The sequence below is a fragment of the Biomphalaria glabrata genome, chromosome 6 (genome assembly GCF_947242115.1).
Source record: "Biomphalaria glabrata chromosome 6, xgBioGlab47.1, whole genome shotgun sequence".
In the NCBI taxonomy this organism is placed as follows: Eukaryota; Metazoa; Mollusca; class Gastropoda; family Planorbidae; genus Biomphalaria; species Biomphalaria glabrata.
This window is the reverse complement of record NC_074716.1, coordinates 12,401,555-12,653,842: the sequence shown is the minus strand read 5'-3', so window position 1 is coordinate 12,653,842 and position 252,288 is coordinate 12,401,555. Positions and strand designations below refer to the sequence as shown.

Genomic DNA, 252,288 nt, shown 5'->3' with positions numbered 1-252,288 from the left:
ACAATTAAACTAAATTTAAGCTTTATTGTTGTTTTTTGTTAAAGTATATTTTATATTTTACTTGTTTCTTTCTTTCTATCTTTACAAACCTCTATTCAAGTCACGACTTCATGGAACCTAAAACCTGGACCAGGCTCTTAAAAAAGGCTGTAACGATTTTCTTAGAAATTTAACAGTTAGGACTATCGCGTTCGAGAATTTCCGAATGTATGGCATTATTGATTCAAGTGTTTAATATATTGTTGTAAATCTAAGGGAGGCAACTCAACGAAAAAGTAGGAGGCAATAATAAACGATGTATTTATTATAAGCTATAAACAAATAGTTAGACTTGGACTTCCGCTATCAAGTCACAGGGAGTAATGTCTTAAGTTCTAAGAGTCCTACTTCATACCAGAACACAGAACAGTCCACCGACACACTTCCCGGTGTCGCAACAGGTCTTTCAAACAGTTGACTAGTATCACACAGGACAGCACTCAGCACCAGACTGTTCAGACTCCCATAACTTCAACCGGATCCACAACAGTCTTACTTCCTAGTCTAAACATGTCCTCTACTACTGGTGTTCACTGATGCTCTCATGCAATCAGTGTGTCGAGGGAGCGGAGTCACATCAATATTAATGTCCAGGAACATTGTGCGCATCGTCTTCTAACTCTAGATCTTAAGGCCTATTATTTGGAGTATTCTAAAGTGTATATGGCTCTGAGACATGGGCACTATACAGAAAACTTCTTGAGCGCTTCCACCAAAGATGCTTGCGCTCCATCATGGACATACGGTGGGAAGACCGCACTACAAACAGCGATATCCTTGCGAACGCCGGTATGGACAGTATAGATGGACTTCTTATGGTCCGGCAGTTACTCTGGGAAGGGCACGTATCCCGTATGGGCGACGAACGTATGCCAAAGGCAGTCTTTTTTTGGTGAGCTAAAAGGTGGTCGGCGTAACAGAGGCTCCCCACGGAAACGCTTCAAAGACCAGGTTAGATGTCAACTTTCCTTGGCTTACATAGAAGAGAGCACCTGGTTGCATGCGGCCTCAGAACGAGACAGCTGGAGGTCACTCACGAAGGCCGCGGGATACACATTTGAGACCAAAAGAAAATCCGCTGCCGAGGACAAACGTAGACGGCGAAAAGAAAATCTAAATCGACCGCCTGCGGACAATTGTTATGCTTGCCCTGGATGTGGCAAAATATGTAGGTCACAGCTGGGGCTGCGAAACCACGGGAAATACTGCACTCCTCACTAATCTTCGGACTCGAAGACTAGCCTTATTATTATTATAAAGTGTTGTATATCTATACATTTCACTAAAGATGATTCTTTCTCGGGGTAAAGGAGAGGGCGTGGGCGGGGTAAACAATAGTTCTTCTTTTAACTCTAGCATTCATTAGTTGTCGTTCTATAAAGTGTACAAAGGAGGGATTGCTTTTTAAAATGTTGTCCTTGTTCTTGGCTGTTTCCATGGAGACTGGTTTATGTGTACCCTTTGCTTTGAAATATGACCGGGACACTATATATGGCTTTGTGAATGCCTCAATAAATGTAACAGCTTCTGTCCCTTGTGTGACGTCGAAGTTGGGAACAACGACGCGAGTTTCCTTTTTCAAGCACTTCCAAAGAGATTTAGTTGATTGTGTTTCAACACTGGCCAGATTTTCTCAAAAATCTTTTTCATCATTAAGTGAAATAAAGGAAATGTAGCTCCAAATTTTTAAATTATTATTTATGTTCAGCAGAGTGTAAGTTGGTGACTATTTTTACAATACTTCTATTTAAGTCGCACATGAAGAATGGGTGGGTAAAACGTTCTGGGGAAAGCTAAAACCTGGGTGGACAGGGTTCTCGAAAACGGCTCCAAGGATTTTCCTAGAAATTTGACAGTTAATGTATATCGTTTGGGAAAAAATGCTAGCTTATTGGGAAAAACTTGAAAGTTTGACGGTTATATTTTTTCAAAGTAAAAAAAAAGAATAAATTTGGCTAGCGAAAGATAAAATATTTATCTTACACACCCAACATATAGGCATCGGTAATTTAAGAGTTTAATATATAAATGTCTAAGAAATTTTAAGTCTATAACCAGAGGCCTATTATTGGAATCTTTAAAAAGTCTAGTACATCAATAAATTCGCTTAACCAGAATTCTATCTCTGGGGAAGGGGGGATGGGGTGGAGTCAAAAATTGTTCCATTATTTTTTAATCTAACATTCATCATTTAATATCAGGAACAAAACTCGCTCTCTACGTTGTAAAAAGGAGGTATTATTTTATTTTACAATACCTCTATTCGAGTCAGAACTTCATGGAACCTGGAACGCTGATCTCAAAAACGGCTCTAACGATTTTCCTATAAATTTAACAGTTGATGTATATCGCTGAGAAAAGAATTACTAGCTGGTTGACTACACGGGAAAAATTCAAATTTGACCGTCATAATTTTTCAAAGTAAAAAATAAATGACTTTTAAATTTGGCTTAAGAACTAGACCTAGATCTAAATCCAACATTGGTTTTGAAAGGATTATCGCGGTCTTGAAAGGACCATCGCTTTCAGGAATTTTTGAATGTAAGGCATTATTGATTCAAGAGTTAAATGTATTTAAAAAGCTGTATAATGGAGGTATTGTCTATTTTAACAGGATTACAAAGAGAGTGTGTGTTATCACACAAACTTAGAGGCGGCCCCCATTGAATGTACCAATGGGCCACGAATATCCAAACCATAGTCTTGTTTTGATCGTTTTAAGTAATAAATCATTGGGCAAAATTTTTCTCTTTTAAAGTTTAAATCTTTCAAAATGAATTTTTATAAAACATAAGTACTTACAACATAATCATAAACTTGAACATAAGTAATTTTTCAATTACAAGTTGTTGTTTTTTATATTCACTAAGTAAATTTCCACTTTCAGACCAAGTAATCTATGGGCCAGATGATGTAAAGGTCATCTGTTTCTATGGCCCACGGTTAACGGAGGTGTCATGTGGCCAGCACAACGACCAACCGCCTTTACTTTTTCCCAACTAAGGTCAGGTAGAGCTGGGTGGAATCAGAGGCCCCCCTTGAAGATTCTGAAAGTAGAAATTCCAATCTTCATCAGAATTCAAACCCGGGACCCCCAGTTCGGAAGTCAAGCGCTTTACCACTCAGCCACAGAACCTCATATATATTCATTTTGCGTACACTTGTGTTTCTTTAAATATGAATTATTAATGTTATCCATGCATCCAAAAGGTATCAAATGTAACATGTAATAAAGAGGGGGAAAATAAGATTCAAGTAATTTTTGTTACAAAATTAGATAAAAATGGCAAAAACCAACAAAAAAATATTTCTACCTTCTCCACAATATAATTTAATTTCCAGTATTGAGCTAAAAAATGACTTTTGCCACAAATCTTAAACTTTTCACCCTCGCGAATAAAAATTAATATCTCCCCCTGCCACTTGTCATACAATGAAAACTTGAGTACGGTTGGTAATAGTTTTTCATGCTCTTTTCAGTCATATAGGTTCTATTAGTGTATTTTGAGTTTGATATTTTTATCGAACTACCTAAATCTAGACTAGACGGAAGGATGGACGGACGGACGGACGGATGGACAGACAGACCACAGAAAACTAATAGCGACTATTACCCTTTAGGGGGCCGCTAAAAATGTATTATTTTTAAATGTCTTTATAGTTAAAAAGGTATTTTCAATGTTTTACTTGTTTATATTTCCATTATTTATACTAAGATTGAATATCAATTAGACAGAACGTAGGATACAGTGATTGCCAGTATTTGGGTGTGAGAATGTTCCTGTTTAAAGACACCCAGTCTCTCATAAAATACATATCATCATGCATACAGTATCGTATTAAAACATGTGAGGAACACGGGTAAATAATTGAGACACGCGACATCTCGACTGTGGGGGGGGGGGGGGGGGGGGGGGGCATCACATATGCGTTTAGATTTATCACAAATCGTTTTCGCTGATCAAAGCACAGTGGCGGCACAGTGGACAATAGAGACAAATAGACCCCCCCCCCCCACATTGATTAAGTGAGAGACAATCTTCTAGGAAATAACAAAATAAAGTCTAAAGAAAATAGCCGCCCTCGCGCGTGTTTGAGCAAATAACAAATCAACAAAAACGTCGCCTCGTCTGAGAATTGAAACTTAAATATAGAACAGCAACCCTTCCCCGGGACACTTACTGAGTTTGGGGGGAAGAGAAAATGTGTTGTTGTTTTTCAAGGGACAAAAAAACATGAATTGTAGTTATAAATTTATATTTAAAGTAAAAATTGTAATCGACATTTAGAAAAATTTGAAAAGTTAAAAACGAAAAAATAGTTATAAGACATTCGCTTTCTCTTCTGACTAGGACTCTTTAATGCTGTGTTAGCGAGAGGCGACTGTAATAAGAGCGACTGGAAATTCTTTGTTATACATTGTTATACGTCTCCGCCAACGTGATTCTTTCTCACGTCAGAAATGTCTTCAGAATCATTTGGTTGATGACTGCGTGGCAAAAACATGTTCGCTAAATGAACTCTAGCTGAACATATGATCTAACGAAGATCAAATGTGCATTCGTAAAATGTGCCTTGAATATCTCTAATAATACATTTTAGATTGTAGAGTTTACAATGCAACATTATAGCCGGTGCCAGGGACGTCAGAATTGCTGGTAGAGTACTTTTGTTTCGTTCTATCGACATTTTATTCGCTAATTTTAATCCTAGTTTTTAAAGTATACTTTTTTTATGTCCTCCCCTGTAAATTTTGTCCTCCTTTCTGTCCTTCTTTGGTCCTGAATGTGTCAAAATGCCATCTCATGATAAGTTGATCCCAACTAGCTATTATTGTCAGTGACGACATAGCTAGCCCCAAACACGCACAAACTAATCATGCCCAATGACTCTTTCATTATTACGTGCCATAAATAAGGAGAATTGGAGAAACAAAAACAAACTTGTCATTGTATTGAAATAAGTTTCTCCTTTGCTGTCCAAGTGTTACATTTCGATTTAATGGAATTTATTATATTCAATAGAGTTCACTAATTCTAATGCACTTAAGGGGGAGGAAAGAAAAAGATTTTATATATTTATATGAGAATGGGTGCAAGCAGTTGAAAGATATATCCAATAGATAGAAATTACTCATCAAATATAAGTTAATTGAATTAGAATTTATGTATATCTATATATATATCCATATATATTATATATATATTAGATTGACAGTTACAGAGAGCAAGGGAAGGGGACAGAGAGGGGGAGTATAAAAAGGGACCTTGAAAAACGTTTAAATTAATTTCTTAATTTTCTTTGTTTTATTTATTTATTTATTAAGTTGCTGTGAGAAACTCATGGAAGGAGTGGGAGGCCTGGCTTGGTGAGGAAACACATGTAAAGCCACAGAATGAAGAAAAAGAAGGTATTGCGTGTAGATGTAAAGGGAAATAATCAACTCATGCTAAAGCTTAGAACAATAGAATTTTTAAGAAAACTGATAATGTGAACATCAATGTTATTGCCGTAGACACAACCCCGTTGGAACCTAGTGGATATCACTGTTGACATCTATGCTGACATCTACGTTGACAGCTATGTTGACATCTACATTGACTTCTATTTGATATCACTGTTGACATCTTCTTTGAAATCTATATATCACTTTTGACATCTATGTTCACATCTACATTCACATAGATGTTGACATCTACTTTAGCATCTACGATGACAGCTATGTTGACTTTGATGTTGAAATATGTATGGTCACCTATGTTGACATCTTTACTGACATCCACGTTGAATTCAATATTGACAGCAATGTAAGTACTAAGTATACTAAGTGTTATTCTAGATTTTGACCTCACAAAATTATGCAAATGCAGAGTTTATTCAAAGCATTTTAAGTACTTACAAAAAAAATTCCTCAAGTAATGTTATCATGCAGTTTGTACGTTTTCTAGTGTGAGCCCTCTAAAAGTATGTCCGTGTTTTCTTTCAACTGAAAGACATGAGCTCAAATCTTTTGTCATCTTTTTCTTTTTTACCAGTCGTTCGAATGCTGCATAGTCAGAGGGTGTGTGCATTGCAAATGCATGCGTGTGTGTGTGTGTGCGTGCGTGTGTGTGTGTGTGTGTGTTGGGCTCTGATATAAACAGAAAAAAAAAGCCAGACTCCAATCATTAAAAATGTGTTTTGTGCTAGAAATGAGATTCGCCTTTTTGACAGAGTCTATCAATGTACATTATTGAACCAGGCTTTTTTTTAAGAGCAAAGTTGGAGGAGTGACCGTCAATTAAATGGCTGTCTGGTCATTTGGTATGCCCTCCGAAATGTCGTCATAATGGTCCAGGGATAGAGCCCTAAGCTTCGCCATTTCTTACTGTAAAACATGACCTTGGTGGCTATGGCGTCATCTTGATTTCTGAAGGAAACTTACAACAAGTTGTACAACTCCTTGGAACGTAGGAACTACGCCATCTGATTTATCGCCCCTTTGATTTCAAGTCATCATTGATTTAGTATGAATGTAATCACTCCAGACTTGCATGGCATAACATATAGGCCTAAGGGTATTTTCGTTTTAAAGCCATAACTAAACCCCCCACACCCGCTTCTTCCAATCCTTGCCCTCTTCGAGTCGAGACATTATTTCTTCTCTGCTTGTGACACCACAAGTAAACATAAAGAAACTACAACGAGAAATAGAGCCGTTTGATTTATTTTTTTTTTAAATGTGAAGTGCCCCTTTCAGACCTTGCAATCTATGGGGCAGATGATCAATTTCTTAGGCCCACGGTTAACAAGGGTGTCATGTGACCAGCATAACTAAAAAACGCCTTGACTTTTCCCCCTACCAATTTGGAGTGGACTTAGAGGCGCCCTAAGGATCCCAAAATTGAAAATCTTCACCAGGATTCCAGCCGGGGACGCTCCTGTTTGGAAGCTAAACGTTATACCACTCATCTACCTCCCTCCTGTTTGGAAGCTAAACGTTATACCACTCATCTACCTCCCTCCTGTTTGATGTATACTAAACTAATATAAACACGTCCTCTCTACATAGAGTGTACGACCTGGCAAAAGTAAATGCACACTTCAAAGTTTGAGTGCTCAGAGGATGTTTTGTATTTTGTATTTTGATAAAGCCATTTATATATATATATATATATATATATATATATATCTATATTATAAAGTAGAATGTGAGGGGTATGTATGTATGTATGTTACTTATAGACATCAAAACCGCTTGACCAATCTTGATAAAACTAGGCAGGAATGTTCCTTGGGTACCAACTTAGACCTTAGTGAATGTATTGTAGCCCTAAAACAAATGTAAGACCCTCAAAAAAAAAAAAGTTGTCCGACTCTATTACAGCTATAGTATTTTATGGATCTAGGCCATGTCTACAATGTTGACATGAGAAAAGATAGAAAGGATTTAGACCTAGATCTAATTTTAAGAAATACACTTTGCGAAGATAGTTTTTTACTTTGACACATGAAAAGACAAAAGAAGATTCATTGATTTCATTATATAATAAAATTAACCTTCGATTTTGTGTTTCGAAAGCATTTTTTACATAAATTAGTTCCTTATATCTGTGACTACAGATTTCCTGACGAACATTCTTTCATTAGACAATAGCCTACCGTAATGAATCACGTACTAAATATTAATTCGTTTAATTGTTTACTTTATAATCCCATCCCTAGATCTAAAACTCTAATTCAACTCTAAGATGATAAAACTTCTCTTCGCACAGATAGTCTTATACTTTAACACATAAACATATTAATTAAAGTCCATTCATTTCATATTTTGATCAAATAAACATTCAAATTTGGTTTTCTAAAGCTACATTCGTTTACGAAAGCTGCGAAGCCGAGTTAAAGGCCTAGATCTATATTCATTCATGAATCGCGTACTAAAAATTATTTCGTTTTATTGTTACTTTATAATCCCATCCCTAGATCTAAAACTCTAATTCAACACTAAGATGATAAAACTTCTCTTCGCACATATAGTCTTATACTTTAACACATAAACATATTAATTAAAGTCCATTCATTTCATATTTTGATCAAATAAACATTCAAATTTGGTTTTCTAAAGCTACATTCGTCTACGAAAGCTGCGAAGCGGAGTTGAGATAGGCCTAGATCTATATTCATTCATGACTCGCGTACTAAAAATTATTTCGTTTAATTGTTCACTTTATAATCCCATTTATTTAACAAATCTATCGCTCTTTTCGTTTTTAATAGATAAGAATGTATCGACTTTGGGTAAACCATTTTCGCAAAACTAATTTTATTTTCGTAGCGAAAGAGAAATAACGTGAAAGGATCATTAGCTACGTTTAACATACATCTAAATCCAATCCACTAGATTATTCAAAAGCAAATGTTTTAATTTAAAAAAAAAATGGATTTAAGCCTATTAGCTATTTTTACATTGACACATTCGCTTTAGCCTACTTATTACATTATTATTTCGTTTAATTGTTTACAAAACACTCTCAGTGACTATATCGAAAGTAATGCGCAAATAAAGACCCGCGGGTCGCGGGTAACATATGTCTAGTATATATATATATATATATGTGCCATATATATTTACATCCAATGGCAGTCTGTGATTTATATAGCAAAAGGCAGATAGCTGCCTGGTGGTGAAGTATGCGCGCTGTCTTGTCGATTGGTCGTCTCGATAATCCCGGGTTCATACCTTGCACGCTGACATCTTGCGGGAGGTTTGGATTAGGAAGTAGATTATCTTTGACTCATCATCCGAAACATGTCAAAAAAACAAACAAACAAAAATGATTAGTTCTATTTATAATCTCAATGACATGTCATACACATGATCAATCATCACATTATGATTACCTGCCCCTTTGGCTCAAACGTCTAAAAGCAAAGTGTAGATACAAAAACGGTACAAGTAGAGAGCTCGTGATGAGTCGTCCCCCTTGTGCTCAAGAGCGTTAACTAGCAAAAAAAAAAAAATTTTTTTAAATACTTTTTATAAAACAAAGCTTATCTAAGGGAAAAACATTTACAACTATATTTCTCAATACTGTACCATTTATTTCCCTTTTCCTATATCAATTCAAATAATTAATTATCACTAAAATAAATTGACTAGTTGTTTGTTTTTTTGTCTGTTTGTTGTTGTTTTTTTGTAAGGTACAACTGATAATAATGGAAAGTTTTAAGTTGATCCGAGAATGGGTTTGGAAGAAATATCGTGTACAAAAACTGCAGAGGACAGACCACTGGCGGATCCAGGGGGGGGGGGTAGGGGCGATCGCCCCCCCCCCCCCCCCCACTCGGCCGACCACCCCCCCCCCCCCGAAGGCGGACGAACTTTAGTATAGGATTCACACAATTTGTATACGAATTTATTACTTATGTTAAAAATATATACTAATTATTTATATTTCAACCTATTTTTAGATTATTTCGCCCCCCCCCTCTAGTATGTTGGCCGATTTGGTGGGGTCGGGAGGGGGCGATGGTACCAATCCCGCCCCCCCTACACTTTCGAGTGGGGGGCGGTCCAATTTATTGGTAGAAATCACAGCCTGCTAACAAATAAATTAAATATCAATATCCTTGTAACTTGTTATTGATATTTTAACCGATCTTTATATTATGTCGTTCCCTGTTTGCCGATTGGTGGGGGGGACGAATACCTCTTCGGCCCTTCCCACCTAAACCATTTGAGTGGGGGGGGCGGTCCGTTTTTATGGAGAAATCATAGTTTGTGAACAAAATTAGTTGAATTAATATATAAATTTTATATTATGTTTCTCCCTTTCTGGTATTTTGGCCGATTCGGTGGGGTGAGGGGGGGGGCGATTGCATGTACTGCCCTCCCCACTCTAGCCCTCTGAGTGCTGGGGGGGGGGGCGGTCCTATTTTTGTGGAGAATCATAGTTTGTGAATAAAATTAGTTGAATATCTATATAATATAAACTACGTATTGATATGTGACCCATTGTAAATATGTCGTACCACACTCTAATCTCAAATTGTATCATTAGTAAATTTAAATGAAAAAGGGTTGTACCAGGTGGAAGGGGCGATACACGCAATCGTATTTCCCCCATCGGACAAATCAATACTTTTTCTTTTTGTATTATAGTTAAGAAATTACAAAATTAAAAAAATCTGTCACTAATATAATTTATATATACTATAAATAAAATTCTTAAATCGAGTCGCCCCATACCTATTCTTTAATGCCAAATGCAATCTTTAGCAGAAATTAGTAAAGGAGCGAGGATTAATCGTTTGCACTCTACCGCCATTCCCATTTCCAGACAGAGTTTTTGTAATTTCACATGAAGTTATCATAAGTATTTTAAGAAAGACTTTGCATTGGAAAAGTTAGAATTCATATGTATTTTATTTTTCAGTATAAGAGTCATGATTGAGATGAGTTATAAACTCAAGTAACCTTTTCATAGTCACCTTTTCCCAACCTTTTCTATCTGATTTTTTTCTAGCTAAATAAATTTGGGACTATAAGTCACAATTTATACTAGAGTTTTCTTGAATAATATTTATCGAATAAGTTTTTTTTCGGCGGCGATCCTCAAAGCAAAAATCTAAATACGTGGGGTATCCTATCTTTTCAAGGAACAAATCGGTTTTATTTGCAATGTATTATGGGCCTATAAATTCAAATTAGAATATTTTTCAAGTACAACATTATTCGAAAGGTCGTTTTTTAATAGTATGAATAATGAGCTTCAGGTCAGGAGAATGCGTTTCTGCAGTGAAGAATGCAAGAAAACGCTTTTGGCGTCGGGGCTTCGCCCCGAACTTCATTTATGGGTAATGAGTTGTAGATGTCAGGAGAATGCGTTTCTGCAGAAAAGAATGCAAGAAAACGCTTTTGGCGTCGGGGCTTCGCCCCGAACTTCATTTATGGGTAATGAGTTGTAGATGTCAGGAGAATGCGTTTCTGCAGAGAAGAATGCAAGAAAACGCTTTGGCGTCGGGGCTTCGCCACTAACTTCATTTATGGGTAATGAGTTGTAGATGTCAGGAGAATGCGTTTCTGCAGAGAAGAATGCAAGAAAACGCTTTTGGCGTCGGGGCTTCGCCCCGTACTCCATTGATGAATAATGAGCTGTACTTGTCAGGAGAATGCGTTTCTGCAGTGAAAAAAGCAAGAAAGCGCTTTTGGCGTCGGGGCTTCGCCCCGAACTACATTGTGAAGAATGAGCTGTACTTGTCAGGAGAATGCGTTTCTGCAGTGAAAAAAGCAAGAAAACCTTATAGCGCTGCCCCAGTTGTTTTGTTTTTCGCCGAAGGTTGAGAAATGCTGCTTTTTTTTATTCTCATATTTATATATATATATATATATATATACATATATGTGTGTGTGTGTGTGCGCGCGCGTGTGTGTGTGTGTGTGTGTGTGTGTGCACGTTTATGCGTAGGGTTAGGGTTTACTGGGAGTTAGGGTTAGGGTTTGGAAAAAAATCGCCCCCCCCACTCCAAAGTTCTGGATCCGCTAGTGTTTGGGACTATAACTCACAACTTATACTACGATGTTATTGAATATTATTTATCGAATAATTTTTTTCGGCGGCGATCCTCAAAGCCAAAATCTAAATATGTGGGGTATCAAATTGATTTTGGTTTTATTTGCAATGTATTAATAGCCTATAAATTCATATTAGAATATCTTTTAACTACAATATTATTCAAAAGGTCCTTTTTTTTAATAGTATGAATAATGAGCTTTAGGTCAGGAGAATGCGTTTCTGCAGTGAAAAATGCCAGAAAACGCTTTTGGCGTCGGGGCTTCGCCCCGAACTCCATGGATGAATAATGAGCTGTAGATGTCAGGAAAATGCGTTTCTGCAGTGAAGAATGCAAGAAAACGCTTTTGTCCTTTCGGGCTTTGCCCCGAACTCCATTGATGAATAATGAGCTGTAGATGTCAGGAAAATGCGCTTCTGCAGTGAAGAATGCAAAAAAACGCTTTTGTCGTCGGGGCTTCGCCCCGAACTCCATTGATGAATAATAAGCGTAGATGTCAGGAGAATGCGTTTCTGCAGTAAAGAATACAAGAAAATGCTTTTAGCGTCGGGGCTTCGCCCCGAACTTCATTGATGAATAAATAATAAGCTGTAGATGTCAGGAGAATGCGTTTCTGTAGTGAAGAATAGAAGAAAATGCTTTTAACGTCGGGGCTTCGCCCCGAACTTCATTAATGAATGATGAGCTGTAGATGTCAGGAGAATGCGTTTCTGCAGTGAAGAATGCAAGAAAACGCTTTGCCCCAAACCCCACTAGGGAACCTTATAGCGTTGCCCCACTTTTTCGCCGAAGGTTGAGAAATGCTGCTTTTTTAAAATTCTCATATATATATATATGTGTGTGTGTGTGTGTGTGTGTATGTGTATGTGTGTTCTGTACACACGCTTATGCATAGGGTTAGGGTTTAGGGTTTGGAAAAAAATCGCCCCCCCCACTCCAAAGTTCTGGATCCGCTAGTGGGACAGACAGACAGACAGCCAGATAGAGTGAGTTGATAAACGATTTGTAAAAAGAAAGCAATAACTCCATTCGTAACTGTAAGAGATGGCCATTGTACATTGTATCTACCTAACATGAAGACAAAGCTAAAAAATAATAAGAATACGGACAATAAAGATTATTATTATTATGTTAGAAATGAACTAGAAGTCATTCTCTGGCGCTGCCAGGGTCGTGTTTCGTTAAAAAGAGGAACAAAATTTTTCGTAGTCCCTTTATCAGTTTCCATTGAGGAATTTTCTGGTGATGTGGCAGGTCTGCAGCAGTACCGCTCTCTGACAGGAAACGAGAATGTTAAGGGCCTTGGAGGTGTCTGTTGTTGATGGTCTATTTTGTTGATGAATATATATATGTTAATGGTGCATGCGAGTCCATATGACACAACAACAGAATGAATCAAGAATATACTTAATAACGCAGGCTGATAACTTCAACAATTTAATAAACAATAAAAAGGGCACAGTCCTCTGTCGTCGCTAGCCTAGCGTCGTCCTCTAAGGCGTCTTGTACGTTATTCTTTTTGTTCGTAATCCTACTCTGTTCTTACTCGTCACATTACTTAGGAAAAACCCGATTCACATCAACTTCTACGCATCTTGTGTCATTACACTGTGAGGTCAGCTGTTATTATCCCCTCGGTTGATATAACAATGGGTATATTGTTATTTTGGATAATTTCCATAGAAGCTTAATCTCCAAGCCTAGGTTCCCATATTTTCTTTGTTTTTCTATCTCAGTTTTTCTTAAATTATGAGACAGTGGTACGGCGATATCGATAATGGTAGCGGTTTTTTTCTTTTTTATCGATGAACAGCAGGTCCGGGCGATTGAAATATACCGTTTTGTCCGTCAGAATAGGCCTATCCCAGTACAGAAGATGTTCAGTAGACTCGAGAACCTTATTATTATTATTATTATTATTATTATTACTCTAAGTGATGTTTCCTATTTCTACAATATCTCTACACTGAAAGGATTCCTCAAAGTGCACACTAGCTACTGCCGTAAAACAGTATCACCAATATGGCATTTAGCAAACCGCCATAGTTCTTCATTAACTGTCTCACGTCTCAGTAAGTATTGTGTAGAGACAAACGCAATATCTTATATCGCAGTAGTCTGCCCTTTGATTACATTTCGATATTTAAGACCCAGTTTACGTACTTTAAGCAATTTTTTTTTTTAAAAGCGGTTTGGGGCGAAATGTGTGGGCGCTGAGATGAACGACATTTATGATCCCGAAAGAGGAAGAGTGAGTGGGATTTTTAATATTTAAAATCTTAATGTTATTTCTAAGACAGCTCAGCAGCGATTAGAGTTTGTCAAATTAGAGCAGATTTAGAAATATAAACTTAATTATGGCCACGTCTTTTACATGTAAGCATGAATTTTAAAAAACATAAAATATTGATGCTTTACAAAAAAAGAATTTATTTTTTTGTGAAAATGTGTTTTTTTCTTTTTCAATCTTGTCTTTCTCTTCTCCTTCGTTAGTGGCACTCCTCTTTCTGACACTCCTCTTTCTGACACTCCTCTTTCTGACACTCCTCTTTCTGACACTCCTCTTTCTGACACTCCTCTTTCTGACACTCCTCTTTCTGATTCTCTTTACTATCGGAACATTTCAATGATTCTAAAATTAAAAGAACTAACCAAAACAAACAATGAATTATCAGTGGTCATAAAAGTGAGAGTGATAGAGAGGTGATTAAAAAGAAATTTTAGAAAGAAATAAAAGCAGAAGAGAAAAAAAAAGTGTCATTTTAAACGAACTTGTTTAACATTAAGTACCAGATTCTCTCTAAGGTTAATTCATCACAGGAACTGGATAGTCTCCAGGGATAGGGACTCGTGTGATATCCTCTTACGATAAGTCAACAGTCCGATCATTTTAGTTTGTACGCCCTTCATTTATCATCAAGAGTTTACTTCTAGATTTTCAACTTATCTAGACAAAACACAATACATAATTGATCTTTGCGGGAAAAGATATAGGATATTGATATAATGTGAAATTGATTTGACTAGTTCATCTGTCTTGAAACTTGATACTTTGTTCAACAGAGACATAACAAGGTCATGTAACACTTAGAATTATATTCACCCACTTTAATGTTCTCAATTTTGTTATAGCACACGCTACTTGATAGATAGATAGATAGATAGATAGATAGATAGATAGATAGATAGATAGATAGATAGATAGATAGATAGATAGATAGATAGATAGATAGATAGATAGATAGATAGATAGATAGACAGGCAGATAGACAGACAGACAAACAGACAGACAGACTTACAGATAAATAGATATAGATAGATAGATAGATAGATAGATAGATAGATAGATAGATAGATAGATAGATAGATAGATAGATAGATAGACAGATAGACAGACAGACAGACAGACAGACTTACAGATAAATAGATATAGATAGATAGATAGATAGATAGATAGATAGATAGATAGATAGATAGATAGATAGATAGATAGATAGATAGATAGATAGAAAGATAGATAGACCGGTAGAAAGACAGACAGACAGACTTATAGATAGATAGATAGATAGATAGATAGATAGATAGATAGATAGATAGATAGATAGATAGATAGATAGATAGATAGATAGATAGATAGATAGACAGGCAGATAGACAGACAGACAAACAGACAGACAGACTTACAGATAAATAGATATAGATAGATAGATAGATAGATAGATAGATAGATAGATAGATAGATAGATAGATAGATAGATAGATAGATAGATAGATAGATAGATAGATAGATAAAGAGAAAGAGAGATTTTAAAAATGAAAAAATATCATTCGCTACAATCAATAAAATGTTTTTGTAAGAATCTACATGTGTAAAATATACATTTTCTTTTAAGACTCAAGCTTATGAATAATTTATAATGGATAAGAGAGAAAGAGAGAAAGATAGACAGAAAGAGAATGATGTTTAAGAAATGAAGAGATGAGGAGAGAATTTTTTTTTAATGAAGAAAGATGTGGAGGAGTAAGGAGTGAGGAAGTTGATTTGAGACACAAATATTGAGAGTAAGGAGTGACATGGATACAAAGAGTGTTACTGGGAGAGATGGCTAGGAGTGTGACAGATTGGAAGAGAAGAGAGAGAAAATAAAAATACTTTTTAAAAAACAAAGCTTATACGAAGTGTAATTGCATCAATTAGTTTGGATCAGTCATGGAATTACATTTATTTGTAATAGATCGATCATCTAGACCAGTGATTCCCAAAGTGGTCTATATTAGACCCCCAGGGGTCTACGAAGACTTCCAAGGTGTCTACGAAAGTGAAAAACAAATTGGGGGTCTATTAGATGTGCACGCGGGTCTATGATAATAGATTTCATTTAAGCAGACACGTGACTTTAATGTTTACATCCCATTCTTCACACTAAGATATTAATTCGTACCTAAGTTCATCCTTTGAATATTTATCCTGCTATTCAAACGAAAAATTGTTGTATTTAATGTCAATACTTATTTTATTAACTTAATTTTGTCTACACATAATTAATGTTTAGCAAAAAGAAATATAAAATGTATAGCGTTGATTATTTAAACTTTTTAATTCCTTCCTTGTCAAACAAGCGGTTGCCAATTGCCTTTTTTATGACGATATGAAACTAATTACCCTGGAGGATCATCTGAGACATTGTCATCCTGATAAAAAGATAAAGATTTGAAAAACTTTCGAACATTCAAAGACAAAGTTCAGAAAAGGCCCATAAAATCTCTCTTCCACATTATATAGAGATGATGGTTTGTGGACATCTTACAATATCTCTTTATTTATAACAAAATAAGGGGCATGGCGGTAGTGGTTAAATTGTTTTCAGAACCTGGGGTCCTGGGTTCGCATCTCGGTGAATTTTGAATTTCAGGATTTTTAGGGCTCCCATGAGTCCACCCAACTCTAATGGGTACCTGACTTAAGTTAGGAAATTTAAAGGCAGTTGGTCGTTGTGCTGCCCACATGACACCCTGCTCGTTAACCGTTGGCCAAAGAAAGAGATGACCATAACATCGTCACAAGGTCTAAAAGGGGAACTTTACATTTTTTAAGGCAAAATACGGAAAACACCATAGGTAAAACATTGATTTTTACCAACAAGTAGTATTCACCCGTCTCTAAATAGCAGGACTAAACCATAGTGGGGTCCTATGCCAAACGAATTCGCGGGGCTCAGTTTGGGTAGGGATACGGATAATAAGTGAAAATTAAGAGTTTGTATTAGAAAATTTTGCATTTTATTCATTCTTTACTACACACAGAATTTCTTTTCGAGCCTTGCGTGTAGCGAAGTCATACAGTATATCATACAAATTCTGTTTCCTACATAGATCACGCTCAGTAGCAAGAATTACCAAATGTTTCAATCTATCTTCGAGAATTGTTAATCTCAAGTAATTCTTCATTAGTTTGAGGCGCGAGAAGCTTCTTTCACCAGATTCGACAATTACGGGTATTATATAATGCCGTTTTTTTATCGCGCGTAGGATTGGCATTTATAATATTGAATGACACATCCAAAATGACAATTTTGTCTATATTTCAGGTGATTTTATGAGTTTTCAAAAGATTTTAATAATTTCCGGAGATTTCCAGGACTTTTTCGTATATTTTGCAATTTCAGATTTCCAGGAGCTCCTGGTAAATCAGAAGGCCGCGGTAAATCTATTATAAGTTATAAAATGGTTTAATCTAATAATTTACAACTATGATTAGCGTGGGGCCTATGACAGTGCGGGGCCCACTGCGGTCGCATAGGTTGCAGTGGCCTTAGGCCGGCCCTGCAAAATAGCGGTGTATGCTACGCCGTGGGCCGACTAGTGAAATATAGAGTAAACAGCTTGAGATAGAGAGGGAAATAGAGAGGTGGAGGGTGAGAGAGAGGGTGGGGAGAAGGCAAAAGAGAATGAGGGCTAGATGACAGATTTAAAGCAAACAACTGACCAAGATATCGACCTGGATTACGGAAATTTGCAAGACGATAGCGAAATGTCAACACTCTTTAAATGTTGATCACCTGGACATCGAGGAAGCCCAACTTCCACGAACTGTTGGCCAACTTCTACTAATAAAAATGACAACTCTGCGTGATTCTAATTTCTACACAAGTGTCTCGACTTTCCTGGAAACGCATTATGACGATTGACTTTTGCTATCTGGACTATTACGCCTGCACTCGATGGACTTTACTACAGCCGTTGATTTTTCGGCCACTGAATGGCAGCTTTCTGAATTGCGTGTTTTTGCGGTCAAATTAGTCCCGTGCTATTTGCTCCAACAAATTATCCCCTCTCTTCAATCAGAAACAAGCATTTTTTTGTGTGTGGTCTTTTTAAGTTCAAAGCAAGAGAAAAAAAAAGGGAGCCAAGGAGATTATAATACCCATAATCTTATGTCTTAGTGCCAGATTTCTTTTGAAAAGAAATTCTAATCAATAATTTATCATTGCAATGAGATACTGCGGTATTGTTAGCGGCTGGCGGACGGATAAATAAGCACGTAGGCCAGGCGGTTCTCAAACCTTGTTTCTGAAGTGACTTAGTTTGACAATACAAAAAAACTTTTTCGATAATATAAGCTAAATAGACAAAATACTTTTAAGAAAAAAACAAAAGCTTATATCAGGGGAAAAACTATACATTTACAGCCACATATCTCAATACTGTAAGATTTATTTTCACTTTTCTATATCCAACAAGAATAATCAATTAGGTAATTTTTTTTATTGATTCATTTTTTTTGTTAAGAACATCGAAAAAATTATGAAAAGTTTCATCTTGATCCGAGAATGGGAAGTGGAAGACATAACGCATACAAAATTTGTATCAGACAGACAGACTGACGGAGTGAGTTAATAATAATATACCCAGCCTTGAAATACTATATCAACAAATAATGTAATTTACTAGATTGATTCAATATATAATTTATTAGAACTACTGTAGAATTCGTTTTGAGCGGGAAATTCTCATCACTGATAGAGTAGAGACAGAAGTGTCAACCTCAGGACTAGAGGTTCTAAATATTGTCACATACCATTTTGCAACTTAAATGCAGAACATGGATGGCTGCCTGGTCGTGCGGTTTGCGCGCTGGACTGTCGTTCGGATTTATCGACGGTCGTGGGTTCGAACCCTGCCCGCTCCCATCCCCCGTCGTCCTGTGGGAGGTTTGGACTAGGAAGTAAACTATCTTCAACTCTGAAGGAACATCCGAAACGTGTAAAACATTTTACAAACATTTTTACAACATGAAGACTTCTGAAAACGGGATAAAGCTGATTTGTTTCCTTTTTTAACCCGCCCGCCCGATTTAACGGTCCGCGCGTAGAAAATGTATGTCCCGCCAGCCCGATATATCGGTCTCGCACACCTTACCTTAGACTGACAGTTCGTAAGAGAAAAATATGTCATGCAGGACTGTTAGATTCATGGTAAAGAACGTTTGTATATTTTTCAATAATTAATTGATTAACAAAACGAAATCACGTGCTGTTGAGATAGCTAATCGCAATGCAAACAAACAAAAAATCACATTGCATGAGGTAGTGAACTTTCTATTCAACGTTCTGGGGATGATATACTAGATGTAGACAACAATTATAAATAGAATGAAGGGAAGACTTTGACGATCATCTTTATCTTGATGAAATCAGCTGTGAAATAATGATATGTATAAGATAGACATAATAGACAACTCGGGCATAATATTTCGGAACAAGCTTACCAGTTGTTATCCTCATGACTGTTTTCAAATTCCAATCAGCCAGTTTCGACCTGTTGCTACACTTGTTTATTTTTTAGCAAGAAAATGCCTGTTCACAGAATGTGGATGCAAATTATGTGACAGTTTATCAGCAAATTTTTTTTATATAATTATATATAATATATATATAAATTTATATAAGGCTTGTCTTCGAGTCCGAAGATTAGTGAGAATTGCAGTATTTCCAGTGGCTACTATATAGATACTAAATAGATATATCATATAGATTATTTAAACTTCTGATTCTTATGATGAAGAGGCTAAAGGCATGTTCTAATTGGCAATGTCGAAACTTTCAGTCAAAGACGCCACCTCAAGCCAGTATTTATTCAATGCTACGAAGAACTGTGTTGAAAGTGTTGGGTTGGCATGATACAAGATAGCGAGTGTAACAACTGATGCAGTCCGTGCTTTGACTGAGTAGAACCTCCTCGCGGGGAGGTGTGCACAAAACTGCTTTAATATTCACCCAATTATCTAAGTGATCAAACTTATCAGGACTAGGGGTCTTAACCACAGAAAGTTCCGAGAAGTACTTGAACATTTGGAAACAAAACATTCCTATAATATCCGCCGGCTTTGCATGGACAAGATATTGAGAAGAATATGGCATCTTAAGGATTAGACATTGTTATGTTCCTTGAAGGACATTAAAAAATGACTTAGTTATTAATAATAACTAATAGTAACTATTAGTTACTAAGACGCACTGCCTGTGTCTAACGTCATTGTCAGCGAATACATTATGTACATTTTTCACATTGACAAATTACTCTGACAAGGCTACAATGGTTGACCCCGTGATGGCTAGATTTCAGAACTTTGTTTAGGCAAGGAGTTGTGAAAATATCCAAACTTCAGGAATGGCATCTTGAGGAAGACGACACTGCTGGCCACTAACGTATCCAAAACTTTGGAGTGGGGGGGGGGGCAATTTTTTTTTCCCAACCCTAACGCGCAGTAAACCCTAACACTTAGTATTAACGCACGTACAGCACATATATATATATATATATATATATATATATTCTAATTTTTTAATAAGCAGTGTTTCTCAAACAGCCTGCAAGCTCCCCAAGTGGGGTCTGTGCGAAGCCTCAACGCCAAAAGCGTTTTCTTGCATTCTCCACAGCAGAAACGCATTCTCCTGACATCTACAGCTCATTATTTATCCTATTCAAAAAGGACCTTTTGTATAATGTTTTACTTGAAAAATATTCTAATATGATTTTATAGGCCCGTACTACATTGCAAATACAATTTGTTCCTTGAAAAGATAAGATAACCCACATACTTAGATTAAGGCTAAGGAAATATTCGAAAAATAATTTTAAAAAACAACTTGAAGCCTTTTTTTTGACAGCTAGGTAGCCTTGGGAGCGCTGAAAGCTCCCTCAGTGGGGTCCGGGGCAAAGGCCCGACGCCAAAAACGTTTTCTTGCATTCTTCACTGCAGAAACGCATTCTCCTGACATCTACAGCTCATTATTCATCCTATTAAAAAGTACCTTCGTATAATGTTTTACTTGAAAAATATTCAAATATACATTTACAGGCCCGTACTAAATTGCAAATACAACCAATTTGTTTCTTGAAAAGATATTATACTACACAATAAATCCACATACTTAGATTAAGACTTCGAGGATCGCCGCCAAAAAAAAATTTTCGAAAAATAATATTTTTTAAAAAGCTCATTTGTAAGTGATAAATTTTGTTCAATAAGCATGTTTGTAACTTTGTTTTGTTACTGAACTATGATTCAAAGCTCTAAACAAAAAAAATTCGGAAGTGGGAGGAGAAATTAAGTGGGCCAATTAGATTGTACTCTAAACTTTTTGGAGTTTTAAGATTCAAGCAAATATTGTGAGTTATGCAACGACAAAAACACCCGTTTGCAGATCGAAAACAAACTTATTTACATGTCAGGCACCCTCCAACCTAACGGAATCAATGGTCAGCACATTTTTATTTATTATGTCTTTGCCTGACATCTCCGCCCCCTTCCGATTTCCCACGCTTTTACATTTCTTTTCTGCCTCGATAGAGAACAACATAGCACAGATAAGTTAACTTAAGACTATTTTGTGCTAAATGTCTTTTTATATTGTTTGTTTTGTAGCTGATGAAGGCTTCGTGGCCCAAACGTCTTTTGTTCAATTTGGTCCGGCAGAGTTACATACATGCATGTTTTTCGTATTTCTATTTTGTATATTGTGAGTTATAGTCTCAGAATTTTGTATACAATAGAAAAATATCAGTATGAGTAAAGGTTGGAAAAAGGTGACTTTGAAAATAATATTTGGTTTCAGAACTCATCTCAGTTTTTACTCTTATAATGGAAAATTTCGTATGAATTCTGAATTTTCCAAAACAAAGTCTTTCTTAAAATAACTAAGATAAATTAGTTTGCAATTACATAAACTCTGTCGCCACGTTTGACTTTTCTGTTTTAAAACGTCATCTTTTCGTCTGGAAAGGGTAGAGGGCGGTAGAGTGAAAACGTTAATCCTCGCTCATTTTTATAATTTCTGCTAATGATTACATTTGGCTTTAAAGAAGAGAGTGTGGGGCGATTCGATATAAGAATTTAATTTATAGCGTATGTTAATTTTTTTAGTAATATATATTTTTTTTTTAGTTTTGTAATTTCTTAACTAAAATACAAAAAGACAATAGTATTGGTTTGTCCGATGGGCGGATAGCGATTGCATGTATCGCCCCTCCCACCTGGTAAAACCCTTTTTCCTTTTATATTTACTAATGATAAAATTTGAGATCACAGTGTATGTGCGTCATAATATGTAAATGGGTTAAAACATCAATATGTACCTTATTTATATAGATATTCAACTAATTTTGTTCACAAACTATGATTTCTAAATAAAAGTAGGACCCCCCCCAACTCAAAGGGTTAATGTGGGAAGGGCAGTAGATGTATCCCCCCCCCCCACTCCACCCAATCGGCTAACAGGGGAACTACATAATATAAAGATCGGTTAAAAAATCAATAACAAGTTTAAGTTATATAGATATTTAATTGATTCTATTAACAAGCTGTGATTTCTACAAATAAATTGGCCCTCCCCACTACTCAAAAGTTTATGTGGAGGGGGGGGGGGTCGGGATTGATGCCATTGCCACCTCCCCATCCCACCAAATCGGCCAACATACTAGAGGGAGGGCGAAATAATCTAAAAATAGGTTGAAATATAAATAATTAGTATATATTATTAATATAACTAATAAATTCGAATACAAATCGTGTGATCTCTTGACTAAAATTCGTCGGTGCCCCCTTCGGGGGGGGGGGGTGTCGGCCGAGTTGGGGGCGGGGCGATCGCCCCTACCGCCTCCCACCCCCCCCCCCTCCCCGGATCCGCCAGTGCTGCTGGCTGACAAAATTGGTATTGAGTTTGTGCTGCCTAGAATTTACACCCAGCAAAAAAAAACAACACATGTTTGGATTTTGGGTTTATTACAGAACACGGCTTTACAGTCCGTATCTTGATTCGTTAGTTTCTTCATTAACATCTCGTTTTTCAAGCAATACCAATGCTCAGTTCAAACTGTTTTGTCTACATCCTAAAACGATGCAAGAGCTACAACGTAAAGAAGACTATTAGAACTGCCAGATAAGCGTTGATCGTCGGCTTGTCCATCGCGACCAGAAGCAATTCAGTAGTCAAGTTATTGACAGCGTTTGCATTTTTTATTTGATCGTCCGTCGGGATGCACGGGCCGCACGGATAAACTTATGTGTACAGTAAATAGTTTCTTCACATGTTATTTTTTAATTTCATGAAACAAGTATTTACACTAAACTTAATATCGCATAGGTAGGGGTGGCGAGGGGGCACCAGTTCTTTTCTTCAATATTCTTTGTAATAAAAATTTGAAGCTACGTCTTTGAGCCATAGCTGAGAACTTGCACCCCCCCCCCCTGTAAAAAATCCTGCGTGCGCCCATGCTTATGTCTAGATGTAGGTTTCAGAATACTACAAGCAAACAGCTTCCCACAGTCCTTCAGAATATTGTCTATCTATTTCTTATTCAATACAGCGAACGTAGTTAGTAAACAAAGAGATTTGCAGATAATTGACTCACGACAAAAAAAGGAGAAATGTATCTCAGAATAATCTCATGTTTTGTCATGTTAGGAGATCTTGTTTTATGCCTCAGAGATTTGTCATGAATTTTGTATGCTGATAGGTTTTGGATCTTTTCAGCGGCAGATACATTTAATGGAGAGCCAACTAGGAAGTAGATAAATATTTTATCGAAGTCTAGGTGGCAATACTAGCTTTAAACATGATAGATAGATAGATAGATAGATAGATAGATAGATAGATAGATAGATAGATAAATAGATAAATAGGTAGATAGATAGATATTGTTTGTGCCCTATACTTGGACACAGTTCGAGTTACACCCTTAAATCTCTACCTTCTTCTTAACATTGGTCAGGTATCATTCCAAGTCCGATTATTTATGATATGTAATTCGCCCTCTCCTAGTCCATCTACCCCCCCCACACACACACACACACTCGCCCTCTCCTAGACCATCTCCCCCACACACACACACACTCGCCCTCTCTTAGTCCATCTACCCCCCCACACACACACACACACTCGCCATCTTTTAGTCCATCTCCCCACCACACACACACACTCACCCTCTCCTTGACCATCTCCCCCCCACACACACAACTCGCCCTCTCTTAGTCCATTTACCCACACACACATCCCACACACAGACACACTCACCCTCTCTAAGTCCATCTCCCCACCACACACACACTCGCCCTCTCTTAGTCCATCTACCCACCACACACACACAATCGCCCTCTCCTAGACCATCTCCCCCACCTCATACACTCACACTCTCCCTCTCCTAGTCCATCTACCCCACACACACACACACACTCGCCCTCTCTTATTCCATCTCCCCCCCACAAACACATACACTCGCCCTCTCCTAGACCATCTCCCCCACACACACACACTCGCCATCTCTTAGTCCATCTCCCCACCACACACACACACTCGCCCTCTCTTAGACCATCTCCCCACCACACACACACTTGCCCTTTCTCAGTCCATCTCCCCACCACACACACACACACACACACTCGCCCTCTCCTAGTCCATCTCCCCACCACACACACACTCGCCCTCTCTTAGTCCATCTCATCCCCCCACACACACACACTCGCCCTCTCCTAGTCCATCTCCCTCACACACACACACACTCGCCCTCTCCTAGTCCATCTACCCCCACACACACACAAACACACTCGCCCTCTCTTAGTCCATCTCCTCACCACACACACACACACAGACGCCCTCTCTTAGACCATCTCCCCACCACACACACACACACCCCAAAAATACACACTCGCCATCTTTTAGTCCATCTCCCAACCACACATACACACACTCACCCTCTCCTTGACCATCTCCCCCTCACACACACAACTCGCCCTCTCTTAGTCCATCTACCCACACACACACCCCACATACACACACACACTCACCCTCTCTAAGTCCATCTCCCCACCACACACACACACTCGCCCTCTCTTAGTCCATCTACCCACCACACACACACAATCGCCCTCTCCTAGACCATCTCCCCCACCTCATACACTCACACTCGCCCTCTCCTAGTCCATCTACCCCACACACACACACACACACACACTCGCCCTCTCTTATTCCATCTCCCCCCCCACAAACACATACACTCGCCCTCTCCTAGACCATCTCCCCACACACACACACACTCGCCCTCTCCTAGACTATCTCCCCCACACACACACACTCGCCCTCTCTTAGTTCATCTACCCACACACACATATACCCACACACACACACACCCACACACACACACTCGCCCTCTCTTAGTCCATCTCCCCACCACACACATACACTCGCCATCTTTTAGTCCATCTCCCCACCATACACACACACTCGCCCTCTCATAGTCCATCTCCCCACCACACACACACACACTCGCCCTCTCCTAATCCATCTCCCCACCACACACACACACTCGCCCTCTCCTAGACCATCTCCCCACCACACACACACACCCCCCACACACACACTCGCCCTCTCTTAGTCCATCTCCCCACCACACACACACACTCGCCCTCTCTTAGTCCATCTCCCCATCACACACACACACTCGCCCTCTCCTAGATCATCTACACCCCACACACACCCCACACACACACTCGCCATCTCCTAGTCCATCTCCCCACCACACACACACACTCGCACTCTCCTAGTCCATCTCCCCACCACAAACACACACTCGCCCTCTCTTAGTCCATCTCCCCACCACCACTACACACACTCGCCCTCTCCTAGTCCATCTCCCCACCACACACACACACACTCGCCCTCTTCTAGTCCAACTCCCCACCACACACACACAATCGCCCTCTCCTAGTCTATCTCCCCACCACACACACACACACTCGCCCTCTCCTAGTCTTTCTCCTCACCACACACACACACTCGCCCTCTTCTAGTCCATCACCCCCCACACACACACCACACACACACACTCGCCCTCTCTTAGTCCATCTAGCCCCCTCCCTCCCTCTTTTCTTTCCCTTCAGATCGTGTTAAGACGCAGCTAAAAATAGTTTTCTGTATTCTTCGAAAATTGCTCCGCGGGGGAAATGTCTTATAGCCTTTTTATGCTGATCATGACATCTATCTTGCTAGACATACTGTCTATGTGTCTTTATGTGTCTTCATGTCCAGTTTGGCCTACATGTCTTGGGCATTGAAATAAACAACGTCATCATGTATGCCATCCAGACGACGAGGTTATTAACACTTGGTCTTGATTCGGAGAAGGGGGGGGGATAGGAACGACTCTGTTTCGCCGACTGTCCGACACACCTACTCATGGTCACACACACACACAAACGATGCCTCTATGATTGGAGAAAATAAAATCATTATTATACTGTCGGTCAATATGTGAAACAAGAAATACAGGCGACTGGAGGTCATTCACTGGACTTTTTACTCGCTGGTACCCGTTTTTCTTTTAGAAGTGGCCTTGACCTACTTGAACTTATATGTATGCATAAATTAATATTTGTAAAGCGAATGGTTTATCAATATTGTGGAGTTGGAATCTGGGTGAAAACAAAGATTCTAATCTTCGAGACTTTGAGGACTCTGCTGAGTTTATCCAACTGGGTGACTACTTGATCATGTGATACGAAATGTGTACTGTCGTCTCTATGGCTCCGAGTTCAAACCCTGAACGCCTCCATCCCCTGCTGTCCTGCTCGAGACATAGGCTAGGACGCAATGATCTTCACCTTTGAATGAACAACGTCATAATCTTAGAAAACAAACACAATAACGTCTTTGAGTTGAAGATTATGGAAGACTGCAGTATCTCACGTGGGGTACGTAGTATCTGATGTGATATACACATCCAAAGGAGGCAAAGGAGGCTTGGTGGCTGAGTGTTAAAGCGCTTGGCTTCCGAACCAATGGTGAAAACTGCGATTTTTGAATTTTGGGATTTTTGGGACACCCTTGAATCCAGCAAACTCTAGGGTGTACATTAGTTGAAGAAAGTAAAGGTGGTTGGTCCTTGTGCTGGTCGTATAACTTTTAACCGATGGCAATAGAAATAGATGACCAATACATTATCTGCCATATAGATCGTAAGGGCTGAGAGGGGTTTTTATTTTTACTTTTATTTTGCTTCTAATCAACAAATAGGCCCTTCGTTCCATGTAGCTAAGTAGCTTAAGTAGAATATAAAAAAAAAATCCTCAAAACTTTGGCCAAGATGGCAGAAACGCGTGGTAATGTAGTTGCATCTCGTGTCTTGGAGGAGAAAGCGGAAGTAGTCGAAGTCGTTTCATTGCCCCCCACCAAACATGGACACGTCGATACGGAAGTTTAAAATCATTAGAGTTCCGAGTCGGTCGGCAGTCGCCAACCTCAACATCCTCAAGAACCGGAACTCTTTGGGTGTTGAGCATGGTGTTGGTTGTCTGCCCTTGAAATTCATTCGCAAAAAAAAAAAAAAGGGGGGGGAGGGGGGAGTAAATGTTAAAAGAAATTTTTAACTAAAGTAATTTACGTTTAAAATCAATCAGCTGTTGTCTTTTTTTTTTTTCAACTGAAAGTCTAGTTTGCCAGAGTGTGACCTTCCTGAATTTTTAAGAATGTTACGTAACTCTAATTGTTTGTACGGTAGAGTTCTAAAAAAGATCACTAATAAGCAAGAAATGTTTTGTAAATCTTTGAACTTCTGTTTATGTCAGACGTTAGGATCCTGGTTCATCACTACATCGGTCAGTCCTCCCATTCAAAGGAAATAAAGTCTAGTTTACATTTCTTACACTCACGAAACATTTTAATTCTCTAAATCTATGAAAACAGAGAAAAGACGCGAGGATTTGTTGTTTTTTAAATGTGACCGAATTAATGTTAAGATAGACAAAATTTTTATATTATTATTTAAAACACAAAATATCCGAAAAAAAATTCTTTTGCGCATGTGTTTATTCAAGTATTATTTTATACAAAAAATCAACAATACAAGAAATACATGCACAGACAATAATCGAATTATCGGGACAAATCCACCTTTAAGATACATTTTTTTGTGTGACATTTTCTAGATCAAGAGAGAACATTACTTTGGGTCACAGAGATAACCGCAGAGATAGTCGCAGAGATAGTCGCAGAGATAGTCGCAGAGATAACCGCAGAGATAGTCGCAGAGATAGACACAGATGTAGTCGCAGAGATAACCGCAGAGATAGTCGCAGAGATAGTCGCAGAGATAGACACAGATGTAGTCGCAGAGATAACCGCAGAGATAGTCGCAGAGATAGACACAGATGTAGTCGCAGAGATAACCTCACAGATAAAGGCAGAGATAGACACAGATGTAGTCGCAGAGATAACCTCACAGATAAAGGCAGAGATAGACACAGATGTAGTCGCAGAGATAACCTCACAGATAAAGGCAGAGATAGACACAGATGTAGTCGCAGAGATAACCTCACAGATAAAGGCAGAGATAGACACAGATGTAGTCGCAGAGATAACCTCAGAGATAGCCTCACAGATAAAGGCAGAGATAGACGCTGAGGTTGTCGCACTGGGTTTTCAGAAATTCTGACTCTCCTTTATCGTACGGACACTATACGGCCACTGCAGACAGTGCTGCATTACATTAAAAAAAAAAAAACAATAATTATAACGCTGATGAACAGATTGCATGTATGGGGCTTTGCACGCCGCATGGTAAGCCGCTAGGCTTCCGAACCGAGAGGTGTCGAGTTCAAAAACTGGTTTAAAACTGGGCCTAGGAACTTTAGTGATTCTCACAACCTTTAATTGGTACCTGACATTACATTTTGTAAAGTAAATGTGTTTCACTGTCCTCACATCCTCGATAACAATCGGTCATAACAATATGTAAAACGTGATAGAGAAGTCTGCTCCAGCGCTGTCGAAAAGGAAAGTTTTTGTTATACGCTATATTTTGTTACGATTCTCTCTCCTAATCAGGCCTTCTGTAAACACTGCTAAACACAACACAGCACATCTAACACATCAAGAACTTGACAACAAGAGCTCTGGTTAATCTGGTACTTTAATAATGGTCAATTAAAACAGCCAATATGACACAATTGGCAATACATCAACAACTAAAATGCTACACTGTACATCACCGTACTAAACTAATAAACTCTACTGTCTCTCTTTCTGGACTCGTACATTCACTCGAGGACTCCACCAGGACCGACTTCATGGCCAGACTCACAATCCCGGACTCCTCCGTGTCTTATCTTGAACTGCACTGCTTTACACACACTGAGTCTCTGGTACACGCAGGCTTAGGATCAGATGACCATAACAGTGGTCATATTTGCGTTCAAAGTTCATGCCAGTACTGTCCCTGGCCCTTCGATATAGCACACTAAAACTGTATTACTGGCCTGTGTCACAAATGTCAGCTGATCACACACAGCTAACCCTATTGCGTCGTGAATAGGGTTATAACAATATATATATATATATACGAGTATATACGATAATTTGAAATGGTTGAAAAGAACGGGAGATACGTGTTGAATGTCAATAAATATATGGAGTCAATTATCCGAATGTCAAGTAACTCGATGTCATTTGACATACGACATTTAGTGTTGTCATGTAATGACCTAAACCCACTCCATAATTTCAAGAACTTAAAAAATTGTACATCTAGATTTAATAATTTGTTGCCTAAAAGCTATTTTGATCAGAATTTCGCTGGCCCAGCGGTTAGTGTGCATGGACTTGAGGAGGCATGAGTCTCGAGGTCAAACGAATTCAAGTCGTAAAACGTTTTTTTTTATAAAATGAATTTAAAAAGCGATCACGGTAACATTCTTTTTCTTGAAACTGTCAGGTAGAGTTGGGACTTGGAACTCTAGGCCAGCAAAAGTGAACAAGAGCTCCCTCTAACTGTCCTGAATGGTTGCGGTGGTCAGACTCTCGACCAGAGACCGTGTACTCAGGCACCCCAGCCATTTCCCTTTTCTATACCAGGCTAACCGTGCAGGACACGATTTTCATGTAACGGCCCCTTGAGGAACGGCGCCTGGATTTTTGCAAGGTTGTGGGAGCTTTTTTACAACCCTACACAGTGCAGTGAGGATGCTCTCGCACTCCATTAGGCAGCCCCACGGGAGTCTTGTTTTGCTACCCTGGGGGCTAATCGTTTTCTCCACGATCGTTTCCATCCGGGCGCCACTATGAGGCAGGGCAGCCTCCCCGTGCATAGTAACATTCACGCAAACGAACCTTCTTTCCCTACCACCCTTCCATTTCCAAACCGACCTAGACAAGTGAAAGGATGATAGCGCATTGAGAAAGTGATAGGATGATAGCGTATTGAGAAAGTGATAGGATGATAGCGCATTGAGAAAGTGATAGGATGATAGCGCATTGAGAAAGTGATAGGATGACAGCGCATTGAGAAAGTGATAAGATGATAGCGCATTGAGAAAGTGATAAGATGATAGCGTATTGAGAAAGTGATAGGATGATAGCGCATTGAGAAAGTGATAAGATGATAGCGCATTGAGAAAGTGATAGGATGATAGCGCATTGAGAAAGTGATAAGATGATAGCGCATTGAGAAAGTGATAGGATGATAGCGCATTGAGAAAGTGATAGGATGATAGCGCATTGAGAAAGTGATAGGATGATAGCGCATTGAGAAAGTGATAGGATGATAGCGTATTGAGAAAGTGATAGGATGATAGCGCATTGAGAAAGTGATAAGATGATAGCGTATTGAGAAAGTGATAGGATGATAGCGCATTGAGAAAGTGATAAGATGATAGCGTATTGAGAAAGTGATAGGATGATAGCGTATTGAGAAAGTGATAGGATGATAGCGCATTGAGAAAGTGATAGGATGATAGCGCTTTGAGAAAGTGATAGGATGATAGCGTATTGAGAAAGTGATAGGATGATAGCACATTGAGAAAGTGATAAGATGATAGCGCATTGAGAAAGTGATAGGATGATAGCGCATTGAGAAAGTGATAGGATGATAGCGCATTGAGAAAGTGATAGGATGATAGCGCATTGAGAAAGTGATAGGATGATAGCGCATTGAGAAAGTGATAAGATGATAGCGCATTGAGAAAGTGATAGGATGATAGCGTATTGAGAAAGTGATAGGATGATAGCGCATTGAGAAAGTGATAGGATGATAGCGTATTGAGAAAGTGATAAGATGATAGCGCATTGTGAAAGCTAAAAGCATGAAATTGTGCTAAACAAAAACTATTGGTAAAATTATTTCTAATCGCTCAGATTTATTATTGTTAGTCTAGATCTATTACAAATTTAATGACATGACTGATTCAAACTAATTGGTTCAATTTCTCTACAAATGAGTTTGTTTAAAAATATTTTTTTTTAATTTTCAAATTGAGGTTTCACTTTTACCGACAAACATTCTTTGGCTGTGGCACTTAGTTATGTTATTGATTAGAAGGTTAGAATTAACCTCAGAAGTAATTTTCTTTTGTCAATTGTCATTGGTGCTGTTCAGCCCTATCATATAATCTCATCTTATCTTATTAGTTACAGACAATCCATAGACGTCTACTGGAATCCATGTGTACATTTTGAGACTTGTGAAGAAATGTGTCTCATTTATATTTCTAGTGTACGCTCAATCAGTCAATCTCAGAGAATCCTTTATCATTCACTCTGTAATCCACTCTGTAATCCACTTTATCATTCGCTCTATCATTCGTTCTAATCATTCACTCTATCATTCACTCTATCATTTGCTCTATCATTCGCTCTATCATTCGCTCTATCATTCACTCTATCCTTCACTCTTTCATTAACTCTATCATTCACTCTATTATTCACTCTATCATTAACTCTATCATTAACTCTATCATTAACTCTTATCATTAACTCTATCATTCGCTCTATCATTAACTCTCCAGTTTATATTTATTAGACACAAGGTAAACTCGAGGTAATTTTTTATTGATTAATTTGTGTGTGTCTTTACATTTTCAATATGGAGCGGGGGGGGGGGGTGGAGCTATTACTTTCTTAATGTCAATTTGTTGTGTATTCTTTCATTCGTCGACCGAAATAGAAACAAGGGACATAACAACACCCCCCCCCCTTTCCTTTCTGTTTCTATGTTGTTGATTTGACCAAAATACAGAGACACAAATTGGGTGAAAATTGTTCTATTTCGTTTGGTCCGATGGCACGCCACAGAGGGGTGGGACTAACTTGTGACGTGGTGGGACTAACTTGTGACGTGGTGGGACTAACTTGTGACTAACTTGTAACGTGGTGGGACTAACTTGTGAAATGGTGCGACTAACTTGTGACTAACTTGTAAGGTGGTGGGACTAACTTGTGACGTGGTGGAACTAACTTGTGACGTGGTGGGACTAACTTTTGACTAACTTGTAACGTGGTGGGACTAACTTGTGACGTGGTGGGACTAACTTTACCATTAGATCTATGGCTGGGAGAAAAACTCCAGTTTGGAAGTAGTTGACACCAGTAACGTTGAAAATTCCAACATTGGATATAGCAGATCAAATTTTTTAATTGATTATATATAGTCACATAAAATACGTACTTCATGAAATTATAGCGCATCTTTCGTGAGATTATAGTCTTTCATTATTGTATGGAGTGTATTTTTTTATATTATATTTTGTCTTCATATCATAGAATATAGTGCTTCTTTGGTGGTATTATAGCCGCATTATAGCGTATCTGTCATGTTATAGCGCGTCTTTGATGATACTAAAGCCCGTCGTTCATAATACTATAGAATATGACGCGTCTTTTATGATATTATAGCGCGTCTAGCAACATATAGGGCGTCTTTGATTCGCTCTGGTCTAAACTGGACATGTGGAAGAATGAGGGGGTATCCTGGAGAAGGTTTCCCTGTTTCCTATAGACGCTCAGCAAAGACAAATCAGCTTGAGCTAGTTTGATGGGTAACCAAACAATTTATGCACCTCAAAAACACCAATGTCCATATGGATAGGAAACATTCATTAGATATTCAATGTGCGTGCATGTTTTATTTTCATATTTTCCTTTTACTGGATTGTCATCCTTAGTTTGTTGAAATAAATGTTATGGGAATGGTCATATAAATCTGTAAAGGAAAAACAAATAATGTCCTTTATTCAAATGAAAAAAAGTTGTATCATGTTCTTATTCATATGTCATAAAAATTAAATGTCCACTATTTTTTTTTCGTAAGTAATCAAATCTGTTCTCCAGAACATACAAGACAGAACTCTGTCTTCTAACCAATGCATCACAGCACTATCTCTAGAATTATTTTTTTTTACTGCTTATTCATTATCTTGTTTAATAGCAACAAGGGAAACTAATGCTTCAATATTCACATATTATGGCTAAATTTGTTGGGTTTAGTCCCCTTAAATTAGTTACCGCTATAAGCGGCGCTATTTCTCCCTCCAGCATTGTCAGATCAAGTTGATACTTTAATTGATTATTTATTGTACCTAACAAAACATAAATCAATAACCAAAAATGTTGAATTAGTCATTTAATTATCGTTAATTAATTATTTAAGGGAAATAACTTGTACACTATTGGTAGATATAGTTTTAAGGACAGAGTTCTTCTCCTTTATACGTTACAAGTCCATTGCGAAATATGTGAACTGTCAAATCCAGAAAGCTAGAAAACGGGAACATTTGGTAAACAAACGTCTAGGCTATTTTTAGTCTCTTGGATATATACAATTATCTTCAATAGAAGGAAGAGAATTGAGAGTTGAGTTGTTGTTTTTTAAATTATAGCTATTAGAAGACCAATTCTAGATATTCTTGTCTGAGAACTGAGTTTACCGCTGAGCGTGTGACTGAGCGTTTAGAAGTAGAACTACAAACAGAAATGTGTAATTTAAGTTAAGTAATCGTGGTATGAACACTTCCAGACACACACACAAACACTTTTTTTTCACTAAAATTAAGCGTGTGATGTTTACAGGCTCTCAGTAAGTCTGAGCAAGGCACTCCAGTCATCAGACTAGCGTATTGACTTTTTTTTTTTTGTAGGGAAGAGACGATAACCGGAAGCTTATGAAAGATGTAATTACACCGGAAGAACTCGAAATGAAGTCTCGTGCGAGACGACGGGTAGATGAGAGTGTTAGGGACTCAGGAATAGCAGACGATTCAATCTGAGCCAGCCATTGGTGGAAATAAATCTTGGCAGAATGTCTCAAAATAAGCGTATTTATTCTCTGTCTAGCAGTAGTGGCTAAACCAAAAATCTGCATCATGTGTTTGATAGAGCAGTTCTATTCCTATTCTATAAGAGATTTAATCTATTTTAAAAAAATAACTAAAAAAGACATAATTCAAAATATAGGCCTAAATATGAAAAATAGATTTAATCTACAAATTATGTTTTGGGAGGGTGCATTTTATCAAGGGTTATATACTTCTAAATAGTGCAATTTATAATAGTTATAATATAATAATTTTCTAATTTCTGTTCTTTAATATTGTTGTCGAGACATTATTTTTGGAGAGTAGTATTGTCTCCTGAAATTATATTTATACATATATATTTATACACATGAGTAGATGTGAAAAGATGACTTTTAGTCTACTAATAACTAAATAAATAGATCTATCATTTATGTGACAATATAACTGAGACTTAACACTAGATCAAGATCTAATTACTAATGATACTTTAGCTAGCCAGGTTTTGCTGCTGAATTGTAAGCACTTTCCATCTAGATCAGGGGTGGACAAATTACGGCCCGCGGACACCTAAAGAAATCAAGTGTGCCCACACATTACACATATACAAATGAAAATATATTCAAAATAAATCATTGTAAATATCTATAGAAATTCTTGAAACTTGATTCTTATCACTTATAATGAAGAGGCTAAAGAAACATTGTTGCTAAACGTCATTCTAAAAAGTTTAAAGTAAACGAAGAATTTTTTTAAAATGGTAATATTTCGAAACATTCAGTCAAAGACATAAGCTCAGCTCAGTATCTCTGACTATGATGAACTGTTTGGTAAGTGTTGGGTTGGCTTGTACAAGATGGCAAGGGTAACAACTGGAGATAGTGCTTTGACTGAGGAGAACAGGCTTTATAAAAAAATAAAGATCAATATCCCAACCATAACCTAATTACGGGAAAGTTTACACAAATCTGCATTGAATGTCATTCAATGTTGGACGCATAATTATAATTAAAACATCAAAGATGCAAAGTATACAGTAGTTTAGGGCTTACGATTGCTGAGAGCCCCGCATTGAGTACACATGTTACTCTTAATATAAGGTCATTAATTTAGAGAAGAAATAGCGAAACTTGTCCTAACTGTTATTGTTGAAATACATTAGGTGTTTAATAAGCCGAATAATTTTATTTTTTTCGCTTACAATTTAAATTTTTATACTTTATTTGGGGACACAAAATTCACTGTGCCTAGGGCCTCCAATTGTTTAAGGACGGCCCTGACTAGCAGTTCCGAAAAGTACTTGAAGATTTGGAAACAAAACATTCCAATGTTCGTTAACACAGTAGTATCCGCTGGCCTAGCATTAGAAGAATATGGAATCTCAAGGAAACAATTGTTAGGTTCCTTGGGAGGACATTGACTTTGTTTCTAAGATTTCTAATAAAGAGTGGAAGACAGACTTCATGTTTATCATCGGAAGCATTGCCATTTGTTGTTTGCACATGAAATGTATGTGCATCTTAGATCTTTTCAAACAAAGTTTTTCTATTTCTTGAGGCCAGCAAGTGAAATTAGGCTTTATTATTTTCCTTAGCTGAAAGGTGAAACTATTTCTAGTGAAATGGTTGAAAAGTTTTGAAAATTATCAAAAGAGGGAACAGGTCGATGCTTATTGATGTGCCAAAAACCCAAAAGGCCTATATCAAATACCACTTATTGACTGTAATTTGACAGCAGTCACAATGATAACAGCTAGTAAGCTAGTTCCGTGGTTCGGTAACATTATGCACGAGAATAAACAATTATATACTTCACATTAAGTACAACTATATATCTTTGGTAAAGTGTTGTGATGTGAATAAATGATATTCAAATTTAAAAGAGAATCATTCGAATTATTAACTGATAAATGTCAGATTAAATCTTCTTTTGGAATTGATAAATGTCAGATAAAATCTTTTGGAACTGATAAATGTCAGATTAAATCTTCTTTTGGAACTGATAAATGTCAGATTAAATCTTTTGGAACTGATAAATGTCAGATAAAATCTTTTGGAACTGATAAATGTCAGATAAAATCTTTTGGAACTGATAAATGCCAGATTAAATCTTCTTTTGGAACTGATAAATGCCAGATTAAATCTTTTTTGGGAACTGATAAATGCGAGATAAAATCTTTTGGAACTGATATGTGCCAGATAAAATCTTTTGGAACTGATATGTGCCAGATAAAATCTTTTGGAACTGATATGTGCCAGATAAAATCTTTTGGAACTGATATGTGCCAGCTAAAATCTTTTGGAAATGATATGTGCCAGATAAAATCTTTTGGAACTGATATGTGCCAGATAAAATCTTTTGGAGCTGATATGTGCCAGATAAAACCTTTATTTCATGTGGGATTAAATTATTGTTTGAAGTTGAACAAATCATAACGTGTGACAGATTCATGTCTGACCAACTGATAATTTACAATAGATTGATGTCTGACCAACTGATAATTTACAATAGATTGATGTCTGACCAACTGATAATTTACAATAGATTGATGTCTGACCAACTGATAATTTACAATAGATTGATGTCTGACCAACTGATAATTTACAATAGATTGATGTCTGACCAACTGATAATTTACAATAGATTGATGTCTGACCAACTGATAATTTACAATAGATTGATGTCTGACCAACTGATAATTTACAATAGATTGATGTCTGATCAACTAATAATTTACAATAGATTGATGTCTGACCAACTGATAATTTACAATACATTGATGTCTGACCAACTGATAATTTACAATAGATTGATGTCTGATCAACTGATAATTTACAATAGATTGATGTCTGACCAACTGATAATTTACAATAGATTGATGTCTGACCAACTGATAATTTACAATAGATTGATGTCTGACCAACTGATAATTTACAATACATTGATGTCTGACCAACTGATAATTTACAATAAATTGATGTCTGACCAACTGATAATTTACAATAGATTGATGTCTGATCAACTAATAATTTACAATAGATTGATGTCGGACCAACTGATAATTTACAATAGATTGATGTCTGACCAACTGATAATTTACAATAGATTGATGTCTGACCAACTGATAATTTACAATAGATTGATGTCTGACCAACTGATAATTTACAATAGATTGATGTCTGATCAACTAATAATTTACAATAGATTGATGTCTGATCAACTAATAATTTACAATAGATTGATGTCTGACCAACTGATAATTTACAATAGATTGATGTCTGACCAACTGATAATTTACAATAGATTGATGTCTGACCAACTGATAATTTACAATAGATTGATGTCTGACCAACTGATAATTTACAATAGATTGATGTCTGACCAACTGATAATTTACAATAGATTGATGTCTGACCAAATGATAATTTACAATAGATTGATGTCTGACCAACTGATAATTTACAATACATTGATGTCTGACCAACTGATAATTTACAATAAATTGATGTCTGATCAACTGATAATTTACAATAGATTGATGTCTGACCAACTGATAATTTACAATAGATTGATGTCTGACCAACTGATAATTTACAATAGATTGATGTCTGATCAACTAATAATTTACAATAGATTGATGTCTGACCAACTGATAATTTACAATAGATTGATGTCTGACCAACTGATAATTTACAATAGATTGATGTCTGATCAACTGATAATTTACAATAGATTGATGTCTGACCAACTGATAATTTACAATAGATTGATATCTGACCAACTGATAATTTACAATAGATTGATGTCTGACCAACTGATAATTTACAATAGATTGATGTCTGACCAACTGATAATTTACAATAGATTGATGTCTGACCAACTAATAATTTACAACAGATTGGTGTTTTAATAAATGAATATTACAAATAATGATGTGCAGATGTCAGATCTAATCATGCTTTGAAACTTATTTGTACCAATAAGTGTTTAAGAAAAAATATTGTATTGTGTACATATCTAACGGGGGAAGGGGGCGCGGTGGCTGAGTTGTTACGCGCTCGGCTTCCGAACCTGGGGTCCTGGTTTCGAATCTCGTAGAAGACTGGGATTTTGAATTTCGGGGTTAACCGTAGGCCATAGAACTTAGCATCATCTGCCCCATAGATCGCAAGGACTGAAATGGGTAGACTGTAACTTTGCTCCAGATCTGAAGATATTTGTAAAACTCTGACTCATTTGAAACGAAATTTTTTGTTTCTTTCTTTTATCGTTTCCTGTTTTTTATTTCATTCCAATCAAGACTTGAAGTCAATCATTGTGTGTCTTACTTGCCAAAGAGTTTCTTTAAATTCTAAGCAGTTCTAATTGTGTTTTCTTTCACTATCTGAGAGATTGGTGAGAAAAGTTTTTAGAAAACCTGTCCCCATTCCAATGTTTAAAAAAATAGTATAACTGTCTTATATATTTTTTAAATGAGGGGGAATTAGGCTGTGTACTGATCTAAAGTATAAAAAAAATGTTTAGCGAAATTTGATTAACTTACTTTCTGTTGCAATAACAATCTAAATAAATTTTATAAACCTTTTTTTATCATTTCGACGTTTGGTATTTGAGAGCTGATTTGTGCATGTATTTATATACAGGATGTATACAACCTAAATAGACAACATAGGTTCTTTAATAATATTTTGAAAGTGATTATCGTCCATTTGATAGTGGTATAAATGTTTGAAAGATTATTTGATAGAAAAATACATAAATTGACAGGCAGTATCACGTGACCAACAATGAAGTGTCAACAATGAGAGATGGGCCCCAATATTTCGCTTAGTCTTTTATAATCTTGTGTAAAGCATTCTTCAGAAACTGCAATAACTATTGACCTTTCCTTTGAATATTCTTTTCTTCCAACCTACGCATATGTTGACAACTGGTCAAAGGCTCAACTTGAAGCTTCGCTGGACATTTAGAGCATAAACATCTTTTCTGACCTACTGTATCAATTTACTGGACTGAATGTGCAGTCGAGAGCCACATTCGAGAATACAGATCTAGACTTCAAGGCGAACATGGAAAAAGATTTGAAATTTAGTCCTTACTTTCATTAAAGCATGCAGTCAAACTGGACTGACTTTCATAGTTTCTGTTGTTTTATTTTTAGGTTTTTTGAATTTTCATTTATTTTCGATATTTAAAACAGCTAATTTTGTTTGAAATTAATTCCTACTTTATGTTTAGAATTTTTTATAAACTAAACATGCAAATAAAAGAATATGCATCCTCTGTTTGGGACCCCTCAACTCAGAAAAAAAGAAGAAGAAATTGGAACAGACACAAAATAGAGCAGTGAGATTCATAACAAACGAATATTCACATTTGACTAGAGTAACACCTTTAGTAAAATCACTAAATTTAGAAAGCCTTCAGTAGAGAAGTATCAAAAGTAAAGTAGCAATAATACATAAAACACTGAACCATAATCTTCAAATACAAAAACAAAATCTTATAAAAAATACTCTGAAAGACACAAAGATAAAGGCACATTCGTTGTTCCATATGCTAGGACAAATTTGTACAAATACTCCTTCTTCCCTAGTGCTATTAGAGCATGGAATGGGTTGCCTGAACTAGCCAGGAAAACCAGTGACTTGGCAGAATTTAAGTCATTGGTTAACATGCGTGGCTAGATGTTATCATCTTCTTTTTTTAAGTAATGTCTGTCTTTAATAAGATAAGATAAGAAAATGTTTGCTCTCCACTAGCAGAGTGGCTACCGTGTTGGGCTCAGATGCCAGAGAACGCTTGAGCCATGAGTTCGAATTCAGGTTTGTTTGTTTTTTTTCATTTTTAGGAATGTTTTTTTATTGTTAGTCTAGATCTATCCCAAATTTAATTACATGATTGATCGAAACTAATTGATTCAATAACGCTTAACATAAGCTTAGTTGATATATATATATATATATATATATATATATATATATATATATATATATATATATATATATATTGTTAAAAAATATTTTAAATGTTTTTCTTGATGTATAAGTCATTTGTTTCTATTGCCAACGTTTAACGGTTAAGTGACCATCACAACGACCAACCGCCTTTACTTTCCCCAACTCAAGTCAGGTACCCATTAAAGTGAGGTGGACTTAGAGGCTTCCTTAAAAACCAGAAAATTAAAAATCCCAGCCTTCACCGAGATTGGAACCCGGGACCTCTCGGAAGCCAAGCGTTTACCCCTCATCCGCCAAGCCCCAGGCTAAAAGTAGGTCTTGAATTAAAGGGGACTTAAGTGGAAGGAAACACAATCATTTCCCGCCAAAAAAAATAGAAAAGAAAAGATGGCGACCATGTCTAGCAGAAGGGAAAAGACAGGAAGGAAGTCACACACTGGATACGTTGACAATATAATGAACACGTGAGAACACTTGTGTCAGTTCACCTTAAGGTCAAGTCATTACACTCTGGGCGACGATTGTTTTTGAAAAAAAAAGTTTAACTTTTAATAGACTATTAGATATGGTTTGAAACTGTCATTTAATTGCGTGGTGTTTTTTTTTTTTTTTTTTTGCTTCTCTGTGAGAATGATTGAACTCGGCTAGTGACCTGAGGTTGTGGAGCAATATAAAGTAATTGTATGCTTGGATATAAGATTCAATTTGACGGAGAGTTTAGATCAATCGCAACTGTCACACTGTGTCACGCACGCGAAATTTATAAGAACAAAAAAATACTTTAAAGACAATTCCCTCTTTATACTGCGTATAGAGTGATCATTTGCTCTTAATAACTAATGAAAGTAGGATTTTTAAAAACTGTAACATTTTTACCCCCTCCCCATTCCACCTGCCACACCCCAATCTTACCCCCCCCCTCCCCCATCACAAGAAACAAAATCCTGGTTAAGGAAGTCTAGTTGAGCATAAAAAAATCTACTGATAGGTTTATAGATCCAGACTTAGAAGACGATGCGTAAAACGTTCCCAAACGTCTAGTAGCTAGCAATTCTTTTCACAATTATACACAGCAGATGAAAAATTTGTAGGAAAATCTTTCGAGCCGTTTTCGAGAAACGTGTACATCCACCCACGAATTTACAAGCTGTATAGATGAATTATACAATAAAAAAACATTTAACCTGTCAATAAATGTAACAATAAAAACAAAAAAAAATATTTAAAATAAAGACAATCCCTCCTTCATACAACTTATAGAGCGATTCATTTTACATTTACATTCATATTTCTTAATACTGTAAGAAATATTTTCCTTTTTCGATATCAAACAAAATGTATTTATTTCTACTATTAAATTAACTAATTTGTTGTTTTTTTTCTTATTGATTCGTATTTCGTCAAGAACATTGAATAAGTGTACAAAGTTTCAACTTGATCCGAGAATAAGAAGCGAGAGAATTAACGTGTACAAAGATGTGTACCAAAAAGACGAGGTGAGCTTTATAAAAGTATCTTGTGTACACACGTCTCTATCAACCTTGACACACGTACACAACGTGACGTCGGTCTGGAGTATTTTTAAAGTTATCTGTTCTGTCGTGTACATTGAAACCCGCCAGTATAGTCAGATCTCCTGACGCTGAGTTTAGAAAGAACCTGAGGCGCTCAGTACTAGACATTTCTTTTCATCTTGGACAAATGATTTACTTATTTTGACAAAAGGACATCAGATGTCTATTTGACAGAGTGCCGGCAAGCATAGAGCTAACACTGACTAAATGAGTTCATGAGAGATTCTCAATACATTTCTTAAGCTAATAAATCATAAAAGTACTTTTGTTTTTTATTTTTAAAATTTGTACATCTCATGTGTTGTAAATGTCGTATCGAATGTTATAAAATACATATGTTACTTCAAAACAGAAGATGATTACGTCCTACGCGTCATGCATATAATCATGCATATTAACCAATGACTTAAATTCAGCCAAGTCACTGGTTTTCCTGGCTAGTTCAGGCAACCCATTCCATGCTCTAATAGCACTAGGAAAGAAGGAGTATTTGTACAAATTTGTCCTTACATATGGGACAAGAAATGTGTTGTACATCTCATACTTTGTACATCTCATATTTTGTACATGTTATATTTTGTACATGTCATATTTTGTACATGTCAATATTTTGTACATCTCATATTTTGTACATCTCATATTTTGTACATCTCATATTTTGTACTTCTCATATTTTGTTGAAGTATATTATGAACACTTCAGCGATTAATGTTCAAATTCTTTTTTTCAGCTTAGCTTTAGCATAAATCCAGAAATGTTTTTCAGTTTGTTGCTACTGACGCACCCCCACCCACAGGCGTACCTAGGGTGGGGGAAGGGAGGGGTAGAATTTGCGAATCAGTGTTTTATTTTTTTACATTTTTACAGTAGATCTAACATGCAAAGCCATAAATTGCGTGATTTGACCTAATTTCCCCAACTCTAACATCCACTTTTTATAAATTGGTGTGTTTTAGTCGCCTTTGTTTTCAGAAACTGGCTTTCCTGTAAAAAGGAATAGGGAAATACGCTAGCCATAAACTGAAAAATTTGACCTAATTTCCCCTAAACTTCTTCATCGACCTTGGTTGTCTGGGAAATACTGATCTCGAATGGCTTCGAGATTGTGAAATTTAATAGTCCCTAAAACGCACATTAAATTGCTTATATCTAAATAATTACAAAGAATATATGTCTAATATTCCGTATGTATGTTTTTTTAAGCATTATGAAACTAAAAAAAAGTATTACACCGGTTTCCGCGTCTGACCCCAAAACCTCTTCAGTTGGTCTTTAAATATTTTGCAAAGAGGTCAAGAACCCAGGGCCCCCAAATGATAGCGAATTCCTAGCTACGCCACTGCCCCCACCGTCAAGCAACACTAAAAAGGGAAAAAAAGATTCTTGTGTCTTTTCTCTCCCCTTTCCATTGACAAACGATATCCTACATTCTGAGAGCCGGATAATGCATTCTCATAGCGTCTACACTGCCCTTCCTTCCATTGATAAACGATATCCTACATTCTGAGAGCCAGATAATGCATTCTCATAGCGTCTACACTGTAAACACCATAGCAAAGCACCATATCAGCAAACGCCAATCTAGATGATGAGGTTTACTTCCGTATTGCTCGTGCCAGTGCTGCTTTTGGCAGACTTCAAGAACAAGTGTGGCAACTGAGAGGACTCAGCATATCCACAAAACTGAAAGCTTAAAGTGCTGTAGTTTTCCCGTCACTCTTATATGCATCAGAGTCCTGGACCCTATACTCCCGCCACACCAAAAAGCTAAACTCCTTCCATCCACGCTGTCTAAAGAGTATCCATAAGATGCGTTGGTCCGACCACATACCAGACACAGAAATCTTAAAGCTGTCCAACATGCAGAGTATCAATGCGACAGTAAAAAAGTCCCAACTTCGATGGGCGGGACATGTTGTCCGCATGCCAGACAATCTCCTTCCCAAGCGACTTCTGTACGGGAGTTGTGTGCAGGAAAGCGCTCCCAAGGAGGCCAATACAAGCGCTACAAAGACACTCTCAAGAGATGCTTTTACGGCCATAAGTGCAAGCAATATTGCGTGCAATTCGGCCGTAAAGATGGAGCAGCCATCGGGGAGTCTACGGGAGATTGTTTTGTCCCGAAAGGAGCAGGCACACGCGACCTTTCCCTCCATTTTGGATCCGTCTGTGTAGATGGTGCCACAATCTCCGTAGCTCTCCTGCAGTTCCCTAAAGTGGACTTGTAGTATGCTTGGGTCTGTATTTTCTTTTTTGAAATTAAGGAGGGATAAATTTAATTTGGGTTTATTCATTAGCCAAGGAGGATTCTGAGGGGTTTCTATTTTAGAGATTTGGTCAATGGGTGGGGTTAAATTTTGGATGGGTTCTCTCATTCGAAGGCCCAACGGCTGTATGACGTTAGGCCTTCGATTGTATAATTCTACCTCTGTGGGGTTAAATATGGAGTCAAAAGCAGGGTTCGTGGGGTTGAATTTTAGCTTGACTATATACTGCATTGCAAGCTTTTTCATTCTTATATCCATGGGGAGTTCTCCAGCCTCCACATGGAGACTTGGGATAGGTGATGTACGAAACGCGCCGAGACAGAGACGCAGGGCAGCATTTTGTATTGGTTCCAGTATTTTTAGGTACGACTTCCTTGCTGCTCCATATATTATGGATCCGTAGTCTAGCTTGGATCGAATTAGACTCCGATAGAGCAGCAGCAAGGTATCTCTGTCAGCTCCCCAGTCCGTATGGCTGAGTACTCTTAGTATGTTTAATGACTTTTGGCATTTCTTCCTAAGTTCCTTAATGTGGGGGAGAAAATTAAATTTGGAATCTAAGGTGAGGCCTAAAAATTTTGTAGTTTTCACGACAGGGATCTTCTTTTTGTGTATAAATAGTTCAGGGTCTGGGTGGAGTCCCCTTAGATTACAAAAATGCATACTAACTGTTTTGGAGTCTGAGAATTTGAAACCATTATAGTTTGCCCAACCCTGAATTTTGTTTAAACATAACTGTAATTTCCTTTCTAAGGTGTTCATGTTTTTCCCATAAGTAAGAATGACAAAGTCATCGACATACAAAGAGCACTCTATGCCAGGGGACAGCGCATTTATGATGCTATTTATTTTAATGTTGAACAGGGTGACTGACAGAATGCTGCCCTGGGGTACACCCATTTCCTGGTCATGAGTGTCAGAAGCGGAGTTGCCCACTCGGACCTGAAATTTTCGATCTTTCAGGAATTCCTCCACAAAACGGGGGAGGTGTCCCTTAAGCCCCATAAGCGCCAGGTCACGTAGAATGCCATGTTTCCAGGTTGTGTCATAGGCCTTTTCTATATCGAAGAATACAGCTACTAGATGTTCTCTTCTGAGTAATGCATTTCTAATATAAGCTTCCAGCCTTACCAGGTGGTCAGTTGTTGTCCGCCCCTGCCGGAATCCGCACTGGTAGTTTGAGATCACTTTATTCCTTTCCAGGTACCAGACCAGCCTACTGTTAATCATTCTTTCCATGGTTTTGCAGATGCAGCTTGTTAGTGCTATTGGTCGATAGTTAGCTGGGTCAGAGCCGTCTCTTCCCGGTTTAGGTATCGGTATAACTGTGGCTTTCCTCCAGCTGTTTGGGAAAGCGCCTGTTTGCCACACACAGTTATAGACCCCTAGTAGGACTGCCAATGAGGGTTCGGGAAGGTGCTTGAGGAACTGGTAATGGATTTCGTCTTCTCCGGGCGCTGTGTCATGTGACTTGTCCAGCGATTCCCTCAGTTCCTCAAGCGAGAACGGTTTGTTGTAGTCTTCATTGTTCTCTGACCTGAAATCAATGGGGTGTCTTTCCTCCCTGGTTTTGACTTTTTGGAACTCTGGCGTGTAGTGTGCAGTGGATGATTTTTCTGCTATTGAGGATGCAAGGCAGTCAGCTATTTCTCTGGGGGACGTGACAGTTCGTCCTTGGTTTTTCAAATGCCCTATTGCATTTGATTCTTTCCTTTTGATTCGCCTTACTGCCTTCCAAACCGCTCTAGCAGAAGTTTTGGCATCCAGACTGCCGACAAAACTTCTCCAGGAATTCCTTTTGGCTGACCGTATGGTTTGTCTAGCCTTTGCTCTAGCTATCCTGAATAGCTTTAGGTTTTCCTGGGAAGGATTCTTTATAAATGCAGCCAGTCGTTTTTTCCTATCACCAATAGCACTTTTGCAAGCTGTATCAAACCATGGTTTGCTAGGCCGTTTTGGATTTGCAGAGGTTAGGGGTACAACTTTCCTGGCTATACTTAGTAGCTTGCTAGCAAAGGTATCAGCTGGGTTCTGTTCATGGAGGATATTTTCTGTGATATCCTCAGAGCATCTTTTTTGGAATTGTTCCCAATCGGCCTTATTCAGTTTCCACCGCTGAGGTCGTCCCAATGAAGGGAGATTGTTAGTAATGATGATTGGGAAGTGATCACTTCCCCGTAGATCATTGCTAACTGACCATTTAAAATCGTCCAGAAGTCCGGGGACGCATACGGTGAGGTCAATGCATGTGAATGATCCAGTTCCTGGGTGCAAGTAGGTCGGTGATGCATCATTAAGTATGCATAAATCATGTTGGAGGAAGATATCCTCCAGCATACGACCTCTTGTGTCGGTATTGTTGGAACCCCACATGGTGTAATGGGCATTGAAATCCCCAAGGATTAAATAAGGCCGGGGGAGTTGTTTCAATAGGTCCTCCATGTCTGTTCGGTTTAATGGAGCGCCTGGTGGTAGATACAGGCTGCAGCAAGTGATAACCTTGTGAAGGGTTATCCTAGCTGCTACGGCCTGTAGTGTGGTCTGTAGTTCTACCCTCTCATGGGGGATGCTATCCTTCACAAGGATACAGACTCCACCTGATGCTCTCTCTGCTTCCTCAACATTCTTGGTGTAAGCACGGTAGCTTCGGAAGCTGATGCAATCTTTCAGAAATGTTTCCTGTAAGCAGACATCTACATGAGTCTCAGAGTCCATCAGTAGCTGCATTTCCTCGTAATTGGCCTTGAGGCCTCTACAATTCCACTGTACAATTCTGGAATCCATGGCTTATTCTAGATGACCTACTTGGAGCTATTTGGCCTTGGGAGGCCCCCGGAGGGGTTTCCCTTTATTCCAGTGACCTTGGTATTTTTATTCTTGGGTTTGGATGGAGAGGAGGACAACCCCCTTTTGGGGGAAGTCTTTCTCTCTGGAGAGGGGAGATCCCTCTGGTTAGAGCGGAGGTTATTTCCTCCTCTCTCACCTCGGGCATCCTCTCCGCTTTGATTTCTCCCCTTAGGGAGTTGGTCAACCTCTAACTCGGTAGAGGTTGGGGTGTCTGGCTGGGTTCTCTGAGGAGAACCTGTGTCAGACATGATGTCTCCGGGTTCTCCCGGAGTATTGGTTTTGACATGCTGCTCAGTCTCCATGCTCTCATCAGCGAGCACAGAGAACCTGTTCTTTAGCATGACAACAGGGCTTTCTTGTTTCTTCAGAGGTGTGTTCTTTGGCGGTGTTTTCTTCTGAGTTGGGGGAGGAGGAGGGGGTGGTGGGGTCAATGTGTCCGTCTGTGTGGCTATGGATCTTCCTTTCTTAGCAACAGCCTGGGCGTAGGTCTTTGTCAAGCCGAATTGGCCCTTGGGTAGGGCCAGTACAGCCGATTTCGCCTGGCTAAAGGTACATCCGTTTCTTGCCTTGTACTCCTGCACGGCAACCTCCTGTTTCCACACAGGGCAGTCCTTGGAGTAGGCTGAGTGGCCAGCTTGACAGTTTGGGCATTTGAACTGGGCTGTGCAGCCCTTGTCCTCATGACCCTCTCCAGCACATCTGGCACACACAGTGTTCCTCTTGCAGACTGCCGCGCCGTGTCCATAACCCTGGCACTTGAAGCACCTCATGGGGTTAGGTATGTAAGGCCTCACTGGAACTCGTAGGTATCCTGCCTTCACATACTCTTGCGGTGTCCTAGTTCCGAATGTGAGGATAATAGTGGCGGTTTTGACCTCCTCACCCTCCCTGCGCCTGGTAATGCGCCGGGCATGGGTGACTCCTTCAATGCCCTCCACTATTTCCTTCTCGGAACATTCCAGTAGGTCCCTAGAGCTGATTACACCTCTGCTGGTGTTCAGACTCTTGTGTGGCATGACTTCCACTTGGAGATCACAGAGTCTTCTGCATCTTAAAAGCCCATCAGAGTGTGTCTTGCTGTCTACTTCTACAAGGAGTTCCATTGTTTTGTGTAGCTTAGACACACTCTTGGGCTCTCCCACTACTGACTTGAGTCCCTTATAGATAATAAAAGGGCTCAACTTTGTCAGGCTTTTTCCCTCCTCTGTGCATCTAACCACCAGAAATGATGGCCAGGTGGCACAGCTTTTTGGGACCTCCTCTTTTTTATCGTCAATTCGACGTTTCTTGCCCAGACATAGGTCTGGGGCAAGTAGTTTTGTGTGTGTTTTTTTGTCCATATATATTTTGGTTAATTCGGCACCTGTGCTCCCCACCCGCCATCGAGTCCAACAAGGGGACGGGCCATTCGGGTGTCCAGAATGAGCCCGCCAGGGCTACACAGGTGCTATACTCAGTCAGCTGCTACATCGGACATGTGTCCGATACAGCAGCTCCCTGATTGACCCTCCAGCCACCGCCCTCCAGCATAGGTCGACGACCTATGCTGGTAGCTCGGCATGACCAGCCGGTTGACCCAGAGCGGGCCATCTGGGTCTCAGGTCTAGGGGAACTTGGAGCCAAAGTATTGTGTTGTTGTGGTTTATCCTCAGATAGCCACCACTCAAACACCAGGATCTCTTTATCCCCCCTTACCCGTCGCAGTCCACGGCAAACGGACTGGTCTAGGACGTAGTGAGAATTTAAAGTTAAGGAGACAGTGTGATGATCAATGAAGGCAGACTTAGGAAAAGAGGAGGCAGACACAATGATAGAAAAGAAGTAGGGCACTTTTGAGCTCCAAAAGTGCTAAGGAAAGAGGAGCGCAGTTTAACGTCATGTCTCGGGACGATGAAGACACAAAGAGAGAGAATAGATCCCTAGTTGGGTTACACGTGTGTATGATATCCAAAAAAAAAGAGAGAGAGAATAGATCCCTAGTTGGGTTACACGTGTGTATGATATCCAAAAAAAAGAGAGAGAGAATAGATCCCTAGTTGGGTTACACGTGTGTATGATATCCAAAAAAAGAGAGAGAGAGAATAGATCCCTAGTTGGGTTACACGTGTGTATGATATCCAAAAAAATAGAGAGAGAGAATAGATCCCTAGTTGGGTTACACGTGTGTATGATATCCAAAAAAAAAAAGAGAGAGAGAGAATAGATCCCTAGTTGGGTTACACGTGTGTATGATATCCAAAAAAAAAAAGAGAGAGAGAGAATAGATCCCTAGTTGGGTTACACGTGTGTATGATATCCAAAAAAAAAAAAAGAGAGAGAGAATAGATCCCTAGTTGGGTTACACGTGTGTATGATATCCAAAAAAAAAAAAGAGAGAGAGAGAATAGATCCCTAGTTGGGTTACACGTGTGTATGATATCCAAAAAAAGAGAGAGAGAGAATAGATCCCTAGTTGGGTTACACGTGTGTATGATATCCAAAAAAAAAAAGAGAGAGAGAGAATAGATCCCTAGTTGGGTTACACGTGTGTATGATATCCAAAAAAAAGAGAGAGAATAGATCCCTAGTTGGGTTACACGTGTGTATGATATCCAAAAAAAGAGAAGTTCCAATCTGACGCCTAGAGAGGATTGCTGGCGTGTGCCTCTGAAACGCCTGCTGGGATAGATATGTAACCACAGCTGTGACAGACAGACTTCCTAGTTCAGCGCGACATGGTGACACACTTTTGTTCTCGTCTCACAATCACACCAGTAACATTCAAAAGTATTTTCGTTTTACTTTTAACATTTACTTATTAAAGTCATTGACCTGAAGTGAACAAATGACTTTTTTCTGTTTTTCAAAGTCGAGTACGGCTATCTAGGACGTTGCTATGGAAACTTTAGAGTGACCTACATATTTCACATGTTTCGCCACATCGAATGATGACTTGGTCTTCTGGGATTAATGTGTTGTTTTTTTTCAACGCATGTCTACATTTCTTGCTGTTCATACTTGTAGCTTTACAAACTTGAACAAACCAGATTTATGAGGCAGAAGTTTTATTATTTTTAGCGCCCCCCCCCCCCCGAAAGGGAAAAAGCCTCTATTAGTTTTGTGTGGTCTGTCCGTCTGTCTGTCCAGTTTAGATCTCAGAAACTAGAAAAAAATATTGAAAATCCGATATCATATTTTAAATGTTACGAAGTTCTGATACAACTTTTTTTCTGTATTAAATTTAAATTTTTAAATTAACTATGCTAGCGGTTGTTTTTTTTTTTTTGGGGGGGGGGGTCTCTATTTTCATAAAAGAATTCACCACTTTTAAATAAAAACTTCAGGGAATGTAAGTTTTAAAAAATGGTCACAGACTTCTTCATTAATTAATAACTCTGGCTTCATAGATTCGCGCATAGCTATAAATAAAATTGCGTCTACGGTAAAGATGGAAAAATATTAATGACTCGTAAATATCTTTTACATTTATAATCTAACTTATTGAATAAAATATCCAATCAAATTTTTTAAAGAGATTTTTTTTATACAAACTTCGTTTTAGATGTAGGTCTTTAAAAAAACGGACTATTTTTAGAACGCGCAGTCTTTACGTATCCTGCTAATACGCTTGTTGACAAGTATGATTTCTTTCCCTTGTTCAAGATATCCAACAAAATAATTAATTACCAATAGTTAATTAACAAATTGGTTAATATTTTTTATTGATTCTTGTGTTGTAAGGCAAAAGACTTTAATTGTGCAAAATTTCAGCCTAATTCATCCTGATCCGAGATGGGGTGCAGGAGAAATAACGTGTACAAACTTTTTACCTGACAGATAGACAGACATAGTGAGTGGATATAAGCTTAGTAGAAAAAAAAAACTACACAAATAATTCCCATTTCAAAAAGACGTCATATCAACTAAAAGAAAGCGCCTCTCTAAGTTGAAATATATTTTTACAACTCAACTGCACACCAAAACTGACTGCGACATGCCGGTCCACACTTTTACGTTTTACAGTCAGCTTTAATTCATGCTCCGTCCAATGATAAAGGATCAATTTTTAATTAGAGTCATGTCATCCAATAGGACCGAATCAGCTCAGCTTGTCTCTCTTCAAGGTTTTGAGTAGTTGTGCCTTAGTGTTGACTTAATACAAGTACAAACTCAATTTGTTTTCTTTTCCTGGTATCTGATAGCCAGCAGTTGTCGGTTACATTTATTGTCAAAGACTTAAAGTCTTCTGTAGTCCTTGGTGTCTTAACTTTCACAAGCATATTAGTTGGGATTTAATTAGTTTCTGGTCAGATCTGCGTTACATTTGTATGGCATTTCCGTTTCTTCTGACATAATTGTTTAAATAATAATACATACATACGATGGCTGCGCGGTAAAGCGCTTGACTTAAGAACCTAGAGTTCCGGGTTTGAATCCTTGTGAAGAATGGAATTTTAATTTCGGGATCTTTGGTCGCCTCTGAGTTCACCCAGCTCTAATGGGTACCTGACATTAGTTAGGGAAAATTAAAGGCGGTTGGTCGTTGTGCTGGCCACATGACACCATCGTTAACCGTAGGCCATAGAAACAGATGACCTGTACATCATCTGCCCTATAGACCACAAGGTCTGAAAGTGGAACTTTACTTTTACTATTTATACACTTAGGTTTCAAATTAACATTTATTGATTCTACATATTAAAATGTAGCAATATACTTGATTATAAATAGGAAATAACCTTGTGATTTTAGTTCGAAATACCAGTTCATTCAATTAAATAACAAACGAGTCATATAAGCATTGTCCTTTTTCAGCTTCATACTCTATCAAGAGACCCGAACAAGACTCTGGCCCCCAAAACTCTCCTATAGAAGAAAAACTATACGGAGAACTGCTTGATCTGGAAACCACTGCGCTGTTCATCTCAGATAAAGATCTGAACCTTTTGATATGAAAACTGAGACCGAAGAAGAAAGAAAGCGAAAAAAAAATATCACTGCGGGTTTTCCTGTCCTATTGAAATATTCCCATTTTGTTTGTTATTGTGCTTTGTTTTTCTCTACACAGTCACAGTCTTGGCTGTTGTTTTTTTTTTCCCCTTTTATTCCCTATCTTTGCAACATCGTGAAAATTGTATCATTGAGCCATCGCGTGCCGCGCAACACTTATGGCTTGATACTTCCGCGCCTTAATTCACATTGTTAAAGTAACATTATACTCTGCTACAGCGAGTCTTACACCGTGTCGCGTGGACATGTCAGTGTCACGTGGTGCAATATTATTGGGCACACATTGGATTGTTATAGTTCAGACAAAACACACTGGCACGGATAGTTGTGATAGTTCTGTAGGCACGAGTAGTTGTGATAGTTCTGTAGGCACGAGTAGTTGTGATAGTTCTGTAGGCACGAGTAGTTGTGATAGTTCTGTAGGCACGAGTAGTTGTAATAGTTCTGTAGGCACGAGTAGTTGTGATAGTTCTGTAGGCACGAGTAGTTGTGATAGTTCTGTAGGCACGAATAGTTGTGATAGTTCTGTAGGCACGGATAGTTGTAATAGTTCTGTAGGCACGGATAGTTGTAATAGTTCTGTAGGCACGGATAGTTGTAATAGTTCTGTAGGCACGGATAGTTGTAATAGTTCTGTAGGCACGGGTAGTTGTAATAGTTCTGTAGGCACGGTTAGTTGTAATAGTTTTGTAGGCACGGGTAGTTGTAATAGTTCTGTAGGCACGGATAGTTGTAATAGTTCTGTAGGCATGAGGTATGAGTAGTTGTGATAGTTCTGTAGGCACGAGTAGTTGTAATAGTTCTGTAGGCATGAGTAGTTGTAATAGTTCTGTAGGCATGAGTAGTTGTAATAGTTCTATAGGCACGAGTAGTTGTGATAGTTCTGTAGGCACGAGTAGTTGTGATAGTTCTGTAGGCAAGAGTAGTTGTGTTAGTTCTGTAGGCACGAGTAGTTGTGTTAGTTCTGTAGGCACGAGTAGTTGTAATAGTTCTGTAGGCACGAGTAGTTGTAATAGTTCTGTAGGCACGAGTGGTTGTGATAGTTCTGTAGGCAATGATAGTTGTAATAGTTCTGTAGGCATGAGGTATGAGTAGTTGTAATAGTTCTGTAGGCATGAGTAGTTGTAATAGTTCTGTAGGCATGAGGTATGAGTAGTTGTAATAGTTCTGTAGGCATGAATAGTTGTAATAGTTCTGTAGGCATGAGTAGTTGTAATAGTTCTGTAGGCACGAGTAGTTGTTATAGTTCTGTAGGCACGAGTAGTTGTAATAGTTCTGTAGGCACGAGTAGTTGTGTTAGTTCTGTAGGCACGAGTAGTTGTAATAGTTCTGTAGGCACGAGTAGTTGTAATACTTCTGTAGGCACGAGTAGTTGTGATAGTTCTTTAGGCACGGATAGTTGTAATAGCTCTGTAGGCACGAGTAGTTGTAATAGTTCTGTAGGCATGAGGTATGAGTAGTTGTAATAGTTCTGTAGGCATGAGTAGTTGTAATAGTTCTGTAGGCATGAGTAGTTGTAATAGTTCTGTAGGCACGAGTAGTTGTTATAGTTCTGTAGGCACGAGTAGTTGTGTTAGTTCTGTAGGCACGAGTAGTTGTGTTAGTTCTGTAGGCACGAGTAGTTGTAATAGTTCTGTAGGCACGAGTAGTTGTAATAGTTCTGTAGGCACGAGTAGTTGTGATAGTTCTGTAGGCACGGATATTTGTAATAGTTCTGTAGGCATGAGTAGTTGTAATAGTTATGTTATTCACACACGGTTATAAAATTTCTGTAGACAAACGTTGTTATTTAAGTTCTGTGGGCAAAAGTTTTTAAATTTCTGAAGATAAACGTATCTCAATTCCATTGCTTGGATAATGTATCATAGCAATGGAATTAAGATGCTACAGATGGATCTTAGGAGCGGGCAGGGTTTGAACCCGGGACCATTGATAAACCTGAACGACAGTGCAGCGCTCAAACCGCACGACCAGGCAGCCATCCTGCTGCTAATGATAAAGGCACTATTTTGATGACAAATAGACCCTTAAAACATTTTGAGAACTATTCTCTCCTTAAGGCCTCAAACATAATCTCATAAAGACATGTTGACGACATGTGCTGTCCACTCTAAGTTCATTCACTCAGGCTAGAGGATGGCTATTTTTAATCAGACTTGACACAGATCGTTGTCTCTATTGACAGTCGTAGGTAGACTGTTTTCTACAATTTTGTTTTTTCCTGTGCGTGTAAGTTAATTGTTGAATCTGGTTGAGCTCCAACCAACCAGGATCAGCTCAAGCTTTTAATGAAACATCATCTACACCACCAATCCAGGCTAACTACTCACAAGCTACAAGCCTGTCTTCATGTATACGTAGTTACGTACTGTAGAGTACTAACATGTTACATTAACAAAGTGCTTTTTTAGTGACAGTACACAATGTGGGGGAAAAAAATATGAAATTTCTTTTATTTTAACGTTTATTATTAATTTATTAGTAGTTAAAAGCTAGACAATCCATCACTGAGTACCGGCAGCTAATTTTTGTTTTTACAAAAAAGCACTGCATAAACCAATACATTAACCCTTTGAGACCTCGTTTCGTTCTATGAACCATTATCACTAATCGGGATTCTACGTCAATGTCAAGGCCTGTTTTGACAATCAAAACACTTGTTTTTTCAGTGTGTTTCTTCAGTATGTTATTATAGAGGCAACTCCAAAACTGCAGATGTTTCGTGACTTTGAGAGACACAAAAAAAAAGTCCAACCGATAGAGCGGACAACACAAATCTCAAACAAAAACCTTCACAGTGCTTTTGTTGCTCAGTAAAAAATCACATTTCTGAGCTCTTTATAAGCTGAAATCAAATTTCTAAGCTGTTCTGCTTGTAGCCTAACTACTTTGTATGATTTGCAAAATTAATCTTAAAGTATTGCCCCATATTCTTACGTTTTTCTTGAGGTTTCCTTATATCGCCTCCACAGTTCTCTTTATCGCATTCTCTTCATTTTCTGTGTCAACGTTTCTAGGTTAAATAGAGACCTGTGTTTACAAATATCTTTTCTTCAGAGTCATTTTTTGGAAAATTAAAATATTTCCATTAAGACCTATTTTTAAGACCTATGGGCTAACCCTAATCGATACGCATTTCAGTAGACTAGGCTTGGAATGGACGATTTGGTCGAGTCTTTCTATATGCTTTCAAAACATTAACAGATTTAATAGAACATAAACTTAAGAAATGTTTTTTTTTTTTTTTTTTTTTTTTGTTCATTAAAAAAATGAATCCAGGTTATTTCCTGATCTAAAAGCCTGTTTTATAAATATAGATTATAGACGCTTTAGTGTTGAGATAACATTTTCCCTGGTGTGTGATCTCGAATATTCGGTCGTTGGTTTGTATCTTCAAACAGCTGGTACAACTCAAATGATGTAGGCGTATTGTATTTTGTATGTAAAACTTGCAATCAACTTGAACAGAAACCTTTTTCAACAAAACTGAATTTAACTTTGATTTAAAAGTACACACAGCATTCAGCTTCAGTTGCTTCAGTCTAGTTGAATGTAGAGACACAAGTTTGAAATGGTCTTCAACAATTTTATAGCAGATGGAGGCAAGCTTCGGTAGGCCTAGAATTCCAATAGTCTTAGACTCAACTCTTAGGTCAGGCTTTGTAGGCCTAGAGTTCCAATAGTCTTAGACTCAACTCTTAGGACAGGCTCCGTAGGCCTAGAGTTCCAATAGTCTTAGACTCAGATCTTAGGACAGGCTCCGTAGGCCTAGAGTTCCAATAGTCTTAGACTCAAATCTATGGACAGGCTCCGTAGGCCTAGAGTTCCAATAGTCTAAGACTCAAATCTATGGACAGGCTCCGTAGGCCTAGAGTTCCAATAGTCTTAGACTCAAATCTATGGACAGGCTCCGTAGGCCTAGAGTTCAAATAGTCTTAGACTCAAATCTATGGACAGGCTCCGTGGGCCTAGAGTTCCAAGAGTCTTAGACTCAAATCTATGGACAGGCTCCGTAGGCCCAGAGTTCCAAGAGTCTTAGACTCAACTCTATGGACAGGCTCCGTAGGCCTAGAGTTCCAAGAGTCTTAGACTCAAATCTATGGACAGGCTCCGTAGGCCTAGAGTTCCAATAGTCGTAGACTCACCTCAATGGACAGGCTCCGTAGGCCTAGAGTTCCAAGAGTCTTAGACTCAAATCTATGGACAGTCTCCGTAGGCCTAGAGTTCCAAGTGTCTTAGACTCAAATCTATGGACAGGCTCCGTAGGCCTAGAGTTCCAATAGTCTTAGACTCAACTCTTAGGACAGGCTCCGTAGGCCTAGAGTTCCAAGAGTCTTAGACTCAAATCTATGGACAGGCTCCGTAGGCCTAGAGTTCCAAGAGTCTTAGACTCAAATCTATGGACAGGCTCCGTAGGCCTAAAGTTCCAATAGTCTTAGACTCAAATCTATGGACAGGCTCCGTAGGCCTAGAGTTCTAATAGTCTTAGACTCAAATCTATGGACAGGCTCCGTAGGCCTAGAGTTCCAAAAGTCTTAGACTCAAATCTATGGACAGGCTCCGTAGGCCTAGAGTTCCAATAGTCTTAGACTCAAATCTATGGACAGGCTCCGTAGGCCTAGAGTTCTAATAGTCTTAGACTCAAATCTATGGACAGGCTCCGTAGGCCCAGAGTTCCAAGAGTCTTAGACTCAACTCTATGGACAGGCTCCGAAGGCCTAGAGTTCCTAGAGACTTAGACTTAACTCATAGTACAGGCTCCGTAGGCCTAATTTTCCAATATTTTTAGACTCACCTCTATGGACAGGCTCCGTAGGCCTAGAGTTCCATAAGTCTTAGACTCACCTCTATGGACAGGCTCCGTATGCCTAATATTCCAAGAGTCTTAGACGCACCTCTTAGGACAGGCTCCATTGGCCTAATGTTCCAAGAGTCTTAGACGCACCTTTTAGGACAGGCTCCGTAGGCCTAATGTTCCAAGAGTCTTAGACGCACCTTTTAGGACAGGATCTGTAGGCCTAATGTTCCAAGAGTCTTAGACGCACATCTTATGACAGGCTCCGTAGGTATTATGTTCCAAGAGTCTTAGACGCACCTCTTAGATTAGGCTCCGTAGGCCTAATGTTCCAAGAGTCTTAGACGCACCTCTTAGGACAGGCTCCGTAGGCCTAATGTTCCAAGAGTCTTAGACGCACCTCTTAGGACAGGCTCCGTAGGCCTAATGTTCCAAGAGTCTTAGACGCACTTCTTAGGACAGGCTCCGTAGGCCTAATGTTCCAAGAGTCTTAGACTCACCTCTATGGACAGGCTTTGTAGGCCTAATGTTCCAAAAGTCTTAGACTCACCTCTATGGACAGGCTTTGTAGGCCTAATGTTCCAAAAGTCTTAGACGCACCTCTTAGGACAGGCTCCGTAGGCCTAATGTTCCAAGAGTCTTAGACTCACCTCTATGGACAGGCTTTGTAGGCCTAATGTTCCAAAAGTCTTAGACTCACCTCTATGGACAGGCTTTGTAGGCCTAATGTTCCAAAAGTCTTAGACTCACCTCTATGGACAGGCTTTGTAGGCCTAATGTTCCAAAAGTCTTAGACTCACCTCTATGGACAGGCTTTGTAGGCCTAATGTTCCAAAAGTCTTAGACTCACCTCTATGGACAGGCTTTGTAGGCCTAATGTTCCAAAAGTCTTAGACTCACCTCTATGGACAGGCTTTTTAGGCCTAATGTTCCAAAAGTCTTAGACTCACCTCTATGGACAGGCTTTGTAGGCCTAATGTTCCAAAAGTCTTAGACTCACCTCTATGGACAGGCTTTGTAGGCCTAATGTTCCAAAAGTCTTAGACTCACCTCTATGGACAGGCTTTGTAGGCCTAATGTTCCAAAAGTCTTAGACTCACCTCTATGGACAGGCTTTGTAGGCCTAATGTTCCAAAAGTCTTAGACTCACCTCTATGGACAGGCTTTGTAGGCCTAATGTTCCAAAAGTCTTAGACTCACCTCTATGGACAGGCTTTGTAGGCCTAATGTTCCAAAAGTCTTAGACTCACCTCTATGGACAGGCTTTGTAGGCCTAATGTTCCAAAAGTCTTAGACTCACCTCTATGGACAGGCTTTGTAGGCCTAATGTTCCAAAAGTCTTAGACTCACCTCTATGGACAGGCTTTGTAGGCCTAATGTTCCAAAAGTCTTAGACTCACCTCTATGGACAGGCTTTGTAGGCCTAATGTTCCAAAAGTCTTAGACTCACCTCTATGGACAGGCTTTGTAGGCCTAGAGTTCCAAGAGTCTTAAAACTTAACTCTTAGGACAATTACCAAGATGAAAAAAGAACAAAATTTAACTTACCAACAAGCATATTTGAAAACTAGTAATTGAAAAACAAAAAGCTTATCCAAAGGGGGGAAACTGCACAATCACTGTCACATCTCTCAATACTGCAAGGTTTATCTCCCACTTTTTCTAGATAAAACTAACTTAATTAACACTCCATAACATAAGGTACACTTACAGGCATGTGAGATTTTAAGAACTATAGTGTTGTGTATGTGTGTGTATAAGGCCTTCATGTGTGTATCAAACTATCATCCTAAGTACAAGACTTGTAAAGTATTCCTATATATTATACAATGCTGCTGGAATGTGATTACTGTTTTCTTAAATGATTACGTGAATATCTTAATGATTACTTGATTATGTTTGTGTGTACTAGTGCAAGGGTATTTCGTTCTAGTTGCGAGTTGTTTAAAAGAAGTATTAATTCTAAGTTCACTTTTCCTAATTCAGTAAATACATTCATTAAACTGTACTTCTTTATTACATTTGTACTCTTACCCTATATGCATAGGATGCGCGGTGGCTGAGCGCTAAAGCGCTTGTCTTCTAAACCGAGGGGTCTTGGATTCGAATCCCTATGAAGTTTGGGATGTCTGAGTCCAGCCAACTCTAATGTGTACCTAACAATAGTTGTGGAAAATAAGGGTTGTCCTACGCTGGCCACAAGACACACTCGTTAACCGTGGGCCACAGAAACAGATTTCCTTTACATCAACTGCCTCATAGATAACAAGGTTTGAAAGTGAAACTTTACTCTTTTTTTACTACCTGCTTATGTTTACTGGCTTTGTGTTATTGCCATAGTTTCCTTATTAATATTGGAACACATCAAATTTTGCGACTAAAGATGTTGCTCTAAACTTGATTTTGCACAGAAAACAAAAATTGTCCCATTTAAATCCTAATCCTTGTTTTTCTATCTCTAAATTTCGAAGGAAAAAAAAAATCCCGATTTTAGTTTCCGGCGAGAATTTTACATTCATTTTTCTTTCAATTCAAATGAAATGAATTTTCTGGGTTTTATTTCCCCTGTCTTCCCTTGAGTTAGCAACACTAGTGTGGATCTGAAATCATCAGAGAGAAGGCTAAATATAGCACAGACTAAAGGGAAACAAAAAAGTCTAATTTAAGTATAGTGAGAACGACAGGGATGATGTCAATTCAATTTTAATATCAAATGTTTCACCTTAATGTAGAGCGATTTTATGAGCTAACTCAAACACACTTACTAACTCACACACACAAATACACATACGAAATGTTACGATGTCATCCCAAGAACACAAACACATGCGAGTCTACACTTATAACATATACCATTAGTTACAGATGACTGTAACTGCAACAGAATAACCTGTAGGCGGTGGAGGCCAGTGGCTCGTTACCACGTCACAGGAATCACAGGTCTGTACGATATAGCAACAAGCTATTGGTCTAAGCTGCCCACATGTTGCGAAGTCAGAGTCAGTGTTGAGGTCTGCTATCACGATTGGTCTCGGCTGCCAACGTCCCAACCTGTTGTGCAATAGTGACCAATAGCTTGTTGCCACGAAACAGGTCTTCTCTGTCTAAATGGCTAGTTGGTCACTAAAACATATAAAACATCAGGTAGGTAGGTGAGTAAATGTTCTACTTTAAATAATAACTGTTTATTCTTGTAGAAGGGAAAATGTCACATACAAAAACACATACAAAGCACAATACAAACACATACACAGACACTATCTTAAGGAACTGAGTGGAATCGAGACCAATTGTTATAGATTGGTCTCAGTGGAATGGGGAGAAAGACGGTCAGCAGATCACGTGTGTGGCCCCAACGATTCAACAGACTAAGGGATGGGTGGTGGTGGAGGCTTTAGTTTCAATTAGAGATTGTTTATTTGCTTTTACGACGTGGCATTTGTCTTCTATTTCTATTTCTGTTTCTATTTCTATTCTTATTTTCGTATGTTCATGCTAAAGTAGAGCTTTAGTCTTCCTAAATTTGACTTTTAATGTATTAGCTATCTATAAATAGTCCTACAATGCTATCTTGACTTTACGGGTCTAATATTTGGCCCAAACTTCGGTTATTACTTAGAGAAACTCTTTTTTGTTTAGAATTCGGTTAAGCGGAACTAACATAAGGTGAAGGACATACTGGACAAAAAGCTTTTTACTCATTGGACCAAAACTGGGGATAAATGATGCGTGAAATGATTGAGCCGAAAAGACATCTTGGAAATGTCAGGTGATCAAATGCAATTATGTCATCCTAAATTCAATTACATCTTGGCATGAAAGGCCATGCATGCAAGTTATCTATCCGTCTAAAGAACACTCTATCAAGCAATCAATCTAGCTAGCTCATTGCGCTGGATTGGCTCAACTTTCTTAGTCTGGATTTAATCAACAAGTTGTCAATCTCTGTTTTATGTTCAATGTCTGGATCAAATCAAATACCTTTCTGTCTGTCTCTCTCTCTCTCTCTCTCTCTCTCTCTCTCTCGTTACTTTTTCCCTTTCTCTTTCACCTCCCTTCTTTTTTCCAACTTTTTCATATTCAATCTTAATCTCTCTTTCTCTCCCCTCTCTTTCTCTTTCTTTCAATCTCTCACACTGTCTATGTGTCTCTCTTTCTCTCTTTTTGAATCTCCCACACTCTCACTCTGTCTATGTGTATCTCTCCTAGAAAAAGTACATCGCTGAAGCCTTCAATGACATCCAAGATTCACAGTAGATCTCAAATGACATCCAAGATTCACAGTAGATCTCAAATGACATCCAGGATTCACAGTAGATCTCAAATGACATCCAAGATTCACAGTAGATCTCAAATGACATCCAAGATTCACAGTAAATCTCAAATGACATCCAGGATTCACAGTAGATCTCAATTGACATCCAAGATTCACAGTAGATCTCAAATGACATCCAAGATTCACAGTAGATCTCAAATGACATCCAAGATTCACAGTATATCTCAAATGACATCCAAGATTCACAGTAGATCTCAAATGACATCCAAGATTCACAGTAGATCTCAAATGGATGAACGTTGGTCCCTTCACAGAATTTCAACGTTCCAATTGCGAATTTGTGTTTGACTCACTTTACTAAGCAGGCGTGTTAATTTTGAGAACCTTTGCGAGCATAATGGCTGAAATAAAAGGGTCAAGAAACCATTTAAATCTGCCAACGCACATGGAAGAATATACACAGTGATAGCCCAATCAATTCTGTTTTTAAACTGACGAGACAATTTCTTCCTTTCGGAAAAGACATGCAAATGTTTATTTATTTAAAAAACAATAAAGACATGTTTTAAATACATTTTTTAAAGACAATATCTCCATTATACAACTTAACTTTGTAAAAAATATTATATAATTTAACAAAATAAATTATAACTAAAAAAATGTACGGGTCAAGCCTGGTATTAAGCCCCCAAACCTTTACATCGATCGATGTAGCTGCGTTATTTAGATTGAACAAGAACAGGACTTCGAAGGTAATTTTTTAAATAAATTCAGGTTACTCCCCCCTAGATATACTGCTATTCGTAGCTGAGGAACCATTTATTGCGGTGTGGATTGTTTGAACCTGGGTGTTGTGATTGATACCCGAGACTGTACGATGTGTTTACCTGACTATCCCAAGTTCCCAACCACCAACCGATAACACTCCTTATCCTAAATTAGCTCAACTCAGTTAGTACCCAGGTGATGAGGATTTAAGAAGCAGGTTAGTGAATTATGCCCCAGACAAGACCATAGGCAGAGAAGTGATTTCTTTAATTGTCTTTCAATGTTTGTTTTGTGTATTATAGAATTTTAGTCAAATAAAGTTGTTGTTTTTTTTTGTACTTGTTAATTCAACTCAACGCTTTATATCAGTGTTGCATAAACTAGGGCAGGCGGGCCACTTACGGTGTGTGAATTTGTGCTACCTGACCCCTCAAAGTTTCCGACCAGTACACAATGAACCCGCAGAAGGTCAGTAACGTCACGCTTAATGACTTTTTATTTCCTTTTATTTAATGTGGTAAGGAAACGTTAACCGCCACTGCCTTGTATCAATGGGACTAATTCAGTTTCATATAGCTTATTTTAGTGTTGATGTAATGACCTTAACCTATTTTCCACTGTAATGAAGAAAATTGAATATCTGTCTGTTTTCTATCAAAAAGAAAAAAGAAAAAATTAAATTAAAGAATATTCAGGATAGATAAGTTATCACCTCCATCTCTGACTTTATTAAGTTCACCTCAACTAATTTCAGTTTGTTTCATTTCTCAAAAAAGAAATCGACCCGATGACCTTCGATTTGTAGGTTTTCGGGAAACTCTAGAAATGTGTAGAATAATTTTTTGCACTAACCAAGAATCTGTTGTTGTTTTTTTTCAGTTTTATATTTATTGCTGTAAAACAAAATATCAGGTAAAATGTGTGTCGCTACTTTCAATGCAAAGGCTGCATGTGATGTACCTACGAAATGATGCTTGGAAAATTGACTCCTTGACCTCGACCAAGTTATCACAAATACCTCCTTAGAAAATAGCGCAATATCACAACACAGAACTCCGGCTTCAGAACAAAACAAGAAAAATCATCCATCCATCCATATCTATATAATTCCCCTCATGGCCCAACAGCCCGGCACCAAGGAGTAAAGGAAAGATCACTCCTTCATTTCCACGAGTCGGACCAGAGTCACAGAGGGGGGGGGGGGGGGGGAGAGAACAAATAGTCATCATCCGTCACTAAATTGCAGGGCCGGACTTAACCATTGTGACCTAGAAGTCATGGAAAGATCACCCCCTTATCCATTTCTACCTCACGTAACCTTACAGACGAAAAAAAGAGGTGGGGGGGGGGGGGGGGGACAAGTAATCTACTCTGTGTCTTCACCCGTCAATAAATAGCAGGGCCGGATTAACCATTGTGGGGTCCTATGCGAAACGGATTTCGCGGGGCCCAGTTTGAGTAGGGATACGGATAATAAGTGAAATTTAAAACTTTGTTTTAGAAAATAAATTCGTTTAAGCATTTTATTCATTCTTTACTACATACAGAATTACTTTACAAGCCTTGCGTGTAGCGAAGTGATACAGTATATCATAAAAAGTCCATTTCCTACATAGATTACGCTCAGTAGCAAGAGTAACCAAATGTTTCAATCTACGAGAATTGTTGACCAAACATGACCTCAGGACTTTCCAGGACCTTTTCGCATATCTTGCAATTTCAGGAGACTTCTAGGAGCTCCTGGTAAATCAGCATGCTGCGTGAAATCTGTTATAAGTCATAAATGGTTTAATTTATTAATTTACACCTAGAATTAGTACGGGTCTTATGAAAGTTCGGGTTCCCTTTGAGGTCGCTTAGGTAGCAGTGGTCTAAGGCCGGCCCTGCAAAATAACGGCCTATACTACGCCGTCGATCGACTATATTTTATAAAATTCTTTTTTAAAAAAAAAGGGGAAGAACCATACACGTATAGCCATATCCATCAGTGCTGTTACATTCTTTTCTCTTAATCAATATCAAACCAAATTAATTACTTAGCACTAATTAATTAATTAATTGGTTAATTTCTATATTGATTCAAACTTACTTAGAAACAATAAATGATTGTGTGCACATTTTCAACTAGATCCAAGGATGCGGTGTGAAGAAATAACGTGTACCAGACAGACAGACAGAACGGACAGACAGACAGACAAACAGAGTGTGTTGATATACGTTTTGTAATTTAAAAAACGAATTTACACTTTTACAGTCCAAACTTAACGAAAGATATGAAGAAACAAGTCATTACATGCCATGTTCTCCAGATCATAATTCTAAATTTCTTTATATTTTTTTTTGGACTATGGCTAGACTAAATGTTTCTTTTAAATTTTCGCCCGCTCCTGAAAACGTTTGCCCATCACTGGACTAAGATGACCCTCGGAAATCCACAATGAATGCTATGTGTCGTAATCCCCCAGCCTCCATTGCATCTTTACTTCTTTACCGACACACATATGCACATATATGTCAATATTCTTCTCCAGCAGTCACAACCGCATACGCATTCTCTCTGTTCACACACATTATCTCTATTCTTACACATTTCTCTATTTACACACATTTTCTCTATTCACACACATCTTCTCTATTTACACACATCTTCTCTATTTACACACATCTTCTCTATTTATACACATATTCTCTATTCACACATATTATCTATATTCACACACATATTTTTTCTTCACACACCTATTCTCTATTTGCACACATTTTCTCTATTCACCAAATCGCTGACGGTGTTAATTAAGGCCAGACTCTCCTGTTGTATCCAACAGATGTGTCATTAAACTTAAAGCCACGAGAAGACTCCCTCAGTTTGCCTATGTATGTGTGTATGAACTCTGTACGACATGTGTGTGTATGGCCTTGAGCGAGTGGACGTTGACCTTCTCTGGTTAGAAGTACAACTTATTTTTCTAATTTCTCGGTGCATTGGGGGCATCTTGGAGTTCGCTGGGTGCACATTTTTTGTCCTGCCCCAGGGGGTAAGGGAGAATTAATAGAGGACAAACTTCCTAACTCGGTGTTAAAAAATTCTCATACAGGTTATCTGGGCTTTAAATGATGGCATTCCATTGAATTAGAAAATTGTCCTGTTTTCTTCACTTTTACAAAGCTTATACCAACTCACTCTGTCTGTCTGTCTGGTAAAAACGTTTGCACACGTTATTTCTCCCACACTCATTCTCGGATCAAGCTGAAACTTTGCACAAATATTTTTTTTTAATTTACGAGATCTAAACGGACGGACGGACGGATGGACAGATAGACCACACAAAACTAAGAGCGTCTATTCCCTTTTCGGGGCCGCTAAAAAGCTATAGTTTAGTTATTTGCTATTGCTGAGATGTCCAAATAACAAGTGACATCGTATGGTGCACTGATTGCTTCAGAAATGGGGTTAAAATCACATTCGTTTTGTGGGGGTGTTGGCTATTTTTAAGAATAGGAAGACATTTTTGACAAGGAACAAAAGGAACAGCGATAATAGAGCTCTTCAGGAGATGATGACAAGGAAAACTAACTCTAATGGAACAGACGTCATCCCAGTGGAAGAGAACGCGCAATTAAAAAGAGAAAAATATAACAAGCATCCAAAATACAAAGGGCGGCCACTCTGAAAAGTTGGACAACAATGAACGGAAGAAATTGCTTGAAATAAGGAAAACATTACCGCGACCATTCCATTAGCACGCCAGCAGCTAAATGGTTAAGGATTAAATTGAAGTGTAAACAAAAAAGATGATCTTGAGGAAAGAAATATCAATGTTGGGTTTGTTTTCCAAGTGGGGTAGTTGTTTTTTGTTTTTTTTTTTGTGTTTTTTTTTTAAAGTTCATATGTCCTGTACTTTAAACATGTGTCCTTATTTAAGGAAAGGTTACTTAGGTTCTTTTTAAGGAAAGGTCACCTAGATACTTATATAAGGAAAGGTAGCTTAGGTATTTAAGGAAAGGCCACTTAGGTCTTTATTTAAGGAAAGGTCACTTAGGTCTTTATTTAAGGAAAAGTAATTTAGGTCGTTTTTAAAAAACGGTCACTTGGGCCCATATTTAAGGAAATATTTACCTTAGTTGGAGTTTTAATATTTAAAAATAAAGGTATCTTTTTGAGCTAAATATATTTTAGCTATCATTTCTATTGAGATTATTTAAATAATAACGAATGTGGAAAAATCTGAAAATAGGTGTGTTTCAGCTCTATGAGCAGGTGTGTTGAAGTTATATGTGCTGCTGATATTTAGCAGCTATATATATCTAGCTGTATATGCAGGTGTATTGAAGCTATATATCTAGCTGTATATGCAGGTGTATTGAAGCTATATATCTAGCTGTATATGCAGGTGTATTGAAGCTATATATCTAGCTGTATATGCAGGTGTATTGAAGCTATATATCTAGCTGTATGTGCAGGTGTATTGAAGCTATATATCCAGTTGTATGTGCAGGTGTATTGAAGCTATATATCCAGTTGTATGTGCAGGTGTATTGAAGCTATATATCCAGTTGTATGTGCAAGTGTATTGAAGCTATATATCCAGTTGTATGTGCAGGTGTATTGAAGCTATATATCCAGTTGTATATGCAGGTGTATTGAAGCTATATATCCAGTTGTATGTGCAGGTGTATTGAAGCTATATATCCAGCTGTGTGTGCAGGTGTATTAAAGCTATATATCTAGCTGTATATGCAGGTGTATTGAAGCTATATATCTAGCTGTATGTGCAGGTGTATTGAAGCTATATATCCAGTTGTATGTGCAGGTGTATTGAAGCTATATATCCAGTTGTATGTGCAGGTGTATTAAAGCTATATATCTAGCTGTATATGCAGGTGTATTGAAGCTATATATCCAGTTGTATGTGCAGGTGTATTGAAGCTATATATCCAGTTCTATGTGCAAGTGTATTGAAGCTATATATCCAGCTGTGTCTGCAGGTGTATTAAAGCTATATATCTAGCTGTATATGCAGGTGTATTGAAGCTATATATCTAGCTGTATGTGCAGGTGTATTGAAGCTATATATCCAGTTGTATGTGCAGGTGTATTGAAGCTATATATCCAGTTGTATGTGCAGGTGTATTAAAGCTATATATCTAGCTGTATATGCAGGTGTATTGAAGCTATATATCCAGTTGTATGTGCAGGTGTATTGAAGCTATATATCCAGTTCTATGTGCAAGTGTATTGAAGCTATATATCCAGTTGTATGTGCAGGTGTATTGAAGCTATATATCCAGTTGTACGTGCAGGTGTATTAAAGCTATATATCTAGCTGTATATGCAGGTGTATTGAAGCTATATATCTAGCTGTATGTGCAGGTGTATTGAAGCTATATATCCAGTTGTATGTGCAGGTGTATTGAAGCTATATATCCAGTTGTATGTGCAGGTGTATTAAAGCTATATATCCAGCTGTATGTGCAAGTGTATTGAAGCTATACATCTAGCTGTATGTGCAGGTGTATAAAAGCTATATATCTAGAGATTTATGAAGATGTATTGAAGCTCTATATAGAGGTGTATGTTTAGTTATATTGAAGCTATATATCAAGCTGTATGTGCAGGTGTATATCTCTGTAAACAGGTGTGAGATATATACATGAAAGTGTTTGCTTGATACCCTGTCAAATGACATCTAGTGACATCTCATGGCATGAGATTATAATTCTAAACGTCTCGGCATCAAGAGAAATTAAAAAGTCACGTGCTCAAAATACGACGTCTAATTAATTTAAAAAAAAACAAGTCAAGGAAGAAGACAGGTTTTAGAGCGATCACTAAAGGCAAAGTTATTTTTGGACAAGGACGACTGATGTCTAAACAATAAAGCATACACATGACGTCAGATCGACCGGATGAAACACATTTTGAAAAGGAGCTTATCTCTGTCAATGTCTTAGGCGCCATTGTTTTGATCAAATGTTAGGGGAGTGATGTTACTAGAAATTAAAATTTAAGCAGCCGACTTTCAGAGTTCTCTGTTTCCTTTGTGAGTCTTGACTGGGCAAAACTAAGTAGTATCTCCCTACAGTTTTAAACGTTTCCAATAAATGAGTTTTCTCTATCTTGTACTTGTGTTTCTTGTCCGTCATTGTCCGTCATTCTCCTTAATCGTGAATATTTTTATAAACATCCTGATCCATCGAAGTTTCAACATTTTGTTTCGCATTTTTATGAACCTGACATGTCCAGGTCATTCGCTTTTTTTTTTTTACTTATGGTTTGGGTTTAAATTTTAACAATGTAGGCCTGTGTATAAATCTATAACCTATCCTGTCTATATTGTATGGTTATAATTTTAAAGTTTTTGATGATTAGTCGAATAGACCTATTAGATGTCAAACACCTCTGATCATATTGTGCATATTTATTTTTAAGATCGTCGCATTCATAATAGAGTATACATGTTAAAAGAAGTAAAAGGCCGAGTTGATGCTTATATTGTAGTTAAAAAAAACTTAATTTAAAATAACTTAATTTATTACAATAGTATTAACTGTTGTTGTTTTTCTTACTAATTTATTTATTGTTATGTCCCCTATATTCTCGCCTGAAAGAGCTAGTCAACTAATGTTGCAACTGCTTGTGTGATGCTAAATAAATATGAACTAACAGATTTAGAAATTTTATAAGAACGTACTAAAAATGAGATAAGAAAGAAATAAACAGCTGTTCCAACCAGTGGTTCCAAAATTAATTTATAATTGATAAACAAAACAATATCGGACAAGTATAATGCAATCTCTTCACATTTTTGTGATAGATTTATATTAATCTACATAGTCAGCGATGATGAGAGTCTCACAGTCCTATAGTCACAGTTACAGTACACAGTCCAACAGTCATAGTCCAACAGTGTACGGCTACAGTGCATAGTCCTACTGTCACGGCTACAGTACACAGTGAAGCCAGTAAAAGATAGTTGACAATCAACAACTTTTTTTTTTAAATACGCCTAGGTCAGGAATGCCACTATCAGACATATAGCAGCCAATGTCCATTCTATCAGACATCTAACAGCCAATGTCCATTCTATCAGACATCTAACAGCCAATGTCCATTCTATCAGACATATAGCAGCCAATGTCCATTCTATCAGACATATAGCAGCCAATGTCCATTCTATCAGACATCTAACAGCCAATGTCCATTCTATCAGACATATAGCAGCCAATGTCCACTCTATCAGACATCTAACAGCCAATGTCCACTCTATCAGACATCTAACAGCCAATGTCCATTCTATCAGACATCTAACAGCCAATGTCCATTCTATCAGACATCTAACAGCCAATGTCCATTGCATCAGACATCTAACAGCCAATGTCCATTCTATCAGACATATAGCAGCCAATGTCCATTCTATCAGACGTATAGCAGCCAATGTCCACTCTATCAGACATCTAACAGCCAATGTCTATTCTATCAGACATATAGCAGCCAATGTCCATTCTATCAGACATCTAACAGCCAATGTCCACTCTATCAGACATCTAACAGCCAATGTCCATTCTATCAGACATATAGCAGCCAATGTCCATTCCATCGGACATCTAACAGCCAGTGTCCATTCTATCAGACATCTAACAGCCAATGTCCACTCTATCAGACATCTAACAGCCAATGTCCATTCTATCAGACATCTAACAGCCAATGTCCATTCTATCAGACATCTAACAGCCAATGTCCATTGCATCGGACATCTAACAGCCAATGTCCATTCTATCAGATATCTAACAGCCAATATCCATTCTATCAGACATATAGCAGCCAATGTCCATTCTATCAGACATCTAACAGCCAATACCCCTTCTATCAGACATAAAGCAGCCAATGTCCATTATATCAGACATCTAACAGCCAATGTCCATTCTATCAGACATCTAACAGCCAATATCCATTCTATCAGACATAAAGCAGCCAATGTCCATTCTATCAGACATAATGCAGCCAATGTCCATCCTATCAGACATCTAAAAGCCAATGTCCATCCTATCAGACATCTAAAAGCCAATGTCCATTCTATCAGACATCTAACAGCCAATGTCCATTCTATCAGACATCTAACAGCCAATGTATATTCTATCAGACATATAGCAGCCAGTGTATAAAAATAACAAATATTACGACACTTAAATTAAATTTCAAACATAAAAGAATGCATTGGCTCTACGTCGACTCATCCTAGGTAGTCACGACTGTGGAGATCTACTTGCTGCACAGTGTTAGAAGCGCCTTGTTGCTTCTTTTGTGGTGAAAATGTCGAAACGTTATTTCCGGTCTGGTGCATCAAATCGAAAACGAAAAGGAAAGGTTACAAAGAGGTGCTCTATTCAATTTCGTTTCTCGTCAGCCGCCGCCACATTGGGCAGCATCTACTTTCGATACTCAGAACGACCAAGATCCACGAAACACATTCACGCTATCGACGCTTGGATTGAGCTGGACATTCGCTGGAAGTAATGAAAGACAAGAAAACACACAAATTTGTGCGAGACTTAGCGCTGGAACAAAATGTTTGACTAAGAATGATTTCAATTGTGCAGTTGCTTGTTGATGTACTTTAGATATTTCAACATCTTGACAACTCTAGTGTTTCTTCTTCCTCTAACACGATTTTTGCTGCTGAGCTGTGAGCTCTTTTGCAGACTGTGCCAAGGAAAAATAGTGTGCTGTTCTCTTTAGTTGTTCTGCAGGGTGTTGGTTATGTTGGGCTGTAGGGGTAGTATGGTCTGCCTAAGGTAGATTAGGAAGGGGCATTCAAAGAGGATACGGTTTACGGTTTTATAAGGGTGGGTGCAGTGTCTACGTAGGGGTAGTTGTGTGGGATTTTTCGTTCAGAAGGTAATTTAACAGAGGCGTGTGCTCAGTCCTTAGTTGAAGATTGTAGATTGTTCTTTGTTTCATGAAGCCCATTGGTTGAGCCCTCATCTTTGTTCGTGTTTCCTGAAGCCCATTGGTTGAGCCACTCATCTTTGTTCGTGTTTCCTGAAGCCCATTGGTTGAGCCACTCATCTTTGTTCGTGTTTCCTGAAGCCCATTGGTTGAGCCACTCATCTTTGTTCGTGTTTCCTGAAGCCCATTGGTTGAGCCACTCATCTTTGTTCGTGTTTCATGAAGCCCATTGGTTGAGCCACTCATCTTTGTTCGTGTTTCATGAAGCCCATTGGTTGAGCCACTCATCTTTGTTCGTGTTTCCTGAAGCCCATTGGTTGAGCCACTCATCTTTGTTCGTGTTTCCTGAAGCCCATTGGTTGAGCCACTCATCTTTGTTCGTGTTTCATGAAGCCCATTGGTTGAGCCACTCATCTTTGTTCGTGTTTCCTGAAGCCCATTGGTTGAGCCACTCATCTTTGTGACTGTTGACAACCATCACCAACAACAACAGTCGACAACTCTAGCAAAAAACTAGAAGTCTTAAGTTTATACGAATTAGATCTAAACGATTTATACTGAAAATATATGACATCGTTTTCTTTCATTGTCTTCCCCTGCCAACTACATTCTTATGTCTATACATGAAGCAGAGATGACGCAATTATTGTGTACATTAAAAAACACACACACACTTTTTCTTGTCACATTTCTAGGAGCTAATTCTTTTCTCTTTCTACCTGCAAGATGGAGAGAAGAAACAACAGACATGGATACACCATACTTGTTTTGTATCTTTCAGGCCCTGTCGAGGGTCCCGGAGAAGAAATTCTGGCTCTGATGAAATTTAAATTAGTTAGTGTAGGCTGGGTGTTTCCCTGATGCAAATACAATCACTTCAATGGCTCTATGAAGTTTAATTTTAACTTAGCTCTATGAACTGACATGAACATTCATTATTTCCATGCAAGATGGATCACTATTTCACAATAGCTACACTCAGATCTCCATCCGCATCATGGCCAACCCTTACTCTTCGCTGACCATCTGACATTTACCGCCGTAAACAATTAGTCTGATGTATCATCACTGATCTGTCAGCTTATTAGATATCCCATCTTAATAAGTCACATTTCCAGCGACGTAAGCCAAGTGTCTAGCGTAACACAGCTAACGTCTCGTCAAGGCTCGAGTTTCCCAATTAACTCAGAAACATTACACTCGTAAAATACCTTTTACGTTTTGGTCGACTCCTCGGTCACGTGACACAACGCAGCTAATTGTTGGAAATCATAGATGTACGACTTCGTTTACGACATAAGCTCACACACACACACACACACACACACACACACACACACACACACACACACACACACACACACACACACACACACACACACACACACACACACACACACACACACACACACACACACACACACACACACACACACACACACACACACACACACACACACACACACACACACACACACACACACACACACACACACACACACACACACACACACACACACACACACACACACACACACACACACACACACACACACACACACACACACACACACACACACACACACACACACACACACACACACACACACACACACACACACACACACACACACACACACACACACACACACACACACACACACACACACACACACACACACACACACACACACACACACACACACACACACACACACACACACACACACACACACACACACACACACACACACACACACACACACACACACACACACACACACACACACACACACACACACACACACACACACACACACACACACACACACACACACACACACACACACACACACACACACACACACACACACACACACACACACACACACACACACACACACACACACACACACACACACACACACACACACACACACACACACACACACACACACACACACACACACAAAACAAAATGGCGCCAAACGTAGGGAGCGCGACTAATGAAGCAGATTGAATTACGGACATTTGCCGCTTTTGATTTTGCTTGTAACTTGAGAAAGAACAGAATTTACGTCTGCGCAGTGCGAAGTGACGCCATGTCACGTGATATGGATGCTGCATCCAGTTGGAGGTTACATGTACCAACAAATCTAAATGTGGTCAACATTGGAATGTAAGAAAGTAATTTCACTATAATCTGAATGTGAATGAAATATGGTCTAAATGTGGTCTACATGTGGCTCAAATGTGGTTGTAAATATTGTTATAAACCTGGTGGTGGCACAGATGGGGGTAGTGGTGTGAGTGTAGTCAGCCGACGCAAATCGCCCCAGGCCAGCGCTAGACGAGCGGTCAACCGTGACGAGTTACGACGATCGGCCGAGACGAGTTAACAACATGAAGGTTCGAGTAGGATCGGCGTCGTGAACAGAGCTCAGGAGCGTCCCAGAAACATCGAGCGACGTTCTGTTCGGTTCTAGAAGGCCAGTAGGGACCCTATATAAAGAGCGGAGGTGTCGCAGTCAAGACGGTTCAGAAAGCGGGTTCACGACAGGAGTTCAGAACACGGTCGACTACAGCACAGTTCAACGGTGTGGTTCTGTACGGAGCATTACGACGGTTCAGTGCGGAGTACTGTCAAGTACAGTTGAGACGAACGGCGTCTTGATCTTGGTCTGTGATCGAGTCCGACACAACGAGCCCAAGGGTGTGAAGTCAGTCCCGAACTGTTGAACCCAGTGCAAGCCCGGAACGAGACGGAGAGGCCAGTGCAAGACTTGATACGGTGGAACGGTGTTATCGGAGAGATATTTGTTATCGCAGAGCTATTTGTACTGTTCTACGTGCTGCCAATTGTACAGTATTGGCTGTTATTTATGGACATTAAACCTTTACGTTATTTTGGAGCCCTGACTTGTCAAGTTCTTTAAGTTGGTGGTGTATGGTGCAGTTTGCAGAGAGCCTGGATAGTGAGATTCGTAACAATATTTACATGTGGCCGAGGTATGGTATATATTTGTTTCAACTGTGGCTATAATATGTTCTAAATGCTGTCTAAATATGACCTTTAAATGATCTTTATGCATACTCTCAAATGATAAAGAGGGTAGCAATATTTGCCTAGAGCTTTAAGTGCGATTGAAAGAGAGAACTAGAAAAGAAAGAAAAGAAATTTAAACAAGGTTACAAAGACAGTTTGTGTGGAAGAACAAACTCAAAATCGGCCCCCGAAGTGGTCCACCCAGGAAGGCTTCAATATTTTTAGAAAGAACATTCGAATGAAATTATATCAAAGACAAATGAGAGATAAGAATGGAGAAGGAAGGTTGACAGATCTTGTGTAGTGCCCCAACGGTACAGCAGATCAAAGGATAGGTGCAAGTGAATGCAAAGTTAGATGTGAATCTGGCCTAACTAGTTCCCCTTTCAGACCTTGTGGTCTATAGGGCAGATGATGTAAAGTTCATCTGTTTTTGTGGCCTACGATTAACGAGGGTGTCATGTAGCCAGCGCAACGACCAACCGCCTTTACTTTTCCCCAACTAATGTCAGGTACACATTACAGCTGGGTGGACTCAGAGGCGCCCAAGGATTCCGAAGTTGAGAATCCCAGTCTTCACCAGGATTCGAAACCGGGCCCCCCGTGTTGGAAGCCAAGCGCTTTGCCGCTCAGCTACCGCGCCTCCCCTGGCCTTACTGAAGTGTTATAAATGGTGTAATTGCTTTGAAAAGGCTTGATCTGTTATCCTCATCCTCTGAGAAAAAAACAACAACTGCAGTTTACAAGATTACTATTTGTTTTAAATTAGGTCTAATTTATAATGCATACTAAATAGCTTTTTTTTCTTTAAAAAACTGCTTGCATAAGTGATTTTAAAAATTAGATTTTTCACTTTCAGAAAAAAAAAGTAGCTGTTGCATCAGAACTTTGAATGGTCTAAAATATTGCAATGTCGGATTCTCACTATCTTTTCTAGTTTACGAGATCTAAACGAGACAGACGGACACACATTTCACACAAAACTAATAGCGTCTTTTCCCATTTTGGGGGCCGCTAAAAATGAAAAGAAATAATCTTTACTTTATTATTTCATTTGTAATAGTTGACTTCATAGAATAGCAACTCACACAAGCAAAACAGTTTGAAATAGCCTGTAGGTTTAACTTTCTATTTTTACATACTTTTTTTTATTACTAAGTCTAAACGTCTCAACAACAACTGCGGGTGTTGTTTTTTTTTTCCTGATAAATAAACAACACGCCCGCCTCTTCACAAAGCTTAGATCAACTCCCTCTGTCTGTCTGGTACAATTTTTGGACGCGTCATTTCTCCAACACACGTTCTCAGATCAAGCTGAAACTGTACACAATTATTTGTTGCACGTAACCAGACATAAATTAATCAAAAAACAATTAACCAATTAGTTAATTAATCATTGATAATTAATTATTTTGCTTGATTTCGAAATAGGAAAATAAATGCAACTTAATTGAGAGATGTGGCTATATATTTGGAGTACTGATATATATATGTGGCAGTGATTTTAAGCTTTGTTTAAAAAAATATTTTTTTTTAGATTTCCCCTTTTTTTTCGATTTAAAAGCTTCGAAACATTAAATTTGTCCTGTTGAAAATTGAGTCTTTCTTTTCAATATTTAAAATTGAATTTCTCGAAATTTGTGCTAAAACAAATCTCACGCCTGCATCAACATCTACAGAAATCTTTACCAGATGGAAACACAAATTGTGCGGCTACATTATATCGAATAGGAAAAGGATGCCATGGAACGCCTCTTCTTTTATAGTTTTGTGGATTATAAATATTTTTATGTAAATAAACTTTCTTTTTTTTTTCAACGTGCTGCAGAGTCTATGTATAATATACGTTTCCATTAGAAAGTGTGATGTGTCTCTCTTGGTTCTCTTTATGCGGCCTTAACGGCTGCTCTGGGACTACATTACAATTAGGGTAATGTGCTGGGTTTTTATTAATCATGTCTTGTTTTGTTTTTGAGATATCGTACTGATAGAAGGGATGTACCAACTGGATAATTATTTGTGTTTTGTGTGTGATAGAACTTAGAGTGTCAGAAAGATTTTTGTTGCTGTATGTTCTTAGGTCTGTCTGAAACTAGATCTAGGTTTCTTTGAACGCAGAAATAGAAAAACATGTTACACGTTTCGACAAGGACAAAAATATATTCTCTAAGTGGAATAGACAAATAAACATAAAAAGTAAGTACCTTTTCACTTGGGCATTAAAAGACTGTGCTATTTTACTTAATTTTACTGGGGCATCAACAAGTCTTTGCTTATTTCACTGAGGCATCAACAAGCCTGTGCTATTTTACTGGGGCATCAACAAGTCTGTGCTATCTCACTGGGGCATTAACAAGTCTGCTATTTCACTGGGGCATCAACAAGTCTGTGCCATTTCAAAGGGGCATCAACAAGTCTGTGCCATTTCACTGGGGCATCAACAAGTCTGTGCCATTTCACTGGGGCATCAACAAGTCTGTGCTATTTCACTGGGGCATCAACAAGTCTGTGCCATTTCAAAGGGGCATCAACAAGTCTGTGCCATTTCACTGGGGCATCAACAAGTCTGTGCCATTTCACTGGGGCATCAACAAGTCTGTGCTATCTCACTGGGGCATCAACATTCTGTGCTATTTCACTGGGGCATCAACAAGTCTGTGCTATCTCACTGGGGCATCAACAAGTCTGTGCCATTTCACTGGGGCATCAACAAGTCTGTGCTATCTCACTGGGGCATCAACATTCTGTGCTATTTCACTGGGGCATCAACAAGTATGTGCTATTTCACTGGGGCATCAACAAGTCTGCTATTTCACTGGGGCATCAACAAGTCTGTGCTATTTCACTGGGGCATCAACAAGTCTGTGCTATTTCACTGGGGCATCAACAAGTCTGCTATTTCACTGGGGCATCAACAAGTCTGTGCTATTTCACTGGGGCATCAACAAGTCTGCTATTTCACTGGGGCATCAACAAGTCTGTGCTATTTCACTGGGGCATCAACAAGTCTGTGCTATTTCACTGGGGCATCAACAAGTCTGTGCTATTTCACTGGGGCATCAACAAGTCTGTGCTATTTCATTGGGGCATCAACAAATTGTACCATTTTAAAGGGGCGTCAACCAATGTGTATCATTTCATAGTGGCGTTTGCAATTGTGTTCCATTTCACTGGGGTATCTTGCCATTTCACTAGGGCATCAACAAGTGAGTGTAATTTCACTGAAATATCGATAAGGGATTGCCTTTTCGCGTAGGCAACAGGAAATGAACAAGTGACAATTCACAATGGCATCAACAAGTGTCATTTCACAGGGACATCAATAAGTGTAATTTTACAAGGGCGTCAATAAGTGTCATTTCACAGGGGCATCAAAAGGTGTCATTTCACAGGGCATCAACAAGTGATAGTATTACAAAATATCATTGTCATCTCTTAATTACCTGGTGCATAAATCTACAACTTAAACGGTAATATTAAACATATTTAATGTTAGCGAAAAGGCCTTGGCTATGTTTTATCACGCTCACATCTGCAATATTGTAAGTTTTAGTATCACTGCCTGGTATGGCAATCTGAGCATTAAAAATAAAAATAAAATTAATAAAATCCTAAATTGTGCTGGTAAAATAATTGGCAAAAAACAAAACCCATTTGGGCAGCTGTTTGAGACAAACATCTATAAAAAAAGCTAACAAGATCCTAGAAATAAAGAATCACCCTTTGGGTCAGGATTTTGTGATTTTACCATCACAAAAGAGACACGAGCACTGTTTTGTACCTCTGGCAAATGAATCATTAAATAAGAACAATCTGATATAAACTTTGTCACATGTAAACTATGAGTGAGTCTTGTGTGAATTTATATATTTTTTTAAATATTTAATTATTTAATGTTTTGTTTGGTGTAATGCACAAATTGTAAGACAAATTTCCTTACAGCCAATAAAGATTATTATTATTATTATTATTTATAACGAAATAATATGAAATAGTCTTTTCTACAGTGGTAATATAAGAGTACAATTCTATTTAATATTTTCCACAATCTTTGCATCAGTCAATGCCCTTGAGAGTCGTATGTCGTTAATGAGTTAAACTGTAAAGCTATAGATAACACTTATGAAGATGAAACAATTTCAGGACAATTACATTATAAAAACGAATAATATCAGTTTTATTGTCCGTTCTGTGAGCCAAACGTTGGTCACTGAGAGCACGTGATGGTGAAACAGATGACCGGTTGACTCTAATCTCAACTGCCCTGTCGGACATCTTTAAGTGGGACTTTTAGAATGAGACGTTTATCGATTTGTTAGTCTCTCGTAACTTACTCCTCTCTCCCCCCCCCCCTCCCCCATCTGTTAATTGGTGTGGATAGTAGTTCCGTCATGTAGAGACTTCCCACACTACCCAGTGGCGTCGTAACGAGGGTGCAGGCCGCACTAGGTTACACCCATCAGAAGGGACATCAACTGGAGGGGGGCCTGGGGGGGGGGGGGAAGAACGAACAAAATATAAAAATAGAGTTTTGTTTCCATTTTGCAGGTAACGCCATGGATCGCCAGCGTATCCTATAGTAATTAGACATAAAATTATGTAGCATAAAAAAAACATTTTGTAACAGCGATTACTTCGCTCTCAGTAGCTAATGTATACTTATGTTTTTCTAAAAAAAAAAAAAAAAGAAGCGTCAGTCTGGGTGAAATCTTGTTCGTTTTATTTCTCTCACTTTCCAGTCTCAGATCAAGTTGAAACTTTGCACAATTATTCGTTGTCAATGACTACACATGAATTCATCTAACAAATTAACGAATTAGTTAATAAATTAGTCGCTACTAATGGGCTATGTTGCTGCGCATATAAATTATATATGTGTCAGACGCGAATAGTTTACATTTTTTAGTAAAAGAGATTACAATAGTCATCTATAAAAGAAGTTACGAAAGTTATATTTTATAAAACCGCAGACCTATATATACTACAATAAATATAGGTATTTGATTTCTATTTACGATTTATTTAGGTAAGTGCTATTTTACTATTACACACCAAATATCAGAATGTAGAAAAACCCATGTTGGTTTCTTGTGTAAAGCTATTCGCTAACACCGCATAGATCTAACTTACATCTCGTTATTAGTATATTTAGATCTGTAGATCAAGTCTATGTATGAAAATCTAATACAATAGATAGATCTATAGACTTTTATGAATGCGTTTGTAATAATATTATAGTAACTATGGAGCTACATATTATAGATGAGATTAGTAGATTTATGTGATGGGCCAAAGTTAACTAAAAATTATAAACTTTTAGTTTAACTTTAAAAAATTAATAAAGGCCAAAGTTTAAAAAGAAAAATAAATTCAGTTAAAATCGTAGTTTAATTTTTTTTTAGTTTTAAACTATAAAGTTTAATTAAAATTTATAAAATTTTTCAACATATGGTAAGGTTGAAACGCACATCCCTGTTTTCTGATCACGTGTTATTAACAACTTTGATTATCAAACAACTATTTTGTCAGTCTGCATTTGAAGATTGTAAAGTAAGATGCTGGTAGAAGTTATGGAACTCAATATCTGCTCTTGAAAGTAGCAGTATTATAAAATGTTGTTAAAAGCCAAACGCTTCTATGCAATATTATGAATGGGGTTGTTCTGAATTCTTGCCGAGTCACATGGTTGTGTTTAAGTTCTGTTTATAGTGGGAATCTTGATACTCGTGTTAGGTCAATATTTAGTGGTTTTATTTAATTCATGTGCGGCAAACAATAATGTATTATCTGCGGGAACATCAAGTACAACCTTTTTTAGCTTAAATCTTAAGTCAAAGCGTATAATAGATTCTAGTCTTTAGACTTATAGAGATCTAGGTCTAAATCTACAGTAGGCCTATACTCTAGAAAAACCACACCCTCCCTTCCCTAAAAGTAAATACACTGTGTCCGACTGATTTTCACAACCTGGTCAGCATTATTGAGAAAACTCTGTAAATGGTGTCTGGGAAAATACTAAACGGAGTTTGGAAACAAACTTCCAGTGTCCAATGGCTTTACAAACTCAATAGCTTTAAACTAAATAAGAAGATCTTAAATACTTTTTACGGCGCGACTATACAAAATCTGCTAACATACGGAATAACTTATTGGCAGGGCAACGCTTAATCTAAACTGTTGGGCCATCTAGAAACCATCATAAAAAGGACATCAAAATTACACTCACAACATTACCACATTTAAAGGAACTTTTTGAACAAAAGTGTCTAAGAAAAATCGAAAAAATCTTGGAAGACAACGGCCACCCGCTCCATCATAACCATGTCAGGTCGTCGCGAAGTGGGCGACTACTGTCAATCAAAACAAGAACAGAGTGATACAAAAACTCGTTCGTACCTCACTCGGTCAGACTATATCAACGCCACTCGTTGATCAGGAAACATGATCAGGACCAAGATGCCTGTGTGTAGTCGCTGAATGAACTTTTATGTTGTGTCTGATGTAGTTATGTGTATGTTTCTGTTAAGTTGTCTTTATATGAGAAAAGAGTCCTTGTAATCAGAAGAAATTTCCATAAGGATCAATAAAACAGTCTTAGTCTTAGTCTTAGTCTTAGTGAGCACCATCCACTTTGATAGTGAGAACTGGTCAACAAAAGTGTCACCATACACTGAGAGCATTGAGTCGACACTCTTTACTAGCGCTGTCTGTGACATAGGAACATGTTTATTCCCTGAAAGGATCCTGTTACCAATCAGGAAGTTTTGATATTGGCCAACACATGTCAGTATGGATCCTCTTCTGACACAGAGAAGACTTTGACACTCAAGAACAGGATTGTTTAGTTGCGTCAGAATTTGCCCTGACTCAAGAAAAAAAAACGAGAGTCAAAAACTCTTTTAGAGAGAGTCAGAGACTCATTCAGAGAGAGATAGGGGGTGTTAGAGATTCACCCAGAGACAGTGAGGATGAGAGAGAAAGTCAGAGACTCACTCAGAGAGAGACTTTAAAATTGAGAGAGAGTAACTGAGTAACTAGCAAATAATTTTTTTTAATCCTTTTTTTTTTTTAAAAAAAAAGCTAATCTAAAGGGGAAGAACTCCGCGCTTAAAACTATATCTATCAACACAAGTTATTTATTCGATATCAAACAAAATAATTAATTACCAATAATTAATTGACTAATTGAGTATATTTGTTTATTGATTCATGTTTTGTTTTTAAGAACAATAAATAACTGTTTAAACTAAAGTATCAACTTGATCGAATCATACGTGAGAGAGAAATGGCGTTAACAATCATTTAATGGGACTAAACTCAACACATTTAACCATATTAGTGAATACTGCAGTCTTTGAAGTGTATGCTTCAAATAAAATAATTAATTACCAGTAATTAATTGTCTAGTTGATTACTTTCGCTATTGATTTATGCCTTGTCTATGTCAATGAATGTGCGAATTTTCAACTTGATTTGAGAATGCGTGTGGGAGAATTAACACTTTTTACCGGACAGGCAGACAGATAGACTGACAGTCAGACAGACAGACAGAGCGAGCTGAAAAAGGAAGTAAAGGAGAGTCCAAGAGAGAGACGACACAATAAGAACCAAAGAAACAGAGAGGTGAAAGAGTTCAGATAGAGAAAGAGAGAGAGAAAGAGTGAGAGAAAAAGAGAGTAGAAAATCATCTCCTGGATTAAAGACATTAAGTCAAGTGCTCAAGAACATTGCCAACCTTTTTTTTTTCTTTTCCCGGCCAGAAAATTGGATGTGGCCATGACCTTTACGTTAGCATCTGCTCTCCGAATGAGACATTGATTTGAACAAATCAGGTCATTCCAACCTACCCGGGGCAATCTCTCTGTAAATAGAAAATAAGACCTGACTTAACACTTCAGTGGACTGATAGTGTGGCCCGGATTACTAAAATACACAACAAATTTTTCTGGTCAAGATATGACCTGTAACGAAGACTGCTCTTCATCTCGGGAATGAGAAAACAGAATCAGACTATCTGTTTCTCATTTCCTTTGAGGTCTTGTTTTTATTGACATTTTGTTCTCTGGCTTGTATAGAATTATTTTTTTAAGCATTTAAAAAAAAATTAATAAAAACAAGGATATATATTTTTAAAGTTTTTTGGATTTCCCTTTAAGAAATTCAAGACTAGAATTTCTGATAGTGTTTTGGATAAGAAAAGAAAAAAGGTAATTAATAAAAGGGAGATAACATCACGATGTCTGACGGCTATAATAAAAGATGAATACATTTCTTTAGAATATACAACAAATACATCAGCAGTGCACTAGGCTTCTGGTATGGGGAGGTGTTGGGCGCTAATGGTACTGGGAAGGGTAGAACTGAGAGATCATTCAGAAGTGTTCGATAGGACACCTCTGTGCTCTGCATCTGTAGTGACTACAGTCGCCTTTGAGTTGCCTATTCCTGGTGGTTTTACTAAGCACCTAGTCTTTATACCTAACAATTTGTTGTCTGTGGTGAATAGAATCTATTGTATCAACTTGTCTGTGGTGAATAGAATCTATTGTATCAACTTGTCTGTGGTGAATAGAATCTATTGTATCAACTTGTCTGTGGTGAGTAGAATCTATTGTATCAACTTGTCTGTGGTGAATAGAATCTATTGTATCAACTTGTCTGTGGTGAATAGAATCTATTGTATCAACTTGTCTGTGGTGAGTAGAATCTATTGTATCAACTTGTCTGTGGTGAGTAGAATCTATTGTATATATATTGTCTGTGGTGAATAGAATCTATTGTATCAACTTGTCTGTGGTGAATAGAATCTATTGTATCAACTTGTCTGTGGTGAGTAGAATCTATTGTATCAACTTGTCTGTGGTGAATAGAATCTATTGTATCAACTTGTCTGTGGTGAATAGAATCTATTGTATCAACTTGTCTGTGGTGAGTAGAATCTATTGTATCAACTTGTCTGTGGTGAGTAGAATCTATTGTATCAACTTGTCTGTGGTGAATAGAATCTATTGTATCAACTTGTCTGCAGTGAATAGAATCTATTGTATCAACTTGTCTGTGGTGAGTAGAATCTATTGTATCAACTTGTCTGTGGTAAATAGAATCTATTGTATCAACTTGTCTGTGGTGAATAGAATCTATTGTATCAACTTGTCTGTGGTGAATAGAATCTATTGTATAAACTTGTCTGTGGTGAATAGAATCTATTGTATCAACTTGTCTGCAGTGAATAGAATCTATTGTATCAACTTGTCTGTGGTGAATAGAATCTATTGTATCAACTTGTCTGTGGTGAATAGAATCTATTGTATCAACTTGTCTGTGGTGAGTAGAATCTATTGTATCAACATGTCTGTGGTGAGTAGAATCTATTGTATCAACTTGTCTGTGGTGAATAGAATCTATTGTATCAACTTGTCTGCAGTGAATAGAATCTATTGTATCAACTTGTCTGTGGTGAATAGAATCTATTGTATCAACTTGTCTGTGGTGAGTAGAATCTATTGTATCAACTTGTCTGTGGTGAGTAGAATCTATTGTATCAACTTGTCTGCATTGAATAGAATCTATTGTATCAACTTGTCTGTGGTGAGTAGAATCTATTGTATCAACTTGTCTGTGGTGAATAGAATCTATTGTATCAACTTGTCTGTGGTGAATAGAATCTATTGTATCAACTTGTCGTGCCGTTTATCACAATAAGGGATGAGTCCTAATAAATTGTTCACAAAATATTACTTCTATGGACTGTGTACCTCATTCAAGTGTATTAATAGCATACCATACAGATGTGTTGTTTTTTATAAACCTTAAATCAACTCTGTCTGGTACAAATTTTGAGCACGTTTTTTCTCCCAGTTCCAATTCTCGGATCCAACTGAAACTTTGCACAATTATTTATTGTTGAAGACAACACATGCAGCAATAAAAAAATGTGCCAAAATAATGATTTCAAAAGTGGTAATTCAAAATTTTTGATTGATATCGAAAAAAGGGGAAATAAATCTTACAGTATTCAGAAAATATTAATATAATTGCGAAATATTCTTCCCTTAGATAAGCTTTGTGTTTTTTTAAGTATTCTTTATAGTTTGCTTGTTTTTTCCCAGTGATTTAATATGTGTATCTAAAGTGTCTCACTGTGTGAGACATTGCGAGACTGACAATACACCGAGGACATTTTTTTTTACATTAGCAATTAGCCGCATTATTGGTACAATCAATGTTCAAGTATTGTGACACCTTTTTTTTTTTACATTAGCAATTAGCAGCATTATTGGTACAATCAATGTTCAAGTATTGTGACACCTTTTTTTTTTTTTACATTCATACCAGACCTTCCTAATTTTGAACTGCTCCGCCATCACAAACTTTTAATTGTTTCTTTATCATTTAGTTTCTTTAAAAAAACGGAGTCAGTTTATCTTCATGTCACAATGTATCTGAATGTACACACGCCTCACTTCCCTCTTAAGTTTAAAACTGCAGTGCCTATGCCGTGTATTTGTAGAAACTATCGACATTATATTCCATTGATACTAGAACGGTTGGTCCTCACAACATGTTACTGTCAACAACATGAACCAGTGGCGTAGCTAGCCATGTACGGGTGGTGCGGGCCGCACGGGGCATCTAATACCCTAGCTACGCCACTGACATGAACGCTTCTCTCTTTGTTTTTGACATGGGTCACAATAAGGAATTCAAACGCGGGAAATCCAGAAACATGTCAAAAAAAAAACCCACATCGGATATGAGAAACTTAAAAAAAGGACCGCCTACGCACTTCCTGTTTCTATCCTGTGGAGGGAGGCCACGTCTGCTGAGAGTGAATCGTTGTACTCTTCGCTGGTAGAGCGAGGAGCGAACCTATGGGCACCACCAGCTAGCCCCATCACCACCCCCTGGCTTGTTACGAAACCCAAAGGGGTAGCACTGATCTCCTCATCACTGCCATATAACATTGCAATGACAAAAACACCCGTCTGACTTGACTGACTATAAACTTATTTACGAGTCAGTCACCATTCACCCTTGCGGGATCCACAACCAACACATTTAACTTTACAATCAGATGGGGGACCAACATTCCGCCCTTTTCACTCTTATCTTTGTCAGAACGCGGGGGCGTGTTGGCTTATTGGTAAATTGCTTGGGATCTTGGGTTCATCTGCCCCATAGATCACAAGGTCTGAAAGGGATAATTTAGTTTTAATTTTATAGTCAGAGCTCATATCTTTTCTGCCTCGATAGCCAACACCAACATCGGACAGATAAGTGAAATAATTGTTCATTGTTTTTCCTTTTTGTTTGTTTATAGCTGATGAAGGCCTCGTGGCCAAAACATTCTGTATTGTTTTTTTACTTTGGTCCAGCAGGGTTTACTCTATGTATGATTATTGTATATCTCTGAACAGTTGTTCCTTCCTTCAACGGTAAATCTTTTTTTTTTCAGTATGCATTCTATTTTGAGGAGGCCTTGTCAGATAAAGCTGCTATTGTGTTTGTGCCGTCAGTCCGTCAGTGAGTCTGTTACGTTCTTATAGGGAAAACGAAAATCAGTATTGAGAATCCCATGTAACACCAGCTGCGTCGCGCTTGTTTGGGCTAATAAAATTATCTTATCTTATTGTAACGATATTTCTATTTGAATGCTAGATGTGATGGTGACTTGACGTTACGATGAGATTGTGTTGATCAGATAATGCGTTTCTGATGTTGTCATCTAGTATAGATTTCTACTTTAAAAACAATTACTGAACACTCAAACAATATCGTGACGCCGGAGATTCAAATGCAAACTATTAATTCAAACAACTAAAATCTTCAAACAATAAATACAAAGCTTTCGTCCTGGAACTAAGAGTCACTTGAATAATGTATACACTGTACACTACAATTTCATTAAACAAGTTTAATGTCGTCCATCAAGCTCCCAACGGAACATCTCCGTCCTTCATATATCTTTTACTATCTACGTCTCTCTGCTTCTGAAAACAATCTCGCTCCTTTAACGGTCTGGAATTAACTTGTCGCAGTGCTGCAAATGTTCAAACAATGCATTGATAATGGACTTGCACGCTACTGTTCCGTGAAATACTGTCAATAACCATAACCATGACCTTGCGCTGCAGACGCTGAAGAAATCTATAAATAGACTGATAAACATCTGCTTTATGCTATGTGCCACTTATCTTAAATAGTTACGACAATGAAGTCTAGTCCTTATTTGACCTAACCGAATCAGAAACCCCATTAGTAACGAACTATACTGAGACTACTCCCTTAGAGCACGTGAAAAGAAGCGAGCAGTGAGTTGTAAGGTCGCCTTGTCCTCGTACAAGGACAGCCCTAATGCCGCACACGAACTTGTTCTCTTTTTTTCCAATCCTTGTCCCGATCGCCCTTCCTGCAGAATGTATAAAGAATGTCTCTTGTTGCTACGTCCACGATGCAGGGGCGGCACCGTGTGTCGTAGTTCTCTCGAAACCGTCCGAAGTAAACACCTATTGAACTGCGACGACTCAGAACTGATCTAGCACCGCGCGATTGAGTTGCTACCACGCATCCTTTCGGTCTGGTCTACTCAGCTGCCTGTGAAGCTCACGCCTTTATCGGAAGTGCTCCAGCCATCGTACCAAAGTTGACCTAACCAGAACTTACCATGACTCTCTATGTTGACCAAAACCAGAATTTAACATACCATGACTTTCTATGCTGACCAAAACCAGAATTTAACATACCATGACTTTCTATGTTGACCAAAACCAGAATTAATCATGACCTTCTATGTTGACGAACCCATTTTTTACCATGACCTTCTATGTTGACCAAACAATATAATGTTGTAACTCAGCTTCCTCGCTACATGATGGTGCGCACGAAAGCACCATTCAACACAAGCAGTAGAAGCCATGTTGATACTGGGAGGAAGGACTGTTGTAGATCCGGCTGGAGTGATCTGCAAGTTATTGGAGTCTGAGCTGTCTTGACTCAAGAGAACGTCATTTGTGCTATCTGTCAACTGTGTTGTGGACCTGGAGCGGCACTGGGAAGTGTATCGGTGGTCTGTACTGGTATTTAGGTCGAAAAGGACTGGTGTCTTCACTTGAGACCTGATAGCTGGAAGTTCATCCCTTTTTGTACTGTAATTATATACCTCGGCTATTGTTACCTCCTGCCTTTCGTTGAGTGCCTGCCTTAGAGCTACACCAATAATATAGCTAATATATTAACTCAAACAGACTTTATCATGAGCTAATATATTAACTCAAACAGACTTTATCATGAGCTAATATATTAACTCAACCAGACTTTATCTTGAGCTAATATATTTACTCAAACAGACTTTATCATGAGCTAATATATTAACTCAACCAGACTTTATCATGAGCTAATATATTAACTCAAACAGACTTTATCATGAGCTAATATATTAACTCAACCAGACTTTATCTTGAGCTAATATATTTACTCAAACAGACTTTATCATGAGCTAATATATTAACTCAAACAGACTTTATCATGAGCTAATATATTAACTCAACCAGACTTTATCTTGAGCTAATATATTTACTCTAACAGACTTTATCATGAGCTAATATATTAACTCAAACATACTTTATCATGAGCTAATATATTAACTCAACCAGACTTTATCTTGAGCTAATATATTTACTCAAACAGACTTTATCATGAGCTAATATATTAACTCAAACAGACTTTATCATGAGCTAATATATTAACTCAAACAGACTTTATCTTGAGCTAATATATTTACTCAAACAGACTTTATCATGAGCTAATATATTAACTCAAACAGACTTTATCATGAGCTAATATATTAACTCAACCAGACTTTATCTTGAGCTAATATATTTACTCAAACAGACTTTATCATGAGCTAATATATTAACTCAACCAGACTTTATCTTGAGCTAATATATTTACTCAAACAGACTTTATCATGAGCTAATATATTAACTCAAACAGACTTTATCATGAGCTAATATATTAACTCAAACATACTTTATCATGAGCTAATATATTAACTCAACCAGACTTTATCTTGAGCTAATATATTTACTCAAACAGACTTTATCATGAGCTAATATATTAACTCAAACAGACTTTATCATGAGCTAATATATTAACTCAACCAGACTTTATCTTGAGCTAATATATTTACTCAAACAGACTTTATCATGAGCTAATATATTAACTCAAACAGACTTTATCATGAGCTAATATATTAACTCAACCAGACTTTATCTTGAGCTAATATATTTACTCAAACAGACTTTATCATGAGCATATATATTAACTCAAACAGACTTTATCATGAGCTAATATATTAACTCAAACATACTTTATCATGAGCTAATATATTAACTCAAACAGACTTTATCATGAGCTAATATATTAACTCAAACAGACTTTATCATGAGCTAATATATTAACTCAACCAGACTTTATCTTGAGCTAATATATTTACTCAAACAGACTTTATCATGAGCAAATATATTAACTCAAACAGACTTTATCATGAGCTAATATATTAACTCAAACAGACTTATCATGAGCTAATATATTAACTCAAACAGACTTTATCATGAGCTAATATATTAACTCAAACAGACTTTATCATGAGCTAATATATTAACCAACCAGACTTTATCATGAGCTAATATATTACCCAACCAGTCTTTATCATGAGCTAATATATTAACCAACCAGACTTTATCATGAGCTAATATATTAACTCAACCAGATTTTATCCTGACCATGCGTGTAGTCCAACACCCATGCATGGTTTGACTAGCATGTCACGTGAGCATGATTTCACCAGAATGTCACGTGAGCATGTCCAAAATGTAACGCGTTAAATCTCATTGAGAACCAGAAATCTATAGCTCTATATGACCAGGTTTGACTTCTCCCCCATAACAATACAAGACTATTTAAGAATACAGACATTCTCAGACTCTGACTTTCTTTGGAGCCACAGTCCGACTGTCTGGCCCGGTGACTCGTAGCTAATTGAAAGGTTAAACATCAATAGCCGTGTCGCTCCCCGCCCTTTCTGCTGATGCCAAGGGAGCGAAGCCGGTATTACTTTATTGTTCTATAGGTCACACTAATCTAGAATCATTTCCCTGGAAGTCGAGTGACGGGGGGATTGTGGGTACGCATAGTAACCCAAGTGTTGTAATTTTTCCCTGTGGATGGGAGGGGGGGGCGAATGTCTGGGTTAAATCGACTTTAAATTATTGTTTACTGATGTTCTATTTATGGACACATCCTTAGGGAAAAGACCTCTTTTGACTTTATTGACTACAAAAATCTATCTGAATTTTCTTAAAGTTTATAACTACCAAGTTGACTTTTTAGCACAAAGGTTTCCAACACAGACTTATATATGTGTAGTGCTAGGCTTAGAGAAATGTCTTTGGTCTTTAATCTGTGTCCTCTCTGTGTGCTGTGAACTTTCTGATTTGAAATGTTTGTAGATGTATATTCATGTGTTAATCTAGTATACATATTTCATAGAGAGGTTACAATTTTAGTTAGTCATTGGTGTTCCTGGATGATTCAAATAACCCATTCTATGCTTTAATGGCAGTGAAACTTCAAACAATTATTTATTGTACCAAACAAAATTTTAGTCAGTCAAAAAAAAAACAACCAATTAGTCAATTCGTTACGGCATCTGTTTCTTTAGCCAACGGTCAACGAGCATAGTGTCATGTGGCCAGCACAACGACCACCGCCTTTACTTTTCCCAAACTAATGTCAGGTACCCATTAGAGTTGGGTGGACTCAGGGGCCCCCTTAAAAATCCTGAAATTCAAAATCCCAGTCATAACCAAGATTTGAACCCAGGAACTCATGTTCAGAAGCTAAGAGCTTAACCACTCAGTCACCGCGCCCCTCCCCCTTCAAAATTAATTTTTAGTAATTAATGATTTTGTTTGATACGAAATAAGGGAAATAGCCTCTACATTATTAAGATATGTCGATGTAAGTGTGGAGTACTTTCCATTAACTAAGCTTTGGGGGGGGGGGGGTAGGGATTTGTTATTGACGTTCTCATGTGTTATGTCACAGTTATGTGTTATGTCACAGTTATGTGTTTTGTCACAGTTATGTGTTATTGGTGCTTTACTTTGGTTTTCTGTCCTGGAGCGTCTCTGAGAGTTTGCTAATGATGTTACTCTGTCAAATGTGACAATGTAGTTGCTATATATATATAACACGCTTATCTATTTCGCTTCTATTCTCGTTTCTTAATGTTTTCTTAAATTGAGGGCCCCAAATAGAGGACGCATACTCTAATATATCTAACCAAAGTTAAATAGCTTCTAAGTTGTATATTCCTTTTTTTCTGATGTGGTTTCGGCACGATGAGTGGTTAAGCGCTTGGCTTCTAAACCGAAAGTCCCGGGTTCGAATCCTGGTGAAAACTAGAATTTTTTTTAGAGCGCCTCTGAAACCAATAGGTACCTGAAACTAGTTGGGGAAAAATAAAGGCGGTTGCTCATTGTGCGGTCCACATGAGATCCTCGTCAACTGTGGCCTCAGAAACAGATGACCTTTACATCATCTGCCCAGTAGATCGCATAGTCTGAAATTTTTAACAACAATAATAATAATTATCTTTTATTATCCATATGAAAATTTGTCTTACAATTTATGCATTACACCAAACAAAACATTATAACTATAGAAAACCAAATCACTCACTCATAATTTACATGTGAAAAGTGTATTTCAAACTAGTCGACCCACGGCGTAGCATACGCCGCTATTTTGCAGGGCCGGCGTAAGGCCACTGCAACCTAGGGGACCGCAGTGGACCCCGCACTTTCATAGGACCCGTGCTAATTCTAGGTGTATAAATTATTAAATTAAACCATTTTATAATTTATAACAGATTTCTCGCAGCCTCCTGATTTAACAGGAGCTCTTGGAAATCTCCAAATATTTGCAAAATATACGAAAAAGTCCTGGAAATCTCAGGATTATTATTAAAATCTTTTCAAAACTCATGCAAATCTCCTGAAATATATAGACATATTTTGTCATTTTGGGGTGTCATTCAATATGGAAAACTCCACTCCTACGCACGATAAAAAAAAACGGTTGTGCAGTTGTCTCTAAAATCCTTGTCCCGATCTTCCCTCGTGCAAAACGCGACATGACTAGAAGCACCAGGAAGTTCTCTGCAGCTGTTTCTTGCTTCTCACTGTTTCACTCTTGGGCGGAAGTCGATAGTTTCCTAACAGAAGAGTGCGATGGATGGTGCGCACTTTATACACTGCTGGGTGACGGTGTGCAGCGAAGAGTCGTGTCAGAGGGATGGTAATACAGCGTAGAGAACTAGTGCATCCAGTGCTTTACAGAGGAAGCTTATTTTAATATTGGTCCTTAATGTGTTAGGGTAGTGTAGAGAGAAAGAGAGGGCGCTATATCTGTTGATCCGAGAATGACCATTGAAATTGTTGCACTTACATCGCTAGGGACATTTTAGTTAAAGACTATCATGTATGTTAATGACCAATGGAGTAGAGAAGTGTGAATTAATCCAGGCAAGTTTAATGTCTGGATCATTTTGTTGCTTTACTGGTGAAAATAAACACAAACTATGGTAGCTGGGTTTCTTAAGCTGTTTAAATTTAGTTTAAAATCCCAGTGCACTTTTACATTCTTCCCCACATGACTCATTGATTACATCTCTACATCTGTATATATATATATCTGTATATCTGTCTACATCTGTATATATATATATATATCTGTATATCTGTCTACATCTGTCTATAATTTGTCTTTTTTTTCTAGTCTGCCAAACATTGATTGTTTAAAATAAGCTTCATTTACATCAATATTTCTTTTTTTTTTTTTTTGTTTCTCTCTCTCTCTCTCTTGCATTATTCTCTTAACTTTTTTTTTCTCTTTATTATTCACTCTCTGTCACTTTCACTTTCCTACTCTCTCTCTCTCTCTCTCTCCCACTTTTAATCTCTTTTTCTAGCTCTTTCTATCTGTGTTTGTCCCTCACTTTCTTTTCGTTCAATCTCTTTTTTTATCTTTTCTTCCTCTATATATTTATTTCTTACAATCTCTATCTCTCTTTCTCTTTCTCTCTTTCTCTCTCTCTCTCACTCTTTCTCTCTCTCTCTCACTCTTTCTCTCTCTCTCTTTCTCTCTCTCTCACTCTTTCTCTCTCTCTCTCTCTCACTCTTTCTCTCTCTCTCTTTCTCTCTCTCTTTCTCTCTCTCTCACTCTTTCTCTCTCTCTCTCATTTCTCTCTCTCTCTCTCTCACTCTTTCTCTCTCTCTCACACTCTTTCTCTCTCTCACTCTTTCTCTCTATCTCTCTTTTCTTTATTTCCTTCTCTTTACAAATACGCCCGTCCTATTGGGAACAAGATGACCAGCCCTAACTCCAAGCACATGTCACTGGCATACTGGTGCCCGATGACGTGATAAAGACGTAGACCCGTCTGCGACATCCTTAAGACATCGTCCATGTTCGCCACGTCAGCACGTGTAGATTAGCATGCTATTAGCCGAGCTGTCCGACCCTTTGAGATGGGATGAATGTGGGGATGGGGGGGTGAGATAAGGAGGGAGGGGGAGGGGTCGCAGCCTGGAGTTGATGCAGGAAATCAAGATTATAACTTGTATTAGACAATACAAAGCTTATAGACAGTGGCAGAGATACATGGCAGTGTGTCTGTCAGATAGATTGTAAAGTATTTGTGATGTGTGTGTGTGTTTCTATTACTTTCTATACATGGCAGTGTGTCTGTCAGATAGATTGTAAAGTATTTGTGATGTGTGTGTGTGTTTCTATTACTTTCTATACATGGCAGTGTGTCTGTCAGATAGATTGTAAAGTATTTGTGATGTGTGTGTGTGTTTCTATACATGACAGTGTGTCTGTCAGATAGATTGTAAAGTATTTGTGATGTGTGTGTGTGTTTCTATACATGACAGTGTGTCTGTCAGATAGATTGTAAAGTATTTGTGATGTGTGAGTGTGTTTCTATACATGACAGTGTGTCTGTCAGATGAATTAGTAAGTATTTATGATGTGAGTGTGTTTCTATACATGGCAGTGTGTCTGTCAGATAGATTGTAAAGTATTTATGATGTGTGTGTGTGCGTGTTTCTATACATGGAAGTGTGTCTTTCAGATGGATTGGTAAATATTTGTGATGTGTGTGTGTTTTGTATGTAAGCATTAGTATGTATGAGTGTGCGTGAGAGAGAATAAGTGATGTCTATAAAAAGAAACAGAGAGAAGGGGAGAGAGGGGAGAGAGATTTATTCTATTCCAAAGTATATTTTTTTAAAATAAAATATTTCCTTCAAATTAAAATATAGAGAATATGTCAACAGAAAGATGTGAAATAAAAGAGATGTCAATAAGAACGTAGGCCTATATCAAATAGAATACGTGTCAATTAGAACATCATTCCTGTACAAACATGGGACAATTTGTCGAATAGAAGTATACAGAACATCTATTAACACGCGAAACATGTTCAGAAACTTAAATACAATTCTAGGAAACAGAAGTACTGACCCATATTACTAACTAACTACACCAGAGACTTGGACAGTGTGTTTAGTCTGTTGATTTTTTGTTCATTGTGCAGCTAAAAAAAAACACAATTAATTAAAATGTATTTGGAAAGTATTAGATAAGATGAAATCAAGCTCATTACAAAGCTTATTTCAACTCTTATCTTATCTTCTTATCTTATATAATACAGACGTTACTTCAAAAAAGAAGATGATTACGTCCTACGCGTCATGCATTCAGTCATGCATATTAACCAATGCCTTAAATTCTGCCAAGTCACTGGTTTTCCTGGCTAGCTCAGGCAACCCATTCCATGCTCTAATAGCACTAGGGAAGAAGGAGTATTTATACAAATTTGTCCTAGCATATGGGACGAGGAATGTGCCTTTATCTTTGTGTCTTTTGTCGGGTAGAAATATTAAATACGTTATTTCTCCCACTTCCCATTCTCTGATCAAACTAAAACTTTGCATAATTATTCATTGTTCCTATCTTATCTTATAGAATACAGACGTTACTTTAAAAAAAAGAAGATGATTACGTCTTATGCATGTTCCTAAGTCAATCTAGTCATGCATGTTAACCAATGACTCAAATTATGACGAATTCCTAAAAAAAAAGCCTCCTGAATCAATAATAGTAATAAAATAATCAATTAGTTGATGGAAAGGAGGGGGGTGCAGTGGCTGAGTAGTTAAGTGTTTGGCTTCCGAACCTGAGGTCCTGAGTTCGAATTTTGAAGTTCTGGATTTTTAGGGCGCCTTTAAGACTGAGTCCACCCAACTCTAATGGGTACCTGACGGTTGGTAGTTGTGTTTGCGCCACTTGACACCCTGCTCATTAACCGTTGGCCAAAGAAACAGATGACCTTAACATCACCTGCTCTATAGATCGTCAAGTTCTGAAAGGGGAACTTTTAATTAAATAGTGGTAATTCACTAATTGTGTTTAATATCGAAAAAGGGAAATAGTTTTTACAGTATAAAGATATATGGCAGTAAATGTGGAGTTATTTCCATTGGTGATATATATATATATTTTTTTTTTTTAAAACAGTTTTTTTATTTTTTATTTAGCTGGTTTTTTTTATGTTTACTTTTAATCACGTGTTGAGTTGTAAAGTCTCGATCCCATCTATTACAGACAGTGTGGATAGTTATTGTTTGTTGCTTTTTTTTTTTAAGTCAGCCAACGACAGCTCCAGGCTTGCTATTTATGGCACACTTAACGTTGTTTCACATTTTAGTGGGGCACTACTATGTTTTCCTACAATTCCTAAATAGCATTACCTCCTCTTGAGGGTATCCTAGCAACCATTTTGTTTTCAACAGCCTCTTTGTAAAGTCGTAAAAACTCGTACTTGTTTTTGTCAAATTTGATTATACACGGAAATGTGTGTCTGTTGAATCAATTGAGCCATGAAAAGTGGGGCACCTCACTGCTGGATGACATTGATTTCAATATGGTCAAACCTAAACGAAACATAAAATTCTTGTCAGGTATTTTTGACGAAACAAATTTAAACGGAGAGAATTTTCGATTCCTTGTTTTCTACTTTAAAAACGTAATCCTACACTTGTCAAACTATTGGGACGATAGGCTAAAGCCAATTTATCTATGGCGGCAGATGATGTAAAGCTTATCTGTTTTCATGACCGACGGTTAACGACGAAGCCATGTGACCAACACAATAACCAAACGCCCTTACTTTCGCAACTTAGTCTACTCATTAGAGTTGGGTGGGCTCACCGGGATTCGAACTCAGGGCTCCTCATTTCGAAAGCTCAGCGCGTTACTTCTCATCTCATCCGATAACATGGTTTCAAAAACTGTCGTAGCCACTTAGACATACGTGTCATTGTCTATTTAAAAATATAAATAGTTTGCGTTTCAGAAGTAGCCTCTGGCAACGTCTGGCCTGCGCGCGTGTGGCTTAGAAATTAATCACAGCGAAACTACAGTTACTGACAATTGAAGTGAGTAAAGCTGGTATCTGGAGCCTCTATAACCGGGATCTTTGGTCAAATGGAGCTGCTCAGCCGAGTAAAACATTTCAATTACCAGAGACGTAATCAGTTTTAAAATCACCGCTGCTTTGCAGAGCTAAGGTTTCTGGAGTCAACCTCAATGGAAAAAAATAAATAAAAAAGGACAGTGCAGTAGGGTGTGAGGGTTGATACTATAAACTATGGTGTTTATTCCGACAGATCCTGAAACTAGGTTGGTGTCAAAAGTATTGAATAAATATCAGCAAGGTTGTGAGAGGAGTTATAACGCTTGGGTAACCCGTGATATTTTCTGTGCACTTTTTGAGCCCTACAGAATCAAATTATTCAAGCTCTTCCGTTTGTTGCTCATTTTATGTTTTTGTTGAGTTGGGAACATGGAAGGTCAATTCAGCGTCCTTGACATTGTTAAATTTATCGTGAAAATCAACTAAACTAAGACTAAGACTAAGACTAAGACTGCTTTATTGATCCTTACGGAAATTTGTTGTGATTACAAGGACTCGTTTCTCATATAAAGACAACACAACAGAAAAATACACATAAATACAACAGACAACATAAAGAGTTCATTCAGCGACTACACACAGGTATCTTGGTGCATTTCATGTTCCCTGATCAATGAGTGGCGGTGATAGAGTCTGACCGAGTGAGGTACGAACGAGTTTTTGTACCGCTCCGTTCTTGTTTTGATTGACAGCAGTCGCCCACTTCGCGACGACCTGGCGTAGTTCTGATGGAGCGGGTGGCCGTTGTCTTCCAAGATTTTTTCGATTTTTCTTAGGCACGTTTGTTCAAAAAGTTCCTTTAAATGTGGTAATGTTGTGAGTGTAATTTTTGATGCTTTTTTAATGATGTTTTCTAGACGTTGCAACAGTTTAGATGAGGCGTTGCCTTGCCAACAACTTATTCCGTATGTTAGCAGATTTTGTACAGTCGCGCCGTAAAATGTCTCAAGGATCTTCTTGTTTAATTTAAAACTGTTGAGTTTGTATAGAAAAAAGAGTCGCTGGGCTGTTTTCTTTGTCAGAGTTCCAAGGTGGTCTTCCCATGAAAGCTTGTTGTTGATGATAACGCCTAGATATTTATATGCCTTTACTTGTTCTATAGATGTAGTGTTTATTTGCAGTTCACGTATAGTTTGTTTTTTCTTTCTAAAATCTATTATAAGTTCTTTAGTTTTTGTTACATTCAGTTCTAGAAAGTTGTCGGTGCACCAGTTTGTAAACTCTTCTATCGAGCTTCGATACTGAGTTTCGTCTCCTGAAATAAGACCGACTATGGCAGTATCATCAGCGAATTTAATGAGTTTAACTGAGTCATAGATGCTTCTTATGTCATTAGTGTAAAGAGTGTATAGTACAGGAGAAAGTACACAACCTTGTGGAGCACCCGTACATAGTACTCGAGTTGACGATTTGGTGTTGTTGACTTTAACATACTGGGGCCGTTTGGTTAAAAAGTTTAGAACCCATGCTTGCAAGTAAGGGCTTACATTTAAGTTACTCAGTTTGTTTATCATTAGATGTGGCTGTATGGTATTGAAAGCCGAGGAGAAATCTACGAAGAGGACTCGTGCATATGTTTTGGGTATATAGAGATGCTTATAAAGCTGGTCCAAAAGCAATAGAATGGCATCCTCAGTTCCTCTAGCTGCTTTGTATGCAAATTGGTGAGGGTCTAGGCTGTTATTGACTTTTGCTACAAGTTGTTTAAGGATATATTTTTCAAAACATTTCATAACAATAGGTGTTAGTGCTACTGGGCGGAAATCATTTAAGCAATCTATTTTTGGTTTCTTAGGCACTGGTATGATTTCTGAAGTTTTCCAGATGTTTGGAATTACGCACGTTTGCAATGACTGGTTAAAGATATGACAGAAGATAGAAGAAATTTGCTCCGCACATAGCTTGATCAGCTTGCCACTAATTTTGTCTGGTCCACAAGCTTTTGTTACGTCTACTCTTTTAAATAACAATGTCACTTCATCCTCCGTTACAAAATTGACGTAGGGCTCTTCTTTTCCTTTGGACAGAGTGTTGAAAAGTTCTTTGTGTAGATCAACAAAATCTTCTTTGTCAAAACGAGAATAAAAATAATTTAGTTCGTTGGCGAACTTCTCATCATCAGCCACTAAAATTTGTTTTCGTTTTGAGGCGCAGCCCGTTATTTTCTTTAATCCCTCCCAGCATTGTCTTGAGTTGTTCTTGGCAAAGAAATTCTCAATTTTTTCTTTGTATGTTTTTTTCCCTTCAATTATTATTCAATGTCAAGGACGCTGAACCTCAATGCTGCCAACTAAAATTTAAAAAAAAAAAAAGCTAAAATTCGAACTAAAGGCCTGGTCGTCCGGTTTGCACGCTGGACTGTCGTTCGGATTCAAACCCTGCCCACTCCCATCCCCGGTTGTCCTGCGAGAGGTTTGAACTAGGCAGTAAACTATCTTCAACTCTGGAGGAACATCCAAAACATGTAAAACATTTTACAAAAATATTTCTATTAATGAATGTCACAAGCCTGTAATTTTAAAATGTACAATTACATCCGGGTGTGCTCTTTTTATTTTACAATATTTGTTTTAGTTGCGCCACTGTCATCGAGTGAATGTCTTATTATGATTCCTTCCAACTGAATTTATTCTCTGCGTGAAACGGAAGAACTTAAAAAATGTGATGTTGCGGTGCTCAAAATTGCAAGAAAATTATTATATACCTTTTACACATCAACTTATCAACATTATCAACATTATCAACATTATCAACATTATCAACATTATTTTGTATACCGGAGACACCAAACAATTGGCTTTTTAATTTTCCACCTCCAAGGTTTAAAATCGTCAATAATTTTTTTTTTTTTTTTTTTTTGGAGCTGCAGTTATAGAAATGGGACAAAGGTGACACATTCACAAGAACATTCGCACCATAACATCCACACATCACCTCCCTATGCAAATACATTTAGTCCTTGGCTGCACCGGGTCACCAATGCGCGTGCTCATTTAATTCGGCTCTGAAAATAGTTGTAGGCCTACCTTCCTCCTAGCTAGCTTGAAACCAACGATCAGGACAAAATCTTTGATTTCTAATACACTAGCACAGATGTATATAGATCTCTCTATGCACATGCGCACACACAGAGCCCAGAAAGTCTTGAGTGATGAATGCTCCTTTGTTGAACTTTCTCTCTCAGCACAGTTAAACAATCTCCCTCTTTCTCTCTCCGCTGCCCAGGACATGTTGATGGATGGCAGATGAATATTTATAAATTATTGCATGGCACGCTGGGACGACCTTTCACCTTTTTTTTTCCCTCCCAAATTTCAAACATTTTTTTCTTTTTCTTCAACCGTTTCACATCAAAGCCAATGACAAAAATGAAAATGAAAAAGCGATGCTCTAGAGTAAACAAAGATTTCTTTCTGACACCGGTGTTTAGATTTCAGTTTATTTTAAAAACAAATCGTGGCTGTTTAAATAAATTCAAAACAAAAAAAAGTTTTTTAATCTTTTGACCGAGTAAAGAAAAAAAAAAGGAAAAAGAAAAACTTGAAAATCATTTCTGTTCGATGTCGCTGATAACTAAAGCTGCAGTGTATATCATATCGATCTGACGAAAAAGTGCCCGAGCTCCTTTGTAAGAGAAGGCAAGACTACAGAAGAAATAATGAAATTCTGGTGCCAATATGGATGTCTAGAGGTAATGCTTGTTGGAGATTTTCATAATGCACTGACCAATCCATTAATAGCAAGTTGTGTGGTGTATCTGGTGTACAGAATACGGAAGTATTGATTACCTGTACATCACAGACCTATATATATATTGTCTGTGCTATGCATTTTCAAAACAAAATTTATTTAGATTTTTATGGCACTTTTTTTTAGCTCTGTAGAAACAAGTTAAAGAACAAAATGTAAATAGACTAGAGCAGAATTTTGTGAACAATTTTTTTCCTGCGGTCTTATTATCATGTTTGAGGGTTCAGTTTATTAGCCCCTTTATCTCTAAGACTGCGCAGTGGTGTCCAGATCAGGCAGCTATTCAGAAGACAGCATTTCTTCTATTTAGGTGTTTTAGGTACAGTGCCTCTTGATACAATATTCAGCTATAACTTTTAGTATATACAGCTCTTCACAAGACAGTGATCATCAGACAGTACATATATAAATATAAATATATATATATGGCTCCTTTTGTCTCGAAAGGCAATGGATGCGCCCAAGTGAGTCACTGGTTTTGGCTTAATCTTGAGACGGGGCAGAATCTGGTGTGGCTAATCAAGCCAATTCTAGAACGGCAGACTTTGCCACAATTCGTACATTTGTATGCCTCTGATTTAGGGCTAGCAGACAGGGCAGCTTTCTTTTTTTCCCTCTTGATTAAAGCCGCTTCAATTCTTTTGTTCTCAGCAAGGGTTGTCCCAGTACGCACAGTCTGTCTCCATGCACTCCGGTCTCTGGCTATGTTTTCCCACATACTTTCACTGATGCCTGAGGCTCTCATGTCTCGCTTGCAGACATCTCTATATGTTAGTCTTGGGCGGCCCTTGGGTCTGACTCCTTCCACAAGCTCAGCATATAAGATATCTTTCGGGATTCTACCATCTGGCATGCGGGTGACATGTCCGAGCCAGCGTAATCTCCTTTGTGTCAGAAGAGCATACATGCTGTTCATATTGGCCAGTCTCAAAACTTCCTGATTGGAGACATGGTCCCTCCAAGAGATGCCCATTATGCGTCTCAGGCAGCGCAAGTGGAAACTATTCAATCTGTGCTCTTGGTACATGTATGTTGACCAGCTTTCACTGCCATAAAGGAGAGTGCTCACAACACAGGCGTTGTAGACTAGGATTTTGGTCGCTGTGGTCAATTTACCTTTTTCCCAGACGCGCTTGGTGAGTTTTGCCAATGCTGTGGTAGCTTTTCCTATCCTTTTTGTCAGCTCGATGTCTAAGTCTAGGTTACTGACAATTGTTGAACCCAAGTAGGTAAATTCCTGCACCACTGAAAGGGTGTGGTTCCCAATTTGTATTATAGGTATTTCTGCAACGTCTTGTGCCAGGATTTCGGTCTTGGAGAGACTTATAGTAAGGCTAAACTCTTGACAAGCAGCTGCTAAGGCGTTCACTAGCTTCTGTAGACCTCCTTGTGAGTGAGATACGAGTGCCGCGTCATCGGCAAACAGCAGCTCCCTTATCAAGATACGACGCCTTTTCGTTTTGGCTTTAAGACGTGCCAGGTTAAAGAGCCTTCCATCGGATCTGCTATGGATGTATATTCCGTCTTCCAGGGATTTAAAAGCACTGGATAGTACGACTGAGAAGAAGATGCCAAAAAGTGTAGGGGCCAGTACACATCCTTGTTTTACACCGATCTTAATGGAGAATGGCCTGGAGGAAGAACTTTCAAACTGAACGGTGCCCTGCATATTTTCGTGAAAAGCTGACACTAGTTTTCTTAACTTATTTGGACAGCCAATTCTCTCTAGTACAGCAAACAGACCGCTTCTGCTAACAAGGTCAAAGGCCTTGGTCAAATCAATAAAAGCTATGAAGAGGGGCTGCTTTTGTTCTCTGCTCTTCTCCTGTAGCTGCCGCAGAGAGAAAATCATATCTGTTGTAGATCTTCCTGCCCTAAAGCCACACTGCGACTCTGGATAAACACGATCTGCCAGGATCTGTAATCGCTTTAGTAACACTCTAGCAAAAGCCTTTCCGACTATGCTAAGCAGTGAGATGCCTCTGTAATTGTTACAATCAGAGCGGTCGCCTTTATTTTTATAAATTGTAACAATGTTGGAGTCTTTCAATTCCTGGGGGACCATTCCTTGTTCCCAGCACAAGCTTAGCAGTTCATGGAGTGGTTTGATTAGGGCATGTTTTCCAGCCTGAATTACTTCAGCAGGAATGCCATCTCCTCCGGGTGTTTTCCCATGTGCAAGCATGTCAATGGCAATGCTCAGCTCCTTTACTGAGGGCGTTTCGTCTAATTCCGTCAAAACTGGAAGTGATGGGAAGTTGGAAACAGCATTTGGTGAGATGGCGTTTTCAATCTGGTAGAGTTCTGCATAGTGTTCAACCCATCGTTCCATTTGCAGCGCACGATCGCTGATGATTGAGCCATCTTTCGACTTGAGCGGAGCACACTTGCTGGTGTGAGGTCCAAAGGCTTTTCTCATGCCCTCATATAGTCCTCTTATGTTACCACAGTCGGCACAAGATTGAATATCTTCGCATAGCTCCTGCCAGTATTTGTTAGCACATTGTCTCGCTACTCTTTGGGCATTGTTACGTGCAGCTCTGAGCCTTTTTAAGTTGCTTGGGGTGGGATCCTTCTTGTAGATTAGCATGGCTGCTCTCTTGTTCGTAGTGGCAGTTTCCATTTCTGGTACACTAGCTTCAAACCAGTCTTCGCTTTTCTTGGTTTTGTATCCAAAGACCAGTGATGATGTTTGGTAGATTGTATCACGCATAAACGTCCAGCTTTTTTCTACCTCAGTCACAGAGAAGTTTTTAAAAGCTTCCTCTAATTTGTTCTCAAATTCGGTGCAAAGATCAGGATTTTTTGTGCTAGTAGTATTCAGGCGTGATTTTCTTTTTCCCTGTGATGTGTGGATCTTAGTTGGCAGCAGTCTTGTCCGGCAGGACACTAAAGTATGATCAGTATCACAATCCGCGCTTTGGTAGCTACGTGTCAGCAGTATATTTCCAATGTCCTTTTTTCGTGTCAGTATCATATCCAGCTGGTGCCAGTGCCCAGACCTAGGGTGCCTCCATGAGACACAGTGCTGTGGTTTTGTTCTGAAGTATGTGTTGGTAATGCAGAGCTTATGGTATGTGCAGAATTCAAGCAGTCTTTGTCCGTTCTCATTCATCTTTCCGATTCCAAAAAGCCCAAGACAGTCTGGCCAGGTAGTGTGATCTGATCCTACTCTGGCATTGAAGTCACCTAGAAGGATCATATGTTCTTTTTGAGGAATGTTTGCAATGGCTTCTTTGAGGTCTTCATAGAACTTGTCTTTGTCCTCCTGAGGCGAGCATAGTGTGGGGGCATAGGCACTAATTAGAGTGACTTTTCCAGATGCTGTCATCATACTTATGCTTAGTAGCCGTTCCGACCCACCAACTGGAGGGACTATCATGGGAAGAAGACTGTTCTTGACAGCAAAGCCCACACCATGTATTCGAGTCTCATCCTGTGCTTTCCCTTTCCAAAAGAAAGTGTAGTCAGTCTCGCGGAGCATGCCGTTTTCGGCCAGTCGGGTTTCTTGCAGGGCTGCAATGTCAATATGTAGCCTTTTTAGCTCGTTGTTTATAACTGCCGTCTTCCTTGCATCGTCGATCTGCCTTAGATCATCAGTGAGACCAGGACACATTGTCCTGACATTCCAAGTGGCCAGTCGCATGACAGGGATTTTCTTTTTCAGTTTAATTTTTCTTCTTTTGTTGCTTGGTGCAAGTTTCCAGCCTACTTGTCGTTTTAAACTAAGCTCTAAGCACCCATTAGAGCAGGCAGGCTGTGGCGGATCAGCACCTAACTGAATGGGGGCTGCCCAGGTTGAGGCGGGCGGTAGCTGATCAGTGAGGCGCGAAGACCTCTCCCACCGTCAGAGACAACCCGTGGCGTCCATACATTACGCCAATCAAGTTGGACTTATAACCCGTAACTGTTGTCTCCCGTGTTGTTTTAGCCGCTTTGCAGCAGCACCAGAGTTTCCTCTCCAGGGCGCATTCCTGGGCCTTGGATAAAGGGGTCATGGGTGGCCCATGCGTCATGATCCCTCTCTCGACCTTGCTGATGTGATCCAAAGGAACGCATCGCATTACATTTGGCACCAACTCAGTTGCAGAAGCTGCCGGAGGGAATTTCATAGCTGATACTCCCAACGCCTAAGGGGCTTCACTCCTGATTTCTCCTCGAGGTTGTCTCCTGAAGCCTCAGTACCGCAAGGCAGCGGGGGTTTGAAGTCAGAGTACCCCTCTCCTAGATGAACTGCCTTACTAGGCTGACGAGCTCCATCTGCCCGAAGCTCCCGGTTTTGTGGCGCCAGGTATCCGCCTTCACCCCTTCACCTGTTAGTACGAGCAGTTTCGCCGGGCTTAATATCTAAGCCACACGAGCAGGCCAGGTGCTGGACTTAGTTGTCAGAGGCTATTTGAGACGCATGCCATTAGGAGTACTTTATAGACAATGGGAGCTTAACCAAATATATATATATATCAATGCTACCTAACAATTTTTCTTTTGTATGATATAAATTAAATAATCCGTTGATCTTGTTGGAGCATAAATTTTTTAATCCTAGCATTGACACGGAACATGATCTATATTTTTTTTATATATTGATTTTATTTTTCAAATTATGATTATTTTCTAATCTCCAACGCGCTAATAAAGATAAATTACCCCAAAGTTCTCTTGACGTAGTCAATAGCAATGCTCCGACAAGTTCCGCCCATATCGGTTTCTCCCTCTATGACGTCATTACAATCATTGAGGTAACGAGCTCGCACGTAATCAGTTGATATGGAGGACAGGCTCAATCAATACTCTCAAAATAAAACGAAATGTCTGCTTTTCGTTGACGTATGGAAGTGTAGGAGTTTGGTTGATGGATTATTTTTTTCTAGGAATTCGTTGTTTTACTAAAAATCATAAGATTTTACTTCTTCCCAGCCCCTTCTTCACAGCTCTTCAAAAAAAAAATAATAATAAGTCCGTAGTGAAGAGACTTTTGGTAATTTCAATGTTAATGGATGCCGTTTGTTTTTTTGTTTTTTTAATTGTTCTTTTTGATGTATAGTGTTGTAACTCTTCTACTGTACCGGTGTTTGGGGTGCAAACCGTTTAGAACCGGACCGAGACATTGTTGTGTAAGGGTGATTGCAGCTTCCTCCAAAGGGAAATAGGAGAAACAGAATGTAGCTTCCGTCCAGCAGTATGGCTTTGAAGAACAGTTGAAGGTGAAGGTGGTTGTTCCACTTCCTTCCTCCCCACCCACTTCTACCTCTACAGCAAGACGAGAAGGAATCATCTCGTGAACAGGCTAGCAGCAAGGTGAAGGACAGGTAGAACTGTTCTATGGGTTGTCAGGAAAGTGTGCGAAGCAGTGAAAGAACATTTGTTAATGCTGAATTCTTTAATTGGAGATATATTTTTGGAACCATCCATCGATTGTACCCAGTGCGTACAAATAGATTTTGTATAAGTAGACGAGAAGGAATCATCTCGTGAACAGGCTAGCAGCAAGGTGAAGGACAGGTAGAACTGTTCTGTGAGTTGTCAGGAAAGTGTGCGAAGCAGTGAAAGGGCATTCTTGAGCAGTGGAAGGTCGTTCTTAAACAGTGAAAGGTCGTTCTTGAGCAGTGAAAGGTCGATCTTGAGCAGTGAAAGGTCGTTTTTGAGCAGTGGAAGGTCGATCTTGAGCAGTGAAAGGTCATTCTTGAGATATTAAGGAAAGATGAGACGTTCCTGGAACAACTATACAGAAACTAATGTTAGGTGACCCCCGTACTAGTGGCGATAGCAGCAGAGGCGGCACCTGTAGGCTAAAGAACTGCCGAAGACCTATTTATCTGTGTTGAGTTGTCGTACTTTTCACAATCACAATAAACATTTGCATCCTCCTCTCTTCACAGAGGTGCTTTCTCTCTGGCCATGGCCCTCCGCCTGACCAAGTTTCAGGTCACTTTCTAGATCCTAAATGTCGACCACACAAACACAGTTGTCTCCTCTGTTGTATTTACTTTTGAATTTCATTTCATTTATAAAGCGCTGTTGCACTAACAAAAGGAAGGCTCTAGGCTTTTAAGTTTTAACATTTTATTTTTTTCAACTAAATTTCGTTACATTTGTTAATGCTGGATTCTTTAATTGGAAATATATTTTTGATACTAACTATCCATTCTACCCAGTGCGTACAAATAGATTTTGTATAAGTAGATATACGCAATAAATTTGAAAATGTTTCCTCCTTTATGAATATTTTCTTATATTTCTCTATGGATTTCATAAAATTAACTTTTTTTAGTTTATTATTACCTTCATCTGCTGGACTTTTGTATTGTCAGGCGCGTTGCGTCTTGTTTATTAAAAAAAAATACTTGTTCGCCATATTGACAAGTAGCGGTTTAGACTGATGGCACAAGCTTTCAACGGATTGTCCTGTGTTTGAATCTTGTAAATGTTATGCTAAATCGTCTTTGAATCGTCCAACTTTGTGTTTTAAAACACAGAACTGTATTGACCTAGCAATGTGATCTTCTTGTACATTATATATGGGCTCAACGCTTCTAGTAGTGCCACGTTTCTACTTCAAAAGTTAAGGTTTGCGGGGTGTGTTTTTTTTCAGTGCACGGACCAAAGGTTTGGAATTCTATCCCTGTTGATATGAGACATGCGTCACAACATTCAAGAAGAACATTGGAACTTATTAGTTTGTTATGTCTGTTGGTATGTCTTCAGTCTCCGTGTGTTTGTTAACTCTTTCTCTCCTAATTGACGATACCATCATTGATTTGACCTCATTAAATTAATTAATGGTTAATTTTGTAAACCTGACTGTGTTTTATAAAAAGAGCATGCATTTCCCTTTAATTCAATACCAAATACATTTTCTGATAACAAACCACAAAGCAATTGAAGCCCAATCATTACAGGGGAGTGAAATAGTAATGAGCCAAATGAAGAATTCCTTCTAAACGTGGACAAATAATTACTGATTACGGAGAGAAAGAGTTTACAGTACTAAAACAAATTAAATTATTATTATAATTACGAATTGTAGTTGGAGGTTTATCTTCTTACTTGCTTTAAATATCTACGGAGTGTAGAGTGTATAGTTCCACCCTGTTTCCTATAGCCTAACAAACGAAATTCTCTTTTGATTTTAATGTATTTTAATAGTTATATACAGTGCTTTTTTTGTGACGGGACGCACCGGTAGGGAGTACCGGCACCTTTTTCAATGTGGGGAAAAAAAATTACTTTTCTTATATTTTAACGTTTATTATTTATTAGTAGTTAAAAGTTAGGCAATCCACCACCGAGTACCGGCACTTTTTTTTTTTTTTTACAAAAGAAGCACTGGTTGTATACACAGATGTATATTTTCACATCCTCGTTATAGAATCAAAGTGATATTTATATTGAATGACATATCCCAGAGCCCTCTTCACGATGTCTGTTCTCTCGGACGAACTGAGCATCTCACACAACGCATGTATACATCCCGTGTCTAATATTACGTTGGATGGGAGATAATCCTATCTTGCCACTTCTGCTGAAACGGTGATGCAGTTGTCGGTCTTGGATTCCAATTCGCTTTTTTTCTCGCTCCACAAAAGTGTCCCTTGACAAGCGCTCCGTTCTCCCCCGTGTATTAGTGGTATGATTGAATAGTCTCCCTTTTCTTCACTCTCGGCTAGACCTGTGACATAACCCGACGGGTTCCTTACGCTATAAATAGACTGGATTTCATTTACTCTTATTTCGGACGCTGGAATAACCTTTGACCTTCGCGTCTGTAGCCTGATAAATAAAGAACCTATTGTCTAGAGTCCCTCAAAATTTTAAGCTAGAACAATAGAGCAGAAAAAAAAAAGAAGAATCTATTATCTTACTCTAATACAGTGATCCTAAAACTGTGGTCCGCGGACCCCAGCACGAGACGATCGTAGGGGCTCCGAAGAAAGGTGAAAAATGCATACAATTAAAATACACTTCTTCGCCACAAATAAAGCCAGTTTATCCGATCGGGTAATTTGAATAATATTGGACTCATCCTTCACTACTGTTTAATATGGACGTATCAAACCAGATTCAAATTCTGCCCAATTCGTAAAACTGAAAAAAAATTACTTAACCCAAAGCTTTTTTTATGGCGGCTAAACAAGGAAGGCCGGAAAAAAAAAAGCATTGCCATTGAGTCCTGTCCATATTTGGACCTCCCCTGTTTCAAACAATACAAAACTGTCACGAATGCATATTCAGTCCAGGAAACTGATGAATGAATAAAGATTTAAACGTTCCAGATGTCCAGCGAAGCTCTATAAGAAGAGACCATCACCAGTTATGTAAACATACACACTGCTCAGCAGACACATACATTCTAAAGATTATTCAAAGAAAGTGTCAAGAATTGTTGTGGTTTCTAGAAAGGCTTCAAGGTTTCGGGGAGTTTCTACAAAGCTTATATCAACTCACTCCGTTGGTCTCTCCCTGCTGGAGTCTTGGACACTTTTTGCTCTCACTTCCCATTCTCGGATCAAGATGAAACTTTGTAAACTTTGTACAATTATTCAATGTCGATGACAACACATGAATGGATCAAATAAAAAATTAATAAATTAAATAGTCGTAATTAATAGAGACGTTGTTTTTTTTTTATTTTGTTTATTTCAATTTTTTTTCATTGTTGACCACTGATAGTCATATTATAAACTTACATTAAAAAAAAAAGAAATACTTTCTAGATGTCTAACAAAACTATATCTCTCTTGCCCTTCATCTTCTCTCTCTCTCCTGCTTTCTCTCTTTTTCTCCCTCTTATCCTTTCTTTTTCTCTCTTTCATGGTCTCTCTTTCTCTCTCTGTCTCTCTCTCCCTCTCCGTTTTTCACTTTCCCACTTTCTCTCCCACTCAATTTCCTCCCTTCCTCTCTAGCTTTCTCTTTCTCTTTCCCCCCCCCCCTCTCTCTCTCTTTCGCACACACACACATCCATATTGTAACTATACCTTTTATTATCCAGCTTCTAGAGCCCAATGTCGGTCAAAGCGTGTTACGGTATCAATAAGCTGAACTCTTTATGTTGTCTGTTGTATTTATGTGTATTTTTCTGTTGTGTTGTCTTTATATGAGAAACGAGTCCTTGTAATCACAACAAATTTCCGTAAGGATCAATAAAGCAGTCTTAGTCTTAGTCTTAGTCTTAAAACTTAACGTAACAGGGCAACCAGATTGGGCCATCCGTATTAGCATCGTAAGACCATGTATTAGCATCGTAAGACCATGTATTAGCATCGTAAGACCAGGGAGGTCACTAAGCCTTAGTATCCATTACCATCAAAAGAGTATCGGTATATAATCTCACCCCTCCCCCTTTTTTTCTCAGTTGTCCTGGCCAGGCTTATGAGTGGTCTTCTTGGACGCCTATTATAAAAATAAGCTTTAAGTAATGGACACTTTATCTTGCTACAATAGTGGCCAGATTTTTCAGTGTCCGTTGTCCATAATAGAAATCCTTGAGATAAAGATTCACCCATTGTCTCTTTAAACCACTTAATCTTTTAATCCTCAATAGCTAAACTGGCTTTTAGCCATAAGCCATAGATCCAGATTTAAACAATCTTGATTCGACGACAAGCCAAAATCATAATGTAAAGTTTTTTAAGAAATTGTCTGAAAAATACTCATATTCCTTTTTTTTTCCTCTTAACTTAATTTTTTTATTATTATTTTTTTTTTGTTTAATGATTTTCTCCATTATGTGTTTTTGTTTGTTTTTTTCCCTTACCAAAGAGCTTAGACGATTTGTGTAATTCTAAGACTCTACGGCGAAACGGAAAACGGACAATAGGAAAAGGGGAAATAAGTCTTTTCAAGGGAGATTATTACTTTTTTTCTCTTTAAAAGGTTAAATCGTCGCAATTTAAAGTCAAAAGTGTCGAATTGAAAAATGTGTTTTTGTTGTTTTAACATGTATATATAAAGCGAACAGGGAAAACTAGTTTTTATTGATGGCTTTGTTATTTTTAAAATAGAAATGTGCCAAAGAATCTCGAAAGCTAAAATAATGTAAATATCATTTCTTTGTTAAAGAGTACATTATGCAAACGTGGGACAAGATGCATCCACACATTAAATACAGTGTTTTACTAAAGTACATGTATAATTCATTATCAGACGGCCCAACACCCTATATAAAAGACATTGATCCTATAGACCAGTGATGCCCAACCTAATTCGGCCCGTGGGCCATTATAATTTCCAACACTCGTCTCGCGGGCCATATGAACGAAAAGTTATAAAATGAAATGAAATTGTTCTGAAACTATTTTGGTAGAAACCTATGGATTTGATACTTAATTAATACGTTATTTGACAATTATATTTTATACGCGTTAGATTTCATATAGATTTCTCTACTTAAATGTGAGCAACACCGGCTCATTTTGTGGTCTCTTTTGATAGATATTTCCATGAATCCTCCAATATCTAGGCATAGTTTAACAATCTTTTATTCGCGGCTCAAACCAAGAATGACACCATATTAATTTTATAATGCCGTTTTTATGTTGTTGTTTTAATCAAACAGCCACACACTTTCTTTATAAAATAAATATGTTGGCTTATTATCATGTTCAACAACAAAAAAAAAGTAAAGATCCATTAACTTTTCCAAGTAGATTCTACATTCAGAGTCCCATTTTATAAACACACAAATGTTAAAGATCATGATACCAATCCATCAGAGAAAAAGTGAGGGCACAAACGTAGGTAAAGATACATTTTTTCAACTTTTTTTTGTTAAGAAGGTAGATTTCTACACTTAGTGCCGACATTGCGGAGGGCCGGATGGAACCACGTCGTGGGCCGGATATGGCCCGCGGGCCGTAGTTTGGCCGTAGTTTGGGCATCACTGCTATAGACTATAGATCAATTCTATAAGTATGTGGGTGTGGAACAATCAACGTCGTGTCGATTATCTTCCCCTGACCAGGTCCTCACGATAAAATTATTGCTTCCTTCTACAATGGATGTATTCAATAAAAGAAAAGCTCCCAACATCCTTGTCAAGTTCTTGCCAAGTGAGTGAATGGTGTCTCAAAAACTTACTCACGGAAAAGCCACCCCCCCCCACACACACACACACAAACACACCACACAAACAAGTTAAGTGCACTAAACATCTGTCAAAAGTTTAAATAGTAGCTTTAGAAGGAATGGCTTTTTTTTTCAATATCTCTCATCGTTTCGTTCAAATTGTATCTAAAAATTCCCAAAACTGTTTCTTCTAGAGCTCATTGATAGAAAATTGAAGGCCTGAATGAAAACCTTCAAACAAAAAATATCCATTGTAGACATCGCCAGTTGGATGAATGACATCAAAACGATGTACGATGTACGTTACTATAGTATTTGTTTCGGTAAATAGACTCTCCACTCAATAGGAGTTTTTAGAATTCAAGTCGTTCAACTCGAATATTACGAAGCCAGACATCGATGAACATGTTCGGCTGAAATTTCTAGTATTGGGGTAGTTGTATAGTCTACAGTCTGTGTCAATGTGACGTTAATACTGTGATTTAGACTGAAAATGTGATTTTACTATCTGTTTCTATTAGTTTGGTATTTCATGTCACTGCTTCATTGTAAAGATCACTTTAAGAGTTCACTAAATTAAGACCATGGGACTAATGGGATAGTGTCACAAAAAGACTTTGCGAAGGACACTAGCAGACACTGCACGGGGCAGAAGAGGAAGTTCAGTTAGCGCTTGACTGGAATAAGAATAACTCAAAACAAAAAAGATGGTGTCGAGATTATGTGGAATGTTGCCTATATATCTGGATTTTTGCAATGGATTTATATGACGTGCACGAAATGAGTAGGAATGGTTTTCTTAATTGGAATATAATCAGTTCTTTCTAGAAATGTTTCTTTATTACATTGAATCATTGTTTTCGGGAGACTGCTGTTCCCGTACGCAGTTTGCCAGTGTTTCTCAAACTTTCACTAGTGACGCCCCCCCCCCAACCCAGACTAAACAAACTTACGTTCGCTAAGGTCAGGGACCTGGAGGACTGCCGTATGCGACAAATGTTGTCCTTGATGATAAGATTACTTCAGGTATTCATTTTACTGGCCTCTACTATTGCTCCTTGTAAGAAATGCAAACAAAATCAAATTAAGAAGAGGAGGAACGGGACGATGTTTAACTCTTTCTCTCCTAATTGACCATGCCATCGTTGATTTGACCTCATTAAATTAGATTAATGTTTGAATGTATAAACTTTACTTTGTCTCACATTAAAAGAGCATGCATCCCCCTTTAATTCTAGAACCAAATACAACCTTTTCTGATAACAAAAAAAAAGGTTATTGAAACTTAATCATAACAGGGTAGTGAAATAGTAATGAGCCAAATGAAGAATTCCCTCGAAACGTGGACAATAACTACGGAGAGAAAGAGTTAAAGTTTTAAAAACATATGTTTGTTTGTTTTACATGTTTCGGATGTTCCTTCAGAGTTGAAGATAGTTTACTTCCTAGTACAAACCTCCCGCAGGACGACGGGGGATGGGAGCGGGCAGGGTTTGAACCTGGGACCATCGTTAAATCCAAACGACAGTCCAGCGCGCAAGCCGCACAACCAGGCAGAAGAGGCTGTACGTTTGTAATGGGCTTGATGTTCGTACCTGAAGGTCAGTAAGACGTCTGCAACAGGATCAATTGAAAACATTCTGTTTCAGTGAAAGAAGACATTGCAGTACGTCTTCGCCAATCCGATTCTATCCGTCCTCTTATGCCAAAAAGGTTATATTTCTCCAAACGTACCATCCTTCTGTTGACGCCGTTTGCGTTTCGCTGTGCTCTTGTCTTCACGTCACTCTTTACTAGTGTTGGGGGGTGGGGGCTATCCATAGTTTGAGAAACGCTGCATTTTGTTTAAACTAAAGCTTCAAGTTTTCATTGTCGTGTTCCTGTGTCTTCTTGTCTGAAGCAGCCTCGCATTCAAGCGGGAAACAGGTAAGTCGCTTATTGTAACATTTGATTGAATGTGACAAAACCAAATATTTTTGATCAGATATCAAGCGGGCACAGAATCGGGTTCGAAACTCTGCACCACCTGTCCTAAGTATCAATCAAACCTCACTCTCTTTCATCGCCGCTTGATAACAACTAGAAAATAACAAGATAATAATCGTTTTTGTTGGTTAGTAGACTCTTCTTCACATCCGGGCACTTCAAGTCAAAACCGCTTCGACTTGTCAACAGAATGGTTAAATGTCTCTCGGAGTGACACAAATTATTGATGACAGACGGTGACAGGCCGGAAGTAAGAAGATCACACAAAGAAACTCACTCACGAGAAAAATACGAGAGTTGACCGTTGCCCGGCAGATGTCACTGCTGGGAAGCGACGTCATCAACTATTGAGTAGGTGTCTGTCGAGTAAATTGTCTGATCAAAGACCAAAACTAGCCTACTTGTTTTTCTGTGTGTGAGAGAGTTTGTCCTGTCAGTAGACTCCGCTGATCCTTATACAAGATAAAAACTTAGTAGTCTCCAAACTATATAATGATCACCTCGTTATGAATATAACGTAATAGAACGATTGAATTATTGATGCCACAACGGATTCTCTATTATAGTATAGTGGTTGAAATTCCTGGCGCTAATTAAATTATTGAGGAGTTAGACATAAGATAACCGATGTAGGACAGGAATTTGTTAATGAGATCTCTTTCAAGCGGAGTCTTTTTTTTTTTTTTTTTGAGAGACCAAAGGCACCATGGTGTTGTGGCACGATTAGAAATTCATTATTTGTTTCGGTAATAAGGGAAGTTTTTACTTAGTAACAATGACGTCATTTAAAAAAGGGATAAGGGTTTTTCTAGACAGAAAGAAACAGAAGTCAACATGAACAAGACGGTCTTCATATCGTTGTAGAAATAAGTCGCATTTTACCAACGTAGCCTGACATTCGACGGTACCCTTCATTGTTATTTAACGTGTTTGATGTACAACCTCTATTGATTATTCGGCCTTTCGCCGGTGTTACTGGATGACTTTGACTGTTACCTCCACTCGGTTTGTATTCGACACAGCGGAAGCGCCTAACAAACGGATAGACGGCCGCCTGGTCGTGCGCTCCGGACTTTTCTCACAATGTTTTTGAGTTCGAACCTTGCCCCTTAAGGACGCTTGGGATAGGATGTAATAATTTTTGCAATTCTCAAGGAAAGTCTCAAATAACAAAATCACAACTCCCAGATACCCCCTACCCTCACAAGTGATTGGACCAACGTGCACTGAGCAGCACAATTCTGCTTGATCAACGAGTTCGAACTCCGATGAAGTTCAGACATTTTCAATAGTCGATCAGAGACCATGAGCACCCCGCTATCTTGAAGCAATATTAATATCAATAATAATAATTAAAAAAAAATAATACATTGTATTTATCTTCCATTACTGGCTATTGTGAAAAGAGTGTTGCTACCTCAACATTCTGACAAGCTACTCTCGCTGCCTGGATTTTTAAGAGCATCTTACAAGAAACTGCAATTCGCATATTGTTATTTTAATACTTTTTTGACGCGTGTGTCATTGACTGCTTCCAAAGTAAAATGACGTCTGGAGTGGATCTCTTTAAAAGCATTGATAAAGGAAAGAGATGCAGGCAGACGACTGGATGAATTCAGGAATAGGCGAGACCTTACACTGAATGAGACAGAATAGCAGGAAAAAAGGGGGAAGTTTAGGATATTGATTTCTAGATCCCAATAGCCCAATAAAATGTAAAAGACAGACCAAACAAAATCTGATGATTAAACATTGACTAGCACTTTGTATTAATCTACTAAGCTACATGCAAGTTAAGTTTTAATTACTGTGTCAGATTGTAAAAGCAAATTCAAACATGCAGTGTATTTGTTTACTCTACACAAGTGTGCAGCATTCAAGTCAACAGGTGTTTTAAAAATACACTAATATGTAGTATTGTACTGTACATGAATCTAATCGTCAATACAAAATGCATTCAAGATAAGTAGCAAGCTAATCTAACATCAATACGAGCCACATACATGCCATGTAGGATTCTGTCAACTATTCTTAAAGTTGTTACAAGAAACATGCCTGTTATGTAATATGCTTCTCTGTATTGTAAATGTCAGTAGCGTATACAGTCAGGCCCTTTTAATAATCACACAGTTAAAACACACAAGAATAAGACACATCACCTGCAGTGGCGTAGCTAGGGTGGGGGAAGTGGGGTCCACATTAGAAAATCCCCCTTGGCCCCCTCTTGAGAGGCGCCCCCAGATGAGTGTTCAAATATTTTTATTCGGCATGAGTTAGTAAGCCAATTCCACGTTCTTTTGTTATTCATGTCGTTGTGTAACTTAGTGACACCATGCTTCATGTATCCCACACATTAGACTTATATAGTTATGAAGTACATGTCATGATGTTCAATGTCAAAATGCAGGACCCCCTAAAGAGGCCAAGCTCCCCGGATCCCCAAATCCCTAGCTATGCCACTGATCAGAGACTGTTGTACATATCGGTGCATATGGCGTTGACATAAAACTAATTCCTTTTGTTAGACAAACTTGGCCTGGATGAAGCAGACTCCAATAAGTTGTTTCCCTTACCGGCTGTAGAAGGACAAACAAAATGTGGGTTGTGCTGGGAAAAGCTTCTTAAAAAAAAATAAAGTTAAATTAACATTAAAGTTAAGAAATTTGTAGAGATAATAATGGCTTGGGAAAAGAGGGAATGTGGATATGTACTTTCTTCTTCAGTTGTTTGTTGAGAGAGAAAAGACAATAAATCACTGTTCTAAAGAGTAGGTTTTTGTAGATGTGTTTCGTTCTTGACCAATATAGAAGTAAACTGGGATTAATTAATAAAGAATTTTTTAAAAATATTAAAATACAGAAAGAATTTTTATGGTAAAAAAAGTTAACCAAATTAAAATAGTTTGATGGAATATATTTAGTTTGTCAGGGAAATAGTATTTGATGAATAGACAGGAACAATGATGGTAACAATGAAACATAAAAAAATATCCTAAAAAAAAACTTATGCTACTTTGTTGCATTTAATCCTAGTATTGAATAATTAGTTTTTATGTATATTTTTTTAATCCTAGTTTGAAATTTGTTCCGACAGATGTCTCTAAGTTACAGTGATGCAGACTGAAGTCATAGTGAAGTCATAGTGAAGTTATAGTGAAGTCACAGTGAAGTCATAGTGAAGTCATGAAATGTAAATTGTAAACTAGACTAGAAACTAGGAAGTGGGTTAGTTTCATCCAGAAGCGTGTCTGTCTTCTTTGATCATGTGGGCCGCCTTCTCCGCCACCATCACCACTGGCGTGTGAGTGTTACCAGATGGAATCAGTGGCATGATGGATGCGTCAGCGACACGGAGACCCTTGACACCATGGACCCTGGAGAGACATGAGATACGATGAAGTACTAAGAAAGCACTAAATCTACCTGGAGGAGGGGAGGGGTGAAAAGACATGAGATACGATCAAGTACTAAGAAAGCACTAAATCTACCTGGAGGAGGGGAGGGGTGAAAAGACATGAGATACGATCAAGTACTAAGAAAGCACTAAATCTACCTGGAGGTGGGGAGGGGTGAAAAGACTTTGAGATTCTGTCGGTTTGATGTCTGTCGGTCGTTCCTTCAGATGTGAAGATTATTAAGTCCTAGCTCAAACTTTCTGCAAGGCATCACGGGACAGGAATCAGGGTTCGAACTCGGACCCATCGCGATGTGTATAGCACACGACCAGGCATCCATCCATAGGTCGAAGGATACTCATACTCTTGGATCTTGTTTTTGAGAGTTTTGTGAACAGCGACAGACAACTTTCTTTGTCCTCAACAAATGTTACAGACCGTGTAATGAAATATAATGTAACATTTACCGCAAGTAAACTGCAATTATCATTAACATTTAACAAACTCACACTTTAACATTAGATCCTGAAATTAAGTTATAAAATACATCTAACATTGCATATATTGACATAACTTACTAGTATCCGTAAAGGAATTTTTTTTTAAAGATAATAAAAACAGTGAGCAAAGAAATATATCAGATTGGGCGTACCTCAGTCTAGGATCTACCACGGCAGTGGCGTCACCCTTTTTGCCCATCTTGCAGGTCCCTGAGTGATGATAGATGGTGTGGATTTTTTGACGGACCATACACTCCCAATAAGAGTCAGTGTCGTAGCCCAGATCTTTGCAAAACTTGTTCGGTCTGTCGGCTGGCACCGCACCTAAACCTTTCAGGGCTTTGGTCTGTTCAAAGCGTTGACAGTATCGAATACCTGAAGTTATACAAACGATACAATAGTTAAAGATATCTAAATGTAGTCAGAATATCAAAGAATATCAAAAATTCTCAGATGTCGAATCCCTGATGTCATATAATGGCTTTTGAATTTTGGCAATCTAGATATTGCTGTCGATTCATTGCAGTCAAGTTGAAGCTGTCAGCTTATTGTAGTAAGGTGAATGTAGTCTACTCAGCTCATGACAGTCCATTTATTGCGAACAATTCATAACTGTCAGTTCATGACAGTCAAGTTAACACTGTCAAAGCCATGCAAGTCAAATCGCTACAGTCAATCTATTGGCTTCATCTTCTTGCAGTCAACTTATTGTTCTCAGAATGCAATCTATTCCAGTCAACGCGTTGCAATTCTGAACTTTCTGAAATCAATTCTTTCCAGTTACCTCATCATAGTGGGCTTCAATACAATCAACTCACTGGTGTAAACTTCTTGCTTTCAACTGATCGAAACCAAATCATAAATGTTTCACTTTGCCTGTCAAATAGAACTACGAACTTCACTCTTTCAAAGTATTGCTTTCAGTGTCTTTCTTATTGCGTTATTGCGTCATTTCAAATACTTTTTAAAAACAACAATGCTTCCCTACAACTTATAGGGCGATTTTTTTCTCTCTCAATTACTAATTTTAAATAATGCATTTTTACCCCGCCACATTTACCCCCTCCCTGACCACCTCCCTGACCACTTCCCTGACAACCTCTGGAGAAAGTATCCTGATTTAGCAAATGTATAGATCTACTAGACTTTAAACAATTGCAATAACAGGCATTTAGATGTAGACTTAGAATACGATGCAGAAAAAACAACAACTCTTGAATGAATAATGCCTACATGAGAAATACCAAAATTGTATAGTCCGTTCAAGATAAATATTTTCTCGATCTCTAGTCAAATTATAATTAGTTTTGTTTGTTTTTTACTTTGAAAAATTAAACGGTCAAACTAGAGCTCTCCTTGTGTAACCAGCGAGCCTATAATTCTTTCCCAAACAGTATACACAAACTGTCAAATTTCTAGGAAAATCGTTAGAGCCGTTTTCGGGATCCGTGTCTGGGTAATTAAATCCCCCCACCCAGAAGGTTCCAGGCTCCATAGGGTCTATGCCGAATTGAGGTGCTATAAAAGGGAGACAAGTTATAACTCTATTTACTGAATGATATCCGGTCACTAGAGTCGTTTAGTCCATCAGATAATTAGTCCTACCTCGTACTAAAAGGTCCACGTCCTCTTGCCTATGAAGATAGTTGGGGTCAAGGATCGGGTAGTCAAAGGGATCACTTGACCTTAGCTTGATGGTGCCCCGACTCTCAGGCCGCAGTAAAGAAGCCTCACAAGCAAACATATCAGTGTGTGTGTTACGGTGTTCAGACTCTTTCAACGTCTGCAAAGAAAACTTACGAAATGGCTTAAAACGAAAAAATAAAATCGCATGAAAAGAGAAAATAGGAAATGGTAGAAATGGGAGGTAATTCGCTATTAGTCATTATGATTGCTCTGTTTAAAAAAAAAAAGAAAGGAGTTGCTTAGGTTATGGAACTTTGTTGATTGCAAAAAATAAGCATACATTTATCTGTGAATGATGAGAACTCTTATATATGACCTCGCATTGCAATGTCTGATTTACTACACTTTGTGACTTTGTTTTTAGAATGAATGCTCGGTGTTTAACGATACAAATTAGGAAATTAAATAGTATCCACAAAACGAATTAATATTGTGAAAAGCAGTAAGAAGCAATCGATAAACTGTTGGTGTGTTGTTTAAATGTAATTGAATTTTTTTATTTAGAAAAATAGATATAAGTATTCAAATCATTTATACTTTCATCTGTTTTTTATTTATTTTAAAAAAAAGTTTAATTCCCCTTTAAGACCATGCGATCTATAGGGCTATACGACTCGGGAATTTCTGTGCCCCACTGTTACGAGGGTGTCATGTGGCCAGCACAATGACCAACCGCCTTTACTTTTCCCCAACTAATGTCAGGTATCCATTAGTGCTGGGTGGACTCAGAAGCGCCCAAAGATCCCGAAATTTAAAAATCCCAGTCTTCACCAGGTTTTGAACCCCCTGTTTGGAAGACAAGCGCTTTACCCCTCAGCCACCACGCCATTTGTTTATATTTCACCTTTATCATGATTTTCAGAAAACAGATTCAATGTCAAAAAAGAGGCGGAACTACCTCTTCGCTGTAGCCAAACTTCCGGAGAGACTCGACGGTCCAAGGAGTTTGATGGAACATGATCTGAAAGTCAGGGTAGTTCCGCTTCCGGCTCTTCTCATCCGTACAGTCGAAGACCTGAACTTCCACGAAGTGGCTGGAACTCAGCACACCTGGTGTATGTAAGGGAGACAAATCTAACATCAGCAGAGGGAATACATTGTGCACTGTCAAACGAAAAGTGCTGGCGATATAAAGTACTAAGATTTTTTATACAATACAAAGAACTCAAACACTGTACTACAAAGACTGAACAAGAAATAAAACTCAGATTCGGTACTAAAAACCCACGTAGGTGTGTGTTTTTTGATAATTCTTTTCCTCCTACAGAATCATACTGCTGGTAGACAACCAAACTGTTGTATAAGTAATATTTATTAAATAATAAAGTTTCAAATAACTTGAATAACTTCCTTGTAAACAATATTGAATATTACTTTTATTATAATATAGGCAGATTCAAGTTGGTATGAGATCAAATAAATGTAGTAGACTTTAGTAATACTATTTTTTAACAAAATATAACTCAATGCAATAATACAATCTTTAATTCTCGCGTTCTGGAGTCGTCTCCCCTATCTAGGACCAATGACGACAATGCCACTTAAGTTGCATCATTCACAACCAATCTCTAACCTCTTCCCACGCTCACCATAGAAACAACCAAACACATACACACGCGTATAACAGTGTGCTAAAAACTTCATATTCTACTAAAATGTCTATTACAGTACTTAACCTGGTTACAAAGACTGAAAATCGGCCCCCGAAGTGGTCCACCAGGCAGGTAAAAAAAAGGCAGGGAGGATTACCAGCTCCCGTCGCCTCAGCGTGGCACCTCCGTGGAAACGTCCGCCCGGGGAAAGGCTAAGAACGAGAGCAAACAGGGCTCCCCAGTGAGCTACCACTGTATGCTCTAGTGAGTGCACCTGCGCGTGGTGGGGATGTGAAAAAGACTTCCTAACCAGTCCGAAACCCCCATCGACCCGTTCCCCAACGGGGCCCATACGCGTGGTCCCCTCACGGTTGCGTTGGGATAGTATAGGCATAAGGAGGGCCCCCACGCGGGGCTTGGGCGGCCCCGCATGAGAGGAGGAACTCATGTCGGGGCTTGGAGGACCGTGCAACATGACAAGCCAGGTGTGATTACATGATCACCTATGGACTAGGCTACGTGGGACTCCTGACAGAGGAGTTGGTGAAGAGCCAATTTCTCATCCTTTCCCGGGTCACATGGTTATAGAAGGGATGCGGTCATCTCGAACCATAAAGGACATCTGATTCAGGTAAAAAGGCAGGTTTCAATATTTTCAGAAAGAATATCAGAATGAAATTCTATCAAAGGCAAATGACAGTGAAGAATGGAGAAAGAAGGTTGACAGATTTTGTGTAGTGCCCCAACGGTGCAGCAGACCAGTGGATAGGTGAAGGTGAAGTTAAAAGTGTATGATTATCTAGTTGATCTAATTGTTTTGTAAAGGGTCAATCTCTTATTCAAAAACTCAAGAATAAAAAAAAAATTCAATAAAAAAAAATTCTTTTAGTTAAGTGTTACGTAATCATTGCGGAACACTGCAGTTCACGCGATAATATGAAAAAATACTTATAATTTTTGTTTTAAATTATGTTCTCTTTATATGCATACTGCATTTTTTTTTCTCTAAAATCTAAAAATCTAAAATCATTTGCATAAATGTGTTAAAAATATGGTGAGTGTGTATATCCTTTACTAAATGGCCTCCTGTGTTTGTGAATAATAATAGTGAATAGTTGTAAAAATGGTGTATTTTTTCGAAAAACTGCTTGTATACTTGATTTTTAAAAATTAGATTTTTTTCGCTTTCAGAAAAAAAAAAAGTAGCCGTTGTCTCATAGCTTTGAATGGTCTAAAATATTATGATGTCAGATTTTAACATTTTTTTTATAGTTTACGAGATCTAAACGGGACGGAAGGACAGACAGACAGACCACACAAAACTAATATCGTCTTTTCCCCTTTCGGTGGCCTCTAAAAATCATAAATGCTCTCACATTCTATTATGTAATAAATTTATTTTTTCAGCGCTTTTTTTGTTTTTTTAAACACAACATTTTAATTTTTTTAGGTTTTGGCTTTTACCTCGTCATAGCCAATGGTCATAACCTTTTCTCTAATTCAACATGACCCTCAATGTCACTAGTTATAACCTTCACTGTCACTCGAAATGACCCTCAATGTCACTTATAGCATCGACTTACCTGAACCAAACAACTTGAGCTGTAAGAGAGACCAAAGGGAATCCAGTTTCTCAGGACTAGCGCTCACTGTTTGATTTAGACCTATCGAGTATTCATAAAATAGATGGTCTTGTAGATTGGAACCAACAGGCAGGTCTGCAACTACTGGTATCTGAACAAAAGAAAATAGAACCCAAAATGACATGTCTTAGCAGAGCGCGGGGCCCTTGGCGAGTGTCATATGCTAACGTAGGTACTGTACTTTTGGCCTTTCATTAATTACATATTGTTTTGCAATTGTTCTGCATAAAAGATTTCGACTGTTAAGGTACGTAACTAGTGATTCAGAAACATTTTGCATGAAAAGTCAACAAACCAGATAATAATAATAATACTATAGTAACTATTAAATACGAAGGAGAACCAGAACACTGGCAATTACCAAATTCTTTCTTAGACGGTCACAGACGGATTCAGTCACGGAACTTTCTTGGCTTGTCGCTTTGCACTAATAATAGTATTATTAACCTCTCCCGATGTGCGGTCCGACTGCCGAAGCCAAATTGACGTTCTTTAAGAACAATAGGTGCGATAGGTGCTACAGTTGTCCTTTGTCGTTCGCAGATTCGACTTTCGCGGAAAGGGTATACCATGGGTTTTCAAAATAAATAATGTCACAGTAGCCATTGGAGAAAACAATTGAATACTACTACATGTCCCAAGAGACAAAATCTTTTGTTGTACTTTCATTTCGCACCAACGACGTCACTTACCCCCAGCTCTGTCAGATGCTCCTTGGGTCCTATGCCACTCAGCATGAGAATCTGTGGGGAGCCGATAGCCCCGGCTGACAGAATGATTTCCTTGTTGGCTCTCACAGTCTCCTTACGCCCTTCGTGGATGAGAGACACGCCCACGGCTTGTTTCCCTTCAAACAAGATCTGCACAATGTCAAAGAAAAAGGTCATCGGAGAGTTAAGCACAGCCAGTTGTTGGAAGTTGGTTCGTTTTAGTCGCATTGAAAAGTTTCACAATAAACTAAACAATGTCTCTATGTTTCTAACTAGATATTTGAAAAGTCTAGTAAAAGCAGTAACCTATAACCTATAGAACTCTAATGCTTTCTTCATATTAATTTATATGTGTGTGTGTGTGTGAGCGCGCTGCGCTACAAACAGAAGAGTTTATAAACATTGCATTCTGCAGTGCCAAAAAGTGCATACAAATTACCCATATACCTTTTCAAAAAAATAAATCTTATTAACATTTTCTTCATTTTGTACAACGGATACACCCAATAGCTTGATATTGATATTTTTCCACCATGTATGAAAATCTCTAATAGAAAATATTGGAACTGACGTCTAATTCAATACAGAAAAAACGTTTTTAGCTGAACGCTCAAGAAAAGGAAAGCAGGTAGCTGGTACAAATATAAGTCACTGGTCAGATTTTTTAAAGTGTTCGTTTGTTTTTGAACAAGAGAAGGTCCCTATAGTCAGAAACCATACTTTCATAAAAGACGTATTAAAATGTTTACCTTCATTACAAGAGAATGTTTACCTTAGTCACGTGAGAGTTGAGGTACACGTGCAGATTCTTGCGTGATAGGATTGGGTGGATGTAACCACGTGACGTGCTCCAGCGAACTCCTTTATAAGAGTGAGACTGTGTCTGGGAGAGCCCTGATTTTGAGAAGAGTAGAGAAAATAAATAAAGAACAAAAAAGAAATTGGATATTCGCTCATCAGATTTCACTTCTGACAATACCTAGACGTGTTTACCATCCAAAACATATTGGGGAAAGTGGGGTAATATGAGATACTTAACTTTAAAGAGTTATAAAACTTATAATTGATATATTTTTACCAAACGCTAATATAAAATGGATTCAGTAAATATGAAATAAACTTTTCGCTAAAGATCAGATGGATTCGAGCATTACATTTTGAGTTATAGAAATAAAATGAAATCATTTCAGTATCTAGTAGTACCCGCCATAACTGGATAATATGGGAGAACCAATCAATGTATGAAAACTAAAAAAAATACAAACAAAATATAATTCTGTAAACCAAGTAAACAAAACAAACAGTTTAAAACATCACAAAAATTGTATTATTTTAAAAATATTTTCTGTTAAATAGACAATAAAAAAGAGGCTATGTAAAGTGAACCGTGCGCGCACCTGAGCGGATGAGAAAAAATAATTGTCTTCATTTTAATTAATATTATTGGCTAAGTCAGCTTTTATATGAGCTGATTATTTTGGGGTTTTCTTCTGCTTGAACATTTCCCCACCAATTAAGATCTAGATGTAACATTTGAGCACTTAAACATATAAAAAACATCGTACCCTAATTGACCCCCAACTTGGTATCCCATGTTACCCACAGGGTAGAACACTGAAAAGTTTGTTAGTACAACCATATCGCTGTGCTGATCAGAATTTTAAAACTGTTTTATTCTTAATATTTGCTCATGAATTTATTATATACCAAATATAATTTGATAGCTTACTTTTTAAGCATTTAGACATCCTTAAAAAAATGTGATGTAATGTAAAGAAAACCACCAATTTTCTAAAAAACATTCTATTAGACTAATATTGCAATACACAATGTGAATTAAAATAGCGAATGTTGTTTCTTAGCTTAAGCCTCGTTTCCGCTTCGCTAAATTTTATATAATACCGACCTATGAAAAAAATATCACAAATGCCCATATTGACCACCATCTTATATTACCCCACTTTCCCCATTTTCACATAAATAACGCGTTAGACTCGAATTCACTTTAACAACACCTGCACTAAAATAACAATGTCAGTCTAAAAAACACATTATGTTGAAGGTAATCCGAACAGAGGTGCAGCTAGCGTGGGGGGAGGGAGGGGAAGAAATTGAAAATCCCCCGGGGCCCCCACTTAAAGGGGTCCCAAAATGAGCGTTTTTTTACATTCTATATTAAATATTACGCAAAATGCAGGGGCCCCCAAATAGGTCAACCCCCCCCCCCCCCCAATGATGGCAAATTTTTAGTCACTGGATCCGGGTTTTGCAATTAGGATCCGCCTGTAAATGAAATCTAAATAAATTTGTTCTATATGCTATTTTAAGTTGATCAGCATATGTGTCCACCTTCAAGTCCTCGGAAGTCTCTGATCACGTGAAATAAATGAGTATTCAATGAGAGAACACTCGTGATAGATGCTGGATGCTGGATCTAACACCTGGGCATCTTGGGAAGACGAATAGGAAGTAGAGCCATCGCTTGAAATAGGACTCTCCGGAGAGTACTGTCCGCACTGATAGCTCCATTCACCCATTCTTTTTGTCCATCGCATTCTCGGTCATCTTCTGACCAGTGGACATACATCAAGTCTAAGATTTATAATTAAAATAACTAAACATTGTTAACAAACCAAGAAAAAAAAATACTGTTTTTAAAAAACAAAGCTTGTATTGTATGTAATTATATCAATTATATCAATTAGTTTGGATCATTCATGTAATTAAATTTTTAATAGATCTAGACTAGCTATAATAAATATGTGCGATTAGAAATAATTTTACCAATTGTTTTTGTTAGGCACAATGTCATGCTTTTAGCTTTCTCATTACGCTATGATCCTATCACTTGTCTGGACCAGTTAGGGAAGAAAAGGGTGTGGAAAGAATGCATTTAAAAAATAAAAGTGTTCAATTATGGATCAAGCCTACTCAAGGGGAACTAATTCATCTTATACCGCCACATGTCAAGTACGAATTCTTTCCCTGGTTTGACAAAAGCGCAAGTCGCAGCGAACAGAGGCATTCGCCTCTGACTCGCGCTTAAAGCAAGTCCAAGCAATAAGAAACAAGCAATAGAAAAAAGAATACTTTTAAAAACAAAGCTTATCTAAAGGAAAGAATCGCTAATTACTGCATTTATCTGAGAATTACAGGGTATAGTTCCCTTCCTGCTATATAAAACAAGAGCATGTATATATTGGATTGTTTAATGTTTTGTCATGGACTATGAATAATTATTCAAAATTAAATTTCAACTTATTCCGAGAATGGGGTATTGGGAGAAAAACTTGTCTAAGCCTAAAAAGGGGATTAAATCCACATCTCTCATTAAGTAGCATTTTTCCCTTATTTCGATATCAAACAAAGTAATTATCATTGTCACGTACGCTTAGTCTATATTTAGCTCAAGGTTTGTCGGCAAGATTTCAGCTAGCTCGGGGAAATCCAAGCATGCAGCAACCTTCTTTTTGGAATAATTGTGATTGGTCAGAAATGTTAATTATTGTACGATAATCTGTATTTTATTGGTCAAATTGATTAACCAAGCGGCAAGGAGATATTAGTCACGTGGTAACGCCCAAAGGTCTGAAAGATTCGAGATTACCTCCAGTCTCGAGCGGAAAAGTGTAGAGATAAGATGTATTAGAGTCTCGAGTTGGAACTCAGAGGAAGAGGACATAATGATTATATTGTGTAGATCATTTAATCTAGTAAAAATATATATTGTATCTGTTTTGTTCAATTACAGTTTGCCATTGTAATTATTGTGAATAGCTTTTCCAAGTTTTGAATTAAAGTATTTGTATTTGACGAGGAGAAGTTTCTTCATTGAATATAATATTAATATACTTAAATCATCTTATCGACTAGCAACTTCTAGATGATCCTCTTATCAACTGGCAACTTCTAGATGATTATCTTATCAACTAGCAACTTCTAAATGATCATCTTATCAACTGACTATTTCTAGATCCTCGGCAATCACGATCATTGGTTGTGCAATTCAGATCAAGATAATCTTCAACGTGACATCCAGCACGCCATCAGATCGTGACAATCATCAACCATTAATTAACTAATTTGCTAGATTTTTTTTACTCATATCTTGTCAGATTGAATAAATAATTGTGCAAAATTTTAAATTGATCCGAGATTGGGAAATGGAAGAAATAACATGTTCAAACGTTTTACCATACAGATAGACAGAGACAGAGTGAGTTGATATCAGCTTTTTAAATAGGTATAGAAATGTATCTTTCCCCAGGCTGCGCAACAAGTACTAAACTTGCCATCCAGCCAATAGCGTGAGAATCATTGGTATTAGAAAGAAGTTATGGAAAGATAACACTTTAAAAGTAGAAAGTGCAAATCAATCCAATCAAGTTACCTTCCATGACTTCTCCATTCGGGTCACTTATCTTTAGCCCTAGTTCTTGACCAGCAGCAAGAAGAATGTCGGTCAAGGGCATTGTCTTGGGCACCGATACTTTGAGCGGTCCCCCAGTACCGTGGAATTCTGTAGAGACAATAATGTTTTGAATTAACACATGACGTCGAAATATTCGAGATTTTCAGTTATGACGGGAAAACTATAAATAGGTATCTTTTGGGTGTTTCCGGTGAACAGACAGTGTTGATAAGATATATTTTTTAAATGGTATATCTTATCTTATCTTATAACTTACAGACGTTACATCAGAAGAGAAGATAATTACGACCTAGGCATATCTATGTGTCAATCTAGTAGTGAATGTTAATCGGTGAATTCAATTCAGGCAACCCAATCCATGCTCTTTTACAGTGGTTCCCAAACTTTTTTCTTAACGGAACGCTTTGCACATTCTGAGTATTAAGCGGAACACTTTGCTTTCTTTTAGAGAGATTAATTCACGTGGTGGCCTACTACTAAATTATTCCAGTAGTTCGCGGAACACCTATTCAGGCCTCGCGGAACTCTAGGGTTTCGCGGAACACAGTTTGGGAAACACTGCTCTAATAGCACTAGGAAAGAAGGATACGAATTGGTCCTAGCATATGGAATAAGAAATGTGTCCTTCTGAGTATTTTATTGGGTCTCGTTTGTTGTTTTTTTTTTCGCAATCCGTGATTCAGGCATGTGATAATTTTTTGTGAACTTTTAGACACTTCAGAATCACATTTATTTTTCTAGGCTCTTCCTTGTGTAGCAAAAAATGATTTCCATATTGAAGAGCTTCGTGATGACCAATGTCAAGGACGCTACTTCTGCAAACAAAATAAAAAGAATTCAGCTTTAATTTTAACACTATCTCAATGAGTGGCAGTTAATCTTCGTACCAAGTCCTAACTTCCGTCATATGGCAATTGTTTAGTGCTGGTAGTACCTGTACTAAAGACATGAGAACACTGTTGGAAGATTGCCCAAATGTCATAGATGATATTTGTGTCTATAGCGACACAAGGCAAGAACATCTACAAGATCTAGAACTTGAAATAGTTTTTGCTAACGTTAAGACTTCGTGGCTTAACAACTTCACAAATTAGTCCTTGGTACTAGATCAATTACATTCATGGGTCATAATAGTTCTAAAGGTTCAGTAACACCAAATAGACAATAATATTAAAAAGGTTCTGGATATCAATATTCTAAAAACCAAGAAACATGTTAGAATATGTATGGGTTTGTGCAATTATTACAATAAATTGATAAAGAATTTTGCTACCTTGGCAACTCCATGAACAGATTTGACAATTCTATTAACAGATTGGACAACTCATTAACCAGTTTGACAACTCCATTAATTAACAGATTTGACAACTCATTAACCAGTTTGACAACTCCATTAATTAACAGATTTGACAACTCATTAACCAATTTGACAACTCCATTAATTAACAGATTTGACAACTCATTAACCAATTTGAAAACTCCATTAATTAACAGATTTGACAACTCATTAACCAATTTGACAACTCCATTAATTAACAGATTGGAAAACTCATTAACCAATTTGACAACTCCATTAATTAACAGATTGGACAACTCCATTAATTAACAGATTTGACAACTCATTAACAGATTTGACAACTCCATTAATTAACAGATTGGACAACTCATTAACCAATTTGACAACTCCATTAATTAACAGATTTGACAACTCATTAACAGATTTGACAACTCATTAACAGATTTGACAAATCCATTAATTAACAGATTAGACAACTCATTAACAGATTTGACAACTCCATTAATTAACAGATTTGACAACTCATTAACAGTTTTGACAACTCATTAACAAATTTGACAACTCCATTAACAGATTTGACAACTCATTAACAGATTTGACAACTCATTAACAGATTTGAACACTCATTAACAGATTTGACAACTCATTAACAGATTTGAACACTCATTAACAGATTTGAACACTCATTAACAGATTTGACAACTCATTAACAGATTTGAACACTCATTAACAGATTTGAACACTCATTAACAATATTTGTCTTTGTCATTATAACAAGAAATGTTATTTTCTACCTGTAAGACAGTTGGCGTTTAGTACACTGAAGTCTTCCAACTTCCCCCCCCCCCCGCCCCCAATTTTGTGGATGTTGCGATCCATGGAGCAGATTATAGAAAAAGCTAAGGAAGGTTTCATATAACCAGCACAACGACCAACCGCATTTGCTGATGTCAAGTACTTATTAAAATTTTTAAAATCCCGAAGATTAAAGGGATCCAATCTTCATAAGTGAAAAAACATTCGACCACCACACCCTTTGCTATTTAACTTTCAATCTAGATTTCATAACTGTATTTTTTTTAATCCAAATATCTGCGTTTCCTGTAAAACATTTTTATGAAACTTTAATTCAGCACACTTCCGCATTGCACTTGGGAAGGGGGGCGGGGCAAGCACTCTGAACTGTTGACGTGAGAATAGAATGCACAGAAATAAAATAGGAGGCAGACGATGTCTAAAGATGGATACAGATTTAAAACATGCTTGGAGGAAACGCAATCATGGCTTTCAAAGAGAGGATCTCAATTATGTCTTTGAGAGAAACGCTCATGCTCATTTTCCGTGAAGGAATCGCCATCTGTGAAATGGCCATTAAACACGTGATAGCGAGTCTTGGAGGTAGAATTAACACCACAGGGGAAAAGAACGAAATCGGAATACCCGCCAATATCTCGGCAAAAACAAAATGGTAAGAATTGGTGGTCCTCGAGATTTATTAAAGAATCTCAATAGCCCATTCCTGTAATGGACAATGACAAATAATATTGAAGAATACATAAAAACAATATAAATTTATTATTCATTGGAATATGAAATGTATTGTCTTTTCAAAACGGTTTGCTAGAAATCAGAGCATTTATCTAACGGCTACGCCTTCTCCCATAGCCTCATTTTCGTAAGCACTAATTTGAACCGCATTACCCCCTTGCCCTCAGGCCTACGCAAACAAAAAAAGAAGAAAGAATATAGCTTTCGGAATTGAGGTGACAGCACGATCTTGCAGCACTGGCAGAAGTTATTTTAAACAGAGAGCTTTCTGGAAACCAATGATGACAAAATTAACATTTTCAATAAAAACTAAAAACATTTCTGAGTGTCCAGCTGCGAGATAAACAAAATATTTATAGAAATAGTCCGGCTGAGACGCGGTTAAATCCATGAAAAATAGATGTCTTTTGGGGGTAATTAATACATATTTCGGATTTCCATGAAGCCTCTAGAATATTTATATTTCCAATATCTTGGCATTAAATCTGCTTAAGCACACACACACACACATGCTCACACACGCACGCTCACACAGCCATGAACGAAGGCAGTAAAACGGACATTAAGATGTGAAAACGTCTCATCAAGCCGCCGGCTGCACCAAGGTGTCCTGCTCATGGCATCACGTCGGACGTGACATTTGAAGACGTCTTACTTTTATAATGTTTGTTTTTTAATCGCCATTGCCAATGTTTGTTTAGATGGGCCAAACAACAAAAAGGAGAGGGCGGGTTTGAGATAGACGCCCGGTGATTAAGAGGCAATGTTTAAAGATTTGTATAGGCTAGTGCGATCAATTCTGGTCTATTCAGTGGGATAGTTTTTTCAGGGGCGTAGTAGCGAAAGGGCCCATGACAACTAGGGTCCCTCTAGGGCCATTGAAAGATAGTTGGTAGTTGTTAGTTCCTTTTAAGAAGACGTGAAAGTGTTAACTTGTAAGAAGCTGTGACAGAGTCATGTTTTGTGTTGCTTCTTTTTTTTAATCGCTTCTTTCATATTTCTTTCAATGCGTTATGGTTCAATCTCTTCTGTTGACCAGCTGGGGGGGGGGAAGGTGTCCGTGCTGCCTTTAGTCGCGTGAAGACTATGGATCATCTCTCGGAAATGAGATTAATGGCTGGGCATTAGCTTTGGACAGAGCCTCTTTCAATGCCAGACCCGTCCACTCTTTCATGATGTCTTTCCATCGCTTTATCTGTCTGCCTCTTCTTCTTTTTCCTGGTACTGTTCCCCGAAGGAAGGTCTTTGCGAGTCACGAAGACTCCAGGTGGAGCATAATGCCACAACAGTACTTCGCCATCGGTAATTCCCTTCAGTTGGCCCATGTCCATCCTGCCATCTTTGCTTCTTGTTCTACCGATCTCCTTCTTATTTCCTTAGGTCTCCCAGACTTTCTATTCCCCTGTGGGTCCCAGCCCAGTCTTGCAATGTCGTCTGCTGTTCTTCGTGTGCCCAATACAACTCAACTTGCGCCGTTTGATTTCTTGTTCTTTTGGTGTTAGTCGAGTTGTTTCCCGTAGGCAGTTGTTTGAGACTTAGTTTGGCCATCTGACACCAGCTATGGTCGGAACGATGTCGCATATTTTATCTGATCTGCATATCAATCACTCGTATGTCATGCATCCAACCAAACTCACAAAACTATTACCTGATTGAGCAAGTGTTGGGTCTTGCATGTCTTCAGACTTTTTAAAAAACGGTAGAACATCGTTATAGCTCCACCCTTCAGATCCTAGCTCCGCCCATGTGTCATAATCTAGCTTGTGTCCACGAATGACAACCATGCTGTATAAGTTGGAAGTGCCGCCCAGAACTTTCCCTCTTGGCCAGAAAGACCTCTGTGCAAAAACAAAAAAAAAATGATTTTAAAAACTAATTTTAAAAAAAACATAAAAGTAAGTAACAATTATGTTTAGGTCAGTAAACGTTATAACCACAGACCTATATATATATATATATATATATGATTGTAGTTATAGGCCTAAATATCACATATCAAGATAAACTAGGGAGCGGACATTTAAAATTCAAATATCGGAACAGAAATTTCTAAATCATTGTGGCAGTTCTGAAAACAAATGTTGCTATAAGGATATAACATGAGGAAACGGGTTTGGGTCGATCAGCTCAGTTAAATATATTGCTCTATTATTCGAATGACTTTATTGTGTTTAAAGAAATCAGTATGTCTTGTTTATCATCTTTAATCCTCGGGATAATTTCTGGAAGCTTATCTTCATTTTAAGAGCTGGTATCACATTTGAGCAGCATTTCTAAAACTGTGGGGTCCACCGAAAAGGTGTGGGGGGGGGGGGGGTGCATGTGATCAATTTATTTTTACAGGGATAAAAAAAAGTTTTATATTCATTGAAGTTTAAAAAAAACAACACGTTTGAATATTAACCACGTAAAGGTTGAACGAGACAGGATTAGATCTTCTATGTCAGACAAAATGTTTTCTAAGTGAACAAAACAAATGGAGTCTATACTATACCCTGATTCTCGCGTGCGTTCTATTAAAATCAGTTCAGATATTGTCGAACATTGCGCACCATTATCACTACGCATCAATAATAATTGTGCGCACCGAAACAAAATTTTGTGAAAATTGGAGTTCTAAAAATGTACGTGCAAATGTTGTACAGGTCATCTGTTTCTGTGGCCCATGTTTAACGAGGGTACCATGTGGCCAGCACAACAGCACATTTTCCCCCCAACAAATGTCAGGTACCCATTAGAGCTGGGTGGACTCAGAGGCGCCCAGAGATCCCGAAATTAAAATCCCAGTCTTCACCAGAATTCGAACCCGGGACACCCGATTCGTAAGCCAAGCGCTTTACCACTCAGCCACCGCGCCTCCTACTTCACTTAAAGCTAAGATCTTTTCTTGCTAACCCTGTAGCTTGTGAAGATTGGCTGTGTCGTCTCCAGCTTTGGTGTCTATTGGACTCCTCTCCTTGCTTAACTTCATGGTATCATCTAATTCACTTTTCAACTCCCTGTTATCAAATAACTTACTACGAACCTACTGTTAGTACTGAATCAACCTAACGGTACTGTATACTTAACATTAAGCTCAGTAATGGTTTACTTCATATTAGGTACCGTTGTTCTTACCCTCTGGTTGTAGCCCTTGAGACCATGTTTCTGAGGCTCGGTGTAGTACTCCCAGTCATACTTGGAGTGCATGTTCAGGTGAGAGAGACCTGGAGTCATCAGGTTGAAATCTCCCCGGTCGTCGCCACCCGCTTCCAGCAACAGAACGCTGACATCACTGTCCTCGGAAAGCCGGTTGGCCAACACACAACCGGCAGAGCCGGCACCGACTGGAAATATTAAATGTATAAAATAATGAAACAAAACATGGAAAGCTTTGCGAGATCGCATTCTTTATTTTTGTAATTGTTCTTTAATAGTTTTTGTTTTTCCAAAGTAACCCTAATTCAATAATAGTGTAAGTAATATATATAATATATATACAGTGCTTTTTTGTGGCGGTCGGCACCTGTACGGTGTACCCGAGTGTACCGGCAAATTTTTCAATGTGGGGGGAAAAAATTTACTTTTCTTGTATTTGAACGTTTAATATTAATTTATTAGTAGTTAAAAGTTAGGCAATCCATCACTGAGTACTGGCACCTATTTATATTTATATATATATATATTGGGTCTAACAGATTTGGGTTATAATTTTTTCTTTAAATATTAGCTAATAATACCTACAAATACCACATCACAAACGAAGAAATTTGAAACATGATCACAATGGCATTTGGGCCCCACAATGACCACATAGTACCGTCAGACAACGCAAACTTAAACAGTATGACCAAAATCCAAGGCACTCAGGGTTCGCAGAAACCTGCCTGCATTGAAAAGAAGAAAAGGAAGACAGATAAAGGTTTTGAAAGACAACCTTAAAGAACGGACGGGCCTGTCATTGAAAGAAATTCAATGCGAAAGACAGAGAGGAAATTGGTGCCCCAGTGGTCTGACAGACTAAGGGATAAGTGAAGGTAAATCTAAAGATCATTAGAAGAGTAGGTCATTAGCAGATACTATCCTAACAGAATAGGTCTTAATAAGAGCAGGGCATTAGCAGAAACTCGTATCTTATATATTACAGGCGTTACTTAAAAAAAAAGAAGATAATTACGTCCTACGCATTTCATGTTTCAATCTAGTCATGTATGTCAATCAATGACTTAAACTTTGCTACGTCGTTTGTTTTCCTGAATAGGTCATAATTAGAGCAGAACATTAGAAGGACATGGTTCCTGATAGAGTTGTTAATTGGTAAATTAACTAATTACTAAATATTTGGTATAACAGTTCATTATGAGAGTAGTTCATAAGTAGACTAGGTAATTAATAGATCCTTAGCAGTTAGCAGAACAGGTCATTCAATGATCATTAGTAGATCACTGGTTGCTGAGAAGCTATAACATGTTGACCTTGTGCAGTAGGGCATGGGAAATATTATGTGTACAATGAACAACAATTGTTCTAAGTAAAAAATAAATTATAGAAAAATCGGTGATCTGTTTTCTTTGATTGTTACAGAATAGACTAAAAAAAATGGAAAAATCAGATTGGGTCATTAAGTTGTCTGAAATGCGTGACATATTTTGAACAGCCTATACAGGCCAATTGACATCCCTTAATGAGTTTCATAGCACCAGATTTAAGATACCGTTACAAGAAAGACAACTCCATTGTCGAAGATGTTTTTTTTTTGTATTATTCTTTATTTTAAAAACACATGAAAGGAATATTGTTAAGATTAAAATTGTCTGTCTGTCAGTCTGTCTCTCTGCTCTATTGTTCACTGGTTTTCAATTAAATTTGAAATGACCTGCACTTGGAGAACAAGAAAAGAAAAAACAAGGAAGACAATGTGTGAGCACATGCGACAAAGGTTAAGAAATTGTTTGATATTGGTTCTCGTCTAATGAAATGAGAGACATAAATGACAGGAACAGAGAGAGAGAGAGAGAAAGAGAGAGAGAGAGAGAAAATAAAAGAGAAATAAAATAGAAGGTCATGACGAATGATGTTGAAGACATTGGTTTGAAATTGAAATAAAGATTGCAGTGACCCAGTTCCAACTCTCCACCCTTTTGTACTTGGAATCCATATGTTGTCCCTCCCCTTTCCCAGACCAAGATCAGGAGTTCAAAACAAACCAAGGTTTCCAGACTGTATATCACAAGCTCTTCCGCTGGAAATGTATCGCGACAAACCAATAACGTCTAAATAAGCCTCACTCTCTAGTGTCTCCGATGCCACAATGCACTCAGGTGAGTTCAATAAAGTGCTTCAAGAAGTCATCCGGGTGCTGTTGTAGGCAGAAGGTGCTGGTGCTTTAATAGAAGAGCTGCAATGCAGTGAGAACAGGAAAATGACCCAGTCCCCTCTTTTCCCAGCTTAGCTCCATAAGTTCGCTACTTTACCCTATTCAATGTGTTTGTCAATCCCTTGATGCATGAAACGCGCGCAGTAGCGTCAAACTAAGGCTGTAGACTCCTCCGTGACAGATGCTTATGTCATCATGACACAGACATTCCGTGGTCAAGCGATTGGCTGGATTCTTAGCTGCAGAAATGTAGGTAATATCATTTATTCATCCTCGAGATCCTGCACGATCACATACTTTGCACGCCCTCCATTTCTAAGATGTGTATAGAAATCTCCAGTCGCTCTCTTTCTGCCTGTTTTCCTTAAATTCCTAGGTTAGAATTTTTCTACAGGAAATAAATATTGTTGCAACCCTGCTAAGCGCACCCCTGTCCTCATGCACTAGGTGCGCACTATTCATAGCAGAGACGAAACACAGTTTGTTTGTTTTTAAATAGAGATTTAATAACTTCCGCCCGAGAGAGAAAACAGAAAGTAAGAATCACACTTCCGTTCTGTGGAGAAGACAACTGTGTAAAGGTATTAGTTATGATTTTCTGACGCATTTTCTTAATATGAGGATATTGTTTAGTCACTTTAATGGAGTCCAGGAAGTTGGTGGTAAGGTCTTTTAGAAAGTCGTGGCATGTCACCCGCTTCTAGAAAATAGTAGCACGGACTCAGTTGAGAAACGGACAAATGACTGTGTGACGGTATCTAAGCTTTGTTCAACCTGCAAAGAACTGTGTGACAGAGGTGAATCCAGGTCCTAATCAGTGGCGTAGCTAGGGTGAGGGAGGGGCTTGAAAATCCGGCCGGGCCTCCATTTGAGAGGTCCCCCAAATGAATGTCCGAAATTTGTTTTTACATTAAATATTATACCATTATCTCATATCATAATGTCGAATGTCAAAATTTAGGGGCCGCTAAAGAGATCCACTCCCCGGGGCCCCCAAATCCTTGACTACGCCACTGTCCGAACCATTTGTGTGTGTGTGTGTTATGTTACATATTACTAAACATCCTTATTCCCATTGTTCCATTAACATTTGTGTCGATCTATATCCCTACAGAAACAAAACTCTATGACAAACCCAACAGTTATTGAATCTACTCTATTTTTGTCTTTGTGGCTAATTATCTACTAAAAACTAAACAAACTTTGAACAATAAATGTTGCAATAGAGCAGTACTCACTAACAATATAATCGTAGCTTGCATTCAGCTTTTTGGCCAGTCCTTCCCCAGGTTGATCACAACACTGGAAATATCGATACGCCAGAATGGCTAAAGCAGCAACCAACAGGATGTTGCCAATGCTAAGCACATTGATGTTTTGGGTTACCTGTGCCGCCTTCTTTTGCTTTTTCTCTGGCGTCTTACTCTTAGACATTGCCAACTTTTCTAGTTCTTAATAAAAAATAAACGACAATGGATGTATATTAATGCGATCCTCGGTCTAAATGAAAGTATTAAATCTCTGGAATAGTGTTCCCAGCACAAAGTGTGCGACGCAAGAGAGAAGTTGACATTCGGTGTGCTACACATCTGCTAATACACGCGTTAACAGCAGACGTCAGGGAACTACGCAGATTAAAATACACAGGCAAATTAATGTAGATCTATATCTTGCTTTCTCGTATTAGGTCACGGCTACATGTTCAGAGATAAGAATAGCTCTAAGATTTTTTTTTTTATGTAATCTTTATAAAAATGTAGGCTACTTCTAAAACATAGACATCCCTTTTATTTTAATATAAATTAATTTTTATATATTTTATTATGTTTTTAAGTTGTTGCCTAAAATGGGGGCTTTGTCTTTTTTTAGAATGTATTTTTTAATGTTTTAAAATCTAAATTGACCATTACACTTGGTTCTTATTTAAATAACGTTGATGATTGTTAGGCTCAGTTATAAGCATTTTATAAATTCCTAGTTATATAAATTATAATGTTTAAATCATGCATAATCTCTGTATCATCTCTGCGTATGCTATTTATAGAAATAAATTCCGTTGGTTAATCTTGGTGAGACTTGACATGAATATTCCTTACATTTAGATTGATTTGGAGGCGGTAGAATATTGACTTGTGAATCTTAGACGATCCTTCAGATATCTACGTCCTAGCTCAAACTTCCTACTGGACGGCGCGGAAGGATTACTGACTGGCAAGATCGAAGTCAGAGACAGTTGTCATGACAGTCCAGTGCACATACCTCCAAGACCAGATGTTTAGAACCTCATTAAAAAATCTTTGTTTACCTCTATGTTTAAAGACTGGCTAGTTCACTGTCTCTAGGGAAACTGTTTGCCGTTACATCAGCCTTGTGGCTGTTATATGCTATGTGCATCCTATAGTTTTGGATTCGTGATTACAGCAGCCCCAACACCTTTTTTTTTTCTTAAGGTTAAATGAGGTCAACCTTAATTTCTTGGAAAGAACTTTATCATCATCTCTCACCCCCCCCCCCCCCAACCGTACAGACAAACGTTTGATCATGGGCTCCATTTCCCTGTATATGGCTGTAGACTCATTGCAACACTACTCCCCATTCTTTCAGAACTTGCTTCATCCATCAACCTCATGATTTATTTGGCCTTGTTCTTTTACACTCAGGTGTCCTTCCTAAAGCAGTCTAGACAGATGAATCTGTGCCCACTTTGATTACATGGCGCACTTGTTTCCAGTTCTGTTTCAACGATCTTTTTTCCCTTTATTTTCAGCTCTGCCATTAGGCCTTCTCTTGCCATATTTCACATACGAAAAGGCTGATGTTTAAATTGTTCTTTATCTGACCAGAAGTGCCAGGAAGTCAATGTTAGGGTAAGCCACGTATGTGCCAAGAAGTCAATGTTAGGGTAAGCTACTAAAGTGCCAAGAAGTCAATGTTAGGGTAAGCTACTTAAGTGCCAAGAAGTCAATGTTAGGGTAAGCTACTTAAGTGCCAAGAAGTCAATGTTAGGGTTAGCTACTTAAGTGCCAAGAAGTCAATGTTAGGGTAAGCTACTTAAAAGCCAAGAAGTCAATGTAAGGGTTAGCTACTTGTGCCAAGAAGTCAATGTTAGGGTAAGCTACTTATGTGCCAAGAAGTCAATGTAAGGGTAAGCTACTTAGGTGCCAAGAAGTCAATGTTAGGGTAAGCTACCTAAGTGTCAAGAAGTCAATGTTAGGGTAAGCTACTTAACTCTTTCTCTCCGTAATTATTTACCACATTCTGGTGAAATCAACGTTGGTATCGTCAGTTAGGAGAGAAAGAATTAAGTGCCAAGAAGTCAATGTTAGGGTAAGCTATTTTAGTGCCAAAATTGTAACTGAAAAACTCTCCCTTCCGTCCCCCAATTTCTGGGGAACATAAATAATATAAATGCACTGACTTATATATCACATGCACTTCTTTGACTCATAAAAAAGAACCTTTTTTGTGTAATATCTAAATTATTCATGACTTGTTTTATCACACCCACAGAGTCTATAATTCATCTCTGACTTCATCTTTATAAATATAAAACAAGTAATAGAAAACAGAATACTTTTTAAAACAAAGCTTATCTAACGGAAAGAACTGCTAAGTATCTGAAAATTACAGGGTTTATTTCCTTTTCTGCTAAATAAAACAAAATTAATAATTAGTACTAAATGATTAACTAATTGGTTAATTTTTGTATTCATTCGTGAATTGTTATGGACTTTGAATGACTAAGCAAAGTTTCAACTTGATCTGAGAATGTGAAGTAGGAGAAAAACATGTGAAAATGTAATAAGAGGACTAAATCCATATATATATATATCCTCCTCTCTCATTAAGTAGCATTTATTCCCCTTATTTCAAAATCAAACAAAAATAATTAATCACCAACAATTAATTAATTGTTTAATTTTTTTGATTGATATATGTCTTGTAAGCCTGATTGAACAATTGTGCAAAGTTTTAACTTGATCCGAGAATGGAAGAAAAAACAAGTTCAAACTTTTGACCAGACAGACAGAAAGAGTGAGTTGATATAAGCTTTGTAATTAAAAACAATTTCAAGTGATTTCATAATTATTGTAGTCACTTTATTCTAGAAAAGAAATTCACAATTCAATTTGCATTCATTAATCATTCACAGAAGAACTGCATGTACACTTAACTAATGTAGACTTTCTGGTACCCCACTGACTTACACAACTTTTAAAAATATTTCTATCAAACAGTCTTTGCTTGCTTTGAAGTTTTCTTGTCTGCTTTTTTCTTTGCCGCACTGGTTGTCATGACAGCATCCTTCATGTTGCCATCTTCCCCTAGCACCTCTGTAAGCACTTCCTTCTTCTGTCGGAAATAATCTGCAAACCAACGAATGTGGTCATGCTTCTCTGGGACTGAAATGTATGGGTTCATGCTTAATCCCAGAGTAACCAGCTCCATAAACTTGCGAACTGCACCTTTAGGTGGGAACTCTGTCAAGAATTTGTCAAAAAACACATGATCTTGAAATGAGTACTTCTTTTCTTCATGCATATCTGAAAAAAATAATTTAAAAAATAATAAAAATTCCAAACAAATTAAAACATACTTTTTAAAAATATATCCAAATGTTAAATGGTTTCTGAACCAATGAGTTTCGAGTTAAAATCCAGGGATTTTGACTTCTGGATTTTTAAGATGCCTTGAGTAAACCCAATCCTAATGGGTACTTGACATTAGTTGGGAAAATATCAGCGGTTTGCCATTGTGCTGACCACACAACACTCTCAATAACCAGTGGCTACAGAAACAGATGATCTTTACATCATCTGCTCTATAGACAGACACTAGAAGCTTACTGTTAAAAGCTGTTCCAGTGCCTGCAGTTTACAAAGTTATTGTCTAGGTCTTAGAAGACCTGAAAACTGTGGGCACCAGCTAGGAAGAGAATTTGAAAGTAGCCTATGGCCTATCTCTGTGGAGATGCTCTGAACTGAGTGGTAGGACCTAAGTCCAATTAAGTTGTCTAGGATTGAACAGAGGATAGAGAGATGGCACTGAAGCTATTGATCATTAAAAATTTGACTTCAATGAATGGAATCTTAATTTCTAAAGAATGTATTTGTACAAAGAATTAGAAACATTCAGATAGAGTTGCAAACCTGCTTCATTATCTATGGGGAAAGTCCAAAGTTTGCCTTCTTTAGTCCACTTTATCATCTCTTCAAAGGCATTCTTTGGCAATGGACTCATTCGAGATTGCAGTGTCTCTTCATTGACAAGCTCAAATAAACCTGGTCTGACTACAGGTTGATCAGCTAGAGGATACAAAATTAAAAGAAATTAATACTCTTGAATTGTTTCTCTAATATATTTGTTAAAGGGAAGTAATCAATTAAATAAAAAAAATATACACATGATTTTATCATTTCTAAAAAAAACATATTTTTTCAACAAATCAAAAGAAAATTATTTCAAACTGGACACCCAACCCAATATAAGTTGAATATTAACCATAATGTAGTATCAGTTATTTCACCCAAGAAACCATGCAATAAATCACACAGTGGTTCACATTTTCAAAAGAAAAAAACAAAAAGAAAGTCATTGCTTCCCATGAGTCCCTCTGGTATTATTTTTGCCATTCATGAACAGAGAACATCATTACACAAAATCAACATTTACAAATATGGTTCAACAACAGAATCAGAATAAATTGCAGTTTCTAGAATGTGAACATAAAACATTTCACACATGTTGTTTAACTAGTAACATCGGCAAAAAAAATGTTACTGACAATTTTCATTTATGTTTGCAGGATTAAGAAAGAAAATGGATAACATCTCATAACCCTAAATCTTCTTCATGGTGTCTGGGGGAGGTATGGCGAGAGTGAATATGTTACTTCAATATTTCGATATGATAGTGATATTACCTTGTTTAAGTACTCCCAGGTTATGAATGTGAATAATCTTGCACCTGTTATGAACTGAATGATTTAATCTTCTTTGAATGTGCGAGAGAGTGTGTTAGTTAGTGAGGTTTTGTCCCCAGTTCAGGAAGGTTGGATAGTCGCTTCCTGGATTGGTATTTTGTATTATTTTTTGAGAGTGATATAATTGTGTGCTTTATTAAATATTAAAGTAGTAGTATTATTCATCAATAGCTGGAGTTGGAGTTTAAGTGTATCTAGTAGTAATTGTTCTTATTGTATAACCATTAATGAGCCAAGCAAGTATTAATTAATTGGAATTGAGTAATTGTGTAACCCCTAACGAGCCAAGTCAAAGACAAGCAAGAATAGAACCCTGACACATGAAAGGTGTATAACAATAAGAGAATGTGGGTTTTGAATTATATATAACAAGGTTTGTCAAAGTTTTGGTGCAACTAAAAGATTTCTAAACAATTTAAATCATACATTACTGCTTACAATAAAGTAACACACTTAGTAACACATTTAGTAACTACTATTAAAACAATATAGTTTATTGCCTGAATTTCTTGATGTTTCTTATGCTGCATTTAAAAAAACAATGGTATGCACTCTTGAAATGCTCTTGAAATTTTAGATGTTAAGTGACTGCTTTTATTTATTTAAAAACAAAAAAATACTAACAAAAAAAAAAATATTAACCAGAAGAAAGACTTATTGACAACTGCAAGGGATTCTCTGATTTTCTATTTATAGTTTAACATAACTAAATTACCTATAGTTTTTACTTTGTCAGGATCAAAGATTCCAAGTCTAGGGACACTGTATAGCTCTGAGAACATTTCATCTTTCCTGTTTGTAGAAATTAGCATCCATCAATTATAATACATCTCAGTTACACACAGAAATGTTGAAGCTTTTAAAAGGCATTTTTAGTTACTTAAATGGTACAACATGTTTAAAACCTGTAAGTAATTACACTAACAAATCACAGAGTAAAGACTGACATTCATCTATTTCAATCGACTCTACTTTGGTTTAGACTGATATTCCTTAGGCTAATCTACTCTTTAGACTGATATTCCTCATGCTAATCTACTCTGCTTTGATTTAGACTGATATACCTCCAACTAATCCACCAACATTGGCCTAGACGGAAACAAATATTTCAATCAATTCAGTAATGGCATAGACTTTACTCTATACTTAACAGCTCAGCAGTGGTATGAATGATATAAACCCATGTTAATCAACTGAGCATTTATACTTACTTTCCCTCATGTAAATGTACTAGGGGCATGGGCCTAAACAAATCTTCCCCTTTGCCATCCTGTTCAGAACTAAGGCTTGACTATTCTAAGTAAAAAAAAAATATGCAACTGTGAAATGTAACTTACCTTGACAAACGTTTGCGATATGGAGCTAGGAGGACAAAGAAAAATATACTATATAACATAGGCTACTAAGAATCCTCATGAATTATTTATGATCTAAAATAAAATTAATGTAGCATAAAAAATGTTTTAAAAGGTTATCTTTAATTTGCTCCTAATTGTCAACCAGTATAAAAAACATTTTCCAACGTATTTCTCTGCTGCTTAAACAAAAAAAATATTTTATTTTAAAATTCTGAAGAAGTTTAAGAACTCTTAGAAAACTGTTCAGTACTTATACCTCTTTCTACCCCAACATAAGTTTTCTTTTGGAGAAAAAAAAAAGACTTTTTGAACTATATAATGTTCTATAAATAACAAAAATAAAGTAATTTATTTACCAACAGGTTCAGCAAATGGTACACCTTGCGGAAAGGCTCTAAATTTTTTTTTAAAAAGGAAAAGGATACTAATTAGAATACAATCATAAAAACAGAATAAACCAATCAGCTAATAAAAATATTGGAAAAATAAGGGACAAAAATAAAAGTATTTTTATTGTGGTTATAAATTAACGTTTGAATATTAACCGAGTCAAATGACAATGCTTAGACAATATTTATAAGTAAGAGACATTTTTTTCATCTTCTTAGTGAGAATTTTACTTGATTTTCTTATATCAGAATGGTCAATTTTTTTCCCCTCTTACATTGTTATATTGAGGACATTTTTTGTATAAAACAAAATAATAAAAGGTGCACGACTAGATAAATAAACTAGAGCCAAAATGTCTGGAGCCAAAACAACCATTACACCTAAATGGCTGCTTCAGAATGTTATGCTTCATACAAAATGTGCCCTTATTGCTGAATATCGTCTAGTATAGTGCAATAACAACAGTAGACCAATATTTATCTTAGATAACATAAGTTGTTTTTGTTTCAGTTAATAGAATTCTTGGTTACATGACAAGCAAAGGCAAAAGTAACCTTCTGGTGAAGAGTTTTTCTCTTAATAATTGTTTTCCATTTATTATTAAAAAAAAAATGAATGGCAATTTTCCATTTATTTTAATATGTTGAAAGTTGAATTAAGTTCAACTAAGTAGTTGTCTAGCCTCAGTCATTACAGCTCCCTCATTAACTCTTTGGCTCCGGAATTACTTCGGAATTATTTTCCACTTTTGGACGGAATTAATTTTCCCACCATTTCAGAGTGCGCTACTTTGCTTCGATATAACTTTTTTATTTATTATTGGAAAATAATAAATTTGATATAGAATTAAAGAGAAATGGATGCTCTTTCCATTTCTTATGTTTTCTAGTTTGCAAATCATGTTGTTATTGTAATTTTGGGTTTTGAATATAAAAATGAAAAACTCACCAACTGACATTGAAAATATCCATCCAAGTGCATGTTACAAGTTTATTGTTTACAGAACACCATAGAAGAAACAGCAATAGATGCAAAAAATAATAAACTGGAACTAATAATCCAATGTCACTACTTTAATGAAAACGCCCATAAAAAAAGCAACACTCTTGGAACAAAAACCTTTTACCCTAAAACTAGTCCAACTGTACAGCATATATATATTTATAATATTTTCTGCTTAAGTTCTTCATGTACTTAGTATATAAATATTCTTTCTAGTTGCGATATTCATGGAAGCAGTCAATATGAAGTGTGGGTTTGACTCCCATCCAGCGCAAACATAAACCGTTCTCCCTGACCTACAGTGTTTACATACTCTGTCTTTCTTTATAGTTATAGGTCTCCATTCTCTGAAAATGGATTTTATTCTAGCAGGGTTGTTCAATTTGATCCTATGGTCAGCATAGCTATTTATTTTGCTGACAAGACTATCAACAATGTGACAACATTCCAGCTTAATAGATGCAGTGCTGACTAAGTCTAGGTTGACAACCCAATTTCTTGATGGAACAAATCTGAAATTGATCTGTTTCAGTACCTAGATGATATATCTAGATGATGTAGAGACAGCTAAACTAGTTCTAGATCTACATTGAACATTAGCTGGGGGTGGAGCTGCTTCATCAGCTGATAAACTTCATCATTACTAGACCTAGATTCTAGATCTAGATCTATAAATTAATTTACTAGATCTAGATCTATATAATTAGATTTATCAATATCACCATCAGATGAAACAAAATCACTGTCATCTGAATTATTATACTTCTTTATCAAAGAAATATTTAGATCTACAAAGTTTATATGGCCTTGGTTGAAGCTCCATGTTAAAAAAAACATGCACACAAAAAAAATAAATGTCATCTCTATACAAACTTCGTACAAAATAAAAAACACGTTAAATTAAGGAAATTCCGGATGTTTAGCAAAGGGAAACTATTCTAGATAAAAAATTAAGCAATAAAAAACATGAATTGGAGAAATAGAAATGAAAAAATTAATTTTAAATAGCCGATGCCCCAGCGTTGGTCCGACTTTTTTCCCCTTTTTTAAAATCAACGTCCTGTGCATTGTTGCGGAGCCAAAGAGTTAAATTAAAGGTGTTTTAGAAGAATTATGGGAGTCAATTCTCTGAACTTATTAGGAACAGTCATTTGTAACAATGTGGCTGACCTAATGCCTTATCCATCTTTGAGTTTTCAATTGAGGTCTACTATTGGATGCCTGTGTTGTGGCATTAGAGGCTACAACTATCATGCTAAGCAACTAACTCTCTAAGCCACTCGTCTTAGAATTTTAATGTCGGTTTTCCTTCCCAAGATGCTCTATAGAGTGAGTAGAGTGAGAATTCATTATTAACATTTACACTTAAAATACACAGAAATAAATCAAGTGTCTTACTCATGTCTGGTCATTTGCCTTACTCTCTCAGGTCTTGAAATGGATATATCTGTGGATTTAGACAAAGTATTGCTTATATAAATATTTATAATATTACTATAATTATGAGTGCGTCTGGTGTGAATGTACACTTTGGTTTCTTATAGTTATAATGTTTTTTGTTTGGTGTAATGCACAAATTGTAAGACAAATTTCCTTACGGATAATAAAGATTATTATTATTATTATTATTATTATTATTATTATTATTATGAGAATAACATTGCTATCTTCTACTATGAAATTTTGTGTTTATTATGAGAATAAACATTGACAGAAATGATAAAGTGATAACAAATGTGCATATCTCACTCTATTTTAAATTGTATAAACATTTACAACCATATTAATCTGATAATGTAACGACATACCTCGACCAACCTTCATTGTTTGCAAGAGCGAGCTGTAGAAGACATTAGAATTCTTTTAAAAATGAAAAGCAAAGTTAATATTGACTACACATGATTTCTGTCATTTAATAGTATATTTTAACATTTGATAGTATTTACTATGTTAAGATGTCAGCAAATACTGAACCAGTCTCTAAACTGGTGTGGATGACTGAAAGGTATAAAACAAAGTATTCAACATCAGTCCAATAGACCCAGGCTAATTTATTATTAATTATTAAAAGCTAGTGAAATTGAAAATACTAGCTCTTCAATGAAGGCAGATTTATAAGGATAAGTGGCACTAGATCTTTGAATGAAATCAATAATTTAAAAAAGGTAACTAAATATTTTTAACACAGTTTTCTGCAAGAGATAGAAAATTGATGAAAGGGATGTTTAGATAAAAAGATTTTTAATTTAGCCAAAATTTCTGCAGAAAGTAGTTTTTAATTAAATTGCAAAATATTTTATTAGAATTTTTTTAAAATGTATCACATTAATGTAAAGTATTTTAAGCACAAAGATCTGGGTTCAACTTTTGCTACCATCACTTCCTTTTTACAGCAGGAAGTTTAGGCATTTGTACTCTTCTATTATGCTTATCAATGTTTATAAAAGGGCATGAGAGTACAACATATACTGTCCAACAGGAGGGGGGGGTCAATGTAACAGAAACAATAAAAACATCCAATTCAAAAGTCACTACAATGTAATAGAAACAATAAAAACATCCAATTCAAAAGCCACTACCTTGTAAGAGACTCCTCACCCTCTTTCACTTCCACTGGATCTTTTTGTTCTGGAGTCTCCATCAACTGAAGACGTGACAAGAGGTCCTCTGCAGTTCTGGTCCAATCTCCTTGGAGAGACTTGGCAACAGTTATGGCAGCATTTTTCAATTCTTTGTTTTGTAGCTCTCTGCAAATCATATAAAATTTTAAACTTATTTCCTGTGTTAATTGCAATTTGATAAGTAACTAATAGTGTCAACATAAATTTGAATATAATTTGAATATTTGTAATTTCAACATCATTAGTGTCTGGTAAGTTCCATTACAAATATTGTTTATTTACACAAATGATGTAACATAAAAAAGTTATTTTGTTAAGTTTCTAAACCCATGAATTCAACAGTTCAGTCAACAGCTAACAGCATGATTAGCTATATAAAGTACAGCTATATTAGTTGATGAGCACAGCTAGTTATTGCACACAACTAGATTAATGATTAAGTAAATCACAGTTTAGTGATTAAGTGAGTTTTTGTATGATAACAATCTAATCTACCAATCAATTAAGCAAATCCAATAGTAATAAAAAAATAATCTGCATACTGGACAACATTTTTGTTTCTTTCTTTCTTTTGTATAAACTATATGTTTCTTAGCTTGCTGAAGAAAGGCTCCAAATCCAGTGCAATAACAGTTTCTAATATTGTTTATTAATGCATGTTAATTTATCATAATTTTATTGCTTCAACTATTTTCATTGGAAAGCTGAAAGACGAAAATGGTTTGAGTGACGAATAAAAAAAAAACAGTGGAATGTGGGAGCTATTGAGGAGTCCTAACCAGGACTTATCGTGGTGGTTATCCAGGGCTAACCAAGCTGTTTAAGTCCAGTGAGGGATAGGTTCATATTTTGCATAGTTTAAGCCAAACTTCTACTCAGAGTACTCTCAATGCAGAGGAAATTGCATTTTTTACACCTGTCCTAGAGTTGCTGAATTCTGATTCTACAAGATCGAAGAAGACATATATTATGAATCATACATTAAGCCCAACTGCAAGTTTCTATACAAGCTTTTAAATGAGAGGATTTGATGCCTCTGAAGCCCTCAATCATAAGGATGATGATTAACTCCACATTTTATATTTGTTAAAATTATTTTCAATTCAACTAGTTCATTTAACAGATAGAATGAACATTATGTGCTATTGTGGGGAAAAATGTTTGTCCCAAATGTGTGAACACCTGATATTTTCCAGACTATCCAATGACAGTTTAATATGTCATACAAGTTGATGTGTCTTTTAAAGTATCAGTACACCATGACACTTATCTAACTATGCAGAATTTCAAAAGGTGAAAATATTTTATTGTAGAATCTGTGAATCACTTTCTGACATGCTGGTTAATGATATTGATGGTAGCAATCACTTTTTAACAAAGTGAACGCAATACAATAGTTTGAGATTGACTGGTGTAATAAGACTTTGTTATATATTGTCAAGGCCTACTTCCACTAATATCTGTATGTGTCATGCTAAATGTACCCAAGTCCTGGATAATACCATAATGACACGTACAATGACAAAATAAGATTCAGAATGCCACTTTACCGACATATAACATGTTTAATTACATTATTTTCACTATAATCCAGAAAAATAGTTAGAGTCTACACTTAGACTATATATATCCAAAAAGTCCAACTGTCCTGGACTAGGAACAAAAACACACTGCCTTATCATGAGTTACATTGTTCAACAAAACATCTCACCAAACAAAAACAACCCAAAACAATAACAGTTTTGAAATCAACCACCTGAATTGCCCCCCTTCTCCTCTACAGTAAACAGGAGACCCAGGCTGACCAGAACTCAGTCCTGACATTTCTCCCCCCTTTAATTTTTGTCTGTTTCTGGGTTCATTTAAAACAGACAAACTTCCAATAAAGAGATTTTCCAAACGTACATATATCAACATGCAAACAAAAGTAATCTTGGTACTAAAACATAGCCTACAGTTTGTAAAAAAAAAACACAAAAAAAACGATGTATCCACATGAAATGTCAATACTATACATATTGCTAGGCAATAATAATTATATGTATAAATATATATATACATATATATCAACATGTAAACAAAAAAAATAGTCAGTGAACAAGCATATTTTCCGAAATGTAAATGTTATATACAACATACTAAGCAATTATAATTATATATATATATATCAACATGTAAACAAAAAATAGTGTGCAAACATATATTCTACCTTTTGTAAAAGGCGGTTAATTACATATCCCCAATCCTAGCAAACAAATAACTTTGAAATGAATAACTATTAAATGTCAGTTATCTGTAATCAATGTCATGTTGGTCTATTCTGTTAGTCTAGATAGAAAGTCAGCAATTACATTTAGTTTGCCCTTTAGATGTTCTACATTAAAGTTAAATGATTGTAATAATAATGACAGTAGACGGTATAATTGACCTTATAATGAGAGACAGACTTTACAGTGTGCTATCTTCTGAGGCCCTGAAAGATATTTTGCTACGAAAGCCTACTTCAGCCCAAGAGGTCTTAGACTGTATTGATCAATTTAGAGATGCCACGAAAGGCTCCACACATATTGTAAAGGGAAGTAACAAAGTAACTAGCAACGATATCCCATATGTAGCTTTTGGTGCCACTGGTCAATCTAACAGTCGTCGCCCGAATAATATAAACACAGAGGGTACACAAGTGATATGCTATAGATGTGGAAAGGGCGGACACATTGCTCGATGGTGTCGGGTAAAGATAAATGAGAATAGAGGTCCAACACAGCAATGACTAAGAGTATTACCAGAAAGGGGGCAACAAGTGGGATTGTTTGCATGTCACACTGATACATTTAATTTTTTGGATTATAAAGATAAATCAGTTAGTGGATTGAAAATAGTGGAGGGATTTTTAGGAGATTGAAGGGTATCTGTCCTACGAGATACGGGGGCGAGCATAATTGGGGTCCGAGAAAGTTTGATAGAAGAAAGTCAGAAGATAGATGGGTTTTTCACTTTAAAATTAATAGATGGACAAACTTTTCAGTATCCACTTGCTTGGATAGACATTGATACTCCATTTTTAAAAGGAGTCTTTGTAGCGGCCATGTTCAAGGACCCAATAGCAGATATTATTATTGGAAATGTTGATCAGGCTAAAGCATTTTTATATGGGAATGCTGTTACTAGGGCAATGGCGAAAGCAGAAGACAATAGGGTCAAATCGGAAGATAATGACAGGATTGGTTTAAGTAAATGGATGGAATTGGACAGTGATTTTAGAGAGGATCAAAGAAATGATAGTTCGTTAGATTATGGGAAAAAGCGAAAGCAGGAACGGTCGAAGATAAGAAAAAGGGATTGGTATCATTTATAGTGGAAGAAGGTCTACTTTACAAAGAATTTGAGAGAAAAGATACCCCTGGGGTAATAGAACGACAACTTGTAATCCCTACGAATAGACGTGAACTAATATTAGAAATAGCACACTCTACACCTTTAGCGGGACATATGTCTATAAATAGAACCAGGTATCGGGTATATTCGCATTTCTTTTGGCCTGGGGTAGATAAAGATATAAAAACATACATTAAATGTTGTGACCTTTGTCAAAGAGGTAGACACCCAGGAAAAGCTGGAAAGGTAGAACTAGGGCGCATGAATATTATTTCCACTCCATTTGCTAAAGTTGCTATTGATATCATAGGACCACTCCAAATGACAGATCGGAAGAATAGATTCATTTTAACGTTGGTTGATTTGGCAACAAGATGGCCGGAAGCTGTACCACTACCTAATACAACAACACCAGTAGTAATAGAAGCTCTAAGTGCTATTTTTACTAGAATAGGATTCCCGGAACAGATACTCTCTGATAATGGATCTCAATTCAGATCCGAATTATACAAAGAAATATGTCAGTTTTTTAAAATAAAGATTGTTAAATCAACACCATTTCACGCCATGTCAAATGGGGGCGTAGAACGCTTTAACGGGACTTTGAAGTGCATGCTGAGAAAGACGGCCGAAGCAGAACCTAAGAATTGGGATAGAGTTATAAATGCACTTCTGTTTGCGTACAGAGAGGTACCAAATGAGTCTACTAACATTTCCCCTTATGAAATGTTGTATGGAAGGAAAGTCAGGGGGCCTATGTCAATTCTAAAGGATCTTTTTACTAATCAACAGGTAGAACCAGAAATAAAGAATGTGTTTGACTATTTATTAGACCTAAAAAGTAGGCTGGCTGTGGCTTGTCAAATAGCTCAGAATAATAGCTCAAAACGTAAGGAAAATTATAAAAGGTATTATGATAGAAATAGCAAAGAAAAAGATATTCAAACAGGTGATTCTGTCCTTTTACTGAAACCACAGAGACAGAATAAGTTAGCCTTGCACTGGGAGGGGCCTTATAAAGTAGAAAAAAGAATTAACAAGTTTAATGTAAAAATAAAGAAAGGCAATCGAGTAAAAATTCTTCATGTTAACAGATTAGTAAAATATCACGAAAAAAACAACACGGAATGTACGGGTAAGGAAAATAGTGATCTACAACTCTCGGGAAGTGCGTCTCATGTATTGTATGGGGGTCAAGGGGAAGAATTATTACATGCGTGCATAGCGTCCCTTGTAACCGACCAGGAAGATGATAACCAAGAGGATGAAGTTACTGAGTTACCTACTCTTGAGAGTACAAATTCCAGGGAACATATTAGTATCAATACTGAATTAACCGAATCCCAAAGAGAACAGATTCAGACGCTAGTTGAGAAGTATAAAGATATAATTACTGATATACCGGGTAAAGCGAAGGTTAAATCATTCAACATTGAGCTCACAACAGAAAAGCCTATTACACTGAGGCCATACGCAGTTCCTATTCATATGAGAGATGTCTTAGACAAGGAGATAGAGAACATGATTGAAATGGACATTATTGAAGAGTCTCAATCGCCCTATGCCTTTCCTGTCGTTTTGGTTAAGAAATAAGATTCAGAATGCCACTTTACCGACATATAACATGTTTAATTACATTATTTTCACTATAATCCAGAAAAATAGTTAGAGTCTACACTTAGACTATATATATCCAAAAAGTCCAACTGTCCTGGACTAGGAACAAAAACACACTGCCTTATCATGAGTTACATTGTTCAACAAAACATCTCACCAAACAAAAACAACCCAAAACAATAACAGTTTTGAAATCAACCACCTGAATTGCCCCCCTTCTCCTCTACAGTAAACAGGAGACCCAGGCTGACCAGAACTCAGTCCTGACATATATCAATATATGGGGGTAATTGGTGAAACTATTAGAGTCTGATAATTGTAATGTTTACTTAACATTATTATTTTAAACTGATTATTTTAAAAATTGCTGTAACAGAACTTAGTGTTCAACTCAATGTTTCTAATACTCTGAGTCATTTTACTTAAATACTATATTCAGTAAAGCAGACTTTGCTGTTTCATGAATTTAAATTTTTAAAAAAATTATTTTTAAGAGATTTTTATTACCTATTGTTTGCAGGATCTTCTTTCTTTGTACTAAGATGTCGTTCTGGAGTCAACTGTAATAATCTCAAAGATGCTGCTAGCAAACTTTGAATATAAGGAAATAGATAAAATATATTAATAATATTATACAACTGTGTTAACCTGCAGACTTAAATCTAGATGTTGATCAAAATTGGAGAATATTTTTTATTATTAAATTGTATAGAAATACTGTTTATTAATCTAAAATATATAACAGAATAATATGTAAAATGTAATTGAAAATATCTGTTGTACATAACCAACAATTGCAGGTGTGTATAAAAAAAAGTTATAAAAACAAACAAATACAGCCTAGTTAGCCAGTTAGAGGTATGCGTTGTAGTGTGACGTGAGTCAAGAAGGAGGTGAAGTCAGCCAGTAACTGAGGGTGAGGGATTAGATTACCAATGAAAAAAAAAAAAAACCGGATTGTCCCCCCCTCCCACCACCACCATCCAAGTCACATAGAGATTGAACTATGCTGTGACCATTGTTTACTCTGAAAAAGAAGAGTTTTACATGGGTTCAAAGAGCAATGGTATGACAATGCCATTTTTTTTTCTTCTAGGGCAGGTCTGGGGTTACAGAAAATTTATGTATCAACTAAACATGACCTATCTTAAATGCTTCTAAATATGCCTTACAACACACACATCTCATAGTCTATGTGTAAATATGGGGTGTTCCATAATATTCGTTTGCTACTATCAATGACATTAACGAACGCTCTTTATCACTATCAATGACACTAACGAACACTATTTTTAATGTTGAAAATGTATATCAAAGGGATGTAACTCAATTTATTTTTTATAATATTTTCTTACTTAATTTTGTTTTTGTCTTGGATGTTAAACCAAGTGTGATGTGAATGGGTAAAAAGAAAGGGAATATCACTAAACATAGTGCTAATGAGAGGTGGAGTTGGACATAATATGTATGAAAAAAATGTTTCACTGAGTGGCACAATCCTACTCTCCCTCTCTTTTATTCTGTCTCTCCTAGGCGCCCTAATTATTAATCGACCAGCCTCTAGGTAGGTACCAAGTATGGTATCATCAACACAGTGCCAGAAAAAAAAAAGTAGCAGGAAGGACAAGTATTAGGTCACATTCACTCAGTGGAGTAAGTGGGCTAGACGTGCGGCGGTCTTTTCATTTTTAAGGGGGTCATCTAGATCTAGGTAAGTCACAGTATATGGCCCTTTGTAAAGTTGAGGATTTAGCAGAGAAGGGAGCAATTAAGAGTGGGAAAAGTGACACTAATCTGTCGGTCTTGAAAAAAGAAATCGATATTTAAAAAAAGAAAATTGAAGATAATATTATTTTTAAATACAATAACTTGAAGTGTTGGTTAGTGTACTGAAAGTGTTCATTAAGTTACAAAGCAGGGAATGGTGTTCGTTAATGTTAGCACTGGACCTCATTGACCTGACCCTCTTCAACATCATATTTTATTGTAACTATCATCTATGCATAGCGAAACAAAACAAAAAAATATATGGCGGAAAACAGATTGAGCTTTCAACATTCTACTTTTAGGACCATTTTTTTGACTAATTTCAAATTAGCTATTATTGACATATTATATATCAATTTTATTGCCCAAGAATAGAGGAATTCAAAAAAAAATAAAATCAGAAGCAACAGACAATTATTTAACTTGAAAAAATGAGGTCAAACACACTTACCCCTAATAATGAAAAATTCATCACTCACAGAAGATATGTCTAAAAATCCATGAATTTCACAAATTCACAGTATTATTAACAGAAAAATGTGTCACAAAGTAAAATATTTTTATAGAACATTTGAAAAAAACAATAAAAACTAGTTTCTTAAAACATTTATGCCTATTAATTAGCCTCCCCAGACCCCACCCCCTCCGTAAAAAAAAATGGTTGCAAATGATACTTTATAATCATCCTGAAAAACAAAACCAGTATCAGTTTTGACATATTATATATCAGTTTTAATGCCCAAGAACAGAGGTATCCAAATATGGTTCATTCATTATCATCAGACAAGTATTAGACCATAAAAAATGAGATCAAACACACTTACCCCTAATAATGAAAAATCCATCATTCACAGAGGGTATGTCCAATATTCCATGAATTTTACAAATTCACAATATTATTAGCAGAAAACTATGTCACAAAGTAAATTATATTTATAGACCATTTGAAAAAACAAACAAACAATTTTTAAAAATATTTATAACTAATAAATTAGCCCTCCCCCCTCACCCCACCCTACCATAAAAAGTCTTTTTTTTTTCTTATATCTTCATGTTTTAACAAACTAATATCAATTTTAGATAAAGTTTATAGATGTATAATTTTAGACTAGAAAAGATCTTATATTAAATGAAATATTATCAAGATTTAGATCTCTTCTAGTTCTTGATCAATTTTTAGATCTAGGTCTAGACTCTAGACTACTATACTCTGACTCTAGTCTAGGCTTATAGATATTAGTCCTAATAATAGGTTTTGCATAGTACATGATGTATTCTGTTTACTATCTCATATGATCTCAATTTTTGTATTTGTTGTAATTGTTGCTGAGAAAAGAAATAAAAACAACTTTTTTTTGGTTTATAGATTCTATGTGTTTGTTGTTATTTTTAACTATGTCCATAAACCATAAGTAGATCTATATTTAGTCTCTATCCTACACAGCTAATAGTTTTTAAAAATTATTTAATCTTTCTAGATCTAGTAATCTATTAGATTTATGCCTAGATTTAGATCTTTAAAAGGAAAAAAAGTGTTTTTGCCGATATATCTACATTCTAGCTCTATCATCTAGATCTATTAATCTAGAACTACCAAGTATCCTACCTACTTGAATCTCTTCTCTATAGTATAATTGACTAGATCTAGATTTTTTCCACTTTAAGTAGTTTAAGATGTAGATCTAGAATTCTAGATTTAGAGATCTAATTAAGCCCTAAGTTTATAAGCTCCTATGAATTATATTTAGATATAAAATCTTAGATTTAATCTACATTTAGACTTAGACAAGATTCTAGATCTACATGTGTACATCGCAGTTACTAGATCTAGAAATGACTAGATTTAGAATAAATTAGATCTCATATTTTTTCAATGTTAAAATCTAGTTTTAAGTCTATGAATAATATTTAGACGTAGAGATATATTTAGACTTAGGCTAGGGTCTTGATCCAAGCGTGTGGCCCGTGTACATCGCTACTTGACTATCTACTTAAATCTACTAGAAATGACTTGATTTAGATCTAAATCATCTAAGAATTTTTCCACGTTAAAATCTACTGATCCACGCGTATGTGCATCGCTACTTGACTATCTACTAGAAATGACTAGATTTAGCTCTAAATCATCTCAGATTTCCTAAATCTATAAGTTATTATGAATTATATTATTATATTTAGACACAGATATATACAATTTTATATCTACATTTAGTGAATTTAGTCTAGAGACTAGATTAGATCTAGATCTAGTCTGATCCACGCGTGTGTACATCGCTCCTTCACTTAGTCTTAGCTACGACTAGTACTACTACTAGAACTAGAAGTGACTATATTTAGATCTCTAGACCTTTTCACGTTAAGATGTAGATCTAAGTCTATAACAAATTACTATGAATTATATTTAAACAAAGATCCAGATCTAAAATCTTTATCTTAGTCTAGATCTAGTCTAGATCCGCGCATGCTTATTTCCATCGCACGCTGGCAGCGCAAAAAAAAGGACTCATTTCCTGAGTCATGATGTTATTTGAAATGAAAACAAACGACACTCGTAGTGAAATGTAAAATATTTACCTAAGCAGTTGATATTATTTAAAAAAATGGTCTGTTATAGTTTCAGTCTATGATAAGGCTTAATAGATGTTGTCGGTTCCACTTATTCCGCGAGAATGAATAAAAAATTAAGCACAATGAAAAAAATTGATGAGGTCAAACTGTCCCGACACACTTCCGATGGGCTTTAAAAAAAACATGTTTTTTTTTTAAACTTTATTTTTTTTATACACCAAAAAAATAAAAAATAAAACACTATGATTGCTGAAATAAAAATAAACGTGTTTTGAAACTAAAATTGGTACCATTTAAATGATATTTTTATAAAATTGTATGCATAGTTTCACGACGCACAAATTATGAAATGGCATCGAGGCTATTTTTTTTTTATTTTTAAGATAAACTAACAACTTAATTTCTTTTCTTTTTTCTCTATCATTTAGAACAATCATTTCTAAACAGTAAGCATGCATTATTTCATAGTAATGATATAGGTTTATATGTTTCTTACCTTTTCAAAGGGGAGCACATAAATCCAAAAGTAAATCCTGTGTGTCTTTTTTTGCATACTTCATGACATTCACAAATGCACAAATTTCTAAATAAAAACGAATTTTAAAAAAATATTGCTAATGAAGCTTCCACAAACATAGGTCTACCCATCAGTAAAAGGAAATATATACCACAGATGTTGTATATATGGAGAAAATGAATAATGAACTTCAAAAATGCATTTTCAATAGAAAATCTGTTTTCCGCCATATATAATTTTATTGACAAATTAATGACGAGTTGATAGATGTTTCCAGTTTTTTCTATGACTAACCATTGACATTGAGGAGCTATAAATATTCAGCAGCGCTTAACTTGTTTGTTCGTAAGATGAAAATTATCATAAATGTAATAAGAACCTTGTAGGCCTACTTTTTAATTATTCTACTAATTTTTCTAGTAGTTCGTGGAGCACCTAGTCAGGCCTAGTAGTGTTCTGCAGAACACAATTTGGGAAACATTGATCTAGATTTTAGATTTATCATTATCAAGGCAATCAATTGAATCATCAAATCATGTCTTGACTTTAAAATTAATGATTTTATTTTTATTTACCATCGAGATTCCAGACCAGTTGTAGCAAGTAAATTGTGAGCCAATGTTCGTAACATTTTTAGCGCAGCGATCTTTTTCTTTTAGGTCAGGTTTAAAATTAAAATCTACTAGATCTAATTTAGATCTACTTGTTAACTATTCTAAGTTTGCACATCTAAACCTAGATCTAGAACCTAGAAATAGAATGGCTAGATCTAAAGGTTATACATTTTGTAGACCATCGCCGCAATTACAATCTTTAGCAGTTTCATATACTTTGTACTTTTCTACTTCCGGTAAGTTTCAACATTATTCGCTTTTTTTTCTTTTTTTTTAAATTATTTTTGTGTAATAGATCTATATTATTCTATATTGTTTGTTTTATACACTTTTCGGATGTTCCTTCAGAAGTGAAGATAATTCCCATCATCTCTTTTCATTAGTCCCTTGACTTTCGTCGTAGAGGTGTTGTGACAGTTCGCGCAACCAAATCCTTTCACTTTTCCCGGTCAGTAGCTGTTCCTTAGCAAGAAAGACTGTCAAGTTGTTTTACGTTGTCCTTATATCCATCTATCAGTGACACTACGGCCCATGGTAGGCCATGTCCTGCTATAGCAAACCTCTCCTCCATTCTGATCTATACTGCGCTTTACGTCTTCATGCCCGGACCTTTAGCTGTTGTAGATCTGACATCATCAAGCCACTGTAGCCTACTCGTCTTCTGCATTTGAGTCTTCATATAGGCCTAGTTGGTCTACTTCTTGGTTGGTGCATGTCCTCCATCTGGTTTCCTCGTGTATGGCAGGAGGCGGGGAATTTCTGCGGGAAGGGTTCGAACCGAGAACCACAGTGTGTTTATTTGGTTAATGGTACAAGACACCCTCCCTAAAGAACAGATAGAACTTGGGCTAGTAGTCTATAGGCCCAATGCAAAATTGACTAGTAATAAATGACTTATAGCACTGCCTATTGAAGCGTTTTCTAAAATTAAGTGTAATAATTTGTATAAAAAATTTTTTTTGGTACATTACTAGTAGCTCGTAAGCCTACAACAGAAAATATAACGTGTTAACTTTATTATCATCTTATACATTACACATGTTCCTTCATAACAGAAGATAATTACGTCCTACGTGTATCCATCTCGTCATACATTAAACTCCACTAAGTCATTGGTTTTCCTGGCTGATTCCCATTCCAATCACTAATGGCAATATGCAAGAATTTCGTCCTAACGTATGGAGTTTTTTAAAAGTCTTTCTCCTTGTGACCTAAGTACATGTACATGTATTAGTTGTTTTATTTGTAAGTTATGGCGGAAAATTATGAACAGCCTGTCTTTTAGGTATCCGGTGTAAAGCCCGAGTTTTTTGTGTCAATTGTTAGCGCTACATCATGTACGCTAAGCTCTTCACCAAATAATTTCACTATGAAGAAAGTATTGACTTTAACTATATGAATTGTGAAAACTGTATTACAAACAAATAGATCACTAACTAGCGGTAATGTGATTCGATACAAAGATGAACTGCCACACATTGATATAATTAAAATTAAAGCTTAATTCTTTGTTATTAGTTGGCAACAGTTCAGTTCACTCGATAGTGAATATCTGAAACAGTACGTTAGAATGACTTATGGCATTAGTTTTACATGCAATACTCCTCGATAGTTCAACATCTTTTTCTTCAAAACACATAAGTTGATTGTATGACTAGTCTGGAAAATGTGTTGCAAATCCCTTTTACTCTTTCATTAACTTTATTTCAAGTATGTCTAAATACATCAACACATTATATCAATGTGATTGTGCAAATAATCTAGGCAGCAAGGTGTGATAGTCCCCTAAAACCTTCCAAGTGCATCCATAATTGATTAGAGGCCTAGCATGACCTTAGTCACAGCAGGCTAACACTCAGATAACATATACATCTCCCTATAGTAAGTCAAAAGTCAGTTGTGAATGTCATTAATCAATGGTATAAAACTACATCTTTTAATTTTTTTCCCGTAATAGATCACATTCGATATGTATTTATGAAGACAAACCATTTAAATTTATGTTATCATTAACAGATACACCCTAAGCATTTAGAAAGACTAACTCTTAAGGTAGAATATAAACCTACTCAAGCCTTAATCAAGATTTCTAGGTGCTAGAAATGAAGAAGCTAACAAGTTTTCAATATGTAAAACATGTTTCATTTCATTGGAACCTTACAGTCATGATTGGTAGAGAAGAAAAACATGAAAATGAGGCTTGGGTTTTTGGATGAAAACACAGACACACATGCTAGTTAAAAATTTTAAAATGATATTTAATGCATATAATATGATATATGGGGAGATGTGAAAGATGATTTAAATTAAAAAAAAAAAAGACAACATACATAGTTCAAGCATGAGACAAGAGAATGCCGCTCTGTTACAAACAAAGAGCAAATTAAATTCTTGAGCTGTAACAATTGTTACTAAGTTGTTTTTTTTTAAGTTACCAATAATAAGCAAACTCAGTTACTGTAAGCTGCATGTATATAAAAAAAATCACTAAATATCTGCAATGTCCAGCATTTAACATAATGATAAGGTTTTGTAACATAATAACAAGTGGATTGACACAAACGACTGGATCCCTGGTGTTTTCATGGAACAAGCTGAAATACCTTGGAAATTCTTAAAGAAACAAAAAATAGATGAGATTTTTGTTAAAAAAAAATGTCTAATACTTGAGGTCCCTCACAACACATGAGAACCACACATTCAGATGAACCCTTTTTTTTTTCTAGTCACTTCTAAACTGACTCAACAGAGAAATAAGTATTCAAATGAATTTTTTTTTAAAATGCACAAGTAATCATTGACGATTTGAATAAAGACAACAACTCAAAGTCCTGACAACCATTATGTCACAATAACACTGTAATATATTATAATTCAGACTATGTACATGTGTAAATATAAGAGTTGACAGACAACATTGAACTTTGTTCAGCAATCCAAGTCAGCTTCTCTACAGCTGTTTTTATCTCAGAGCTACATTATCTACAACATTGAAGCAGGGAAAATATTGAATAAGCCAAGTGTGATGCATTGTTTGTAGTTTCTAGAAAAGCATCAACTTGGGATTGGGAGGGGGTGGGATACCACAACATCTGCTGCTATCTCTATAGATACAGTGTTGTTTTCTGTAGTGAAATACTCCAACAAGGGGGGGTAAAGGTGGATCCATGGGTTCTTAATCTAACAAAAACAAAAAATGACGGTAACATACAAGACCTAAGGAGAACATGCATGTCAAGATAAGATACAGATTAAGTCATGAATTGTTTTAGCTGGCAAGTGTAAGCCTCTAGAATTGAATGCAACATATCTTCTTTACTAATATACCACAACTATAGTCTTGTCAATTTTCTTTATTAAACAGTTCTATTAAAAGGCATCTATAATCCCAAGAGTTTATAAGGACAACTTCTTATAACCCAAACTCTTTCACTAAGTTGAACAGAATAAAGTATAATTTTTTAAAATTATATTCGCATAAAAATGTACATACAATGTTAGAACTTAGACCAAACAAAATATTCCTCATATAGGGTTCAAGATAACACAAACATTGCCATCAGAATCATTTCAAATAGTCTCATCTTAATCTCAACAGAAATGACACTGTACTGGCATCACTTCATTTCATTAAGTTCATAAATATGTACAATCACAAACTTTCATTTTGTTAAGCCTGAATCAATTTAACAATTAGTTTGATGTGACTGGCTGCATTAGAAACACATTATGAATATATACAATTAAAGGCTTACAATTAACTTAAGTTACCATTATAGGTGACATCATTAAGGAATGATAAATTTCAATTAATGTTCCTTAAATACTGATTTCGTAGTTTTTGTTAGTGTAGATAAATTTAACCTTATTTTTACAATTTAGAATGTTTTTTGTTTTTTTTTGTTCTTATAAATAAAAAAAGATTTAAGTTATGCTGATGAAAGAAATACTAGAACAAATACTATTTATTTTAATCATGTCTAAATCAACTCATACAAATACAACAAAAGAAAAACAACAAGTTTCATTTATTTTAAAAAAAAAATGAGTAGATAAAAATTCAAGACTGAAGTTGACTTACAAAGGCACAACTAGGAGTAAGAGACAAATTCTAAAGAAGCACAAGTTTATAAGTGTGAAACAAGTGGAAAATTTCAACCATTTTTTTTTTGTTTTAGTTTCTTCAAATGAAAAGATAAAAATGTATGTTTCAATTTCAAATCAAACTCTATAGACGCTAGAACAGGAATGTTTGTCAGCCACAGTTGAGCTGTAAGTCTGAAATCACAAAACTTCAACCACTGAGCTTCTGTACATCACTGGTGGCATTAAATACACCAACATACACACACTCTCACTCCTCTGGTCATATAACATCCTTCTATGTACAGCATTACCAGGTAAGAAACAATGACCTAGGCTTACATAACTTTGGACTGTTTTTGCACACCATGTTTTAATTAACTATGTATATGTTCTCAAAATCACAGTAACCTGTAATTCAGATGAACTTGTTAAAGGTAATATTTGTATATAATTCTGATCCAAAATCAATTTTAGTCCTGTCTGTAACAAAATTTTATTGTTTACTTTTAAAGAAATAAATTACATCCTTATTTCGAGAGAAATAAATTTTAAAATAATAAAAAAAACAAAAAAAAAACACAGAAACAATCTTTGTAGTTGTTAAAAAAATAGAAGTCAATAATATCAGCAGCACCTCAGAGTCTACAACATGATACTGAGAAAAAAAAAAACATTTTCAAGTAACAAATATGTTTTTTGTTGTTGTTTTTTTAATTATTTGGACAGTATGCAATGAATGCATCTATAATAACATACCATACTACACTAGTAACAAACCACTGTATAGAGATCCAATGTAACAAAAATTGATCCTAGGCTACACCTTAAGTTGCTTTAGCCCTCAACTCTTGACACTCTATTCATTCATGCAGAGGTATAGTAGCCTACAAGATTTGACATTCTTTCCAACAGATAATTATAAATATTTCCTTTCACATTCACTGACTGACAAACAGAGAAATTCATAGACAAAAATTGTACAAAGTTGAGCCTCTATAAAGTAGCTTCACTACACCCACAACGATGTTGATGCCGACTTCTGCTCACAACACTGCATTATTTCCCATAAGCAGCTGGCTAGAGCTGTGGATGCTTCAGCAGAACTCATCATATGGTAGGTCAGCTGTTGCTCATGTCTACGAAGTAGTCTAGAAGAAAAAAATATATATATATATATTCATGTGCTAGTTGTAGTGTAATTATCATATGTTAACATTGTTTAAATGTTGTTTTTTTTTAAGAAAAAAATTTGGTTTCAATATTTTTATTACAAAAGATTTTCACTAATTTACTTTTTGATTCCTTGTGAAGGATTATTAACCACTTCTTTTCACAACTTTTAATATCAAAAGAAACAAGGTTACAAAGATAATTGGTGTGGAAACACAAACTCAAAATAAACAAGGTTACAAAGACAATTAGTGTGGAAACACAAACTCAAAATCGGCCCCTGAAGTGGTCCACCCAGGCAGGTATAAAAAGCAGGTTTCAATATTTTCAGAAAGAATATCAGAATGAAATTCTATCAAAGACAAATGACAGAGAAGAATAGAGAAAGAAGGTTGACCGATCTTGTGTTGTGCCCCAGCAGTCCAGCAGACAAAGGGTTAGGTGAAAGTGAAGGTGAAGTTAGATGTGAACCTGGCCTGTCATTTAATGATTATCTAATTGATCTAATTGTTTTCTAAATTGTCAATCTCTTAATAATCAAAGCCTCAAGACAAAAAAATTCCATTAAAATAAATCCTTAAGTTAAGTGTCTTTGCCATGATAAGTTACACTGCAGTTCAGGCGATTATATAAAAAACTATTATTAATTGTTGTTTTAAATTATGTTCCGCTTATATGCATATTAAATAGATTTTTTCTCTTTAAGAAAAAAGTTAATTTTTTTTTTTAAATGAAATAATAAGTATGACAGAACTTACTTAACTTAGCAACACATTTGTAAAAAAAATAATAATTTTTTTTTACAAAAATTCTAAAACCATTTGCATAAATGTCAAAAATATGGTTAATAGTAATCTCCCTTACTAAATAACCTCCCCTGTTTGTTACTATTAATAGTGGTGTATTTTTATGAAAAATACTGCTTGCATAGTTAATTTTTTAAATTAAATTTTTCACTTTCAAAGTAGCCGTTGCATCAGAACTTTGAATGGTCTAAAATATGGTGTTGGATTTTCAATATCTTTTCTAGTTTATGAGACGGACGGGCAGACAAACCACTCAGGGGGCTGCTAAAAATGAGTTGAGATTGAAGGGCCATCTCTCATCATTATACATTGGTTAAAAAAACAAAAACATTTTAATTGGATGACAATTTTTGTTTACCGTCTTCCACTTGATGAACAGCGACAAATGTTTCTTAAAATAAGAGCTGCAGTAAGTCGAATGTGTTTAGACACTGGGCCTTCTCTCTGTTCCTAGAATTAAAACAAAAATATCAGTTTATTTTATGACATCCTTACATATTTACAGAGCCTCAAAATCTCATTTCAACTTACAGTGAACTCTGCATAAGGAGGCTTAATAGCAAAACGTCGGATAGCTTGCATAGCAGCATCAGGTGGGTAAATCATTGGTTGATGAGGTGCAGGGGATGGAGTTGACGTCACCCCTTTAGCCTGCTGTAGATTCGCAGCAAATCTTCTTTGACATGCATTTCTCATGGCCATCTCTGAACAGTGGTGGTCCTAATTTACAATAAAATAAGCAATGAGTTATACTTTAAATTTACTGACAATATGTTTATACCCAAAAAATGAACAATCATGTTAAAATGAAACATTAGTAAGATCAATGAAGATGACTATTATTCACAGAATTAAAATCAAATTTAATTAGCTAATTGAGCTCTACTTTCTGTTGCTAAAATTCCAGTTTAACAACACTCAGACTACATCTATCACCTACAAGCAACAAGAGTCAGTTTATTTGATCATCTGATATTATAACAGTATGCAATTTTAGGAACCAGAGGTATTTAACCCAATAGCTCTGATTTCCAAGAAACTGCACTTAACATCCTATGCAAAGAGAACGCTATTGGGTTAAAAAAGTGAACAAATCAAATGACATTCTCCATAATTTTCTGTAAAATGTCTATGTTTCAGAAAATATGCATTTTGATAAAACATTTCAATGAACAATCACTCCACAATGTAGTAATGAGTTAAGTACAAAAGGTCTCAAGTAAAGTATTAATGAAGATCTACTGTTGACTATGCATTTGTACGATGGTTGCAAGTTACAAAATGGCAGAGTAGTACTAAAGGCAGAGATGCCTACATGCCGAAATGGAAATGTGTATTCCCAGACCTGGAAATGTGTATTTTGAGGGGCAAATGTGTATTTTTCATAAATATATTGCAAATAACATACATGAAATGCAGCAATCATTATCTTATCTTATATAATACAGATGTTACTTCAAAATAGAACATGATTATGTCCTACGCGTCATGCATTTAGTCATGCATGTTAACCAAAGACTTAAAACTCTGCCTAAAGTTAACACAGCATAAAGTTGTATAAATAAGACATTTTGTACATTTGTCAAAATATTTACACTTTTAGTTTTTGTCAAAGACTTTTATAGAATATATACGGTATGTTAGAATGATGCCATTCTTGTCATATAGCAATGATTTTAGTATCATGATATTTCACATTCAATAATAGCAATAACAAAAATTCATACCAAAGAAAGGAAATGTTTGTTACAAGTGAAATTAGACAAACCAAATGAAATGATTTGCTTAGATGGATCAGTGACATCTAATTCTATAAAAGTAGTTTAGTTTATAGGCAATTTCTTTACAAGGTAGCCAGACACTGGAAATATTTTATCACATTTTGAAAGAATTTAGATTTTCTTCTTCCAGACCATTCTATGCAGAGTTAGCAACAGATATTTGTTCAGGCAGATAATCCTAATTAGTCATTTAACTTGTTTCCAATATAAAAGCTGAGTTATTGGGTCTGCTGAATAGATAAACTCTCTAGCTGTTGTAAGATAAAGCTATTTATTCTGGTTTCTGATGATTGAAGTTGTTTTATAAAACAGATGTGTTGAAGGAGGGTGCAAAGAAACAATTTAATAATTTTTGTCAGCATAATTAAAGTTTTTCTTTTGCAAACACACTCAGCCTTCAATGACTGAGATTTCATTCTTTGAATTTAGGCCTTCATAAGTAATAGAACCTAAATAGTCACTAGTTACTATAACAGTGGCTTTCAATCTGCCACAGAAAATACGTTCTGCGAGTCAGGGAACATCAGTTTGAATCCCTTTAGGCCCTATCATGTTAAAAGATTAAACTCAACCAATATTTCCCCTCTATTCAAACCTCTGCCCTTCTCACTATCATCTCAAAAGAACCCTCTCCTGAATTTGATGGTTTACAAAAAATCAAATCTAGATCTAGCTCTAGATCTGTAGGCAGCTTCATTAACAGTTGATTGGTTTTTAATGCGCATAGTGCTATTTAAAGGCATTTTAACAATCCCACGGCATGGAATTGTAGATTCTATCGTGAATGTGAAATACTTGATCTAGACCTATACAAAATGTCAAAGTTAGAACAGTCGATTTTGCCCCCTTTTTTATATTTTAGATTCCATAAAGGATGAGAAAGTAGATCAATAAATCTATTGATAAGATGGTGGAAACTGATGCATTTCAGTAGGTCTAGATCTTGTTACAGATATGGAGAGCCTTGAGCTAGATCTACTTAATCTAAATATATAAATAGATTTTTAAATCTAAGTCTAGTACACACCTGCCCAAGTCACATGTAGACCTAGACTAGAAGTAGATTTAGATATATATCTAAATCTAGAATAATCTAGATATATTTAGGTCTAGATATATAATCTAGATATATTTGGATGGCTGACTGGTCGTGCGGTTTGCGTGCTGGACTGTCGTTCAGATTTATCGATGGTCCAGGGTTCAAACCCTGCCCGCTCCCATCCCCCGTCGTCCTGCGGGAGGTTTGGACTAGGAAGTAATTATCTTCAACTTTGAAGGAACATCCGAAACATGTAAAACATTTTACAAACAGGTCTAGATATAGATTTTAATTCTAAATCTAGATTTACATAAATTATAGGTGCCTGACATTTTAAAATTTCTCTATTTCTAGATGAAATAGAACTAATCAATTACTTAATTCCCAGTCAGCTTGAAGACTTCATATAAACTGACACATTGAAAGTAATGAAAGGAACACTGCTTTATTTAGATCAGTTAGATCTAGTAAACATTTAAATATTCACGCATTAGTGCGTGCAAAAAAAAAAAAAAACGTGGTAGATCTAGATCTAATTAGAATAATCCATTTCCAGGCATTGGTGCACAGATCTATATATACGATTAGCAAGAACTACTTAAAAAAATTTTGTTTTCCTTTAGAGGAGGAAATGCATATTTTCAGATAATAAACTGTACTCGCATATTTTCGTGTCCATTTGCATACAAAATATGCAAGATGCATACTAATAGGAAACTCTGTAAAGGTGATACATCCTAATGATCTTACAAGTAAAAAAATTATTTTAAATAAACAGATAACCTACCTGCACATGGGAAACCAAGGACCAACGTTTCCTATTTAATTTTTCACAAGAGACCCACTGGCATGAAGATTCACTAGTCTTAGGGATATGATGTTTAAACACATGAATAAATACTAAGCGTGAAGTGGAAAAGCACCTAAAGAAGAAATGAGAAGAGAAAAAAAAAGACTTTCAATGAAAACATGGAAAATAAATTAGATCTATTACAATCAGCATTTTAAAGATGGACTTCATGTTTTGCATGTTGTGATGTCTTGATCAAACTTTTACAACTTAGCCAGTACTTCTCATGGGTGGATTAGAAGTCATGATATAAAATATTTTAAAAATATCCTATTAAATTTATCACACAGATTGGTTCATTAGCAAGCCTTTCTTTACTATGTGACATGTAATCGGTACTTTGAAAGCTCATGTAGTTACTAGTTCATTTTCATTGTTCATCCATTCATTTTATACTAACATTATCATATTATATTTACTATTGTTTATATTTATAATTATTATATTGTAGATTTATTATAGCAGAAACATTCTAGCTTCTTTAAGTTCTTATACAAAATATGTTGTAGTTCCATCTATGAGTTAATTTTAAAAAAACATTATCCTGGCAATGCAAGGTTCAAATAACAAGATTTATCAAGATAATAAATCTTTTTTTTTTTTTAACTTGTGCTTACTAATAGTGTATTGTAGTTCAAAGACATTTGAACTAAGTGGATTTAAATAGTTTTCTTTGAAAACAAGTTACAAAAAAGAAAAATGTGGGTAAAAAAAAAAAAGAATATTTAGACTTACTTTCTGCAATTGGACCATTCACACATGTATTCTAGTGGTATTTGAACAGTCTTCTGAATTTGAGTTCCATGACCAGTTTGCACAGTTGTGGCAGAGATTATTTCAAGTCCACCTTTCTTTTTCTTTCGAGTGTCTTGGACAGGACTCACTTCAGGTTTTTTTAGAGGAACTTTTTTAGCAACAATGTTACCCATTTTGTCAGTGGAATCGGAAGTTGAAATGACACTATCATTGCTGGTATCACTGTCTCTAGAAGCATCTCTACTGAAAACTGGCCTGAGGTTAGTGTTGCATCCTTGCGATGAAACACTTGTACCAGGTGTAGGCAGAGTAGATATTTTAGGTTTCAATTGTTGTTGGCTACCTAAAGTTTGAGAAGCACATGATGACTGCTGTACTACTCTCTGATGATGCAGTGTTTGGGTTGCTATGTGTGGAGATTGAGTGGCTGTGCCCTGCTGATGACTGATACCTACAGGCTGAGAATGTAGTGTTGCCTGCTGATGAATCTGTTGGGAAGGGAAACTGTTGGCCTCAGAAAGCTGAACAGTCTGAACCTGGCTAGACTGTGTCTGATGAACTAGACCATTACTATTATTAGTGTTATTTGGTAGTTGTGTAGATGGAATGTTGCTGTGCTGATTGTTTACATTCTGCCCCTGATTGACAGGCAAGCAGCCATTCACCAAGATGGTTGTCTTAGAATCTGAATTATTTGCCCTTACCATTGGAGATTCATTATCAACATTTTGGTTGGATCTAGCTAGATCATGGTTAGTGTTATCTAATGGATAAACAAAACCATTTATTTTACTGGTTTTCTCTACCAATTTGCCAACATCAGGATGTTTTAATACAAGAGTTCTGTCAGTTTCTAGTTTTCCATTAAGAGAATCTTTATCTGAATTATTTCCAACAGAAAGTGGTGATGGGGGAAAGTCACTACAAACAGATTCAGGAGATCCTAAAATGCCATTACTTTCATGACTCATACCATTGCACTGAGAAGGCAACATAGTTGATGTTGGATTAGACAGCTGACTGACTGAATTAGTATCTGTTACAGTCTGCTGTAGAGTAGAGTCACATTTGACTTGAGATTCTAAAATTTGTGAAGGGATCTGGATGGTACTGTTGTGCTGTGTACCTCCATGGGCAGATTGTGAAATGTTCATAGTGAAACCTAGCCCAGTAGCTGGTACTGCTGACTGGGGCAAAGTCTGATTGGATGCTGACTGAATTACAAAGTTTTTTTGTTGCTGAGGAGCTATGCAAATATTTGAAGCATTTCTGGCAAAATTACCAGCTATCTGCACATTGTACGGGATAGTGGTTTGATTAGGGGTGAGCACAATCTGTCTGGGACCCAGTGAAGTAGTTCCAGCACAATTGGAATTTGTCTGTATAAGATTTTGCTGATTCTGTGCAACTTGGATAATATTCTGATTCTGAGCAGCATGGATAATAGTTTGAGTTGGAGGCTGAGTGTTTGTATTCGTTAGTGCAATGGAAGGGACAACATTCACTCCACTTTGTAAAAAGTTTAGCCCAGGAACAGTTACAGATGAGCCTCCCCTGTAGTGTGATGGTACGATAAAAGACACTGTGCCACCCGTTCCTTGGTGCAAAGTCCCGAATGATCCTGAGCCATTTCCCTGCACCAAGACCTGCCTTGGCTGCATAACAAGAGCACCTGGCTGAGTCTGTATCACCACAGTGGTAGGAGCAGGACCTGCAATGGATGGCGCAGCCTGCACAACTGAGCCACCAGCAAGCAGAGGTGAGGATAAAATCATCTGAGATCCTTGCTGTGTGGTGGAAGTCAGCAGAGCTGCTACTGCAGGAGAAGATATTGTTTGAGTAACAGTGTTAGCAGATGCTATTGTAAGTGCAGTGGAGTTGGTGCTGCCTGACTGATTGTTAGTAACGAGTATGTTGGAGGGATTTCTGATGATGTGACTGACTGGAATACTTGATGGCTGTGTGGATGATGGCTGTGTGACACATTGAGGGTTGAGAGCGCCTATTGCACCTGAGCTATTATGCACTTGACCAACACTCACAGTTTTAGGAATTATTGCACAAGAAACACTAGGCGTGCTTTGATGAACCACATTAGTGCCATTAGCAGAGTTTTGATGCACCAGTTGCATGCATACAGGCTGTTGCTGTGCTACCATGGAAATGTTTGTGGTTTGAGGATTGTCAGCAACTCTAGCATTCTGATGCACCACAGAAAACTGATTGTTCTGTATACAGGAAACATTACTACTTCTCTGAACAAAGGTAACATTAGAATTTTGAAGAGAGGTGGGGAGGCTGCTGGTCTGCTGAACTATAAGAGGATTTTGATTAGTTTTTGGCTGCACCATAATAGTGTTTGTACTACTCTGTGTAAATATGTGTTGTTGATTTGATAGTTGATTTGAATTTGTAGCTGAACTAAGCATATTCTGAACCTGGTTAGCCATGCCAGAGGATGAGTTCTGTGTAAAAGATGATATTTGTGTCGATGATGAAATAGTTTGAACTGGACGGGTTTGTTTATTCAGTGTGACTTGATTAGACGTCAAAGCCACAGAAGTTTGTGAGCTTCCTAAACAAGTCTGTGAAGATTGGGAAATGGCATGGGACATGATAGATGAAGATTGATAGGAACCATTTGCTCCAGAATTATTCATCATGTCTTGGTCAGCGTTACCCTGAGAAAGTTTTTTAGCCAGAAGACTTTTTACAGATAAAGCATCAGAGCTTTGTTCCACCTGACCTGTTTGACTGGCAGATGAAAACGGCTGAGCTGAAGCTAATGATGTATGAGGAGAATTCTGAGCAGATTGTGACACAGGCCTGTGGGCATGTTGAGCAGATCCGGGTGAACTCTCAACAGATGTACCTGTAGATGCCACATACGACAAACCTCTTTTTACATTTAAGGCTGTCTGCAACTTGCCATTCTTCAAAAGTTTCCCTTGAAGACCAGGTAGAACTTTAGCTGAGCTTCCAGTATTAGCAGCACTCTGTGAATTGTTGAATCTTGGAGTTCCTTGCAATGGTGTTGAGGTTGAAACTGATGCACCTGCAGGAACAAATTGTGGATGTAATGAAGCACGAGGCGGCTCCATGAGTCGCTGTCTTAATGTTGGCGTGTGAGCTAAAGAATCTACCAGCACAGATTGTGTCTGTTTAGGGCTTACATTCACACTAAGGGGATTACGCACTGAAAGCAAGAAATGTAAAGAAATGCTGGAGTTTGACACTGATACAATATGATACAATACAGACTAACAATGCCAACATAAAGCAACCTTGTTGTCAAAACTTTTGATAGACAGCAGGTCAGACCATGTGTCATTAACTATCAAAATAGTTGACAAAAGGCATGTTTTATGTTTCAAATAGAACAGTTTTTAAAGTATACTTCATGCTGTCACATTTTTTAATATACTAACTGTTAAATAAACTAAAACATGCCAACTATTAGATTTAAATTTGAAATAAAACATTTTTATTCAAAAACAAATTTACAATCATTCTATTTTTTAAATCAGAAATATATTATCCCACTTTACTTTTAAAATGAAATGCTAGCAAGAATACCTTGCAATATAATGGTTTTTACCTTAAAAGATTTTTTTTTACAAAGCACACTAAAAACAATGATTAGTATATTAAATCTGTAAGATAGTAGAAGTCAATACTGGCTAAACTAGACAACTTCTAGTATTACAGAAGCAAAGGAAAATATCAGACCAAACAAAAATCTAGGTAAATTTTGCAATGTAACATGGCTTTTTTAAAATAAAAAAATAAAGATAACTCAATAAACAATACAAAAGGACCTATTTGATAAAACTTAGCTCCAAGCCACTGTGAAGTCAAAATCCATTTTTAGCTATATAAATATTCTTTGAATGACTTTCTCATAGTGTATAAACAAATTGTATAGGGTATAATTAAAATTTAGGACCACTAACACTACAACAGCTGCCTAAGGAGAAGAAAGAGAGAAAAAAAAAAAAGGGGGGGGGGGGGGACAAAAAAAAAAGAAAGGAATTCACTGACTACATTAAAGGCAATGTAAATAAGAGTGCACATACAACAAAAAAATCAACTTAAAAGCACATAGACAATTTATATAACAATAAGAAAAATGGCAGGAAAGATTGGAGCTATTTTGTTTTATTAAATATGAATGCTGCTTACTTAAACACTTCCAACATTCTACAACAAAATTCTAAAAAAAGTGAATCGGTTGAATAGAAAAACAAAAAGAAGATAATAATGCAACTCCCCAGTAGGTATTACACCAGATGTCTCTTTGCACAGAGATTGCAAAAGTATGTATAAATATATCAAAGTATCGAAAAGTAACTTGTGATATTTTAGTATAACAAATGTAAAAACAACAAAAGTGCGACAGCACTATATATACTTCAATAGATATCTAACAGATATTCATGTAACTATAAAAGTAAGCTGACTAAAAGGTTCTGAAAAGGTTTAAAAGATTGAACTTCAGAGAACAATGAAAAGGATAGTTTTAAAATAATTGGTCCTAATCAAAACAAGTGACAACACATTTAAAGCACTCAAAGAGAGAAAATAATGCGCATATACTTTCTTTAGTCACAACGCCTTAATGTTATTAGAGCATACAATTTTAAAATATTTGCTATTAAACTAAGAACTTACTACTGTAAATAATTAATGGAGATAGTAAATATACACTAAAAATGATATTAAACAAAATGCAATACTTTTCATTAGCAACAGATTACTTTACTTCTTATTACTTGAACTCTAATGTACTTAGTCAAATAGAACTTATTCAATTATATAAATACACCATCTAAAAAAAAATAAGGAAAAAAATCTACTAACCTTTGTCAAGTGGCAGTGTAGTAACAGCAAAAGGTCTTTGTGTTGACCGTTTGCAAATGCCTTCAAAGAAAACATCCCTATCACCATTTTTTCTATTGATACTTAGTACTTCACTTTGTGGGAAAATCACTCTGAAAATAATGGGTTGATGGCTTGTCAAAATTGATATTCTTTCAAATAGTCTTAAATTAAAGTCTTGTATCCACTAGCTTTAAAAACTTACTTGACCAAATGTAAAAATTCTGCTGAAGACATGGCATTGTTAATTTGAAATTTACGACAAAACTGCAAATAGTCAGAGAACAACTCCACTTGGTTCACTTTACTCTTTTTCTTGAGTTCAAAAGTTGCATTTAACCTGTCAACAAAGTATTACTGTTAAGACAAACTAAATCACACATAGGACACACCCTTTACATTTGTGCATGGACCAATAATAATGTACAATTCTTTGCTTTTGAAATGTGTTATTTATAGTCCTGATGTGAAGGCTTTTAAAATATGATTACTTGTGTGATCTAAAAAAGCATTCACCAACATACACACAGTATATATATATATATATATATATATATATATATATATATATATATATATATAAAAAACAGAAAAATACACGTGTGTCTGTCATTAATAATAAATAATATTTTAATAAATAATATTTATATATTTATATGAAATTGTACTTTAAGTTTTTATCTTAGTCTTGGCATAAAATTTGTGTTAATTTTAAATTGTTAATTTACACTGAATATTTAGGTTTTAAAATACTTGCTAACAGTGCTGTACTAAATTATAGACTTTATTCTTATTGAACAAATATATATATATATATGTAGTTGGACATATAATGACTATAAAAGGTTATTAACTAGATCTAGATATTTTTTTTTAATAACAAGTTTAGATTCATTAAGACTTCACAATGAACAAGTAAAATGCATGTGAATTCCCCTAGAAGGATAGGAAATGAGGCTGCAAGACTGAGTGATTTGGGGAGATGAGAGAAATTAAAACAACTAAATGTTGTAGGTGGAGATGAGAGAAATTAAAACATAACTAAAGTGTTGTAGGTGGAGATGAGAGAAATTAAAACAACTAAATGTTGTAGGTGGAGATGAGAGAAATTAAAACATAACTTAAGTGTTGTAGGGGGAGATGAGAGAAATTAAAACATAACTAAAGTGTTGTAGGTGGAGATGAGAGAAATAAGGAAAAGAAAAGTGTTGTAGGGGGTGATTTTTTAATTTTAATGCTGGGGTGAATAGTAGTTATATAGGATAATAACATGCAATCTTACCAGCTGGATGTGGTAGTCTGAATGTCAGTGACAGGTTCTCTCACAGGTGGGGTCACTTTAGTCACTTCTCCTCCCCCGGGACCATTTCCTCCACCACTATCAGATATAACACCAAGTGGACTGAATGAACCACTTGGAATCTGGTAGATATCTAAAGATAACATTTCCAATCAGACATGGCATCTTGCGATTATGTTCTAATGTTGCTAGATTATCTAGACACTAACAAAACAAATAAAAAAAAACAACTTACTTGTTGAGTCAGGGTTAACAGGCTGAATGACTGTTGTAGATTTGGCCGCATTTTCCCCAGCTAAATGAGCTGGAGGAATATACTCCACAACTTTGATCCCAACTAATGAGCCAGGTCCAAAGGATTGAGCTTCAATGGTAATTAAGCTAACCAAAGTGTCTAAATGATATTAAAACAATGTATTACATACATATCTATATATACATATATCTCAGTAACAATGACTATGAACAAAAAAAGGTTAAAAATAAATGAAAAAAATTGCTTACACTACCAGACTGGTGTACCTCTTTTTAGTTAATTTCCACAATGGCCATTATGCTGGTGTACTTATTTTTCAGTACTTGCCTATTTCATAAAAAAATTGAGTCATAATCTAAAAATAACCAACCATTCAAAGGCTGCCCCAAGGTGTCTACATTGAATTGGTGTGGTTTTACAAGAAATTTTTTTTAAAATTTGCAATAAATGTCAAACAGCACCTGAAAGATAGGTTTAGGCTTGTAAAAAGCCTAAAGTTGACCAAAATTTTAGTTGATTTAGACTCAAAAGGGTCAGAATTTTATAAAGAAGAATGTTTTAACTTCAGTTATAAGATACTGTGAGAGATTGATTGATTAGAAAAAAAAAAGTCTTTTTCTTTAGAGCTTGATAATAGTAAAGTAAAGGGAGGTATGGCCCCCCAGGAGCTATGGACAAAGAGTGTAATTTGTTTCAGGGCCTTAGGATTGGTAGGGTTTAAAGAAATCTTACACTTAGATCAATTTGAAGAGCCCTTAATGAAAAATGTTTCAGTTAAGAAACAAAACCAATAATATCTAATCCCATAGCTGACAGTATTTTTTATGATTGTACATTTTTACCTTTAACTCATTAAAGGTAATAGGTTTTGTTTTTTAACTGATCAGAAGAGAGATAATCAACTTTGTTCCATGTTTTATTAGTACTCACCAATAGCTTTATGAACTTTGGCAATTCTGGTTGTGAAAGGCTCTCCAACTTTTGACAGCTTATACAAAGATTCTAGTGTGTGAACTATCAACTGAATGTCCTGGACAGTAAGCAAATCTATAAGCCTGGAGTACACATCTTCTTTCAAGTGCTCTAACAAAGGAGTCTCATTACATGACAGTTGGCTGATCTTACTTAATATTTCAAGACCTAAAGAAACACAACAAAGGTTATATACCATTTCATTAACACAATGCCAAAAGACCTACAGGATCATAATGAAATTAATTAGTAGAAGTATACATTCATATAACTAGTAAAACTTACCTCGGACTAAGAAAAATCTATCCTCAGAATATAATGAATCATTAAGCAACTCTAACACCCACATTGCATGTTGTCTTTCCACAGAGTCAATCTCAAACTATAGTAGCATTAATTGAAAACATATTTATTGCAATGAGTCTATCCAATTAAATATTATATTAAAATACATGTTTTCAAATAAAATTGTCATAAGTTAAGAAATAGTTGTATTACAATAAAACGACACTAAATTATTGTTTAATTAGGACTCACTAATTAAATTTAGAAAAAAAAAAAAAAATTTGTTAATAAAGACAATTTTTTTTTTATTTTAAGTGAAACAAGGCCTCACCTCACAAGATAAATTAGCAAAAGTATCTAATGCCAACTGTTTCAATCCACCAAATTTACTGTGTAAACTCAACACTAAAAATCTGGGGGAAAAAAAAGAAAAGAATTCATTGCTTTGATTAAAATTGACAAAATTTATAATAGTTAACTTTAAAAGAAAACTAGAAAGGTCTTAATTGTTGTCAGAAAATCTACTTACTTAAAGACTAAATAATTTTCAGCCATAATCCTCTGGTTTGCTTCTTCAAAAGATAAATTATAAAGAAAAACAGCAGTCTGAAATAGAGAAACATTTCCAAATGTGTTAATAAAAAAAAAATAGTGAAGACTAGATAGGGAATTTAATTTAAAATGTATTCTGCATTACCTGCATAACTCTCTGTCCTTCAAGATCTGAAGTACCTAAACTTCTGCCTAAATTCAAAACATCACTTCCAACTAGTTCTCCTGTAATGAAAACAATTGTAGTTTCAATTACCCAAAACATAGTTCATAAAGAAAGAAACAAAAGTGAAAATCTAACACATATATTAGGTTAAAAAAAACATAAAACTAAAGCTTTATAAAGCTTTTCAATCCTACTTACTTTGAGAATAAGGTCTACCCTGCCAAGTGATTAGCTTTCTGATGTCAACTTTGTCCACAGTTTCAAACCAGAACTAAACCATAGACAAAAAAAATAATAATTTTGGCATAACTATTGTGTCTATGAAAATAGAAGTTTCATGATGGCCTTAAGTTCTACATTGAATTTAAAACAATCCTTCTCCCATACTGTATAAAATATAAAACATTCTGTGAATAATTTGAAACTCGTTTGGATAGGAGAGGCACCTCACAAACACATTAAAGATAAACAGTTTTCTTTGATAAAATTATAGTAAAATGAATTACTCTTATCTTGTATATTACAGATTTTACATCCTACACATTTCATCTGTCAATCTAGTCATGCATGTTAATCAATGACTTAAACTATGCTAAGTTGTTGGTTTTCCTGGTTGATTCGGGCAACCTTTTCCACTCTTTAATGGCACTATGGAAGAAGTAACACTTGTAGGAATTTTTTTCTAGAGTATGAAATAAGACATGTGCCTCTATCTTTGTGTCTTTCTGATATTTCATTAGGTTTTGTTTTTCTATTAGTAAATTATGGTTTAGTGTTTTATGTATTATAGCTACTTTACTTTTTATTCTTCTGATCTGAAGTGTCTCTTTAAGTTTTGTGATTTTACTAATGGTGTTATTCAATCAAATTGGAATATTCATTTGTTATAAATCTCACTGCTTTTTTTTTGTGTATTTGTTCTAGTTTCTTTATGTTTTCTTGATAGGATCCCAAAAAAAGGATGCATATTCTACTATTGGCCTAACTTAAGTTAAATAGCATTTTAGTTTTATGTTTTTATTTGATTTGTATAAATTTCTTTTAATAAACCATAATGTTTTGCTCGATTTTTTAAATTTCATCAATATGAGGATTCCATGATAATGTTATAAACCTGGTGGTGGCACAGATGGGGGTAGTGGTGTGTGTGTAGTCAGCCGACGCAAATCGCCCCAGGCCAGCGCTAGACGAGCGGTCAACCGTGACGAGTTACGACGATCGGCCGAGACGAGTGTCAACAAGAGAGTTCGGGAAGGATCGCCGACGTGAACAGAGCTCAGGGGCGTCACGAGAGTTGTAGTCATCTGACCACCCAGAATGGTCGAGCGACGTTCTGTCCGGTTCTAGAAGGCCAGCAGGGACCCTATATAAAGAGCAAAGGTATCAGAGACCAGTCAGTGACAACTTCCCGATCTACAGTTCGTTACAACGGCTCAGTACAAGTCAGAGGCGAGACAGAGAGAGACCAGTGCAAGAGTTGATACGGCGGAGAGATATTTGTACAGTCTTGTGTTACGTGCTGCCAATCGTACAGTATTGGCTGTTATTTATTGACATTAAACTATTACGTTATTTTGAAGCCCAGAGTTGTCAAGTTCTTTAAGTTGGTGGTGTCTGGTGCAGTTTGCAGAGAGCCTGGATTGCGAGCTTCGTAACAACTGGTGTCAGAAGTGGGATCTGAACCCACGCCTACAAGAGTAGACTGCGAACTGAACGCAGGCACACAAATGTACCAGAAGCAGACATGACGTCATTTGTACCTGAAGTCTTCGGGAAAATGAAGCCCCCTGTATTTGATGGTTCCGTGTCCTGGTCAGTATACAAGAAGCAATTTGACGCAGCAGCCAAAGTTAACAAATGGAACAGCGAGGAGGAGAAAGCAACAGCCCTTGTGTTATCCCTAAGAGGAAAAGCCTCCGAATTGCTACAGTCTCTACCGAACCAGCAAGACTTCGCCGCCCTTGTCCAGGCAATGGAACTCCGATACGGGGATGAACATCTACAAGAAGTATATCGTGTGCAACAAAAGACCAGACAACAGCGCCCCGATGAAACACTACAGGAGCTAGAGACAGACATCGAACGCCTCGCACATCTAGCCTACCCAACAGCCGCACAAGATTTTCTGGAGGTCATTATTACAGACGCCTTCATTGATGCGCTTCGAGACCCCGAGTTAAAGAAAGCCACCAGAGTTAGTGGTAGACGTAAGGCTAGTGAAGCCCTCGTATACGCTCTCTCATATGAAGCCGCTAAAGACGCATCTGGGAGCGTTCATCAAGGCCGAAAGTTGGAAGTCAAAGAGGAAGAATTCGCACAACTTGTTAGAAGGGTGACAGAGGCACTAGATGAACGACGAACAAACCAGATACCAGAACATCAACCTAGGGCTCCTGTACGATGCTGGAATTGTGGTGAACTCGGTCATATACAAAGAAGCTGCAGTAGAAGATTTCCACAAACTGGAACCCATTACAGATCAGAAAGGTATGCACGACCAAGTTCTCGGGGCTACCAGGGAAACTAGCACGCGCCGGCTTCAAGGGGCGGAACCCGGCGACACAGAGAATGAGAGCCCCTACAACCATCATCCCGGTCGCCGTGCTAGGACAGAGTAAGAGTCTGAAAATCATCGGAAAAATTGGATGTCAAAATTATCACTTCCTCCTAGATACTGGTGCCTCACGATCAGTCATCCGGATGGATAAAGTGGACAGTAGCAAGAAAACGCCAGTTAGAGCCTACTCGTTGAAAACAGCCAGTGGAGAACTGATGCCCATAAAAGGCCTGATCGACATAACAGTCGAGATCGGGAATCAGTCATTCGAACACGAATTCCTGATTGCTGACGTCACAGATGATTGCATAATAGGGCTCGACTTCATGCTGAAATATGGTTTTTCCTTAAATATCGGCGGAGGCACTTTACAATGTGGAGACCTCGAAGTACCCTTGCTTGGCGACGAGAATGAAGAAGATGGCCGAGTCAGAAGGATTAAGTTGGTAGAAAATACAACCTTGCCTGCCAAGTCTGAAATGATCATTTGGGGGAAAATTGAGGACGGCTATCCCACGACAGGAACAGCGCTGGTAGAAAGCTTGGACACCAACCACAACGGGATAGCAGTAGGAAAGGCACTAGTCACGATTGGGAAAGACCTAATGGTACCAGTAAGAATTATGAACCTCGGTACAGTAGAGAAACACTTTCGGAAAGGTAGCACCATCGCTGGTTGCCATGCTCTTGAGATGATAAGAAACTGTAGCAGTGAAAACCCCGTCGAAAGACTCGAGTCCAGTGAACCGCAGGTTACTAAATTTCTGACAGAAGTCAAAACGATATTGTCGAAAGAACAGTACACCAAAGCAGAACAATTCCTCAGAGAGTTTTCTGACATATTGCCATCTGATGAAATGGACTTTGGGCGGACAAATCTAATCCAGCATCGAATAGACACAGGAAACACTAGGCCTATACGACAGCAACCACGTCGCCTGCCGCTAGCAAAACACCAAGAAGCTATGGACATCATAGAACGAATGAGGCAGCAAGGGGTTGTTGAACCATCCAACAGTCCATGGTGTTCACCCATCGTCTTGGTAAAGAAGAAAGATGGGTCCATGAGATTTTGTGTCGACTATAGATTATTAAATGACGCCACACACAAGGACAGCTACCCGCTTCCTAGGATTGACGACACATTGGACACACTTGCTGGGTCACAGATCTTTTCCACCCTTGACCTGAAGAGCGGTTACTGGCAAGTAGGACTACACCCCGAGGACAGAGATAAAACGGCCTTCTCTGCTGGTAATGGTCTCTGGCAATTTACCGTGATGCCTTTTGGACTCTGCAACGCCCCAGCCACCTTTGAAAGACTAATGGAGCATGTGTTAAGAGGACTCAACTGGACCACGTGTCTTGTCTACTTAGATGACATTATCGTCATAGGCAGAACTTTCGAGGAACATATCGATAACCTGAAGGAAGTATTCGAACGAATCAGAAACGCTGGAATGAAATTGAATCCAAAGAAGTGCTCCTTGTTCAGAAGGAGCGTCAAGTACCTTGGGCACATCGTGTCGAAGGAAGGAGTCAGCACAGACCCGGATAAAGTCGAAGCCGTAAATGAATGGCCGATCCCCGCTAATATCCAGGAGTTAAGAAGCTTTCTTGGACTCTGCACGTACTACAGACGTTTCGTACCAAACTTCTCTAGCCTCTGTAGCGCCCTTCATCAATTGACAGAACCAAAGCGGCCGTTTATTTGGACAACGGAATGCCAGGAGGCCTTTGAGCGACTTAAAAAGGCTCTTGTTTCGTCACCCATTCTGGCCTATCCGATACCAGGCGAGACGTTCATACTTGACACCGATGCGAGCAATACTGGAATAGGCGCTGTCTTATCCCAAAAGATAGATGGAACTGAGAGAGTCATAGCTTACTTTAGTCGGAGATTGTCCAAAACCGAGAGAAACTACTGTGTCACAAGACGTGAGCTACTGGCAGTTGTGGATGCCATACAACATTTTCACAAATACTTGTATGGGCAAAAATTCATCCTTAGGACAGATCACGCTGCTCTTCAATGGCTGTTGTCATTTAAAAATCCCGAAGGACAAGTCGCCAGGTGGATTGAACGTTTGCAAACCTATGACTTCGAGACACAGCACCGAAAAGGCCAAACTCACCAGAATGCTGACGCGCTGTCTCGGCGGCCTTGCAGAATGGAATGTAAACACTGCAGCAAGGTCGAAGAAAAGGGGGGTATCATTGATTGCCAACGTCTTGGAGTACAAGCTTGTGGATCATGGTCCGACGAAAGAATCCGAGAAGACCATTTAAAAGATGAAGATCTGGCCCCCATTCTGCTTATGAAGGAAGACGGACAAAGACCGGAATGGCATCACCTTTCTGATAAAGGAGCTGCTACCAAGGCATATTGGGCGCAATGGGACTCACTGACAATTGACAACGGAGTTCTCAAGAGGGTCTGGGAAACCGCAGATGGAGAAAGCAATCGCTTGCAGCTGTTGCTGCCTAAAGTGAGAGTTGCCGAGGTGTTGCAAGAAATCCATAATAATTCTAGTGGGTCACATTTAGGTGTCAACAAGACCTTTGAAAAAGTACGCCAGCGGTTTTACTGGTTCGGCTACCGGGATGATGTAGAAGAATGGTGCCGAAGGTGCGACGCGTGTGCAGCAGCGAAGGGCCCGCAGAGGAGAACGAGGGGACGTATGCAGCAATACAACGTCGGTAATCCCTTCGAAAGAATAGCGATCGATGTAGCCGGACCGTTTCCTGAGTCCCAGAGAGGAAACAAGTACGTTCTAGTGGCGATCGACTATTTTACTAAGTGGCCTGAGGCGTATGCGATACCAAACCAAGAAGCCACCACCATAGCGGAAACACTTGTAGAAAATTGGATCAGCCGATTTGGTGCTCCCATAGAGTTACACTCCGACCAGGGCCGAAACTTCGAATCCAAGATCTTCCAAGAGATGTGCCAGGTACTCGGCATCGAGAAGACACGCACAACCCCTCTTCACCCCCAGTCAGACGGGATGGTAGAACGATTTAACCGAACACTGGAACAACACCTGTCGAAAGTCGTCGATGATCGCCAAGATGACTGGGACACCTATATACCGTTGTTCCTTATGGCATATAGAGGGTCGATTCACAGCACCACTGGTTACACTCCAGCAAAGATGTTGTTCGGCCGAGAGCTGCAACTACCATGTGACTTGTTATTCGGGATCCCGAGAAATGTGCCAGCCTCTTCAACAGACTATGTCACGAATCTCCGAAAACGGATGGAGAAAACTCACGCTCTAGCCCGAAGGAACATCAAGATCAACAGTGACCAGGTGAAGACAAGGTACGACAAACGGGCCAATGCCGCTGGGTTTCAGGAGAACGATCTGGTGTGGCTTTACAACCCACAAAGACGAAAAGGCAAGTCCCCAAAGCTTCAAAGAGACTGGGAAGGACCCTACCGAGTGATAAAAAGAATAAATGATGTTGTGTATCGAATACAGAAGAGCCCAAGGTCGAAACTGAAGGTCGTCCACATCGACAGACTCAACAAGTACTATGGTGAAGCTGGATCTGCCCGGGACGGACAGATCTAAGGAGGGGGCAGTGTTATAAACCTGGTGGTGGCACAGATGGGGGTAGTGGTGTGTGTGTAGTCAGCCGACGCAAATCGCCCCAGGCCAGCGCTAGACGAGCGGTCAACCGTGACGAGTTACGACGATCGGCCGAGACGAGTGTCAACAAGAGAGTTCGGGAAGGATCGCCGACGTGAACAGAGCTCAGGGGCGTCACGAGAGTTGTAGTCATCTGACCACCCAGAATGGTCGAGCGACGTTCTGTCCGGTTCTAGAAGGCCAGCAGGGACCCTATATAAAGAGCGAAGGTATCAGAGACCAGTCAGTGACAACTTCCCGATCTACAGTTCGTTACAACGGCTCAGTACAAGTCAGAGGCGAGACAGAGAGAGACCAGTGCAAGAGTTGATACGGCGGAGAGATATTTGTACAGTCTTGTGTTACGTGCTGCCAATCGTACAGTATTGGCTGTTATTTATTGACATTAAACTATTACGTTATTTTGAAGCCCAGAGTTGTCAAGTTCTTTAAGTTGGTGGTGTCTGGTGCAGTTTGCAGAGAGCCTGGATTGCGAGCTTCGTAACAATAATGTTTCATTTATTATTACACTTAGATATTTTGAGGTTTTAATCTGTGTGGTTTACCATGAAAAAGTAAGTAGTTTATATTAGTTTTAGGGTTGTTTTTTTTGTTACTCTTTGTAATTATTTTCTGTGTGATGAGAACATAATTAGGCATCCCAATGATATGATATTAATTAGTTACCAAATATGTTTTCATTTAGTAATATGAAAAACAGTATGAAAATCACACACACATATATATATAAATTAATTTATTTTTAGAGCCTCCTTACTCTTAAAAAGTCTCTATCTTTTGCTGAAGCCCAACAATGCTTATACAAGTGCTGCATGTCTAGACCATCTGTAGATCATTGAGAAAAAACATGAATTTAATAAAAACACATCTCTTTGTTGTTAACATCAGTTTATGTCAAAGAGTTCAACTTAATTCTGTAATGACTGATAACATACTAATCTAATCATTATGTTCTAGCTATTCTTGATTCATACTCACCTTCTTCAAAAATACCTATATGAGCAAAGATTAGGTTAAGTAAATGTAAAGATTTCTCCAATTTGATACAGTATTTGCCCTCTTTGGACAAGAGGACACAAACATTAAATGCTACATCCACTTCATTTGGAAGCCCTGACCGAAGTGACATTTCCAGCTTTTCATAATCACTTTGTTCATACAATTCTGTGGATAAGTTATACTGCTGCCTCTGTGCTTCTAAATAAACAAACAAAAGAGTAGCGAAGAATTTATTAATTGTCAGATAAAATCACACTAGTACATATATCAAGACTACTAAGTATATTACATAAAATACAAAGGCTGTTAGGTTTATTAGTAATTACCTGTTAATTTGTGCTGATTATAATTGTAGATCAAAGGAATTGTCTCTATGGGAAGACAAATCTTTTTTCTAGCTGGTCCATCTTCTTCTTCATTATTTCTTGTATCAGCATCTTCACCAAGAAAGTTGACTTTCTCATAAAGATTGAGGTATCTGCAATGTTCAAGAAGACATTAAGATTGAACTTCTTTTTTAAAAAAAATATTCATTTAAGTGATCAAACTAAAAACTGAAATATTTAATATTTACAAAATTAAAAAAGCCAAACTGTAAGGCCATTATATACCAACTCATTCTCTACACATAAACACATTAGAATTGACTACATGCCGGTTTTGTTGCATATCTAAAAATTCATCTAGGATTGAGGTTATATTTATATTTAACAACCTGTTAATTTGTCTGTATGATATTTTTTCATTTTATCTCAAACCATATATTAATTTTTGTCATAAAAATTTTATTTAAAAAAAAAAAGGACAGTAAATAAAAAAAGAAAATATTTCCAAAAGTGCACTGAAAATAATTCAGGAAATAAGGATTTAAGAAATAATCTTTTTTTTTTAAATTACCTAAAATAGATATTTTTCAGTGCTTGGGCAGCATTTACACAGCCTTTAGGTAAACCAAATTCTTCTTGAAAATCTTCCCATAGCTGATCTACATTGACCTGCAATTCAAATTTAATACGAAACATTAAAATAATCCTACAACTAGGATTGAATCAAATTCATAATATATATATATATATCTAAGTAACAAAAAAATGTTGGTCTTAAAAAGATTTTAAAAATGTTTGAGTGGACTTATAATGCTCTTTGACTGCCTGAAAACAATAAGCTTAAAAAAAAAAAAAAAAAAAAGCTCAGATGAGTACAATGAAAAGTAACCCACCAACTGCTTCAAATGTAGAAGTTTGTGAGTTTAATTCATTCCAAGTAAACATCTGTTATGTTTGTTTGCAAAATAGTTGTCAGGTAACTACTGAATTTAGCGAAAAAGAAAGTTGAACGAAACAGATTGTCATTGAAGAAATTACCTTCTGCCATCCTCCACGGGCTGTTACACGTTGGTATAAGTGATACAAGTCAACTTCTTTACTTCCGATTTCAGGGATATGATCAAATGGAGTGCTGCAATCAAAACATATGAAATTAGTTTAAGAGAAAAGATTTCTTATTACAATTTTTTCATGAGATGTGACCTATTCAGTAAAACTGAAGTAATCACAAAAAAGTAGTAGACAGAGGCAGTCATAGCAGTGCCCAGGGCCCTGGGCATGTGTCATATCAGACCTACAAATATTTGTACGATTGACTGACAGTGACAAAGAAATCTGTTCATTGCAGGTTCCATAAGGCGGGGGACAGTTGCGACAATCCCCCCCCCCTAATGGCTGCCTCTGGTATTAGACAACATAAATTGGAATTAATTTTTAATTAAAATTTTATTTACTTGCAAATATTCTTAGAAGCTTGCTTAATCCCATTTGAGAATTTCATAATACAATCTCCTCTTCGTTAAATTTTGAAAAATATGGATTACATTATTTAAACAAAACAATGGTAAAATATAAAGGAAGAGAAAACAATATATATGGAGAAAAATGAATGTGATATAAAGAAATGAAGAGAAACATTTTAAAATACATATCATCATCACTACTTCCTATAGTCTGTATATTGTATCAGATAAGCTATTTATAGTTATCTGCCATACCTAAAAAACTTCTAAGTACTAATTTACAACCAGATATATTTACAATAATGTTTTTTTTTTTTGTTTTTTTTTGCATGCCTGAAATGTTAGACAAATTAGTTAAAAAACAATGACTCAAGGCTTATCCAAAGAAGAAAAAAAAATAATTCTGAACTATATATAATATGTCAATATATATATATATCCTATATATATATATATATATATATATATATATATATATATATGAGAAAACAACAGGAGAAAAAAAATTTTATTTTGACATGCAGTTACACATCATGTTTTAAGTATCATAATAAATATTACTGTAAGGAGAAAATAAGGCTGCATTTTAAACACATAATTAAGCTTCATCAACTTTTAATGGATTCTTAGAAGCTTGCCAAATCCCATTTAGTAAACCAATTTAGGGTGTGCATTTTCCTTTAATTGTATACCAAATAAAATATTTTCTGATAACAAACAAAAAAGTTATTAAAGTATAATCATGACAGGGTAGTGGAATATATATGAGTAAAATAAATAGATAATAAAAGCGTCATACAATGGACACTAACGCAACATTTAGAGGACCTGGATTTTGTCGATGACATATGCCTCCTCTCCCATACACAACAAAATGCTCAGACCAAACTGACCAGACTCTCAGAAATAGTGAAAAAGACTGGACTTCTAATCAACAAAAAGAAAACAGAAGTTACGAGGATCAACAACAGACAAGAGAACCCAATCATAATACAGGGAGAGAATATCCTTGATACGGACCACTTCACATATCTGGGAAGTAGAGTTAGTAAAGACGGCGGAGCTGATGATGATATACTAATTCGGATCAATAAAGCTAGGTTTGCCTTTTCAACTCTTCAAACAATCTGGCGCTCTTAGGCATTATCTCTACACAACAAGATACGAATCTATAATACGAACGTTAAGTCTATCTTCTATACGGTTCAGAAACTTGGAGAGTCGCTAAAACAAATATGGAAAAGCTCCAGACCTTTGTTAACAGATGCCTACGCCGGATATTTGGAATTAGGTGGCCAGAAAAGATAACTACTCTGGATTTGTAGGAGAGAACTAGACAAAAGCCCAGAGCCCAAGACATCACAAAACAAAAATGGAGCTGGATAGGACACACCCTGCGAAAACCAGCTACCAATGTTGCAAGGCAGGCACTTGACTGGAACCCACAAGGAAAGAGGAAAGTGGGAAGACCTAAGCAAACCTGGAAGAGGTCAGTCATCAGTGAAGCTGAGGGTACTGGAATGACATGGGAGCAAATGAAGAAAGCTGCTCAGAACCCAGTTTGGTGGAGAGGTGTGGTTGCGGCCCTATGCTCCCCTGGGAGTGCACAGGATTAAGTCAAGTCAAATAAATAGTTCCTTCGGAACGTGGAAAATAATTGCGGAGAGAAAGAGTTAAACAAAATATGTCTAAATGGAGTTCAACATTCTTTTAATCCAATGAAGAAAAACTTAATCTTAGATTTAAATCAGTAGAATTTTTTTTTAAATAATAATAAAATAGGTTGCCAGGTGCTACTTAACTTATAATTTAAAGCCATCTTGAAACAAATGGAACATTTTGAACTACTAAATCAGCCACCTCCTGACTAAGCTATTAACATTAATATTGATATTTATTTACATTTATTGCTAAGGGATGTTAAAGACTGAATCTTCAAATAACACCTGTAAGAGATTTAGCATAAAAAAATATAAATGAAATGTGAGATATTGATTTTGTTAAAAAAAAAATATTGAGTAGATGGTTAAATTTTGAGTTACAATTCTTAGAAATATTAAAAATAAATAAATTTAAATAAAAAGTTCACATCAGTAATTATACAGCCTTTTTTTAAACAGCTAACAGCATTTGTTTTCCCACTACTTCCCTGTATGCTTTCAAATGATAACTTAAGAATGAACCATTAAGGCTGGAATGATAGTGTTTCGACTAAAATAGAAAAGTCTTTTCATTGATCCACTTTATTCACAAGATTTTTTTTTTCAAAAAAGAAAAATTGTTTTTAAATATTTTAATAAATGGGAATAGTTCGAAACAGGCACTGACAAAAGGCTAATCAGAAAATGTTCTTTTTAAAGTTTCATCCAACTAGAAGTAATTAAACAGATCCATGTAAACTAAATTGAGTGACCTCAAGTATCACCACTATGCAGGTTAAGACTTTTGGATGTTTTTAAATTTAGAACTTTTAAAATAGTTTAAGGAAGTGTGGGTGGCACTGTGAACAAGAGGTAAAGTGATTGGTTTCCAAACTAAGGGGTGTCCTGTTCAAATCTCAGTTAAGACTGGGATTTTTAAGTTCAGGATTTTTAGGGTACCTGACAGTAGTAAAGGCTGTTTGTTGTTGTGTTGGCCACATAACACCCTTGTTAACTGTGGGTCACAGAAACAGATGACCTTTATTCTTTAATCTGCCCCCACTTTACTATAAATGCTAGATTAATATCTAGGGAAAAGTGCAGGCTTGTAGTTTGAGTCTGTAGTGTTTAGAAGGTAAGGTTTTTACTCTAAGCCTTCTGGGAAGTGTTGTATAGTGAAAAAGGAAAGCAGACTTAAAAAACATCTTAATAATATATATCTACTTTAGCTAAAGATTTGAATAGCAAATAATCACTGAGTGGAAAGACCCCCTTAGTGCCATTGTTTTGAGATTGACCTATATACTGTAAATAGTTTTAATACTGCTACTTAGAACTACTTAAGTGTATTTGCTGTGTATAAAAATGTGATGATATTAAGTTATACTGTTAATCTAGTTTTAAAAAGCCTAGTTATAAGAAGTGTTTTCCTTTTCTTACAACTTTTAATGCATTACTCCTAATAAGATAATAAGATGTAGAACTTGCTTGTAGCCTAGCACAGATTAAAATCTAAAATCAGAACCTATTTTCAGCTTGCTTATTAACTACGACTACTATATATATTTCTGAGTAAATAACATTAATATTGTGATCCGCAAAATAGTGCATTTCTTTTACATGGATTAAATATAGATTCTATATGGAGAAATTTAAGTTTGCTTGATAAATCTTAAAACAATATTTGAAGTTTAGAAATCTTTTTAAGTATTTTAGTATATATGGTCTGAAACACACAAATTGGTGGATAACCACATCATGATCAAAAGTCTAAGAACAGTTATGCCACACCATTTTCATTTTTTTTCTAGAACTAGAATGATTCTGTAACTATTCAAGGCCTATTTAAGGCTATTTATAATCTATAAAAGATATTTAAGTTAAATTTAGACAAATAGAATAGAACTAAAGCTATTACTATTAGTTAGATATTAGTGAGCCTAACACACCAACAAATCTAGATGATAAATTTATTAGATCTAGTCACTAAGACAACTAAAGACAAGTCTTTAGCGAGTCTAGAATCTATATTTCTATGAGTAGATAAAGAATCTAGAGCAATCTAGACTCTAGTGCATCTCCACTCTCTAGCTAATGTCTAGTCACAGGCTAGACCTACTAGTGATCTAGGTTCTAGATTTAGTTTAAATTTAACCTTTACTCTCTATTAAAAGAAGTTATCCAATGGGATGCCACTCCAGCATTCCATTTCAGATTGTACATCTAGAACTAGATCTATCTTGAGTCTAGATCTAGATATTCTACCTAGACTAGCCTCACTAGTTAAACAGTAATCACTAGACTAGAACTAGACTCTAGATAGATTTATTCTATTTATTAGTAATTAGTATAGAGAGGGGTCTAGTATTATAGTCATAGTTTTATAGTAAATATAGTAATATAGTATATAGAGTAGTTTATGCTATTCGAACACCTATAGGCCAAAAATTCAAAGTTTGACAGCGCATTATTTGATAATGGTTTGACATAGAAAAGAAAATGAAGTATCAAAATCTTCTTTAGTTTAAGGAGAATAAGAATGACTACTTATATTTGTATCCCTAACCTTTATTTGTTATTTTTTTAAGGTCAAAGAGGCCATGTGTTTTCATTTAATTCAAACAATTTTGACACACACATTATTTGATTCTAAACACCATAATTTATTTCAAACAGTCTAGACTCTATATTTTGGCATCATTAAACTCAGATTTTTATTCTAAATTAATATTAAGTAAATTTTAAGATCACCAGGCATAGCCCCTCACATGAAATCATTAAGATGTTTTCAAATTATGTATAAATACAAACACAAAAAATAAAAATATGAACACACTTAAATTCTACCAAAATTAGGTCACTGGGATAGTGACTTCTACACCACTTTTAGACTTATTTATGTTTACATGATTAGATGTGTGTTGAATGTTTGTGTTTTTTGTTTATTCATTTAATAAATTTCTAATAAAAATCTAATAAATTTCTAATTTTGTAGTATAGTACAGGCTAGGATGGCCATTCTTGCCTAAATAGCTGAATCCTCAATATTCTCTCTATATAAATCTAGATTTATCTACTAGGTCTAGATCTAGGCATTTAACTTCATTCAATGCATCAAGTTCACTCCAAACATTTGCCCATTTATTCTCCATAAAAAAAAAAACAACAACAAACAAACAATTATAATATAAGATCATTAACATTGATGTCCAAAACTGGCTGTTTGAAATAAATTTTGGTAAGAAAATCGTAATTTAATACAAACACCCTATTAATTTTTTTTTTATGGAATCAAACAACTTGGCTTATGAATCAAATAAATCAGCTCCAAAAACAGAATAAATATTGTAGGGCTCATTAGCATAGACTTGGCCAACCAAAAGATATATATAGTTTTAACCATAGGAAGAGGTAAAGTCATCCTGGTAACATAAGAAAAAACAACAACCTGACTTACATATTTGAAATTCGTTTTTTCTTACTTAAAAAGACAGCTAGAAATTCGTTTTTTTCTTACTTAAAAAGACAGCTAAATGGAAGGAAATTGGGTCAGAATCATTGAAAAATGGACAAGCATATTATTCAGCGCACTAGTTTCATATTAAATATCAAAAGATGTAATGACCACAAAAACAGCGAGTGTTCGAATTCATGTAATGTTCAGAATGAATAAACTACTCTTCTAGATAGATCTATTCTAGATCTAATCTAGACTGACTAGTTGGTATTAAAGTCTATTACTATTGTAAATAATTGAATTAATTGTATCTAGATCTAGTCAATCTAGTCAATGTAGATCTAATTGTAGTTTTAGACATCTCTAGACTAGTCTCTAGAGTCACTAGAGAGACTCTAACTAGAATCTAGTCCTAGAGTGCCTAGAGTCTAGGCTAATTCTTAGATCTCTAGAGTAGATCTAACTCTAGATCACTTGACTTTGAGTAGATGATCTAAATCTAATGTCTAAAGTCTAAACTATAAAATGGTAATCTTAGAATAGAATAGATCTAGTCTACTAGTAACTAGATCTAGTTACTAGACCTAGGCCTAGACTAGATTAGATCATCTTTGAAGAGTCTAGAGACTTTTAAAGTCACTTTTTAGTAATAGATCTAGATTCTACTTACATAATCTAGATTAGATTCTAGATCTTATAGATCTAGACTCTTAGACCTAGTATCATCTACATATCTAAAAGTAACTTTACTTACCCTCGATTAGCATTAAAACGTTTTAAGTCTGCTATAAAACTCTGACGTTGTTTTTCATATTCACATGAAAGGTTGTCAAGTTCCTCTTTGTTCAAATGGTTAGCCATTTTTGTTTAGCCCAGTACTGAAATTTAAATTTCCAACAATATATCCAACTCTTTAATAGGTGCGCCAAGTGTATAACACTAACGCGACATCAATATTTGCAACTAAAACGCTGTCAGATTAGCAAAAGCGCGTTATTTTGGGGGGAATTCCACTCAGGCAGAGAATCCCGGCTCACAGAAGAGTGACCGCTTTCTGTTCTCTGCATACATACACGACCAAGAAAAAAGCGTCATCAGCCGGTTTCAGGGCCTTACATCAACAAATTCACAGAGTTGAAAAAAATTATCGAATAATATATCGGCCTTTAGGCCGTGTCCAGCACTCACATTTTGGTCTATGCATTGAAAATTTATCAAAAAACCACAACAAAAACACATAATGATCATGCCAGTGAGAAATAAATCCTAGAGGGGTTGAAGCAATTGATCAATATGCTGGATAATAGCGTCAAAATGGCGGAGCCCATGCGTCCTTCATAGCAAGGCGCGCATCAGCTCTTTTGATTATTGCATATAAAACCTACAATAATTACATAGTCTGTGCACAGATGTTTACTATATTTATCAATGTGTTAAATTATATGATGAATTTCTTAATGATATCGAATTTGAACGCATACGGAGAAATTTCATTGTGCATTGACTCGTGACCTCATAATGTTAAGGACCGCAACTCTTGCATTCGTGTTTGTGACCCCCTTCCCCTCCCCTTTTTTATCCCCCACTTATTATTGAAGTCCTTTAATAAAATGCTTACTGACTAAAGAAATTACAGGTATTTAACAATTTATACACACGTCTTTGTAAGTTCGCATTCATATTGTTTAAAAAAAACATCATAGTGATTGTAAGCATAGTCGACTGAATTTTTAAATGTTATAATCTAGCTCCATTTAATTTGTATAAATCTCGAGTCTATTTATGGGCTACCATTTTCTAGCTTATCCCATCCTAAATACTATGGACATGGTAATTAACTATTTAAAGAAATTGTAATACCAACTGAAAAAAAAGTCTTCTACAAACAGATCAATGCTTTGTACTTCAATATTAAATAGATCTTTAAGTCTATTAAAATTGTAAACATGGGCCTATTAGTGTCGAATATGTTTTAAAGAAACCTTAATATTTTTTTTCAAGAAAACTCCTAGATAAAACATTATATATTGATTTATAAACGTAACGTGTCTATTATTGGAAATATAGGCCTACTGTTATCTTGATAGTGAGTCTAATGCATTGAAAAAAAAAGTTTAATCATTCAAATTAGTTTGGAAATGGCGCGAAATATTTAAAGATCAACAAAGTTCACTAATAAATCCTTTGGTCCAAAGAAGTCGACCCTTTTAATTTTCTAGGTCGGAGTTCTCATTTGACGGTGAATTACCTGATGCTGCAGCGTTCCAAGAAGCGCGAGGTTTGAGTAGAATGTGACCCCCCGATCAGCTGATGGCAACATAGCGATCGATTTAACGATACGTTGAAGTTGGGGGAAAACGGGAAAACCCCTCTTTGGTCGTACCGCAACGCTCTGGAGACGAAAATAGCACCACCCCCACTTCGCCCCGACCCCACATTGCTAGGCACACGAGTACGTATTTTCTCCTTCAATGTTTCGTCTCGCCCACAGCAGTAACAAACGTGTCGAGTGTAATAGAATGGTCACAACCGGATGGTTCAAGCAGCATCACGAAATGTAGACTCGTTCCGAGTGCCTTATGTTGCGTCATGCTATTGTTGTATTCTTCGAGTTAGTAGCAATGAGTAAAACCAAAGTATTTTTTTGTTGGTAAGATATATTGAATGTATAGAGAACCATATAAAAGTTAGCTCAAGTCCAGAAAGTTATGTAGAAATACATTGATCGAGTCTAACAGGGGATTTATATTATCTAGTCGGTAATAGTATGAGATGCTTTTTAAAGATTTTTTCTATACCTTGTCAATGTTTTCAGTCAGGCTCTCAATATCCACAATAGGCTGAGTTAGAATGAACGGTTAGCTAAAATTTGTTTTAGCGTTGCGCTCTGGACCGTCACTACAATGTTCCTAAGTTCGAACCCTGCCTGCCGCCCCCCCCCCCCCCCACGGCCGTCTTGTGGGAAGTTTGGTCTAGGATGTTATAATCTTCAATTCTGAAGGAACACCCGAAAAGTTAAAAACAAATAGATGCATGCAAATTCTTTGTATAAAAAAATATGTTTAAAATAATCATAAATTATTTTGAATTGCTTACTAGATTGGGAAGGTAATAGCCTACATCTAGATCTAGCGTCTTTTCTTAAAGATGGAACGTTTATTAACCCTATAGCCCCTATAGGCCTACCTATGTCTGCGTTCATCATCATCACTCCTTTGAGTTCCTCGTGGAACATAGGGCCTCGACAAAAAACACGCCACTCTCCAAGGTCTCTTGCTAGCTTTTTGATGGTTTCCCAGCTCTTCCCGGTCTTCTCTGCTTCTTCAAGTACACTGGTCGCCATGTTCTTTTTGGTCTTCCTCTGCGTCTTGTTCCCTGGGGGTTCCACTCTAAGGCCTGTCTAGCTCTGTTGCTGGTATCTTTTCTAAGGGTGTGACCAATCCTTCTCCACTTCCTCTCTAAGATCTGCACTTCTATATTTTTCTGTCCACTCATCTCCTACAGTTTGGGGATTTCTACTTTGTCATACCAGTGTATTTTTAGGATATTTCTCAAGCATCTGTTGATGAAGGTCTGTATTTTTTTGTTGTGGCTTCAGTTGTTCTCCATGTTTCAGAACCATACAGTAAGACAGCCTTGACATTAGAGTTAAAGATTCTTAGTTTAGTCTTGTTTGAGATGTGAGGAGATTTCCAGGTTGGTTTTAGCTGTGTAAATGTCTGACGCGCTAGATTTATACGGCGTTTAATGTCTTCATCTGTTCCACCTGATATACTCACCACTCCCAAGGTATATAAAAATTTTCTACTTGGTCTATTGTCTGAGAATCCAAGATTTTCAGCAGAATCCTACTAAACAGAATAAAGGGTGCATGTGATGAACACCTAAGAGAAGAACAGGCCGGATTCAGAAAAGGGAGATCTTGTGCTGACCAAATAGCTACACTCGGAATAATTGTAGAACAAGTTGTCGAATAGCAATCTCCTCTCTATGCAACTTTTGTCGACTTTGAAAAAGCTTTTGATAGTATCGACAGAGAATCTATATGGACTGTAATGAGACATTATGGGATCCCCAATAAAATAATAACCATAATCACGAACCTTTATGATGGTTTCACTTGCCAAGTAACCCACTGTGGCAAGCTGTCAGAGGAATGTCTGCGTTAGTTGTGGCAAAATATGTAGGTCGCAGCTACACTCCTCATTAATCGTCTGACTCAAATACAATCCTTATTATTATTATATTTACACACATTAGTGTCTAGCGCGTCTGTTAAGTACCCTATTAAATATTCTATATATATAAATAGAGGATGACAGCAGGACATCAAAATGACATTTCTCGTTCCATATGTTAGGACAAATTTGTACAAATGCTCCTTCTTCCCTAGAGCTATTAAAGTTGCCAGAGCTAGCCAGGAAAACCAGTGACCTGGCAGAATTTAGGTCATGCATGACGCGTAGGATGTTGTCATCTTATTTTTTGAAGTAACGTCTGTAGGCCCTATACCAGGGGCGGACTGGCTATATGGGGATTCGGGCAAATGCCCGGTGGGCCGGTCAGGCCACCCAAAGGGCCTCACGAATGTCACTATAGAAAGTATTAAATTTTTGAAAGGTTTATAGCAGCATTTTGTTGCAAAAGGAACCATCTGAGCGTCGTGTTTAAAAAACAACTTTAACAGACTCTTACAGTATAAAGCTCATTTTATCTATCACATTTTCCGAAATAGGGCCTAATGTAGGCTACTAGCCAACACCCGTAGTAGGCTTCATCCTTGAAGGGCCCCTACATACTTAGCCATTACAAAGCAACATATAACGCTTACATTTCTTATAAAGATATAGAGTTTACTGTGTGCATGCGTTCAGTTATCGATACATTACCAAACTTAACACATTAATTTTTAGGACAAGTAGAACTAGAGTTGGATGCCTATTATATGACATTAGAGTTTGGGTCCGAATGGAATAGACGAAGCAGGACGTTTTGGCGCCGCCGTTTTGGCGCGAAGGACGTTTTGGCCCGAGCCGTTTTGTCGACGGGACGCTTTGTTACATTATGTACGTTTATTGTATTATTTCTTTTAAAAGAATTATTCATATCTATGTTTTGCATGAGTGTTTGTGTTAAGACATATTTTTCACGTAGGCTACTAAATGTAAATGTGTGTTTGTTTTTCACATCATTTTCTTTAATAAACATTTTGGCTTGTGTAGCCTATGTGTGTTTATTAAGAGGCACACTTTTATTTTCAAAAAGTTTTTTTTAAGATATTACTTTAAAATTAAAAACAAAATGAAACGATGATAGACTAAAAACTGATGCAATTATTTGTTGACATTAACATTGGTTTATTTAATGACTGTAAGGTATCTCCAGCTCTACATACCAAACACTTGCTAATAATAAGTAAAAATATAATACATCATATAGGCCTACATGTACCATGTTTCTCAAAATATTTTAAGTATACATAGACACCATGGTTATTTGCCTAAGTCTCTGGAATTCAAGGGTTCATTAAAAAAAAAAGCTACGCTCATAGAATTTTGAATGTGTAATTTGCTTTTTTTTTTAATATATTGAACAGGTATTTTTTTAGCATCAAACCCCTCATAAAGGGGGGGGGGGTTAAACTATAACCCCTTTGGCTACGCTCATAGATTTTTGAGTGTGCAATTCGCTTTTTTTTTTATATTGAAGAGGTATTTTTTAGCTTCAAATCCCGCTGAAGAGGGTATTAAATTCAAAACGCCTCTTGGCTACACTCATAGATTTTTGAGTGTGTAATTAGCTTTTTTTCGTATATTGAATTAATGGAGCCCAGCCACTTGTAGAAATTTGTAACCTCTCTTGGCTACGCTCTTGGAAAGATATTCCCTTCCAGATGCAAAGGTGGCATTTATTTCGGTTGTAGAGAAACCAGACATTTTTCGTTTGTCTTCTTTCAGAGCCGAGGCCAATGTTGTTTTTTTTTTCAACATTTCTTTGTTCCCCTCTGAAGACCATCTCTCTCCCCAAAGTGTGGTCTAATGCCATGTCTTGATATTGATGTCCACTGCTTTCAGGTCTCTTTGATTATGCCCACATATCGGAGGTGGGGCAACATGCTTTTCTTAAGTTATGTAAGTTTTGTTAAACTAAGTAGCCTACTATATCTACACACAAAAAATGTTATTATTTTTTCAAAGAGAAAAATTTTACTTAGTATGCTTATAAGTCAGACATAATTTAAAACAACAATTAACAAGTCGTTTTTCATATTATCGCTTGAATATTTATTCTCTTATACGGAAATATTTTATTCTTGAGGAATAAGAGATTGGCCCTTTACAAAACAATAAGATCAATTAGATATATTCATTATAAGACATCAGTTAGGCCAGATTCACATCTAACTTCACATTCACCTATCCTTTGGTCTGCTGGACCACCATACGAGATCTGTTAAACTTTTTTAAATCCATTATTTTCTGTCATTTGTCTTAGATAGAATTTAATTCTGATAACATTGAAACCTGCCTTTTTACCTGCCTGGGTGGACCACTTCGGGGGCCAATTTACAGTTTGTGTTTCTACACAAACTGTCTTTGTAACCTTCTTTTTTCCTCTTTGCTAAAATGCGCCCTTTTATTAGAAATCAATGTGAAAATGTGATAGATGGCTTGAAAGGCTGAAATCCTCTCTTTAAAAAGCCATGGAGGAAAAAAAAACATAACCCATGGTGTCCCATATGGCAGACGACAATATGCCGAAAATCTCAAAAAAGAAGACGAAGAGCCCGATTGGACAGCATTATAGCTTTCAGATGAATAGAACTAAAAAATAGTTCATACAGGGGATAGTAGGCTTACTGTCGGCTTACATATTAGAAAAGTAATTCGGGTTAAAACTTTCTCCTTTGCATATAGTAAGTAATGATAATGTGGCAAAATTTGCTTCATCAAAGAATTCCTTGAAGATAATGATCGATGTTCGATAGTTTGATATTGTCTTTCATTTCCATAAGAATTCTTTTTTTTTTTTTTTTTTAATGAAGAAATACAAAAGATGGTCGAATTCGTTTTGTCCTACCAGAAACTAACGCTGAAGGGTTATTTTCAGTGGAGATACATTTGAAACACAAAGAAATAAAGTCCTTATTGAATATAGGTGCAGAAGACGAAAATTAAAATAGACCGCCGGCGGACAACAGCTTTGTCTGCACGAGATGCGGAAAAATATGCAGGTCACAACTTGGTTTGCGTAGTCATGTAAAACATTGCACTCATCCTTAATCTTCCGAATCGAAGACATTGCCATTATTATTATTCTCTGTGGACCAGTGAAAGAAAAACAGCTAGGTAGTGGTGGAAACACTAAAAGGTCTTCTAATCGTGAAGTGCAAATTTGACAGCCAAAACTCCAGAAATCCTTGGTAAAAATGCATGGCACTGTCCTGAAACATTACAAGCAGATTCATGCACCTATGAAAAGCGTATTCAGATCATCAGCCTCGCTAAATGGTTCGGTACAATTGAGATAAGGGAGATAATGTAGAACCAATTTAAATAGTTTTCATGTTTCATTTTTTAAATGCACTGTTGTAATGACGCACAGATTGTAGAAAGCACCATTGCAGGCCTGGGTAAAGCCTATATTTTTAAAGCCATGATCGACAGGTGACCCGCTTTCGATCCAAAAATATCTGATAACCTTATTTGCATCAGATATGGAAAAATATAAGGTCACAACTGGGTTTGTGAAACTCTCAATTCACATAATCAATTTTAATGCAGAAAAATGTTAGTTATTGAAAGTAACAAAAAAAAAAAAAAAACGAAAACAAATTAATTATCGGTAACACAGACTAGAAACGCAAAATACCTATAGGTGCTATAATGAATGAAAAACTGTCATGGAATCCCCATATTGATGAAACTATCAAAAAAATCAAACAAAGAATTAGTGTTTATTAAACGAAATTTCTATACATCAAATAAGAACATAGAACTAAAATGTTATTTAACCTTGGTTAGGCCAATAATAGAATATGCATCTTCTGTTTGGGACCCCTCAACTCAAGAAAACACTAAGAAACTGGAACGGCACAAAATAGCTCTAGAGCACTGAAATTCATAAACGAAATTTCTATACATCAAATAAGAACATAAAACTAAAATGTTATTTAACCTTGGTTAGGCCAATAATAGAATATGCATCCTCTGTTTGGACCCCCTCAACTCAAGAAAACACTAAGAAACTGGAACAGACACAAAATAGAGCAGTAATATTCATAACAATGGAATATTCACATTTGACTAGAGTAACGTATACCTTTAGTAAAATCACTTGATTAATTTAGAAAGCCTTCAGGATAGAAGACTTTAAAGTAAAGTAGCAATTATACATAAAACACTGAACCATATTCTTCAAATACAAAATTTAATAAAATACTCAGAAAGACACAAAGATAAAAAAGCACACTGCTTGCTCCATATAGGCTACTAGGACAAATGTGTACAAATGCTCCTTCTTCCCTAGTGCTATTACTAGCCTACTATTAGAGAATGGAATGGGTTGCCTGGGCTAGCCAGGAAAACCAGTGACTTGGCAGAATTTAGGTCATTGGTTAATATGCATGACGCGTAGGACGTAATCATCTTCTTTTTTGAAGTAACGCCTGTATTATATAAGATATGATAATTGAAGAAATTGCCATCTTGTTGAAAATATAATAACGCAAGAAATAGAAAGGGTGAATCATGGAAATGAATAATAATTATAAAAGAAAAAAAAAATACAAAGGGGAATCACTTTGAAAAACTAAGACCGTCAAAGGGAGGGCACTTTAAAAGCAAAGTAAATAAAACATGTCAGCATGTACAGTTTATGTTAGTCACTCAGTGTATCAATAATTTATATAGAAATTTCAATTAAATAATAATATAAAATGTCAAAGTCGAAAAACTTAGTACCATGTCTAGCATGGGTCAAACAGGGGTGTGCCAAGCAGAAGCCAGACAAAGTAAGGCATCATCATGATTTTTTGATTATTGAGGATTAAATCCGATTATTTATAATTATTATTATTATTATTCACTGATTCAGAGATAGTCAGATTCAGAGAGTGAGAGCTCAGAGAGTCTTGAGATTCTGACTTGTCACTTGACAGTGACTCTTCCTCTCTTGTCACTCTTGAGTCACTTGAGAGTGATTTATTATTTATTTTTATAATTTAATTTTAGATTTATTTAGATCTATATTTTATTTATTATGATTATCTTATCATTATGATGATTATCATTCAAATAGATCTAGTCATCTACTAGATGTAGTACTACTTAGACTACTAGAGACCGAGAGTTAACTAGAGTCTAGATCTATACTAGATGATCTAGATTCTAGATTAGATTATATCATTATCATATAATATAGATGAGATCTAATTGAAATTGATTTAAATTATTTTTAATCTGATATTTATACTAAGCATTAGAAATAGAATGCAAATTATAACAAATAAACATGATAGTAATAATAAGTATTTTAATATATAACTTAAACTAGTATAAGTATAGTAGTATACTATACCTAGTAAGTCCTAGTATAGTAAGCCAAATAAGGATTAAACAAGTCTTTATTAGGATTAGAATCATTAGATCTAAGTTCTAAATAAGACTAAAATCATACTCATCTCAATCATTGATAGACAAGACTTCTAGACATTCTCTTAAAAAAGTCCAACACAAACATTTTGTAGGTACTTTGATAAAAATTTCAGACTCAATATATTCAATATATTGTAATGAAACTAATATAGTTAGATAGAGCTTTTTGAACCGAGTTTATTGATACCTCATTTATGTTTCTAAGTTAAATAGAACATAAGTTTTATAGCAATTTTAGTGGTGAAAATTTTGCCTATATATTTAAAAAAAATTGTGACAGAAAAAGGAAAATTTTGCAATAAAAATGCTGTAACTTATTTACTATTATATACTGACGCCAGTAGACTACCAGTTCCGGAAACCAAACAAAATCTAGCACAACTGGAAAATCAAAGTACCTACATTTTGCAACTCATGGACATGACTAATTTAGACATTTAGTTCTAGAGTTAGAGTCTAGTAAGTCTAGTATATAATATTAATAATATTTACTAGATCTATATTTATATTAATTATTATAGTAATTAAGAGTCTCAATCAATACACACTAATTTGTTAATTGTTCTGGTAAACCTACACTCTTATTTAACTCTTAGGCTAATATCATATCATCATATGTTAATGTTTGTAAAAATGTTTTACATGTTTTGGATGTTCTTTCACTGCCTTCAGAGTTTTGAAGGTAATATACTTTATTCTAGTCCAAAACTTCTGAGGACAACAGGGGATATGAATCCTGGACCTAATGACAGTCCAGTGCCCATATCACATGACCAGGCAGCCAGCCAAATAGTGTAAATCTAGATAGATATCTAGTACTAGTAGAATAGTAATTGTAGTGTAGTAATAGGACTGGAATGACATGGCAGCATATGATGAAAGCTGATCAGAACCAAGTTCGTTGGAGAGGTGTGGTTGCCACCTTATTCATGTATCTAGGGTGTTCACAGTCACATGAATAAGTCAATTAGTATAATAAACTTTAATATTAGTCAATACTAGATGCAGGAATATATAAATTAAAAAAAAAACAAAACAGATTGAGTAGTTCACAATATTTAAAGTCAGTACGTAATCGGAGGCATGGGGGCTGAGTGGTAAAACACTTGTTTTCCGAACCAGAGGGTCCTGGTTTCGAATCCTGATGAAGCTTAGAGTGGTCAAGAGCTTGGCTTCCAACTAGAGATCCAGCTCCTAAGTTTGTGTTTTGGGCTTTTGAGAGGATCCATCTGTCTAAACTCTTACCCATTGTCATTATTTGTCGGGGTAATGGGTTTTTAGAAAAGAGTTCACTAATTCCTTGAGTTCTGTTTACTGCTGGCAGGATTTTTTGTTACATTTTCGATGTTGTTTCTTATAGAAGGGAGTCTAGGTCCCATTGAGGAATGTATTGTTCTGCTTAGTTGATTCAATAGTTATATTATCTAATATTTCAAGTTCAAAGATTCCTGAATTTTAAAGATTTCAGCTGATTTTGAGTGCCCATATTTTTGGATTTTGGATCTGAGTTGGTGACTCTCTAAGGTTTCCATTTTGGTAAACTGCGTCAGGAGTTTTTTGTGTATTCTTTTGTCCAAAGAAACCAGGGCTGTGATTTCCTCCATTGCACTAATGGGTGTTGTCTTTATTGCTCTTTTCATTATCATTAGACCAATATTTTGTATCTTGTTTATTTATTTCCTGTAAATTGGTTTGGGCTGCTAAGCGCCATAGTGTGGAACCATATTCTATAGTGGTTGTGATGTATTTGTCTTTTTTTAGAATGTTGTTATTCGTTCCCCAGTCTGTGCTGGATAATTGTTTTCATATAGGATAATATTGGGATTCCTTTACTTTGTGTTTTTTTTTTCCAAGTTAGTCTCATGTCATATGTGCCTTCAAGATATGCAGGATTGTCATTTTTATCTAGAGCTTCCTTATCTAGTGTTAATTTCATCATTTGGTGTTTTGTTGATAGTGAGAAGGTGGTATATGTTGTCTTTTTTTTGTGTGTGCTGATGGTTATGCCCCAGTCTTTGTAACACTCACTAAGTTTATCAAGGGTGTCTTCTAGCCGACATATTTTTCTGAACTGATTAAGGCAAGGTCATCTGCATATATGCTGCTTTTGATTTTTTTGGTTTAGATCATTAATGTACTGTATATAAGAAAAAGTGATGTTTTACTAGATGTTTTAAGGCCATTAGCACAGTCTGATTTTATAAGTACTCTGTCCAAAGATGACTATTTTGATTGCTAATTGTTAAGTTATAACTTATTTGTCATGATTATGCATATTATATATGTATCAATATTTAAGGTCATAATAGTTGGAAGAGAACTTATGACCTCTAAATAAATGAGCTGACAGCTCATTTATAATATCTGTAGCATTGTTAGTCTTTATTACACTTGCTTTTGTAACTAAAAAATGTATATATCTTTGTCATTAATATATACACAAATTTATTTATTTATTATATTTATTATTTGTGTGTTTTTTTCAAAGGTCACCATAGAAAAGGAAGAACTCAGGCGGATAATTGAAGAATCCCAAAAGTAGGTTAAGTTAAAATGCTTGAGCTACATGAACTTATAGACTGAAATAAGATATATATTATATAAAGAAAAGAAATTACCTAGATTTTTTTTTTAGTAATTAATTGTTTTAAATTTTCAGTAAACTTGATGCAGATGATGCATCAGATAATGACATGAGTGAAGATGAGCAAGATGCTGTTGCTGCAGCCATTGAAAAAAGCCAAAAAGTTGCTGGCGCCATTAAAACAACTCCAGGAAAAGTAGATAAGCGCAAAAGAAAGCAGGATGACAGTGAAGATGCAGATGACATTGTAAAAAAATATGGGCTGGAAGATTATGATAATGAAGAATCGGCACCAGATTTTTCCAACAGCATTGGTGGATTAACACCATTTGCATCCAATGAGGAAGATCCATACATCACCTTAAAAGATGATGTAAGAATACAGTTACAGAATATGTTAGAGTTTTAAGTTATTGAAAGGATTTTTGTTAGCATTATATTTAATATTTAGTTGTTGTAAAACAATTATTTTTTGCAATCCAGATCCCCCCTTTTTTTTATTTAGACCATAAAAAACAACAAAAGTATCTTGGTATACATATATATGTATGTAATTAGTTTTTAATGTTTATTTTCATTCATCATAAATAAGTGTAGATGGAAGTGACAAAGTAAATATATATATATATATATATATAATAGGCGCTAAATGTATCTCCATATTGACTCTTTATCTAATGGATCTATAATTATTATTATTATAGATGGAGGGTTAGGATTGAATTGGGATTGCAAATAATCTGATTTCTATCAACAGCAATATGTTTGCTTGAATTTATAATTCATTTGAAAAATGTAAAGGTCTCTTGTCATTGTGTTTTCCAAATAAATACATGGGCATCTATAGAGACTGTTGGACACACCACTAGGTCCAGATTAGTGAATTACATCCAATAGTCTTAATAGTGGGAGATCACTAGTTTGATCACCTATAGTTCACGTTGTCATTATGCTTTTGTGTTCATAGGTTGATAGTGACGAGGAAGACTTCATTCTGAAACCTACTGACAATCTTCTAGTCTTGGGGAGGATCACAGAAGAAGCTGCAATTCTAGAAGTGCACAGTAAGTCTGGCAATTTTTCTTGTGGAAGAAGTAAATGTTTTTTTTTTTCAAAGAACCAGTTGATCGGCATTTAGGGTAGGCCTTCAATGTACACTTGTTATGAAGTGTATGTGCTTGTTACTGCTGTAATAATGAGGAAAGTAGGGTGTATCTGAAGGCTGAAGAGTTTCTGACTAAATACTGAGATGGTCTGTCGTAATTGAGGTTTAAATACTGTGTGTGAAAGTGGAAGAAAGACTAGCAAGAGACTTAAGACAGAAAAGACTTGTATTTTTAGTGATTGGTTATATTTTGTTTATACATCATTTCACTTATGTCTTCACATATATCTATTTTCCAGTTGAATCTGTGGAAGGAAAGACTAGCAAGAGACTTAAGACAGAAAAGACTTGTATTTTTAGTGATTGGTTATATTTTGTTTATACATCATTTCACTTATGTCTTCACATATATCTATTTTCCAGTTGAATCTGTGTAAATTTATAAGTAACATTTATATTCAGTTTTGTTTTAAAAGAAGCTTGTTTATGTTTATTTGAAGGTCTCCATAAAAAATTAATATGCCTATATTGGTTTAGTTGTACTAGTTATTTGATGCTTCAAACCAATGACTGAGTATTAACAACACTAACTGTGGCATTGTAAAAAGCCTTTATTGTCTAACATCACAGCTATCAATGATAAAGGCTTTATAAATGAAAGAAAAATATAGTATATATATGTATCTAAAGATCTTTGCCTCATTGTTAAAAAAACCAACATTACATATAACATAATATTCTGTCAGGCATCTTTTACGTGACTAATAAACATCAGTTTTTTATTGGACTTACATAGTTTCAAAAAGAAACCTTTTTCTTTTCTTTTATACTGTGTTGTACTTTTTTTTTCATTATTTAGAATTAAAAACTATAAAGATAGTGTTGGGAGCTAAACATTTAAATCTAATAAATTTATATCAAAAGAGAAAAGATAATACATTTTATTTCTTGTATTTTCAGTTTATAATGAAGAGCTGAATAATTTATTTGTTCACCATGACTACATTTTACCCACATTTCCACTTGTGTCAGAATGGTTGGACTTCGATGTTGCTGATGGTAGTAAAGGTAACACAAGTTATGAAGACAGCTAAATCCTGTTCATTAGCTCAATGAGTTGTGAGCCCACAAATACATGTCTAAATGATTATCTTGTAAATGAAAGATGTTGAGGCAGAGAGCTAATCCCTCATTTTTAGCTTCGAGAAAAATCTTTCCCTTTCGTATAGGGTTTCAAGGGCCGTTGATGTCAACTCTTTTTGGATTCTCTACAAATCATTGTTCTTACTATTGTTAAAAAGAGAAAATAAAATAAAAGTTAAATTTGAAATCCTACAGACTGGTAAACTGTTTTTGGACTACATGTGCTTTCTTGTTTTGTTCCAATTTTTCTCTTTGCTATTTGTAGGGTCTCCACTTGTCATTTAGTTTTTTCTATTCTTTGCTTTGACTTCTTAATTTAATTAAGGATAGAGGTTATTTAAACTACTTGATTTCAATGAACTGATTTTAATTGATTTAAATCCCCAAAGAAACCCATAGAAATGTTCATGTAATCCTTTTTTTTAAATTTAAATAATAATGTAATAAAGATCTATATTTTTATTTAAGTTTCCCTATACAATGATTACCCCTTCTCAACTTCTGTTACAAAATTATAAGTCTTGGTCTAGGAATGTACTTAGTTATTTTAAATGTCATTTTAAACTACAAGTTGTTGAACTTTTTTAGCCAGTTTTCTATTGCAACTTATCCTGGGGAAAAAAATGTGGAAGCAAGAGGAATAACCAGACTGACAAAATTAAATATGCTAAGTGTTCAAGCTCTAAAATAACTCTAGATTTAACTGAATATAATACTGTATTTTGATAAAACATTATTTTGGGAGGATGTTGGGGGGAGAGAAAAAAAAATTTAAGGTAATCAATGAATGTATTTGAGTAGTACAAGGTATACAAAATGTACCACAATCTTGACTTTCTAAATCTAGGAAACTTCATTGCACTGGGAACAATGGAACCTGACATTGGCATCTGGGACTTGGATGTTGTGGACTCCTTGGAACCAGTTTGTGTGTTGAAAGGCAAGAAGAAACTCAGCAAAAAGAAGGAAATGAAGAAGGTGAACTAGGAACTATATATGACCATTTCTTTTTCGAATATTTGTATAATATCATTTGAAAAATTGTTGATAAATAAGTAAGCACCACTTTTTTAATAGTATTGTAAATAAAATTTTCTTTTTAAATTTTTTTTTTTTTTTTTTCTTCAGAAAGATAACCTGACTGATGGTCATAGCAGTTCAGTTCTTGATCTTTCTTGGAATAGAAATGTTAGGTAATGCATCTTTCATTTACTTGGATGTTAAAATGTCTTGCTATCTAAGCATCTTCCAGAAAACTCCTTGTTTGAATTTATATTATGACTATAATTTTCAGAAATGTTTTAGCCAGTGCCTCAGCTGATAGAACAGTTTGTTTATGGGACTTAGCAGAAGGGAAAGTTGTCTCCACTTTGAAGCATCATGAAAAAGAGGTAAACACTTCTTCAGCTCAACACAGTGTCAGCAAGCTCTAGAGACATTATGGTTCATCCCTAGCCTGAGAACCCGCTTTTGTGGGAATTCTTTAGACTGCCTAAATTCGTGAACCCTTTAAAACAGGATTTTTTTTTACTCTATGCAGATGTAGAACAATAGTGTCTGTATTTAAAAATAAAAAACTAATTGTGGTGAAACTTTTATATTAACCATTTAAAATGGCTGTCCCCATTTCATCGCAGCATGTTTTAACATAAATGGATTTATGTAAAAGAAATTTTTTAGAAACTTCGCAATAAAATCTGAGGCATGCATCCGGCTTGTAATAACCCTAAAATTAATTGATATTTTAGTTAATTTAGACTTAAAAAGTCAAAATTTTGTTAAAAAAAAATGTTTTTTCTTTTATTGACAGTGACAGCTCGATTGAAAAGAGAAAGATTGAACTTAATTAGATCTAGAGCTAGAAAGATGAGAAAAATTGGGTCTTGCCTCTTGGGAGCTCAGGAATGGGGGAAAGTTAGATATTTGGACTGAGGGCTGGTAGGGTCAATTATAAAGTCTGCTTTGCCATATTGCATCGTACAAATTGACAAGTTATGTTTCCATTTGTTCATTTTTTATTTAAACTTGATTATTCATTTGGCTGTCATTAAATTCCACAATTATCTATGTAACAGAAGAGTTTAACTAATTTCTCAGCACAGGTTAATATGTATTTGTGTGTGAGTTGTCACTTGTTGGAATTTGAACAATATAGGTAATTACTTTCCATCCTTTTATATTTAGGTTCAATGTGTTACGTGGCATCCAGTTGAGCAGCAATTACTTTTAACGGGTTCTTTCGACAAGTATGACTTTGCTTTTTTAACATTGAATGTCTGTCTAATTATAGGAATTTATATAAAAATAAGTCTATTTTATCCCTAAACGTAGATGTAAGGTGAAAATTGATAATGATCCATGATACTTAATTATTGTGCAGTTATGCTGCCGTGACAGATTGTCGAAGTCCTCTGGACAGTGTTAAAAAATGGAAGTTTGATGGTGAAATTGAAAGAGCATTATGGAATCATTTGTCTCCTTTTCATTTCTTGGTAAGTTTTTGTTTTGTAATAAAACAAAATAATTTTAACATTTGTATAAAAGTAAATTATACTTGTTGATGCCTTGTTTGAAAGAATCAATGAATGTGTTGTTTTCTTAACAGAATCTCTGGCCTAACAAATTAATCATGTTTTACTATCTAATTAAAAAAAAAATCTCTTAATAAATTTTATTTGTTAATTCTATAAAAAAAAATCACTTTGTATATAACAATATAAATTGAACTTGCCTATCAGGGTTATATGGAATCACTGAAGTTCATTGCATATTCTTAAGCAAGCTACAATACTTTCCTAATGAAAAGTAGAAGGTACACATGGCTCATGTCATGCTTGACCAGGCACACTTCTTGACTTTATTTCTGTTCTTCATTTGGTTCATAAAGATGTAACAGTGTCTATTATCTGTTCCATAAGTTTCTGCCTTTTTCAAAAGGTAAAGACCAGCTCTGATTTCTCTCATCAATCCTGTTTTCAAAATTATTTGAGTGCTTAGCATTCTCCATTTTGTACACCTGTGTGTGTTATAACAAAATATAGCTTTTGAGAAATTAGAAACACTTGCCCTAGACTTTTGTTTTATCAGCATAGTAACATTTTTTAGAAAATGTCATTGCCATCCATTTTGAATGTATTCCTGTCTTCTAGGCTAGTACAGAGAAAGGGATGCTTTATGAAGTAGATGTAAGACAAGAGAAGCCTTTATTCACTTTGTCAGCACATGAGCAGGGGGTTACAGGTATTCCTAGATCAAAGTTTCTTTTTTTTTCTTCAGTAAATGTACCATTTGCATAGGTCCTTTAAAAAAATTAAGATGAGGTTTAAATATATTTTTCACTTCTGAATGTTTTAAAAATTGCAGTGTTAAAAAATGCATTGTAGTAATCAAAAGGCAAGAATTGTCCATATACAAATATCAGTCTACCTATTAGTAGTTGATGTGGCTTCATGAAGCCTATTAATTGTCATGTTAAAAAAGCATACTTTGGTGTGTTTTTTTGCCAAATTACAATTAATGTGCATACTGCACCTACATTTCAGGTATCAGTTTAAGCTCCCAGATACCAGGCCTTTTAGTGACCACATCACCAGACAAATATCTCAAAGTGTGGGACATTCAGGACAGTAAACCTTCATTGATTCTTAGCAGGAATTTGAAAATGGTAATGACATGAGAAAATATTGTGTCTGCTCACTAATTCTTCTCTCCCTTGGAAATAATGCCCACTTTGTGTTACTGTTTTCCTTTTGTGGTTATATTACAAAGATACTCGCTATATATTTATTTATTATTATTATTATTTTAGGACATTCTTCATTGTGTCTCCTGTAATCCTGATCATCCTTTTGTTTTTGCTATTGGTGGGAATAAAGACTTTAAAGTATGGGATATACGAGAGAGTGCTGCAGGTATTTGTTACTAACTTTTTCATCAATTTTCTGTTATTAATACCTAGAGTTTGGGATACAAATTGACATGCCTAGTGGAATGCATTTTCTGTAACAGTTTCTCAAGATCATACATCTCTCTCTCTACATATATTTATATATATATATATATATATATATATGTGTTGTAATTATTCTGGTGCTATTTAGATCTGTGAAGTCTGATACACTGAAATTCTAATTATGAAAAAAAAATATATATTGCTTTTGACTTTTTCTAACGCTGCATGAAAAAAAGCTAATTTTTCTCCAGCTTTCAAACTAAGACTATATAAAGGAGATTACAGCCATGCTCTAGTGCATACTATGAACAGTTTATAAGATAGAGTGATAAAAATATTACTACTATTTGTGTGGGTTAAATACTTAAATGAAACAAGTTGACAAAATCTAAACTTCTTTTAAAGAACAATATAAAACAAACAGGATATTGAATGATTTGATAAAGCAGAAGTCAAATTAGCAGACCTGAAAAGTTGGATACAGCTATCAGTCTTGGTCACTTTTTCTCCATCGATGGTGTAGTGTAACAGTGTTGTATTGGTATTGACATGATTTTAACATAGGGCCTAATTTTATTTGATGAAAACTAAAATTACAATATTACAAATATGGCTTGGATTGTACCTGATTAAGGTTAAATGTATAATATTGGAGTAGACATTTCTTTAATTTATTAAAGTTTTTAATGGACATTTAGATTAGGAGACATTAATGGGTTGAGGTTAATAGATTTAATAATTGTCTATTTCCTGTCATAAAAATTTTGTTAAATTTGATTTTTATAAAAATGTTTTTACTTTTGTGTGAATTATTAAATAGTTGTACTCATTTTTGAAAATAAAATAAAAACAACTTCATACTTTTTTTTACTAGTCAGGAGACACTTTCTATCCAGGATGCCAGCCCCTCTTGCTGCTGAGTGTGCTGGTGATGATGAAGATTTGCCAGAAGACACAGCTGCTGATGCCATGGCTGATCTCAACATGGATGATGATGAAGACATGGCAGAAGAAGAGGAAATGTTGGCAGGAGACAGGGGTCTTATCAAAGCTTCACAGTCAACCAACGGAGGGTTGGCAAAGAAAAAAAAGAGAAAGAGAAAGAAGAAACACACTGTGCCAATGTGATTTTTACATTCATGCCAGATTTACTGTACTTTTATTGAACTTCATAATGGTTGCATGTCTACATTTGAAACTGTGTTGAATATAAAGGAGTTATTTTAAGTTCACTGTTTGTTATTTATTGCAGACTAGTTTTTTTCTTTTCTTTCAACTGGTACTGTATGTAGCCACTGGAGCACATTGCATTCATTTTAAGTACATCTTCATCTTGTGTGCTTGATAACTTTCTAAAAGTCTGAATTCCATTAAGGGGACAAAAAGCCGAATCAGCAAAGAAAGATGATAGTATTGAGATACTGTTTAACAAAGGCTTATCTTTTTCCTATGAGTGTTATAAAACGTGGCAGCAAGTGTTTTTTTTTTCTTTCAATTGTTTTATATTTGGAAGAGGAATTACATATTTAATGCTTGATTTTTTTTTTTAAAGGACTACAATGTTTCAGTGCTGCTCCATATTTCAATACATTACTCAATATTTCCAAATTGTTTGGTTTTCTTCTGAAGACTAAGGAAGCTTTTGCTAGGATTCAATTGACTGATAGTAGATTATAAAACAAAAACAGACACTAAAAAATTAATGAAAATAAAAATTTTAATAATAATAGTACATTTAAAATGAATTTGATGATTGAAGCTAGATGTATTTAATTATGGGCTATTCTTTTTTTTTATATAAATACAAATGTTCAGACATTTATACTTCTAATGTAGTAGTTAGTGAAAGATCAAATGTTTATAATTAATACAAAGCTTCAAGTCTCAACTGGAAAACAATAAAAATTTGGTGAGAAAAAGGAACAAAATAAAAAAGGAGAGTATGACAGACATTGGATCTTCAAGACATATGCTAATCTCAAAATAATTCCTTTTGGTGAAAGCAGAAATTCATGAATATGAACAAGTCAACAAAATGTGAATATGAAACAAAATGAACAATAGATATTAAAATAAACCTTTTTATACAGCCATACTTGTATAAACATCATGAGGAAAATGAAAGATGCATGTAATCTATGACAAATACAATTTAGCATTGGTAATTGTATACATGGTGATGTTTGTCATCATTTGAAGATAATTTTATTTCAATGAAATACACCAAAACTAACAGTTATTTACTCAGTTCACCTCATCATAAACTTCATCGCCAGACTCTTTGGTTGCCCCACTGGCACTTTCCCCTTCTTTAGCTTCTTCAGTTTTATCATCATCTCCACCACCGGGTACCCAGAGCCCTGAGTCGATGCAGCGCTCTATATGGTATTTAGCTTCTTCCTGAGGCATTTCTGCAACTGTTTTCTGTAGCAGCTCAATATCTTGAGACTCAAAGCACTTCCTCAATTTCTGATCATAAAGTGTATGACAAGAATTAATATTCAATGTAAATTTATAAAACTGGCATGCTAATACTTTCAACAATACTTTGGTACTTAATAAAACTTTCCAGTGGTTATTTCAAGAAAATGTAAATATTAAAGACATAAATTATAATAATAAACTAGCAATTCATTATCTTTTTGAAACATTAGAAATCATCTAATACAATAAACCAATGATAAACAAATGTGAAGCTAAGTGCTGAACCAATGAACAATGCAAACATCTAACATATTTATGGCTATTCTCTGTACAATGGGTTGTTAAATCAGAGGGTCCTTAGTTCGTGCCCTGGTCAGGACTGCCCATTATTCAACTGTATTTGATTCGCCATTTTCTTTTAACCAAAATATTATACCCAATGCTTCAAAATGGCTGTGGAGCCCGATTTTGGAGAGACACTCCAGTCCACAAATATCGCAGGTTAAGGTGACTTTCGCTTTTTCAGATGGCACACTTTTCTTCCAGAGCTGAGGCCCACGTTTTTTTTGCTGTCCATAGCTTTCTTGGTCAGTGTCTCTCTCCTTCTAGTGCGGTCTAGGGCTATGTCTTCTCAATGGTCAGTATTAAAGTTCACTGATTTGCACAATTTAAGTTCTTTTCATTGCATCATATTTCTAGGAACTATTGGTTCAGGCATAATTTCCTTCCTTTTTTTCAACATGCAAGCTCAGCAAATGAACTAAAACTGTTACACTGATATTGACCAGCCACATAACTTCTTACCTCAGGCAAGGTCTGCATTACTTCTTCAGGATCTAAGCCACCAGGCCCCAGTCTTTTTTTACGCTCTTCCTGTAAAGTAAAACGAAATATTGTTTGTTTGTTTTTTTAAGTTGAAATTAAAGTATCCTCTTTTTTTTATGCTAACATTGGTAGCACTTTGTAAAAAGGCTGCAAAAAGAAAAATTAAAAAATTCAACTAGAACTGTAGATTTTACAGAAAAAATTTGATGTTAGTCTATACATTTTTAACTTCCATTTTACAAATGTGACTTTCTTATCAATTTCTAAAATTGTAATTTAACTTTATATTCTTGTGATAATTGTAGATTTAAAAAGCTAAAGAATAACTTCAACTCATGATCCATTGGTACGAAGCCAAGCACTTTCTACTACAAGGCCACCATGCCCCACATGTCTAGTTTCGGCATAATTTTATGTAGCGTAACATCTTTTACTTGCAGGGCAACACTTGCAACATTAGCATCACCTCTGCATTACACTACACCAGTCTATGTGAGACCACACAGCATTTGACATGAGACTGAGAAATATCATACTTAAAAATGGATATTTTAAATAGAAATAGTTGTACTGGTTTTATCTAGACATGATTATACTAAAACTTTATGACACCTGCAGTTGGTGAAGAAAAGAAAAAACTTTGTATGCTTATTAGTGGTAAATTGTTGTCTTGGTACACACATTTGAGGCCCCAAAAACAAAAACCCTTGCCAAAGAATAGTGCAAAAGCCAAAAAGAAAACATGAGGACAAATGCTTTAAATCAGATATGGTAAAAAATGAAGGCTGCAACTGGGTTTGCATAGTAAGTTATATAAAAAACCACACTCATCTCTAATCTTCAAAATCAAAAACATTGCCATTTCATTAATTTTAATAAGTAATATATGAAAGGTACATGAACTTATTACAGAACAAAATTGGCAAATTTTAATAGTGCTGGCAAGACAAACAATAGGGAAGTGTGACTAGTTTGAAATAGTTCAATGAAAAGCTTTCATTGAAAGCTCATAACTAAGAAATTCAACATGGACATACAAATTTTGTTTTGCAAAAATAGAAAGGCATTACATTTTTCCCCCTCTCAAACTACTGACCTTTTTTTTTTAAATGTAGATGAAATAAAAAAAAAACATCTTACTGTAAGAGCAATTACTTAACAAAAATATTGAGAAAACAATTGAAGAAATTGTGTAAACTTTCAAGTGAAGTACCTCTTCATATTCTTTCATTGCTTCTTCAATTCTTATTTTTGCTCTTTCCTCAATTCTGCCTCTAAAAGCCTCCAGCTCATCATTGAAAGCATCCGTGTATTGTTTTTCACCAAGTTTAATTCTAAACAGAAGACAAACAATTCCTTATTAAGAGACAACATTAGCTGAAATGGCTAATAGATTTGAAGATGATCTTAAGGCCTGATATCACAGTATGACTACCAGTTCTTGTTCAACTCATACAAGTTAAAGTTGTTGATTTTTTCTTTTTCTTAAAAACAAAATTGTATACAAAAAATAAATATTTGCCATTCATTTGACTAATTTTGAAATAAAAAATAGAAACATTTTCTGGCAGTGTCAATTTAACAGAATGTACTTTTAAGGAAGTCCTCTCAAAGATAGTTTTCACCTACCTTGAGAAAAATGCACCAACACAACTTCGAGGATCTGTCTTGAGGCTTTTGGCCAGTTCCAAAATGAACTGCATGACAATGCACTGATGACTAACATGTTTCATCAACTCATGTTTCTGAGAAAAAGATTTTCATTGAAACTGTTAACTTCTAACAACATAGCTGTGCATGATGCATTTTACAATGCTGTGCTAGTAAATAGGGTAATATATATATATATATATAAACAAAGATATAAAAATGCTTTTATCTTTTAATGTTAAAGAACTATAATGTAAGATATATACATAAAAATAAAATAGCTTTTATTTTTTAATAGGAGGTGCGGTGGCTGAATGGTAAAGCATATTGCAGTGGAAAGAAAAGTTCAAAGTTGGAATCCTGGGATTTTTAATTTCAGTCCACCCAGCTCTAATGGGTACCTGACATAAGTTGGGTAAAAGTAAAGGCAGTTGGTTGTTGTGCTATCCACATGACACCCTCATTAACCAAGGGTCACAGAAACAGATGACCTTTACATTACCTGCCCTATAGATCACAAGATCTGAAAGGGAACTTTACTTTTATCTTTTAATGTTAAAGAACAATATTATAAGGTTTAGCTGCATATTTTTACTTTTTGATCACAATTTCAAGTTCAAAACAATGTTGTTTTAGTTAAAGGCTCACCTCTTCCACCTCCAGGTCTATGCACCAAATAACAAGGTAGTTGGCCGTCTCTTCACAGACTAAGTAATTATGTTCTTGTAAGTACTGTTTACTGTCGTCCCACTTCTGTAACATGCCATACTTCTGAATCTCTTTCTTGTACTTTTTGGTAAACTCTTGCTGTAAACAAATCAGAATTTGCCCTTGTTTAAATCATACTTTAAAAATTTTTACTTCTAAATGTCACCAAATGTTAAAAAAAAAAAGTTTAAAATTCTCCTTTTTTTTTTAGCATATATATATATATATATAAAATATACAATTAACTACTTATTTAGCTTAGTTTTGTTAAAAATAAATTTTTCAATATAAAATAATATTTGTTAATAACCTATTATCATTTATATACCATAATTCTCTCTTTAAGACTCTTGTGCATTTTCTTGCTTATTCTCCTCTTTATTACATTTTATTCTTGGTCAAATACTTTAATGCTAACAGCTTTTGTAAATGTTAATGCTTAGTAAATGTGAAGTACTGACGTTTTATAAATACACTGGCATTACCCACCTGCTACAGCCGTGAATTTGTTCTCAGATAATATATACTTTTTTATTTGCCAGTGACCCATCCCTTTTATTTTCTTACTTTTAAAAATACTAGAAAGCCCCCCCCCCCCCACAACCTCTCGCACATTCCTTTAGCCAGCATATCTCTAGTATCTATTACATTGAAACGAGCTAGCCTGTAAATTCAAGTATCACCCCCCCCCCCACTCACCTTAATAAATAGTCTTATTTACACTCTCAGAGTATTCTTAATAATAATTATTGTATATAATAATTGTGGGAAGCATGGTCGAGAGGCTAAGTGTGCTTGAACTTGGCTACCTAGAAGGGAGCTCGAGGTTCGACTTGGGCAGAGGTGAGTTTACTGAGCGCCTAAAGGCAGCACGGAAAACCAACTCCTAGATACCCCGTCCCCCCCACTGGTCCACAAATGACATTGGATCAAAGAGCTCTGAGCATGCTATAAGCATGAAAGTAGCACTATATAAAAGCTATAATAATTTTCAAAGCGCTGTTAACAAACAAAATGTAGGCTCAAGGCGTGTGATAATAAACACAAACACAAGAGCTAAAATGACAAACTAATTTTAAAAAGCTAATGCTCTTCTTGAAAGTAGTGTAGCATACTGTCTGTCTGAGATTCTTCTGCTTTACAGTTATTTAGCAAAACATTTGATAGGATCTATATTTTTGGGCTGGACCCTTTTCTTATTTCATGCTACAACACTCACAAAATATTTTGGCTAATCTCCCCTTTTTTTTCTTTGCACTTTCAATAAAACTGCACACGTTTCAACAACCACAACCTCCCTGTTATATATACATTTTTTTTTACCATGAATTTGATTACCAGTACATCATTAGGAAATAGTCCCTCATACAATCTCTGAGTATTTTACAGCTTTATAGTTCTTCGTCTACTAAAAAATCAATCTCCAGACAATCACTGAATTTCAAACCCCCCATGTTGCTTTTTGGACAGAGTCCTTTAATTAACAATCTGATGTTGTAACACTCTCTCACACAAGTATTCTATTATCTTTTTTATTATTTTTTTGCATCTACCCTCAAAGATACAAAATAATTTAGTCATACCTAAACTTTTTTTTTTTTTTTTTTTTTTTTAACTTTTACACTCAAAACATGAATTCAATGTTGGCTTTATAAAAATTGGAAGCTGTCCTGGTTTTAAATGACAAAAAAAAAACCTATTGTTTTTATACAATGTTCACAAGAGCAAGTTATGCACTATGCAGTGCTATTGAAAGTTACACAAAAAAAGAGTTTTAATAGTGCTTAAATATGGAAGTATAATCTTATACTTTTTGATATTGTCAGATTTAAAAAAAAAAAATTCATGTGTAAATAGCTTTTTTTGAGTCTGTAATTTCTGTATTTTAATTGGATCCTATACCAAAGTTTTGTGGAAGGTTCAATTAAAATAAAACAACTTTGTTTTTAGAACTTTAGTTTAAATATTCAAAATTGAAACTGGTTAGTTTTCAATAAGTAATATTACCTGTCTTTGAATTTTTTCTTCCTCTGTTAATTCTTTAGGAGGCTGAGCTGTTTTATTGATCAGCTGAAATAGTTATAATTTGAACAGTCTATAAAATGAGGTTTCATGTTTATATTTTAAAACAACAGTAATTTAAAAAAAACTCCACCTTAGAATAAAAAAGTAGAATAAATGAAACAAATAATTGTTTTCACTCATTAACAAAACAAAAAAAAACAAGAAATATACTTCAACATTTAGATTCTTATATAAAGTAATTGCATTTACATTTAAAAATTGTAATCTTATGATCTAATATTCCACTGGTAATCTTTTCTTTATTATCAAACATAATTTTTTAAAAATAAGCTGGAAAATAAATATAAATGAAGAAAAAAGAAAAGGCTTACAGTTTTGGAAGCTCCTTCTTTGCAGATTGTGTCAATATTGAGTGGTGTCAGCTGTTGATAATATTATGTGAATTGTAAAGCTTTGCATAGATTTGTGATATTCCACAGTGTTACAAAAACATACTCATATGAAAACATTAGTAAATCGTCTTTCTTTAAAGAGAATTAGACTGTAGTCAACTAAAATGATAATTTGAATTATCATTAAATCAACAATAAACTATATCCAAATGATCCTGTATATAATTTTTTGTATCATTTATTTATGACAGCATATAAATACAGGAACACTTACTCTCTCCTCCTTCTTTAACTCTTCTTCTTTCTTTCTGAATTCTTCCTCTTGTTTCTCCAATTCTGAGATTTCTATTTTCAGTTTTTGAAATTCACTTGATGCCTAAAAGTTATAAATGTAGGTATCCGTATCTTAAAATGTGTCAGCAATTTTGGTAAATTTATATGACAAACATAGCATTGATACTCAAAAAATGAAAAAAAAAAAAAAAAAACAAGTATAAGTTGAAATATATCATACAAACCATAAAAATGAAAAAAAAAAAAAAAAAAAAAAACAACAACAACAATAAATACAAAAAAAAAAAAAATCAATGCAAAACTACAAACCTCATCAGATTCTTTCAGCTTTCTCTTCATTTCTGCAAGTTTACTCTGATGACTGGAAAGAAATAATTACATCAGATAACAGACCACCAAACCAATTTAAAGATGAATAAAAATTTTATTTAAATATTTTAATAGTTAAGTCTGAATAAGTGCACATGCACATAGATGTAATACCACTGACTGATCAATTTTATGCATTAAATCCCTGTGAAATATTCAAGTATGTCATAGATGCCTTTTATGGATTAGTTTATGTCTCTTGTTATTTAGTTTACAGCATGCTCAGTCCAATCACTTTTGACAACCATTTTGGGAGAAAGGAGGTAAGAGACACAGAAGAAGGCCTCTGTGCTGCCTTTTTAGAAGCTATTTGATTCGAGAATGAAAAGTGGTAGAAATAATGTGTAAAATTCCACCCAAACAGACAGAGCTTTTAAGCTTTGTAAAAAAGAATGATGGCTAGTTTTCTACATTATAGTGTCATTAGGTTAAAAAAAAGGAGACTAATAGGGAAAGAAGGTCTATTATTATCTTCCTTATATTGAATTGACGATGAAATACACATTGGTAGCATGTTCTTATATACTAAATTCCCAAAGGTGAACATATAAAACTAACTCAATGATAACCTTACCCCTGTTTCTCATGTTCAAATTTCTCTTTCTTTTTTTTTTGTTCTTCCATTCTCTCAACTCTGGCTTGATGGCGCCATCGAAATAAACTTGGAGTGTCAATGTTTGGATGGGTGTCATCTTCATCATCAGAGATCTTCAAGTAAAAAATAGAATGATTAATTAAAAAAAACAAAAAACAAATTAAATCTTGTCAATGAGCTTGTTAAATACCATTTGTAATGTGTTTACTTTTAATTCTCACATATAACTGAAAGCTTCTGAGTGACTTTATTTTAGGAAAACAGGGAAAACAAAAAAAAAAAATATTTTGTATCTTTACAAACAAAAGTTGTAAGCTTATCAAAAGAGAAGTAAAAATTGAGTGAACACTTTGCCATCTAAAATGACTGCCTGGTCATGTGGCAGGGCATTTGGGCTAGGATGTAATAGACTTTCATACTGAAGAAACATCAAGGACATGTACAACCAAAACAAAATATTTGTACAGTATCAGCACAAAACACAAAACAGCTGTCCTGAGTTGCTTTGGTTTTATATAGAAGTATCAGAGTTTTTCAGGCTTTGAAGGACTGTTTTGGCATCTAATCTGTCAGTAAGACAATTGGGCTGTTTGGTGTACATGCCAGCTAGGTTACTAGTGTGGTGGTAGTGATCTAGTGGTCTAGATTTAAATTAAATATCATATGATAAAGAATATAGGTCTAACCAATCTAATCATTAAAATCTAGATATCTAGACTAGTATTATAGTAAGTAACATCATACACAATAAAAATAACACATAGATCTAGACCAGTGATTCCCAAAGGGGTCTACGAAGATTTCCAAGGGGTCTACAAAAGTGAAAAAATAAACTATGAGATATCCACGGGAGTCTACGATAATAGATTTCATTTAAGCAGGTCGTGACTTTAATTTTTACATTCCATTAATGTAACTTTTTCATACACTATATATATGATTTGTACCTCAGTTAAACCTTTAAATATTTATCCTGCAATTCAAAAAGAAAATTGTTGTATTTAATTTCAATACTTAATTATAGAGCTTAATTTTGTCTTCATGTAACTGATGTTTAACAAAAAAAGAATTGTAGATCGTACAGCGTAGACAATTTAAAAACTGAGTTTCATTCCTTCCTTGTCAAACAAGCTGTGACCTAACTGCTCTTTAATTATCATATGAAATTAATTATGCTGGAGGATCATTTGAGACAAAGCCTATCTGACAAAATAGATAAAGATTTGAAAAACTTTCAAACATCAAAGATAAAGTTCATAATAGACCCACAAAATCTCTCTTCAACATCATATAGAGAAAACGGTTTGTGAGCATCTTACAAGTTCTCATTACTTACAGCAAAATACGGAAAACACTATAGATAAAACATTAATTTTACCAGCCTTTGTAGTTTTAAAAACTATTTTACACAAATCTACATCTAATATTATGAAAAGAATTTCTATAAGCAACAATACATCAGTGGCATGAGTTCTAAAATTAAAAGCTTCTTATGTAATTCTTTGCAAACAAGATATACCCAGAAAGATAAGATACAGTTTGTGATCAGCAGCGTCATAGGTTCTGACAGGGTGTAGTGTTATGTGCTGCAAACAGCCTAATGGTCATTGGCTCCTTATTTTTCCTTAGAGTTTACCCACACAATCTTTCCCATATATTGGTGTACCTTCAAAGCAAAAGAGGTTTGAATTCAGTTTTCCTTCTGCTTGGTGGGTAGCAAGCCAAGGCTAATGACCCATTCCTGCTCGAAGCTTACTGGTTTAGGCGCCAGTTACTCACCTTTCCCTTCTTCTGTTAGTGAAAACAGTTCTGTATGTAATAACTGCGAATTATTTAACATAATTTTTGTATTATGATAATATTGGTAATGCCTTCGATTCCGAAGATTAAGGCTGAGTGCAGTGGTTCACATAACTACACAAACCTAGTTGTGACTTGCATATAATCTCGAATTTCAAGCAGACAAAGCCATTAGCTGCTGGCGGTCTATTTTCCTTCTTTTGACACAAGTCAGTAATGGCTTTTCTTTAAGTCTCAAATGTTTGTCCCACAGCATAAATTTGTGAGATCTCTCCAACTGTCTCTCTCAGAGGTCATCTGCTGCCAGAGAATGCTTCCAGGTACTTTCCTCTATGCCAGTGAGTTGAGTGAGGGTGAAATGGCGCCTACATGGTCTATATACTATAGCGCTTACAGGGGCACCTCTGTAACTCTGTCCTACTCTAAGCTCGCCAAAGAAAATCGCCTTTGGCATGCGGTCGTCTTCCATTCGGGATAAAAAAATTAATAAACAGATGACATGTTGTTCATATTTGTCTTCTCGTGATTCTTTCAGTAAGTGTTTTTCAAACTTTTTCTTAGAGGGGGGCGCTTTTTTAATAGAAAAAATACAAAAAGGGGCGGTAGGCCAAATAAGGTTGAAGACCATTCAACACTGTTCTAGATAGTTGTACCCAGTATTATTAGTACTTAATTTAATAACTTATAGTCATAGATTCTAAATTACTTGTTTGAAACTGTTTCAGTGTTTTTGGTAAAACTAAAGTAAAAGTTAAAAAGTTAGTAGATAGAAATAATACATAATAGATATAGATTAGTCTAGAACTCACCTCAATGTGATCCCACTTACTGTAATTTATTGTTGACATTTGTATTTAAGTTTGAAGAGTTTACTAATCTAGAATATTAGGGAATAGATCTATCTAGACTCTATAATCTATGCTATACTAATCTTTAATTAATCCTATCCTTTCTTGGAATAGAAAATAGTAGAAAGCTCTCGATTTTACTTGTTTACTCCGGAAGTTAGATGAAAATTTCGGAGCGTAAACAAAACACAAAACAATTTCTAGAAACACCTTCGTAAGGGCGTATAAGGAACATATATTGCTCCTTTTTGGCTCCACACATGGGCGGCTTGAGACATAGGCAAACTAGGCAGCCATCTAGTAGGGCATCCACTTGCACAGGACTAAAAAAATTTGCGAAACTTAGATCTATCTCAAATATCAGAGTTGTATAACTCTACGTCTACGAGCTAAGCTCTAAGTCTCTGCTGAGAAAGACACAAAGATAAAGGCACATTCCTCATCCCATATGCTAGGACAAATTTGTACAAATAGGGCTACTCCTTCTTCCCTAGTGCTATTAGAGCATGGGATGGGTTAAGATAAGATAATTAGATCAAATAGATTTAGCTAATGAAAAGTGTTGAGATTCGGGTGGCCCTGTAAGCTGTTGGTTGAGTGTGTGAGAATGTGTGTGTGCTATTTTGTAAGCTGGTGGGTTGGTGCGGCGCCTTCGACATAGGGTCACGGAGGTCACGGTTGGTGTCCTTTTTTTGGGGGGAGGAAGGACAAAAATGGGATGGGCAATTTTAAGGACAGGGAAAAAGACTATTAAAAAAATGATGGTTTAGAAAAAAAAATCGATTTTTTGTTTTTACATGTTTCAAATAGTTCAACATGTTTTTCGCAAATTTAATTATGTAAAAATGCATTTAATAATGGTCACCTTGCATAATAAGAGCTGAAAATGACCAAAATACCAATTTTTTTTTTTTTAAATTGATTTTCATAAACATGTTTGGCCTCATTGGAAAGCTCGTCCTTTTTTTCTGTAAGGTCATACTATAAAAATAAATAAATAAATAAATAAATTAAAATTAAGTTTGAACTTTCTTCCCTCCTATATATAGATCTAGTAGACTAAGTCTAAGTTGAGTCACTATTGCAGAACAGGCATATTTGCGGAACAGCTCATCGAAATTAGTTAAAATCTACTTTATTTTTAAATTTTCTGCTAAACTACTGTAACGGTACTGCGCATGGTCCATTTTTCTACATTTCCTGATATTCATATAAATCAGCGGTTCGCTCAACCTTTTAAGCTCGGCGACCCCTTTTTACAATCCCCACTCTGCCGCGACCCCCCCCCCCGCACACACACAGCAATAGAGGAATAGACAAAAACAATAAACTTTTTCGATGGTCTTTGGCGACCCCTGGCAAATCGTCAATCGACCCACACAGGTTGAGAACCCATGATATAAATGTATAGTACAATGTTTCTCAAACTTGTGTGCCGCGGCACATTAGTGTGCCGCCGAAGATTTGCAGGTGTGCCGCGGGAGTTTTTAGAACGCCACACGTGCAGCGTTACACAGGTCTGCCTACTATTAAATTTTGATTTTACGTTGCGATGACATCTCCACTTGCAATGACCAGTAGTAGTAGTGGATCTTTCCATTATGACGGAAAGGGGTGTTAGCTATTCAGGCTATGGAATTGTCCACTATACATATATTATTATAATGAATAAAATGTTGGCCGCCTTAGCAGACGCACAGCAGTTCTCGAATTGGTAACGATAATAATAAGCGATGTGTTTCAAGTAAATTGGTTAGGTGTATGCTAATAATAACAAATTAATAATAAGCCCTATTCATTGTTATCCATGGAGAAATACGTTAGCAAGAATGAAACTGCGAAAGCGTTAAATGAAAAGCAAGGAACCAAACGAAGGTACAAAGAAGATTACACCAGATATGGTTTCATATCTTCTGAACCATTGCCATTCTGTCTGATCTGCAATGCAACTCTGTCGAATGAGGCGCTTGTTTCAAGCAAATTGAAGAGACACTTGGAAACTAAATATCCAGCTGTAAAAGCGCAACCGAAGAAATACTTTTGAAAACATCAGGGCTCAACAAAATAAACAAGCTAAGACACTTACGAACTACCTAAAGCTGCCAGAAAAGGGATTGATTTCAAGTTGGATTTTCTATTCATGACGAGATCTGGTGGTTAATGTGACGTTTCTCTCTGATTTATTTGACAAATTAAATTCAAGGACCATCGGAAACTATCATCACTGCATCCTCAAACTGAATCATTTGGTGAAAAATTGTCTTTGTGGCAAAGTAAGATCTCGAAAGGAGTCTTCGACTGCTTTCCTACTTACAATGAATGTGCTTCAACTAAAGAAATCACCCCCGAAATTCTGGACACTTTGACACACTTGCAGTCAGCATTGTGGCATTAATTTTCAACACTTGGAAGTAATGAATATGGATTGGATGGGTCAGTTATCCATTTGGAAACAATGAAGCTACAAATTTGACAACTGAAGAAGCAGAGAAGCTCATTGATTTAAAGCAACGATGCCGTTCTTAAGTCAAGTTTTGCCGAGAAAAGCCTGGATGTGTTTTAGATTTCAATCAACAAGTTATATCCTGCAATCAGTTTAAAAGCAATCAAAATAATTCTTCCATTTGCATCTGCATGGTTTTGTGAGTTTGGATTTTGAGCACTGACTGAAATCAAGTCTAAGAAAAGAGAGAGACTTATAACAATAGACCAGTGATTCCCAAAGTGGTCTATATAGACCCCCAGGGGTCTACGAAGACCTCCAAGGGGTCTACGAAAGTAAAAAACTAAATTGGGGGTCCATGAGATGCCCACGGGGGTCTACGATAATAGATTTCATTTAAGCACATTTAATGTTCACATTCCACTAATGTAATTATTGCATACACTAATATATGATTTGTACTTTCGTTAATCCTTTAAATATTTATCCTGCTATTCAAATGAAAAATTGTTGTAATCAATTTCAATACTTATTTAAATAGCTTAATTTTGTCTACATCTACATGTAACTAATATTTAGAACAAAAAAAAAAAAAGAAAAGAACTGTAGACAGTACAGCATTAATAATTTAAAATTGGGATTCATTCCATCCTTGTCGAACAAGCCTAAGTGACTTTTTTATGACGATATGAACCAGGTTCGCTGGAAGATCATCTGAGACAATGCTATCGTGACAAAAATAAAGATTTTAAACACTTTCGAACACTCAAAGTTCAAAATAGACCCGCAAAATCATAGTTCGACATCATATAGAGAAGATGATGTTCTTACAAGATTTCTTTTCTTATAGCAAAATACGGAAAACAGCAAAGGTCAAACATTGATTCTATCAGCCGTTTTGCACAAACCTACATCTGTTATTATTAAAAGAATTTCTTTAAGCAACAATACAGGTCAAGGTCGCTTCGGTGGCATGAGTTATAAAATTAAAAGCTTCTTATGCAAATCTTTGCAAAATACATAAATACAGTTTGGTCTGACAAGGTGTAGCGCTGTGTGCTACAAACTGTCTAATGGTCACCATCTCATCTCATCTATGCCTGTAGTCCCTTCTGGGCATAGGTTACCAACCAGCTTCCTCCAGGCATCTCGATTCTGGGCGAATCTCTCCAACTGTCGCCACGTCTTGCCCATCTGCTTCCAGATCGCGGAGACCTGGAGAACCACCATCACCACCATGAAAAAAATCCAGCTATTCATCAATACCTGCCTGATGAAAATTCTTATGATCCGCTGGCCAGACAAGATCTTGAATGAGGAACTGTGGCAAAGAACAGCCCACTGAAGTAGATATCCTTCAGAGACGCTGGAGATGGATAGTTCACAGCCTTCGCAAGCCTGCATCCAACATAACAATTTAAGGCAAGCCCTAACCTGGAACCCCCAAGGAAAGAGAAAGAGGGGACGGCCCAGAAATACATGGCGCTAATGGTCACCATCTCCTTATATTTCCTTAGGGACCTTTCCCATGTTTGGGTATAGTAGCAAGGCAGCAGAGGTTTGAATTCAGTTTCCCTTCTGCTAGGTGGGTAGCAAGCCAAGGCTAATGAGCCCTTCCTGCTCGAAGTTTACTGGTTTAGGCTCCAGTTACTCGCCTTTGACCCATCTCCTGTTAATGAAAACAGTTCAGCAGATTCAACATTTGAGCCACACGTGAAAGATCAAGAAATACACGAGAAACTGCTCTATGCGAAACCTTTTACAATGATACTTAAGGCATATTAATTAATTAATTTATTAATATTTAATGTTGGAAAGACTACTTCATAGAACGACAAATTGGTATATTAAACATAATATCCTAAGTTGTGTAGTTTTAAATTACTTTTTTACTCATCAACTCACTACAGTTAGAAATTTGTTTAAAAAATGTTAATGAATTTGCAAAAATGTGCAAGTTGAGCAGGGGGTCTACCGAAAACCAGAAAACATGGCAAGGGGTCTACGAGACAAAAAAGTTTGGGAACCACTGCAATAGACGATGAAATGTGAGTTTGTTTGTCGACTCTGGAGCCTCGATTAGATCACATTTGCTCTCAAAAAACAGGCACACCCTTAACATTAAATATATTACTTAAAAACAGGTAATATATTTTTTTTCTTTTTATTATAAAACAACTGTTGCTCTTCGTGGTGTGCCGCGAAACTTTTGTAGTTCTTTTTACTGTGCCGCCAGACAAAAAAGTTTGAGAAACACTGGTATAGTACATGGTAGTCTTAGTCTAACTCTGCGTTTGTAGGTATAACCATATGTGAAACACTGCATTTCCCTTAATCTTCTGATATTCATATAAATCTATAATATATATATATATAGATAGATAGATCTTAGTAGTCTAACTCTGCCTTTGTATGGCCTAGATATGGAAGCTAATCCGTTTATAGCATTATTATTATATATGTCATATGTCTATGGTTTATCGCATTTATTGTACCGGATACACCGAAGAATCAATTTATGAAAATTTCCCAAAGAAATATAGATATTTAGGTAGCATATTTTTTCGTCTCTACCGGCTTGTTTTGTTATGCGGTGAATGCCATTGGCAGCCATTGCATTGATTGCCAACGTGAAAGGTAGTGTAGTCTGGTTGCTTGTCAATCACACCTGCATTTTGATAAGTAAGGATCTAAAGTACATCTAATTGTAAGTGGCTATAGATAGAGCTATATATTATACCTAGATTTAAATATTTAAAGTTGAATTCCATAAACTTAGCAATCACTGAATCACAATCAGTGAACTTTGCGTGAATGTGACCAGTGTGAGTGTCACCAATGAAATGTGAATGTGTGACTACTCAGACTACTGTAAGTGTAACTGTACTGTGACAGTGTTTTTCTGTTTCGTTTGAGTGTCGCCAGTCATCGAGTCGGTGTACATTGCTTGATAATGTACTGTAGTCTTTGTAGCTAAACCTATTGTATTATAATAATTATATATAGATCTATCTATATATTATAATATATAGATCTATATTAACTAGTATATAGTATATATCAAACACCTAGACTCCTAGACTGACCTAGAGTCTAGAGTCTATAATAATGTTATTTATAACACTTTTTTTCAACCTTAAATTTATTTTATTCCGAGCACCAAAATTTATTTCAAACAGTCTCTATATTTTGGCATCAATAAACTCATATTTTAATTCTATATTATTATTAACTAAATTTTAGTACCCCCAGGCATAACTTCCCCCAAGAAATCATAAAGATGTTTTAAAATTATGCATAAATCCAAACACAAAAATAACAATTTGAACACACTTTTTTCTAGACCTAAGTCACTAGGATTGTGACTTCTACACTGACTTTTAGACTGTTATTTTATGTTAGCATGATTAATGACCAGTAAATCTAGGTCTAGCTAGGTGATTAACTTCATTGAATGTATTAATCTCCAAACATTTGCCCATTTATTCTCTTAAAAAAACAACAACAACAAACAAACAGATAAATCAAAAGCTACAAATTAAAAAAAAAAATTTCTTACATAAAAAAAATAAAAAAAAATAGCAAAATGGAAATCGGGTCAGAATCATTGGAAAATGGATACTTGCAGTATACAGAGCGCTGGTTTCATTTTAAATATCAAAATAAAGATGTAATGACCACAAAAACAATGAGTTGTTTGGATTCATGTATTGTCCTGAATAAATAAATTACTCTATTAGATACTAAGATTTAGATCTGACTATATAGATTCTAGAGTCTAATAATATGGGCATGTACAGCTATTCTGCTACTGTTAGATGAGTCTAGTCTAAATCTAGATCTAGACCTAGCTATTTAAGTTTAAATGAATATAGATCTCTGTGCATACTATAGTTAATCCTAGCCAGGATTTTTTTTCGGGGAGGGTTTTGCTACCCCCCCCCCCCCCCCCCCGCGAAAAAAATATATATGTGTGTGTGTACATAATTAATCTTTATTACATTCTGACCTTTTCGGAAGACGTACGTTTATTGTTTATTGTAGACTCCCCGCCCTTGCTAGCAAGGGGGTCTGGGGGAGTTCGCAGCGCTCCCCCAGCGCGGGGCGAAGCCCCACCGCCACGCACTATTTCTGGTATTGAAAGCCTACAAAATGCATATTCTGAGGTATCTACAGTGCATTATCTTGCTATTAAAAACCTAATGTGCTATTCTTACTGACTTAGACCCTCTCGCGCCGTTGAGCGCATTTTCCGGCAAGCTGTTTCCGCAACTCTTATTTTGCGTAATTCATTTTGTCGGAAAACATGTCCCGCAAAACCTCATGCGACGCTCTGTCACAACCTTACTAAGGATTCGACTCCCAGTTCGGCATATGATTTCTTTGATTTAGACCCGATCTCTATGACTGACTCCTAAAATCTGTCTTAGCCATCTTTGTTGAGACACATTTAATGATTTTCAATTTCGGCAGAAGACTATTCACACTTAATTAATGGAGCCCAAGCCACTGGTAGAAATTTGTAACCTTTCTTGACTACGCTCTTGGAATTACATGCCTGTATTTCGCTTTAGATTTTATATCGAAAAGGAAAGTTTTTTCGTCAAATCATCTGTTGAGGGGTTTTAAACTAAAAAATCTCTGTTTTTTTGTTTGTTTTGTTTTTAATTCAAAACCCCATTTAGCTACGATCATAGAATTTGGTGACTGTAGTTTGCTTTAAAATAATATTGAAAAGAGAGGTTTTCAACTCTAACGCTCTGTAGGGGAATTTTAAACTCAAAACCATCTGAAGGGGTTTTAAACTTTAAAGAAAAAGCAATCTGGAGGAGGGGGATTTAAACTCAAAACCCCTTTGGCTACGCTCATAGATTTTATAGTGTGTAATTTGCTTTTTTTTTTATATTTAAGAGGTACTTTTTAGCTTCAAACCCCAACTGGAAGGGGGAGGGGGGTTAAACTCAAAACCCCTTTGGCTACGCTCATAGAATTTTTAGTGTGTAATTTGCTTTTTTTATATTGAAGATGGGGTTATCGTAAATTTTGGATGGGTTTTTTAAATCAAAATCTTCCTCAACTGTGCTGTTGGAATTTGGGGATTGTTGTTTGCATTTTTTTGTTTTGTTTTATAGAAGAGGGGGATTTAACTGCAAAAACCTCTGGTAGGGGGTTTAAAATTCAAAACCCCCTGTAGGGGGTTTAAAATTCAAAACCCCCTGGTAGAGGGATTTGTATCTCAAAACCCCCTGATAGTGGTTTTTAAAATCTCAAAACCCCCTGGTAGGGGGATTTAAACTCAAAACCCCCTGATAGAGGGTTTTTAACTCAAAACTGCCTCGGCTGTGCTGTAGTAAGTGATGATTTAGTATTAAAATCTCACCTAAAATAAACAAAATGAAAGCAAAAATCAGTCACTTAATTCCGTCCCCCCCTGCTGGGGGGATTTCATTTCGGGGGGGGGGGGGGGTTGAACCCCAAGAACCCCCCCCTGGCTACGCCCATGATATATATATTTAGATCTTTATAAGTAGTAGGCTTATTTATAATATAAGAAGATTATATTTATACTAATTTATAGTTATAGAATATCTAGTCTAGATCTAATAATTTATAAATTTAATTTTAGTTTGAGTAATAAATCAAAGATAAAAAAATAAACAAGAACAAAACAAAGTAATTATAAAGGAAGTTATTATTGAAATACATCATCAGACAATTGACTATAATTATAACAAACTTATTGATGGCCTCAGAGGGTCAGATGTATTCATGCATCATTATTTTATACAGTAAGACATGTGTACTATGTATTTGAAAATCCCCCCCGGCCCCCACTTGAGGGGGTCCCCAAATGAGTGTTTCTTTACATTAAATATTACGCAAAATGCATGGGGCCCCCAAAGATGTCATGCTTCCGGGACCCCAGATGATGAAAAATTCCTAGCTACGCCCCTGTTTTTAGTATTTGAATATAGTGAGAGAAGTAAAAAGAATGAGAAATCTTTTGATTTTAAGATATCATAAATTTTAGGATGTAAAGTTGGTAGATGTTTAAGTTTTAAATGTTTAAGTTATCTGACAACAGATATTTTTAATGTAGAAATCTTCTATTCTCTGTTATTTAGTAAATTATATTGAAATAATTAAGAAATTAAACAAGGCATTAAGGTTTATTGAAATGAACTTTTTCACATCAAACAACAACATATGCTATTTTACCTTGGTTAGATCGATATTAGAATATGGTTCCTCTGTTTGCTATCCTGCAACTCAAGAAACATATATAGAAACTAGAGGAGACCCAAAATATAGTTTGAGGTTTGTCACTAATAAAATATTCATATTTAACTAGAGTAAAATCATTGGTAAAAATCACTAAACTTAGAAACACTCCTAGGTGAAAGATTAAAAAGTAAAATAGCCAACCCTAAAACCATAATTTTCAAATATATAAAATCTTTAATTATAATATAGGATTAAATCCTCCACCTTTATTGGAAGCTTTCAAATTAAAATTATTTTTTTTTATATTGTAAATTATTAGGGTGAAAATATTTACATACTTAAATGATTGAAATGAAATTGAAACGAAAGACCAGTTACAAGAACATTGATGACTGAAATTTGTATGTTTCTTCACTGTCCCTACTCACAGGATTTCAACAATTATGAAAATAACAGCTAGGAAAAAGAACTTGTAAAGAAAGAGTTTTGAAGAAACATCTCTATACCATGTGACTCTAACAAGTCTCTTAATAGCATGTTGGCAGCAGATATTTTATATTTCTAGCTGAAGATGAAGTTCTTATTTTTTAAAATATTTTTTCTGTTCTTACAGAATTACATTGAAAATGTCTGAGCACAAAGTTATATTAGTCACTGGGGGAACTGGCTTGGTTGGCAAAGGTATTGAAGCTGCTATTGAGCAGGAAGGGAAGAGACCCAATGAAGAATGGCACTTTGTGTCTTCGAAAGATGCTGACCTCACGTAAGTTGTAGCAATGTAGGATGCACATAAAAACTCTTCATTTTGCTTTATAAGTCTGAAATAATTTTCTGTAGATCTATCAGTTATTTTGTCTTCTTGAACTTTTAGGTGGTGGTGACAAGTACTTACCACATTACCAGTCAACCCTCTCAATATAGTTCATAATTTACACACATTAGCTTGCATAGCTATAAAAAGTACATCATTTACAATGGAATCATTTACAATGTCAGAAAACAAATTATGACTAGCTATTGTTAGAGATAGTGTGAATTAAACCTTTTTTCTTGTTGATTTCATAAACAAAAAATTTAATTAAAAAGGAAATTATCTTATAAAGCTTGTAAATTACAGATTTACTTCTAAAGAGAAGATAATTACATTCTAATTTTGTGTATAAATTTGTGCATACATTTCTACAAAATGATTACTAACTGCACTAATTCCTAAACAATTAGCTGTAGCAATTAGAGCTTTTGTAATAATAGAGTAGTTACAACTTTTTTTTGTCTATTAAGCTCACATACATATTTTTTTTATAGAAATTTACAGTTACAATTTCATTTTCTTGTGTTATGATTATGATCCATTTAAAAATACTTCTATAGATTTGTTTAGTCTAATGCTAGTCATATACCGGTATTCAATTTTAATTATTACTTTTTACAACCTCAGCAGAATTGATTAGATCTTACAGTTAAATTACTGACCAACATTATTGTTTAAGTGATACATGGTTCAATGTTAGTTTCATCAGTGTGTGTTCAATTATTGATTATTTATATTTCTTTATGTCAATGTTCTTGGCTACTTTGTTTGCAAAGCCAAGAGGTAGGGAAAAAAAAGACATTAAAACAACTAGCAATTGATATTTTTTTATGAGCATTGTATGTCATTTATTTTCAAGCCTTTAGGCTTAGCATGGGCATACTGACCATAAAGGTGTCATTAGTTTCAATTGGTTAAATTTCTCTAGTTATCTTTCAATTTAGAGCGAAGATAGGGTCATATGTATCATAGGTTTATTGCATCTATTGGGGTGGTAATGCCTGTAAATATATATAATATATTGGGTTAATTGTATAAAATATATTTCTTTTAGAATGAAAATTTTTATTGGTAACAAGTTTAAACTTCTTGCAGATCGTTGTGAAATGATGTTCTGACAACTCAAATCTGGTTCCATAAGACCCGGCAGCTATTCTGGTTGAAACATAAAAAAACAAAACTTTAAAAACCTGTACTCAGTAATTATCCCAGAACCTATAATATTTATTTTCAGAGATCGCAATGCCACTGAAGCACTATTTGAAAGAATCAAACCTACTCATGTTATTCATTTGGCAGCCATGGTTGGTGGTCTGTTCAGGAATCTTAAATATAATCTTGACTTTTTTGTAAGTTAACTTTCTTTCAAAAGTAAACAAATTTTTGGCTGCTTTACTATTGTATTGTGTGCTAACAATGGTACTTAAATTCCCCAGAGAATCAATTCCAAAATCAATGACAATGTACTGAGTATCAGCCATGAATATGATGTTCAGAAAGTCGTCTCCTGTCTGTCCACTTGTATTTTCCCAGACAAAACAACCTATCCTATAGATGAGACTATGGTGAGTGAAGTTTTATTCAAATTGATATCAAATTTATAATATTTATTCTCAGTTCACATGAATAGAAAAATTAGTCATAATTTGAAGTTAAACTAATTTAAAGTTACATGGTTTTAATGTGTACACTTATTATGTTGAACTGTTATGTTTTTTTTTCTGTTTGTAAACTATTCTTATATTGAACTTTTATATTTGATGTTATCCATGTGTAAACTTATTTTATATAATATTTCTTGATGTAATATTTAAACTTAGGTACATAATGGTGCACCCCATGACAGTAACTTTGGATATTCCTTTGCTAAAAGGATGATTGATGTCCAAAACAAGTAGGTCTGCCATGAACAGTGTTAGAAATTTATCATGCTGTTCTGCCTAATTACAATATTTGATTCTTTTATTAATATTTTGCATCTTCAACATTCCAATATTCTCATTAATGAGCACATCTATTCCATTCTAGAGTAGATGTTTTTTAATTACTTTGCAAGTTTTTGAAATTAAATGTATTAAAAATTATTTTAGAAAATAACCTATGCTATGAAGATTCTCAAAAATTTGTATCCTACACTGGGGAAAAAGTTTACTAAGATTTTAAAAAAATAGCACTACAATTTTTTTTTACAAAGCTTATAGCAACTCACTCTGGTACAATTTTTTTGTGCATGTTATTTCTCCCACTTCCCATTGCTGGATCAAGTTAAAACTTTGCAAACAATTATTCATGGTTCCTAATAAAACATAATCCAATCAAAAAATCAACCAGTTAATAAAATAATTCTAATAAAATGGTAATTAATTAATTTGGTTTGATATTGATAAAGAGAAATAAATCTTACAGTACATATGGCTAGAAATGTACTGTTCTTTCCCATATGTAATTTTTTATTTTTTTAAAAAGTATTTTGTATATTCTTTGTTGATAATTGTCAAAACAAATCATCATAAATTATGTACCAAAGTTAAATGTTGAATTGTGAACTATAAATCTTTTTTTTTTTTTTTTTTGTGTTTTAAAAATATTAGAAAATATCTATAAATAAATTATGTCCTTCCTTATCTAGACTACTATCTTTGCAGATGCTTATGACTTTTGTTTATTTGCTGTTGATTCTATGTATACAGATATTTGATAATGTGTTAACTTGTCAAACAGTCATTAAGTCATTATAATTGCTGTCTATGCTTAGATGACAGCCAGTTTACTGTTCTGTACTGAATATGTAATGTGCCTTTAGTTGCTAAAAAAAAAAAGCCAGCATCACAGACAGTGTTAAATTTCTTAATTAATATATATTTATAGCTTTTATATAGCGCTACTTTCATGCTTATAGAATGCTGAGAGCGCTTAGGTCTAATCTCATTTGTGGACCAGTGGGGGGAGGGGGTATCTAGGAGCTGGTTTTCCGTGCTGCCGCGCTCAGATAACACAACTCTGCCCGAGTCAAGTGTCGAACCTCAAGCCCCCTTCTAGGTAGCCAAGCCAAGTTCAAGCGCACTTAGCCTCTCTACCACGCTTAATCAAGTAGAAGAGAAATTAGGTATTTATGTCTATCTTTGTGTATATATATATGGCTCCTTTTGTCTCGAAAGGCAATGGATGCGCCCAAATGAGTCACTGGTTTTGGCTTAATCTTGAGACGGGGTAGAATCTGGTGTGGCTAATCAAGCCAATTCTAGAACGGCAGACTTTGCCACAATTCGTACATGTGTATGCCTCTGATTTAGGGCTAGCAGACAGGGCAGCTTTCTTTTTATCCCTCTTGATTAAAGCCGCTTCAATTCTTTTGTTCTCAGCAAGGGTTGTCCCAGCACGCACAGTCTGTCTCCATGCACTCCGGTCTTTGGCTATGTTTTCCCACATACTTTCGCTGATGCCTGAGGCTCTCATGTCTCGCTTGCAGACATCTCTATATGTTAGTCTTGGGCGGCCCTTGGGTCTGACTCCTTCCACAAGCTCAGCATATAAGATATCTTTCGGGATTCTGCCATCTGGCATGCGGGTGACATGTCCGAGCCAGCGTAATCTTCTTTGTGTCAGGAGAGCATACATGCTGTTCATATTGGCCAATCTTAAAACTTCCTGATTGGAGACATGGTCCCTCCAAGAGATGCCCATTATGCGTCTCAGGCAGCGCAAGTGGAAACTATTCAATCTGTGCTCTTGGTACATGTATGTTGACCAGCTCTCACTGCCATAAAGGAGAGTGCTCACAACACAGGCGTTGTAGACTAGGATTTTGGTCGCTGTGGTCAATTTACCATTTTCCCAGACGCGCTTGGAGAGTTTTGCCAATGCTGTGGTAGCTTTTCCTATCCTTTTTGTCAGCTCGATGTCTAAGTCTAGGTTACTGACAATTGTTGAACCCAAGTAGGTAAATTCCTGCACCACTGAAAGGGTGTGGTTCCCAATTTGTATTATAGGTATTTCTGCGACGTCTTGTGCCAGGATTTCGGTCTTGGAGAGACTTATAGTAAGGCTAAACTCTTGACAAGCAGCTGCTAAGGCGTTCACTAGCTTCTGTAGACCTCCTTGTGAGTGAGATACGAGTGCCGCGTCATCGGCAAACAGCAGCTCCCTTATCAAGATACGACGCCTTTTCGTTTTGGCTTGTGTACATAGCAAATAATCAAAGGTTATAAGCATCAGCAAAGCCACCAACCTTTACACTTTATTAAGTGGCAAGCAGTGGGCTAAGTCCAATATTTTATTTACATGGTGTGGATTTGAATCTCCAGTGGGCTGGCTACAGCAAATGTTCCATTAACTTTAAATTTTATACATAGAATAACTATAAAAGTAACCACAAACATACCATACATTCAGACTATTATTATATTTATGTTATATTTTAGTTTTCTTTTGAATATTAAAAAAATATGTATATTTTAGTGTTTTTTTTAAATTATTCTTTAAATATGAATTTTTAACTGTTTGTGTGCAATTTACTTTGTACTTTATAATTGAGCATTGAATTATTTTATTCAGAGGTTACCATGTGCAGCATGGTCGCAAATTTACATCTGTTATTCCAACCAATGTATATGGACCACATGACAACTTTAACCTGGAAGATGGGCATGTTTTACCAGGTCTTATTCGTAAAGTTTATGAGGCTAAAGGTAAGTTTTAAGTTTTGTTGATCCTTATTCCCCCCCCCCCTTTTTTTTTTCCAAAATATTATTTATAAATTCAGATGTAAACTGTTTTTTACTTCGTAATCCAATTTGGATGTATTATAGATTCTAATTAGTTTAGAAGTTGTAAATATTTATGATCTGCATCAAAATAAACATATAAATAATCAAAGTTAAAGAAGTTCCTGCAATTTGAACAAAATTATAAGAATAATGATGAATAAAAACTTCAAAGAATTTTTGGCCAAGGAAGTTTTAAATCACTAACAGATTAAAAGGAAATGAGATAAAACCAGCAAGAATATTGATTAGACTTTTTCCAACATTATCTTAAAATAGTCTTTTCACTACTTGCCTATGTGTGTGCTGTTATTCAGTGATGCATAGTGGTTAATACAGTAGATGTAGCATATTCATGTGCAAATCTTAATTCTTAAACATTTGTTTCACTACAGAAAACAATACACCTTTTGTAATATGGGGAACAGGCTCACCGCGTCGACAATTTATCTATTCTTTGGACCTGGGCCGCCTTTTCTTGTGGGTATTAAGAGAATATGAGGAAGTGTCACCAATTATTCTGTCAGGTATGCCTACTTACCTACATATTTATTTGTGTTCTCTTTACATCTCTAAATATTCTAATTACCTCCATGTTTATTTGTGTTCTCTTGACATCTCTAAATATTCTAATTACCTCCATGTTTATTTGTGTTCTCTTTACATCTCTAAATGTTCTTGTATTCATTGGAGTTTAGGCCTAAGCATTTTTTCTTCTTTATATTTTGCAGTTGGAGAAGAGGATGAGGTATCCATAAAAGAGGCAGCAGATTTGGTGGTGGAGGCCATGGATTTTACTGGAGAAGTTATTGTATCCTTCACTTTGAAATATTTGGATGAAAAGATTTTATTTATCCATGAGGAAATGTGGTTTAATTAAAAAAAATTTAAAAAATATTGGACTGCACACACAGAGTAAAAACAGTCATTTTTTTTGTTTCGTGACCTGACATTAATGCACTCTCACAGAGTAAAAAAATCAGTTCTCCAACCTTCACTTCTTACTTGTATTAGAGATTTTTTATCTATGACACAAGAACTAAATGTAGCTTGCTTTTGGTGTATCCTGTGGACAGACTCAAGTCAAAGTTGAGAAGCATTGCTTTTTGAGAAAAACAATTATTTTATGTCCAATTTTTAGCCCTGCAGGATCTAATTTTCAAAACTCTTCCATTTGTAACTAATTTTTGTTATTTAGTTGGCAACATTGAATTTCAGTTAAGCGTCCTTGACATTGTTTAGTTTATTGTGAAAATCTCAGATTAACAGAACTTGGCCATTTCAAATTAGTTTAATGCAGTTTTGAATTGATATATGCTGACTTTGATAAATTTTTTTTTACAGGGTCCCAATTATTTTAATATTTTATTAAAGATGTGTTTTTTTTTACTGCTCCCCTTATGAGCCTGTTTAAGTTGTGTTAAATTAGTCTGATTTTCTTTACCAGTGTTTAAAAAGTCTTATGAAATGTTGCTTACAGTGCCAACTTTTAGTTTTTATACATATACGACTTATTATATATTAATAATAAGTGGTTGTAGTGATAAGGGAAATTAATCAGCAAGAGAAAACAGGAAAATTTTGTAAACAACGTTAAATTTTCTTTATAGTCTGAGGCTTGTAAAACTAAAGGATACTAGCCCAATTGTTTCACTGTTCCTGTAGGTAAAAAGCTTTTCTTTAAATGAAATGTAATGTGGTCCTTAACAGAGTATTCAGCAAGATACCACTAAATCAGATGGTCAGTTTAAAAAAACAGCAAGCAATGCCAAACTGAGAAGCTATTTGCCTGATTTCAAGTTTACTCCAATACGTCAAGGTTTGTTGTTTTGTTTTATTAGGGTAGGGTTTTCTGATCTTGTACAAGAATGATTGACACAATATAAAACAATGATTGTTATTTTTTTCAGCTATCAAAGAAACTTGTGATTGGTATGTTGCAAACAGAGATGCTGCCCGCCATTAACAGATCATGCTCCCCATAGGTCCACACTGAATCCATATTTGTGACACGCATCTTTTGGGGTTTTGATTTTTTTTTTTTCATGATCAACTATTTATATTGTATCACATATATCATTTTAAAACTGCTTTTGTAAGGGGCACAGCAATCTCAGTCTTGTTACTTTAAAGCACCATGAAGTACTCTGAAATGAATCATAGAACTTGACAAGCGTTTATCTAATGTTTCTTTTTTTTCTTTTTAAATAAATATGCTTACATCATATTTTGATTTTTTTGCTGTTTCAAAAACATAGACACTATTCAATTTGTTTCTTTTAGATTTTATTTTGGATCATTCACATCAGCGTAACTTTAAAAAACTGTATGTTTACCATTTTACTGTATTGGTGTGCCTTTTAAATTATGCTTTTGCTATGAACAAATATAATCTACAACTATATAAAAAAAGGACATAAATTGTGCTGTTGTGTTCATTCAAATGAATCACATATTATTTTATTTCATTATTCTTATAATTTCTTAACATCATGGCTCATTCTACAGTATATAAACTAGAAAACTGCCTTCCCTTGGCTTCAGTCTGAAAACTCAAATATGAGAAATCCATTGTGAAGTGTTTTATACTTACAGCCCATCATTGGGAGTATGTGCTGCCAACCTTAGACCTCCATAGTCCCCTGTGTCTGCATCTACTTTCTGTTGCCAGGTGGTTTTATGATGTCCTCTTTTTCTCTTGCCTAGTGGGTGCCACTTTATTGCCTGCCTTGTAATGCTAGTTGATGCTTTGTGCAAAATGTGCCCAATCCAACCCAATCTTCTCTTTCTGATTTCTTCTTTTATGGGAGATTGGTTAGTTCTTTGCAGGAGGTCAGTGTTGCTGAAGTCTTATATATTTTTATATATTTATTATATATATATAATTAAAGAAAACAATGCTTCATTACTACTAAACCTATTACATCACTTTATAATAGCCTTTATTTTAAGAATCAATATTTTAGCGGTAAAATATGTAATTCAACACATCTCATAATGTTCCATTCCATTTTATTCTTAATCTCACTAGCAGAAGTGTGTGTGTGTGTGTCTGCTCTCTAGTACAATAACCAGTCTCTTTTGTTTTTCATATACCATCACTTTTTTTTTCTTTTTTGTTACAACTAATTGTCCAACCTTAAAATGTTCATTTGCTCAATTGTTTTTTTTTAAAGGCTGTAAAACAGAATTTGATGTCATCATTTCATGATATTATGATTTTGTACTTGTAAGTTAGTAGTTTTTTGTTTTTTTTTTCAAATGCATAGAGGGATTGTTCTTTTCATTATGTGGGATTGTGAAATTGGAAATATGTTTTCTGAGGGCAATATAAACATTTTTTCTTGGTAATTAAAGTTTGTAAATCCTTAGATGTTTTTGTTTTTCATTATTTAACCCTTAAAATGTGTGTGGTAGTTTAGCCTCTAAACGCCAGAATTGTAATTCCATTTCGTATGCACTCATTGTTAAACAGCTCAGCACTTTAAGGGTTAATGTCTGCTCTTTAAAACATATTTGCTACTTCCCAGTCCAGAGAATGAAACCATATTGAATTAGAGAAAATCTTTTCTAAATTCAATAATATTGAGTAAGGATACAATTTTTGCAAGCTTGTTTAGAAGACGGTTGAATTCTTATAACAAAGTGTCAAGACTTTGCTACCATTGATTGTCTTAAATGGTTTTTATGAAACTTTTGTTAAAGAATTAAGTCTTATTATAAGATGTACATTATTCGTACAACAAAAACACAAGCTATGAGCTGAAATTAAGATAACAGTGAGTTGCTGATAGGGATCTTGTTTCCCATGATCTAGTTATTAAGTAGGTGAATAGGATTTTAAGGGCATAGTAGCTGAATGTTAAAGCGCTTGGCTTGTGAACTTGGAGGCTTAGCTTCAATATCATTGAAAAACTGGGCTTTTGAATTTCCACCCAACTTTAATAAGTATCTGACTTAAGTTGGGGAAAGAAAATGAGCCCAGTCATTGTGCTGGCCACATGACACCCCCTTTAAACGTTGACCATAGAAAAAGATCTCTACTTAATCTAGAACGCAAGATCTGAAAGTGTGTTGTTTTTTTTGGCTGGATTTTAAAGGGCTATATGGCTGAGTGACATAAAGAACTTTGGCTACCAACTCTGTCTGCTGAGTGCAGCATGGAAACCCAACTCAGATATCCACTCTCTCACAGGTTTACGAAAAAGATTGAACCAAAGGGCACTAATCATGTCATAGAATGCGCTATACTAATGTATTTAAAAAGGAAATTAGTACAACTCATTTACGATTTTGTAATTATTTCAGTATCTTCTGTTCTTAAGTGAAAAACTGCTTGCCAAACAAATTTTTAAAATTCTAGATCAGGAATGGCCAAACTATGGTGCATGCGTCAAGTGACACACAATATACCAGAAAAATAGAACAAGAAAATAAAAAATACTTAAAAAAAACAACAAAACTTATATTAAGCATAGTTGTATCAGTTTGGATCAGACTAACAATCAAAAAGCATTTATAAAAATAAAAGGAAGGGAACAACCTGAATTTGAACTCATGGCTCAAGTCTTCTCAGGTTTCTCAAGCCAACAGGTAACCACTCTGCTAGTGGAGAGCCTATGAACATGGAAGATTGTATAGCTACCGGTATCTATTGTTTCTATAGTCTATTTTTCATGTTGTGTTCACTAAGATTTAAGACGACCTATAAAGGGGACTAATTCACTTATTCCACCCTTTCAGTACAAATTCTTTCCCTTGTTTGAGATACCTAACAAAATAATTTATTTCCACTAGTTAACTGATTGGTTATTTTTTTTTTTAAATTTTGCATTGTCAGGTGAAAGAAATAATTGTGCTAAATTTCAGCTTGATCCCTCCCATATAGGGTGTGGGAAAAATAATGTGTACAAACTTTTTACCAGACAGACAGAGCGAGTTGATAAAAAAGCATGTCGGGGAAGAAATTGTTAAACCAAGTTTGTATTGGTGATGAAAGTATTGAAAGGTAAATAAACAAGTTTTCTCAAGACAATGACAAGATACATTGAAAAACTTTCTCATGATGAACAACTGAAGACGCTTCCTTTTCTTTCTTTTCATTAACCTTGGACGAATCTGCTCACATTAGTGAGGCTTTTAATAAGAGGAATGGTTATTGGATTTCAGTCACTCCATGGAAAAAAAAAACAGAGGGTCTGACATGTGAGAAAGTTTAGCTTTGTCAAGAAAATCAATAAAACTTTCCATGCTAATGGAACACCATCCATGACTCGTGTAATTGCAAGAACTGTAATCTTGTTTGGAGGTTTTTAGGCCATCCTCTTCTGAAATATTGCATTATACACCAAAAGTTTATGTGTGGAATCCTTCATTGTGAGATGTATAGGCTTTCAGAGGACAAATTAACCAAAAAAAAAAAAAAAACCAAGTATATTGTACAAGATTTTCTAGTTAAGAAAGATGAGCTTCTAGAGGAAAGAACAATTCCATGGGATCAATTTATAAATTTTTAGGTGATGTTACCAGCCATCGCAAAAACCAAAAGGCAGGCGTCCCAAAGTCAGACCATGACTACGGTGACTTGATGTAGAGGCAGATCTCCAACAGCTAAGAGTGCAAGCATGGAGATGTAAAACCCAGGATAGATCAGAATGTAAAGATGTTCTGGAGCAGGCCTGGGCCCTCCATGGGCTGTTGTGTCACTGGGATGGATGGTTGATGTTACCAGAAATCTCAATGACCTAATAGCAGGTCAAGGTTGAATAGTTTCCAAGTTTAGAAATCAGATGATTCAAAAAGAAGTAAAAACTGTTTATCTCTCAGAAAACAAGGATTTTAGTCAATGTCCACATTTAAAAGAACAAGTGAATGGGTTAAAGATCAAGCCAATGACAGAGTACATTGTCACTTATTGAATGAAACATGCTGAAGATGCCTAGTAATATACAAGTGGAACTCATTGATTTAAAAAACAATTTTTCTCAAGTTGCTGATTAGATCAAGCCTTTCTAAATCATTAATAGATTATCAAAGCAATATATAGTCCTGAAAAATAGCAAAAGTCATCTTCAGTTGTACTATCTAGTACAGGAGTGACCAACCTTTTCTTCCAATGCAACAATTATTTTTTTCTACCAATTCAGATACACACAAACTTTTAACATCCCCACCCTTTTTTTTCATTCTTTAAAGTATCATAAATTAGACATTTGGTTAGTTATACACATCCTGTATATTTATTTGATATATATATATGATACAGTCGCCAGATGTAGCAGTTCTTGTAGGAGGAAGGGATTTCATAAAAGAAAAAAAAAATTGATACATTTATTCATACTTTTGAAATTGCATTTATAATTTTAATTAGCTGATTCCAAATGTTCTTATAATAGTAGATGATAGCAGTTTAAAAAAATATTTCAATACAGGCGAGAAAAACATTATTAGCCTGAGACTTTTTTCATTGTTTTCCTTTCACCAAATATGCAATATTAAGTGCTCGTAAATGAAAGCAACAGACAGTTACAAATGTCAGTTTATTCTTGATAAGCTTGGTGTTTCTGTAGCTAACCCTACGCCCAACCCTCCTTTCTAAGCTGGATTTGGCACTGTCCTAAAGAAGCAGCCCATTGAAGAAGATATCCTTCAGAGACGCTGTAGATTGATAGGTCACATCCGTCACATTCCAACATAACAAAGCAAGTCTGGAACCCACAAGGAAAGACAAAGAGGGGAAGGCTAAGGAATACATGTTGCCGCAATTTGGAAGCAGATGAGCAAGACGTGGGGACAGTTGGAGAGACTCGCCCAGAACCAAGATGGCTGGAGGAAGCTAGTTGCTGGCCTATCCGCCAGAAGATACCACAGGCAGAAACGAGATGAATATAATTTTTAAAAATCAGTTTCAAGTAAATAAATAACAATTTATTACATTAAGTCAGAGGTGAGATGGCAAGTGGTTAAGTCCCTGGCTTCCAAACTGATGGCCCTCAGGTTCTCAGTGAAAAAGTGGGCTTTTAAATTTTAGGATTTTTAGGACACTATGGAGTGCACCCAACTCTAAAGGGTATCTGACATTAGTTGGGGAAAGTGAAGGTGATTGGTTGTGCTAGTCACATGACACCCTTGTTAACCATAGTTCATAAAAATGGATGAACTTTTAATTATTTTCCCTATAGATCACAATGTCTGAAAGGGGTACTTACTATTATTTTTCTGGTTTCACTTTCATTCAACAAACAATTCCATATATACAAGGTGAAAATGAATACAACACAATATCATATGACAATGTCAATAGAGTATTTTATTACATAAGTGTATACAATAACTGAACCGGTATCATAAAATTAGGTCAGTTGGGCAAAAATAAATCTGCCACTTACATATTAATACAAATTGGATATAAAGAACATAGAAAAAAATGGCATGATTTTTTAATGTCATGTTTTTTTTTTAAAGAGGATTTACTTGATGGACAACTTTAAACTGAAGGACAGAGAAAAATCTCTAGGCATACAGTAAAAAAAAAAAGAAGACATTTTCTACCTGAAACAAGACTGTGTCAGAAGATGCAATGAGACTCTATGAGACCATGAAGCTACTTTGAGTAGATAATGACCAGCAGGCCATCACTGAACACTGGTAAACAACATATTGACTATCAGTTTATTCTGAGCATAGCTGCCCAGTGAAAAAAGTTTCTTTAATGTTAACCTAAAACCCAGGACCTATAAAACAAAAATGAAGTAATGTAATAATGTACATGAATTGCCGCTCATTGTTAACAGTATTGTATTCTTCAATCATGTCAAGTTGAGAAAAAATAATTATAAATATACAACTACATTCATGACAGTTATTCTGTTACATTTTTTTTAAACAGTAATTACCAGTATTTTAACACAAATTTACATGGGGACTATCTCTGAGTACTTAACTTCTTTATTCTTACAACTATGTCTGCTTTCTTTTAAATCATCTATCAGTCAGAAGGTCTCGACTTACAAGCAATCTCATTATTTCATTGGTGCCTGCAGAACAAAAGAATGTATAAAAACCATGAAAATTATACATACACAAAAATACAAGTTTGCAATAAATTCGTATGACATGCTATTGATCCAGTATTTAGGGGGGAGGGGTTAATAAGAATAGCTTCACAAAATATGAAGCAATAAAACCTGGAATGCTTTGAGATAGAGGTAGTATTAGTGAAGACAAAGCACAGACAAAAGTAAGGCCAAGATTGGTGCATGTGCCATTTGAGTTGACTTATGCCATAACAAATACTTATCATTAGCAAGCTCTTCAAGTGAACTGTGGTACAACATAGCTATCATGTATGGAGAAAATAAAACCAAGCTCATCTTTGCCATTTTGTTTAGTTACAATTCAGTTAATACCACATAACCTCTTTAATATAGTAACAACCTTTCATTATAAAGCACATTATGTATGATTATAATAAAAACTACCTTCAAGAATACAGTGTACCCTAGTGTCCCTCATGTACTGCTGGACAGGGTAATCTTTTAAGTATCCATAACCTCCAAACATTTGTAAAGCATCATTGCAGATCTGCAAGACATGAAACTATTGAATCAAAAGTACACACACAAAGTGAACATTGTGAGCTACATACAGGCTCTGCAAAACTAAACTAGATCTTCTCATGTACACAACTCACTGATACAAGATGCTGAATAGAACACTGTTACAAAGTAGAAACGTGTGTCTTGTTTTGTTTGTTTTAATGCTGATTTTTGGATGTGCTTTCAGAACTGAAAATGATTACATCCTAGCCCAAACTTTGTGCAAGATGGCAGCAGGCATTGCTTGAACACAGAACCAGCGTAATGAAAGCACATATTACAAGACCAGGTAGCCATTTTGTTTTATGTCCTGCATAGTTAGGTGGTGCAGTGGCTGAGCGGTAAAGCGCTTTGACTTCCAAACCGGGGTTCAAACCCTGGGATTTTTAATTTCGGGATCTTCGGGCGCCTCTGAGTCCATCCTGCTCAAATGGGTACCTGACATTAGTTGGGGAAAAGTAAAGGCGGATGGTCATTGTGCTGGCCACATGACACCCTCATTAACGGTAGGCCACAGAATCAGATGACCTTTACATCATCTGCCCTATAGACCACAAGGTCTGAAAGGGGAACTTTACTTTTCCTGTATTGTTTACAGAAGAAATTTCAAAAGAGTATTGCAGTGCGACCTATGTTGTCACCGCTTGATGAGTTTATGAAGATACTGAACAAACAATTGTTAGAACTACTAAACCTAACAGCCGTAGAGCTAAAATTAAGAAAGGTTTAATGATACCAGTCAAGACAACCAGAAGGAGTCAAATTGTTAAGGTTCCATGCTGATATCAATGATAATAACTTCAAAGGGAAGAATGGGATATATGTTTATATTACATGATCATGTGTTGTTGCAGTTTGTGATAAATACTTATTAGGATGTGATGTAATCAAATGTGACCTTTACATTATTCCAATTCTCTGTAGAAACATAAGTAAGTTTTGGAAGCAAAAGAGGCGAAGCATATATAAAGATCTATGTATCACAGTTGAGTTGTAAATTACTTTCTAGTATAACTAGGTAGCAGATAGGTTTGACTGTCCTACAATTTATTCTCACTACAGTAGAAGAAAACAAACTTACTTTAAAACATTCTTCAGTGGCAAAAAGTTTTGCCATAGAACACAAAGCTACTGATGATGGATCACTATTATCCAAAGCTCTAGCAGCATTCCTAACAATGAGACGTGAAGCTAGCAGCTGAGTTGCCATTTCTGCAAGCCGAAATTGCAAATACTGTAGAAAAATTATTTTTTAAAACATTTTTTGTACGAGAATGATGTTGATTTAAAACTAATAATCCTTGTTTAAATGATAGTTATGTCCTATGTACTTACTTCTGTTTTCTTGAAATTTTATTTAAATTTCTTCATTATCAAAAAAATTATTTTCCTTTCAAAAAAAATAAAAGTTTAAAATTTATTACAACAATATTTATGCAAACCTGAAAGTTCTCTAATGTTTTTCCAAACTGTTTCCTGACTTTTAAATGATCTCTTGCTTTTTCTATTGAGGCGTGGGCTGCACCAAGTGAACTGGAAGCTGCAAGAAAGGAACAGAGTCAAACATGTTGAAAAATGCTCACAGCATTGTATAGCTATAGTAAGCATATCAATATAACTTTCATTTTACAAACCAAAAGAGAAAACATAAAAAAAATGAAAAAACATAAAATTCAGACATATATATTTGTTAGCATAAATAAAAATAAAACACAAAAGATCATTCTTAAAAAAATAATAGTTATATTCTTACCAACATTCAGGCGTCCTCCATTCAAACCTTTCATGGCAATAGTAAATCCCTGACCCTCCTCACCAATCAAGTTACTCTGAGGCACATGGCAGTCATCAAAAGACACAATGCAGGCTGGATGAGTATTCCAACCTACCTAGGTGTTAATGGAAAGAACAGATAATGCTCATTTATTCTTTACATGTTCTAAATCTAAAACTATTTTTTAAAGTGTGCGCAAAAATTGATTAGAAAGTAGACTAAATTTAAGCTTTATATATTTCCTCTTTGATTTTGATCACTTTTTACAATAACTAAACTTGAGATAATTTTGGTGTGCTTAATTAAACAAATTATAGCTTAAAATGTATCAAGATTTGATATCATATGCAGAGGGTATTTAAGGATCAACACAATTTTACAGGTCACAATTAATCAAGCTGCATTGTTGAGTGTATATGTACTTAGAATCATCTATTATAGTTGTGAATAAAAGACAGTTCATAAAAAGTTGTTTCTGATCTTAGAGTGAGGAGATCTATTTTACTCTTAGTTTTGAGTGTCATAAGAGAACATTTCATTTACTGTTCTTAATGCTAATTACATCTCTACCAGTAAATTCTGCAGCTTTACAAATCATTTGTACTCATGGCCAATGTTTTCTCTATGAAAAACTGTTGATACATCAAACATGGAAATTTGTTCTACTTATTTGTATACATTTAGATGTGTCAAAAAATCCTTGAAAGACATCACAAAGATCTACAAATACACCAGAAAGAATATCCTTAATTCTGAACATTTGTGATAGCTTTTCAGTCAGACATTTCAAGAATTGAAAACCTAAGAACACAAAAAACTTATAGCTTGCAATTCATTTTCTAACAGTCATTACTTTAACTTGTTACTCAGTCTTCAATTATGCAATAATCTTGTCAAATATCTCACTTTTTTCTCCTTTTTCCCAAATGATAGTCCAGGTGTTCCTTTTTCTACTAGTATGCAGGATATACCTTTGGCTCCCCCTCCTCCTGTCCTGCACATAACAACATAGACATCTGACTTGCCTGCGCCACTGATAAATGCCTGGAGAAAGAAACAAAATATGAAATCTTGCACTGTACCTCACAAGCATATTGTTTTTGTACTAATTTGTGTCTTCTAAACACATGACTGGTTATAATTTGTTATTACTAATTTTTAATTGTAGGCCTAAAAAATTATGCATTAGTTTGAAAGGTTAATTTAAAAATAAAAGACAATACAACTTCTTAATCAATGAAGCAAAAATATAATCCACAAGTTAAAATTCTAACACTTTAACAAAATAAATTCACAGAGTATAGCTATATCTTTGAATAATAACTATTCAATTCATATGCATTAGATTTACTAAGCCAAACTTATACATTAGATTTACTAATCCAAACTGATCATATGAATTAAAAATGAACCCCAATTCTATCTTCACAGCACCTTAAACAGTTTTCTCAGCCCAGTATTCCCCTACTATTCTAGATGTACATTATGACATCACAAGAAGTTTCCAAGCCATTTTTAGCTAATGCAGAAGGAAACACATTATTCTAGATATCTAGTTCAAGTTTTCACCATAAACAGCATTCACAGCTAGGCCTAACTGGCTCATGAAAGATAATTTATACATGTAACAGATGTTAATTAAAAATAAGTGAAGATTCAGAACCCCATAATTTCTTTTTGACTTTCAGAAGCAGCAGTGACTTCACCTTGTTACAGTACTTTTCAACAAATTTCTTTACTTCAGATTATATTGATCTGCTAAATAAAAATGACTTTTTAAATATTTGGCCCCTCAAAAGTAACTTCAATTTCCTACTTCCTGTCACTTGAGAGCCTTACCTTCGCTCCATTGATCACAAAGTCAGAGCCACTTTTTTTAGCAGACGTTGTTAATGATGCAGCATCACTTCCAGCACCTAGCAATAGGATGAAGGTCTGAGCATTATTTATTCTGAATCTATTTACTTTTTTATGACAAATTGATTTTTGCCATTATCTGTGCAATGTCCAAAATAAATGAGTCTGTAATATAATACTAACTTTTACAAAAACATTATTCTTAAAATAGAAGCTATATTATAATAAAACTGAAGCGTATTAATATAAACGTAAAGAATAAAAATGTTGAGCTTATTGAAAATGTTTTACAGAAACAAAGACATTTTGGATGTCAGAAGATTTTCTACAATAACCAAGGCCTATATACATGAGAAAAAAAGGAGAGTAAAAAGTGACTGCTCTTTCCTCTCATTTTGTCCTTTCACTATATTAGCTGTTAACTAGAAGACTGTCTGCCTTCAGATTATTTAAATCTTAAACTAATACTTCATGTATGCCACATTCTCTGTTAATCTCTTCAGTAAGAGATAAGGACATAGGGTCTGATAAATGAGCTATTGATTTTAATGTCTTATTGAAGCAATATCAATGAGTCTAATTAGTATATCAAACACAGAATGCTTCATTATATTTCAATTGTTTTTCCATTCCCCAACTTTCTGTTGTAATAAGTTAACATCTAAAAGTCACACACTATCACAATATTTTCAGCAGTTTCTGTAGTACTAGGACAATAGCTTTTGTGCTTGGTATCAGATAATCAGCATTGCCCTGTGTTACTAAATTTCTATAGCAAGGAACTACATGTTAAGTTTTACTTGTGGTCCACCAGGTAGAATCTACTTCTAGGTATAAACTCTGAGCTCTTCAATCATGATCAGGTTTTATAGTAGTGGGAATATGCATAAAAAGAATTTTTTAAAAAAGATTTCTAATAAACACTTTCATTTAAAATGCTATTAATTAAAGACATTGCATTTACTTTGCTTGACAACTTAAAAACTATCTAAAACAATAATTTTATTTTGGCTAGGATTAAGAGTTTTGCCAATATTTAATTTTTTTTCTACCTGGTTCTGTGAGACAGTATGAAGCCATTTTTTCCATTGTAGCTAAATGTGGAATCCACTTCTGTCTAATGTCATCATTGCCAAATTCATCTATCATCCAAGCACACATACTGTCAATAATAAAAAAAAATGTCAAAAATGTATTTTATCTATAAGGTCTTACCATTCTTATTCAAATATTTTCATTTTATGCTTAAGAAAAAATTAATTTGCAAGATGGACAATTACTTGTGTATACTTATGTAGGCTGTGGTGCTGCAGCACCCTGTGGCCAACGCTTCACAAATCACTGATGCATCAAGTCTGCTAAGACCAGTGCCACCAAATTTCTCCTTGCAGTAGACTGCTCCAAAACCCAAGGCTGCAGCTTTCCTCAAAGCTTCCACTGGGAAAGTTTCCTATACACAAAAGAGATCGAGAATTTTGACAAGGCTAAAAAAATTTTTTAAAAAGTAAATTGAAAAATTTTAATTTTAATTAAATGATTGAAAGCACAATTTTTGTCTCTAGATTTGAATTTTTTTTTTTGGCAACATAAAAATGGAAACTATGAGACATCAACATTTCTGGAATAATCTAGATCTAAGTACAAGAAGTTATAGATTTCTCTTAGCAATCAGAATAACTAATTTATATTAAAAATATTAAAGTTGTTCAGATAGGACATTCTCAGCTGACTGAATGAAAATAACAGTATTCTCATCAGAAGTCTGAATTCTTTTTAGTGCAGGTTGGCTTGGGTTATAGGTTTCAAATTTTCTGCAGACTAGGTTTAGTGGGAAGTAGCACAATACCATAAAAACAATCTCTTAGGGGAGGAAAAGTAAATGAACAAAGAGATAACTATTCTTTTCAAAAGAAGAGATTCAACTCAGGATAAACTGTTATGACTGACAACGTTGGGTGTTGCAGATCAGTTTTAATAGAAAGCAGAAACACAATTCCAATATAAAATAAATGTAATTATACTTTAAATTGAAGACTAAACAGGCATGCTAAAATCTTTCAAAATGACAATATAAAAAAACTGAATTAAATAAAAGTGAAAACTTGATTAATTAATGTAAATGTACAACTAACTGCCTGCACATTTTTTGTCTGGCCATTTTATAGCCATTTATCTAAATGTATATAATCTTGAAGTTTTAGAATCAACAAAAATCTGAAAGTGTTTATTTACTAGCCATAGAATCGTATGCACTATTTTAAGCTTTGCTGAAAATCTATTGCTTGCTAGAAGATAATATTACCCCTTAACAGCTTTCATACATGACAGAAACATTACCTCTTCATCCCACTTTTGCATATTTGGTGCTAATTCATTTTTTGCAAAGTCTAAAGCCACTTTTTGTATCTGCAATTGTTCTTCATCTAATCCATGAGAAACTGGTTAATAATAATAATAAAAAACCAACAGTAAAGATATTCTAATGGGTTTAGGGCCATAATAACTAATAATTACTAGCTGAGGCTAATCAGGAGACATTTGTTTTCTGAAGAGAAAAGGTTTATTTTATCTTAGAAAACTTTAGTGGTAAAGTAACAAAGTAAGAGTTCTTTTCAAACTAAGTTAAGAAATCATGAAGCTAGCAATATGAACACTATTACTATTACATTATTACTTTCTCCAACAAAAAACTGACATCAGCTTAGTAGTTAAAATTAGTTTCAACCACATTGCAAACCCTCAGTTTAGTAAATAAGAATTCTATCACTATTTGCCCTTCATATGTACTGTAATTCTTTAAATAATTACTGTAGAAAATATGCATCTTTGTTTTTAATATATATATGTAAGAGTAGATAAGCATAAACATTTTTTCCGTAAAATTATTTTATTCCTTATTTAAGCCAATGAAGCTAAAAAACAGAATATCCTTACTATCTATACAGCTGCCTGTAAGAATGTCCCGTCTATGACAAATGGGCAGATAATGAGATATGTTTTTAACAGCATTTTTACAAATATGTAAAGGCCTTAAGAATAGTGCCATTGAATCAGTAGCAAATGTGCCTATTCTTGGTTTGGAAGCAGAATAATCTGAAATATCAGAAAACAGTCATTTTAAAAAAGGTCTGGTTGTTTTTAGAAATCATAAAATAATTTCACCATTTGGCATGGAATATAGATAACTATTATAACCAGATGTTGCTTGTTGGAATAAGTAAAATTCATAAATAAACAAACAGGTTTATCAGAAAAAAATCATTTTAAAAAAGTTTTTTTTTTTTGCTTTAGGAAATCATAAAATAATTTCACCATTTGACTTAGAATATAGATTCTAGATAACTACTATAGCCAGACGTTGCTTGTTAAAATAGGTAAGATAAACAAGCATGTATAAGGGCTATAAGTTACAATAAGGAATGGGATTTGTATAAAATGAGTAGGTCAATTTTGTTACATGAGTGATACTAGTTGTACTTCTGTAGACCTTTCTTATTCAGTTAGCAAATATTAAAAAGACATGTTAAACTGGGGACCATTGATTCTTAGAATAAAGAAGTAATTTATCAAATGTTATTGCATGGAATGGGTAGTAAATAATTTACTTAATTACTGCATTTTCATAACATGACTTTTTTCCTCATTAATTAAAACAAAATTTATTTTCTAAAATTTCTACTTTGTAAGTTTAAAAAATCAGCTAGGAGAATAATTTTAAAAATATGATTTTTTTTTTACACTGATGTGCACAAATCATCTTCCCCTCTTCTGTTCCACTCATCATGGTCTGAGACAAGTTGCAGTCTGCTGGTTTTTTTTTTCTTGAATTCAACATGACTCTGTGGTTAGGTGTAAAGATCAGGCTTGCTGGCCTGAAGGATCTTTGAATGGGATTTAACGATATAGTCAATGTTATAGTATTGCATGTATTTTAAAAGTCTATGCTCCAAGATCACTTCAGCTTACTAGGAGTGAGTCTGGTGTGAATGTACACTTTGGTTTCTTATAGTTATAATGTTTTTTTTTGGTGTAATGCACAAATTGTAAGACAAATTTCCTTACGGATAATAAAGATTATTATTATTATTATTATCTTACAAATATTTTTCTAAATGTCTTTTAGACCACAGTAGCAGCTTCTTTACCAAATCTTTATTCCAATTCACTAATCAGACTTTTTTTTGGGGCTTTAAATTGCAATCAGACAAACTGCCATTTTTTAAATGCAGTTTTTATTTCCTTATAATTGTGTATAAGTGTGAGCATGGCATTCTGGGACAGTATGAGTTCTTTACCAGCCATTTCTTTTCCTTTTATCTATTCAAAGACAGTTATCTGTTTATTTGATTTTCTATGAGCAGAAAGTGTTATTACTACCTACTACTAGATAAAAAGTTATTGAAATGGGCAGGGTATAATGATTTGGATAGCAGTATGGGAGTTTGCTTGAAGATTAAATATATTGAAATGAAAATTATATATATTTTCTAAGTCTTGTTTAGTGGTTGTTACAGATGAGTTACAGCAGTTGCTCACATTTTTGACAATTCTCAAACTGTGAGGTTATAATTATAGAATGCTAACAAAGAGATCACAAGAGAATTTTTTTTTTTCAATAGCAAAAAGAAAATCAAAATCTGATGTATTTACATAGTAGTTAAAATACCATACTCAATATCAATAAAGTAAAAAAAACTAAAAAAAATAATAATTAATTTAATTAACATCTTCTAAGCAGGACCTTTCATACTAATTTAGTAATTTCATTAGAGGTGTCTGCAATAAGATTAATTCAAAATGTTCTTTTGAAGAACAAGTCATTTCAATATAGCTTAGCCAACGCCATTATTCTAGAGCGTACTCATCTTTATAAGTCAGATTGGGTCAAATTGCATTTGTTGATGTCTTCTTTTGGGTGAACAAGATACGCCCTCAGAACACGTAGAGACAGTAGTTCTTATCACAATCAAGCCCATTATTAATCTAACCCTAATGCTCTACTCACTACTGCCTCAACTGTCTCGCATGCTTCAGTATCAACCCAAACACAATGGGAGAGCTTAACATCAACCCAGATCCCTTCACTGAAATGGCTTAAGGGGTGTGGATGTAAATTTTTTTTTTTGCCTGGGGGGCATAGGTAGCGTGAATACAGAAATACAAAGCTTTGTGAGTGAAAGACATTCATTGAAATTCTACTAGATCTAGATAATAGATCTAATATTAAAATAATTTACAAGTAGTCTGTCTATACCATAGTAACCCTACGTCTATATCTATAGATTATAGATCAAAGAGATCTAAATCTCTGAGTATAATGACTTCTTCCCTAGTGCTATTAGAGTTGCCTGAGCTAGCCAGGAAAACATGTGACTTGGCAGAAATTAAATCATTGGTTAATATGCATGACTAAATCAGTAAATGCATGGCGTAGCCGTAGGACATAATCATCTTTTTTGAAGTAACGTCTGTATTATATAAGATAAGATGACTTATAATGTCACTATAACTAGTATAACTAGCATTTATATAAATAAGTAGATCTAGACTTTTTCTAGAGTCTAGATCTAAACTAATACTGATCTAATTCTAATAAATCTAGTCTAGTCTAGATATTTATTATTATCATGTATAATATTGTATAATAATAGTATTGTTAGCATAGTGATACTATAAACTATACTAGTCTATATAGACTATAGACTATAGTAGTATAGTCTATATACTATATAGTAATAGAGACTCTATTACTACTATAATAACTATTACTATTAGAGTTCTAGATCAGATCTATATATATTATATAGTATATAGATTATAGATCTATTTTCTATTATAATCTATAATAATAATCTATATAGATCTAATTATAAATATATATAAATAAAAATATATAGAAACGAAAAAGATAGACCTTTGATCTAATCACAGCTGGCTACTGCATGGCTGTACTCAGTCTACTGTGTAGACCCAGACTCAACAGCGAGTGGGCTCTACAAAAGTCTAGATCTAGATAATAATAATATATATCTATACGTATCGGCAGTATCACAGTAGACTTGAGACTTGAGTAGACTATCACGTCTGGGTCAAACTTTGTTACATTTTAAAGGGAACGCACTCACATAAACTTCTTACAACTTGAGAGTAATTTATGCTATTCGGACACCTATATATCGTAGTCACTATAGCGGAACAGTTTGCTGCTACTTTTAGTTTTAAATTTTTTGCTCCGTAGGCCTAATGGTTAGACCTATGGAAAAGCTAAAAGTATCTAGGCATTGCCCATCCATTTTCCGATAAAAAATAGACGCATTGCTTAGTTTTTCAACACATATTTAAATTTTACATTCAAATCGACTGAGATATAGTCAGTCACAATTACAGAACAGGATTTTTTA

At 35.9% G+C, this 252,288-nt stretch overlaps 8 protein-coding genes and 1 long non-coding RNA gene across 14 annotated transcripts; 4 read left to right on the top strand and 5 right to left on the bottom strand.

Moving 5' to 3' along the window:
- The first annotated feature begins 60,872 nt into the window (after nucleotides 1–60,872).
- LOC129926680 (uncharacterized) lies at nucleotides 60,873–69,845 on the top strand. The gene is made up of 2 exons (XM_056032185.1): nucleotides 60,873–61,256; nucleotides 68,694–69,845. Exons 1-2 carry the CDS (start codon nucleotides 60,873–60,875, stop codon nucleotides 69,843–69,845), a joined length of 1,536 nt encoding a protein of 511 aa, XP_055888160.1.
- A 43,982-nt stretch (nucleotides 69,846–113,827) lies between these two features.
- LOC106076716 (glucose dehydrogenase [FAD, quinone]-like) lies at nucleotides 113,828–135,879 on the bottom strand. The gene is made up of 11 exons (XM_056032144.1): nucleotides 135,479–135,879; nucleotides 132,002–132,210; nucleotides 130,533–130,722; nucleotides 125,998–126,126; nucleotides 122,380–122,501; nucleotides 121,590–121,757; nucleotides 120,838–120,988; nucleotides 118,561–118,712; nucleotides 117,582–117,759; nucleotides 116,129–116,351; nucleotides 113,828–115,455 (listed from the first exon to the last, which is right to left on the bottom strand). Exons 1-11 carry the CDS (start codon nucleotides 135,672–135,674, stop codon nucleotides 115,314–115,316), a joined length of 1,860 nt encoding a protein of 619 aa, XP_055888119.1. The 5' UTR covers nucleotides 135,675–135,879; the 3' UTR covers nucleotides 113,828–115,313.
- LOC129926669 (uncharacterized) lies at nucleotides 134,777–140,391 on the top strand. The gene is made up of 3 exons (XR_008778382.1): nucleotides 134,777–135,037; nucleotides 137,008–137,107; nucleotides 140,047–140,391. It is a non-coding gene; the product is annotated as an uncharacterized LOC129926669 (long non-coding RNA).
- On the bottom strand, nucleotides 138,319–156,270 carry LOC106076722 (28S ribosomal protein S31, mitochondrial-like). The gene is made up of 10 exons (XM_056032145.1): nucleotides 156,014–156,270; nucleotides 151,094–151,177; nucleotides 145,553–145,720; nucleotides 144,782–144,813; nucleotides 144,372–144,420; nucleotides 141,938–141,975; nucleotides 141,561–141,585; nucleotides 140,939–141,015; nucleotides 139,391–139,546; nucleotides 138,319–138,784 (listed from the first exon to the last, which is right to left on the bottom strand). Exons 1-10 carry the CDS (start codon nucleotides 156,067–156,069, stop codon nucleotides 138,471–138,473), a joined length of 999 nt encoding a protein of 332 aa, XP_055888120.1. The 5' UTR covers nucleotides 156,070–156,270; the 3' UTR covers nucleotides 138,319–138,470.
- A 1,901-nt stretch (nucleotides 156,271–158,171) lies between these two features.
- Nucleotides 158,172–190,570, bottom strand: LOC106076706 (AT-rich interactive domain-containing protein 2-like). 2 transcript variants are annotated; one of them, XM_013237516.2, is made up of 21 exons: nucleotides 189,802–190,570; nucleotides 183,526–183,619; nucleotides 183,059–183,156; nucleotides 182,488–182,639; nucleotides 182,141–182,359; nucleotides 181,920–181,987; nucleotides 175,148–175,220; nucleotides 174,929–175,008; nucleotides 174,761–174,837; nucleotides 174,563–174,644; nucleotides 174,232–174,328; nucleotides 173,905–174,114; nucleotides 172,954–173,112; nucleotides 172,701–172,851; nucleotides 171,624–171,758; nucleotides 171,401–171,531; nucleotides 166,520–169,736; nucleotides 165,722–165,857; nucleotides 162,646–162,834; nucleotides 162,473–162,564; nucleotides 158,172–161,286 (listed from the first exon to the last, which is right to left on the bottom strand). In XM_013237516.2, exons 1-21 carry the CDS (start codon nucleotides 189,906–189,908, stop codon nucleotides 161,148–161,150), a joined length of 5,706 nt encoding a protein of 1,901 aa, XP_013092970.2. In that variant the 5' UTR covers nucleotides 189,909–190,570; the 3' UTR covers nucleotides 158,172–161,147. The 2 variants fall into 2 exon arrangements, with proteins under 2 accessions (XP_013092970.2, XP_013092971.2); XM_013237517.2 differs by having other exon boundaries at nucleotides 166,520–169,595.
- A 7,308-nt stretch (nucleotides 190,571–197,878) lies between these two features.
- LOC106076707 (periodic tryptophan protein 1 homolog) lies at nucleotides 197,879–208,714 on the top strand. Its single transcript, XM_013237518.2, has 14 exons — nucleotides 197,879–198,060; nucleotides 201,192–201,241; nucleotides 201,363–201,660; nucleotides 202,255–202,351; nucleotides 203,353–203,460; nucleotides 204,383–204,513; nucleotides 204,664–204,728; nucleotides 204,830–204,926; nucleotides 205,720–205,781; nucleotides 205,916–206,027; nucleotides 206,685–206,775; nucleotides 207,078–207,199; nucleotides 207,344–207,446; nucleotides 208,362–208,714. The coding sequence occupies exons 1-14, from the start codon at nucleotides 197,986–197,988 to the stop codon at nucleotides 208,613–208,615; spliced, it is 1,665 nt and encodes a 554-aa protein (XP_013092972.2). The 5' UTR covers nucleotides 197,879–197,985; the 3' UTR covers nucleotides 208,616–208,714.
- Nucleotides 208,715–209,186: 472 nt separating this feature from the next.
- Nucleotides 209,187–219,588, bottom strand: LOC106076708 (hsp90 co-chaperone Cdc37-like). The gene is made up of 11 exons (XM_013237519.2): nucleotides 219,379–219,588; nucleotides 216,749–216,882; nucleotides 216,115–216,166; nucleotides 215,786–215,887; nucleotides 215,491–215,541; nucleotides 215,102–215,164; nucleotides 213,035–213,193; nucleotides 212,366–212,481; nucleotides 211,950–212,070; nucleotides 210,716–210,784; nucleotides 209,187–209,956 (listed from the first exon to the last, which is right to left on the bottom strand). The coding sequence occupies exons 1-11, from the start codon at nucleotides 219,415–219,417 to the stop codon at nucleotides 209,732–209,734; spliced, it is 1,131 nt and encodes a 376-aa protein (XP_013092973.2). The 5' UTR covers nucleotides 219,418–219,588; the 3' UTR covers nucleotides 209,187–209,731.
- Nucleotides 219,589–224,315: 4,727 nt separating this feature from the next.
- LOC106079164 (GDP-L-fucose synthase-like) lies at nucleotides 224,316–237,030 on the top strand. 3 transcript variants are annotated; one of them, XM_056032428.1, is made up of 10 exons: nucleotides 224,316–224,542; nucleotides 228,699–228,848; nucleotides 230,131–230,245; nucleotides 230,333–230,461; nucleotides 230,717–230,790; nucleotides 233,451–233,584; nucleotides 234,055–234,186; nucleotides 234,391–234,470; nucleotides 235,379–235,478; nucleotides 235,570–237,030. In XM_056032428.1, exons 2-10 carry the CDS (start codon nucleotides 228,712–228,714, stop codon nucleotides 235,623–235,625), a joined length of 957 nt encoding a protein of 318 aa, XP_055888403.1. In that variant the 5' UTR covers nucleotides 224,316–224,542; nucleotides 228,699–228,711; the 3' UTR covers nucleotides 235,626–237,030. The 3 variants fall into 3 exon arrangements, with proteins under 3 accessions (XP_055888403.1, XP_055888402.1, XP_055888404.1); XM_056032427.1 differs by having other exon boundaries at nucleotides 224,316–224,567; XM_056032429.1 differs by lacking the exon at nucleotides 224,316–224,542 and adding an exon at nucleotides 224,764–224,815.
- A 3,917-nt stretch (nucleotides 237,031–240,947) lies between these two features.
- On the bottom strand, nucleotides 240,948–251,997 carry LOC106076724 (isobutyryl-CoA dehydrogenase, mitochondrial-like). Of its 3 annotated transcripts, none has more exons than XM_013237544.2 (12): nucleotides 251,802–251,997; nucleotides 248,822–248,980; nucleotides 248,225–248,325; nucleotides 247,168–247,337; nucleotides 246,940–247,049; nucleotides 245,870–245,946; nucleotides 244,937–245,074; nucleotides 244,010–244,145; nucleotides 243,699–243,796; nucleotides 243,338–243,490; nucleotides 242,140–242,242; nucleotides 240,948–241,695 (listed from the first exon to the last, which is right to left on the bottom strand). In XM_013237544.2, exons 2-12 carry the CDS (start codon nucleotides 248,931–248,933, stop codon nucleotides 241,640–241,642), a joined length of 1,254 nt encoding a protein of 417 aa, XP_013092998.2. In that variant the 5' UTR covers nucleotides 248,934–248,980; nucleotides 251,802–251,997; the 3' UTR covers nucleotides 240,948–241,639. The 3 variants fall into 3 exon arrangements, with proteins under 3 accessions (XP_013092998.2, XP_013092999.2, XP_055888401.1); XM_013237545.2 differs by having other exon boundaries at nucleotides 251,817–251,997; XM_056032426.1 differs by lacking the exon at nucleotides 251,802–251,997 and adding an exon at nucleotides 249,626–249,776.
- Between the last annotated feature and the right edge of the window lie 291 nt (nucleotides 251,998–252,288).

Bases quoted from the DNA above. Each gene is read 5' to 3' on its own strand.
- LOC129926680 (XM_056032185.1), top strand. From the start codon at position 60,873: ATGACATCCAAGATTCACAGTAGATCTCAAATGACATCCAAGATTCAC. The intron at 61,257-68,693 runs GTTTGACTCACT...AAATACGCCTAG, and splicing joins CGTTCCAATTGCGAATTTGT to GTCAGGAATGCCACTATCAG.
- LOC106076716 (XM_056032144.1), bottom strand. From the start codon at position 135,674: ATGTCTAAGAGTAAGACGCCAGAGAAAAAGCAAAAGAAGGCGGCACAG. The intron at 132,211-135,478 runs GTGAGTACTGCT...TAATATTTCCAG, and splicing joins AAGCTACGATTATATTGTTA to TCGGTGCCGGCTCTGCCGGT. The intron at 130,723-132,001 runs GTAAGAACAACG...GTTTTTGCACAG, and splicing joins TCAAGGGCTACAACCAGAGG to AGGTCTTTCTGGCCAAGAGG.
- LOC106076722 (XM_056032145.1), bottom strand. From the start codon at position 156,069: ATGTTACGAACATTGGCTCACAATTTACTTGCTACAACTGGTCTGGAA. The intron at 144,814-145,552 runs GTAGTGGCTTTT...TGTCTTCTACAG, and splicing joins GGTGAGGAGTCTCTTACAAG to CTCGCTCTTGCAAACAATGA. The intron at 141,586-141,937 runs GTAAATAAATTA...TTGTCCTCCTAG, and splicing joins ACCATTTGCTGAACCTGTTG to CTCCATATCGCAAACGTTTG.
- LOC106076706 (XM_013237516.2), bottom strand. From the start codon at position 189,908: ATGGCTAACCATTTGAACAAAGAGGAACTTGACAACCTTTCATGTGAA. The intron at 183,620-189,801 runs GTAAGTAAAGTT...TTTTGATTGCAG, and splicing joins CGTTTTAATGCTAATCGAGG to CACTCCATTTGATCATATCC. The intron at 183,157-183,525 runs GTAATTTCTTCA...TTTGAATTGCAG, and splicing joins CCCGTGGAGGATGGCAGAAG to GTCAATGTAGATCAGCTATG.
- LOC106076707 (XM_013237518.2), top strand. From the start codon at position 197,986: ATGTCAAAGTCGAAAAACTTAGTACCATGTCTAGCATGGGTCAAACAG. The intron at 203,461-204,382 runs GTAACACAAGTT...TTCTAAATCTAG, and splicing joins TGTTGCTGATGGTAGTAAAG to GAAACTTCATTGCACTGGGA. The intron at 206,776-207,077 runs GTATTCCTAGAT...CCTACATTTCAG, and splicing joins ACATGAGCAGGGGGTTACAG to GTATCAGTTTAAGCTCCCAG.
- LOC106076708 (XM_013237519.2), bottom strand. From the start codon at position 219,417: ATGTCAACAATAAATTACAGTAAGTGGGATCACATTGAG. The intron at 213,194-215,101 runs GTAATATTACTT...ATTTGTTTACAG, and splicing joins AAGAAAAAATTCAAAGACAG to CAAGAGTTTACCAAAAAGTA. The intron at 209,957-210,715 runs GTAAGAAGTTAT...CTTTATGATCAG, and splicing joins TAATGCAGACCTTGCCTGAG to AAATTGAGGAAGTGCTTTGA.
- LOC106079164 (XM_056032428.1), top strand. From the start codon at position 228,712: ATGTCTGAGCACAAAGTTATATTAGTCACTGGGGGAACTGGCTTGGTT. The intron at 230,791-233,450 runs GTAGGTCTGCCA...TATTTTATTCAG, and splicing joins ATGATTGATGTCCAAAACAA to AGGTTACCATGTGCAGCATG. The intron at 233,585-234,054 runs GTAAGTTTTAAG...GTTTCACTACAG, and splicing joins TAAAGTTTATGAGGCTAAAG to AAAACAATACACCTTTTGTA.
- LOC106076724 (XM_056032426.1), bottom strand. From the start codon at position 249,722: ATGTTGAATTCAAGAAAAAAAAAACCAGCAGACTGCAACTTGTCTCAG. The intron at 243,797-244,009 runs GTAAGAATATAA...CCTTTCTTGCAG, and splicing joins TGGAGGACGCCTGAATGTTG to CTTCCAGTTCACTTGGTGCA. The intron at 243,491-243,698 runs GTTTGCATAAAT...ATTTTTCTACAG, and splicing joins AAACATTAGAGAACTTTCAG to TATTTGCAATTTCGGCTTGC.